Raw genomic sequence first — 265,948 nt, forward strand, 5'->3', positions numbered from 1 at the left:
AATAAATCATGGCATGATGACACTCGAGGCTGTGTCCTGAGTTAGCTTGCGTTCTGTGTTAACAGCTGGACTAACACAAAGTGCGGACACATGGGCAAACATATCAATTAAAAACAATCAATTAATGAAAAACGTAGGTCAGTCTGTAGAAAATGTAAACAGGTAAGGAGGAGAAGTGAAAGTGGGGTCAAAATTCTCAAATATCCCTGTCCTCCATCTGAAGCCTCTGTTGCTCAACGTCATCTTCTCCAGCTTTCTCTCCCTCCATCCTAAAGCGTGACTCAGTTCATCGGCAGCACCAAAGACCAGGATGTCCCAGAGGAATCATTCAGCAGGGCTGTCTGGAGGAGGATATCTGTGTTTGTGTGTTAAAGAGAGTGAAAGTGTGTGTGGTGTTGGTTGGAGGGGAGTATGGTGGTTTAAGCCAATCCATAGTGGGGTGGGATAAGTCCTCTGCCTCTGCCTGTGGCGGTTACACCATGTGTGCGGGAGAGGGGTTCAGTTGCAATAATCACACGACAATCGTGTTAAGAGGATCCTCAAGCCGCTGCACAGTCCTTAAGTCACACGCACAGAAGCACACACATACTCACCGATTGCCTGTCAGACTTTAATGCAACTACATTGCTTCTGGGAGAGAAACCAGAGAGCCGTTCTGTAGTTCCAAGCTCAGAGAAGCAAATATGTTTGATGATGCTGCGATGCAAGCAGACAACTCCATACAAGCAGATAAAGGCCCCAAGGGTTTATTGTAAAGCATGCTGGTGTAAGAAAGAACACTTGATTCTTTGGCCACACTACAATCTCCATTGTAAAGACTGAGTTGTAAAGACTTCACTTTTCACTGGAGTATTTATTTAATTGTTAGCACAGCAATGCAGTTGCTGCTCTCTTGGGCAGAACTTGTTTAAAAAGAAAGATCCTCTTCACGCTGTTAACGCGCAGCTGCAGCCTATTAAAAAGCACTGTGAAGCGAGATAGAGGGGTCAAGCCTGAAACATAATGCAGATCAGATTAGTATAGTGCAGGCATGGCTGGACAATTCTCTCAGCTATTTCTGCTGGAGATGATGTATGCTGCAGGATAATGCATCATGCACTCACCGATTGTAATCACTCAATCTCAGACCTTACGGAAACTATTTTGTCCTTTAATATGCTGATGAGCACCACAACCTATCGCACAGGCTGTGACTTCATTTGTCCCTACCCAATGTATTCAACTAACAGCCCCATGCTGTAGCTTTACAGATCCCCCACACCTTACGTCTAAGCGACTCCAGCCAGATCCGACCAAAATACCCCAATCCCATGGTCTGCAGGATCAGCTTTTCCTCTGTCATAGGGACAAATCACCCTATCCTTGATGGCAAGAGGCAATACCTTCTGTAGCCCACTTATCGGATCCCCACTGGGAGTGTGTGTGTATCAATGTGTGTTTTCAGTCACTTATCTGCATACACAGCCCCTGTTAAAAAAATATCCCATACAACCAATGAGGGATTGAGGGAAGGATGGAAGAGAGGACCGGTGAAGGACAGAGTGGAGGATAGACGAAGGTGAGGGTAAAATTCTTGAATTCTTCTGGAACTTCAAATAGCCAGGTCAACCACCTCTAACAAGCAAGGACACAGCAGATTCCCTCTGGCTTTAGAAAAATCGGTTTTACTGTGGAGAGTATTGACACTGTCATCCCTTCACGGCACCGCTTTCTTGTTCCTTTTGAAATTCGCCCAAGGGCGAAGCGACAAAGCAGTCGGCTGTAGCAAATCTCTCCAGCTGAAGAGAATGACAGAGACAGTGAGAGAGTCAATCCCACATGTCATACGGAGACACATCCCTTCCCCGCGACTCTGAGTCTGCATCATGTTACGGGATGTGCGAAGCCAGTGTCTTTCACGTCGACTGGAGCCTGACAACACAAAGCCACTTAGTGCTGCTCCCGAGGGGGGACACCGGGTGGCACATCTGAGACAAATTCACTGATGCACTCTGGGCTTTAAATTTAAAAAAGGTTTCATATAGCATGGCGGGGGTTCAACCTATAGCCAGAATAATTACTCCTCCCACAGTTTGTTCAAAGTACAATGTGTCAGTCCCAGGAAAACTGTCTAGTTTGTATGGGACAAACACTTTCAGTCTGAGCGATACCCACAGTGGCTGAATAAATCAAGAAGACATATTTACTGCCCTTTAATGGCAAAATACAGTAACTACACATTTAGGTCAAAATTGAGATAAGGCCCGAATCTGACTTTTTGACATCTGTCATAATATATAAAAATGATTATACCGTTTAAATGAATCATCTATAAAACAGGAATCTCTCTCTGTCTGTCTGTACGTATACGTCCTTCGCATATCTCGAGAACTATTCATCCGATCTACTTTATACTTGGCGGGTGTACTGCTGGGGAGCTAAGGACGTGCAGTGTTGAAGTTAGTGCAATGTGGACACGCCGTGACACGTTCAAAATTAATAAACTTTGAAAATACAAGCAAGCGTAATAACGCGGTATTCGACAACGCTACAAGCAGCAACAAGCAATCAGCCCGTCCAATGCTAGGTACTGTGTGAAGCTATAAGGTGAGATAGACAGGGCTAGCCTTAGCTAAAGCTAAAACCAAACTGACTTACACTGTTTATTTTCATCTGTAAAAAACTATAATTTCAATGACAATTCACATAACAGCTATAAGGCATTTATGTTGAAGAACAAAACCCCAGCTAAACTTCTCCTAACTGGCTTAGCAAAGAGTAAGCATGTATCTGCAATCAACTTTTGACTCTTGTGGAATTCGTACAATATAAAGCTATCTTTAAATTACACATTTAAGTGTGCTAGACTGTAAATTGATTTTATTTATTTATTTTGACACAAACATTTTAAGTTGAAGGACTGGCAGACATCTATTAAAACACAGATACGTTTAATTTGCTGTGGATCGTAAAAAATCCAATTGAGTTTATACTGAAAAAAACTATTTCAAAGGGTCAATGAAGTTGTATTTGTTAGTGAAAACTGTCCCCCCCCCCCCCCCCCCCCCCCCCTCCCCCTTTCATTCTGTGAGGATTAACCGAAGGCAGACCAAATAATCAGCCTAAATGCATGTCAACCTTTCTCTCTGTTTCACAATTTGTCAGGCAGACAGAAAATGTTTCTTTAGCGCTTGTGTAGTTACTGCTCTCTGTCTTTGTGGGGCAGGATCTAAACTCAAATTTCAGCAACAGAAATCCACAGCAAAAGACTGACTGACAGGTGTTAAGGCGCAAAAACAACAAAGATGCTGCCAAAGAATATATTGCTACTTGAAAGTGACTTATTTGATCCTTATTTTAGACCCATTATGCTCCCATTGGTAAAGACGCTCTCCCAAGAAACCTGCCTCTGTGTAGGCCTACTTTTCGTGGATGTGAATGAGATGAATTTCAGGATTAAAATAACAATTTAGTTACATGTGAATACAGCATTAAAGCATTTATCTATTCTTTGTTCTGCTGCGGGTCCCCTGAGAGCCACTCAAACACGACCTCAAAATCTGCTGTTTTAAAGCAGACAGGAGACTGACAGCCTGAACCAGAGATGGGAGAAGATATCAAATATGTGTGGAGGGAATTTTTGGAAAGAAGAGAAAAGAAAGAAATGGATCACACAGAGAGCAAAACAAATCACAGACGACCTGACTGAGCAATCCAGCCTGATTTAATGTCATAAAGTACAAACATTAAATCAAACCACAAGGGAAACGAGAGTCTTGCACTTCAACTCTTGCTACAGCATCAGGATCTATTGATGCTACTGTCCTTCAAATACCACTGAAAACACCCTAAATGCCCTTAGGCAAGAAACTGAACCCCTTCAGCTCCATGGCATGAATCCTACACCGAACCTTGACCTGTGACCTCTGTGGGTGGAAGGAGCCCACAGTCCTCCACATCTGGAGGATCTAGGCATGAAATCATCATTGACAGTCATTGAGCTGCTGCAGAAAGTATGTCATCCATGTGTTGGCTTGTTTTGTGCGTGGATGGCTGCTTCACAGTAGCTCCGGGGGGTGGGGGGGGGGGGGGTATCAGTTAAAATGAGACATGTCACGATCACAGATCATGATCTCCCACGGAAACTAAACCCTGACCCCCTCCCTGCAACATAACAGTGACTCTGCAAGTTTCTACAGAATATAGGAGATTATTATTCACAGGCACGTGCAGATTGTTCAGGTGAGCACAAATACTCACATTGATAAGGCCATGGTATCTCCCTCCTTCTATACGTTTTAGCTGGAGCAGCAAGCAGGATGCGCAAATTAAAATGGGAGGGGGACTCTAGATTTCTTGCGAGTTGTGCGCTCCTGAGCGTTCAAAGACTTAATGTTTGTATGTTAACTATTTTTGCAGAAATTGTCAGTTGCAGCAATAAAACGTGTTTGCATTTGACATCCCACTCAAGTTTCGTTTATACCCATGCTATCCGGCTTGGTTAAAAATGTTAGTCGCTTTGGCAAAAGCGGTATTGGTTTCCCCGGATCTTTACCCAGAAGCGCACAAAGGACGCTAACTCATGGTGGCGGGTGACTCAAGGTAACTTAAAAGTAATAGGCTATATCGAGTAAGGTAACCATTCACATGAGTCTAAAATAAGTTGATGGTGTTCGTAAAGTAACGAGTAAAATGCTACTTTTTTTGCCAGCATAGCGCCGACTCACGGCGCGCTGTGTCTTACCTTGCGCTGCGAGGAGCACCAGAAGGAGGACGTTTGTTAGTTTCCCGGAGAAATTCATCGAGACATCGGCGCTTGACGATGCTTTCTGTGGATAAAAAAAACGATGCTGATGACTGAAGTCTTGTCAGTAACCCACTACAGACGTCTGTGAAGCCTTACGATTCGAGCAACATTTCCCTTTGCGCTCTCGAGCGTGGAGAGGTTGGACTCGCGGTGCGCTCTCCCGATATGAACAACTTCTGAACGTCCCACCTTCCCCCCTCCCTCCGTCCCTGCGTACCCACCCACCCACTCACCCAAGGTCCAAACCCAGCAACCTGACTCACAGTGACTCACAGGTGATAAGTTTGGAATAATGAAATGGGTTTCATATATGGATCAAGGACCGCGAGGGGTCACATTGCAAAAAAAATGTCTACTTGAACATTTATTCTCATATTCGGTTTTGGACCCTAAATAAGCACACTGTTTTACTGTATTTTCACTTGATGAAAGTTTAAATATTCTTGAAATTAAACTATCTATCTATCTATCTATCTATCTGTCTATCTATCTATCTATCTATCTATCTATCTATCTATCTATCTATCTATCTATCTATCTGTCTATCTATCTATCTATCTATCTATCTATCTATCTATCTGTCTATCTATCTATCTATCTATCTATCTATCTATCTATCTATCTATCTATCTGTCTATCTATCTATCTATCTATCTATCTATCTATCTATCTGTCTATCAATCTGCTGTATTTGCTTATCCAAACACAGTTTGAATAACGTAGATTTGTGTAGATTTCTCTGAAAAAAAGTTAATAACTAAAAAATCTCAAACGAATTATCCTCACATCTGCTCAATACAGCTATAGAGAAAGATGCTGCACACACACAATAAGATCACATACTTTCACTGCTGAGCTGTAAATGACCTATTTAGTCACTTAATTGATTTTGTACGCATAACAATGCTCGGGCAGCTTAAAGCATTAGCTGCTCTATAATAGAGTCTTGAAGGATGCAGAGTCTGCCCAACAGTCTGCCTGTAAATGCTTAGCAGCACTACATAATTGCACTGTTGAGCATGCAAGTCTACACTGACTACTACAGTATATTATTTAAAAGAAAACAAGCAGTCATGGTGATTTTAAATATATGCTGAAGTCAGCACAAGAATGAATTTACTTTCACTGAAACATATTTAATCTGTATGTTCTGTCTGCGCTTTGCTTTGAGTTTGGGGATCAAAATATAATATAAAAAAACTTTAACTTTTAGGATCTTTTTAACCAATTAAAACAATATACATATATGCATCCCAAAGTATCTTGTTAGTCCAAATTCTTTAAATTCCTCTTTTGTAAAAATCAGTCAAACATGCATGGTAGTGATGTGCTATAAGGCAACGGGATGGACAGCTGGTTTGCCTCTTAATATTTCATGAAACTGTGTGTGCGTGTGCCTGCATGTATGGAACACATTCACCTGAACGAGTGTTTGCGTGTTTATCCATGTTTTAGTATTCAGTAGCATGAGATGTATTTGTATCTCCTTAACCCACTTACCTGGCACAAAAACTATATCTAACGTGGAGTTTATACATGACTCTCACACACACACACACACACACACACACACACACTTGAGGGACATGCATCAACATACTTGCACAGGAGAGAAAATAAAGATAAAATAGAAAGATTCAAAGATAGTTTTCTTTTTTCATGAGATTAGACATTTTTTAAATCATGTCCTACAATCTTATTTTGTGTTGTTCTGCTGCACACCCCATAAAACAGAATTCAGCTCTACAGTAGGTGTGATGTGGAGAATGGGACCTGGGTGCTGCACTGCCGCTGATCGTTCATGTACAAAGTGCCTCGCATGTTAGCAGCTGGCAGGTCAGGAGCCGAGAGGCTGAAGACGGGTGGAACTGCTCTGTCCTCGATTTTAAGCTCAATTAGTTTTGTCGTTGGCGAAGTAAAATCAGACGAGGTTGTTGTTGAGGATCGGAGGATGGAAACTGCGGTGATTAAATGTCTCTCATGGGTCATCAGCAACCACAAAAATAAACACAGAGAGAGAAAAGGAAGAGAAAATGAAGGTACAGAGTGTAAAGAGAGGCTTTATAGGAAGGAATGATGCAGAGAGGTTGTGATGGGTGAAACTAGAGGCATATGGACAGCTAATAGAGAGAGAGAGATGCACAGCTGAGCATGACATGTTAAAAAGCTCCTGAAATGACGTGATACGACGAGGAAGCGTCACCAGAAGAAGAAGGGAAGAAAACCAAGGATGCAATTTGGCTGCCTGATGTGCTTCGGGGTGACAGAGCCAGTGATTCTATTTGCAGATTTGTTTTTTCGCTGAGAAAAGCTGAGGAAGAGTCTCCACCCACCGGCACGGACTGAGGAGGGACAGGGAGATTTCTTTCTTTTTAACTGTTCCTTTCACACTGTGTTAATCTTTATTTTTTCTGACACAAATATTACATTTTTTCTTTCTTTTCTACCTTTTTTCCTGTTTCACCATCAACCTTAATAAGAGTGGATCCCTTCCCAATGGCACAGGAAGAGAAAAGCTTTATTTATATACATAATATTTGGGACTTCTTCCTCTCAGTCAGCTGCAGCCCATTTTTGCGAAACCCACATCTCAATTGTTTCAAAGCTTAAAGTCCTTCTGCTCAGCTCATTGGCTTCTTATCTGCAACTCTTTCTTTGTGATTAGTTTCCATTTAATTAGGGAGTTCAAACCCAATGATGGCTTCAGTTGCTTCACAAACCTCATCAAGGTAAAATCAAGGGTCTCAAATATGAATTGTAACAATTAAATTCAATACAAACACTAATCCTGGTCTCGTCATCCAGCAGCAGCTGAATGTATGTAATTCAAATCAGACCTGATATATAGAACAGCTTATACATACAATAAATATGTAAAAGTTTGAATAACCATATCAAAGGAGTCGTGAGATAATAAAACACTAATAAAAAACACGACACTATTGTAAGAATTAACACCATTACATTTGCATCAGGGGAAAGAGACAGAGCATCTGCAGCAATGCAGGAATTAGTCAGGTTCACAGGAGGAGACTATTGCCCTACAGTGTCAGTGTCGGCTGGTGACTTCGGGTGAGGTGACATCCCAGCACTGCTTACCCTCCAACACAGCAAGCGAACAGAGGAAAACACTCTCTTACCCTTCTTCCCCACACCACCCTCTTTTTTTACATCCCTCTTTTCTTTCATCGCTACTTTCCTCTCATTTTCTTGTCTTTGGTCCTTTCCCTCTCCCTTTGCGATCACGCAGCCTGACGCATTGTTAAATAACAGCAGGCATCTGGTGGGACAGCTCAGACAAAGCAGAAGGGCCTTGAGGGCCTGATGGAGACAGCAAAGGAAAAGGAAAAGGGCAAGTGTGGTTGCAACAGTGTTTGTCAGACAGGACTGTCCTGGCTCATCCACATCAACCAGCTGAATCTATTTGTGTATTATCTCTCCATTTCATCTCCTCCTCTATCACTTTATATGCCTGTCTCACTAAATCACTCATTTTCCTGACCTTACATTATATTTTGACGGCCATAAGAGAAGAAATATTTACTTTCAATCAAGTGCACTTTTAGTTGTTTTTTTCTTCCTCTCAACTGTCACAGTCTCACCTTGTTATGTGTCACTCATGCTGATGAGACGTCTGCCTTTAAACAACCTGCAGTCTAATGTTGCAGCAAGGCTTCTCAGTATCTGTATTATTAATCAGGTTGTCTGTGTTAAATTTTACATCAGCGTAACCTGTTGGTACTGTTTACCTCTTTTCTCCCATTAGTACATTTAAAGCTGCACCAATCAAAATGTAGTGCTGTTTAAAACCCAACTCTATGGTTCCCTTTATCTCTACTGATCTGTGAGCATCTCACAGCTCCTTGTGCTGTTCTGGTTCACTTTCACTTCTCTCCTTAGCATTGTATGAGCCACAGCTGTTTTCAGTGTAAGAGCTCTGGTAAAACAAACTGCACACTAAACGCCCATCACCAAACAGCAAACAGACGAAGTTGGCAACCAACTGGTGCAACACTGTTTCTTGGAAATGATATTTACATACAACTAATTTGCAACGGCAAACATGTTTTGAAGGAAGCTTAATACTGAGAGGATTATTTCTTCTTTTCACATTATGAGGAAATTAATGAGGTGTTAATTAACTTATATGGCAAGTTAATACGAAATGCTGATAAAAACATATCGAAAAAATGTTGAATGAGTTCATTTGGTTTCCACCAAAATATCCAATCTTGCAAAACAGCATCTGCTTGTAGGCACTAAACATTTTTAGATATGTTTTGGTTTAACACAGAAAAGGTCCACAGCGATTTGAGACACAATTTGTTTACTGACATTTAACTTGTGCCTTTTTCAGTTTCTATTGACACATTTATGTTCAGCGTTAAATAACAAAATCAATTTTTGATGATAGAGATATGACTAAAATGGAAGTTCCTAACTGAGGACTGACCTCACCGTATTTCTTTCCTTACCATTTAACCCCATCTGGGAGCTTTCCTCCCATGATCCTCTTGTCCCTTCTGCTCTGTCTAATCCCACCACTCCACTGTCACCCTCCAACAACCCCTTTTTAGAAGCTCTGAGCGTCCCCTTTCCTCCCACAGCTCGTCCTGTTCTGCCAGTCACGCTACACTTGGTGACCCCGCTCGACCCTCCGGCAGTAACCCAGCTTCCCTCCTCATCCCCTCCACCCTTCCTCTCGCTGCTCCCTCCTCCTCTCTCTCTCACTCCAGCAGACACATTAACACCACAGAGAGTTTACTTCCTATTTTCCATCCATAGTGTCCACTATATACAGTGTGTTTGGTCATGCTGTGGCCTGCTGCAGCCACAAGCATCTAATTAAAGTCCCTTCACTGCTCGAATCACAGTTATCTGATTAAAGCACCTTGCTGCTAATTAAACTGCCATTTCTCAGCGCCTTGTTTTTCCCACGAACCCTCCCGTTCTCTCACATAGCAACTTTACACATATACATGTATATTGCGTTTACAATCATGCCCACAACTCCAATCTGCATGTATTTACTCTCTCTGTCCGTCTTGTTCTCTGAAGAACCAGCAGGGTCATTTTCACCGCAGCCCGAGGGGTCAAACAGAGCCACGCAGAGCTTATTCATTATCTGGTCCACTCATGTTTGTCCGAAGAGGAAATATGAACGATTGTCTGAGCCTCTTTTTGCCATCACAAATGATCTGCCCCTCATTGCTTCAAGTTATTCTTAATCAGTTTAAAATGTGTTAGGAACATTTTGTTAATAGCGGTTGAAATCCTCATTGGTTGCCTTCGGGCAAATGTCCTCCTGGAATATTTCATCTTTTTCTAATTATGACGTTTTAATATATCTGGTGACATTTTTGTCACAAACTGTTATGCATTAGAAGCATGTTGAATTGTAATCATAACGGATAAGATGCAGATGTGTTTTGATGGCCTTCATATTCGACAAAGTTTTTCTCTGGCCTTGTGTCTGATTATCTTTAGAGATTTCAGCCTCAAAGAGGAGACGCTGATGCTGTGCATGTGGCCAAAACATCTGTATCTACAGTGACTCTATATATTGCACCACTTATAATTTCATAAAGGGGAATTCAAGCCACATCAATTCAAATTGATGGTTTCCAAAGTGCTATAAATTCAGTGTTATTTTAACTTCAACATCAAGTAATCAGTAGTGGTTAAAATAGGTTTTCCGTTGCTTATCGAAAAAAATCAAATAGTTATGTCTTTACTTTGCTTCCATACCATGAACATGTTCACTGAGCGACAAGAATTGATGCCACAGACAAGTTCAATTAAAATCCAGACTATAAAGACAACAACGTTACTTAAAACACCTTAACGTGCAGAAATCAAACTACCACTGTGAGAAAATTCTGCAGTGTCTCTTTTGACCACTAAAGAGCAGCAGCAGGCATCCTGATCTGTCAGCAGGTAGCAGGCTAGAGGACATATTTATTGCTCCTGCAGGGACTTTACAGAGCGACCCCTGGGCTCAGGTTAAAAGCATGTAAAGTGTTTGGAAAAACCTCTGCATTTGTCCCCTAAGCTCAGCGGCTCAGCGGCTCAGAGGGGAGGATCGATGGCATCCTGACTCAACTGCACGGCAGCTACACATTCTCTAATGCAGTAATGTAGTTCATAAATATTGACCAGAGAGCTGAAATGGCAGGTATAAATCCTAGAGGAATGTCCTGTGGAGAGTAATGGCTGAGATGGAGGGCAATGGCAGAATACAAGAAACTGATCAAACTGCTGACATTCACCATGCTGCATCCAAGGTTTAGATACTTTGCAGATAACAATTTGCCATGCCCTTCCTGTCCTGTCCATGTATCTCCACATTGGTGATATTGAATTTGATTTTCAGATGACCTGAAGGATGAAGCGTTTCTTTACAAGTTGAGACAAGTCTCTATACTTCTTAAATAAACGATTCAAAACCCTCTTTAATCAGCTGGAAAATGCATCGTCACAAAGCTGAAAACAGGGTTGTGTTTCTTTTTGGAGATATGTGGTTCTCACAGGACAACAACGCTATAATATGATGCATTGCTGTAGATTAAACTATCAAACAGTATATAAAGGAGTTAAAATGAGGAAAAACCTTAAACATCTATAGCAGTAAAAATGAATCATATTAATGCACCAGTGATATGAATCTATATATAATTAGATTTAATTGTCAGTTAAACACTGACACGGAGCAACTTTCTGCAAAACTTTTCTTTTGATACTTTCATTTTGCTGATTATACTTGCAAACTTTTACTCAAAGGACCTGTGTGTATGATAGTGGCATTTAGCATTGAGGCAAATATAAAATAATAATAACCAATAAATACAAGTTTGAATGCAAATGACTGCTTGTCTGCCTCTGAGTGCCTTTATGTGTGTTTGCATGTATGCACATGTCCGTATGCATGTGGGTTTGTCTTGTGGAGAAGACTAAATGCTTATTGATCTCTGACTGCAATGAAGCGGTCTTTAATGTCGGGTCCTCTGTCGACCAACCAGAATGCAGAGGTCTTGTGTCTCTTGTTTATGACCGACCTTTATCATCCGTGTCTCCCTTTATCATACCTGTCTCTCTTTTTCTCTCCCACCCTGCTTGTATCCCTCCTCCCTCGCCCGTCCAGTTTCGTCTCCTCTGTCACGCTTCATGATCAGACCTGGAGACCAAAACACCAACTCTCTCTCTTTCTGCCTTTTCTCTCTTTTTCCCGACATTTTTTACTCTTGAGAAATGGGCCTGGTGGTGCAGTTATCTTCAAGGAGGTGGTTCACTGCTAAATTGGTGAAAATATACACATACACATTCTAATTATATTTAAGAGTCGTGCGTGTTGGAAGCTCACTCTACAATGTAGAGTCTGCAGTGTGTGTTCAGACAGATATAAATTGGGTGCATGCTGCTTAAATCCAGGACTATTTTACCCCACAGTCAACAAACTTGATGCCAGAGTGAAGTATGTCACCTTTGAACAACAAATTAATTTTTTTTCCTGCCATTTAAATTATTTTCGGGACCAGATGAGAAGTTTACAGCTAAAGAATTCAAAGCCTCTTACTATTTGAAAATAGCTGCAGCCCTGGGTGGATTGATAGGCTTTTGAAGTAATTTAGCTTCATTTTGTTTTAGCTGTTTAACTGAACCTTTGGGTACCTTTGTCCTGCAGAGGGCAAATATGGATCATGTCTTTGTGCACCAGCATTACTTGGGAATCAAGATATTGGTTTCAGTTTGAGACACACCCATTGGCAAGCAATATGTGAAATGTTTATATTTAAAAACTATTTGGGGAAACTCTTTTTCAACTGGAAATTCAAAATTTGGTATACCAAAAAAAAAGATACCAGAACAAATACATAGAAAATGGTGGCAAATTAATACTCTCTAAGGCTGTAAATTACTTGATTAGCTAATAGATAATTCAGAAAAGCATTGTAAAACTCCAGAGAGCGTTCTCATAATTGACTTGTACTGTATTCACTTTATATGTTTATATGTTTTTATGTTGGACTGGAGAGAAACGTTTTTTCAACTCCTCGGTATGTTCGGTACATATTGTGGAACTGACAATAAAGCTAACTTTGAACTTTGAACTTTGAACTTGAAATAGAAAACAATGTCACAGAAAGTTATGGAAATTAAATTTGAATGATGTTTGGAAACCAGAAAAATGGGACACATAAACATCACATCAGCCCCTCTAACCCACCCCACCCTTGTGTGGCCGCTCTCTTAATGGAAATTGATGCAGATGTCAAGTACCTCATTTTTTTGTCATACGGGGGGGGGGTGGGGGTACAATTCTGAGCTATAATTGCTGAACCCAACTCCAATTCAATGGCTGTCACTTGTCTGTAGGATTATGTTGCTGTTTAACTCTGTGTGTGTGTGTGTGTGTGTGTGTGTGTGTGTGTGTGTGTGTGTGTGCGTGTGTGTGTGTGTGTGTGTGTGTGTGTGTGACTGATCTGATGCTGGCTGGAAAATGATGACGCAGTAGTTTCTTTGCTGAAAAGCATCTGATGTACACTTGTAAAACAGACCTTTAAAATATTCACATAATACAATTTTTACCTAATGCTGCCATTGTTGGAGTGGCATGTAACCAACAAGCTTCATCTGATGCTTCTTGCTCCTTGTTAGGTCTTCACAACATGAAAATGTGACAAATGTCAGTAAAGCAGCTACTATCTGATAAGGAGGGGAAAGCTTTATAACACATAAGACTTTACAGATTTGTGATTATGTACATGTGTGTATTCATTCACATGCAGTGTCCCATTAGCAGCTTAAGCTAACAGAAGGAGAAGTTGCAAACCCCAGGGATACAAGACTGTCTAATGAAGCCTTACTCCGCTGACTAACATTTAGCACTGGCCCCGGAGAGTTCACACACATACACAAAGAGCACATACTCTATAGAAACTTCTGTCCAAAATGCCAACTGCCTGGAAATTGTGCTTTGTTTTGAATAGTATCAGCATGGCGGAAAATGTGTGAGGTGGAAGAAAAGAGCATTTAGAAATTTTAGATTTCTCAGTCCTTAACAAGGTGGTACTCAGATACCCTGTTAAGAGAGGAAACGATGGAGGAGAGATAGTGAGTGATACCTCAAGAAGAGCTCAGACGAGACATGTTTATGATGTTGAATGAAATAAAATAACCATGTTCATGTGATTCACCAGGTCTGTTTTTTGCTTTCATTTCTCTTTATTGATCCAGTTATCAAGACATCAGCTCCCATCACAGTCCCTTCCTGTAGTTCTCAGCAATTATTGTCTAGACAGACACAACTCAACAACATGACTGGCCAGTGGGACGAAATAGGAAAAAAAAAGTATGTTTCATTCCATCCACTGAAAAAAAATCAAAGATGAAAGAAATCAATACAACTGGATTAGTAGGCCTACAGTACACCCGTTCCTTGGCTAGCGTTGGTAGCAGTGACGCACACGTGTGTTATGACGGTGACAACCTTTTGGAAATAATGTTTTGACACAAATTCAAGTAACGTCTCTGAGAGCAGACTGCGATAATCAAGCATACAATATGTTGGAAGATGAAGCAAGTGAAGAGCCGGGCTGTTTGGCTAAGTTTTGCCCAGGTCTGTGTGTATAAAATACTGTACAATATTATTGCTGCTGGTTTCCTTGGTGTTGGATGCTGACGAGCACTGCTTTGATGAGACAAGCGTTTTCCTTTTTTTTTTAGCTCTATATTGTAATGTCCGTCTTCATTTTAAACATGGCTGCTTTATTAGAACATCACAACCGCAGCTTGTCATACATTTGATCAGTATTATTATCAGTATTATCAGTTCACACAGGGAGGTGTGTTTGAGGATAAAAACAGGCTGGTCACCCCCGTACACACTCATCCATTATTATTTGAGCAGTCCAACAGTTTTCTGTGTCCCCACTCGCTCTCATTTTTAAGGCAAACATTAGAAATTTAAACAGTATGTGTGCTGTTGGCAAAAAGACACAGGGAGGTGATCCTCTTCCAAGTATGTACACAGAAGGGATTCATCTTCTCCTCTGCAGGGGATGCATTGGCGACGTGAGGCCGGTATCTCCAAAATGAGTCTTCTTGTGAGTTTCTGTGGCCTTGTTAATCTTTGGGCTCATGGTCTGTTTGAGTCAACAAAATGTCCCCAATAACGTCATGTTTGCGACATTAGAATTTGATTTAGACACAGAGAAATAAGAGCAAAACCAAGTCTGTTCAAAACAGAAAAAGTCCTGAGTTGCTGTTGGCAAGAAAAACCTTTGTGAACAGTAATAGGGGTCAACACGGTTTAAGGTAATGTTTTTCTTTTTAAAATACAGCTACATTTCAATAATTGGAGACTGTGGATTTATATTAATCTCAAAGAAAGAGCATCATGGCCGAATGGTGGTTTAACTTCATGTTTTGAATTAAAAGATAATTCTGGTTTATTATAAATTGGGTCTTGTTTTCATAGCTTTGGCTAAAGCTTCTTTTGATTATTATATTATTGAACACATCAAAAAGTGTTTGCAGTGTGCACGTACAACTGGGTAAGTTAGGTAAATGTTCAGCCGTAAAATCGATCTGTAAACTGTGATTTATGTTACAACAGACGTTTTAGGTTGTAAATGTACTGTTTGTCTTAGTTTTGTCATCCAAATTAGTTTGTCTATCCCGAGGTTTTAGGGGTGTGCTGGTAACCAAGTGATAACCGTGTAGCCTCAGTGTTCCCAGAGCTCCAGTAACAGTATGATCTCCACCATCACTGTCCACTGAATGATGGCCACACTGTGAAAATGTGACCCAAGTTTTTATAAACCAGAGTTATCCATTAATTAACTAAAATAATTAGATCCCAGTTGGTGACAAATGAGTGGAGCAGAGGATGGCAGGACACGTAGAGGAGGAAGGGGACAACAGGTTGAAGTAAGGAAGGGAGCAGGTGGAGGAAGAGGGCTGAAGTGCATCATTATAGATTTCCCAGTGATCGTGCGGTGCCAGGCGGACATGTGAGTACATATGTTAAAATCAGAGCTCTGTTCCTGGGGGGCAATCAAAGTTCATGATGACGTTTCAGCTTTTCTTTGCAGTCCATCTAATCAATAATGGGGGTGTTGTAACTCTGGAACAGAGGCTGCATGAAGAGGCCCAGCGTCCCGACGACACACACAAACACAAAGATCCACAGGAAGAGACGGTCGATCACCATGGCCACGTACTTCCAGTCTTCAATGATCTGTAGAAAAAGGTTAGATTTTACTGTTGTGTTGCTTGTCCTGAACTGAAGAGAACTGATTTGTTTGTTTGTTTTTTATTTTTGCCTATGAACTTTTGGACAATCATTTCCAAAACACATATGATGGAGATTACACAAGGTAATCCATCACATAGCATAGGTGGCACAGCCTAATCCATCCAAAGGTGTTGAGGCTTGTCATAAATATATGGGTATCACCAAGGTCTTTAGAAACGTCATATTGGAGACATGGATGCCTCAACCAAATTTGGAGCCAATCCATCATGTACATTTTGAGAAATTTCACTGCATTATTGAACATTTTGACCTGTAGGTCAGGGTATCACCAAAGTATTTAGGATTCTGGGGACCATGAATGTCTTTCCAAAATTCCTCGGCAATCCATATTCGCTGAGATATTTCAGTCAGGACCAAAGTGGTTGATGGCGACCAGCAGACATTGCTATTAATTCTGTATACAGGTAGCCATGCTGCTAGTGTAAGATGTCCTGTCTTTAAGTTTGTGGCTATACGGGCAACATCTATGAATAGTAAAAAGCAAACAAAAAAACAACAAGCAGTTTGCACATTTTTTGACTTTTGACACGTGCAGATACACCTACCCCTTCATCATTATCCTCGCTCTTCATCTTCTCAGCAATGTAGCGCACGCCATCCACCGCATCCTCTGTGTCAATGTTGCACTTGAGCGTCATCCTCTTCCTGAACTCTGTGTTCTCTGACAAGTCGCTGATCTTCCATCCGTAACGTTTCGCCGACTCCTCGTTCACAAAGAAAGATGAAGAGCAATCTGCCATTCCTGCAGGACTTCCTGTTCCTCCGTCCGCTCCACGCAGCCTTTGGTCAGAGTATGATCGCTGCTGGTGTTTTTTGCGGAACTTCTCGCGGATGTTTGAGCTACCGGGTCTCCGCATGAAGAGGTAAGAGGGGAGCCGGTACAGGAAGATGTGCTTGACCCAAGGAGGCATGGTGTGCGTACTGGGGGACCGATGGTGCACGTTGAGCACGCAAACGCTGGTGACGATGGAGAAGGTGACCAGCACCATTGAAAACATCAGGTACTTTCCTATTAGAGGCACTGCTAAAGAAGTGGGTGGCACAATCTTTGAGATAAGGAGTAAAAACACAGTCAGGGCCAAGAGGACAGAGATACAAAGAGTCATCTTCTCACCACAGTCTGATGGGAGGTAGAACACCAGAATAGCCAGCGACGTTATCAGGATGCAGGGAATGATCAGGTTGATGGTGTAGAAGAGAGGTTTTCTCTTGATAATAAAGTCATAGGTGATATCCAGGTACCTGATGTCATTAGGATCTTCGTTCTTGCGTCCAGGCAGTGAAACAATATCCCACTCACCGCTGGGTTTGAAGTCATCACGTGAGGCGAAATCACTGAGGAGGATGAGATCAATCTCAGTGTGGTCATAGGTCCAGGAGCGAAACTTGAGGGTACAGTTCTGCTGGTCAAAAGGGAAATCACGGACTTCGATTTTGCAGGCCGACTTGTAGATAGCCGGTGGGAGCCAGGCCACCTCGCCGTTGTTGGAGACCACGGCATTGGAGTAGAAGGAGACTTCATATGTCCCATCAGCACTGAGGAGGAAAAAGGTAGGAGGTAAGCAAAAAAAAAAGGAGAAAGGTAAATTCAAAGCACTCAAAGAGTGTGTTTGCAGAGGTGAGACGTGCAACAGTTATGTTAGTTACCAGCAGAGGTGAGACATGCAACAGATGAGATGAGTTAGATGAAAGGTAAAGGATGTGTGATTATCATCTCAAGGGAGGAGCTCAACCTGGGACACATCACAGCAACATATCAACAACTGCCCCCCCCCCCCCTCACCTCAAATCTGCTGAGACTGACTTTTTTTCTAAGGCTGAAGGTAATGCATTATAGAGGAGTGGCCTATCAATTATAAAGTAGGTCAGGAATCTAACCATCACACTCGGTCTCTAATGCTTTGGGCCCTGCTGTGAATATGCAGACTGATTAAAAATGCAGAGGCCCTACCTGCTTACTGCGACCTCTGGCCCCCTACTCTTGGCCAGAGACCTCAACCTGAAGTCAGAAAGCAGTGCTGATCCTCTATCGTTTTGCCTCTTAAGCCATTATGCTCTCATGTGGTCTTTAGCTGACCAGCAATCTGTGTTCATTACAGTGTAATGCCAACCACTCCTTTATAAACTGTGGGGCAACACTGCTGACCAAAACACAAAAGCTGCATGTTCACACAGCTGTGATCATGTCGCTTTCTTGACCTTGGATACAGAAGTTGAGAAAACAATCAAACCACCAGGTTCATTTAGTAAATGTTTTGTGATTTCTGTAGCAAGTTGAGATGGAGCTCATTCTAACTGGTATACTTTATGTACAGTTAGATAGTTTACTCCAGTGGTTCCTAACCAAGGGATCTGGGCCCTCAAAAAGGTCACAAGATAAATCTAAGGGGTCAAGGCTTAATTTGTGACAGTATAGTGATTTGAGACACAAAGCAGCACAAGGACTCTTTTATGAACTACATTTGCATAATAAAAGTTAACTGTTAATATCATACGTAAGTAATGTACAAGAAACTAGCAGATGGACTAGAAAGACCCAGGTGTTGGCCCAAAAGCCTTTGTGTTTGCCAGCTAACACGCCAGAGGATAAAGGCAGTGGGACTCATTTCTCCTTGAATTAACTCATTACAGCATTAACATTCTCGTGTATTGATTTTTCCCTTGCAGCTATTTCATACAGCAGCAAGATCATTTTTAGATGTGCAAACAAAGGGACAATGTTCTCACATCAATGCTTTGTGCATTCCTACTTAATGTGCAAAAACACAAAAGAATGTACGGGGATGTTGTCCCTTTTCCAGAGTAGTTTGAATGTATAGTAAGGGTGTTACGTTGATTTCTAATGACACGCTATGATTTGATTGCATTGATCCGGTGTACATATTATAATCCATATTATGAAATGCAGCGGAAACATTTGAAATTTGTCTTGTTGCTGCAGGCCAGTTGCTGTCAATAATACATGTTTTTAAGGTAAATGTGAGATGTGATCACTTGACATGGGCATCGGTTATCAAAGGTGTGTCTTAGCGGCAAATTTTATAACTTCAATATGTCCCTGTCTCGTTTTCTCCGTAAAACCTGTGATCTCTAATCCCTTAAAATATCACTCTTCATCATGAGACAGTCTAGACAGTGTCAACAAAACATTTTGGTGGCACTCATTACCCGAAAAGAGGTGGGATAATAAACAAGATATAAGAGGATAGAAGGAATAAGAGGATATGAGAAACATTTTAGGAAAATGGGGCTTTTGAATAAAGTTGCTCACTGTTTGTGTTTGTTCCTCTTTTAATCACTTAGTTTTACACAAAGGTACACACTCATTTTGTGTTTCACGAAGCCGACATACTTGTTGTAGAGGACGATGTCCGGCAGCCAGATGTGTTGTGACGGGAGACGGATTTTCTTGATTCCCTCGTACGCTTCAGGGTCCCACATTAATCTGTAGTCATGCCATACCTGATAAAGAAGTGCACACACATGCCCTTATAAGGAAATAGATTAATTCATCTCATTCATCTCTATAGCCACCAGTCCACACTCAATACTTGGTCCAAGCCAAGTCCTTACGGACTGAGCTACTGCGGCCCATAAACATACCAGTTGGGTTGGATATCAGTTCATACAGACACATTCACACACTGGTTCAGTTAGCCCCTATTTGGCAAGACAAAGCATTTTAATCAGATGGACACAAACACACAGAAAAGAAAACAAGAGTACGAGTGGGGACACAAACCTGACTGAGCCAGCAGTTGGTGGTCATGATCTGCTCCCTCTCATTCTGAAACACAGACAGGAAGAGGGAGCTCATCCAAATAGAACAGTCTCCACCATGTGTGTTCCTGAATTACCTAAAATGAGTGGGATAATAACAGCATAATGTGGATTTGGATAGAGTGTGTGTTTCCTCACCACGTTAATCAGCTGGGCCAGAGACACCTGGATGTAAATGGTGACCTGCTGGCTGTTGTTAACAGCTGGTCTGATCAGCTTGTTGTAGCGGTCTGGTGACAACAGGTGACCCACCAGTCGCTCCTCAACCTCCGCACACAAGGCAGCTGTACACACACAAAAAATTGAGTTGGAAAGCAATGACGTATAATGGATCAGGAAGTGTATTACATACTAGCCCATTGGTCCTACACAGAGGTGGCTAACCATGTACCATGGGAGTCAACAATCTGCAGGCTGGAATGAGAAACACGCAGACTACATGGTTCTACATTGTTTGGCCACCCCTTGTCCAACACTTTGTCCGATGACATATTTCCACATACATGTTGTATAGGCTAGTATCTGAAATCCACACCATTACAAACAGCTTAAAAACAGTCCAAGTCAACCTGCTGGAATTATGATTCAGAGGTATTGTGAATTTCTGACAGCTATGATCTCTGCATCTACAGCTGTATTTGACGTTAAACTCTGAAACTGAACATTTTATGCAGAGCAAAAGAATAATCATTTCGTCAGCATCAAAAAACTGAATACCCATATCTCTTTCGCAAAGCCTCATGGGAGCTATTCCAATGTATTCCAGTTTATCAAGCCACAACATTCTCTGGTTGTTATGTATTCTCATTCTGTCGGACACCTTGCCAAAAATGTCAAACTACAGCCCTGCACAACTACATTACACGACTTCCCTAATGTTATCATCTCAGTGGAGTGAGTATTGAGATGATGCACTCATATCAGGATGACATGATGTGTTGAGGGTGCCTCTCATTGAATAATGTGTGAGTGTCTTAAACAATCCGGTATGGTGACTAGACACGTGTAGAGGTTGATCTCAGTCCCTGACTCAGTTTTATCTTACACATGAGCGTAGGTAGTCAGAGTGTCTGTTTCTAAACCTTGAACTTGATGCAACCTTGAGTTCAACTTTCCATGCAGGGATGAATCATCTAAAAGAGATGTGACGTAGTTAGATTGAACAGTCCTGAAAGAGTGAACTTATGCTCTTATGTTAAAATAAACTGTGCAATTACATATTGGTTGCCATTTGTTGATCTTAACTATACTTCGACCTTGTTATGAGCATTAATAAAAATCCTTGAAGAGATTCCTTCAATAAATGACACAAGTTCCCTGATCACCGCTTTCTCTTGATTCATATTATTTATTTGAACGAGATTATAATGACAAAACCCACAATAACAGAAGCAAACACAAACATACACATATGCCCAGAGAAGTAGTTTGTGAAGCGATGTTTAAATCTCTTGCCGTGAGCGCTCACCAATTAGATTCTCAGATGTAATGAGTGTGTAATCGGAGTAATGTGAGTAATGAGTGTGCGTGTGTGCCTCTGACCTGTTTGAGATCACAGACATGACGTGATGGTGTATTTAGTGTCCCACGCATCAACACATAAACACACATACAAAAGTACCTACCGACTTTCTACCCAGGCTTTGCATATATTGCATATTGCATGTCAACAATGCATGCAATATGCAGTGACATGACAATAATGAGTCAATTTAAACAGACACACACACACACACACACACACAGCCACCGCAGGGCTGATTTCACCCATTTAAACATCAAAGAACAACGTCTGAATGGGTCACAGAGCTTCGGTGATGGTGGGTGGTTTGAAACATGGATGTTGCCAGACTTTCATACATTTTAAACTTGTGAAAAAAAATCCCTTGCGTTGAGTCCCTTGTTTTTGGCTTGCTTATTAAGAAAACATTGGATGTCTCCATATCTGCATAGCTGCTATCCCTCTATTGAAAATAGAAATATCAACCTGGTTTTCTCCCTTACAAGGCAAAAGGCACTCTCTGTCACAGCCGCTTGCATTTAAAAGCCTTTTCTCTTGTGTTTTGTCTTGTACCTGTTCTTTCCGGTTTTCTTTCATTTATTTTGTGGCCCTTGTTTTCTGGAATGATTTGGTGACCAACTTGTTTGTTCTCCATAAATAAACTTGACACGACGGTTGGCTATTGCTTTCCTGCTTCCTGGACAATATAAACCAGACGGTGACAAGATAGAAAACAGAGAGAGGTGGATTATATAGCAACTTAATTCTGTGTATATCACAGCCCAAAGAACCATAAAACTCCATCTTTAAAAAGTACTTAAAGTATGATACATGAGATTAATCCTAATCCTAGACTTGCTTTTATCTACAACTGGAAACAACCATTCAAGATGCAGATGACCGATGAGTCAGCAAGTGTCCAGTCAGTTGTAGGAAGAGTTTGTGTTGATGTTGGATAAGAACTGTGAGTTGTTTATTATGTAGCCTGACGTCTGTCCAGACAACAGCAAGCAGAGAGAAAATGGTGGTCTGCTATTGTCAGACAAAGGCAAATCTACCTTTAGTGATCCGATTCTGAAGACCTTTGCCATTGGGGGGGATGTTTAATTTTGGCAGTGGTTTCCATCACCTAACTGCCTTGAATGATCTCAGCTGCAGAGTTTGAAACTATCTTAGCCTACATGACATGTTATATGACAGCTGTATGTTTAACTTACGCTTAAGCACACGATTTTCAGTCGAATATTTTGTTGTTATAGGCAACATTCATATTGAAACAGCTGTGCAAACAATTCTGAAGCGACATCAGCAATATACTTGTGTCCAGGCATCTCAAAACTGTGCAGTTGGCAGCTTTTGACAACTGACTTTTGTATATTTTGGCACTTTACTTACACTGATTTTCAGCATTTCTGCCAGCTGTTATATATATATATATATATATATATATCTCCAAGATAAAAATGTTTTCTGAGACACAAATTAGAGGCACTGATCTTTAAAGGCAGGTGCAGAAAAGAGAGATGTATTCTACACTTGGTCAGTTCACATTAACCTCCAGCAGGCCTCTGTTTGAAGAGGAGACTGGAGAAGTGTCCGACATCTGAGCAACTCTGACATGACACTAAACCTCAAGGGTGAATGTCTTAGGAGAGCTCTGAAACCCAGAGCTGTGTCTGTCAGGATAAGACAAAGAGAAGTGATGGAGACACATGAGAGAAGAGAGGACAATAGACACACACACAATACACAAAAAACAACAGCAAGGAGCGTGGGACAAAACAATTCCCAGATTAGTATAATCATCTGATTAAATGAAATAGGATCATGCTGTGCTATGGTGATGACTCTGTGAAATCACAGTGATTCATAAATGTGTTGAATGGAATCAAAGCCAGTATCTGCAATAAGGGTGCAAACTGCTGCATAATGGCACGCAGGTTTCTTATATTAATTAAAATAAAATGCTGTGAGGTGCCTGGGAGTTGAGACCACACACTATAAATCCAGTTGGTCAGCTCATTGTTTCAGCTTTATTTGTGCTTTGGTTAATTAAATTAAAGCCTCAATATAAAGCTAGAGTAGCTAAACCACCAAGCAGTGACAAACAGTAGACAATTATCAGGAATCTGTTAAAAATGTTATTGAATCATTATCTGTGATGATCAAATGAAACAAAGTCAATTATGGAAAAGATACTTCTATGAAGCCTAAAGGGGCACTCTACTGATCGCACGCATTCATTTTACTTGAGGAGTACTACTCAGACTTATACATCATTTGTATTTTATCTCGCGCTGGTGACATTGATGTCTTGCAGAAAGCCTGCGTTAGCATTTGGCGGATCAAGTTGACAGACAAGGGCATTTACCAGGCAGAGAGCTCAAAAACTAAAATAATGATATTGGTTGCATCGTGCGAAAAGTAGGATTCTGTGTTTTTGACCCATATGCAATAAAATTCAGGATATCTTGGCCTCTGCTGCATCAATTTTGACAATTATTTTGTTGTCCCCTCACTTCATAAACGTGCAATATTAAATCATTGCCATGGAGGTATTTTTGTTTATAATCCAAATTTATCAAATCCTTAACCACACCACCATGGCCAGCAATGTGTTTTTTACTGTAGAGGCTTCGGCCTTTGCTTTTCTCTGGCTGCTCACTGATTTCTGCGAGAGAGAAGTAGGAGGCGTAGTTTTGTCTTATAAATTTAAGGAGGGTGGCATAAAGATAAAGCCAGCACACACTTAATGGGACTAGTGGAAAGGACTGAGGAAGAGATGCAGTATGGGCTGTGTAGAGTAATGTAAGGGTTTAACAGTAAATGCTAAAAGGCTAAAATGAGACGTGTATGTGGTCGATGTAGGTATACGGAGCATTAAGGAGTCTACCAGCAGGTCCCATCACACATGTATGCACACACACATATACACACACTCCTCTCCGCCTTGCTGCGCTCTCCACACCTTAATTATTCATCGCCGCTAAAATAAAAATGCCATCATCTCACAAGCAGATACTCAACCACAATCAAAGATGACTCTCCAAGTCCGTCTAAACCAGATCAAATCACCACATAGTCCCCATCACAACATATAGAATTTATAAATTGTGACAAAAAAACATTCGGACACACTGCTATATCGCTGCTGTGTTTAGGTGATGCTGATGGGTGGACAGGCCGTGTTATCGGTTCAGTGTACAGAGAGAAAAGCATCCAAATTGTGCATCCTGTAGGTTATTTTTTAGGGGTAGTGAATTATTCAATGCCTTGCCATCTGGGGTGGCCTTTCTGAGGCCAAAACAATTTAGGATTCAGCTGTCTTTGGCTTTGCTCAGTGCACTGCCTGTATCGGACATGTTATAAAAGACACCCACGTGCCTCTCATATGCATACACAGCCACATGGTCAAGTTCCAGTAGACGTTTAGCATTGCTCAGTGTATCTGCAAAGAGATGTTGTGTTTTTTAGTATCTCATGGGCCCTGGGATAGTCTAGTGACCTGTTCAGGGTGTACCCTGCCTTCGCCCAATGTCAGCTCCGGCCCCTCCATGACCCTGAACAGGATAAGCGGTTAAAAATGGATGGATGGATGGATCTCATTGGATTTATGTTTGTTGTTTGCCCTCAAACTTTTCATCATCACAGACAATTTGTCCTCAGTCTGTGAGGATAAAACCAACTGTTCTTTTACTACAGTCATTTTCTTTATTTGTCCTCTCCCTCGTGTCTTTCTGTACTGCTTTGCTCTTTTTCTCTCAGCAGTGACAGTAACAGAAGAGAGACAATGGCAGCAGGAAAAGTGGCTTTCTTCTGTCCTCAGCTCCCTCAGTGTCACTCTCACATGTAACCACTGCTTCAATGTCTTGTAAATTCATCAGATGCTCTCTCTGGCTTTAAATTACATATATCTCTATTAATCTGCCTCCTTTCTCTCATTCAAAGAGCAACATCCAAACAAGTGTGCCCCTGCAATGACTAATACTTTACTATGAAGTGTTGACTCACTGATGCCAAGCCCTCTTGACACATTACACATTTGCAGTTATGAGAAAGCAGTTATAAAGTCATGAGAAACAACAGCAGGACAAAACTTAGAGCTGCATATTCCTGCCCACCCACATGTAAAGCTTCACCCCGGGGCTACAGAGAAGCAGAGTCAGGGTCGTCACACACAGATAGCGTGTTTTTCCCCCTCTTGCGCTTCATGGGCATTTTGTAAGTTTTTACTGAGAAAAACATCTAATCAGGTGTAGCTCTAGCACACATTGGCACATTTACGACAGCTAGTTGATACTGAGAGAGACAGAGAGGACAGGAGACAGGGGGTGTGTCATGAGCAACTAAATATGTCAGATAAGTTACATAATAAGAGAAGGAGAGGAAAAATATAACAAATGTGCCATACAGGAAGTGACAGAGAGTGGCACAGAGAGTGACAGGAGACAGAACGAGACTGAAATATGTCCCAACAAAGTGGCTGCATGGATTTAGTCGTTTTACTGTAGCTGCAAGGGTGAAGTGACAGAGCCCCTGTCATCAATGTCTGTAGACAGAGCACAGGTGATAGTGAAAGAGTCATAGAAAAGAGACGACGTTGGATATGTTAGACAAAAAAGAGGAATAAAGAGGTCAAAGAAAGGGGAATGGGAGAGGGTTTGAACAATAAGGAGACTCACTAAACGTGAGAAATGCACAGAATTTGGAAGGCCTATACTTGATAACTTGATCTGAGAGCAAATGTGCTCGCTAAATTAATACTCTCTTCGAACAAGCTGAAGTTTTAGGGCATTTATAGCATCCAAAGTCGACACAATGGGTGCTGGGGTTTGCCCTGTTGCAGCAGATCATTCACTGACAGCTTGAGATCCCATTACAGCACCATGGACAGCTCCTCAGAAATTGCTTCAATTGATAGAATCAAAAGAGAAAATATTTCTACTGCACATAATCTGATAGAGGCGCACTAAATTCAAGTTAAGGTACGCTGTAAAGAGGGTCCATTTAGGTCCCTGTTACTGTAATCAGAGGACACTGACACACATTGCAGGCAGTGAGGGCCGCAGATTACCATTATGTGATATTATCAAGTATGTGTGTCCGCAATAAGAGCTACACCATCCAACAGGGAAAGGGAATGTGTGCGGCAATGCAGCCTTCTCCAGCATCACACCCATGCAAGTATAAAGCAATTTCACTCCAACTCTGAGTTTTTTTTTTGTAAAAGAGGAGTTAGTTAATTGAGGCGTGCTGTAAAATCACGTGTTAAATTGACTGGCGAACGGAAATGCCATTATTTTCCCCACTGGCCTGCTTTCCGGTCTCGCGTGTTGTTTGTAAGTTAAAATATGACTTTGACATTTGCCCAAAATACAAATAAAAACTCACAGAGAGCATTAGGCTATTTGTTTTAGCTAATAGGGTGGAGGTGTGATGTTTAGCTACAAAGCACACGTGGAATTAAATTAAACTCCTAACATTGCTAACACTTCCTAGACCTGTTATATATATATAGTAGGATAACTGCCATGCACAGAGCCCGGAGAGTGTGACACAGTGAGCCTCTTACGCAAAGTAGAAGCCCCCCTGTCCCGTCCCGTCCCGTTCCGGGAGGATTTGAAAGGATTACTCACTTGCCACGGTGAGAACCAGGAGAGCCAACGCTGCTTTCACCGGGGCTGCCATCGCTTCCTCCCCTCCAGTGCGACACACACACACACACACGAAAACGTACAGATGGAGAGCGTTTCTCGCGTGGGTTTTCTTCTTTTTCTACTCCCGATGTGAAATAAGTAAAGAGTGAAACTAAAAAGAAAAGGCAGGCTGGATTATAGCGGTTTCATTGCGAGGGATTTCGCTAATGACGGCCGATAGCTGATGCTTGGAGGCATTGAGAGCAGCACTGACTGCTGTCTGAGCCCACAGAGAGGGTGGCTGGATGCTTTCTGCCAGAGCGCATCGACTCCACCGCTGGTCCTGGAGCTGTGATTGCGCGCAGCGGAAACCGGCTGTAGAGAACAGAGCCCCCCTTAATTCTTCTTGAGCGATGCAAATAACGTTTTCTTCGGGAATATGGGCCAGGAGCTAGTGGGGATACGCCAATCCTGTTATCACCGAAGCGGCCATTCTTCAGATAAAAGATTTAAGCGCCCCGGTGCTCATATCGCCCATGCCCGCCCAGCGCACTCCCCGTCGGGCGTCAGTTTCACTCTCTGCCGTCTTGATCGACACAGTGTGACATGACAACAAACAGGAAGCGATAAGACTCAGAAATCCCCCTAGGGAGGGAAGATATTTAATACCCAACAGACATTCAAACCAACCTTATCTTCTCTAATCAAAGGAGAAATCCCCTCATTGAAAATGCACTTTAAGTTAGTTAAAACACTTTTAAGCTCAGCAGCTATGCGGGGGTTTTGTTGTTGAACTAGTGGCTTAAAGTACAAAAAGAAAACGATATCTCTTTAAATTCTGCACTCTGTTACCTAGTGATAAAATAAAATCATTAAAACCAGAGACTCAATTTGTGAAGAAGCAGGTCTTTGCAAGTCATTTATCCGCATTAAGCGCACTGTGGTTCAGTTGAAGGAAGCATGAACACGTTTAAGTGCTGGCATCCTGTCACTTGAAATAGAAACAATCCAGTGAATGTGATGTTTTATGGATCCCTATGGGGCAATTGTTCCCTGTGTTTCCCCACCATCATCAACACAGGGAGGTCAGGGTCAGCTAGAGGACACCAATAGAGTGCTGCAGGGATGATGTATTCTTAGGCCGACCCAGAAGTTAGCATCGAACTGGTTCCCTCACAAAAATCCAAAGGGATTTTTTCATTGGATTTTGTATGACTGCAGAAAATAAGCTTTGAGGCAAACAAACATTTATTATACTTTTACGTTTTGTTCAGCAAGATAATATTCACAAATGAACACCGTGATTTTTTTTATAAACAAACTACACCAGGGTCCCATAACTTCATGTCATGAACACAAAGCTAATGACAGACTAGTGTTTTGCATGATGGAGTTTAGTAGTCTCATTTACCCACTTTCAACTGCCTTTTTAAAACACATTAAAGCTTCTAAATTCACAAGTGGGTATTTACTGATGGATTTTATGTCATGGAACAAAAATTTAAATTTCTTAAGCTTGAGTTAACCACAGACCTTCTTTCAAGCATCTGACTTTGAGACGAGGGAACCGGAAGTGCAAAAATGCTACCTCCTTTCCTTCAGCGCTCTATAGAGCTGGGGAAATGGAGTGTCTTGCTCATGGACACTTCAGCAGCATAGATCCCTGTGCCCTGTGATCAAGAGGCTATAAAAGCAGATAGCCACAATCTCAGTTATTCATCAAATCATTGGGTTAAATTCATCAAAACATAAATATTATGGTAATAGCAATAATAAGAGCAAAACAATAACTGTTAATCCAATCTGCCTTTCTGCAGCAGGCCAATTACAGTTTTTTTATTACAGGAAAAGAGGGGTGTCTGTCTCTGTGTGTGTGTGTGTGTGTGTGTGTGTGTGTGTGTGTGTGTGTGTGTGTGTGTGTGTGAGTGGAAAGGCTGCAGGTTCCCTCAGTCTGCAAACGTCAATGATGTGATATAACTGCCCCAGAGGTCCCTCTGATGATGTGAGCAGGAGAGAGAGCAGTAGAAGGACATGGCCTTAAATGTGCTTCACAAAACAACTTTGGCTAATTATGTCACTGTGTGAACACAGAGGAGGAAGAGGAGGAGAGGAAGGAAAAGAGTAAAAGTACAAAGAGGAGTTTGTAAGTTGTAAGGACTGTGGTCATTTTTTGAAGAAGATTAAATATTCAATGTGGAGAAAAAGGTGAGGAGACTGTTAAGTAATAGTTTCACTGTGTTACCAAGAGTAAGATGAGAAGATTGAACCCCTTCTCTGAGAGAGGCATCAATATACTCATCAAACTCTCGGCAAATAAGTGCATTTCCCAAAATGTTAATCTATTCCTTTAAGCCTTACACAGACCGTGTTCCTGAGAGTTGGAAAAAGAAGCAAAGCAACCAACTTCCAAACCACTATTATGTGATTCCTCTAACATGTGCAGTCAAGAGAAGATGCAGGAACACAGAGTACTACTCTCACCTGAACTTTGGCCTTACTCCGTCCCCCACACAAGAGGCATTTTTACGGTTTATTCATTCATTCACACACACACACACACACACTCCATAAAATTAACCTCTAGTCACAGCTTCAAATGCAACCAAATTGTATTATCCCCCATCACTCCCCATTACAGCCCATTACAGCCACATGCGAGCATCCGCCTCCCAAAGTCCCCGCCCGTCTCTCCTAATGAGCATTATCTCTGCATCCTAAAAGCAATGGAGAGGAGCAGAGGGAGGCCAGATTTAATCAGGGCCACTTAGAGCTCGCTGTGGGGTCTGCTGGGGCTCAGAGCAGCCAGCAAGCATGTGCATGTGCACACACACACACACACACACACACACACACACACACACACACACACACACACACACACACACACACACACACACACACACACACACACACACACACACACACAGGATAAATTCTAAGAACACTACCTATATTTTGTAAATATTAACTGATAGCTGGAAGATTGGCAATACAAACATAGTAACAGACACAGACATAAACAGGCTTTTATTAAAGCACTTGTGAGGACTTTAAATTTCAGCTTTTACTAACGTAAACATTCATAGTTTATTTAGCCTTATTAGCATCAACTTACATTATGCTACTAGTTTAGCATTTACTTACCTAAAAGTACAACTTTATCATTCTAATTATGTCACATTCGTGTCATATGGAAGTTATTCTTATTGCCAGTTTAAAACTTTGTAAAACGCGTGAAGGCCTTTGAGTCAAGCTATTTATACAGCCCAACATCACAGATGTGCCTCAAGGGTAATTGTACAGCTTATGATCCCATCTATCATAGGCCCAAGTTTCAAGTCTCTACAAATAGATACTAGCCTCCTGAAGGGTAAAATATCCACATAAAAACATACAATGATTAAGAAAATGTAAAAATACTCTCATTTTGTAGATAGAAGACAATCATTTAACTGTTAAACCAAACTTTATAAAATGTGCAATAATAAAAAACCTGTTCATTTGGTCACATTCGTTCCTCAAAAGATAAAATGCTTACCTTCGGTTTAGTCTGGTAGTCAAAGTGCTGACGTGTTTCACATTTGCATAATGATTCATCAATTCATTTCCTGCAGCAATAATAATCTTACATCAACCAGAGCCAAAGCACTCCGTCAGCATAATAAACAAATTAACCACACATTGTACACAGCTCCATATGTTTGTGTAATGACACACAAACACACACTCTACATCGTGTTACTCCTCCTCCACAAAGCTCCTCCGGGTACAACTCACAAACACAGCAAACTCACAACATCTGCATCTATTTCCCAACAGATGCATCATCATATTGTATATCATTTCAGTGGATTAAGTTTGTTTAGTTTACTCCTCCCCAAAGCGCCTCCACACCAGCCTTTCATCAAACACTCTTGGGACATTGTGCCCTGGTGAAGTGGCCTATTCCCCGCTGCATTAATGTTATCATAAATATCACTAGGGGACGTTTGTGTCTTGGACTGACAGTATGAGATGGGTTTTTCTAAATCACAGCCTGTCACAGCTGGTCATTGTCCTGCTCCTTTGTGGCAGAATCAGTATGATGGGACCTCCAAGATGTGTAGTGATGAACACATCTCATCATCTATTTGTATGTCTTTCTAATCTTTTTGCTGCTTCATCATTGCTGGCCTTCTCCTTTATTTGCACTCTTGCTCCACTTTTGTTCCTTTGTTCCATTTATGTGCCTGCTCCCTTTTCCACCTTCTCTGATCTCCTCCCTGTGTTCCTCTCCCTACATTCGCTCTTTCTTCTTGAATCCTCTTCGTACCCTGTCACTCTCCTCTCGTCTCCTTTGAACCAAACAGGCATATATAAACCCCCTGCTGAGCTCCCAGTGGGTGGGGAAAAAAATGTTGGAAAAATGGCAGGACTCTTATCAAGGCTGAACTCAGTTAAATGTTCTGACGGGGCCCGCAGCCTCAGAGCATGTCTCCATGCTGCTTCTGAGTGTCCCTGCTGTTCTCATACATCATGGCTGATTCGGTTTACTGTAACAATGTAAAGGAAGGCGGGTTTCTGCGAGACCCCAAGGTTTGCACCAACAACTTTTAGATGTCTAGGAAGTGAGCAAATTCAACAAGTATGTTCTGATTTTCAGGATTCCACATACAGTATGCATGCTGTCGTCGTGGGTAGGTGTTCATATTAGAACTCATGCGACGTTGCACAGACAACGTTTAAAACAGTCTTTTAGGGTGTGCAGGGTGTACATGCATGGCAGTGCTGTTTCTTTGGCAGCCCTCCTCCACAGGAAGCCTCTCATGTCATCTTAACTGCGGGCCAAGAAGATTCAGCCACATAATCCTGAGGCAGCAGCAACCCGACAGACATGGACCCCACAGACATGTGCTGTTGAAGAAACATGACAGCGTTACACAATCCAGCATGTTCTCATGACACAGTCGAGGCTTCTTGTTCAGAGACGAGCGAGGAAGATGAGGGGGAGGAGACTTGAGGAGAAAGCAATTAGGGGTAACTGGATTTAATTTACAGACGCATAATTGCAATTATTTTACAATACAAGGCGGTGTTTTATAAATATATGCTTTGATAATAAAATGTCAAAGCAAACTTGATCCATTTCTTCCTTGATTTTAGGGGAAAAAATCCAAGACAGGCTGATAGTTAAGTGATTTACATTAAGATGACTGGATGTTTTGTTGAAAGTTCCCATCATGCATTACTGATTCGATTCACCTTTAATCTCCTCTACTCTGAAAATGTGTGCAAGGTAAACGGAGGTAGAATTTACACTGAACAGGCCGGTCTTACAGAAACAACTGTAATTGAGTTGGTTTCAAATTGAGTTTCCATGATTTTAATAGATCACTTTATTTGCAGGTCACTGCGACCAGTGGCCAGTGTTTAGTTATCACTCCTAAGATTATAACAGAAAATAATACACTGAGTGAGCCTCGCTGTATTTCATTTGACAAAAAAATGCATACATGATAGAGCAGCCAGACATTATTGGACGGGTCAGAAGTGTGTGTTTCATCAGAGGAATACACAAAAGTGGATGTTTGCATGCACACATTTATGACGTTATGTGTGTGCCTATGTGTGTATGTATGTGTGTGTGTGTGTGTGTGTGTGTGTGTGTGTGTGCGAGTGAGTGTGACTCAGAGGTTTGCACTCTGTAAAGTGTTATGTCACCATGACTCAGTCTGTGGCTGACCTCAGCACACCTGACACAGGCTGCTGCGTGGCTTGCGGCCAACAGCTTGTCCTGAAATTACATGTCCACAAGCACACGCTGACAAACAAGCAGACAAATGCAAAAACACAAACATCTGCACACACACACAGACACACACAACAGGTGAGGGTGGGCACATAAACAGACACACAAAAGGAGACAGAAAGCAGAAGTTCAGTTGGGCATGTATCTAATAACACTCCTTTTCTTGAGAGGAAAGCACAACCGTTTAATGAAAAAGAGATCTTAGTGAATTTTTTTTTTTTAAATAGATAAACTTGTTGAGATGAATTTGATGGTCACAAGAACATTTTTCTCTCCACACACACTGGAGAGTGTTCAACAACTCAGTTTAAGGGGAATGGACGTCAAACTTTGACAGTATTTGAAAGCAGTTTACTCAATTATTAAAGTCTCACAGGACCATTAGTGCCCCTGTAGCACACACTCTTTTCCTCTTCCAATAATTACTAGAATTGGGAATTAAGGAGTAGGTTGTGTCTCTTATGCTTATGCTGCTGAAGCCATGTGCACACTGAGTGATACAAAGGTAATTTGACATTATTAAGGCTCTTGTAGAGGCCATAGTGGTTGGAGTTTGCCTCAACCTTTTGTCAATTCTCACTTTTTGGCACTAAATGGTTTTCAAGTGGTAGCAGTCTGGGTTTCTTTAAGGATATTATAGAATTTGATGGTTGATTTCTGAATATTAATGAGAACAAGTGTGATTAATCACCTTATGGTTAGCTGGAAATAATGTGTGTACACTGGATGTTTGTCGCCGTTTAAAAAACAACTTTGTTTTAATTGCAATCCAAGTCGGTAGAAAACCCCAAAAAAAGGACTTCTTTCTTTGTGGTGTTTAGACCTTATGTTAGTTCCTTTTCATCAATGCATTTGTTCACACGGCTGTTGAATAAGTCGGGTCTATTGTTCCTTTTCCTGTTACTTGTCATGACCCGCATCTCACCCTGTGATTGTGGATGTGCAATATGTCCGTTTACTGCACCTTGTCTGGTGCAGTATAATTTAAAGAATATTTTGTTATATTATTATATTTAATATGTTCTGCTATGTATCTATCTATCCATCTAATATGAAGTAGAAATTGCACCAAAACAGTCGGGCTCTCGCAGATCTCTGTTGAGTTACGGCACATCACTGTCAGAAGGTGACTTATGTGACTCATATTGGTCCATTTGCTACTCTGACCTGTTGGCCAACCCTTCTTGGATACAAAAAACAATACATTTCCATTTTCATTGTTTTAAAATGTCACCTTGGAACAGGCACAAATAGAGCTATACATTTTATTTCTATGGTTTGACTGCCCTACTGGCATGGGCCGACATTAAACCCCCCCTCAGACAAATCATCAAGGCAGTTGGCGTCAGATGTGCTGTTTGGTGTCTTCAATAAAATCCCATCAATGGAGAAACCTGGTGTGACACCATAGCCATGGAGAAGGTATCAACAAGATAGAGACATGGCAAATATGGCCAATTGTCGAATCTATCAAAATATAATTCTACTATGTGAACATCAGTCACATTTGGTGCAGCATAGGCTTCATACATTTGCTCTTCCGTGTATCATTTATCAATCAAAATATCCATTTCTTTGAAAAATTACGCAAAATAACATTTTTCTAAAATAAGTGTTTGTAGTATTACCAGCTGGAGACCATTGAAGTGATTTCGATGACGTAACACTGCATACGCTTTCATAAGCCCTTTTCAGGAAAAAGATTGATCTCAAATTCCTGAACATAGTTTTAAGATAACCCACATTGTAATTGTTTAATACAGTGAGTGTCCCTTACTTAAATTACAAATTATTATTTATCATTTCATTTCTCTGCAATTACACGCAGATACACGCACACGCACACGCACACACACACACAGCCTCCGAGCTAGTCTGTCCTTACCGACTAAATGTGTCAAATAGAAAGCCTTCGTGCTGATGCTTCCAATGAGCCACCAGTATAGCACTATTTCCACTCAACCTAAACACACACTCCTCCCTGTCCTGTCTGACTCTCTTTCTGTCTCATTGACACATCCATGGTCTCGTCCCTTTACCTCTCTCTCTCTCTCTCTCTCTCTCTCGACAGTGATGGTGTCAGCTGACAGCTCAGAACATGACGACATGGCCAGATGCCATCCAGCATGCAGAAAGAGGGAAATCCCTATGAAATAAATATAAATATTACACACACACACACACACACACACACACACACACACACACTTCACTCAGTGAGAAGGCCAGGGAACAACCCGCCCTGCTGATACGACATTTAACCCTCATCGCTGCCGGGTCCTCTGTGGAGAGTGAAGGATACAGAGAAGGAAGAGAAGGAAGAGGCAAAATGAGAGAAAGAAAGACAAGTCCGTATGCATGCAAGTCTGTGTGTGTGTGTGTGTGTGTGTGTGTGTGTGTGTGTGTGTGTGTGTGAATATAAGTGAAGCAGGCAGAGCTTGGTGCCCTCGCTTTCTTTTTATAAACAAGCAGGATGGAGAATCCATGTACCCTGTCAGCTTGGGACAGTCTGCGCCACACACACACACACACACACACACACACACACACACACACACACACACACACACACACACACACACACACACACACACACACACACACACACACACACACACACACACACACACACACTTGCATTTGCACATTAGAAGTGTGGGATGCCTGGAGGAGAACGGTGGAGACAGCAGAGGTGTAAAAGCTTTTCTTCTCTTTGTTCAGGCATCAGAGGTAGGACAGAATGAAAATAAAGGAACATTAAAATTGATTTAGAATTAATAAGTCAGGGTTCATTATTTTGTAGAACAATTGTAAAAATGATTTCATGAAATCAGCTTTTCTTTGTCCCAAAAGAAGAAAACATTTCGGAGAGCAACGGATTAATTAAACATTGTACACGTTGATCCTGGAGCTGTTTGTTGCTGCTTCGATTTGCAACTGTACACACACACACACACACACATTGTTGCATTTGCGAGGACATTCTAATGACCTGTACGCTAACCACAACCTAATTCAATCTCATATCTTAACCAACAACTCAAACATCAGTGTAGTGTAGCTTCAGCTAGACGCCCTTTATACACGTTACATTTGTTGCATTCCTTCTCCCAATGTCACAACGTATATCTGCATTGTCGCTGGTAAATAATCAGCAAATAAATCAATAAAGGACTTTGTCCTTGCAAACATAAAGCAAAACAACAAATTAAAAAGTCAAAAACAAAGACCAACCTGATTACAAGTCATTGAACCTCGCTCTGAGGCCACAGGGGACGTCATGGCTCTGATTTCACACTGATCCTTACAGAGTCACGTCTCCTTCACTTCAAACTCTCCTGCTTGAAATATAATTGAGTCCTAAATGCAACCATGTATTGTAAACAGACATAATGGGCCAAAGCACAGCTACATATGGAGTAGACGGACCCTGAGGAAGTCGGAACTGAATACATTACGGAAAATGGAAAACATTTGGAATGTTTACATTTACAACTCTGGAATGTTTTTACCGATGATGCGGTTTGTGGCAATATCACTAAATGAACAGTGAGCTATTTATGTGGAAAGAGAAAATGATCCTCATCCACACTTTTTTACAACATGAAGAGGAGCTCATCTGACACAAAACAACCTGGGCAACTTGTGGCCCCGTACAGCCCTGGTTATGAAATTGAAGATGGGTGAGGGGGGAAAGAAAAAGCAAGACGAGACAAATACAACTTGTTCCAATTTGAGTAACTGTGCGGACCGTTTTAGGCAGACATTCCCCATCACTTCCACTTCACCATTCTGCAGCGGAAGCGCGTTAAAGGAGTGGGTGGTGATCACAGCGGAGAGGTCGAGGGCGGCTTAGAAGATGCATAAGTAAAAAAGACAGGAGGAGAGGAAGGACGGAGTGGTGAGGCAGAGGAGAAGAAACGGGACGGGAGGAGGGCAGGAGAGAGAAGGGGAGCAAAGACTGAAGGAACGGACAGAAGTCGTGGAAGAAAAAAAAAAAGGGAAAAGAGCAAAAGGGAGAGATGATGGAGTGGAAGACGGGGAACTGAAAAGAGAACGGAAGCAAACAGACGAGGACAGTGAGTCATCAGGCCTCAGCCAAGAGGTTTCTCCTTGAATTAAACATGAACTTAAAAATAAAGAAAGTCTGACTTTCTCTTTAGATAGATGTTGACGGCATGAACCTGCGTCACATGAGGTTTGACAACTGTTTTTTAGTTTACAACAACACTGTAACACAGATGCAGGTGATAAAAATAGCAGCAGAGACAGTGAATGTGGCCGACACTGGTACCGAGCATCTGGTCGGACATCTCTTGTACTGATGAATCGTCTCTTGTTGACGGTATTGGGACTGCTGATAATGTGCTCTTGTGTTTCGAGGTGGTTGGGAGTTTCCATTGGTGTTTTATTGCATCTGGTTTTTACAAAGTGTAAGGTTTTTGATCTTTTAACTCTGTAACCTGCGCAGCACTTGTGGCCTCTGCACAGGGACCACAGATTAAAATGAGCTTTTAGTCACATCTGGTACAAGATGTGTATTGTCCAGATCAAGTAAACAATAATAAAGTAAATAAGTGTCTACAAAACAAATGAAAGTAGTCAGACCTAGGATTTAAAGAACTCAAAGTGACACCTGCAAACCAGGATTAAAGAAGCTGTGATCACATTTGTGCACAGCCACAACTCTAGGTTCAGTATTTTAGAGCTTTTTTTCCATCATCTTGGTCCATTTTGTTCCGGTGGTCTTCCTCAATCACAGAGAGTGAACCAAGATTTGATACAAGCTCTTACTTAGAGAACCACAAAACATTCTTTGGACAGGTGTCTCCATAAATTCTTTCATAACAGAAGTCACTGCAGGTCAGTGGGACCGACTCAATGTACAGAAAATGAAAACCTTTCCAGGGTGCTTGTGCCCTCGCTCTCACATTGTTCCTTAACAAGCTGTGTAAATGCTCCTCAGTGAAGAACAATGACATTTGTGTTGTCTGCGCTTCAAGCAGCGCCACGCAAGTTGCTTGCAAAAAATGTGGCCATTTATCCGGCAAAGCCTTGAGTTGACGTCTGCCGTTTGGACTGTAGCTGCTGCATTAGTCTGTGCAGTAACAGAAGGCACACGACTACAGGTGCGTGCTGCTACAGCGACAGCTGTGTGCAGTCATGTAACACAGATGCACATCGACTATGGAGAGACAGATGAGTGCTGCGAGGGGAGGACCAACTGTATGAAGACATTCATTTAGATTGCATTGTAGGTTTAATGTTCACTGATAATACTTTAAGTTCAGAAGTTGTCCACTACGGTCTTTATTATAGTTCCACTACATTGTTTAGGAATGCTGCAGAGTAACTTACAGGACTATAACATATATATATATATATGTGGCAGTCGAGAGTATGATGAACCCAGAGAGGGGGGTGTTGGGTGTGTGTACTGTCTCGAATGTGCATGTTCTGTTTAACAAGCATAACAACCTGCAGTTAAATTGTGATAATGTGATATGCTGTCAACCTGCAAACCAAAGAGTGTGAATCAGGAGAACACATGGGCACAACCTGGGCAGATGTGGCGTGATGGCAGTCTAGAAGAACAGTAACGCCGCCTAGTGGCAGCTGGAAGTCACTGCACCTCCAGACCAAAATCTGAAAAGATGGAGTCACCCAAAGCAGCGATCTGCAGTCAGTGTCGTTTTTAATATTACCACCACTTCAACTCTAACACAGAGGAATGCAGCACAACCATAACCCAATGTATTTCTCTAGCTCCTAATATGCAGCTTTAAAAAAAAAAAAACACAAAAGAAAAAAAAAATTACAAAATGCTAAGTTTAAAAAGTTCATATCAAGCATTTTATTTGGTATACAGATATTCATAGATTTATACAGTATATATATATAGATATATGTATATATGCAACACATGTGCCACTGCAAATTCACAGACAAACTTATCTTTACTAAGAAAAGAAAAAGGAAAAGAAAAATATATAATGTGCTTAATTTCAACGTAGTGCCGTGAAGCGTTTGTAATGAAAGATGATCAAAACCGGAATGATGAGGTAACTGCCAGGCAGGAAAACAATCACTTATAATGGTTGAGTAATAATAATAACAATAATAATAATCATCTACTGAAACAAATGGATCAAATAGGCAACCGAGAAATATAGTGGCAGCATGGACCCTTAGTGTCAAACTAGAGAAAAGGATTTAAGTCTAGAACATACATACACACAGAGTATGCAGACAGACAGACAGTGCATAAACGTACAAACAGGAAGTAAAGTCAGTCACTCATGAGAGCAAAAGTGCTCCCATGTCGTTACCCTTGTCTGATACACAACAGAAACTCAGGCATGCTCCAGGACATCTAAAAATATCTCTCTCACACACAGTCATGTACCACAGCCCGGCATTACAGGGCTGACCAAACAACGCTTGCACAGTTGTTGACACACACACGCACGCACACGCACGCACACGCACACGCACGCCAGGCAGGGTGAGATTCACTAAAAAGATGTGAGCGCTTGCATTCATGTGAACAGAGAGTAAAATAACAGCTGAAGAGGGAATCTGATCAGAGCAAAAAGAAGAGAGATGTGATAAAGATTGAAAGGATAACAAACGAGCAGAAGGTGCTGCACAAAAACACAAGGAAGTGGTGTGTGTGTGTGTGTGTGTGTTTGTGTGTGTGTGTAAGCACGTACATGTGTGTCAATATATCAGGAGCAGGGAGTGCCGAGCGTGTTTGACAGACATTTAGGAGCATCTGGCTCCATCATGTGGTCACTCTGAGTCTCTCTGGACCTCGGAGGCATCGGCCCGACAAATGGGACACGTCCTGTTGGCCTGATGACGGAGAGAGGAAACAAAATGGATCCAGTTAGATTATAACTTCAGTCCTGTTGATCACACAACATGCCCATTCCTAAAACTGCACATTTGCACAGTAACTAAACTCACTACTACTATTACTCCACCATTTTCTTCATCTGTTTTGTATCGATTTGTAATCCAATTCACACCGAGGCTTTGGGCAAATGACATCATGCCTCTAAATCATAAGACTGCGTTATGATTCACACAAGAACTTAGTGTTCCAGAGCATTTCTTATGCGTTCAGCTTCTTCTTCAGATGTTCCTGTCCTGGGGTTTTAGTGTGGTTTAACTCTTCTGTGCTGAATGAACATGTAGACACAAGCCTGGTGTTTGTTTCCGTGATTCTCGCTCCCCTTCTGTAATTAAGAGGTGCCTGTGTCACATAACCAGTGTGTACTTGGACCGAGAGTGTGATTGTGTCTTTCAACAAAACACTTCTTTATGTCTTTTCTCTAAGTAAGTTACCGGCGAGCTATTAGGGGACACTGACGCACAGAGACTTGAATTCCTTTCTAATGTGAAACCGTGTGATTAGCCTGAGATGAGCTCAGATATTTATGCACGTATTACATGGACTCCACAAGGGGGGGGGGGGGGGTACTTACCCTTAGCCACTTGTCGACACACTTCCCGTGGAACTCGTGGCTGCAGGGCAGGACTCGCAGCAGTTGGCGGGATTCAAAATCACTCATACACACCACACACCTGCAACACAGCGGGTACGGGCATGTGAAGTACGGCAACACAAGAAACCTGTTCATCACACTTTGTACATGACACACTGGGCGTGAAGGCAGATTGGTTATCGAGTTAGACCACAAGACACTGTTGTTGTTTTTCTCACAGTGCCCAACCCAAACAGACAGAGATGACATTTAACTGTTTTCCAATAGGCTTTGAAGTCATTTTAAGCTTTCTGTAGCTTGCAAAAATCACATATATGCAATGTAGTCAATGTAAAACTTCATGAAAAATTCCCCCAATCAATAAGCGGTGACCTGGAGTAACAGGGCAGCACTCACAGTGTTTGTTCAGACTGATGGTTATTTGGATTGAACCGATAGGAAGGAAGCTGTTCAATGTCTCCCTTGGTCAGTCCTCGGAGTTTGGCCTCTCCCAGACGTTCAGCGAGGTTCAGGAGGGCCTGTGAGGGGGAAAAAACAAAACATCAGCAACAAGTGAAGAATAAGAGTCTGCATCCAGCAATCATACACACAAAAGAATTAAAAGAAGGCAGAGAAAGATGAACCTCATAATTTTCCACTTCTCCATCATCTACATCCAGCTCTAGACTGATCGCAGGTCCTGTGGGCTGGACTGGCAGCATTGAACTACAGGAGGAGGATGGAAGCTCAGTTCATCAAAGAAGCAAATTAAGCAACCCAATTAAATAGTTAATGGCCAAAAAGAATAAATCTATATTTGCCATTTCATTCAAAATATGGAAATCATACCTTATATTTTCTGTGTATTTAGTATTTCACCATTATTTTAGTGATTTCTATGTTTAAGACTCAAGACATGTTTCACCTTTATCTCACGATTTTGCCCTTTTGTAGACAAACAAATCCTCGTTGATCTTGGTTCTACAGATCTAACTAATGTGTAAATTACTAAAACGTCTCTAATCTCGGAGAAGACTTCAACTGTACTTGTTCATGAAAAAAAAAAAAAAAAATCATTATTGTAGTTTCAACAAAATAAAATGATGTGACCATACTTGGATTGTATTTGGGGGATTTCCTTTTCTGTCTGCTGTAATTTTAGCCACCTAACACAATAATCAACACCCTGCAATTGGTTGCATATTCCATAAAATAAATACGACTGTATATTTGGCCAATACAAATGAAAAATGTAACCATTCCTTTGCCCTTTTAACAGTCGCATCTTAAAATGAATGCATGTGTAAGGTGCAAGCGGCATGTCGGCACATATGTGCGTTTAATGTGGCTCTGTCCAGAAATTCATACATTTTGGGTTGAACGGTTCATACCAAGTTGTTCTGGTGAGCTTAATTCTCTACAGTGTAACTTCTGCTTCCATGCTGCCTCGCCTGAATTAGACAGCTATAAGGGAACCCTCAGTGTTCTTTGGTGCTGTGCACGGTTAACGATCTTACAGCCCTGGCTGGAGTCCAGACGATGTCAAACCATCCGTTTCAAGTTGGCTTTATAATTTAATTACATATAATATATTTACAACTTCTGCAAGGAGACACGAGTCTTTGGAGACCTGTTTTAGATTCTATTGGAGAGGACTGTGCTGAAATCATATTAAAAAAAAGGTTTTGCCGCTTTGGGATACAAGTGATCACTAAAGGGTTAAGTCCACCTGATGTACTGATCTACTTACAGGAAGTAAGGCAGGAGGCTGGGGTGGTAAGGCGAAGGTGGCAGTGGCTGCTGTGATCGGTACCGTCGCCCCGGCAGACGCCGAGGAATAAAGTTTGGATAGGACTAAAGGAGCAATGAGGACACGTGCATGAGAAATCATTCACATGGATTTTCTGCAAAAGGAAAACAAACGTCTTTGTATTATTCTTTTTGCTCACCACTCCGAAGAACTCCTGTGGCAGGGGGTCATGGGAGAGAAAGTGGAGCTGGGCGGAGTGTGGTGCGAGGGCCGGGTGGGCGGCAGGAGGATAGTGGAGCCCAGCACCCAGAGACAGGTGCTCTCCAAGAAGCTCCACGTCGTTCTCTATCCTCTGTAGCGGCTGGTAGTAGAAAACACACACCGTTACCCTCAGAGATCGTGTCACGTGATCACAGCAACAAAAACTATTTAAACATTAAATAACAGATGGTGAGGTGGAGGAGGCGTATCAACCCTTAACAAATCCTGTAAACGAGTAGGAGTTAGGACGTAATATCATACAAATATTCAACAGTCGTTCAACCTAACTTTTATACTGCTTTGTTTTTTCTACTAATGTAATTTAAAGATTTTCAGTGAGCATCCAGCTATTAAATAAGGATCTTCTTTAGCCTTTGTAACCTTTGACACACATTATTTGAACACTTTTTTTTATTGCCTATTTCAGTACCCGTCCTGATTTATTACTAACACTGCGCTATTTCCAGATGCTCGCAAACACTCAAGGAGAGCTGCACTAATTGCTTCAACTCAAATGTATAAAACATGTATCATCCATTTTGCTTTAATTATAAAACACCTTCGCAGCTTCATTTCTTTATACAGCACGCTAAATATTTAGAGCTTTGCTCAAAGACGCCAACAGTCACACTAGTTGCCATATTTTAAATGCCATATTTTATAATATTCACAAAAGCTGCCTCCGATACCAAATCAGGTTGAGCACAACGAAAGAGTTTCTACTCACCGATCGGGCCTGCTGCGTCGGATAGGGTCCAAACTGTCCGGGCTGTGGCAGGTGAGGTGGGTGGTGGGAAAGGTGTGCTGGGGGGTGGGAGAGGTGAGGAGGGGGGAGCAGGAAGGCGGGGTCACTGGACAGCAACGATGGGAACGGGTAGGGCATGGGTAAGTGCTGCACAGAACAAGTCTGCAGGACCTGGCAGAGAGAAAGGAAAATGGCAGCAATATTTATCAATATCAGAATCAGTAGCAGAAAATGTGCAACTGTCATGTAAACAAACCAACAGACTCACGGGAGGGACACTGCAGACGGGGTAGTGCTGTCCACTGAAGACTACCGAGCATGCTGGGATCTGCTGAGGAGTGGACCGAGGCGGCAGGCCTGGTGGCGCTCCCGGAGGAGACACGGGATACGATACAGGAGCCGAACCCTAAACATGGAGATCAAAAGGCAAAGGTCAGCGCTACGAACACAGACTGCGATTTAAAGCTGAGCAGCTGGAGTTCCAAGATGTAGTCCACATTAGTCAGGTAGCAAATAAAGCAAAACCTCATGAATCAGTGCCGACAACACACATTTATCTTTTGTGCCGAGCGGGGTTTCCCAAATACAGGCCTGTTCTGAGATGATGAGATTCATATTTCATGATTAACAGACCTATTTGGAAATATGACGGTATAATGATACCTTTGAGAGGAGGCCTTGCAGTTACAATAGCATTTTGACAAAAAGCCTTTCCATGTTGTTACTGGCTTTCATTATGATTTGAACTATTATGTGAACTTGAATTATTATTCAATCATCTCAACTCACTCTTTCACCTGCTAATAAATTACGTGAGCGACTTCACAGTTCATCTAGTAATGTAAACCGTTTACTAGTCGTGTGCTTCACTGTATTTCTAGAGACGGCTTAAAAGTACACACTGTTCATGACAATCACTAATTGATGGTGTAACAATTTGTTAAATATTGGATATGACATATTTAAGTAAATAATGCTGCTCATGTCACCTGCTCATGGAGGTCCAGCACCACGCTGCTCTGCTGGGACGGGTGGGGGTGTGGATGTGGGTGCTGTGGATGGGCCACAGGGTGCAGCAGCCTGGGAGACAGGTTGGGTGACTGGTGGAGGGGCCTCGGTGAGGGATTTGGGGGATGGTGACCTGGGCGCTCTTCAAGCCCGGGCCCCAGCCCTCGGGGAGGTTGCTGGCTGAAGGGTGAGTAGCCCTGAGGGGGAGCCGGGTGACGGTAGTTCTCGTCCTGGTGGCCTGGCGACGGGCCGTGGTGAGAGTGCAGGTGGTGCTGGTGGTGATGGTGGAGGTGGGCGTTGGGGTGGTGGTGGTGGTGGTGGTTGTTGTTGTTGCTGTTGTTGTAGTGGTGGTGGTTGTTGTGGGCATGGTGGTGGTGGTGGCGGATCAGACGGTCTCTCCGGCCACGCTGGCGTCTCATTGGAGGGCTGAGGTGAAGAAAAATAAATAAATAAAAAATAGAGGAAAACTTAACAGATACTCCACCAATTAAAAAGGTCATAAATATGATATTCAGAGCATTAATATAGCAGCAAACAACTCTTTGCTCTGTAAAGACATGGTGGTGTAATGGCTACCTCTTCTCTTGAGAATGAGACCTCTTGTCTCAATGAAACTACCTTTTATAAATGAAGGTTGAATAAAATGAAAAACCTGAGCAGAGGATTAAGTCACTCTCACTCCGTGTGTTATCTGAGCTTCTCCTTGCTGTATTTACATAGCCGTGCCGGCTGCTCATGCTTGTAGTGCATGTGAGCGTTACCCACAATGCAGCCTGACCACCAACGGTTCGGCTGGAGATTTGGAAGTGTTGTGAAAATGATGTTAAGTTCTTGTTTGTTATACAAATCTCTTTGTAAATTGTAATGACAATGATAGAAAACGAGAAATAACGCAGAGAAAAATGACTTAATGAAGTCATTATCAGAACAGTTGCAGGATAATTGTCTTATAATTTCAGCTCTATTTCAACTATTTCACCAGTGCATTACTGGCAGTAACGAAATAAAATCCTGACTGATCCGATTCATTCTTATGTTAATCTATGGCGTAGAAAGATTTAGAAAAGATTCAAAGACTATTTTGGGAGACCTTGTTTTGGTTTGTTTCATATAACTGATTGAACATTTTTTAATCTTTTGAATATTTGTAAGACCGAATAAGCACTTTCCACATATATATTTCGGGTCTTGTATTTGCGTCTCACATACACATACTTACCTGCGTCGGTTGCGAACAGGCGTGTGGCATCTCTCTGGCATGTAGTGGGGGTGTGGTCTGCGACTGGGAGGCAACTCCCAGGGGCGAATGGGAGAGGAAGGAGTGGAGGGAGGGGCGGAGTTTAGATCCAACATGGCCTGCTGGGAAAGACGCTGCCTTTTCGGGCTCGGGCTGTCTTCCATCTGCACACAGAGGTAAAGGGGGGGGGGGGGGGAAATGAATAAGAAACAAAAACAACAATGACATACAAATCCTATTCTAAGCAGAGGCAACAGGCACAGCTCATGTTTCATGCTTACCTTGTCCCGGTCGTCGCTGCAAACATTATCTGGATGAAAATGAAGCAGTCCTCCTGCAGAACACAGAGGAAGAGAAACAGAATCAGATAAGACGGGGCTGAGAGAAAAAAACATCAACATCACAAGACACATGGACATATGCTCGCTAAGCAGACGGAAGTACAACACACAGGCAGCTGGTTGCCTCTGGATGGTTCGCTTAAAACAGATCTACAGACTTTATACGACAGAATTCAGCAGTAATGACAACAAAAAAAAAAAAAAAGTGCATCCAACATCTTGCTTCACAAACAGAGTTACTGTCCTCTGTCCTCAGAACAGCCTTTTGAATTTCCTGCTTAAAGACAAGCAGACAAAAGAGGAAGAACGTCTCTGAGAGGGTGAGCGCAGTGTGACATCTTCCAGACAAATCTCTCCCTCTGATCGACCACGATAAGTCAAAGCAGACTCCCACAACACACCACAGTGCCCTGTTGCATTTGCTCACCTTCACCAAGTTACCATAGTGTACTACTCAAAGGTTAATTATATTTATAAAGCAAAAATACTCACCCATTACCTCGAGGTTTCAGATTTCTTATTGTGTTTTATGACTTTTTATTGATCAATTCATCAATCGATTATGAAAATAATGCAATAAACTGGAGCGACAATGTAGAGTAGTCCCTATGGATCACTTCACTGAACTACGGAAGCATAATGTTTTTTATGAATTAACAAATTTATCATCTCTGGAATTCTCAGAAACGTTTTCACGGAAAAAACAAGAAGCTCCGACCTGGAGGGAACCTGATTACTGCTGCTCATCAGCCTGAGGACTCAACAGTGCTGTATGATGAAGAATGGGGTCAATATATGTATCCAAGGTTTGATTTGAATGCATTTTGCTTCCATCCTGAATAAAGAGGTGATACCATTAACATAATCTCAGAAGAACAAAATGCCCTTCCAGCTGTTTATCCGACAGGCCACATGTGCAATCTGGATGCAGCATGTGTGCACAGTCGTTTCAGCAGCTTAAGAAGGATGTCCTTGAACTCAGCTGACAAGAGTTTCCTCTAAGCAGTCCCCCCAAAAACCTTTAATCACCACAAAGAGGTGGAAAACAACCCTCTCCTCCCCTCATCTCTTTCTTCCTCATACAAACAGCCCCGTCTGTCTCCCCCCCCAGAGACAACGGATCTGAGAGCGACCCCCCCACCCTCTTCTTGTCTTTGCGACGCCACTCCAGAGCCATGTGAAGGCTGCCGATAGTGACGGCTCAAAGACGTCCTGCTGGTGGCTGCGGAGAAGAGAGGGACAGTCAGCAGACGGACCAGCCCACAGCAGGGCCGACACGCTGGCTTACATCTTTATTTATCCACCATGCCTTCTTCTTCTTCAGACCTCACATGGTCCTGGGTACGGCTGGGTAGGGTTTGGAAGAAAGATCATGATACCAGTACCCTTAAAGTGACACTGATAGCAATAGAGTACTTCATTTGATACTTTTTTACTTTATTTGATACCCATCGCGTAAATGGAAGCATTCGGTTACGTAAAATGCCACCAGCGTATTTATTGTAATCAAATGGCACAGGCCTGTAGTACAGCAATACTTTGGCATCTCAGCACGATGAGGTGTAGCTGCTGCAGCAGTGAGCCAATCACACCTCGCAGTGAATTGAAGAGCGCTTGTGGTGATTGGCTGTGAGCAAAACCATATAAATAGTGAATGGTTTTCTAGATCTGGGTACAAAAGACCAAACGCTTGTATTGTTTGACTGGAGAAGTTTCGATACTACTTGGTACTGGTTTATTTCGGCCGATGCCTTAAAGACATCGAGTACCGACACCCAGCTCTACTCCTGGGCCTCAGCCACCCTGTGTTTTTAGGAGAACTAGGTCTGTTAATGCTGATTCACCCTGAAGGCCAGAGGAGGGCGAGCCAGAATAGACGGGCTCTGTTGGAGAGCGGACACGACCTTGTTTCCTCCGAGCACGGCTGCTGGGGAAGACTGACACCATTTATTTTACAGCAGACCATCAAGTCAGGCAGGCAAGATAGTGGACTTCAGAGCGTCAGCTGTCATCAAGTAGCAATTTGCTCCTGTTCTTTGACAAAGACTCCAACTATTTATTGAGAAGAGACATGCCAAAAATAGAGAAACCCACAAATTGTCAGAAATACCAAATGATAATAACAGCATTAATGAAGATGTTGCTATTAAGTTGTGATACTGGCAGGTTGTGGGATGCAACACTCGCTATTAAAGCTACACGGGGAGATAACATGCTCGCCACTGGGGGAGAGAAAGAGGAGAAGAAATACAGGTTGAAAAACAGAGGTAAGACAGAGGGACACATTTTTAACACCCCCAAATACAACCCTGACACATTCTTCATGAAGAGACGCCTCGAGGCGTATTACAGTGACATGAACAAAAACAAACAAACAGAAAATCTGTATTACACACACACACACACACACACACACACACACACACACACACACACACACACACACACACACACACACACACACACACACACACACACACACACACACACACACACACACACACACACACACACATTATGCCTTTGAGGGAATCCAATCTGGTATTACTGAAGGTTTCTCCAGCAGTGAGCAATGGGAACCTGCTGAACACTACACAGACTGGTTATCAATGTCGAGTACAATGAAAGGAGGCTGTGGTGCAGTCTCACTTAGAATCTCCTCTCTTTTCTCAAAGGTTTTAGGGAGTTTCTCTTTGTCTTCTAGTGAGTTTGAGTTGGATAAGGAGCCATTACTGTTGTGGGCATGAAAAGCCTATTGAATAACAGCGTGAGTGATACCGGGCAATGCCAATAAATTATACTTCACAAAGTGGCTAAACCAACAACAAGCCAACACAACTCCACTGTTTCTTTGTGTTTGGACAGTTCTTTGAAACTATAACACCTTATCAATCTTTACTCTACCCCGCACATTTAGATAAGAGATCTGTTTGACTATTTCAGGACAATATAGAGCTTTGCACAGGCTGGTAAGATGAATAGTATTAAGGCTTATGGATGAAAGGGATCGTTGAGGAATGGAAGGCTGCACTAAGCCAGCCTGCATCACAACAGTGAGCAATCTGAAACAAAAAGATAAAATCACGATCAAGAGGGAGATTTCTTTTCAAACTATTTCAAGGCTTGTTTCAAGGCTCCAAACTGCTAATTGGACTCCTCTCATACACACTGAAGGTCATGTGACGACTAAAGTAGAGTATGTAGGAAGTCTAAACCAAATGCATCGTCTCTGATCTGATCTGTGAAAACACACGGCTCACTAGCCATCAATACTGCACTTTGAATGCACAACATTTCCACTGACCAACCAGATTTGTTTTCTATATTTTTGATAGATTATATCACAACTGTAATTCTAGTAAAAGACTATGAATGCATTACTTAAATTATTACATGTAGTGTTTCTTTCCTCGTATCTTGACAACAGGGGTAACATTACATGACCCAGGCATGATTATGCCAGTGCTAAAATTCTGCAGTGTTACATGTCTACTGGAGGGCCAGTAAGTGTGTCACTGTGAGCCAGGCAATGACATCCACTACATTTATTTAGCCGACTGTTTCATCCAAAGCTACTCACAATAAGTGCATTCAACAATGTGAATACAACTCAAATATAATTAAGAACCTTGTGAGTACATCAACTTCATTAAATACGCTGAAATGACTCAAGTGCAACATGCAGGACAAACTTTACTCTATTCACCTGAGTAAATGCGATTCAAACGTCTTAAGCAGAAGCCTCCACTACAACCCCTGACATGACACACATATAGCTTTTCAAGCAACAGCTGGCAGTGAGAGCACCAAGCCTTTTAGTTAAATGTCTCAAAGCTTGTTAAGCTGCTAGTGGTCTGCCTGCATCCCCCGGTGTGTGTGTGTGTGTGTGTGTGTGTGTGTGTGTGTGTGTGTGTGTGTGTGTGTGTGTGTGTGTGCATCTAGCCGGGCTGCAGGCCCTGTTTACTGAAGCTTGCTTACCGGCCCCGGGGTGTCTGTGAGCTCCGTGCGAAGGGTGGCGCTGCACCCCCGCGGATAGGTAGCCCCCCTGGGCGTGCTGCTGCTGCTGCTGCTGCTGCTGCTGGCTCTCCGGGTAGCTCCGACCACCGTGGTGGTGGTGGTGGTGGTGCGGCGCCCAGCCGGGGTTGCTCTGCTGCGCGTAGCTCAGCCCTCCTCCTCCGCTGGCGGTCATCATGCTCCCGTTACCCAGCGCGTTGCCGCTGCTTCCAACGTTGCCGCTCATGCCGAAATGATAGAAGCCGGAGCGAGACCGCGACCGAGTCCTCGGGGGGTCCATGTCTGTGGAGGGCGGCGGTGGTGGATGGACGTGATGGAGGTAGGCTGGAGAGAGAAACGGGCAGGAGCCTCCCTATTCTACCGCTTCTACGCGTCTCTCTGTCCACCTAGTTACCTCTGATGAACACCGGCTACTGCGAGTGTTTTCTGAGGCATTTAAAGCAGTTTGTTTTTAATATAATGAGACGAGACACCTGAAAACAGCCCTCATATGTCGCACGAGCACCATCTGCACCGAATCCATTCACTGCCCTCCTTAACCGTTATTTTATTTCACCACTTACGAACGTACACAAGTATTTAAAAAATATATTGTACTAATATAACAAAACAATTATCAAAATACAATTTTCTGGAAGTTTTCGTCGTTCCCAGAACAACAGCTGAGCAAGTCTCGGGTTCTCTATTGTCTACTGTCAGGGTCTCCACAGTGAAATAAAGTATTTTTAAGTCCTATCGGAACGAGCCCGTTACCGAGGCATTTATTAACGAGCAACTAAAGTTAATATCGCTCGCTCTCTGCCACCAGAAGCTCGTTAAGTTAAATACTTAAACCCCTCAACACAAGATGGCTTGATGTCGTAGGTTAGCAAACCAGCAGCCCTGATAGCTGGCTGAGAAACAAAGTTATTAGCATATATTTGTGGATAAACTCCAACTAAATTACGACGGTTGGTATATGATATGTAGTAAAGTTACCCCCCTCTGCGTTGGTTAACTATACCTGCTCGTTCATTAGCATAATTTCGATTTTTCCAGCTAGCCCAGAGCTAACAGGAAGCGGGGTCTAGAGGGGAAAACAAGTCCAACAGTGCCGACATTACGAGCTAGCTAACGTCGCACTGTCTCGATGTTAGGCTAGTCTTTAGACAACGGTAGGAGCAGGTTACCTCGGACCGCACGAGAACACAGATAGCTACCTTTCCCGTCAAGGAACGAGGGCAATATTTGTCAAATTTAAACCCCCTCTCGCATTCGCTATCGAGTGTTTTCTCTGGTCAGCGGGGAGTGTGTGCAGATCAATCAATGGGAGTTTCACATCTCCGCCAAGTCACTCCTAATCAATCACAGAGCAACATGTAGCTCGTCACAAGCCTGACACGCGATGTGCTTGTTAGTAAATAGCACAAACCCACAAGAGAGGAAGCGTTAACATTCGCACACCTATCAAAGTGAGATGTATTTAATTACTAACGGTCAAAGTCGATTTTAGGTAGCTGCTCATTTATCAGAGTTGACTACTTTAGTCTGGCAATCCCCGGGCAGCTGCTCAGTTCATTAATAATTCAGCAGCTTCATACCAGAAATACTATAAGACATCGCTTTGAAAGCCGAAAGCCACTTGCGTTATAAGGCTTTTCATGTAGAAAAACTGTGGTTTGCTTTAAGCCTTCTCCGATATACTATATAAATCTAAACCCCCATGCTTGTATGTTTATACGTATCAGTCACACAATAATCCTATAAATTATACACGAGGTTATCCGGAATCCATGTTTATTGTCGTCTTTACAATATAAACATACAAACACTATTTGCTAATTATTTTAATGGTATAAACTGCCATTATTTGGGGAGGGGTGGGTAATAAACCACCCCTTCAACACTATACATGAGCCAAAAAAAAAAAGGCATCGTGTGTAAAAACATATTCCAAAATACTGTATGTTAAAAACTGTAATTGCATGAAACAAGCTTGCAGAACAAGGTTAAAAGTACAAAAACACATTTTTTTTTATTTGACAAAAAAATCAATTAAATCAATCACAAAAATACAAAATACTTAACTATCCAGTTATATTTGATCCTCCTTGAAAAAGGAAAAGAAATCAATTATCTTTGTCTGTGGCGTACTCTTTGTTTTGGGGAAAGAAGGCTTTTGCTACCGATGTCTACGTCACCATGAGGATATAAATCCCCACGTTTTATCCCTCCTCTCTTCTTCCACTTCTCAGCCTCTCTGCTCTTCCTGCTTCTGCCAGCGGCCTCATCCTTCCTCTTCCGTGGAGGGGGTGTGTACTGCTTGTGACCGCGGAGGTCTGCGGGGCAAACTTCATCGTCAAAGTACCTCCCGGATCCTTTCAGTAGTCCTCCTTCTCGTCTGGCTTGAGCGTCTCTCCTCAGCTTCTTCACCTCCCGTCTCTCTCTGCGCTTCTCTGGCCACTTCTTCCTCCTGCCAGCCGGGCCGCATGTCTCCTGCTTTGTCCTGCTCCTCCCCTGGACGGGCCGATTCTCCTCACCACTCTCGCCTGTTGCTTCAGACAAGTGCTGCTGGTCTGACGGAGGCAGGGATCCAGCACTCAAAAGCTCTGAATACACAGGATTGATGGAGAAAATGTCCTCAATAATTAGTGAGCGGTTAAAGGCGGTTGTTCTTTACAGCTGCACTAATTCATATTTTTATATAAACAAAAAGGTCAATATAAAGTGAAAGGGGCTGCTCAATGAGGCAAACCCAGAGCCAATTATCAACCAACTCCACAGTTCTCTGCAGCTCCACCGAGCACATTGTGTTGGTTTTAACGGCCCACAACTTTACCGTTTAGTTTCCCTCTCACTGCTCTCATTAAATCTGTTGTTAGCGGCAGCAGGCAGCTGTTTCCAGTGAATAAACTCTGATAAAACCAAACAGACTATATGCCGAGCACCAAACGGTGGAGAGCAAAAGTTAGAGACCAGTCGGTGAACATCATGGTAGCTAAACAGCCAGACGGTTACCAGTTTATTAGGTACCCCAAGCTAAAACTAGGGCAGTCCAATACAACAGTCCTGCAAACAAATTCCTACCTTCATTAAATTCATAATAAAAAAGTAAAAAATATTTTAGAGAGGTGTTGACTCAACTGTACAGTGATTTTGGGGGCTGAAATTTGTGTTGCTGTTATCTATTATTTTGTCCACATCATTTATATCAATGATAACCATTTACATAACGCACAATTATCATAAATAAAACACTATTTTAAGCAAATGTTTACATAATTGTATGTATAATAATACTGTATATACTAGAATATATGTTTTGTCACCTTTGGCTCTTTTCTGCTTCCTGGTGCGACATTGGAGGACATCGTCGATGGTGTCATAGTGGCAGACATACGGCAGTGAGGTAAAAGTCCCACTGATCATCCTCCTCTTAGTGCACTCCTAACACCGACACAGTAGATAACATTCAAAGTGAGTGAACTACAGTTAAGTCCAATCCAAAAGAAGATAGAGAAAAAGAGGGAGAATATGTTGTACGGAGGTATACCGACGGGAAAAGGAAGGCAGCGAGAGCCCTGAGACAGTGTAGACAGACAGAGAGATCAACTCAAGAAGGAAAGGAGACGTTAAAGGTAAAAGAAGGATTCCTTTCACTGGCCACTTACATAGCCATAGTGTCCCCTCTTAGAGCAGTTGTAACAATGAGCGGGGCATTTCTTCTTCCTTAGGATGTGGACTGTCCACGGCTTGACTGGAAGCTCTAACCATATCTGGAAAAAAGGTCAAACAAAGAACATCTATGCATCTATCTTAGTAAAGAAGGTGCGATAATAAAAGGGCAGTAAAGTCAAAACGCCAACTCACTGTCAAGTGGCATTGTCTCCACGTATCAGGGCAGGCCTGAGGGAAACCCAGAGAACAAAGGAGAAAATGACTTGAGCAGGAATACAGTAAAGAGCATTGTGCAGATTAGGAACTGTCAAGGTAGAGTAACACTTCATAAAATAGGCCCACACACGCCTGAGGATACACAATATGTCACCACACAACTGACAAATCCTTTCAAAGTTTCCATCCACACAGAAACCCAAACCCCCAACATAAACTCACATCAGAGAGGTGCCCTGACATCCCACAGCGCTGGCAGTGTTGGTTCCACACCCGGGGCCTTTCACAGGGCCCGGGCCCATGTGACGGCAGTCCACAGCTGAGGCAGGGGCGGCCCGGACAGTCTCTCTGGATGTGGCCCTGTGTCCCACAAAGAACACAGGTGGCACATTTCTGCTGACAGAGACACCAAAAATATGGCAACATTAATGTTAAAACATTAATGTTAATGTTGTCGTCTCTTTTTTTTTTAATTTGACAGCATAAACTTCACAACAACAATAAAGTTTAAACCTAGAATGTGTTACTCACATTCTAGGTTTAAACTTTATTAATTTATTATACTATATTGATCCCTTTAAGGGGGAAATTTGTCTCTGCATTTGACCCATCCCTGTATATAGGGAGCAGTGGGCTGCCAATGACAGGCACCCGGGGTTCAGTGTATTGCTCAGGGACACGTGACACGTCCCAGTCGAGGATCGAACCGTTGACCTTGCTGTTACCAGACAACCCTCTTAACCCAGTGAGCCACGGTCGCCCCAAACTAAACAGTTGCCATTAAACTCCCGCAGTGATTATTTCTTCTACAAGACCGTGATATCTGCTTTATACCTAATGACATTGTGAAAGTACTTTATGTGTGTGTGAAAGAAAAGGGGGAGCTGAGTGTGTTCCTTTACCTTATGGTTGTAGCAGCTTTTGGCAAGGTGTCCCGCCTTTTTGCAAATGTGACAGATCAGAGAACGACCAGTCATAAAATAGCGGCTGGGCAGAGAGCGATCAGCACCATGCTGGATAATGTGAGAGGACAAAGACGTGACAGATATTATTTAAAAGGCAGACTTGTAAGTTCATAATACTGTGTACGTGCTGCAAAACCAGATGACATAAAAATAGTAGATGCATTTCCTTGAATAAATTAGCTCACCTGTAGCATTTCTGAAAATTAATAGAAAGTGAATCACACGCTACCTTGTCTCTCTCTGACACAGCCCAGGTATCCTTCACTGACTTCACAGCCTGGTCTATGACGGAGAGAAGGACCAAAGAGAACAGCAGGTTTTGTAGAGGTGAATGTATTCCACAATTAAAGTTATATTCGTGTTGTTCTCAGGCACAATACCTCTTGACATGTAGAACACAATTCAAACAAAAGAAAAAGTGAAAATAATATGCGTTCATTGTTTTACTTCAGCAATAACTTTTCATTAAACTAAGGCACAATTTAAAGCTGCGTTCTCACCATTTCAACTAAAATCACAAATGAAATAGTAAAATCACAAGATTTTAACTGAAGAAAATATGAATCTTTAAACATTCCCATAATGTTGAATAAAACAAGTATGCCTTGAACTACTGGGCCCAGTTCTGAGGATTTGTATTGATTTTTCCCTGTATTGCACAATGCCACCGGCTATCAGCTGTCATCATAGTCATTCACTTACACTTATTAAAACAGGAGTGATATTATCATACAACACACATAGAGAGCGACTGTGGCTCTCCCGGCTCCACTAGTCCATGTCGATGTGTCCTTTGGCAAGACACTTAGCCCCAAATTGGTGTATGAATGGGTGTGGAGGTTAGTTAGTCCTGATGGGCTGGTGGCACCTTGCACGGAAGCCCCTGTCATCAGTGATGATGAATGATGACATGTAGCGTTAAAGCGCTTTGACTTCTATAAAACACTTTTGTCTTGCACTAGTAGTAAGGCTTTGAGACAGGGTACTAGATAGCAGCACGATGTTAACCCAGAGTGAGATCCAGTACGGTCTAACCTTCATCTCCAGAGTCATCCTCACAGCGGTCCCTGTAGCTCAGGTTGAGCTGGATGCTTGTGTCTCCCCCCTGCTCCTCTCCTCCAAGGAGCATCCACTCCTCGATGGGCCGGTCACTATCCTCCTCCTCCTGCTGCAAGTCTAAACTGGAAGTAGGACTCGTGCTGCTGAGCTGCAGCGCTCGTCCAGAGGTGATGTTGAACGCCAGGAGCGGAGGAGAGCTTTCCCTGCTGAGCCGTGCAGCCCGTTTACAGCTGCTGTGACGTTTCTGGTGACTGAACTTGATCTCTTCTTCTTCTTCTGAACTATTTAAGTCCTCAATAAAGAAAATGTCGTCTTTGCTACCTTGCTCACCATCATCATCTTCCATGGTATAATCCATAGTACAGCCTCAGAAACAGCAGCTGAACAGCACCACCTAGCGACGGCTCACTGCACTACTATCAAAACAGCGGTGGCTAACGGCTCATTCAAGTTACTACAACTTTTAAGTTGTTAGCAAAGGGCAATAAAATCGTTTGGTTGTGTTTGTTTTTCTTTGAACATGTAATTATGAGGTGTATATGTAGACAATCAAAATATACTGACACGTGGGTTAACATCAGGCCAACCGGCGGTGCTATGCTAACGCTAACTACTGTTAGCTCTGTTGTAGCCAAGGTAGCTAATATAGCTAAATAAGTAAACACAACCACGTCAAATGAAGTCTATACTGGCACTTTACGAGTGCTTACCGGTTTTTTGTTCATTATAAATTTGTTGCGACTGCACACAATACACAATACTAATATTTCCTCCATACAACCGAAAGAGCTGTTACTTCCACTCTTGTTTAACGTTAGCTAGCGTTATATGTTTGAAGCAGAGGTTTGAAGACCTTTTCCGGGAGTTAAAATGTTGGACAACCAAAACTGCACCCAGCGTTTAAAAACACGGAGTTAGACAACAAGTTCACTCCCGAAAACCCTGGAGTTGATTTTTGTAAAGAATTGTATTGATTTTGTCAACGTCTTGGCCTATCTGTCAGATACATTTATAGTTTGTATATATAAAGATATATACAGTATATGGATGAATGTAATTGAGTAAAAAGTACTCTACAGTATATAATTCTGAAATGTATCCTAGAGGAATAGAAATAAATGGTACTCAATTTAAAAGGTACCTCAAAAGATTGGCCCACTGCATGTTTTTGTTTGAAATAAGTTTAAATCACAAGTAGCTCTAGCATCTTAGGGATTTTTGGGGCTTTAACTTTGGTTATTGAACGATTACCTGAATGAAAAATCAAATTAGGCTATCATTGCTTAGACTCGTGGGGTGCGTATGACTTCTGTTTTTCTAAAAATCCTGGCTACAGCTCTGATCAGCGCCTTGACTGCAAAAAGATAATGGAGGCGTGCACCCGTGCATGTGCGCCCAATGAAAGGCTCGTGCAGCTGTCCACCGCTCAGGTGCTGAGGGCACACTGCTGTCACTCCGCACCACAACCAAAAATATAGGGACAAAAATCTGAACAGTGCTCTCTTAATTTTTTTCTGTTTGAATGAGTAAATGTTTCGTCCCTGAAACCAGTTAGGTTAAACTTCATACCAAACAACGAGAAGTTAAGTAGAATTAAGCTACAGACTTTTTTAGAGTCAGTCTGTGATGGACGCACGCTTTGGACAGGTGCCGCTCACCGTTACGCACAGTAAGTAACGCTGTTTAAATTAAAGTTATGAGGTGCCACCTCAGCCTATAGAGTAACCTAAGGTGTAGCCTACCCCATCACGGAATCATATTGATCCGCTCCGGTCCTCAGGGTACGGCGGGGTGAACCAGCTCGGCGGTGTCTTCATTAACGGGCGCCCGTTACCGCACGTGATGAGACAGCGCATCGTGGAGCTCGCGCAACGGGGCGTGCGTCCCTGTGAGATCTCCCGCCGCCTGCGCGTCAGTCACGGCTGTGTCAGCAAGCTACTGGCCAGGTAAAATGTCCTTTTTTAAAGCTTTTTTTAGCCTATTTATTGATATAAAGTGGTTCATATATTGATGAAGCAGATTTTGGGTGACTTGTATACATTTTAACAATATTATTGCCTATAAGAATTATAATAATAATATTTTAAACGTTTCAAGTCACAAGCGTTACACTGTGCACACCACATTTTAAAAAGTTAATAAGTAATTTGGAAATGTATCTAAAAACTGCACACTTTCATGTCTATGCATAATATTTGCAGTTTAATGTTGGACCATCCAAAATATGCTGTGTGTGGTCATGCATGAATGCATTACTCAGAAATTAATTATTTTTTGCTAGATATGAATCTCAAGACTATGTGGTTTTCCTGTTCTTTAAATCTACTCTGTGCTGTTTCTCACTTTATTTCATATTATATATTTAGATACATGAATCACATCATCATCTTCTATTATTAAACTTTCTCCTCAGGTAATATGTTAACCCTGCTGACATCAATATTGTAAAATTCAGGTACAATGACACAGGAAGCATCAGACCGGGCGTGATTGGAGGCTCTAAACCCAAAGTGGCCACTCCCAGAGTTGTACAGATGATCCTACACCTGAAACACACTAACCCCACCATGTTCGCCTGGGAGATCCGAGACAGGCTGCTGCTGGAGCGAGTGTGCAACCATGACGGCGTGCCCAGCATCAGCTCCATCAACAGGTACAGACGAGCAAGCGCATGTGTGTGTTTGTGTGCTTGACAACAGAGATCATTAAAATGAGTTGAGATCCCTCTGTCTTTACAGGATCATCAGAAACAAAGTACAGTCCGAGTCTTGTGAAGTTGGTACGTTTTTCTGTCCCTTCTACCCTCTCTTGACCTATCTGTGTGTTTCTAATGTTTCCTAACACTGACCTCTGACTCTGCAGTATCATCGGCATCATCTGTTGCAATGGGAACAGCCTATTCCTCTGAGTCCACCTATTCCATCAGTGGAATTCTGGGAATAAGGAAATGCAGCAAACATGCAGAAGGTAAAATAGTCTGTGAATGGGATCAATGTATTTGTGTGTGTTTTGAAAATGAATATATATGTGATTATTTGTTTCTCTTGTTTTGGTAGTTTGGAATGCTATAAGATGGATAATGGACGACAGTCTAACTGAGGCTTCACCACTACTACTTGTTTCAAAATTGGAAACCTGACAAATAAACATCTAAATATTTTTGTTTTGTTTGTTTGTTTTTCCAGAGATTTAAAACTTTGTTTTAATCTGCTTTCCAAGCTCTATTTCCCATTGTTTTCCTGCTGTCAGCAGCTCCTCCATTTTTGTCATCAAGTGTTCTTCAACACTGAAATAAATCAGACCATCTCTAAAACAAGTTGGTTCTAATTTCAAATAAAGAAATGACCATTCTCCCCTGCGACTTATATTCCTGTGTTTAAAAAACCCAAAATGTTAGTCTCCACATAGATTAAACATGTTGAGTAGATGGATGTATTTGCAGAGCAGACACAGAGATTACAGTGGTTACAGACCACACAGCAGACCGATGAGTAAAGCCGGTGGTCCTGTGTTAACATTACTCTGGCTGAAACAACCTCCGCAGCAGGAGCTCCACCTCATGGCCCCAGGCTTCTGTCCTCTCAGCCAGCAGGCTCTCTGCTTCTCCCTTCCTCCGCCTCACCCCAGCCTCTCATTACAGGCCAGCTTACACCTCCACTCCTCCATCACTGCAGCCATTAGAATAGGGGATTGCGTGAATTAATATGCATCCTTACAGCTAGGAACACACACGTGCATGTATTTTGTCATTCTACTAATTAGATCAAGGCACGATTGCGGTAGAGGGATGGAGGTAGGGAGAGAAATAAAAGTGATCCTGTTTTGTTTTCCAGGAGGGGACGTCTCCTGCTGCGTCTACCACCACCAGCCATGTTCCTGTAATGAAGCCTGGGGATGGTCCCACCCCACCCTGACCTTTTACCCTGGTCTGCCAGCTAATCATAATCCAGACCTCTTAGGTCAGTCTGCATCAAAGCGTGATCACTTATGTCTGATTTGAGTTGAGCCTTATTGTGTTTCTCTCATCTGTCCTCTTGTTTAGGGCGTCCGTGTCATTACGGCTGAACGGGGCCGCAAAAGACCTCCTGATTATTAAAACATGGCTGACATCGATTTAGAAACACAAATCACAATTACAAACATGTTGAAATAAAACTGAAATGATATACTTCAGCTGTCGTGTTTTATTTACATAATTTGGAGTCAACGAATATATACGCATGCTGTTGTTTCAGACTTAACAGAGCTTCATCATTCCAACATATTATCCCCCATCCCTGCCACCCATGTGGCCATTTTCTCCTCAGCCAGTGGTTGAGGGGGAGCATCATTAGGGGCCCCGTGATGGAGAACAATGCCTGTTTTCTCTCCTTAGTGTGCGTCTCCCTGGCCTCCCCTCCAGCAAGAGGGATTAAAGGAGGAGATGGGAGATGCCAGAGGGACCCGAGGGGTCAAAGAACACCGCTGAGAAAGAAATCTGTGGCCAGCGATGGGCATCAGTCTGTAGGAGACATGTAGAAAGCAGACATACAGTGCCAAATGTTTTACTGTACATCTACATAGTTGTATAGGAATGTTTTGTTATAGATGTTCAAACTTCTGCAGTTTGCCAAAATACGTGTGCATAGGTTTGCAACTTAAAGGTGCAAAGCGGGATTCCACGAGTTACTTGACATCACACACAATCAGTTTTACCTCTGAGGCCCAAAATCACATTTCTTTCTCAGGGGGCTTCACAGTCTGTGTACAACATTCAACATCCTAAATTGAACTGAGTCGTCATTACAGCAACATATCTAGTAGAAGCCTTTATCAGCAGGGGGCAGTAGTTGACAGTGATTTGCTTGGTTATAAGCAACAATATCAGCAAGTTTGCACAGAGCTGACACCTTTAAGCTGCAGCTTGTTAAGACGAGATAAGAAACTGATTTTTACAAACAACAAACTGACTGCTCACCCTCCAGCAGTCTCCGAGTAATGAGCTGTTTTTAGGCATTAGTTTTGCAGCCAATTCTCCAGCAAGCATTATGAGGCAAGCCACAGTTGCTAGGAGAACAGTGGCACAAGTGCACAAGGCAACCCAGAGGGGGTTATTTTTGGTCTAGACAACAAAACCAAGAGGTACCCGATCAAAGACCTCAGGCTGTGATATAACATGAGCCAGGCCTGTCGATGCCCTAAATTACACTGTGTATATGCATAGACAGTCAAAAGCAGTTTTTGAATTAACTAGTGTATATTTTTTACCTGGTGTCGTGGAAATTACCCGAAATGCACACAAACAGTTAAAATGATGCACAAAACACTGATGGGTTTAAAGTAAAACAATCACATTGTGATAGAGGAGACAAACCACGTTAAGGAGTGTCTCAACATCAAGTTGTGTACAATAAATCGCGATAGCACTCCGAGGACAAAGAAATCACATGACTAACTTCAGTGCCACTTATATACAAGAAGAGTGGCCAACAGGTCATCACTAGGGTTGGGTACCGAAAACCGGTGCCGGTATGGTACCGGTTCCTATACGACCGGTATCTACCGGACCGAAATGCAACGCAGATTTCGGTGCTTCCTTTCGGTGCCTGAGCCGATTGAAATACTTTTTTGACACTACTCTGATGACTCCGTCCTAGGTTAGCTAACGATGCTAACGATAGCATCGGTCCTCCGCTCCTCACTCATAGTATTATTACAACCGGACGAGCCGTGCGCGCTTAGAAACAAACCCTTCCATCATTCTGGCGAAGCTTCGGCCATGATTTATTAAAAAAAACAAAGAACAAGATCTGTCATACGGCTGGCAGGCTACTGACTTCCTCTACCGACATCCGGGTACTTAGCGCTAACATGCACAGGCACGCGAAAGCTTCTTCTTCTTCTTTGAGGTGTAGTGGCGGTTGGCAAACGACGAATTGGCGCATTAGCGCCACCAACTGGTTAAATAAAATAAAATAAGTCAGGAGAGGTCGTATTTTGCAAGAGAAGGCAAATATGCTCATATTTCTGCAAAATAATTGCTGAAGTTTGAAGCTGTAGTGTGTGTGTACAGAGTGTGTGTGTGTGTGTTTATTTATATTTATTTAAGTATACTGTAAACTGTTAACAGTTAATATATTGTTCATAGTTTGAAGTTAAAAAGTTTGAAGCTGTAGTTTGAAGCCAAGTGTTTTGTATTTATTTATATTTACAGTATACTTTAACAGTTAATATATTGTTCAATTTGAAGAAAAAAGTATCGGTTCAGGCACCGGTATCGTTTTAAAAGTATCGTTTTAGCACCGGTATCGGAAAAAACCCAAACGATACCCAACCCTAGTCATCGCTGCCCTTCTCCTCTATATCTGTAACCATGTAGAATGTGCAACAAGCTTGACTGTGAACCAAAATAATTTTTCCTTTCAGGCCGACGATGTGGACATCAAAGGCAACAATACAAAGGGGGAGGAATGCAGACGGACAGGCTTACAGCACCATTTTAAATGTAGGTTTCACTGACACACCCTGTTGGCTCACACACTCACACTCACACACACACACACACACACACACACACACGCACACACACACGCACACACACACACACACACACTCACACACTCACACGCACACACACACACACGGGATAACTTGCTCAGTCGCTACTGGATGGTCCACAGCAGGAGCAATGTGCAGCCGCTGTCTCAGCGACCTAAGGAGCTCCAATGGTGGTGATGATGACGATAATTGTTCACAGTGTCCATCACTCAGCAGCTGTGGTGAGTTCAAAGACCACCGCTGTCTGGCTCATATCATGAGCATCTGCAGGACGTATGATCAGGCAGCAGTCGGCGGTTTATTCTCACAGGTAAAATTACGTTAAACAGTGATTCTCAACTGGTGGGTCGCGGACCCGTTTTCAGTGGGTCGCGGGCCTTTACCTGATAAACCAAAAAAAAGTTGTGATTTCATTCTGAAGGGCATTTTTTATGCAGCGCAATTATTCCAGCATTTACGGAACTTGTTCAGCGGTGCAGGAAAAACACCGACCAATGCGTTGTGAATCACATCACGTGATAAAGCTCAGCCAATCAAATATGGGCATTCTGACAAGTTTCCTGACTTGAGTGAGAAGTACACACACCGTGACACACGGGGGAGAGACGAGGATATACAGAGCAGAGCAGGACCACTGAGGTGTGAGTTGTGAAAGTCAAATCACAGGATAATCTCCAAAAGAGAAAATTGGCCAGAGAGACCAGTCATTAGACTCTGACTGGACAGACTCACATAGGTGAATTCTTCCTACACTAAATTCTCTTTTTAGAAGATGAGGAAGATGAAGAAAATATAATATTGTGTCCTTTTCAATTTACCCTGAATTGAATTTAAAGCTGCAGGGCAATTCAGTGAAAATAACTTTTCTAAAATGAATTATGTTACGTAACTTATTTTAGACTTCTTGAAGTATATATATATATATATATATATATAATTTGGGTCGCGGCTTGTCATTAAGGGGTGATGGTGGGTCCCGCAGCCAGAGCAGTTGAGAACCACTGACATAAAAGGCCTTCTACTGCTGCTGCTATTATATCTATTTATCCAGCTATGCTGGCGATGTTGCAAATAGACTATACAGCCGCACTGAGGGAACAGGCCTTTTCCTGACCATTTATGATGATAATATAATGAGTAAGTAGTAGTAAGTAAACAGTAAGTAAAAATAAAAAATAAAATATCTCTGAAAGTCTAATTTATAATGTTTTTGTTGGTTTTAAAAGTTATATTGGGTTGTAAAATCAGTCGTTTTGTATCAATAGCAGTACATGTGCACAAAGGTTATTCAAAATGTAGAATAATAATATTTTATTCATATTATTTTTTGGGGGTCATAATTAAGATGACATACACACTGTTTTACAACATGAAATATGTTGCTATTTCTTTTATTACACTTGGTTGTTGTTAATTTGTATTACATTTTTTACTGTAAACTAAACTTCTCTTTTGGTACAAACACACTATAGGTTGAAGCACAGAGAAGGAACAGGCGTAGAGAGAAATGGCTGTGGATGACCTGTGTGCTATCTTTTCTCCTGGCATTCACTTTCCTCAGTAAGTGATTAAATGTTTATCATGAATGTACTGAATGAAAGAAGTTCACAGAGGATTTTCGATACACCTTACATCAGAGTGGCCTTTTATCAGATTTAGGAATGAATAGTTACAGTATATGCCTCTGTGACATCAGTGTTTTCTCTCGATCCCAGTGATACACAATGTTTTTGTCTCTTTCTAAAGTGGGAACAGTTGGCAAAGAAGACAATGATGCACAAGACTATGTAAGCCAAAATTAACTCAAACACTCATTCACAACTTCCTTAGACAAGACAAAAAGAGTCTCTCTTTCTCTTTCTTTTAGGATGCTGATGTCTTTCTTCCGTCCAAAGCTCTGTGGTTGATGGGATGTCTGCTGTTCTGGACTGTTTGGTTGCTCCTGCGTCTCCTCCAGATGTTCCTCTCGTTGATCAAACTCTTGCTGTGGTTCATCTCTATTTCTGCATCCCCTCTGTGTTGCTGCACGTCGTTTCTCCTGACCTGCGTTATACTGCTGCTACATTATACATGTAATGCTGTGTTTTTCGCAACCACCAGTCCTGTGTACGTTTATGGCATGTTTCTCTGTGTTTGCATTTCACTGTTCATTTTCACCAGGTGGAAGTCAAAGATGCAATGATTTCAATGGATCACGTATACCTCTCGGATATCAAAACGTTTTGAAGGAAGAAGAAACACATTATTTCTCTTAGAAATTAATGTTGTGTTAAATTTAAAAGCAACAAAACACACAGCCTTACTTGGTCCGGTATGACCGGTAGCTCACGGTGGCTAATGTTAGCAAACATTGGATAGATTTAGTTGAATAAGAGACATTTTCTCTATTTGTGCTGTTAAGTTCAATCATTTAACATAATGGTCACTTGTGTCCACAGAGGTCTCTATTTGGCATCGTAAGATGGAGAAATATGAACTTGTGAACTAATTAGCTGTTTAAAATAAAGCATCTTTTTCATAATGACAAACATACTGTATCTATCTACTGTTTTATAGACGTGTTTTTGTTGATGCACGTCAATTTAATGTCGTTTTTTAGGTGCAATGCAGCAAGCCAGAAGTTTAGAATTAGAAAAGGTATCAACATGCCTGCCTCTTTTTCTGTCCTCTTGCAATATATTGACACTCCTCTAAAAGTAAAACTACATTTTACGAACATTTCTTTGATATTATAATGAATTTCATCTACATTTATCCAGCAACTAAAGCCTAACCCCTAGCTGGTCCAGTGTGGGTTGAGGCTGTGTGTGTGTGTGTGTGTGTGTGTGTACTGGCTGTGTATATTTCTTTTAATTTAATGATATAAACTCAAGCCAATAAAAAGTCTAAACTGTGACTGAATATTAACAAATTCTCACGCAAGAAATCTCCCTGAATGCATTGACACCACGCTGATATTGAGCTTCCTCCCAGCATGTGTTAAATGGAAATAATTAATCCGGCTTGCAAATTAAGACTGACTTTATAACTCGTAATCTGTGTGTGTGTGTGCAGACATGCTTGCATGCTTCATTGCCGTGTTTCTTAGCAACGCCTAGGTTCAAAGTCCACAAGTGGATTATATTTGGGGATTCTTACAAACTACTTCCTTCTTCATAAATCACTGCAGCGTTTCCTCATTCTCAGAGTCCAAACAGCACTAAGACTGAGGGCAAAGGGCTAGAGGAGCTTATCAGTGCAGGTTTATGGACTAATAATCATTACAGATATAAGACTCATTGTGAATCCATCACTGCTTTGAGAGCTTCACGAGGAATCAACAAGGAACAAAGCTCTCTCAGGACCCAACTACAGTGTTTGGTCAACGCTAATGAAAACAGAAGATAAGTGAGCCAAAGCTTAAACAAACCAAGCCAGTCGAAGCTGATTGATTTTGCAGGACGATGTCTTTGCCAGCGAGAATTGTTTACAAGAGGAGGGCCACTATCACAGATCTGCCTCTTTACTACTCCGGACAGCTGCTGAAGAAACTCACCAAAGAGAAGGTGAGGATGAAGACGGAAAAAATGTGTTATTACTACATGGGTAATAAATGGTGTTTGCAATTTCAATTTGTTTTATGACTGCCTTAAATTCTGTTTAATTTGGGAATGTTATGTCAAGAACAGACATCCATAATGACAATTTTTGATTTTCAGGATTTCAAGAAGTACTACGGAGAGCTCCGAGGAGCCACACTCTTTCTGTACAAAGATGACACACAAGACACGGTAAGCAAACGGTTAACTTTGCTCTTCTATCTTCAGCTTTATGAGTAACAATACAGACACGTAACATATTCTTCTATATTTGTTTTTCATATTCTATAATAATTATTCTTATTCTCATTTTTAATTTCGTCTTTTATTTCATTGTGTTTATTGTTGCACCAATCACCGAGTCAAAGTCCTTGTATATGCAAATATACTTGGCAATTCACCACTTCTGATTCTGATTCAGCAGCATTAGGATATACAAAATAACAAATAAATAAATCATATTTAATTAAACGGTGAATTTAACATTTGTTTCCCCGATAATAGACGTACAGTTATAAACAACACTGTTGAAGGGATATCAGAAAGTATAACCATATCCTTAGTCACTCCTCACTTTTATTGATCAAGCACGTGTCTGATAAGTGATAATTCTTGTTTGTTACCTTTGACAGTACACAGAGACGCTGGACCTGGAGCGGCTAAAGTCCATGGAGTTAAATTCTCCTTATCAGAGGAAGGAACCCACCATCTTCACCCTCACCCTGCACACAGAGGAGGTGCAGCTAAAGGTGGGGTTTTTCTCTCTTCTCCGAGATGGAGTCAGTCTAAGGTCCATGTAACTCAAAGAAAACTGACTGGAATTTACAAAAACTTTTAATTTACAAATAAATATTATATGGAATGTGGCACACAACCAAAATGTCCGCCGTTTGTGTGACTGTACAGATGGAGAACGCTGACACAGGAGAAGAGTGGAGGGGTTACATCCTGACTGTGGTCAAAGTAAGCAAACACAGACAGACAGAGAGACAGTTTCTGTTGATGGTACCGAATAAATATTGAGTTCTCGTAAAAAAAATAAAAGAAGAAGCAAAAACAAACCCTTAATGTCCAAGTTTGAATGTCCAAGTATTTAACTACAGACAACAGCACAACTTCTATAATTGTATTTTTTTGCACTCTTTTGACAATAATTATTTTCTGTGTGTAATACTGTACCTATTTCATACACAAAGCCAAGCTCAACAAACCACAGAAATCAGGTATTTCCTGGTTAATGGTTAATATGGCTCAGGATGCTTCTAGGGACAAACTCCAAAGAAGAAAACACAGGTCGATTGGGTAAACACAGGTCACAGATTTCCTGAGAAAGTTGATTTATTTGATTTCTCAGAGGAAGTCAAGAATTTACAACCACACACCGGGATGTGTTCTCTAACTTGTTACAAATCTAAAATTGACGATTAGTAGATTAGATTAGTAATGACAATGAGTAAAACAGTGTTGACGAGCTCCGTTTCCCCGCAGAAACAGATTCCCAGTAAGATGCAGCTGCTGCCTGGCCAGATGTTGCTGCTGCAGGATGCTCTGGATCAGGAGAGGAGAAGAACCAGGGCGTGTCCAGCCCTCCCACCCCGACCGCACTTCCTCCTCTCAGCCGCCTCCTCCCCTACAACGCCCAAAGACGAGCTTGACCACTGCGCCTCTGAGCTTCCTGCGTAAGTTAAGAGAGTCTGTCTCCAGAAACAAATACAGGACCAGTCTATAGATGTTCAACGCTACAGGAAAGACAAAACTAAAAGGTGGACGGGGATTTTCCTGAGAACTTTTGACGTCACTGTCCGTTTATCTGTTCCTGTGATCATAAACGTTCTCGTCCCTTGCCCTGTGACACAACACACCCTCATCTTTATTACCTGCACTGGCAATGAGGAAGTGCTTCGTGTTTTTCTTCGATGCCTGCAGGTGTTTCCTCAGTGTGACTCGGCAGGAGGCTGAGCAAATGTTGGAGGAAAACCCAGAGTGCGGAAGCATCATCCTGCGCCCTTCCACCGTCGCCAACAACTACGCACTAACCCTCAGACAACTGACGCACAGGTCTGTCTGAAATGTACCAAATTATATTTAGGTTACACTTCTCAATTCTCACAAAGTCGGAGTTAAATATCAGGTTTTCTTTCCTCTGACAAATGAACAGGAAGAGCAGCGCTATTATTTAAAATTTACAAAAAAAGTATTTTTCTACATCCAAATATAAGAAGTGTTACTGAAGTCCCTCACTAACATATGGATCATTGTTGTGCCCGTGTAATGTAATTAATGAGATGCTACACATCTGGATGAACACATGTAGAGGTGGTTGCTGTTTTTTGCTCATTCCAATTTGTTTACATTTCATATAATAATATATCAATGCGTGATCAGCAGTAAGCAAATAATCCTCGTTTGTGTTTCAGTGGGCCAGTCATAAAGAACTTCAGAGTGACCGCCACAAACTCTGGGTTTGTCATCGAACTGGACACGGCAGTAAGTCCCACAGCTCTATAAAGCTATATTCATCTTCTTTCTCTTTGCTTGTCTTCATGTGTCCTCCTCTCTGCAGGTGAAGGTCTCCTCCTTGGACGACGTACTTCAATACTTCCTTGAAAAGACGGAGTACCGTCTTCATCCCTACATGGAATTTCGGCCCTACGACACTCGCATCGGTGAGAAGAACGCTGCTGTTACAGTCTCAGTGGCATGTGCACAACTCCTAACAATGTTTGTTTGTGTGTGTGTTCAACAGATGTGTCACCTGCTCCAAAGTGTATCAGCATCGCCTCAACTACACCTAAAATAGTACCCAAGGCACAAGTGGCCCCTATGCTGCATTCACAGACCAAAGCCGAGCTTCTGCCGCCTCCAACCAAACAACAGGAGGATGAATATTTGGTTCCTGAGGATCAGTGTCCTGATGTTCACAACCTAAAGCTAGGTGAGAGTGAATGTTAACTTTAACATTAGCACTATAACAGCTTGTGGTGGCTGGGCGTGGTTGGGCAGAACTGCAGACGGGACAGAGTGGGGGGGAGTGGTTCAGGGAACGGTGCTGTGAAGAGGTTTGATTAGCCACAGCTGAAACGGGTCCTTGATTGTCTGTCTCCGTATATAAGCAGTAGTAGTGACGGAGGCGCGACAGAGGAATAAGCAGGAGACAGGAGCTGACAAGGCGACGGGCAGGACGAGAGACGCTCCTGACAGACGCATATACAGCGGTTCGCTCGGGGGCACGGCCGGAGAGCACGCGGCCGAGAGCATCCTGAACTGCATAAGTAAATAAAGAACATTACGAAAATGCTATTTGAGTGTGTGCTGACGTCTTTGTGCTGACAGGATCCACGGCGGTAACAATAACCTGTTACACAGCTATAAAAGTGTGCATGTGAGCGAGTAAAGTCAGTCTAAATGAGTACATTTATATGTTTTTCTCTTAACTAGTTCAGATGGATGGAGAGCTTCGGGAAGTTTTAAAGTTACGGAGGGAAAACTTGTACACAGAAACGGACATGATGGAAGCCACCACAAAGAGGAATGAAACCACTGTAAAATCCCACTCCGGCACAGCACAGTGGACCACAGAGAGTGCTGCAGAGTGAGGCATGTACTGTTGTTGCTCGGTGAGGACCTCACTAGTCTTCTCATTTAATAACTAACTTTTAACATCAGCTGTGAAATTACATGCTCCACCAAAAATGCACTGGACAAAGTTTGTGGCAGTTAAATTAAAATGAAAAAAAGTTCTCAATCTCTAAAGGTAAGGGTCTCAAATTTAAACTAGGAAGGGGCAATCGGTAGAGTGCAGATCAGCTGGGTCTGCAACGACCACTGCTGTACTGTGTGATTGAATGAATACAACCCACACTGGACACTGGTCTGGACACCAATGAGCTGTAACACGCCATAAAACACACATCATTCAAAACTAAAAAAAAAAAAGCAGCGATGTATGCAGACAACCGGGTCAAAGCCGTCGAATAAGACACTTCATACAATCTTTCCTAAAACTAAACTAAACCCACCAAGCCGTCTGTCTAGCTGTTAGCGGTTAGCCAAACACACCGTTCAAAGCAAAAAGATGGGGGTCGGAGCTGCACTCAGCTGTGTCATCACTAACGTCCCCTACCGGCCAGAAGTCGGTTAAGAGTGGTGAGTGAGGAGCCAGCAGGCAGTATAAAACAGGCAATAAAAGGTGTTTAGAGAACGTGTGTGAGTGACCGCAACCACGAGAGGTCCTTGAGCATGCAGCTATAACTGGGCACCCAAAATATTATGCAGTTTGCTTCTGCAGAATGCAAGATTAACCGTGGACATCCCTCCTGGCAGAGATAATAACAATAATCTGGATTGTTCCGTCTTCTGTTCATCTTGGTCTAGCATGTTAGCATGCTAACATGAGCTAATTAGCCCAAAGCACAGCTGAGGATGATAGGAATGTCAATAGCTTTGCTTATATTTAGTAAATAAATAATATAATAAATAATTAATGTATTTGGTGGCCAAATTTACAAATAAGACTAAAACATATGGGTGACCTTCTGAATCTGGACCCTGAGCTGTTAGTTTAAAACCTCTTCAATTTAAATACACAATTTTTACATCGCGACAGTAGCCTATAACTTAAACACTGAATATTAAGATATATTAGTATTTTCTTGATGAAAGATTTACAAAATCACTGTGACCGTTAAATGATGTAATAAAGTATCTTTTGAGTATAAATGACGAGAGATTACAGTTTAATACAGACAACTTTATGACCCAGATTTGAATAGATTAGAATATGATTTAACGTTTATTTTCATATTCACTATTAATGACACAAACAAGATGTATCAATGAGATATGGATGTTTTCTGTTTGGAAGGTTATCATGTTTCATGTTTTTGAAAAAAGAATGATCGAACTGTGAAATTCAAAACGTAATCTTATGTTTGCTTCTTTCTTCAAAAGCACTGGATGAAAAAAGTGTGATCCAGGATGATCATTATTCTTTATTTTTCACACACAGTAGTAACCCAGCACAAATGTTATCATCATATATTTTTATAAGTTATTCCATTAAGATTGTATTTTCTTATTTTTCATAATTATCGTGGAACACGTTATAGGATTTAAGTTTAAGGATCATTCGTCACTCAATCAAGACAGCAAGACCGTGAAAAAGATTCAATAAAAAAAGAAAAACAAAGATTGCCTCTCTTTTGTCTCCTCCTTTCACTGTAGCGTGTTTCAGAGCACCTCCTCTTATTCATCCCTCCCACCTCTTATATTCTGGGCCTTCACAATCTGTTGAAGCAGCCTTCGTGTGAGAAAGACAAATAAAATATCTGTAATAACTTAACATCTCAGGATTTAAAAAACTAAAAACAGAATAAATTAAGAAGATTGTTCCCCAATGAAGACACACCTCCATTGTTGTTGTTGTTGTGACATTACTTCTCGGTGAGTGACAGCTGCAGGATCCTCTCCAGCTCGTCCTCTTCCTCCTTCTGCCTCCTGCGACAAAAATAGGAAATAAAGCAGTCAGAACAATGACAGCCCTATAACTTTATAATCATTACTTTATCTTTACCCGGAAAAAAACAATTCTGATAAATTTTCTGATCTTATTCTTTAATATTTTTTAGTTCACGTGATTTTTTTTGTAAAACATTTGAAGGAGTTTGTTCAAAACTACATCATTTTCACGGTCTTGCTGTCTTGATTGAGTGACGAATGATCCTTAAACTTAAATCCTATAACATTTGAAGGAGTTTGTTTGCAGGCTCATTCATGCCTATTCTAAAAATAAAAACACTGCAACTAACAGGTGATGGGTTATTATACTGACTTAGTATTTAGCTCCTCTGTAATTCATTTGGAGAAGCAAAAGCCTTTGTTTCAGAGCATCACAAAGGCTTCACTAAACAGACACACAAGAACAGACGTGCTAAATATCCTGGATTACAGCAGGTACATAAATAGTATATCTGGGGGAGAGTTCCCTGTAAATACCGTAATCTCAATATTCCTGAATTCAACCCAGGTCACAGATTACAGCAGGGAAGGAAACACTATCCTTGAAAGTCGAGGTGAAGTAGTCAGATTATTTCGTCAAGCAGCCAAGGCATCAAACGTCACTAATCCAGGGACTACTCCCACAACCTCGTCTGAACCATGTATTTATTGTACCATCTTGGTATGAAAAGGTGCACAACTAGTGAAAATATTCTCACACCCACTGTGCCAACAACAGTTTGAGATGGAAGAGGAGACGAACTCTCTGTTGAAATTGGAGGGAGACAAAAAAAGAATGTCTTTATTCTAATTTTCCATTTCTAAAGCCAGGCAGCAGGTGGTGCAGGTGTGTGGGTGTCCTTCCTCCGGGTGCGCTGGCTTCCTCCCACAGTCCAAAGACATGCAGGTCAGTTTGTGAACGACCGTCTGTCAGCATACGCATTAGCCCCGGGATAGACTGGCGAGCTGTCCAGGGTTTACTTTGTCTCGGGTAAGCTAATGCGGGCCAGATTGTTCCCAACCGCCTCACCTGTCAATCTCGTCCTGCTCCCGGCACGACATCTCCATTGCGATACGCAGCTGCTCGTCGAAGCTCGATGTCACACCGAAGTGTCCCGACAGCCGCGGATCGGTCACTGCGCTGTAGGAGAGCGGGGAGTTGGCGATGGGGGTGGGGTCAGACACGGGGGAGACAGCAGCAAGCTGGCCGGGGTCGGCCGTGTCTTCGTCCTCTCTGCTGCCCAGTGAGATGGTCAGAGACTCCTGGATCGCCCTGAGACAAGAAAGAGATTAAGATAAAGACCGAAGTGCTATTAAACAAAGAGAGATATCTTAACAGGGAAGCTAAGCTGCTGGGCTTCATTACAGGACGTCTGGGAGTCGCTGCTCCCGAGAGAAGGTGGAAAGAAAAAGCTAATCACCGAACTCTATTTAGAGACGTTTAATTAAATTACTTCAGAAGCCAGAGGTTTCCCTCATTCAGAAGGAATTATGAATAGACACAAGTTAAATCTCATGATGGTTCTACAGTAGCAATTTTTTATTTATTTTTAATTGTCTGGGGTGAACTGAATTGAGTTGATAGAATAAGCTGCCTGGATGACAGCCTCCAGCTCTTATTTTTGATAATCTTTGTTCATAAAGTACAAAATCTAGGGGGAAAGAAATCTAAGAAAAGGCGTATCAATATATACGTGCATCTCTGTTTGTGCGCTTGACATTGAATTACAAAATTCATGGATGCTATATTGCTAAATGCTTGATAAATAAGTGATACACAGTGTTCACCAGTTTGAACAGCGTGAACCTGCCTGTAAAGGAAACGAGAGTCTGAAGCTCAGCTCACCTCTCCAGCTGAGTGTCTTCCTCGAACAGCGGAGACTGGGGCACCGGGCGGCTGTTGGTCAGGGCCTCCCATATGGTCACCTAAAAACCCCACATTAAGGTGTTAAACAACTGGCTTTAGATGTAAAAAGTAAATAATCAATTCCCACATAGGACGCATAGCTCTAAAACTATACATCTTTGACTCTGACCTGGTCACTCTCTGTGCCGGCGTCCAGCAGGCTCTGCTGGATGGCGAACTGCAGTAGGTTGTCATCCTCGTCCCTCATTGGCTCGCTGCGGCCTGGACCGAGGGTGGTGTAGTCTGCGGGGGGCTCAAACACCGAGGGGTCCACCTCACACTGGAAGGGAGGTGAAGCTTGACCTGGGTGAAGTAGAGTTACAACATTACTGTACGTGCAAGTAAAAAGTTTGTCATTCCAAAAAAATGACTCTCAAGCCTGTGCTCCGTGCTGGAAACAACACCACAGCGCCTTACATTTTGAAAAAGGTGCAATGTCCTCATAACTAGCTTATATTTACCAGCTTCTTCGGAGCCCTCTGGTGTGTGAACCGTCACAGAGCTGACCGGCTCGTCGCAGCCACACAGGTTACTGAAAGTCACTCTGGCATTCAACACGTGAAACAGGGGAATCTCTGGGGGAGTGAGAGTTTGAGAGATTTAAATGGCTGATTATTCCAGGAACACCAGTGGGAATGAAAACACACAGTAAGAATCATGGACGTCGAGGTGGGTGATGGCAAACAGAAAAAGCCTGAACCACGCATAGAAGCGACGCCAGAATAAAGCTTATATTGAGCGACAGCTGAAGTACAGAACTACAGTAGTAGAGAATCGAATAAACTCAAGACATCCATCTAGCTCCACAAAAGGAATTGACCCTCACAGTGTGACCTCACATACCCACCTATCTTGACAGGGAAGCCTGGCGGCAGGCGCAGGGTGATGAAGTCACGCAGCTTGGCAAAGTGGGCGTTGGAGATGGCCATGAGGTCGATGATGGGCGTCACCTGCTCGGCCAGGGAGAGGGGGTGACTCTCACTCAACCACAGTGTCGCCTTAAACCTGGAGAGGACACCGAGACAGAGAAGAGAGTTTTGAGTGAACTGGTCCACAATGAAAGCTTCAAGTGCTGCTGAACTTCAGCGCTTCCACGGCTGCATCGTACCTCTGGACTTTGCTGGTAAGCTCGACGGGACGTCCGATGTCCCGGCCGTTCAGGTTGAACTCCGGGTTGAAGTACTCCTCAGCTGTGATGGCTGTGGGGTTGTGAGGACTGGCACACTGGGACACATTACTCTGACAGAAACCCAGAGAGAGTTATAAGTGACGGTGTTCATCAAAGAAAGCTGTGGGTGGCGTGCATGTGGATGTGATGCAAAAGGTAATGTGGAGACTCTTACCCCATTGTGGGCTGTATGTTGTTCAGCAATCCCCAGGAAGGACTGCAGAGGAGTCTTTGAGCCTGAGTGGGAATAATGTAGGGAGATCATCATCAATCTGCTCTGTTGTTTGCTCCACAAAGAAGGCAAGGGACACACCTGGAGCCAAAGGAGCACTGTCATACACGGACGAGAACAGAACTTTGTGCTACCTCGTCACCTATTGATAGTTTATATCTCAGTTTTCACAACTTAATCTTTTAAATTTAGGCTCAGATTTATCTGCGGTTGTTCTCTGGCCCAATAACAATAATTTTAACACGATGTTCCTTCTCCATTTCTACACTTCTAAGAGCACAACAAGGACTTAGTGTGTGTGTAATTTGTGAATGTGTGTGTGTGTAATCACCTTTGCTCCTGGACTTATCCTGGTCTGACAGATGCTCTGTCCTTGACCGAGTCACCAGCTCCACATTGGTGGCACTGTAAACCTGGACACACAAAAAGACAAAATACTCTTCAACAAACTTTTTTTTTTTTTTTTTTAACACTTTGTTAATTTCTGGTCCCAAAACTGTACTAAACTCACTTCCAAATGGCCTAAACTATGTGTTTCAGTCATAGTACACTCGGTTGGCTCAGCGATCACTTACCTTCGCTTCGTACCCGCTGACCGCCTCACTCTTCTCAGAACGCCAACCCCAGATTCCCGACTTGTTCCTAAACAAGGAAAGAGATATAGTTAGGGCTCACGGCACAGAGGTTATCAGTATTTGTTGATTGTTAATCGTTAAGACGAAATGCATGCATGTGTGCACATAACAAATCAAGCGGGATCTCGATGAAATGCTTCTAGCTTGTAGATCTGTACGCAGCATGCGCTGATTACCGTTCGAAGGCAATGTTTCGTGTGTTGAGGTGCGTGGAGACGATGGGCGATGTGATTCTCTGGGCTGTGTTCTCCTGCGATGGCTGCATGGCTGCCAGGAGGGAGGGCGCATCACGGGGAGACAACACCAGTGGCTCTGTGTACACCACCTGCTTCTCATGGTCCACCTCCATCACCACGGCACCTTCATCTGAGAGGAGCACACAAAAGTCAAGTTTTCATGACAAAATCCTCCATCAACCTCAGCTGTTAAAGGGAGCACACACACCTCCGCCCTTGAAGATATAGCTGCGTCGTCCTTTCAGCCAGGTCATGTGTTCGAAGCCCAGGAGGGTGGTGTCCACACGGAGGCACGAGCCACTCTTCCACACTCTGTAGACGTCACTGGGACACACCTTCGACACCAAGGGCACTGAGACGAGGACCGAGGAAGAGGAGGAGCAGTTTAGAAACAAGAGGCAAAAAGAAAAGGGGAAACCAAACGGGGAACGGGAGACGTAGAGTGAAGAAAAAGCAGATTTACATAGTGGGTTGCAATGTTGTCTGGAAATCTACAAAAGTGCTCTTGAGTCTGGTCTCGAGACCAATCTCGATCTCAAAGTACGACACCAAAGGAGAATGACACTAAAGTTTTCAGGTGCAAAAAAATATAATTAACTGTTTATTTGATAATCTTCTGCAGATTAGAGAAGGCAAAGTAATCCAAACACAAGAGACCACATTACATTATTGAGCAGTCCTGTTGAATACATTACAGATAACACTGTAGGAAGGGGATCAGTCACTTGTAGTGGGTTCCAGTTTGAAATTAACCTGCCCCGTCTTGAGTGATGTTTCAAACTGACTGACACTGCTGCTGGGGGAGCTGTCCGTCTACTGTGGTGCTGAAACTGACCTCTGTGAAAACACATTAAAGAAACACGCTCACCCCAGCTGGTGAACTCCCACTTCATCTCCACATAGAAGTCCTGCGCCTGGAAGAGACCAAGAAAATGTTTTTTTGTGTACACCATCTTATATTTGTTTCACCTGGGTTCAGTCAAGCTTGAGACTTGTGGACATGTTGGGAACATACGGGGACCATAATAAATTTAAAAAAAAGATGCACTTTGTACAAATATTTAACAAAGCTTTAAGGTGTGGTTGATGTTTCGCCCCGTGCAACAGGTTGAGGCCACTGTGCAGCAAACGTACCTGTCTTAGTTTGCTGAGCAGCTCTGGGATGCCCGCCAATCTCTCAGTGGCACGTTTGTAGTCTCTGTACTGAAGCACCAGCTGAACCAGCTCAGGGTCCCCGGTGCTCACCGCCTCCTGCAAGACTGAAACATACATCCACATGAAATGCCACTAAGTGTTTCTTATTCCCTCTGCAGCCACAGCAAGAAGCACTTACTGGTCCAGCCCTGTGCGTTATTGTATGTCGTGTCCGCAGAGTGCCTGAGCAGCACCCGGGCTGCCTCCAGGTGGCCCAGACACACGGCCAGCTCCAGCGGGGTGCGCCCTCTCGGATCTAGGCGCTCCACATCCTGCTGCAGAAAGCAAACACAGGAGCAAGCATGAGCGCAATGCAGTGCGACCTGCCAAATGCATCTGTACAACACATCAACCGCCCAGTTGTACAAATATAAAGCCTCCTTGCTTACCTCTTTCCTCTGCAGCTCTCGATCGAGCTCCAGGTACTGATTGTTCCACACCAGGAGATGCAGAGAAAACGCTTCTTCGGCCATGGTTGTCGTCCGCTTGACAGTTTTAACAGGAGTAAAGCTATGTTTGCAATATGACTTCTGCAGCGACACCACAGCAGACTGTAGCAGCGAGTTCAGCGCTGCTCGGCACACCTGGTTAGCTAGCTAGCTAGCTAGCTACGTAAACTGCAGAAAATGGGTAAACGTTGAATGTGTTTCACTGGGAAACCCTGTCGCTGAGCAAATATATCCAATAAGCTAACGTTGGACAGCAAACAAAGTAGAATACTGTCTGTTCCTGTTTAAATTAGTGGGCTGAGTTAGCTCGGCTAACTCAGCCCACTAATTTGATGTAGTTAACTAACAGCTAGCTGAGCTAACGTTAGCTAACTGGCTAATAACATTGTTTTCTGCTCCTCTTGGCTCCTGCTTTCCATTATTCACGAAGTCAAACAACTATGTCAGCCGGACAAGAGAGCACCTCTAAAGTCCGTTCATTTTCCAACACGATGGATTATGTTCTTAAATTAAAATATATATTTATATATGGGTGAAATCGCCGGCTGATAAAGTTAGCTAGCTATCCCGCTGTTCCAGCAGCCACCCCCGGTTACTCGCAGGGTTGTTGCGGGTGTGTCAAAAATGAACAGAGATCGGCCTTTATTCCAGTTCCACATCCAGGTCACTCGAGCATCCGATGTGTTGGAGGAGACAGCTGCTGCCGATCACACTCAGCCCGGCTAACGATCACCAAACCAGACCACATCTGTCAAAGTCCGCCCGTGCTCCTGCGCGATGAGTGTTTACAGCTGCTGCTGCGTTATTTATTCATTTATTCCATCGCTTTATTTTTATGGAGAGAGAAGCTGGGTGGAGCCGATATTTGCTCGGATCCTACAGTGCAAATAGTGTTATTACTGTATGCATCTCGCCCACGTTCAGTGACAATACGACAGTTAACCGTTGTTTATCTTTTTTTTTTATTTTTCTTGAAAAATAACACAAATAACATAAAGTGAAAAATGCTTTTGAAAATAATTACAATGCTACAGGACTCCCGTTTTGATAATCGAAAAGAGGAAAACACATTTACACAAAAGTATATATTTATATACATTTTAAGGTATATGTCCAGGAGGGCGGTCAGGAAGGAGACCGTTGATACAGAACTACTACACTTTAACGGAACAAAGAAATGAGCAACCCCAACCAAAAAAAAATTAAAAAAAAATGGTACATCTCTATATTGAATTGGACAGTCATGGAATTCAGTGAAAATTAGATCCTCACATGTTTCATCCATGAAAATAATAAAGTGTATCAAATAGGAGTGGGGAGCAATTTCATCTAGAATATTAACATTTTGGCTCTAAATGTTGTCTCTGTACAAAAACAAAGCAATAAAAGTTTGGAAATAATAGCACCTGAAGTCTAACGGTTGTTTGAAAATGCACCATTTATCCGACACCTGAACCGTGGCTTACCCCGAACACTCCATGCAACCTGCCCTTTGTTGGGGTGAGGTGTTGCTGCTTTGTCGATTGCCTTCTCACACTGTCTTTTAACCCTTTTATACAACCACATCTACTCGATGTCCATGTACACTTATCAGGTATACCACTAGACTACTGTTGCATCCAAATGCCTTATGCCTTAGCTGAACATACAACTGGTAAACACAGGCCATTCCACTCCCCCACTTTATAAGTCATGTCAAAGATCTGTCACCTTTAGTTGTCTTCAAAAAAATAAATCTCAGCGCATAGTTGTGCATAAAGCAGACGTCAAACTTCTAGACGTGTGCTCTCTTGAATCTGACAAAAAAATAACAATCTATTTAGAGCACCCAAAAGTAGCGGATATTAAATGAGTTGAAATGATAAATCACAAGATAAATACGACTTTATGGGAATCAGCCAAACATAACAATGCAGTTACGCCCCAAAGATGAAACTCAAAAGTCGAACTCAAGGCAGGAGTTTGTGATGAGAGTCAAGATTGGCCGGTACAGAGAATTGATTGCCCATGTTCTCCAACTCCTGGCAAAAAAAAAAAAAAAAAAACGACATTTTGATTTTCCCCACATAAATCCCCAAAAGAACTGAAAAAAATGAGTTATTTTACGGTACCCGGAAAAATGTACCTAATGTTAAAAAAGAAATATTGTTTCAGCTATGACGACCCCTTTCACCAACACCAGTTAAGTGATTAAGCACTCCCAGTTTAGACCCCCCCCCTCCTTTAACGTGATACGGGTGCATGTGAACTTCCCTTCCCGTCTGTGTCCTTTGTGTTACAGAGATTCACTGTTGCCTTTGCACCTCTGCAGTCAGAGGAGGCGGATGCTTAGGAAATCCTCTGGATCAGTTTTTCATCCGACAGGCAGTAGAGTGTGTTGACCGACAGCTCGGAGATGAAGGCCTCACAGGCCTTGCGGGAGACACCTTTACAGCCTCGCAGGTCCAGCAGTGAGATGCAAGAGAGGCGGCGGAGATACTTCAGACTAGTGTCAGTCAGTTTACTGCAACCTAGGGAAGAGAAACACACAGACACATCAATACGAGTGAAATAAAAGTCATGCAAAGTGTGCGCATGTTCTTTCTAAAGAATTAGCGATCCCCATCAAACTCTCACCTCCCAGGTTGAGTTCTGTGAGCGTGTTTCGTGTGGACGAGCCCACTGCGGTCAGCAGGTTGATGGAGTTGTCGGTGAGGCTGTTGCAGTGGGAGAGGTCCAGTTTTGTTAAATGGGGCATGTGGCGGATCACCAGGCGGAGAGTGGAGTCGCTGATGTCCAGGCCTGCTAGTCGCAAACACTGCATGGTCCGAAAATGACTGCGATTGTCACAACCTGGAACCGAGGGGAGGAAGAGAAGGAAAAATAAGCAGAGTTTTTGTGAGAGTTTGATGAGGAAAAGGGCAAAAAAGGGAGTATAATGACAAGAAAGGCAAGGGGTATAAAGTAGGGAAACGTAAGGCTCCTCTTTCCTCACCTGGAGGGGTGACTAGATCCCTGATCTGAGAGTCTTTGACGCCGTCTGCATACCGCAGGTCCAGAGAACGGAGGAGAGGGCAACCAGAGGAGCAGAGAGCTGAAATAGTTAACCAGGAACAACCTGCCACCATCAGATCCTTCAGCCCTGCAACATCAAAAGAGAGATTCAAATTGAGTGTTTAATGTATTTAGGTGTATTTAGGTACATGACTAATTCAGAATTTATCTAAAACTTTCAATACAAAATGCAATACAAATTGTGTGAAGGAGAGAGTGTGTGTGTGTGTGTGTGTGTGTGTGTGCGCGTGTGTGTTTGAGTACCAGGCAGCCGGCCAACAAGCCAGTTGAGCTGTTTTTTAGAGATGTTGGTCCAGGACAGATCCAGCGTGACCGGCTGTCTCTTGATGATGCCGGTGAGGGCCTGAGGGGTAACGGTGCGTTTGATGCTCAGGTCAATCCGTGCCCAAAGCCGCTTGTCTAAACACCTACGAACAAGCACACGCTGATGAAGAACACATCCATTCATAGTTATCCCTTTGCAGAGCGATATGACCTACTGACCCTACACACTCATTTAGATGCAGAAACACGATGTCACTACTGAGTTTAAAATAGAAAAGATATAAAAATAAAGGATGGGGTTTGATCGCATTTTATAAAATTGAAATCCACGTTTCAACATCTGTAAGAATCCAAAGGCAAAAGTAACTAATTCTTGACGGTGATGGCAGAAACACAGGTTCCAAACCTGAACCCACAACCTGAGATGAGATGAGGATGACAAGCCTGCAACCTATACTGTACGTCTTTATTGTTCTTTGCTCATAAAAAAGCGTGAGATAACAGGTTTGATGAAACATTTGTTAGCATCAGAGCTTAACGAACATGGGTATTTTGCGGAGCAGGAACCAGATGCAAAATGGAACCGGCTATTAAAACCCATCCCTAATAAAAACATATCCTCAAAGAGATCTTACCATTTGTACCAGTTTTTGCAGACAGCCATGCAGACGCAGAGATCTGCTCGACTTAAGTAACGGAAGACGGATACCCACACCTCCCTCTCGCAGCCTGGTCCGCTGCCACTGTTCTCCCGGTCGGCCTCGCTCCCTCCTTCCTGCAGGGCGGACAGAGGGATGCGGAGATGGGGAAGCTCAGAGGTCGAAGAAGAGGAGGCGCCATTGCTCAATTTTGCAGGTCTGCTCGGCCTCGTTTTTTTAGAGTCCTCCAGCCTCTCGGGGTGGGACGAGCGAGTGTCCGTGAGTCTACTACGAGTGTGAGGAGGTGTGTGCCTACTGGGGAGTTGATCGGGACAGGGGACACGGCTTCTAATGGGGGGTCTGACGAGGAGTCTGGTCTGGCTGTGTATAGTGGAAGTGGCAGTTTGAGTGGCGATAGCTTCTAATTTGGGGACAATGGCTGACGGGTCGTGTTTGGCTCTGGTTGGCCTTTGGAGTGTCACTTTAAGAAATGAGCCATCTTTGCCCCTTGTTTCACTGTCCTGCTCTGTCTCCTCCTCGTCATCCTCCTCTGCACCGCTTTGGTTGGCCACCTCGCTCGCTTCCTCTTCCCTCTCTTTGGCTGCCCGTCCTCCTCGCCTCGACTGTGGCTGGTTCTCTTTATCCAATCCCCTCCCAATGTTCTGCCCTTTCTCTTCTTCCTCGTCAGCGTCGCTGCTGCTACTGCTGCTGCTGCTGCTGTTGGTGCTGCTGCTGCTGCTGCTGCTGCTGTCCTCGCTCTCCTCCTCCAACTCTTCATGGCTTCTACCACCTCGGATTCCTCTTCCTGCTCCTCCTCCCCGCAGCCTCACCCCTCTCCCCCTCCCTCTGTGGGACTCTCCCTTGGGCTCAAGTGCCAGGCCGAGGGAAGACTGCTGCTGGAAGGAACCAGTCCCTCCTGGAGAGCTGTGGTAGGAGGAGCCACTGGTCCAGGAGGAGCCCCGGCCTCGGCCCTGAGATAGTCTGCTGGTTGGAGAGCGTAGCCGGGACAGCACCCTGGAGCGCAGCAGCCTGGGAGAGCGCTCCAGAGACGACTGCTTCTGTTGGGGGGGGGAACAAAAAGGATGGCTTGTGGTTGAAATGTATCTTTGATAAACAAAATAGTTTATAGCATTATAGTATATAAAATGCAATACGGAACATTACAGAAATAAGTGCTTACCGTTAGGATTTTGCTGCGCTCTAGTTTTATCTGAAGTAAACAGAAAAGGGGCGAGGGGATGAGATAATGTAAAATATAGAGGAACACACAAAGCCAGTTTCAGGGTGACTGCAAGTTTCATCATGGAAACACTATCTTACATTCTTCTTCAGTGACAAAATCAGAAGAAGAAATTAGGGCTCTCTGTGTATTTCCTAATCTTGGGCCAGCTGAATTTTAAAGGCATCAAACTCTTTGAGGCTTCTAAAACTGAAAGGAAACCTTAAGAACTAGAGTACCGCTATTCAAAGAAGAATTTGGAAATGCAGACGTGCTGAATTATCCATATGCTTTACACCAACTTATTTACCCCATGAAGCAGAAAAAATGTCACTACTTGCTTTTGATCATTAAAATTGGAAAATTCAACAAAGTCATCCAAGTCCACCTTACCCTCTTCTTAAGTCTGAGCTCCAGTGCATTTGCTCTTTTGCGGTTCTGTTGATGCTGCAGTAGAAGTTTCTGAGAAGGTGGTGGAGCTGTGGATCGGGATGAGGATCTGCTCAGTCTCCCTCGTCTCACCCCTTCACCTACACCGATGCCTTCCCGGTAGGCCAGCTTGGACGGTGGCAAGGAGGTGGAGCCCTCCGACTCTCCGCTTTCCTCATCGCTGGAAGACTGGTGTGGGACGGTCGGGAGGAGAGGGTTGGTGGAGTTAAAGAAGAGAGGGTGTCGTGTTAATTTGAGTATAGACATCAACCATATGGCGTTTTAGAGATTGAATGAATTGAGAAGGAAGAGAGAGACAGAGGGAGAGCGATAGGATACGTACCTCCAAGTCTTTGCCTTGGTAACATTTGGGACATTCCCAGCAGCTGGGCAAATCTTTATTGATCTTCCCTTCACCGGGTTCCTGAAACAGCAATTCAACATCTACATATGCAGTTTCGTAGGCAGCAAAACAAACCATGCAATAATTAGGTAATGTATTCAGTTTATAGCTTTCACTAGGTCTGAAGTTGATTACCTTAATGCATTGATGATGGACAATCTGCGAGCAGACGGAGCACTCCATGAGTGAGTAAGTGCTCGGATTTGATTCGTCCAACTCTCCTTCTCCACATATGGCACAGCGCGCTGTGTTCGGTAAGGCAGGCTGGCGGAAGGAACAAACGGTATTTACACCAGAGGTACAATAATACGGACAGATGGGCAGCATTATTTGGTTCTACACATACAAAGCCAATGATGGGTACGAGACTCACCATCAGACACCGTCTCATGATGCAGCCCTTCTTCATGCGTCCAGGGCCACCGAACTTCCTCATGTCGTGGCAGAACTGGCAGGTGCCGCACTCCTTCCTGCAGCAGGCGCCGCAGCGCTTACACCTCACCCGTCGGCGCCTCAGGGCCGAGATGGAGGAGCGCTTGGTGGGCCTCTGACCCAGAGGCTTGTGGATGGTGGGGCCCAAGCGAGGACGGTAAATGACAGGGGGAGGGGGAGTGGGGGGCTGGTACCATGACGGCTGTATAAGGGACATCAGCAGGAAAGGCGAAGGAAAGTCCGGTTAGAGTCGTGTACAGTACGAGGACTTGTTTGATGTTGGTGACGAGTTTGCATGCCTGGTTATGGACGTTAAGTATATATCCAAGCTTGCTGGACGTGTGTAGAAATGTGCTCTCTACTCACCCTTTCGGGCCACTTGACAATGGGCTCTCCAGTGTAGGACAACTTGGGGTTATCATTGGAATGCTCTTTCAGAAGAGTCTAGACAAGTAGACAAGAGAAAAGAAGTAGGAAGACAAAAAAAAAAACCATCATGTATATCTGGACTTCTACCCTGGCACAGAACCCTAAAAGCAGTAGCAGCCAGTGTGAGCTCATTGTGAGATGCACAAGGAACTTAGGCCCACCCTCATGTCTTGGATCAGGGCTGCAGCATCCATGATGCCTGCAGGAACACACTTCTTCTGGTCCGGCAGCTCCTCCAGCTTCCCTAAGAGGTTCCACAGTCCCTCAAGCTCAAAGGGAGTCAGCATGTGCTGAGGTGTGGCAACTTCAGCCGTCTCCTCTTTTTCCACATCTTCTTCCTTGATTATGACCTCCTTGATTTCAGTGTCACTGTCAACTCCATTAGAGGTGCCATTCTTGGGTTGATCATTGGTTTCAAGGTCAGCTTGTGTAAGTCCTGAAAAGATGACGGATTAATTTATACGTCTGTGTAAAGAATAGACAAATACAAGTGAGGACGGCCATGTTTTCTTGCATCCATTCGTCCTCACCTATGCCTAGGGAGTATTTCTGGAACTCGGGAGTGAGGTGGGAGACGTTGGTCTGACAGTAGAGGTATCTCTCCAGGACGTACCAGCACATCTCAAAGTAGAACGGGTAGCGGAACTTTGCTGGCACCTAGAGGACGAGGACAGAAATTAGAAAAACTTGGGTTAATATTTTTTGCATCTTCCAAGTTTCGTCAAATACCACAGAGAGAAAATGAAATGTATACTATGTTGCTTGAAGTGAATTACTTTATACACAAACGCATACATTCTGCTTCTTCAAACTGCTCTTAAGCAGCTGAAGCATTTGCCAAAACTTTGTTGTGGTTTGCACTTCTGCTTTAGGAGAAGTGAGATAGGATGTAGCTGCAGTGGCTAGAGTCCGGATACACCTGCTGGATTATTTTAGCCCAGCCGGCTGTCTGAGCAACGACAGCGTTTGACAACACAAACAACTTGTGTTTTAGTTAAATTCAGAAGAAATCTTCGCGTCGTGATATTTGCTGGAGAGTCTGATTTTGTGTTATTGCATAAGTCTAACTGTCCGGTCCTTGCACCAAAGAAGTGGGAGACATGCATGGTATTAGGATACCGCAAACCTCATTATGCGACTACTCAGTAGCAACAAACATACAGACCTTATTTGGTGGATTGGGTATAAACCACGACATGATCAAACAACAGTAAAAACTGTTTCCATGCGAGTGTCATTCTAAAATTCAGTGTTTTCACTATCACTTAAATTAATTCCACTTAATTACTTTACAACCGCAGTAAGAGGTACTTACTCACGTACTAATGAGTTCTACTCAGTGAGATATACAGATATGGTCTTGGTATCGGATTGTTACTCTATCGGCAGATACTCCGAGTTTCCAAATTGGTATATTAGAGAAATAAAAAAAAAAATATCGGTGCATCGCTAGCTTTATGGCTGTGAACAATTGTTAACATTAAAGCCACTGTTTACTACTTATTTATAATACTTGCTGCTCTTTTCTTTTTTACCATGAACCTTGTTTGCACTGTCCACTTTGCTGCTGTTATCCTGTAAATTTCCCCACTGTGGGACGAATAAAAGGATTATCTTATCTTATGTTGCTGAGAAATGATTCTGTGCTTTTCTGTTATGAGTTTCTCCACAGAATGAGACTCGGCATAATCACAAAATCTGAAGCAATCATCAATGTGTGTCAGGAGGACGGTGAAATATCAACATGCTCACCCGTGTGCGATCCTCAATGCTGTAGATGTTGAGCTGCATGGGGATGTTAAAGCTGTGGAGGAAATTTCCCCCAAACACCAGCGTGTCCTCCGGTGTGTACACGGCATGGATCCACCCTACAACACACAGGACGCAGGAAGCTCAAGATATGTAGTGGTCAAGTGTGGCTTTTATATGTATGGTGTCACTGCCTTTATTACAGGAACATACCTGATGGGATTATGAAGGTGTTGCCTTGCTTGAGCTCGATCCTCTGACAGTCGTAACACTTGTCCCCCAAGAAGATGTCCCCTTGCTTTCCTGATAAAACCCAGTTCTCGTACATCTCCAGGTTCGGTGGTGTGGGTGGAATCAGCCAGAACACCTGCAGGGATCCCGTGTGAAAGTCACGTTGATGGTCTGAGGTCAACAAATACTTAAAGATGCATCCATGGCACTAATGTTTATATGCAGGACGTTAAGAGAAAGTTAAAAGGCAAGATGGAGTGTTAGTCCACATTGACATTTAGTTGTATTCTAATAGCATGAGTGAAAACTACAGCTGTCCCTCCTTCCAACTAAAACTTTCCACTGGGTCACTACAGGCAGCCAAAAACTTCAAAAAGAAGGGTTCTCGTGTGGCGTGACACGCAGACCGACCTTTCCTCCTCGCAGGATGTGGTACCACACTGAAGTGCCTCCAAAGTCAATGTGGAAATCTGTGAAGCAGCCCTGCACACTCATGAGACAGTACCTACGAGGAGTGAGGGAAGGACAGAAAACACAACGCAGATTTAAGATTATAGAAAAGGATAAAGGCATTAAGAGACTTTGAATTGGATTATATCACTGTTGGAGATGTGATCGGTATTGTATCTTATCTATACGATAGCAAATGTTACACGTTTGTGAGAGCTCTGGTTTACTCACTTCTGTACTTTGGGATAATGCATGTCTATGATGGCATTAGTGGAGTCTCTCTGTCTCTCCTTGAGATGGCGGGGCCACATGTTGTCCACCCAGTCAATCAGGTCCACCTGAAGAAAATACATACATTCAAAATGTCTGCACCAAACTCCAGTTTCTGATGACAGACACCACTTTCTGTATGTAGACAAATAGTTACTTCCCTGGAACCTAGACAGAGATTAATAGCCATCAAAGTAGCAAACAAATTATGATGATAACTATCCCGTCTTCCTTATCTGCCTAAAGTGTGATTTTCTGAGTGTTCAAAATGTTTGTGACTTACCGATAGGCGTAAATAAGAGTTATAAAATAACATTATCAATGTGCATATCTGCATTCTCACCGACGCCGGACGTTTGACCAGATTCTCCAGCCTGGTGTGGCTGAACTCCAGACTGATGACGTTGTAAAGTTTCTCTCTTTCAGACGGGGGCGTTTCGTAGTAGCGTCGCCACTGAGCCATCGACATCTCGATTCCCTTCTGGGTGTTCACGTCCATCACGTCCACAATGCGTCGACTACCTGTAAGAGGATTGAAAGTGGTTCAACTACTGTGACCACTGTCCTAAAATATACTCGACACTCATTGGCATTGTGTGTAATACACGTTATTTGTAATAGAAATGCCAAGCAACTATAGCCCGACCGATACTGGTATTTGGAGGCCGATATTGATATATTTATAAAGAAAATCATGTTTTTACATGAACAAACAATCAACTTTGGTACAGATCCTTTTTTGTTAATAAATAAATACTGAGATACAGACTGAGCAAGACAATTTACAGTTGAAAGCAGTTCCCTCAAGTTATTTGGAGTACGGTAATATCGTTCTATAAGACTCGCATTTTGTGTAAGTAAAAGTAAGCAAAAGTAAAGCCATTTACACAGAAAGGTCATAAAACAGGAACTTACCAACAAACAACTTGACATCACTCACACTGAAATCAGGGTCTGGCATTCTGCAAGAGAGAGGCAAGTCCATGTAAATGTTTAAATTTATTTTGAATCTCCAGAAAAAAAACCCAGGTTTATTGGCATTTGATTTGAAATGATTTGAAACTAAGCTCCATATATCTCCATATGAGAATCAAAAAAAGAGTAAAAGAATGTGACTGACTGTATGCCAAGGCCATCAGCTCTGTCAAAGATAATGGGGTCCCTGAGCCCCTCCCTCTGGATGTACTCAAATGTGAAATCTAGAAAGGAGACGCACACAGTGACAGTCAGTTATCAAAAAACACATACTTGCATTGGGTAGATAACCAGAGTGATAACAGTAATACTTAAATTAGACAATATGAACTTGCAGAGACACTTGTATCCAATCAACACGGTCTTAAAAATGTGCAGTATCAAGCAATACAGCGTTTAGAACAGTTAGCCGTAGTTGCCTTTACACGGCATCAGATATGTTGAAACCTCTCACCTTTACCCTCCATGTGTTTGACCAAGTCAGACTTAAACCGGACACACTGCAACTTCTCGTCCAGGTCGAACATCCGTTTGCCTTCAATTTCATCATCTGAGATTCCATCGTCCTGGTAGCGCCGCCGCGTCCCTGTACGCTGAGGACAGAAGACCATTTCTGTTAACCTCTACATGAAGCATGAACAATACGTTTTGTGATGAGCAACAGAAAGAGGACAGGACGAGAGGGTTAGAACACACTGGCAGTGAGAATTATGGGATGTCTTATGGTACAAACGATATTTTAGTGCCATGACAAAGCTATCAGACAGCAATGCTGATGTCAAGATCAAACTAAACCATGAAAACAGAACTAGCATCACATCAATGTTTTTTTTACCAAACTACCTTTGGTATGAAAAACTACACGACAAAATGCAAGCACAATCAAAAGTAACAGAGATTCAAATTACCAGGAAACCGTTGCAACATTGCTTAATATATTTTTTTAAACGTTCTTACTGGAATCTAATTGCTAAGATATGAGGTGACACCCACGGGAGCTGTCCCTAATATCTCCGTGCCAAAAAGGGACTAAAATTAGTGCTAAAAGTCATGCTTTCACCTATCACAGTAAATCAATCCCAGCAGATCAGTCAGCCAGATAGTTCACGTGAGAACCAAGCAACACAGCATGACAATAGCAGGGGTTAATCTGCCCCCCCCCCCCCCCCTTTCCCCCCGTCCTGCCATTCACCCTGTGCAGCACTGCTTGGCTAGACAGATGGATAAAGCACAACACCCCCACGCTGACATCTCCCCACCCTCCAAACAATAAATGTGGCATCATCTAAACTCTGATACTCCTCCTTTCATAACTGAGCACTGCACAGTAACTATTACTCTGCAACTGAAAACAACTTAATACTATGAAAGCAATCCATACAGTTGTTTTCAAAAACAGCAATACAAATGACAAAGGGAATAAATTAATTACAATTAAGCAACTATTTATTGGGTGCTTTTATTAAGCTTTTGCTTTCACAAATAGACCTAGACATGTTTGAAATCAACAATGGCCTCATTACATACATATTTATCTTTTACTAGTATTAATAAAATACATCTCAGTAGACACAAATAACTTAACAACCAGGAGGTAAAATGGTTAGGAGGTGAAGCAAGGTCACATCAGATTAGACAGTGAACCTGACCTTCTCTTGAACCCCTTATAGACAGCTTCATTACCTTTATTTGGGGGGCATGCTAAACAGAAACGACCACTGCCATGACATAATGTGCCAAAAAGAAAGTGGGCCATTCCAACCAACTATACTAGTTATACTATGATTTACTGGACTGCTTCGTGTATTTAAAAAGGGCCAACATCACACAATGATGAACTACAGCAAATCCATCACAACACATTGTAACGGTTAGACACAAAACAACTGAAGCAGTTGGTTTCAGTTGACGTTACTCACCAGCCGTTTGCTGTACCGTGTATGAGGGTCCTCCATAATCTCTAGAAGACAAAGTATCGGCAGCAACGTTAAATTACACCAAATAAACAGTCAACCGGTGTTAAAATGTTTCAGTGTGTCAGAAACACACACCTCTCTCTCGGAGTAGAGCCTGACGTTAGCTAGGTAGCCGTGCTAACGTTAGCAAACATTGTTGCCTGAGGTTAGCAACATAACACAAACACATTTACGTTGGACTTGCGTCGCTGTATTAAGACAGACAAGTACCGATAGGAGCTACTACCTTTCAAAATGAATTCCCTGTGACCAGTGAGTCCATTTATGGCCGTTATTTAGCTAGCTGGAGTTGTCGGCTAACGTGAACTAGCTCCGATGGCATCCCTTTCTTAAGTCGTCGGCTAACGCTAGCTAGCTAGCTGACATTAGCCTCGGTACAGTTGTACGCTTCTTTATCGTTACCTCTGCGTATTAACTCCTTTAGCCGTAGTGGTGAAAGTAGTATGTCCCAGCTAGAGCGTCTGCGGTCTCTCAGTAAAGTTTCCCTCCATGTTATGTGATAACAGATGTGTTATATTGTTGTGTTTATTATTGTCCGATAAAGTTAGAACGATTCGACGCTCCGAGCCGCCATTTTCAGCTGGTGAGAAAACACACACACACACACACGAAGGGAAAAAAAAGACGCTCGTGACCCACCCCCTATTTACCTCAACGCTACTAAAGATTAGCATAGGAACACTCCCATTGGACACAACGTGTGCCTTTTAAACAAGATAAGAATATGTTAATATACAAGAGTGCTTGGTTTGTCTTCCCGGTTTGACAGTTATGTAAGAAGCATTTCCTGTGTATTATTCACTATAAACACACGTCACTGCAAGGTATTTGCAAAAAAATACTTGAAGTATTAAAACTACTCATTATGCAAAACTGCCTGTGTTTATTAAATCTTTGCACTGTTTAGTTAGTTGATTTAAACTTTGCACTACTGTTTAGTTCGTTGATTTAATATTATTCTATTTATTTGTATATATTGTGCATTTTTTACATTTACTATTTTTTTACTCTGTTATTTTGATTGCTTACCTGTATCATAATGCTGCTGTAGCGAACAAATCCCCCCTTGTGGGATTAATAAAGTATCTATCTATCTATCGTCATTTAGCATGTAAGCAGCATTTAATGTTGAAATAATGGAGGGAAAAAAGTAAATGACTACCTTAAAAATGTATTTATGTAGAGTAAGTTACTTTAGTTACTGCATTTTCATAAACATTTATAAATATGTTATATACTACAGTTCTGCTCAATTTGTAAATTAATATATCACATTGTACGTGTTTGCCTGGTGTACCCTTCCCTTTGGTTTGTAAAAATGCACCTGTGGTTTTGCACTTTTGCATGTGTATTATATTTATGCAGACTGATCTAAGTTGATGTTCTGTACTAGTCTACAGCTTTTCTGACTTGATTGGTTTACTTTAATTTTACTTTTTATTTAATCTCACTTGTATGTGCTGCTCGAATGCTACATTTCTCTCCTGGGGATCAATATAGTAGTTTAATCTCATTTTATCCCAGTAGTGGTTATCCTGCAAACACGAAGGCGGAAAACGAGTGCACCCTTTGTATAGACCCCGCCCCCGCGGGGGTGTCAATGGGCCGGGCCTGCCTCCGGTTGGGAAGAAGAGCGAGATGGGGGCTGAAATGAGGTCAGGGAGGCCGTTCATACACAGATGTTACTCCGTGCATCGCCATACATTTCCTGCAGCTTAACAATGTAAAAACATTGAAGATTTAAATGTTAAAAGATGTGTAGGAAGCCAGCCTCCATGCAATACAGGCTGAGCCATCCATGTACACACCTTCAACACAAGAAGCGAAGCACACACCAACACTTACAATAACGCACAGAAATCATTTATTACATAACGGGCTTTACAGGGTTGACACGCAGCCAGTGAGCGAGTGGCAGCCGCTGTTACAGAAAGACCATCAGTGCAAAGCGTTTCAGCAGCACAGACGCATACAGACAGATCACACACAACAACTGCACACATAATTTATTCAAATTATAACAACACAATACGCCAGAAAATACTACTTAATTGGATATTTTTGACCAGAGCATAATTGTGTGTGTGAGCATGCTAGACTTTTGGAGCAAACGACCGATTAAAAAAAAAAATCATCTTCATGCATTTCTTTTTTAAATGAATCCTTATAAATAATTTCCTGACAGTAAAGAAATATGATTATCCTCTCTAAGCACCACCAGGAGGCGGTAGACTACAGCCGACCAGAATGGTCCACAAATGATTTTAAGTGTCATGTTGAGCCATCTGGTGATGAACAGGCAGACTGAGAAAAACCTACACATTTATAACACGCTTTCAAACACTTCATACAGCAAGAAAATAATTCAAATGATTAACTAAAGGGTAAGTGCACAGGGCTGGTATAGTTCCTTTTTTTCCATACTTTTATTAGATTTTAAAATAGATTCAGGGTAAACATAGGGAAGCGCCTCAGGACATTTTATTTTTCTTGACTCACTCTTCCATGGAAACACTACACAAAGACAAAACAAAAGACCTTGTTTAACATTCAGTGTGAAAGAAGTGAATTCATAGTGTTAAAGGCTGATGCAGGTGTTTTACCTGTGTAAAACCTTCTATGAGAAGAAGCTGTAGAGATAGGAGAATACAACGATTCCAATGATGGCACAGCACAATGTAATCATCATCTTTTTCTGTTGATTTAATGAAAAATAAAAAAACAGTCAGACAGCATCTAACACAATACAATTATTCACATGAATGGAGACACACTGATTTCAGGAAGTGATTGATCAAAAGGAGAATAAAGGGTCACAGAGATCAGTGTGTGTGTGTGTGTGTGTGTAAAGAGAGATAGGAAAGGTGAAAAACTTACCTCCTCTTTGAAACTTGTGCACCAGGCTTTAAAAAAATGTACTTTGCAACACATTGGTTAACATGCTGTGTCAACAATCTGCTGACAACAGCTACAACCATCCCATAAAAACACACACACACACACACTGCTCTTCCATAACATGCAGTCATCAGAAATTGTAACAATTCAGTTACTCTTTTACCTTCGGCACGAGGTCGCAAGTAAACACTCTAGTCAACCAAGTCATTAAAAAACATAAAATCTTTAATTTTCAATAAAATCTGTGGAACCTTCATTTTATACAGTGTACAACTGCTTCAGTTTCTCCTCCGTCCCTTGGTGGTGTGTGAAGAAAAAAGGCTTGAATAGAAGCATTAGGATTGAACAGTTGATGGATGAAGAACAGTGTGCGGTCAAAGGACCAAGCTGAGAAGGGCTCTCACTTTCAAGAGCTCCCTGCTCAACCAGAAATAAAAGGAACCATTCATGCTCTGGTCTAACAGAAACAAAGACTTCCCTCAGTGAGGGCAGCCCTCACAACGCACTGGACGTTTTAAAGACACTACAAAACTCCTACATGCGGTGAATACCCGTCTCTAAATGATGGGAAGCAATGTCTCTGATAGTCTCTGTATGCACAGCTGGCGTCACCTTTAACTGCCAAATTAAAGCCTCGAGGTGACAACATGTGCACTGTGGTTCAATAACCTCTCAGTTTGACACAATTAAAAAAAAAAGACCTGCTGAAATAATGGTGACCAAACAGAATTGAAGCCAATTTATTAGGCACACCAAAACTAATTCAGCCCAATAGAACACCCCTGCAATAAATCCTTTTTGTATTTGGTTTGGTGTATCACACAACATATCAGACTTTGTTAAGGATAGATAAAATCAATAAAGTGATGTACTTTAAACATTGCCTTAAGTGCAGTTCTTGTTGACACTGTTTTAGATAGGTGTTGATTCATCTCAATTGCCTTTTTGGAGGCTGTACTTGGCGGTGCTGTTGAATTGTGATCTCTTACACTGAGAAATTTTCAGGCATAAGGTCCATAACGTTTAACCAACAGACCTCTACAGCTCTTTAAACAAAAACTGAACATTATAACCTTCACGACAACAGGATTTATTGCAGGGCTTCTGTATTAGTGCATCGGTTTCAGATAGTTGTACCCAATACACTGGCAACTGAGGTATACATGTACAGCAGGAATATAATGAGATCTAAAATATGCCAGGAAATGCATATGGCACTAGTAAAGACCCACCAGTCAGGGAGATCTTACTGTAGGTTAGTTAAAATGTCCTTTCACACTTCATCCTGTATGTGTGACTTACTTATATATATATATATATATATATATATATCATAAATATATTACTATTACTTACTTATTGGACTATTCTGGCACTGAGATTGAAATAGCTAGTGTTACTACAGTCTCTCTTTTAGCATTAAGACATTATGTTTTTACAGCGTTTTAACAATGGAGTCAATCATGTCTTTAAGTGTAGAAGTTCAAGATTTGTCACAAGTTAGCAAAGATACAAAACAAATATTCAGACATTTCTCCAAGTTGTTGCAGTATTTAAACAAGCCCTAATGCAATGGATGCATGTTAATAGCTTGTTTGCTTCTTTCTTTGCTCATCTAAGCTCCACCTGTGTTTGAAACGTGTTTCCACGAGGACCTCCTTCATATTTAAAATCAGAACCACTGGGCTCTACAAACTGAAGAATCATAAGTGACCACACCGATCCTCTTCAAGTTAAAAGAACTGAGACCTATTCAGGGCTGGATACCAACGACACACAAAATAATAATAATTCATTAAGATCATCAGAGCTCAATCTCAGAAATAAAGACCTATTTTGAAATGTCAAAGTGCTAAAACTTCCCGAAACCAACACAATCCAAATACAGTGATTATACAGTAGCTAGCTTTTCAATCACAGAATGTGTCAAGGCTCATAAAAAGGCAAGAATTATGATGAGGGAGGTGACGTGCTTCTACAAGGCTTCACAAGGGTCCCACTTACTGGACATTAAAATCTATTTCACTCAACACTTCCAGGCTGATTCTTTGGCATCGAATGTTACACAATGAAATGGTAAGTGACACTGGAGTGACGTTATGATCAGTTATTTCTCAATTCTCTCTTCCCCTCCGCGCATTGTTAGCTTCAGTCTTATTTCCTCATTTGCAGCAGAGCATCCTCAAACTGTCCAAGCCTCCTGAGGGACTCAAACAAACCCTAACAGACCAGGAAGGACGGTTCTGATTGGATAACAAGTTTTTATAATATCCCAAGTCTCAAAGGTCTTCTTTTTGATCCAGAGATAAAATGTAACACTTGTTCTTCAAGGTTTTTTTTGTTGTGCAAGTGGAGCCATCAGTATCAGTTTTTTTCTTTGGCGGGCCAGCTGACGGAGGATGGACGGGATGATTAATAACTGATGATAAAAACAGCAGTCCTGTGATCGTGTCTGGGGGAGGATGACGATGAAAAAGATGAGAACATCCACAGCACAGACTACCACAAGTATGATGATCTTCTACAGAGAGGGAGATAGAGAGAGAGAGACAAAGGGAGATTCATGACGTGGAACATTGGGACATTTAAGAGAAAAACACAGCTGAAATTATAACTCACTTCTAGCACTGCTTTGTTTGTTCAGCAGTAACTAGAGGCAAGTGCTGCAGAATAGGAGGAAAACACACACACCCAAGAACTTCAAATACAAACAAACACACCTCAAGTTAGCCCTGTGGATAGAAAGAAAACAAACACACACACACAGAGAGAGAGAGAGAGAGAGAGAGAGGAAAAGAGTGTGCAAACCCTTTTTTCAAAGCATGTTTCATACCCACACCCATTGTAACACTACAGAGCTTGTTTGCTCCAGAGTTACTCACCCTCAGCGCTCCTCTTATTCAAATAGCTCATCAGCTTTACTTCAATCCAACAGACAACCCGATTATGAGAGCTAGTAAGCCCAGCAAGACCACCACAACCACCACTATTATCACCATTTTCTGTTGGGAACAACCAAGTACATACAGTACCATCAGGACAATTCTCAGTGGGAAACAACAATACGTACATTATTCATTTGTGCAACAATTATAAAACTACTACTGTACGTTATATAGTGTTTGTGCAACTTTTGTATGAGGGAATATGTACAATATATGGCAACAATGGCTGAATAAAATATAATGAAATCTCCTTGTGGCTTGGTGACCACACAAACCCAGTGCATCAATCTTACTAAAGTCTGATAAACCAGTTTAGTCTTGGTGCAGCAGTGTTGACTTTATGTTTACTCGTCTGGATAAAAGTCATTTTCACAGACATGCTTTAACAGCCTGAAGCTAACGAGCAATATCCTCAAACACAGAATAATGTCGCCGCCATGAGCCAACTGTAAAGAAAGACAAAGTTACGGTTAAAGCTGAAGAGAAAGAACGGAAAGAGAGAGAGAAGAGTGTAGAAGCTGTCGGTGTGTCGGTGTGTGTGTGTGTGTGTAAGCAGGTGGGAGGGGGTGGTCTTGGTTCTGGTTTTTGATGCTGGGCAGGTGTTGGAGGCTCATGAACAGAGCAGGGAGGAGGGTTATGGGTCATCACAGGTAAGGATCAAGGTAAAGATCAGGGTCTTGATGGTGGGGATGGTCTTCATTCTGGCAGGTTTCCCAAAAGCATCTTTGTGGTAGAAGATAAATTCTTTAGGCTTTTTAGATCGAAAACAGCTCTTCTTTTGAAGGGGCTGCATTGGTGGATGGGTGTTTTTTGGTATCGGTAACACTATACAATGTGACAGCCTGGACGGCCAGTTTGAGTAATGAGTTGCAAGGCATTACAGATGCTACAAAACTACACACCAGAACAGAGTTTTACAACTCTTTAACACAATTTATCATAGCAATAATCCTTTTGTCTTTCAATGCCATGATCACCAAGAACATGCGTTTTGCATGTATTTGATTGGCCGACATTGCGTCTTAAAACAAATTACGTCACATTGCGTAACGGTAAAATGTCAGTCAGGTTGCAAAAATCATTGAGGGGGCTGTTATTTTTATGCCACTTGGGATAGTGCAGTCTAAGCAATAAACGTTAACTACTGCTCTGTAGGTAAGCAGGGTTCACATTGGCTCAAGCTCAACAGAATAACATGGATTAAATTACTTAATCATATTCGAACACAAGGTCAGGGTTGCAACTCAAATCTGACTCTATAATTGTCCTGTGTTAGTAAATCTAGTCCATTTCATTTTTCCTATCTCTCTCTCCTCTTTGTGCTGCTTTGAATTTGAATTGCACCGATCTCATGATAATTGCTGTTCTCTTGTAAACGATAAAATCAAACTATTTTTGTTGCTTTTGGGAAACCCGACCACTCCTCCCGACTGTGGTCACTCACACGGCGAGCCTCTTGCTGAAACTTTGCAGCTTTCTTAGTGTCTGCTACGGCCCGCTCCACAAAGCCCACTGACTGGTCCATGTTGCTCTCAATCCTCTCAATCATTCCACCCTAACATGGGGCACGGCGTCAGAGGCGACGAAAAGCAACGGAAAAAGATAAATAAAACAACGAGAGAGAGAGAGAGAGAGGGGCACAGAGAGAGAACGAGAGAACAAAAAGCAAAGCACATATAATGCAACAGTTGTGTGTGTGATTGGCGATGTGTCTGCAGGGCGAGAGAGTGTGATCTGTATGCACACTGTGTGGTGTAAATGTGTCAAACTGTGTCGAGATAGTAGTCAGAGAAACAACAGGAAGAGGTCACCGGCAGACTGGAGCAGCCGTTTGCTGCATTACATTACCTTGCGTGCTTTGGTCTGATGCCTTATAGCTTTTTTGGTCTGTTCCTTAGCCACTGTTATATGGTCCTCTGACTTGGATACATTCTGCTCTATGTTGTCAACTATGTCACCCTGAAAAACACAGGACAACCAGTAAGATACAGAGCAACACGCCACAAGCACAACAACAGTTCAGAACATTGGTTTGAATGCACAAAGTAATACATCTGGTTTCAGGGAACAAACTGACCAATATTTAGAAATGTATCGTCAAAACCTCTACTGTTAAAAAAGGGACATCTTCAATAATGACTCCATGAGGAGCTGTGTTTTGACTGTCAGGAAGAAGCATTCATATTTATGTTAATGCTGACATTTACCTCTTCAAACTAAAAGCTGGAAATAAATGTGGTTAACAAAACAAAGAGTATCGTTGGGAAATCACACAGCACAGACAGCAGGAGTGTGGGCCTTACCTCAAACAAGCCTTTCCCTCAGAAAGCATGGTTCAAGCAGTAAGAGATACGTGGTTAGACTTATGTACGCATAAACAGTGACTGACTGATCAACAACATGCGTTTGTATTAATTCTAGTGTGACGTCTGCGATGATGTTTTACTCGTACATCTTACTAAATGCATTTGGTTCCATCAATGTTGGGGGATGAGATGGTGGTGGCAGTGAGAATGAAACGGTGTAAAAGAGGTGTAACAAAGGCATGGAGCTGGAAAAGAGGAAACGGATGCAGATTGAAAGTCAGACCCCAGCGGAGACAGGAAGAGAGATAAACAGGAGAAAAGGAGCTGAATACAGTCAGGAGCAAACACAAAGCCACGGGGGGAAAGTAAAGAATGAATGAATATGTGAATGAATGATAAAAATGAGAAGTTCCTGAAGTAATTGGCTGGGTGGACAAAATGATGGGCAGACGGAGGTGGAGGAGCGTACCTGGCTCTCCACCAGCATGGCGATGTCTACAAACATATCGTGCAGCTCCTTGATGCTACTTTCCAGACGGACAATGTCTTTGTGTCTGGCTTCAATCTCACTCAGAGCTTGTTTAGAGACCCCAGCGTCCACAATCTATGGAGAGGAGAGGTTTATTGCCACCACTCAGGCCCAGTTCAGACACACATGCACAACACAGAGAAAGGTCTAAATGACAGTTGGTCTGCGAGTCACATTTAAAAGGGACAGTGTGAAGGAGTATGGTGGCATCCAGCAGTGTGGTTGCGATCCCTCCTCCCTTTCCAAGACTCCGGTAACGTGAACTGACACGCTGTGTCTTTAGCATTTCATCTTTATTTCTTCTGATCATTGGTTTAGTTGGGTGAAAAGGCAGTTAGCTCAAACAGGAGGACCTGAAAACGAGTGGGAAATGCTCCCACAGAAAAGTGTCACTGCTGCTTTAAAAGATAGTTCATTTATAAAAACCGGAAACCAGTGTTAGTTAAAAAAGAATATTAGACATAAGAGGGCGGCTGTGGCTCAGTCGGTAGAATCCAATGACTGCAGCGGTTGGCTCTTTGATTCTCGGCTCCTCTTGTCCACATGGCAAAGTGTCCTTGAGCAAGACACTGATCTCCATGCTCAGATTCGTGTGCAAGCAATCCCGACTCAGACTCTCTGCACTGCTCTGAATGTCGTATTTAAACACATGCGAGACATCAAGTTATCAAATCTGTGAAGTTAAGTTATGTAGGCTTGTGCCAGACAGTCTTCCCACGCAGTCTACCCGGATACAACCATTCTATGAGCAAAGTATGTATACTTCATGTGGCTTGTTGTGGTAGTCTGATGAGTAGAGACACACTGGTGCTCAGTTTCTCAGCTGTTTCAAGCTGACTTTGAGTCAAATCACAAGCCCAGCTAATCTTTAACCAGATGATACGAGGCACTTTGAGTTTTACTGAGCTGTTTCTCAGCTCAACCACATTATGATCACTGTCGAGGCTGATGAATGCACACACACACACACACACTTACCCCTGCAGTAAACACAGCAGCATTGCCACTCTCCAACATCTCTTCCAGTTCATCATCTGTTGTTGCTTTTCCAGCTGAAGAGGAAAAGGGGAAAACAGGTTTACGACAAAGAAGACGGTGAGACCATCACATGATGTTATGGCCGTCACTCACTGATCTCTAGTTGTCTCTGAATACGTCCTTTACTCCTCTCCCTGAAGTCCACCTGAGCTTCATTATACTTTGTCATTACCTCCACAAACTTCCTGGACAGGACTGCATGCTGGGAGACAACAGGGAACAAATGAATTAGTCATCTTGATGGAGGTACTGTGACAATTTGTGTCAAATCATCAACGTCAGAGCCGACACAAATGTAGAAAATACTGTATTAAAAAAAATATATTAGTAACAAAAATAATAATACTTAATAAGACTAATAATAATAATAACAACATACAAATACTACTAATACAACTAATAATAATAAATACAATGTTTAGAATTTGCTGTTGTAGTTTTAAAAGCTCTGTTTTCAGATTTTGTAAATATTAAATACATGTAGGCCAATTGCTTTTTCTTTCATGCTCATAAGCCTGTCAAGTTTCAATTTGAGAAGAAATAGAGGGAACTTCATTTGGACATCATTTACCTGTGATTTACGTATCCGTATGTCAGCCGACACCCTCTCCTGCTCCTCTGACTCCAGATTCCTCTCGATGGCTGGGGAGCAATCCAAACTACTGATTTATGATTCAGCTTTAAACATCTACTTCACACCGCCTCATTGTTTAGTTCCTCCGCAACATTTCACATTAAAGCAATTAAACACTCCCTTTGTTGTATAGACTGACAAGCTGTGTGTGTGTGTGTGTGTGTGTGTGTGTGTGTGTGTGAGAGAGAGAGAGGCAGACTCACTCTTGAGTTTGTTTCTTGCATTGTTAGCCATCTTCTTTATGTCATTGGTGATTGCCTCCAAGTCATCCTGTGTTTCTAGAAAGAAAGAAAGAGACATGCGTCAATAAAGAGCTTGAAACACACTTATTACAAATAAGAAAGAAACGCTAGTATCTTACTCTGATCTGATGTGGGCGCAGACAGGATGACGGAGAAAAGCTTTTTGACTTCAGCCACATTCTCGTCAATTTTATCAATACTGCTCCTGATGTCCTCAATCTGAAACAAACACGCAGACAAACAACATCAATCAGAAACGCATGCAAATGACAAAAGTTGAGACATTAACCCATGCGCGCCCTCATGAATACAAGTGAATCAGTGAAAACACACTGACCTGACAGAAGAATTCGTCCATGAAGGCTGCGTTGTCCACAGCAATCTCCACCTCGTCATCATCTTGATCACACGTCTGACAGAATGAAAGAACAGTAGAGTCTGTTTAAATCTTATTAAAACATACTTGCTTGATACTGGTGCCAACACGTTAGTTTGAGGCACATAAACATGCTTTCAACTTAAACTTTTAAATGTATTTCACAAAAATAATCCCAAATTCTCAGAATTATCAGGACTATTTTTTGGAGTCGTGTCATGTAAGTTCATTTTCCAGGCACAGCAGAGACTCCAGTGATGAAGGAGTCCGGAACATCACTACTTGTAAAACCAGAGCCCGCCTTTTCTCATGGGCACAAAAAGTCATATGAGGCCGATGGTAACCCTTTCTGCCATTATCTTCACAGTTAAAATGTTTTTAAATTTGACATACAAGGTGTGTTCTGCAACACATTTCATGTCTGCTAAATGCAAACTTAAGACAATAGTTCAACATGTCGGGTTGGGGAGTTGCGCTCTTTTGCTTTATTGTCAAAAGTTAGATGAGAAGATCGACGCCACTCTCATGTCTGTCGGGTAAATATGCTATACAGCCAGCAGCCGGTTAGCTTAGCTTAGCACAAAGACTGGAAGCAGGGGGAAACAGCTAGCCCAGTTCTTTTCTAAATCTGCCTGCCATCACCTCAGGAAGTCAATGCGGCCAAGAAATAGTCCGGCGTCATAACTCCGTATGAAACCAAAACTTTTTGTTAAAAAGAAGTAAAATAGCAAGTAAATAAAACTAATAATCTGACCAAGCATTCAATGCCAACTCCTGATAGTTCTGAGATTTGATACCCAGCCCCAAGTCTCACATGATCACAATTAATTGAAGTTATTATAGACCAATACTCATAGACTGACTGAAGCAGGATATGTTGTGAAAATACTGCCAATTCTTTTTGACTATTTTCATGTCCAATAATACAGAGCGATTGTCCAGAAATGTATTTCTTTCTCAGGGTAGAAAGTCCCTGAACGGCATTTGGACCGAGAACAAACTCTCACTAATGAAACTAACTTCCTGGTTAGCAGCTCAGCGTGACACACTCAGAAATATTAGTCTGATCCTAATCAGCCTAAAACCAATAACTTCTATAAGAAAGTTTCCCTCTACTGCAGTCATAAACAGTCAGTAAGCACAGGGCAGTGGCTGCTGGTGAATATTTACACGGTGAAGGATTAGGGCCGGGCTCCAGGAACCGACTATAAGAAACCAAAGCAAAGGCTCTGTGTAAACAGACATCATAGGGCCAGGCTGTGACGGAGGTAGAAGACTGAAACAATGACCGTAAACTCGCTTTGTTCCCTCTCTTTTAATTACTTCTGCATTTGACAAACAAATGTGTTTCCTCTGAACAACTACAGAGAGTCTACACAGATATTCTGTTTTGTAATGAGTGACAGGGAGTCTCTGGACACTTGACTTTCCTGGAGAAAGTCAGACTCAAGACTCAAAGTCAAGGCACGGAAAAAGCCTGTCGCCTTCCCCAGCTCTCTCATATCAGCTGCCTCGATCTGTAAACAAGCAATCTGAATAGATATTACTTCATTTACTCTGCCCTGGAATACAACTTTAATCATTCTTTAACTTCCAAAAGAACAGTTCCTGGGCTTTCCTTATTGGGTTGGTCAAATAAGTGCTTTTATCACATCACTTACGGCCGTAGAACTCGTACATAATGGGCGCCAAGAAAATAATATAGCAGATTATTGAATGATGAAAATAAGTTGCAGCCCTCCTGGGAACTTTCATTTAATGCAACAGCACGTCGTTCTGTCCGTCTTTAACCTTCTACCCCTCGTCTACAATTTGAATTGCAAATGCAGCTATTTGGTTTAGGCTGCTGTAACTAACAACAGTTGTGAAGTAACATAGAGTTCCCTGGACACACACACACCCTGCTTGTTTTTATAACTCTCTGTGAGTTATTCAGTGAACATACGGCTGCATCCCTCTGGCCTCTACATTACGCTCCCTCACACAGCATTTCTGCAACAGAGAGATAAGAACAAGCACGACTTCCTTCCAGTCTCTTATTCAGCAGAAATAAGGTCAAAGGGGCCGCGTGCATCAAACGCTTTAACAAGCCCCCACACACACACACACACACACACACACACACACACACACACACACACACACACACACACACACACACACACACACACACACTTTTGAAAAAGCAGTGTGAGATTATCTAATGTTTAAAAGACGTGTGAATTGTGGAAATACATTCACACTACCCAGTAATTTACAGTGTTTTCTGCAATATTGTCGAATGCTAATGGGAAATAGCACACATCCTTTCATCATTTATTTAAATAAATAAATAAATATATTGTTAACAAACTAGATTTAAGGCCACGTCTGTGCTACGGGGCTAAACTGTTGCCTGACAGAGTGAACCAAGAAGCAACAACTTAGATTTTCTCTCTTTTTCCCCCCCAAAAATGCTATAATCTCATGGCTCACGCTGTTACATGAGGATTGTGTAATCATCAAAAAACAAATAAGAAAAACAGAGCACACGCTGAGCTTGGGTGCATGACTGATTGATACGTTAGCTCGGATACTGGCTCGTTTCCTTTTATTGAAATCACTTAATTACGCTTGTTCTGCATACAAAGCTCCATACGTCATGTTGCGTAACGCACGACTTGACACGGTGATCCTCTGCCGCTGAAACACAACAAACTGACTGGCCCTCTGAGCACACGGTTTCATTGGAGCCAACATTGTAAGACTGTGTTGTACTATTCGATGTGCAACAGTGTAACGAGTGATCAAACCCATGGACACACACGACTACGGCACAGCTACAGGTTGAGCATATACATATTCATACAAGCATTGTAGCTACATTTTAAAAAGCCTGAAGTGACCTGATGAATTATTAGCATTCACAAAACTACAAGCACACTATCCAGCAAGTCGGACTCCAATCATCGACATGTTGAATGCCCAGCCCCCCGCCCTCCCTATCTGTCCTGTGACTCCGTCATCTCACAGAAACTGGGAGGCGATTTAGGGTCAGACTTTGTCTCCGAGGATCATAAATGACGGTTAAGAACGATGAGAGAGTACAAAGGCTCAACTGAGCGGAAAAGGCGGTCATATGAAATAACAATAATGTGAACACTTGTAGAGCTGCGCTAATTAGTGAATTAATCAATTAGTCCATCAATAGAGGAATAATCGGCAGCTATCTTGATAGGTGATCAATCATTTCAGTCATTTTTTCAAACAAAAAAGGCCAAATTTCCAAGACTTTGAGTCATTTGTGAGGATTTGCTTCGTTGTAATAATTTAAGATAACTCAGGATTTTTGGGGAGTTGGTCAGAACAAACAAGCAAGGCTGGTTGTCATCTCCACCAGGAGAATCATGTGATCGCCTGCAAGTGTGTGTGTGTGTGTGTGTGTGTAAGGGAGTGAGTGTGCACCTGTGTCTGTCCACGGTTAATCTCATTCTGCTGCAGCACACTGCATAATATTTTGGGCGGCCAGTTATGGCTGCATGCTCAAAGTCCTCTTATGGTTGCATTAATTCACTTAATTCTGAGTACATCGCCGCCACTCAGCTGCGATTGTATGACACGTCTTGGCGGCTTTGAGCCGTTTGGCTGCATACATTATGTTTTTGAGTGAAGTGTGTTTCACGCCGCCTTACAGGACATTACTGTCTTGATGAGGGGTTAGCCAATCGTGGGTTGTACTGATTCAATAACACAATAGAGCATTGGAGGTTCCAGACACACCTGGCGGGGATCTGCACTCTGCTGAGTGCACCTTTTAGTTTTTCATTGTTTTGGGGACATTTTATAGACCAACCTATAAATTGAGTTGAATTTTAGTTTAGTTGTGAATTTAGTTGAAGCCCTATTCACTAAATTTTCCCACGGGATGATTTAGAAAATGAGCCACTGACCAAAAACGGCAGCAGGACAGGGACCTGGGGTCAGATTTACAGCAGCACGGTGCCAGAAGGCAAAATACTCCATCAGGACTTGTGTTAATGCAGCGCTAAAATCTGACAAGGGATTTAAAACCTACATGTGCCACAGAAGAAGCCATGTTAGCTTTGCCAATTCATTGTGCTGTCAAAGTCATTCACAGAAGTGAGGATAAGGCTTTTACTGAAAAATACATTTGAATATACCATGACGGGAAAGGAACAGAGAGCCTGAAACACAGAACACGGCTATCAAGTTAATGTCAGCTTACAATGAAACTACATGGCTAAACATGGCTCCTTCATCAACTTATGTTAGTGGTATTTTTTTTAAATGCAAGAAACTGTATTCAAAGCTTTCTAACAGCATACAATACGAGCAATCACATGTGACCATATCCCCAGCTGAACCCACAACTCAGCAGTTCTTGTTGCTCCTCTTTACCACATCTATCAGGTGACACACACACACACACACACACACACACACACACACACACACACACACACACACAAGATTACTCAAGGAGGGTAATAAAGGCGGTGGGCGATGAATTTGGGGGGGGGGGGGGGGGGGCAAATACTGCAAATATTTGGCCAGCAGTGTCAGGTAGCTATGGCAGCATATCCTGACTTGGGCTACAATTGGATCAAGTAAAATGATATCTGCTGATAGAGTTCAACTAATAGCCTTCTAATTACACTATTAATTATACTACATAACAACACATCTCTGACACATATTGTCACATCGCAAAACATGGCTGCTGCATGTCAAGGAACGTAAATGTCTTTATGAATGAATCACTTTCACCCATCATCCCCATTTCAAATCATTCTCCAACCTGCAGTGCAACTATATCCATCAGTTATGTCATCACGCGGTACACTACTACTTTAAATGATGAGTATGTTATGTGTCGGCTATTTAAGTTCAATTCAGAATAGTAACAAAGAAAATGTTTTAACTAATCTTCACCTGTCATTTCTTCCTATAAGTAACGTTTTGCAGATGGCTATTCAAGTGTACAGAGAAAATACTGGAGGAAATAAAAAAAGACTGTAAAATGTACATTTCCTGGACATCACTTACCGCTTTAAGTTGCTCCAATCGGTCCTTCATGGTTCACACGGTTACTTTAACACCTTTAAACCAAAGAGATGACCACACTATTGTGTAAAATGGCTCAAAAACTGGTCCCGATCTCAGGATTCCTCAACCAGCTGGCCAACTAGTTGTCCGACAGAAGCCCACCGCGCCAGTAAGCAAAACAATTAAAAACTCCCTACAAGTCTTTGGCAGAGGTGTGTGAACAAACGATTTTTTTTCAGAAAAGCAGAGTCTTTCCGCCGTTTTTCCATACAATATGGCTGCTGGGTTTAAAACCAGTGTTTTTTTTCTTAAATCTCCTCGCCCAGGGGATTAAAACAACAGTTGTGTAGAGCCGTATAATCTGTCTCTCCGCTGGCCAGCAGTAATCATTCTAAAACGCACTTTTCTGGCTCACGCATGCGCAGACAGATCCATATCCTCCGACATGAAGCCACGCCCGGAGCCACCTGCACAAGCGATGCATTCAGGTGTTGTAGGAACGATAAACTCTTTAACTTCTTCACTGCTCAAAATCAAGTTGAATATTGACTCGCCCAGTAAAAACAGATGCAAACAAAGCCATTTAATCCGTATGTTGACATGCTGTCTATTAATCCACTGGCCCTGATATGAAAATTGCATCTTCACAAATGATTTTTGGGTGCACATTAATGCAGTATCTTCTCTTTGTTACTTTACAAAAACTGTTTTCATTTACAGAAGACAATAACAGTCAAACAAAAACAGTAGAAACGTTGTCCAAGCCACGTATGTTAAATTAAAGTTCAAATTAAACCATATTGATGTCAAATATTGAAAGTATTCTTAGTTTTAAGGTGCTACACTGTTGAACAACAAAATTATGAAAGCAGGTTTTATAATGTAACCTGATGCAGAGCCCAAGGTTATCATACCAGCATTTATTTTCATGTCAATAGTTGAGTTTGTAACAGTGTTGTCAAAGCATCAGCAAACTCATATTTCATCTGTAATATAAACAACTACACCGCTTTAAATTCAGATAGAGGAGAACAACCTGTCTTCATAACGTTGAGCAAACTCATGATGCGAACAGCTCAGACTAGAGAGAAATTTGATCTATTAAATACGTAAATGCATGTTAATAGAAAACCCCAAAATAACGTTTCATCTGGGCCTGAATGTGAAGGCCCCTGGGTACCCCTTAACATATTAAAACTAGTGGCTGAGTGGAAACAATGGATGTGAGAAAGTGGCCGTTTCTTCCAGTAAACACAAGTAATGGGTTAAAAAGGTTAAACATTTGAGGAATAATTCCTGCAGGATGTAAGAAGCAGCATTGGAACCCTGATCCGTGTAATAACAGCCGGGTGGAGGGCACACGTCACGATGAACGTGCAGATTAAATCTATTACGCAATCCTGTTGTTTGTCCACTGTGCTCTGAATGAAAGAACATGCATGACACCTGGTGGCCATCAGTGTGATAAGCAGCTTACTGAAACATCTCTTAATGTCTCTTATATGATTGGAAAGACCTTTGTTAATCTCTTCCTATGTTGATATATTAAAGCTCCTTCATTGTGCCCCATCAGAACACCCCCACCCTTCGTCAATCTCCATCGACGTACAGCAACACAGATTACAAATGGCAGTTTAGTTTCATTGTATTATCCCATCCAGTACTTTCAAAGCTGGAAAACTACTACCTACCTCCAGAGTTTGTCAGTTGCTTTGTTATGGCGGGCCGATTAATGGATGTCAAAGACTACTGTATGGCAATAGGCCATTTTCATAAGTCATCATTATCTTTATTAAAAATACTTTTGCTTTTCCTATGATGTCAAAAGTCTTGCCTGAAAAACACCTCTTGGCCACTTTCAACATAAAGTGGCGTTGTGACCGTGGAGACACTGTTTAGGGAAATAAAAATCAACAGACATGTTATATTGAGAATGTTTTTATTCAAAGTTTACTCCCCTTAGTGCTTCCAATACACCATACAACAGCATAATGTGAGCTGGGTGAGTGCAGTGGAAGGGTGCTCGATGATGAAGAGTAGCATGTTGCCATGCCTACAACAACACTAGGGTGGGTGTGTCTTATACAGTGAAATTAGAACTACAACTTTTCCACCAGATCTTTTTTCTTAGTTTTAAAACAAACAAAAAAAATTCAAAAATAAAAAATCTGAAAAGGGATTTTACAGTCAGGGGCAAAACTCCAACAACGTTCTGTCTACATTTGGGGTGAGAGAGGGAACATTCAGGTAACAGGTTAGAGGTCATCTTCTTCGTCTGGGAGAGCCGTTTGTGATGCAACCTGGACAGTAGGAGACAAGAGAAATTCTTAAATTAACAATGTCAATTGTTGCCCTGCCGAGTTTAACCTTGCTCGATTAAAATATACTACAGAGCCACTTAAACAGACATTGCACCCGTGTGGTCATACTCACTACAAGTTCTTGCTCGTACTGTGCTGCAAGGGTCGGGTCCATTTGGACTTCTGGGGGAGCGAGGGCCGGCATGGCCACAAACTCCAGGTTGGGGTCTCCGATTAACTTCCTTGCTAGCCACAGGAAGGGCTTCTCAAAGTTGTAGTTACTCTTGGCAGAAATGTCGTAGTACTGGGGGACAGAGAAGTTCATGACAGTTAGAAATGAAAGACTCAAACCAATGCTTTCTATCATTCACACATGAGAAATGTACACATGTTTTATCATTTTGTGAGCACTGTAGTTACCTGCAGGTTCTTCTTACGATGAAACACAATGGCCTTGGCTTTGACTTTCCGGTCTTTGATGTCCACTTTGTTGCCGCAAAGGACGATGGGAATGTTCTCACAGACACGGACCAGGTCACGATGCCAGTTGGGCACATTCTTATAGGTAACTCGAGAGGTAACGTCGAACATGATGATAGCACACTGAGCTGTGAAGGTAGCAGAGAAGTTTTTACACACTATTCAATGACGCGGTTTTCAATTTAAATCAATAGTGATCGGGCAAATTGTTCAAGGTTTAATAACCAGAACAGCATGTTAAGGATTGTGACGAGCACCTTGAATGTAGTATCCATCTCTCAGGCCTCCAAACTTCTCCTGACCAGCTGTGTCCCACACATTGTACTTGATGGCTCCTCTGTTCGTGTGGAACATCAGCGGGTGCACCTCTACTCCCAGAGTAGCTGGAATGACAAGCAAAAACGAGATGTATGAGGGCAAGAAAGGTGAAAATTAGTGGGATTAACTGAACGTTTAATCGATTAATTAGCACCATTACAATTTAAATAATCTAAAGAAATTACACTAGATTGCTTTTTTGGATTAGAAATAGCCATAACAACTTTGTAAACAAATAGCGTGCGGGTCTCTTAGACTTGCATTTTCCTCGTCATTGTGACAAACTATATTCTAAATGACTTCAAACCTAATTTGGTATTTATGTAATGCCATTTATTGTTACTTACAGGACATAGCAATGCGATTTCAAGTTAGTTGAACATTTACATCATTTGTAATATACTGAGGGACTCACCAACATATTTCTTCTCAAACTCTCCTGTGATGTGCCTCTTCACAAAGGTGGTTTTCCCGGTGCCTCCATCTCCTACCAAGACGAGCTGTCGAAGAAGAGAGCGGTTAGATCAGACTGGTTGATACTGGTTCGATACGCTGACCGTTAGCTCAGCTAGCCTAAAAACCACCACATGTCTATTCAACCGTATATACACGTACAAGACAAATAAATAACACATGGGTTATGTTATACAGAAAACTCTTACCTTGAACACCGCCACCGGGTTACACTGTGCCATTGAGTCCGCCGTGATTGCGATTTACCTAAACAACAAAACAAGGCGGGATGGTTAGCACGTTCTCCGTCATCATCCTGTGGGTACAACTGGGTATAACTGTCGTTTAACCGTAAGTAAGGTTGAGCAAGCGGTGCTAAACAACAAAGGGACTGAAGTCATGGTTTGATACAATTGGTCACTTTGACTCGATTTACCAACAGCTACCGTTAAACTCCACCGCTGGTTAACTTAATGATACCCAATTTTAGCATGTTCTATCCAAGCTAACATGCAACGATAGCGTTTATGTTAACGTCTCAATATGTTCAAATTGAACTCCGTGTTAAATAAATACACGTAACAAAGCCTATTGTATTTGAATGAAGAAACGATAATCTCACTTTGGACCCGTGTTACAACGCAGGCCAGTTTGCTAACAAGCTAACGTTCCGTAGCCGTTTAGACAGAGTGCGCCATCCAACGCGCGACCGCACTTTTTCTTGTTCGACTGGAACAATCGAACTGGAAGATCAGCTAATGTGTTCCGTGTTGCAGTTGATGGACAACAAAAACATACCGAGTCAAACTGACTTTACGCATTCAAAATGTATTTAAGTCAACGGTAGTAAATACACGTAATTAAGAGAAATATAAACGGGTCTCAAGAACAAAGCAGTGGAATGACGGAGAGCTGTGCTTGCTAACCTGTTAGCTAGCAACGCATGGAAGCCATTCTTTTCACAGAGCTAACGGCTAACGTTAGCACAAGAAAACCAACGGCCTAACATAACTGCGGAAGCCTCGCAGGGCTAAACGGCACATAAACCCAAATAATACCTTAAAGTTCCCCGTTGTTTTAACTGACTTTCCCGAAAAATATTAACTTAAGAATAAGGATGGCCTGTTGAGAGAGAAAAATGTAGAGACTCACCTACCGGTGCCACTACCAAGAGAGAAAAGAGATAAATGGCTGCGTTCGCGGGAGATTCAGCGTGGACTATGAGTCAGTTTCCGCCCATATCATGTGATCAACGCAGCGGTAAAAACCTATGGGAAAAACGCATTTCACAGACCATGATTCAGCATGTCAGCTCAAGACACTTATATCTAAGAAATTAAGTGGTACTAGTCCCTGTACATCCTGCAAACAGTAAATAGACTATTTAATATGCATAACAGTAAATAGACTGTATATTGAATGCATATATCGCACACTTAATATTTCTTACCATATTGACTTGGTTTAAAAAAAAAGGCATTATAAGGGCTGCAACTATATTGATTATTATCGTTATTCTCCAGATAAATTAATTATTAGTTGTGTCTAGATATCAGAAAAGTGACAAATGCTTATCACAACTTCCCAGAGTTCAATTTTCCAAAACTTAGTTTTGTCATATAAGCAGTAACATTGATTCAACTACTTGTTTTGTTCACCAGTCAACCTGAAGATATACATTGTGATATAAAACAGAGAAGCAGCAAATCTCCACATTTCTACAGATAGATCCAGTGATTGTTTGAATTGAATAATCAGGTAATCAACTAATTAATGCAACAAGCGAATGAGTTTTAAAACAGGATTTATTTCAGTATCATATATTACACTACATAAATATACTCTTTCAGAAAGGTCTTAGCTATCACATCAGATTAAAAAAACAACAACATGCTTTTAAAGTGCAGCAGAAAATAGTACATCATAGACTGAGGCTGCATGGGTTACAGACTGTAATCAACAACATAAAGTGCAATATCATCCATCACAATAAATATGATGATTTGTGCGTTTTTATATTTTTCCTCACTTTTGAAAACAGAATCTGAGGCTGCAAGGCTTCACTGCTCATTTGTAACTCACTAGAATATCTTTAAAGCTACAAATAATCTCTTGAATGTATAAGAGGACGAGAAGATATATCGTTTTCACGTATATGAAACATTTTTGCAGACAGTGTACATATCTATCTGTACAGGTAGTCTGCCTGTATGTTGGCTGCTATCTCAGCCTCCCATTGGTCTCCATTGTTGAGCAGCTTCTCTTTGTTGTACAGCAGCTCCTCATGGGTCTCTGTGGAGAACTCAAAGTTTGGACCCTGAGGGAGGGATTGAGGAAAAAATACACAATAAACATCAGTAGGTCTGAAGCCACACAGAGGATTGAAGTTGCATGTTCTACATTTAGGTTTTGGTGGTGGGTTGAGTGCTAAATGCCCCATTTGACAAAGTAAAATAAATAGTTTTCCCCTTCGTAGAAGGTAGGAATTGACTTCAGGTTAGCAATCTGCATGATAACCCTATGTAACACTTTGTTTGAAGCACAGAGTATTGTATACTTACTGTTAGTGTTGTCATGCAGAATAAATAAATAATAACAATAAATGTGAAGCTGATACTAATCTTATTTGCCAAAAAGATCCACTGGCACAAAACTTAAATTAATCGTTTTTTATGAAATATATATTTCAAGTAGCAGAAATCCAGTTTCAAACAGCCAACAGCCACTGTGGTTCAGCTCCATAGAATCCCCTTTTCAGTATACAGGGTAAGCTTTCTCTTACCTCAACAATGGCATCAACAGGACAGGCTTCCTGGCAGAAGCCACAGTAGATACATTTGGTCATATCGATGTCATAGCGTGTAGTTCTCCTGCTGCCATCAGCTCGAGTCTCAGCTTCAATGGTGATGGCCTGACTTCCGCAAAGGGACGAGACGAAAACCAACGTCAGACTCCCGACAGACATATTTCGGCATTGACTTTCTCACAGCCTAAGCAGCCGGTATTGTGAGATTGATTGAGTACAGACGGTGGTGATAAACTTACTGGTCGGTAGAAATCACATCATAGCATTAACAGAAAAGAGGATGTTCGACAGGTATGTAGGTGAATAGTGTGTAGCATTCAAGTATTAGCAGCAATATTAGATAAGCCACACACACTGTTTTTAGTGTGTTTGTGTGAGAGAGAGAGAAACGTTGCTGCATGGGCCACCACATATAACAAAGTTGTTATGAATCTGTGACTATATTGCTCAATATAAAATCCATGTTTACATTAGAAAAAGTGCAAAGACACTTGAATGCAGAATAAACAGAATGCAAATATACATACGTAAGGCTCTGGGTTATTTATTTATTTTACAGATTTTTACTCAAAAATTACCCAGATGTTTTAGGAGGTGCAGATTTGTTAAACTTTTTTTTAATCTAAGCATCCCACATTTGTAGAGTTTGCTGCCGCCTGAGGACACTGCTCAGGACACTTTATAGTAAACTTTATAGACGTCCTACAGTGAGTAAAGACAAAAATGAAGAAAAAAAACCCCCCACCAAACAGCTGCTGATAATGAATGATGGCCCCTAAAAATTCACGACAGTAATACTGCTAATATCTTTATAGCTGGAACTGGGTGTATGTTTGTGTTCACCTGAGCAGGGCAGACGGCCTCACACAGCTTACAGGCAATGCAGCGCTCCTCTCCACTGGGGTAGCGGCGGAGGGCGTGCTCTCCTCTGAAGCGGGGTGACAGAGGGCCCTTCTCAAACGGGTAGTTGATGGTGGCGGGTTCACGGAAAAGGTAACTCATAGTCATCGCCAGACCTGCAGGTAGGCGTTCAAAGAGTTGTGACCCACGTTGTTATTGTCCTTATTATCAAGAAATTCCATAAAAGGACCAAAACCAACAAAGCATTAGTTTGTCTCTTGATACGTTGTAATGGAGCAACATTTCACCTAATGCTTTGATTCCTTTATGTACTTTGAATCGTTTTGGAGATCTACGAGCTTTGACTACACAGACAATACTTCTTAGTAGGATAAATCAAGTGTTGGCTCACAATAACAGTAATATAGAATAACACTAGGCCTTCGACCCTATGCACAGTATGGGCTTTCTGCATAACAATCACAGTATATGTGACCTCTAAAGAGTTCGGTCCACAGGAGGGTTGTGGCAGCCCGGTCAGTGATGGACCTCAGGTCTGTCGGCAGCTCCTGAGCATTTACATACTCTACAGGGAGAACAGAGGGAGAGGGGAGTGCATGGTTAGATCATTTCAAACAACAGTCACATGTGGTCACTCCACTGAGAACGCCGTACATGAACAGCTCATGGTTTGTAGCAGTACTTACTGTAGCCATCTCGCTGCACGCTGAGACTGAATGGGCGACAAAGACCGTATCCTAATGTGCCTGGAGACACAAATGAGATGGGATGATGCCTCATTTTGTGCATATAGTTATTATTGTTTTAATGACACCTCCTGCAGTAGTAGCCTACCTGGCTTTGAATAGCAGTGGAGAAGACGCAGACTCAGTGTAGTAGACATCTGAGCAGAGAAGACAGTGTAAAGTACACTGAAATAGTTTAAACTAATAGGAGGAACTAAAACATGCACAAAGTAGAATACAGGAGGGAGGCTGCCAGTTAACTGCGCACATGCATCCCATGCATCCTCTAATCTTGCACCCCAAATCCCTACTTTACGTCAGCGGTTTGCTACATTCATGGCACGCCGGAAGAATGGGAAGAACGGGGACACAACCAGTTTATACGGTTTGGGAGCGCTCAAGGGATTATTCTAAGAGTGTTACACCTGTTGTTAGACAGCAGCCACTCCATATAAACGGAAAATTACATAAGATAGACCCGTTTTACTGTGTCGAATATAGGTAGACGTTTGAGGAAGAGAAGTGAAATCAAATATAAACAAACTGCAGCATTTATAGCCTATTCAATTAGCTGAATATGTTTTTGTATAACATGACATTTTGCAGTCGGTTTGTAAGCACGTGTGCAATCCTTTCCGCTAAAATGTCAATCTAGCAAATCGCGTAAATGGTGTAATATGACATTAACGTCTCATTACAAATAAAATAGCAACATTTGGCCTAGTTAGCGTACGTTACACGACGACAGAGTTTCCTTAAACACGTTTGTTTGGTTATTTAATTTAATTTGTTCAGTTATGTTCTTAATACTAACGTGAGACCCCTGATTTGATAAAATACTGTAACCGCGTCGCTCTCCACTCTCATAATAACATTAAATATTAACATGATACATTTAGCGGAATACGACTAGCTCAATGGATTTATCATGGTTTCTAAAGCCAAAGCCTAAAATAATCGTATTTATGACCTCTTACTCGACTTACCTCTGTCACAAGTTTTAATAATCAGCTGCAGACAGACAGCAGTCACTGGATTGCGCAATTGTGTTTATGTTGCATTCAGGTGCTCCTCGTTTATTTTTGATTCTCGGTTCGGAAATTTGCAATATATGATATTTTCCACATTATCTACATTTCCTTCAAACACGTATAATTGCAATATTTCCTACAGCAAGCAAACGCAGCATACATTTTGTTCGAACAAGAGGAAGCGCTTTAAAAATAACGTAATCATCGGAGAATTTTACACATTCATCACTCCCTCTGATGTCATGTTTGATTAATCATATTTATGCAACTATGTATCACTTCCATGTCAGTTAAAATAACACTATATTCCATAAATAGTCCATTTTACTGCTGTAAAAACAAAAGGGAAGTTGGTTTCAGGGACATCACGCAATAGTCGTCAGAGAGAGAGAGAGAGAGAGAGAGAGAGAGAGAGAGAGAGAGAGCGAGAGAGAGAGAGAGAGAGAGAAAGTTTGTCTTCCTCATCACTGGAGAATCTCACACTTTAGCTCTTCAACAACCGAGTGATCAATCATGACGGAAATGTAAAAGGTAATTTTGTTTAAATAGATATTTAAGATATTTATCTATCCTCTTGTTGTTTATGTTTATGGATGGAGGGAAGAAATATGACTTTTACACTAATGCTAAAAAAAAGCGAGCCAGATTATATAAGCGTGGCTTGTATTGAAGAGCGGTAGAAAAGCATGTACTTTTGAGATGTTATAAAACGTAGCACAACATTTTTATTCAGAAATGTTTTATTTTTTACAATCACTAACAATAACATACTCCAGTCAGAGAAGTGTTTTTGGATGGGGTTAAAGGTATTCTTTGATATCTACATTGTAAAGTCGCATCAGCGTCACATAACCATGATGATAGAGTGCAGTCACATGCTGAATAATGAGAGCCTCCTCTCCTCTGTCAGTAAGATGTTAAGTCCAACGAGTCCAGCCCAGAAGAACCTCAGTGAAGAGGACAGCTCTGGATCTGATGCAGGGTCAGAGGTCGGTCAGGAACCTGAGACAGACCGCTTCGGCTTCATTCTGAAAAATGGATCCACCGCTGGGTGAGCAGTTACACATTTGTGCTTGTGTATCTGTTACTATACTGTTATTGGGCTTGGCACTGTTATCAAAAGCAGGTTTAATAATAATAATACATTTTATTTGTATAGCACTTTAAAATAGACTCAAAGGCACTTTACATGGTACAGAAACAATAAGAGCAATGACAATATAAACAAAAGAGACGACCTAATAGTATAGCAAAACAAAAACGTACAATAGCCAGCATCACAGGTTAAAAGCAGATTTAAATACATGAGTTTACAGGCTCTCTGTTTTAATTATCTTTAAACACTTTAAGCTTCAAAACAAATTGTTCCCCTGAATGCTGAAAAATGATCCCATTAGTACATTGCAGGTTAAGTGAGTTCTAAGAGGCTGTGTGATGTACCCTGAAGAGATTTTCACAAACCAAAATCACGTATTTCTAAAGAGACCATTTATCTGAAGATCCAATGCTCTTATGAGACAGAACAGGATCTGCATCCAGGACACAGAGCCAAGTGGGCAAATAACACACTGCTCCGATTAATAAAATGTAGTCAAAAGACAGTAAACAGGTCGTATTAAGAAAGCTGCAGCTTCCAAAACATCTATTTGAGAATAAATGCAACAAGAGCAAAAATGTTTCTGCTAAAGAGTGAAAGAAGCCTGAAAGTAAAGTTTGAACTTCACAGTGAGCCTAAATGAGGAGACAGCCACAGGAAATGTCATTAAACAAGTGCATAAAACCAGTTAAAGGGACAGTTCAGTTTCATGTAGGAACTGAGGTTAAAAGGAAATAGTTCCTACATGAAACTGCTCACAAGGTCTGTGGATTATCTTGACATTGCTGTTGAGTTTTTCAAATGTATTGTTTGGCGCTTTGAGCCCCACAAGGCGAGTGAAATGTAGTCCCATTATATTGGAGAAAAGTCAGACATCTCTACAGCAGACATCTCCAAAACTAGGCAACTCAAACCAAAACAATCTACATTCATAAATAACACTACAAGAAAGAGGGAACATGTGAATTTTTAATTTTGGGGTGAACTTTCCCTTTAATTATTTTTAATCTTCATCGGGTCATCTAATAAACCACTACTCTGTTCTTTAGAGGAATACCATCCGGGATGGTATTAAGTTGTGTTGGTATTAACCAATCCTTGTGGCCTATGCAAGGATTCATTTTGAAGCCAGACAGAGACCCGCTTGAAGTGCAAGGAGTCCTAAACTGCAGTCGTTAGACCTCAACCTTAGTGAACGTTTTGGGAAACCCTTCATAAGGACATGGAGGAGCTGCCTGGATTTTAAAATTCTGTAGAAAGGTGTAAAATCCATGCCAGATAGAGTGCACACTAGATTTACATGAAAAATACTGAGCATGTTCACTTTCAAATACCAGCGAACTCTTCCAGAATCAACTGACTTAACATTTACATAACATTTAATCAACGGTGAAACAAAGAGTTTGGCGACGGACCAGATGAAGCAGTGTAAATTAAAGGATAAGACCATTTGAACCAACTGCTACCTGCCGTCAGTACAGTTTCCCCATTGATAACATCCTGAGCTGTTGCCATGGAGACATCACACCGCTACCGTGTGGTTTTCCTGTTTCCTGTCTTGTTTTTCGGAGCGCTGTCTTTCTGTAATGACAACACACAAGAGTGCACGCAGCAACTCTGCTCACGGACTTAGAGGTCTCCAGCTCAATGAGCCTTAATGCTGTGCAGTCAATGGATGTGACAAGCCTCTCATTCTTGTATTGAATATTTAATGTTTGAAATACTTAACCTGTGTGCTGTTTTGTGTCAGGAGTGCGGGCCCAGCGCCTGAGTTGGTCAGGCAGAGGGAGACCAAGTGGATAAATATCATTAGCCAATGGGATCGCATCTTGTTGAAGAAGACCAGTAAGGTGTGTCCCGTCTTAAGACACCTAAAGTCATTAAATGTAGTGACAATGAACTCCTGAAAAATGACAGGCCTTTTCAATGAAAGACGTTTTGTCACTGCAGGAAACAAAAGACAACAACAATTTAATTCAGGGTCCTGTTATTGTTCATGCGGTCACACTGTCACACTGTCACGTCTCACTGGGACACTTATAGAATAGACCAGAGACATCTTTAATGATATAACACACCTGATCTTTTCCTGTTATGAGTCAAAATGTCTGCGTTGAAAAAGGCCTGTCTGCATTCACACAAACAACAATGAAATGTAGTCATCGGTTTCTCACTGCGCTGAGCTGATCCTGTGTCTGTTACCGACGTCCCTTCAGGTGAAAGTGCAGTGTCAGAAAGGCATCCCAGCCTCACTCAGAGCTAAGTGCTGGCCTCTGCTGTGTGGAGGTACTGACAAGATGAAACTAAAGGAAAACCTCTACCAGGCAAGAAAACTAAACACGCTCACTGTTGTAAATGCTTTCAAATCCGCAGTAACTATGTATGGTAGGATTCAACAATATATCGTTTTTGGCATCTGAAATGTATAAGATAGTTGTTGGCTGCACCACTAAGTGTAAATCAGGCTCATCATCGTGCAATATATGTATTCATACAGTAGATAATGGAAATCCATTTCCTTGTAACTTATCTTAAAAACAAATGGTCGAGTGTAAATGGTTGACTTAAACTATCTTTCATCACCGCGTTAGTCTCTGGACTCGCAGCCCGCTCTGCAGAGCTGGGTGGACGTGATCGAGAGAGACCTGGACCGACAGTTCCCTTTCCATGAAATGTTCCTTTCCAAGGACGGACACGGGTAGGAAACATTTCTACCTCTATTTGTTTCTGTTGACAAGCTGATAGCTGCAGTCTGACAGTTTCCTTAGTCTGTAATGTGCCTCGGCTGGTATCACTCCATCTTTATAGTCCTGCCAACTTTGTGTCTTTCTGTTGCAAAATAAAAGTTATTACGACTTGCCTACATTATCCCTTTGTAGATTTCACTGCTCTATTCAAAGATGATTCGTATCAGAATTATGTGCTTGTGGTCTGTGTGACTGAATACTGCGGTGTGTTTGTGTGTAGACAGCGTGGTTTGTTCCGGGTATTGAAAGCCTTCACTCAGTACCAGCCGGAGGAGGGTTACTGCCAGGCACAGGGGCCTGTGGCTGCAGTGCTGCTGATGAACATGCCTGCTGAGGTAGCAATCAATAACACCGTTAACCTTTCTGTCCAATAAACAAGCTGCAGACGCATCTCAAAAACATTCCATTAGCCTCGATTTCAGTGGAGAACAAAAGCCAGTTTCAGACATTGAATCAGTACCAATTGTTGTTTCATCTATCTGTTAAAATATTGGCATTCTGTCCCACAAAATACTGTGTATTTATAATTGTCCAAAACATGAAGGGGCATCTGATTTGCCATCATGTAACCTTGGCAGGAGGCCTTCTGGTGTCTGGTGCAGATTAGTGAGCAGTTCCTGCCTGGATACTACAGCCCTCTGCTGGTGAGGACCTACACACATGTACACATGCATATATAATGTACCCGACACTGCACTTATTCATATTATAGACAGAGAATGTACCTGTACTCCAGTAAATTGAATTTGAAAGCTGATTTTTGTTCATTTAGTTCATTCATTATCGGGGAAATCCTATTCTGTACCCGATTACTGTACTTAATTTGAAAAGAAACCTGAAAATGATCTTCTGAACTGTCTGAGCATGTGTACATCTGTAGGAGGGAGTCCTTTTTGACGCGGCCATGCTGAACTGGGTCTTGAAAAGGACGTGTCCAGCTGCACACAAACACCTGCAGCACCACGGAGTGGAGCCCCTCATGTTCGCCACTGACTGGCTGATGTGTCTCTTCACACGTCACCTGCCCTTCAACACACTGCTCCGGGTCTGGGACCTCTTTTTCTGCTACGGTACGTCCTCCATATAGGCTGCTGTGGGTCATCAAAACCAAATCATGTTGTGAAAGTAAATGTAATTTCTTAGATACAATAATCTGTATCTCATATTATGTTGTGTATGGAACATTTCACCTGATTAGAATGACATACGTATGTTTATGTATTTTCAGTCTCTATGGACTCCATGACTCTATGTTGCCCCCCCCCCCCCCCCCCTCCCCCCATCTCCTCCTGTTGTTGTATCAGAGCATTATGCAGCCCATTCTACTGGACTGCTCCACATGCTTCTTTAACTCGCACATATAACAAACACAGCTGCCAGAATAGTTGGTCTCCTCGCACCCAACCTCGCAGAGCTAAACAATAAGGCCATCGCACGCATTGTACCCTCATTACAACAGGACATCCCACGCCCACTCAATCTCCACCTCATCCTTCTGCGCTACGGGTGCAGGTACAGAGCACCGAGTTGCAGAAATGTCCCCTGGGGGACAATAAAGTCTAGTTATGTTGCCTGTGGTTAAAAATACTGTAGTACTTCTATATAGCCGTAGTAATTTATGTCTAAAAATACACAAGCTTGCAAAACATGAGGAACTTAACTTTTGTATACAGAGTGATTTGTAGAAAAAGGATTTCCTCAGAAACCATTTACAGCATATGATGTCATTAATGTGGCACGGTCCTATTTCTGTCTCCCTGCCCACTCCTACCTCCCCTCTCCTCTTCTCAGGGGTGCGGGTGCTGCTCCAGGTGGCCGCGGTGCTGGTGCGTCGGGTGCTGGGCCGGGCCGAGCAGAGGAAACAGTGTCAGGGCCAGATGGAGACTCTGGAGAGGCTGAGGGGCGTCAGGGAGGAGGTCCAAGAGGAAGAAGACACTTTCATAGCAGAGGTTAGAATCAAACACAAGGGTGGTGTTGAGGAGAGTCAGTTACAGTTAATAATAATAATTATATATTTTATTTATATAGCACTTTAAAAGGCACTCAAAGACACTTTACATGTGTCTTTGAGTTAAACTAAGAGCTCTAAGAGGCATTTTCCTGGCATCTTTTGGGTCACCTTTGATGGAAGCATCACCGCTAATCAATACGAAGTTATTGTCTGTCACCTTTATCCTATAATGAAACATTTGTATCCTCTTCCGGGATGACTGTGCACAAGATGTCACTGAGTAGTTTAATGAGGATTAAAATGGTGTGAATCACATGTTATGGCCTTTGCAGTAACCTGATTTCAACCAAACTGAACACAAATGGAGAATTTGGCTCCGATGTGTTAGATAGCTCTCTCTCTCTCACCGCTATGCTCAAATCACAAAATTACTTAAAATTCTGAAAATTACAGTGAAACAAAAGTGAGACTTTCTTCCTTTCTCAGGTGTGCTCGGTGCAGCTGTCAGCCAGAGATCTGGAGAAGCAGACGGAGAAGGAGTTAGAAAAGTGGAGGAAAGACAGACCATCATCAGCCTTTGACCCCAGAGGTCGCTGCCATGGATATCGGATGGCGTGGACGAGGGCACGGCAGAACGAGGAAGAGCGGGACAGGAAGGAGAGAGAGAAAGGAAACCTGTCCGTCCCTCTTGCTCGCTCGGCGTCCACTCTCTCGCTGTCTCCATCCCTCCTTCACAAGAGGTGGAGGAAAGGGGGAAAGGCGAATGCACGCGAATGGGAGGGCGGAGGCGGCAGAGTTGTGAGGCAGCTCTCAATGGGAGCAAAGGAGGACTGGAGGAGCTGGACTGAGTCCAATTTTAAGAAGGTGCAGCGCGTTCAGGAAGAGGAGGACGTAGTTTTAGAGGACCATAAAAAACAGAGTGAGCTGAAACTGGCAGAAGGAAGTGAACAGAAAGAACTTTTAGAAGAACCTAAAACGATGGAAATCCAAAACATGCCAACAGAGCGCGTAGAAGAAACGGTCATTGTAGAAAAACAGATTGAACAAGTGGAAACACGAATCACTGAAAAGGAGGAAAGCCAACTCATCAAGACAGAGGAGAGCAAAGTGCTTTCAGAACAAAAGGAAGAAACACATGTGGAGACACATCAAACAGAAGGTCCAACCAAAGATCAGAGTGTTGAACACAAACAGGGAGACGAGCCGGACTCCAACAGACAGACACACGTCCTGGAACAGCAGAGTCACAAAATCCAGCACCTAGAAATTCAAGGGAAAGACTCAAATAAAGAGACAGAAAACCAAGTGTCAGAAAGCGAACATACAGAGGCTGTGGGGGAAAATCAGACTGAGATAAAGGAAGATGCTGATGCAGATAAAAACACAGAGGTGGAGACGCAGGAAAGTGTATACCCGAGTGAGGAACAGATGATTCAGGCCGACATGAAACCAGAGGAGAGCACAGAAACTGAAAATGTGCAACAGTTGGACACAGTCACAACTGGGACAAGCCCAGGCTCAGAGACAGACAGTAAAGTCAAAGCTCAAACTATCAAAGATCCTGCAATAGAGACAGAGACGCAACAGCAACAGCAAGAAGTGATCACAGAGACAGACAGAAGCTCACGGGGAGATGCATTGGAAGGAAAATACCACAGCAGTGAGTCATTAGCAGAGTCCCACACCCAAACACATACAGAAACTAACGAACTGGCACAGACTCAAGAAAAGCTAGAGGAAAATGCCGCCACGCAGGAATCAGAGACTGAAATAGTACAAATGGATTCAGAACAACACACAGACTCAAAGGCAGAAGCAGAAACATTAATACTGTGTTCACCTCAATGCGTTCAACCAGAGGAAGGCACTGACTTATTGGCTGATACAGAGACTGAAGCAGAAATACCAGCTGCACACGACATAGTGACGGAGTCAAGTGCAGCTTTTGACAAAGAGTGCGATGCGGCAGCATCTGAACCTACACAGGAGGAAGAAGAAAGAAGTTTGGATGAACACTCAGAGACACAGGATGATCAGACACAAGCAGAGGAAACACCAACAGAAACTACTAACTCGATAGCACCTCCACACGAGGAGGAGACAGACGTAACAGAGGCAGGAGCAAGTACTCTCACAGCCGCCGGGCCTGATGGGAAGACTAGTTCAGTAGAGACCAGCACCGCTGAGGAACCTGCACCTGAACAACCATCCAGCCAGGTCACCGTCGGTGCCGTGGAGGAGGAAGAAAGCGCCGAAACTGTTCAAGAAAACACGGTAGGAGAGGACGACGTCTTCATTTCTACTGAACCAACAGACTCTCCAAATACTGACAGAAACCCAGAAGCCCAAGACAAAGACTCTCACCTTGTGAGGGACCAGGCTGAGCCGGTTAACAGCGGCCTGACACAAGCCCCCGGGCATCGCAGCAGCAGGTCCTCTGGGGATTTCTGCGTCAGCAAGTCATCCAACTCCCGTGGGTCCAGGTTGGCACGTCGGCTCTCTGAAGATCTCTTCATCATGTCAGAGAAAACTAACCAATCACAATCTACTCCTACGCACCCAGATGTTAAACCCAGTCAATTACGGTCCAATCCTGGAGCAGTAAAGCCAACCCACACTCCTTCTGACGGGACTTCAGAAGTCTCCTCGTCTCCGTCTGCAGAAGTGACTCCAGCGGTTCAGCCGGAGCAGCCGCCGCCCGACCCCCCTAAACGCTTTGGTCTCTTCCGCAGACTGAGAGGAGAGCAGACCAAAAAAGCACCCAAAATGCAAATCCCCAAAATCTTGATTCAGGACTTCAGTGATGGAACAGGGACGGGGAAACCGGTTGAGGAAGAGGGGGAAGAGCAACTGAGCTCCAGGGAAAGGAGGAGGAGGCGGAGGGACCGAGAGAGGAGGGAGAAAGAGGAGGAGAGGTTGAAAAAGAAGAGAGAGAAGGAGCTGGGGAAGGAGAAAGAACGAGAGAGGAGGAAACCACAGACGAGGGGGAAGAGTTTCCAGGTGCAAAGAGAGGAAGGGAGCGGTGATGTGACTCAACCTGCAAAGACTGGATCACAGACGCTAAGATATTCTTCATCTTCTTATGCTCAATCTTACTTTTGACAAAAAAAAAAAAAATCTGTGTTTTACTGAGTGCTTCAATCTCATTGATCTTTCTGTCGTGCGGAGGTCCCTCATCATAAATCTTCGTCATACTTGAACCTTTTGACATGTAAATAAATCATAAATAATGTTTACATAATTTGAAAAACATGTTTCTTTTATTTAGAGGAGCTTTTTTTTGTTGCACCTCGATCACAAACAGACTTTGAACAAAAATAAACAGGAAGTGCTTCATGTCCAGTTTCACATAATCCCATATTTTCAAGTCCACCATTAACATTATAGTCGGATAAAACATTGCAATATCCTTTTCTGTACTGTCTTTGCATATCTGCGCCCATGTAAAAAGAAAAACAATCCCCGTACAGCAGCTGCACAGGCTGGTAAAGATGGGACATGAGGGTTCAAAGTGTCTGCAGGCGGCATGTGTGTAAATGAAAAGGTTCATCTGATGGAACAGTCCAGTGTCGCTCTGCTTCACTGTACGTCCTCCTCACTGTCACTGGCCAACACTTCCTGACTCGTCACCAGTTCAGTGGTCATCTGAGAGGACGGGGGAAGCACCGATCCAAAGAATAAGGAACAGAACTGTGAGAGGAAAAGTAGAGAAGATAAGATGAAGTCATTTCTGCAAGTTATATCCAGCCAACTGTTACCTAAAGCCTAGTCCTGACGCAGATTTTCCAAGTCGGCAGTATTTTGTCTCAGCTCCATCTGTTCTATATTTATCTTGCAGCTTTTTCCATTTTGACCTTTTTAATTAGTTAATTCATGAATGTGAACACTACACCATACCTTCTTATTAGGTGGTCTGCCTGAATCGGCTGTTTCATCCTCCTCCTCCTCCTCCTCACTGTGTAGCCTTGTCCTGTGGTTGGCTGCAGCACTCTGTTTCGAACATGTAGAATCAGCTGACGGGGGTGTGGGCGGACCTGTGGCAGAGGGACCTGGTGCAACACTGGTATCCATTGCGATGAGGTAGCAGTCCATGTCGTCATTCATGAAGTCATCAGGAGGGGGGGGCGGCGGCGGCGTGCATGCTCTGAGGAGACGAGACAGGAAGTGATATATGGCCGTCACTGAGAACAGAGTTCATCCACTAATCTTCTTCCTGTTTCATGAAGATGAAGGTTTCGCTGCTCATCCAAACGGCTTCTTCAGTCCAAATATCTGACAAGTGAAGACTGCGAAGAATTCCCTCACTCGAGTCCAATGTAACACGCGCGCATTTCATTCATGACATCTGTACATTGTCCGATTTCATCACTTTTTATACATTTTCAACTGGACTAAATTGGTGTTTGTGTCGAATCAATGAGACGTAACAATCAAACTTTAATTAGACTGTGCCACAGACTAAATGTTCTACAGCTGGACTGATGTGTTGGCAAGAACATCTGTATCTTGTAGTCAGCTATTCCACTCAGAGGATGCCAAAAGCAAGGCGACTTCCAAGATTGTCGAATTTCCTGCCCCTCATTAGAGCTGAAGAAACCATTTGTATTAATGGTAAGCGGTGTTATTTTTACTTTGCATAACAATGCCCCCCCCCCCCCCCCCCCCACACATAATTTTATGCATTCAGTTTTTCTTTGAGCTTTACCGTCTAGTGTTGCTTTTACGGTGGTTGGGGTCATCAGAAAGCGTGGCCAGCACAAAGTTCCCCTCCAGCACACTGTCCGTTACTGAAAGCACGACAGGGCTGACACACACACCAAACACACACACCAAACACACACACACACACACACACACACACACACACACACACAGTTAACGTCAGTACATCAAAGTTACACAATTAACTAGCTTAGTGATTAACTAGCATGTGTCTGTGAGAGCATGTTTACCTGCCCGGTTCATCAAAGTACATAGAAATAGGGAGACCAGTAGACTCTGCAAACACTAACAAACCCTGGAGGAGAGACGACAAAAACGTTCATCAATTCAACATACTTTCTTTTTTGTTTTTAAATGATCAACCACAGTATATTTTTAACTGACTGCCCTCAGTGTCATTTCCCTCACTGGACTTCTCTCCTTCTAGTAAATTTTCGCCTTCCAGACTAATCCTTCTCTTCTGTTGCTCCATCGCCCCTCCCTTTGTCTCACCCGTAACTCCTTCAGACAAAATGTGACGCTGTTGTGAGCTTGGACAGCAAAATGGTCAAACTCGTCTGAAGCCAGACACAGCTCTGTCAGCATGGCCTTAGCCCGGTCTGAGAGGGAGACAGGGGAGCGAGAGAAGCAGAAAGAAGCGTCAGAGGGAATGGAGGACGAAAGCAGAAACACATTGTTAATAAACTAATAAATATTCTTATATTATTTTATATTAAATTGCTGTTAACAAGCAGACTAGAGAAGACTACACAGTGCAATTCTGCTGTTCTATCTTTCTACCACACAAGGGCACCACTGGCTTCAAATACATCCTTTTCCCTCTTTTTGCATTATTTCTCCATCTCATTAACATAATAATTTATATCATTTAGTATATTTTTTTGTAATACAAAGCTCTGTTAAAAATAAAACAACTCTTTGGAGCTGTGGGATTAGTAATTAATTAGTAAAGTCACCTCCTTCTTCCTCCACGTGGTTCCTGACCCACATCCGGTCACCGCTCACTGACACCGTCACTTCTTCCAGAGACGGAGGGAAGTGAACGACTGTGTCCACCAGCAGCCTGAGATCAAGGGAACACAAGAAGTGAGATGCGAGTGACTAACGGCATTTCCAATATTTGGAAATAATATTTATTAACTTAACCAACCAACTGTAGTCTAAGAGTGTCTGTATCAGCTTCCAAATCCCACAGTTCTCAAACATCAACAAAACAATCGGCAAACAACAAAGAGTTCAAGTCAGCAAGAGAAGGAAAGATCAGATCTCTATTATCTTTGTAAGAAAAATGTAGAAAGGTTTCACACACCTGGGATGTGATCTGAATACATTGGCATAGCTGTCTTTATCGAACACGGCCTGTAAGCTTTCACTGTCCTGGAAAGACAGGTTATGTGTCTTCATGAGGCCTGCAGAGAGAATACCAACACGAACGCTTTGAGTACACAAGCACGTAGAACACAATGCACGGCGTGAATGACGTGCTTAAATGACTCAAATATGCGTCGGTATAAATGAGGTGTAATCCTTTTTGAAATCATCCACGTTAAGCACCGTGAATCGTCTGAGCAGGAAGTGAAGCACACGTACCGTGTTTGCAGTGCAGGGTGAAGGTGAGGCGGTTTTTCTGCTCGTCCAGCTCGATGTGACACTTTTCCACCGTCTTCTCCAGAGTCGCTACAGATCTGAATACGGCCTGCACACTCTGACTCACACATAGAGGAACATACGAAGGGGGAGAAATCAATATAAAAGACCAGGACTTTGTGAATGTGCACTGAATTATTCTGGTAATAACACAATAACACTGAAGCTGACATGACGGCCACATTTAAGGATATTTTGGACATGTATGCACCTTTTTTACACTTGCACAGCATTCTTTACGTGTGACAATACAACTGCTTGGTGACACATGCCATGTACAACTGTTACAAAAGGAAGCACCGCAGTCACGCAAAATTTTGCAGAAAGTTAACAAGGTTGTACCACAGTAGCGACACGTCAGGAAAGAGCCATTTAAATTGAGTACAGATAAGATTGATGATTACAGTCCATGTCAATGTATTGTATGCGACACATAAACTGTATAAATAACTTTATTAAAGATCCATAGCTCATCTCTTTCTCTCACCACACCTTTATTGCAATCTTGCAGCGGAAGGTGTGCCCACTGGGGAGGGTGTACCTGCACAAAAAATGGTAGGGGAAGTTGGAGTAAAGCTACTATTATAAATGACACACACAAATGTGATGTTCAGTGACTCACTCTCTCTCTGACACACACATCACATCACAGTGCCATTTATACACAGGCACACAGTCTGCACCTGCTGAAGAACAGTGGCGCGAACAGGAAACAAGCATATGCCGACCGAGATGAGTTCACAGACCGCAGGGCCAGCTACAAGACAGAGAGAGAGAGAAAAAAACGCTAATCAGCACCATTCATTGACGCAATGTTTGCACCAACAGGAAGCAACAAGACTATATGCATGGCAGGAGGAAGTGTCGGTGTACATGACAGTATCAGAGCAGCTCACCCCATCTTCCTGAGGCTCCACATAGAGCTCATCACCGATCCTGGAGAGAGAATGGATGGCTTTGGCCAGCACTGGACGGTACATACACACACACATGTACAACATCATTAATAGCTCACTGTTGTTGTGTAGTTATTGTGTAGTTAAAGACAGGTTTGAAAAGGCAGGAAATGTTTCTACCTTTCACGTTTCCTCCCGTCACGACGCAGTCCATCTCAGTAAACTAACGTTAGATAACGTAACAGTTACTACTTTTCTTTTAAGTTAGCTAAAGGTTAGTCGGAACTAGCGGTTAAACACCTCCAATAACTGAATCAGTGGGGTTTTAATAGTTTGCACACCGAGCAAGAATCCTCCTGGTACCGAAAACATATTCCGTTTAGTTATAGCTCAACTCTTTTTATTTTCAACAGCGGTTCGACTAAGCAGCATTTTGCACCGATCTTTGCGTTGTTTACGCCGCCATTACCCGCTTCCTCACTGATGACCAATCAGAGAGGCTGAAAGTCAAAGAGGCGTGGTTTGGACAAGCGCATGCGCAGTGTGTTTCTAAATTGACATTTTTAAAGCTGCATGTTTTTCGGTTATATGTGGGTTGATATTTACAATCCGCTTCGTTCTAAATACATGACTGTGTATGAAAGCATTTGATATGGGATTATTGTCAAAATGATGCAATAGTCACACCTATTATGCAATTGGGATTATGCAATCACTGGGAATAATTTGATGAAATTTTGCTATTAAAGTACTTTATGTGCTGGAAAGTAGGCTATCTAATTGTAAGTGTATCCTTGACTTGTGTGTGTACAGTATTTTTTCTTATGCCACTTCATACTTGTACTCCTCTGTCTTTCAGATGCAGATACTGTAAGCTACTTTCTCCTCCATTTCATTTATCTGACAGCCGTACAAGTTACTGTGCATATTTTAAATACTAAACATATGATCATTAAAAAAATATACGATGAATTTTTATACTTTAAATTGGCAACACCTCCATCAGGAACATTAAAATACTGCTTCCACATGAATTAAACAGTATTGATAATCCAGTAATATAATATTAATATACAATAATATAACAATCTGATAGAGGACATTATGCATGAGTGCTTTTACTTTTTTTAACTTACTAGTTCATGGGACATCTTACTGATTGAATCACGCTTTAAATTTTTTTTTCAACTCTCCAGTCTCCTGTAGTGTCATATAGGATTCTACTAGAGTCATATTCTATTCTTAAATAACAGTAAAGACCTGTTTGTCATTTTTTTTAGAGTTTGCAAGGTTTGTGTAAAAAGGGTTATTGAAAAGGTCATGGGGGCATTTTCTTATTTTTTTTATTCTAAAGACACAAATAACAGCTCCTCACTAAAAATGCCCTGTAATTACAACTCAAGGGTCATGGTAGGAAGAAAGAGGGTGTGTGCACATGTTTGAGGGAGCCAGGGAGAGAAATGGGAAGGAAGGAAGGGCAAATAGAGAGAGAGAGAGAGAGAGAGAGAGAGAGAGTGTCACTGTCAGTGCAAAATTATCTCACCTCACTGGTCTTTCTCGCTGGCCTGCTTTAGAGTCTGAGGAACGCTGCCACGCACCGTCTCTCCTCCCATCACCATTGATATAAATGGCTGTTGCTGAAGAGGTGTGACTAAAACAACATTTGCGTCCTGAAACTACGGACGTTTGGTGAAAGAGAAATTACACGAGAGGACTAAAGTCGGGGACAGTTTTGTGTTTGGTTAAGCTTTGCGCCAAAACAACACAAAAAGAGACAGACTGCTGCTGAACGCTTTGTGGATTATGGAGGATTGGAGCCAGTATGAAAGCGAAACATCCATGAGAAGAATTACTATTCTTGCTGAGGAATTTAAACCGTAGGAGATGGACCTGGACATGTTATATTTACGTTGAGAAACTCTCAAGACGATAATGGAAAAAGATTGGAATATGAAAACAGAGGGAAACCACCATCACAGGAGTGTTAAGGGCTGACATGAATCCATGAGAAGAATTACTATATTGACTATATTGTTGTGTTGACACTCATTGTTGACTTGATACACGGCAGTTCTGTTCCTAGATGTCTCAGTCACATGATCCAAAAGACAATCAGGCGACGCTGCAGTCCATGCTGCAGAGACTGAAGCTCCAGCCGGGAAAAGAGGCCCAGGCATACCTGCACACACCTGTACCCACCACAGCTGCTTGGGGGCAAGGTGGAGAAAGAGGAGCCTCCAACCTCCAGAAAGTAAACAGCAGTCCTGTAAATGGCTTTGAGCTCGGTAAAAATGGTAACCCATCAAAACTGTTTGGGATCTCTGCTGCGAAAAGTAACTTTGGCCTCAGACGTGGGGAAATACAACCACCAGGCCATAGCTGTGAAGTGGACAGGGGTCTTATTTCCTCCCCCTCCCAGAAAGACAACATTGATGCTGACACGGGTGAGGAAAGGGTGTTGGGACAGGCGACTCAGCCTGGTATCACCCCAACAGGAACAGGGCAGCTGTTTCCTGCTGAATCACTTAAGGATGCTGATATCACTTCCTTTGAGAGGACTGATGGGGCGAGGGGGAGTTCTGGCGGTTCTGCAATGCCAAGGCACATCCCGAGCAATAATGATGGTGTCACAAGCACGGGACAGAATCAGGACCAGGACCAGAGTTTTACACCCAAAGTCTACATGTGGGCCTTAAAGCCTAACGATGCAAATATTGCCACACAAAGTCAAGAGAATGAAGCATTGTATATGGGAAACGGAGGATTTGGAGCTTTGGCCAAAAATAAGGACATGCAGATTGTTGCGACGGAGAGCGGCTCAAGAAGAAAACAGCTATCGTCTGAGAATAAAACGAGGAGATGGACTCAGAAGATCAAGGAGAGATGGAGGGACAGGTCGGGGAGTTTTGGCAATAAAGGAAAAAAAGGAGGAACAGCAGACCAGAAGAGCGATCAAAGACCTGAAGTGAGTAGATTTTAGTTTCTTAGTCAAAATATAATAAATATGAACTGAAGAGTAAAACTGCAACGTTTTTATTTCATAGATTTCACATCAACACCAGCTGTTGACAGTGGAAAATGTCATCAACACATCGAATAAGGTGGAAGAAGGGACCCTTCCTTCACTCGACAGCAGTGATCCCAGTAACGCTCCTCCTACACACACAGAAGACGGCACCAATGAAGTATTTTTGAGGTAATCTACCAACAAATTGTCCTTGAAAATGTAAAAGAAGACACTCAAACCAGTCCTGAAGTCAGCAGACACAGGCTAAAAGTTCTCACTGTCAGGCCTTGTTGATTTGTCTCTCAGCCTTAGCGACATCAGTAAGATATGTTAGGGATTTTCAAGACGTTTCCAAGCACAGCTGTAATATTAGTTTGGGCTGATTCTTGTGATGTGAGGTGTCAAACACGCCCCTGTCCCTGACAGGGTCTGTCATCAGCCATCTTTAGTCACACTTTCATGGTGCAATAAGTCTCATGGGATTTTCACAACTGCACATCATACCATAAAGGGAAACAGCATGAAACAGATACATGCTTACATACACACAGAGATCCTCCATCGCCCTTAAAGATGATTCTTGATGATGAAGGTAGTCAAAGAATCCCATTAAAAGATAAAATAACAATAATGGAGCTCTATGGCACAGAGGAATAAACTAGCTAGCTCAGGCTTTGGCTGCAAAGATTACACTTTTAAAATGGCTCAGTAATTTCCTAAAACAGCTGGGCACTGTAGTTTATAGCAAAGGTTAATCAAACATGAGATACATGATGTGGCGTTTGTGGAATTGATTCAAATTGATAAAGATTGACTTGAATGTTATTCCTGATTTTGAGGCAGAGGTCATTTAATGTGCTGCACTGACTTTACAAAATCTCTTCTCTAGTTCCAGATCAACCAGCGACTTTGAGTTTGGCCTGGGCTCCTTCAGCTTGCTGGAGGAGATCGTCACGGGTCAAGAGTGGGCCAGGTTCCTAAACCCCAACCAATCAGCCGCCTCGGCCAATCAGAGACCGTCAGAACTCAAATTCCCACCAAATCCTCATGATAGTGGTCAATCATCTCTGATTTTGAACCAACAAGGAGGTGTGAAGAACCAGTGGGGCTTCAAGGGAACTGAGGCATCCCCAGATTTAGATTTCAGCAGGGCACAAATATCGCCTGATGCTTTCCAACCTGTCAGCATGGACGTTTCAGAAGGAAAACAAGCTGCAGTACGCGACGTTCACAGTAGGGCCCATCCATCAGAACCAATGGAGCATGGACACACCCGTAGACCTCCTTCGTTTGTAGAGGTTAGATCTAAATTGTAATACATAATATACTATTTCAACAGATATCATTATGATTTCACATTGAAGACACCCATAAGCACATTTCCTAAATTCTAATGAATTGTCTTTTCACTCATGAGTTGGTCACCATGTTATTTTTTTATTTTTTTTGCAGCCTAAATTTATTCTGGAAAACTCAGCGCTGAGGAGCAGAATCTCCCTCAACAGGAAGAGACAGCATCATAGAGACGAGACGCTTCACATGGAGAGAATAAGTGATGGAGAAGAGGCAGACAGAGGTCAGAACTTAATACTCTGCCTAATCACATGTTTCAGGCAAGAGAGTTTACAAAGGTTATGTCACAGTTGTAGCTGAAAACTCATTTCTCTTGTCTCTCGTCTCACAGAGGGGTTCATGTCTTCAATGAGCCTAACGAGCAACCACGTGATGGAGGAGACAGGAGAGTCACAGCGTAGTAACCTCATGCCTTTATACATCCTAAACTCTCCTCCTCCATCTCTCTCTCGTTTCACCCCTTTTGCTCCTGCACCCCGGGGTGTCCTCAAACACTCCATATCCCAGGATTCACAGTCCTCAATGGAAACTGTGACGAAAAGGGTAAGTTGACAAAAAGTGAATTTTTTTTCACACTGCTTCCTGGTGGTATAAAATGTAAAGATACATTTGATATGCTAATTCTAAGCAGGTTTGGGTGTGCAGTGTGTGTATACAAGTAAAGCATGTTGTTTTCTTGTATTCTAACTACAAAAACACAGTATACTACAGATTAGTATACTAGTACTGTACTGTAGTATACATATGTATAGTATAAAAAACTATTTAATAGTACAGAGTGAGTCCTATAATACTGTCCCCACTAAAACATCTGCTTCTAACCTAAACATGCAACTAAACAGTTGCTGCACTAAACATTTTACGACTGATCCTAATGGTTTACTACCTCTATGTTCTGCACTCGCATTCGGTTTGAAGGAAGCTATAGCAGACATCCCATATTGTCTTGTCAAACATTGAATAAAGCACTTAAGAGAAGTCACAGTCGAAAAGTACTCAGCACAATGGAATTTTCGATTACATGTTGCAGCTAGATGAAGTTGAGGAACTGTAGATCTCAAAGGTTTTGTCTGAAAATTAAGATTATTTTAAAAGTAGCTTTTTTTTTTACACACAATGGAAAAGGGAAACTCATGGAAAAACAGATGAGGTTATAGACATGTTGATAGTTTTGTCTGCACAATATCATGTATTCTCAGATTAAAATGTCTATTTTGTAATTATTTGCAAAACTTTAATTTTCATCTCAGTATAGTTTCTGAATCATTTTGTAATCATTTCTATGTAATTTGATACTAACTATAAGGAAAAATATGAATGTCACTGATAGAAATGCTTAATTTAATCCCATGTTAGTACTAATTAATTATTCTTTTTCTAAATTAGAAACTTCACACATGTGGAATTTACATTTTGGCAGTTTATGCTCAGCTGAATAAAATTAAAAATACTTTTTAGGTTCTGAAATATAATGTGATCAATATTACATAGACCAAATACAGTATATGACTTTAGAATGATAAAAGTAAACATGACATTTTATCAACTACTTTGCCACGCTCTGTTCATCTTTCCCTTTCTCTCATTCCTTTCATCCTACTCTGGATCAGAGGCGAGTTGAGGAGAACCGGCGGGTTCGTTTTTCAGAGGAGGTGGTTGCAATAGCGCCCCCAGAGCTAGAGTCGTATGCTACAGACTCGCAGGAGGATTCGGAAGAAGAGGAGGACTCTGTGGCAGAGCAGTGTGAGGAGGAGCAGGCAGCGATAGAGGAGGTGGCAGCAGCAGCAGCAGCAGCACGCCGCTCTGCTCTCCCTGCCTGGATACGGGCTCTGAAGAGGAGGAACACAAGGAGGAAGCACCGATAGAGACTGCAAGACTGCAACTTCTTTTGGTTTTTTCTGGACACTTAACGTTTCGTAATGCTCCTCATCCGTCTGCAGATCACCACCGCTCAAAATGATAATTGATCAAGTGTTGAGAGTATTTCAAACCTTTGCAATAGAGCCAGAATTGTTTCCCCTAAGCTGTTTTTTATCCATGCTCTTCTTTCTGTCTGTCTATCTAAACTGGATTATGTATTACATAATCTCAATATGGATAATATAAGCATAATAAATGTTGAGTCGATTTGGTTACTGGAGTAAAGCTTTTATCAGAAATGCTGTGCTCCTCCTCCCCCTCCTTCAATGTCACACTGGCCAGCAGCAGACTGTCTCTCGGTAATGGCTCCCTGTCCGGCCATCCTGGGAAATTAATCCCAGAGGAGGAAAACTAATTTGAGCTGAAGCAGTGGCTGCAGACAATTGGTGGTTTCTGGTCGTCTGCTGCTCTCTGCTCAGCTCTTGGAAGTGCTGAAACCTTATTTTGAAGCCATTTGCTGGCAGTCATCACTTATAGGATAGTACACCCTGACAATATTATCAGCCTCTGTTTACGTTTTTACACTGTAGCTACAGTGATGCTTCCATTTGAGTGTTGCAACATGGGAGACAGAGAAGCTATAAGACAAATATTGAAGAAATAGTTTGATATTTGGGAGATGTTTGTTTGCTTTCTTTGTGGGAGCCAGATGAGAAGATTGATACCACTCTCATGTTTGCATGAGATTGTATGTTTAACCCAGATCCCTGCTGGCTGCTAGTCTGGTACATAAACCCTGTAAAACCTCACCCTCAGTCTTTGTGCTAAGCTGTAGCTCATATTTACTGTACGGATTGTTATCCTGGAAATGGGTGCTGGGAACTGTGTGTGTTTGTCTACATTGTCCCCTCAACATGAAAAACTAGAGAACATATTCAAAAAGAAAACATCCTCCAGCCACATTTATCTATTCTTCTTCTTCGTATCTCCTCTTGCTGTTATAATAGTCTGAAGACAATTTGTTCAGTCTGAGCACAGACGAGCTGCAGCTTTGCTTGAAAGATTGACCAGAGGAAACATTCATAGAGTACTTTATAGTGATGTGTATCATATTCTATCATTTCCATTATATTGATTTGTGTGATTAAATTAGTACATTAAACTTTGTGGCTAACTGCTATCCATTCCTCTGCGGCCTCCCCTCACAGCTATCTTCTCCCGTAAATCACTGTCAGAGCCATTAAGAGGCTCTTTAGCTGATCTATTAGTGCCCTGGTCACCGTTTATAGTGGAGCAATGGGCGGGTGGGGGGGGGGGGTTACTAAAAAGTACAGTATGTGACGCAAAGAGCAAGAAATACTGACAATCACCTAAACCAGAGAAATAAATAGAGGAACAAATAATCAAAATGCCATTTTGGATTGAAAGAAAGGAGAAAGATTTGTCCATTAGTCAGTACAGTAACATCTACTGCGTGTCATCGCCAAGAAGTGGACTAATAATGGACCATTTGTAAACCTCAAACCACACACACATTTATCCCTCTGCAGACCCTCTCATAACACACACACACACACACACACCATTATTTACCATGTCTTTACACCATTTGGAGACTCTTCAGTGCTTTTATTTGTGCAGGACAGAAAAGAAGGGTGGTGAGGGTGTGAACATGACATAAAAGAGAAATTCTCCAAAATGTTACGCAAATAATTTATTCTCAGCACTGTTGTTTTTTTTATATTGAACATGTTTTTTTTAATTCTGGCTCGTTCGAGCAAAGCTAACAGGAAACGAGAAGGGGATTTGTTCAGCTCTAATATGTTTGGCTGACAAACATGAGGTTGCAGTTCATTGTAGCTGTAAAATGAAACTGCTGACAATAAAATAACATGTTTAACTACTGTATGTTGCCCTCCAAGTTTAATTGCTGTACTTTTAACTAAGCTTTATCTGAATGGTGAAGAGTAGGCCATTCTTTGAGTTCCATCTTAAATCTTCTCAGGGGAATTTTGCTTGCGTGTTGCTAACCAGGAGGTTCCAGTTATTGTTATCAGCTAAAGGCCATTATTCTTTTCTTCTGACTTCCACTTCTTGTTGCGAAACTGAAAAGATCGCAGGAACGTTTTTACCCAATTCCACAAGCTTGCCAAACTAAAACTGACTGCAAGATCCCGACAACCAGAAAAGGCAAAACAAATCTCAAATCTCGTTCAGGCAGAAAGGGAAAGAGAAAGAGAGAGGAAAGTCCATTTCTTCAGATTGTTGTTGCCAGTCAGATAGGTTGCTCAGAGGTATCGAGGGAAATGGCTCCAGAGTCATAGGAGCTTTTGATACCTGGTTTGAGTGACAGCTGGCTGCCTGGGCTCTGACTAAGGGACTCTTCTATCTGAGCCTCCGACACCTGGATGAAAAAAAAAAAGGTCTGTGATGAAGCTCCTACAGGAAGCTCACATGGACTCAATGCTTTGGTGAAGCTCACTCTGCAGTTAGTGTCTATACATATTGATAGTCAAAAAACATGCAAATGTATAAATATAAAAACATTAATTACCTCTTCAAACTTCTTGGCTTTGTACTGGGCTGCCCCTTTCAAGAAGTTTAGTAGGATAATGTCACAGAGAACCGTACCCTGCCGACACAGATAAAAAAAAGTGTTATCAAAGCTTACAGCAACAAAATAAACACAGTCCTAAGCCTGGTCAGATCTTCCTACCAGTCCAACAGAGGTGAAGGCAGCTACCAAGTTGATCAGTGTTGGGACTGTGTCAAACTTTCCTGCCTGGAAGAGATGGAGTCAGTTTAGGTGACGTAATGTACAAACAGCCCCCAACAGATGTGCTCTCTCCAGAATATATAACACTCTATAATATTTAATACATTTGAATTAAATGATACCTGTATTTCACTTTTTAAAACAGTGTTCCGCACAACTTGCTCGTTGAAAAATGATAGGTTCTTAAAGATGATGTTTTTGGTGTACTTTACAGTCATGAATGGAGATGTTAAAGGAATAGTTTGACAATTTGAGAAATATTATACTTTTTTGCTGTCCTGTTGAGAGTTAGATGAGAAGATCAAGAACACTCTCACATTTATAGGATGAAGATTAAGCTACCGCCAGCAACCGCTTAGTTTAGCTCAGCCTGACTGGAAACGGGGGGGGGGGGGGGGGGGGGGGGGCAGTTAGCCTCTAAAGCTCACTAATAGCATGTTACATTTAGATTTATTCCTAACAAAATTCTAAAAATACAGCGCTATTATGAATCCTACTGCAGAGACGATTGGTTAAGGTTAGGCATTAACCATTGGTCAGGGCATAGGACCTGAACAATCCGGTTACTAGTACCTCTGCAACCCCGGACGCATGACATTGCAACACAACTCACATTGCCAGTGACCATAACATCAAAGCGGATGGCATATGCTTTGTGAAGTGTCCGAAATTCTGTCCCATTCTCTGTCTTGTAATATTTGGCAAATCTGTATTCAAAGAGAAGGAAAAAAAAAAAAGTGACCAAAGGAATGAAAAGGAATAAAGAGATGAAGAGGAAAAATCAGCCTCACTACCTGAAGTTGTAGCCACTGGAGATGTCAGTCTTGGCAAACGGCGCGTCCAGTCGCGTGAATGAGTACTTGGGTAGACAATTCTCAATGTTCAGGTCCAAGTTACATTTCCACTCAATATTTATTCCTATTTCTCCACCCTGAAAGAGAAGGATGAGGCAAAGACAGACGCACATTGAGGCTCCAAGTAATAGAGTAACCTAATGTTCAGAATTTAGCCTGTTTTTTATTTGCTCAACCGCTGGTTCGTAATAATTAGGGTTACGTCACACCAGAAAGAAGCATAGTGAAAACAATTAGTGCGTCTTTGCAAACTATTTCTTTCTAGAAGCTCTGTGACGTAGTGAATAATCGCATGGCTACTTCGTAAACTGTTAATCCGTCAGCCGCCGGGCGGAGCACCGGTTACTACTCAGTCACAAAACCTCAGAGATTCTCTAAATTTTCTCACTGCTGTTCTGTGTACTCCTTGTAATTTTGTGCACCATTGTAGCTACATCATTTTGTTCATTAATTAAAAAGATACTGAAGAGGGAAAATAAAGCTCTCTAAGCTAACAAACTAACAGACTGTTAGCAAACACATTAGCTTGTTAGCTTAGCTCCGTCGCCAAAGGGACAAGATGCATTTGTACAATTGAATACTGTCTCATAACTGACAGCTCTTTTGTAGAGCATTGTATACTCCAACAAAAGGAGCTTTAACAAAAGTAAATGTTGCAACACAGCTAATAAGCTATTCTCTGTCCCTTCAAAGGTCAACACTGTCAAGACGACTTGCACGGCACAAATTTGCAACGACTACTTGCAGTGATTCCATCGGAATTAGTTGAATTTGCCGACATTTTTTGCCATTTTAAACACTGGTATTGCCAGCCCATGAGGTCAGGTGATGGTGAGGGAGGGCTCTTTGTTTATGTTCTCATGTGTATGATGAAATGAAACTCTTGTGACAATTTAATAAAATTTAGTTTTTCCTTTATGACCACTGGGTAGCCCAGCAAGCGGTCGCAGTAAACATGTGGTTTACACTATGAATTCAAACAAAAACACTTGTTTAGGTTTAAAACAATTGACTTTGGTCTACTTAGGTTTAAGAAAAGCGTCCTTCACACTCCCGGAGCATTTTCTCTGAGCGTCTAATAATGAAGCTCATAGGTTTACATTGTAGTTACTTAAAAGCCCGGTTCATCTCATATAGATGCTAAAAGGTGCCCTGTGCGTTGGTATCAGACGCTGAGGGACGTGACAAAGCATCGGTATTTGTTGCCCTGGGACTGAAACAAAACTGTGTCTCTGTGTGTAGTTTCTAGCACAGTTGCAACATTTTAGCCTTGAGGATGAAATGTTATAGAAATATTGAGAAAAAAATAAGAAGGAAGGAGGAGATAGAGGACGGATAAGACCTTGTTCGTCAGGTTAAAAAGATCCTGCTTAGTGTAGCTCAGCACGTCGCTCACACGAAAGATGGGGCAGTAGGGGTTCATCTCCGGATGGTAATGACATGACCTCATTTTTTTTTTCGTCATTGAGGAGCGAATGTTCCCTCTGAGAGAAAAAGATTTCATGTTTATGATAAGAAATGATCTTAAAGGAGCATGTACCAGGTTATGTGTGATTATTACATATTTTCTACACAGTTGTTTCAGTTGCTTAAATTTGAGAATGTGTGTGTCTGAGTGTGACCGACCTGGTGACATTGAACAGTGGAAAGCGAACACTGTTTTTGATGAAGATGGTGAAGTTGTTCACATCCAACATCGGATCGCTGGCAGGATGTTGACAGAGAAGGACGTGTGAGGATGACAACCAAGTCTTTCAATGAGGACGTGTTGTCTTGTGCACAAACATATCTGTGTGTGTGTGTGTGTGTGTGTGTATGTGTGTGTGTGTGTGTGTGTGTGTGTGTGTGTGTGTGTGTGTGTGTGTTTATATATCTTACATCTGAACTTTGTCATTCTCGGCTGGACACCATCCTTCAATCTGGCAATGACCCGTAGTGGCATTGGAGGAGGTAACGTTAAGGCAAACACCTGTTATCTTCCCTGGTAGGTGAGACAGAAAGAGCAGGAATGTCAGTTAAAGAGAGACGATCTGGTTTATTGGTTAATACAGAGGCAGCCATAAGAGTTATGAGTCTTTTGCGAATCCCTTGCAGAGTGTGCTTACTTCCTTTGTTCCCTGCTTTTACGTCACTTTTTTACCTGACTGACACCCAACCTTCACCATCACAGTTTGGCCAAACTAACTTGTGTTGGTCATCAGAATTAACAATAATCCATAAGATTTAGCAGACAATCTAACAACATTAAACTGAACAAAACCAAAAGGCCATGTAAACACCTGGCCTTATATTTAATGTATAGGATTTTAAAATTACCAAAAAATTCTCTGGGATTGTCTCATTATTTTATAAACAAAATCCCACATCAGCAGAATAATTTCAAACATGCTATTATACTATGACAATCTCTACACATATAAACTTTAAAGGAGGTCTGTCAGCCAGATCAAAATCTTGAGAAATTCTAAGGGTATTCTGGGATTTATTGCATGTTTAACTGATTGAGCCTCTGCATTGTTTTTGTGTTTGGAAGAGCAGGATATTGAGTGTACTTGAAAATAGTTTGCCTCTCTGGTTAGCGGCTGCCGGCTGCAGCGTTCTCGCTCAATACTGGACCAACTACAAAAATGATTGTCCTCATTATTCACTTAGACACAAAAACATGGGGAAATAGGTTTAAAAAATAGCTAAGGTACCCTTTAAAATCCTTGATAATGACATGAAAGTTTAGACTCACCGTTGGAAAGGATGCTGTCTTTATGCTCCTCACAGTCGTCATCTGTGATACAATTAAACCTCTCTTCCACCTGAAACACACACACAATAGAAACTTAAAGCGTGATATCATACATACACTCAATCCTTATTTAGATTCCCCCCTTTCACAAAATGATTGTTAAACATTATAATAGAACAAATGTAACAATGATGAAGTAAGCAAGTACGCTAGAACATATGTGACCATGTTTTTGTTGCACTGCGTTCCTTGAATTGGCCTTTCTAAGAACCCACTCTAAAATAATTGCTCTGATTTGAAACACCTGTCCTGTCAGTCAGGTGACTGTCAAGGTTTCAGTTTGACGTAATGTCAATCTTAAATTGAAATAAATGGTTGAATTTGAGTTATGACTGAAGTCAAAACAATAAATACAGAGGAATAATATAAACAAGCATAACGGTTAAAACATGAACTGGACAAATTAAAAATGAGGGTAAACACTTGTAAAGGACTTTGAAGAAAAGGTTTTAAGAAGTGATTTAAAAGATGTTTCCGAGTCTGCAAGCCATTCATTATCATGCAGGGCTCTGACTGCACGAGCGCTTTACAATGCAGTGAAACTGAATGATTTAAATGTGTCCTCACCTCTGGACAAGTGCTTTGAAACTGATTTTCTGTGATGATGACTTTGGTCATGATGCAGAAGATACCTGCGCCCTGAAACACAGCAGAACACGAATATATTCAGTATTTCTATGAAATACGATGGTCAAAATGTGCCACATATGGAAAGATTCATCAATCCGTACACTCACAGACAGACAGTTCATCATAAAACAGATATCAAAAAATGACATTATCAACTCTGATTCTTCACATGCACCTCAAACCACCACCAAACCTTTCAGTCCAGTGTGGGCGTCACACACCTGTTGGGGGAAGACGTAGTCGGCCACATCCATCACTTGGTTGCTGTGGATTCCGAAGCCTTTTACTTTGGTCATCACAGAGGACTCGATGCCGGTGTCTTTCGACTGATAAGATTTCTCATGGATGAAGACCCAGCTGCAGGAGAAAAAAGATTAACAGCAGGTCAAGAGTTCAGTTAGAAGAAGTAGAGAACATGAAGTCTCGTTTCTGGACACAATTAACAGTCTTCCATATCAAAAAATTAGTTTTAGTAAAAAAGTAGTTTTCATTTACTAAAAATGTATTTAATTTTGTTATGCTTAATGACCATTTGGTCATTTTCCGGCGGAAGTAAGTGTCGTTTAACAACCCTACAGATCACAATTTTTATTTATCTTTTTTTAAATTGCTTAACTCTCGAATGTAGTGAGAATACATGAGAGGCACCAACTGGGGCTAAAAGTAAATCCGATCACCCCAGTACTACACAGTTAAAGATAGAAAACTATCAATTAATTTAAAAAAATTGGCAGTTTTTATCACAGATTTTGTAGCACTTAAGTAACTTAGTACATTTACTCAGGTTCTGTACTTTTCTACACAATTTTGGGGTATTTATTATTTACTTTTATGATACTTCTACACTTCTACATTTTATAAGGCAATATACTTTTTACTAGACTACAATTACTAGTTACTAATTACTAAACTATTGAGAGGAAACTATCCAAATGTATATAAATGAGTTAAAGTGTTCTCCCTCTCGACCAGATGCAACTATCAAAAGCTGCCTTCTTGTTCATGCATGTTCATGCATCAGCAATAATCCTCAAATAATTTACTTTTTACTTTTTATACTTCAATTGCATTTAGCTGACAACACTTTCACTTGTAATGGATTATTACAAGTTTATATTGTGGTATTGCTACTCTTACCAAAGTAAAAGATTGAATTGCTTCTTTCACCGCTGTTCTGCTGTTTGACACTTTCCTAGAGGGGATGTTTGAGTGTAAAATGAAAGGGAAATATTTACATATTTTAACACTAGCTAGTGGTGTCTAGCCATTTGGAAACTGTAAACATTTTCACAGGAATTATTTCTTCTGAAAGTAGTCGCAAGGAAAACTGTTTAAAGGAGGAAATCTCAAAAATGTGGCCACAAAAAAAACAAAACAAACATCTGCATGGCTAGATTAAAAAAAGGACAGATAATACAAAACCACAATTAATTACTACGCATGCAAAAAAACAACAACACATCACTGACCCGACAAAATATGAAATGATGAGCAGCTGTACAATCCGGTTGATGATGCCCACAGTCCAGCTCTTGACCACCACAGACTTGGTGGTCTCATAGGTGAAGAAGCCAGTGACGAAGCCCCACACCATGGAGCCCATGGCTGCTTGTCAGTGCAAGTCAGAGAGCGACAGACGAGAGGATGGGTCCTCCTGAGTCTGACTTTAACACCTGTCCAGCCTCAACAGGTGGCCTTCAGAGAAGTGAGGTGGTAAAACTGTAGCTCACTCCTGATTCTACTGAGAGAAACAATCTCTGGTCCTGTCTTTCACTCACTTGGTGCGGCCTGTGTTCATCTGCTTCATTGCATATTTGATGGTTGGACCTCACTGTCTCTCTCTTTGTTTCACTGCTTTATAACTCAAACTGGACCTCCCCTTCCTTTACTCAAATGAGCGAGAGGAAAATGTGAAAGTGTTCTACTGTCCCTCCCTCTTTCTTTCTTCACCACAAATCCCCATCTCCCACGCCTCTCTTTCTCTCACAATAAGCCAGAGATGCAAGCGCACGCACACAATTATTCAGGGACACTAATCAATATCCTATAAATCCACTTTGATTTGCTCCAGACACATTTCTGTCATCGGTTCAGTGGGTTTTTCATGTTTCTTGGATGCTTTTATCTGAAGTACACTACTGTCACTTAATTCATGTTTCAGTGTTAGTGAGTGACTCAGAGGGAATCTAACCCCCAAATCATGGACACTTCACTCACAGCACCATAAAGTACACAACATCTAATGCTGTCTAATAGCAGAAAGCTGTAAAAGGAAAATAAGGGCTATGGCTTCTGCAATGCATTGCCTGTTTATTTGGTTGGTTTATTTAACAGCGAAGCTTTTAAAGGCATTACTATAAAAATTATAAATATTTGTGAAAAAGTTATTTTTCATCTGTTCCCTCTGGTCAGATGTTATTCAGCCTCCTAAAGATTGTTACTGACACAAGATACAAGTATAGTAGTTTGACTCCGAGAGGTTTTCCATCTGAGATCAAACTGTTGTTTTTCAGTCATTTAAAACAATTTGCCTTAGCTTTCAACGTTTTTCTTCACAAAGTGAAATGGTATTTTTCATTGTACAGTTTGGGCTTAATGGCCAAATATCTTAAAGCAAGATCCCCCTTCCTTGGGTTTTAGAATATCCTGTTATTTTAGTCAGCTCTACCGTCAGGTAGATCAGTTCTACAGTTAACCTTTTGAAATACCAGAAGTTCGGATTATAGCTCGACAGATAAATCAGCTGAGCCTATTCACTGTATATTGGCCGATCTTGGCTTATTGGAAATATATTGGTAGCTCTGTATATGTCAATTAATACGATTAAATAACATTAAAAACAATTCAAAATGTTAAATATTACTGAAATATGTGTCACAACCATTTCGTCTTATCTTCAACACACAATTCAAGGGATCTTTATCAAGAACGTTTGTCCATTTATGTAAACACAAAGAAAGTACATCAACATGTCCACATTTTTAATTGGTAACGGCCAACAAGATTCTGCATCATCCAGAATGAGAAAATGTATCTTCATATTTATTCTGGCTCATGAAAAAAGTACCGTGTTTTACAAATACATGACGATAAATGTGTTTCTACTTTTACCTCTGGACAGGTTTCATCAGTTCATCTGAGATGAATTCTTGAAAGTAGCTGTGACAACTTGTGATAATGTCATAACTTTAAATGTAACCACTCAGACAAATACAAATGTTCAACATCTCTCCATCAAACATCCCTTTTTTTCATTCATGTACATCACAAATAAATCCTATTCTATACTTACAGGTTCCTATAGGAGGCTTGATGCACGGTAATAAGTTATAAACTGAGTTATTGACAACTGTGCAATTAATGCGACATATGATACGACCACTTCTCAATACACTCACAAGCACCAACAGCATTATTGGCTCTTACATCAGGGAGATAATGTAATGATGCAATGACAGTGTGTGTGTGTGTGTGTGTGTGTGTGTGTGTGTAAATGCATGCGCCTGAAGACTTTGTCATTTCTTAAGTGGGTCCATTATGTTTGTGGTCAATTACTGGTAACATAATCGAAGACAGGATAAACACACATGCGCAAGCTTTCAGGCTGCATGCGACTGCAACACCGTTCGCAAAGATTAGAGTCTTTGCATTCCTGTAATGGCTAATGATACTGTGAAACACGGCCATCTACAAATATGAGACGCCATTTGTCAGATTGTAAATGTGGACACACATGAGTGTAGGATTGTCGGATGGACTTTTTTCGTGAAAGGGGACACCGTCGTGAAAGTGATCGTCATTCAACAGGAAGGGATCTATATTAACACATTCACACTCGATCTGCCTTTGACCGCTACAATTAGGACATGCCAGTACACAAACACCCCAAGATCACGTGAACACAACCTCACACATAAACTGTTACTTGACTTATATGTGGCTCTCGGTATGGCAATGACAGTCAGTGCACCACTTTGGTCCAAACTGATAATATCTCAATAACTACATTTGATGCATTGCCATGAAACTTTGCACAGACAATCATGTTCCCCAGTGGATGAATCTTACAGATTTTGGTGACCCTCTGGCTTTTCCTGTAGCGCCACCATCAGGCCAAAGCTTCCCTATGAAATGTCTCAACATTTTGTATATTCATGGTTCCCAGAAGATGAACCCTAATAACTTTGATCACCTGAGTCTTCTTTTAGCGCCACCTTGAGGTTAACATTTGTCATGTTGAGTGAAATGTTATGTTACTATTGGATGGATCGTCATGTAATTTAGTTTATATATTCATGTCCGCCACAGGGATCAATTTACTGATCCCGACTATTCATTGAGCACTGTAATCAGGTCAACATTAAAAAAAATGTTTTTACCAAATTTACGCGAAACTAACGACATCAACCTCATCTGTACTTTAAGTTCACTGCAGTTTAGCAAATGTTAACATGCCAACACAGTACACTATAGATGGTGAACAGGGCAAACATCAGCATGTCAGCTTTGTCATTGTGAGCATGTTAGCATGCTGGCATTAGCATTTAGCTCAAAGCACAGCTGTTCCCACCCTCACAGAGCCACTAGCATGGCTTTAGACTCTCGTTTTCCTTGAATGCTTCAAAATAAGACTTAGAAAAGAAGGTGCAGCCGGAATTAGGGATATTGTGATTTGATGTGGCCCACATTGGGAACACGGACATTTTTGAGCAAAAATCTACTCAAATGACTGTGGAAAAGGACTTGCCAAAAAATGTCTGACAATAAACACGAGTGGACATTCGGGGGTCATTCTAAGTACATCCAGCCGGTGTTACTGCAGCAGGAAGAGGATCTTATCAAAACCAACACTGATCACTTGGAAGTAAACCACACACTGGGAGTGTTTGGCTCTTAAAAACCACCATGTTCGACCCTAATATAGCAGCCCTTTTACAAACCGCTGTGTACTTAGGCCTTGGCCTCCCGTTTGAAATGTCTCTCCAACGTTCACCCGCTTCGCCATCTAACTTCCTGTGATAACACACTCCCAAACCACCCTGCCTGGTTAAATGGGCCTGATGTACACCACAACAGTGGATAGGAATCCTCCGGGAATGTCCAGAGAAGACTACAGGAAGAGCTATCTCCGCTGGATAGGTTTCATGTGGTGATAAATGTTTAAATGAGTCCTTCCGCAGTGAGTTTGGAAGAACATGAAGATTTTAATCCTGCTTGTACTCACGAGAAGTGTTTTTACATGGTATAAGAAAAACGAGGCTCAAAGTTGGTTCTTGTCCTTTACATTAACGAATAACAAAACAATCACCAAAAGGTACTTTAATAACTGCTCTGGAGCTTTTGATCATATCACATAAACATCCTCAGCAGGTGGAGTTTGGCAGTCGTCATGGAATTCGAAAGTCCAAAACTTCTTATCCATGTTGGCTAAAATGATCAGTGTCAAAGTCCATTCTTTGGCTCTTATTTCTTAATGTAAATATATCCATAACACGCATGCATTGAAGTGATAAAAGCCGGCAGGACAACTTCAGAACTAAAAAAGAAAAAGCATTTCTTAACATTTATTTTATTTTGGGCAAACGTATTCTGCATCTAGAGTAAAGATAACTGAGTCATGTTGGTGAACTCAGGGCTTGCGGGGCCCTACAGTGAAACTAAAAGCTGGTTTCTATTATCACCCGGCAGCATGATACTAACAGCTGTGTCCAACAAAAAACAGAAAAGTGCGGCTTTATTAAAAATGAATCATTTATTTCTTCAAGCCTGAAAAGATAACATGATAAACACAAACAAACACTTAACTGTGGTTTTAAATGCTCTACACAGGAAGAACAAAACAGCTTCACATCTGCTCCTCTCTGTTATCGACATTGAATCAACTAATAACTCTTACACTCCCTCAGTGCTATCAAACTACAGCCATCCCTGTGGGTGAGGTGGAAAAAAAAAAACAACCCTTCAAGAATTCTGGGAAAAGTGGTGCACCAGTATACCATCATTTCACAAAGCTGTCAGGAGGAAAACAAGTTAGAATATCAAATATTACACGAGCTTTCAGAGTCACACGGTGTGTTCGTACTCTTAAAGACAAACTTGTAGTAGAAAAAGAAAAGAAAATACAACTCAAGTCTGTTGATTTGTCTGTCAGTCCATTTGTGTGAGATCAACATGGAGCGTATAAATGTTTGGTCCTTGGTTTGTGTGTTGGATGGGTAAATGTTGTGTGTTTAGTCAGACTCTTCCTCTGAGCTGGCAGGCGTGGGCACAGCCTCTTCCTCCTCTTCATCCGATTCCTGGTTGACAATAAAAGAAAGAACAGCGGTTAAGTATGCATGTGTAATGAGTAATAAAGACACAATGCTTTTATTCCCTCTGTAATCTGACACTAACAAAAAGCCAAAACAAAAACGCATTTGAAAATAAAATTGCCTGGTTCTCCCTGAGAAGCTATTAATCTATGTTTTTATCTACAAAAAGCTCCAGTATGTCTTACTGGTGCTCTCCCCAACTAGAGCTCAGTACCGCCTTATCTATTTAAAACCTGCGTCATAATACTGGAAGCGTGTGGATTTACTGTCCAGTAACAGAAACCTGCTTGTCAATCAGGACCAAGAACTTTTAAGTGGCAATAGTATAACAGCAAATAAAAAAACAAACACTTTATGTCCCCTCCGTCACTCAAAACAATATCTGCATTGATCTGCATTGCAAACTAACAAGTGTTGGAAAACAATGTTGCACCCCAGAGTATCTATCGTTAACAAAATGTATGACATAACCAGAGACCGTCTGAATGTTGTGGTGAATGGAGAGAAACACACGGGATGAATGTGATAATGGATCCTACTGTCTGATCATTGTCTTCATCATTACTGGTTTTACCTTCTTCTTCTTGGTCTTGGACTTGGTCTTGGACTTGCTCTTGCTCTTGCGGTCAGTGTCTGATGAACTGTCCTCGCTGGTCTCGATGAACTCTCGACTCTTAAAGCTGTCGTTGCCTCCTCCCCGCTCCTTTTCCTTGTCCCCCCCCCCAGCAGACTTCCTCTTCTTCTCCTCCTTCTTGCCTCCAGATTTTTTACTCTCCCTGACGGGTGAAGGTGTGGTGAGAAAAGAGTTACATATATTTTAGACTGGTTGTATCAAAGAAAGAACAAACAAACATGAGTTTCTGTGTTGTAAGCGTTACTTCTTGGAACTGGATGTTGCTGCTGCTGTTGCTGCTGCTGCTGTTGCTGCTGCTGCTGCTCCGCCGCTCTCTTTGTACTCCTTCTTTGCTTTGTCATACTGCTTCTTCGCCTCTCCCGCCTTTATGTCCCACTCCTGAAGGAAACGGAGAAGTGGGAAAGTGAAGACAGGATTGAACAAAACCCCACGGGACAAAATAAGACCGGGTTTGTTGAGTTCTATGTGGCACAGATGTAAAGAAACCATCAAATCTGGCTGTACTTCTTTGAGATATTGCACTTCAAAGCAGAGCATTTTCATTTTTAAATAATATTAAACAATGTCTGATCTTGATGACACACCGAGGAACATTGATTGCGTGGAAAAAAAATCAATTCCTAATGCAAATCATCTCTCGTCCTCGTCCTCCTGCCTCACCTCCTTGTCGTCTTTGCCCAGTTGTCTCCACATTTCTCCGGCCTTCTTGGAAATCTCTGTGATGGAGATGCCGGGGTTCTCAGACTTGATGCGCTCGCGGCCGGCGTTCAGCCACAGCATGTAGGCGCTCATCGGCCTCTTGGGGGCGCCGGCATCCCTCTGCTTCTTCTACTCAGAATGAAGAAAGGAAGGGATCGAGTGAAAAGGGGAATGAGTGCAATTACACAGGTTCCACCAGGTGCATCAGTTTCCAATTCACGCGCTGCTTGAATCTATTTTTCAATTTTTTAACCCAAACAACCAAATATTTCTCACATTTCCTCTCTGTCCGCACGGCTCTCTCACCTCTTTGCGTGGTTTCCTTTCCTTTTTCTCCGTCACCACTTTGGCTTTCTTGGCCTTCTTCTTCTTTGAGTTCTCGCCGTCGCTGTCGTCCCCGTCTTCGCTGCTGTCGCTCGCCGACGCGTTGCTGTCGTACCTGACGTAGGGGAAGAAACGGAAACAGGAAGGTCAGCTGGGTGGAAGAAGCCAGGGTGAACAGACACCAAAACAAAAACAAAAAGTCACTTACTCTTCCGCAATGTCATCATCCTCTTCTCCGGGGTTAAACGACTCATCTGAAGAGTGAAACAAGACCGAAGTTCAAACCTACTCCTGAACACAACACATGTCGCTTACTTCCGTCGTTACCGAACTGTTGCTCACCGCTTTCGCCGTCCGATTCCTCGCTGTCGTTGCCCTCCTCTCTGATCTTGCCCTCAGCCTTCATCCTCTCCAGGTAGGCGTCGTGCTGGTCCTCGTCCGAGTCACTGTACTCGTCGATCTTACCCTTCATGCCCTGAAAGTAAACCGCATCGTCAGAAACGACACGCAAACCCAACAGGAACCACAACACAGCACTGCCATTGGAGAGTTTCAGGGCTGCAATTAATTATTAGTTTCATAATTGATTAATCATTTAGTCAATGAAATGTTAAGAAGATACCAAAAGATTCGGACAAGGTACATTTTCTAATTGTTTTGTCCAATTAACGGAACAAAACCAATAAATATTCAATTTACAGAAATGAGCAAACACACTTGAAAAGTGGCAATTTGGGATTTATATTTAATATAGCACTTAAACCATGATTAATTATCAATATTGTAGTCTATTTTACTTTTGATTGACTAAATGATTAATTGACAAATCAATAATGTAAAACGCACAATGTTTCATGAATTTCAAAAACGTTCTTATATTCTTAACCTACAGTACTTCTCTTACTGGTTTCCGTGATGCTCGCTCATGAGATTGTTCCAAGTCAGACTCAGTAGACGCTCTGAGCTGCACAACCGTGTAGTAAATTACAAAAAGCTACCTGATGAATGACATCTGATGTTAATGAGCAGGTGGGATGTGTTCATTAGAAACTCATTTCTATACAAGGGTACCTGTTGCTCTGTAACAAAAGACGTCACTCGAGAGTAAAAAGACTTGTGTTGTGTTGTAATGTTATCTTTGACCAAACACTCAATGGTCTTTCCCATCTCCAGGAATCAAGAAGCCTTTAATTAAACCACCAGCAGGACATGGAGAGCAGGTCCATTCATTTTCATTGACCCTCTCTACTGACCCCGTCACCATGGCAGTTGTCGGACGGACCGGGGACTTGTATTTGTCACCAGACAGCATTAATGCAATCAGCGCTGCCTACGTTAAGCAGCGGTCCTGCCGACAGCTGTGTCGAGTGTTAAAGCACACCAACCCCCCCTCCCCCACACATTAGTCAGCACGATGCAAACACCTGCACACACACTTAGTTATCAGAGTCCCACACTCCTTCACCCCCATGTCCCATGATTAGTCAGAAATCACTCAGCAATCGTATCGGTAATCTCCAACCAAAAGCAAGATTTTAAGGAAACAACCCTCGGTAACATACACACACGCCATGCAAGCAGAAATCACACCGATACAAAGTGTATAGTTCACACATGACGCCCGTGACCATACCCACCTTCTTCTACAGGGGTACAAGGACAGACACACAGGAGAAGGGCAACAAGCATCAATATCCGGGATGAAGTCTTGACAAAAAAAAAGTCATGGAATGTCTTTAAATCACAAACTGGGAGATGTTGAAATGACCAATGAGTTACCTCTTTGAACCCTCGGTTCTTGATGTTGAGCTTCTTGGTGTTAACGAAGTCAAACAGTTTGCCGTACTCTTCTCTGAGGGAAGAGAGAAAGACACGAGGTTGTCCTGGCTGACATGTCAAAATCTGTATCGCAATACGTTGTCACACTTATCTCGATGGATGCAACTTTAAAGTCAAGTTCTCCTTTAGAGGAAACACTGGAGAGATTCAGCCATACATGCGTGTCTCAGATGAGGAGACTGTATCCTGTGGGTCATCTTTTATGCATTGATGAGGTTTGTTAGCTTATAGCTGGCGGTGGCAGCTTTCTCTGCTGGCATCAGCGATTGACTTAGAACTTCATGAGGTACGTTTGAATCTCGTTCTCACCTCTCAATGCTGCTGAAGGTGTACTGATTTCCCTGCTTGGTCTCGATCTCAAAGTCAAAGGATCGCGTCGTGGTGGTGCCTCGGGCGAAGTTGACGGAGGAGATCTCCTCGAAGCGCAGGTGCACGGGGGGCTTGTGGACATAGATGAAGCCCCTCTCCAGAGGGTAGAGGAGGCCCGAGGACGCCTTGTAGGAGCAGGTAATGCACTGGGCCCCAGAGTGCCTGTGGAAGAACGAGGCAAGTTTAACTGGATTTACTTCAGCATATGAGGAAAATGTGTTCTGAATGCATCTATCACTCACCCCTGGAAGTTTCCGGGCACAGTGATCTTGCGGTTGACCAGGGACTTCATCACCCTGCTGACCATCTCATACAGAGACCCCGACATGTTTTTACTGAGCTTGCCCTCGAAACGGCGCTCCACGTCCTCCCTGTTAGACACACAGAGGAAAGGACAGGTTTACGAAAACACTTGTAAGCAACAATCAAAGAACATTTAAGGAGCTGGTGCTACTGTGAATTCATGTACACGGCTCCTACAGACCTTTGCTTCCCTCTAGTGGATACATCAAGAAAGGAGCTTGTCTTATCATTGAGCTGTGTTGCTTTATTAAGAGAGGTCTGAACAGGCCTTTTATACAAACTTCCCAACACATCTCTGGCTCATATTGCACATGGCGACATCATGGTGTCCTTTACTGTCACATACTCACTCGCTCATGTTGAGGGAGAGGCTGAGTTCCTCTTCCTTGGAGAAGAGCAGGATGAGAAAGTGATAACGCGTCTGACCCTGCTTGATGGGAGGATCCAGACTGATCTAACAAAACAATGACAGACAAGGAGAAAGAGTTTGAGAAGGACCGAGAGCACCAGCAACAGAAAAATGCTCGTTTGGGGTGCGAAACAAAACAAAAGGTCTGAGAGAAAAGTCCACTTACCACAAAGAACATCTGCCTCTGATCCTTGTGTGGCAGCAGGAATAGACGGAGGACGGTGGTGTAGGGGATCTTGTAGTCAAAGGTCTTACCGTGGAGGTGAAGGAAAGTCGGGTAGATACGGATGTCGTATCTGAGTGTGAAAAAAAAAAAAAGAGAAATGAGATAGCAGTCTAGCTAAAGTCCTCACAAAGGTGAATGGTGTGAAGAACAGCGCTGCAGTGAATGTCTAACCCCTGTTTTTAAGATTGTTTTTCAACTGATGGGATAACATAAATGTGAGTGACTGTGAGCGTTGTGTGTCAGTGTTGATCTTCTTACCTTCCTCTGGGTGTGAGACACTGCAGCTCTTTGAAGATGCACACGGCGTCTCCTGTGGCCTGGATCACATCAGCCTTAGACAACACATTCTCTGCAAACGCCTGCAGGAACACACACACACACACACACACACACACACACACACACACACACACACACACACACACACACACACACACACACACACACACACACACACTTTAAGTTCTATTATCAAAGCAGATTTACATTATTTATTTAAAGCACTTTATGGAGAGAGAACTAGTAGAATAACAGGAAGAAGCCCGTCCTTCCTCACCTCCACAGGGTCTTGTCGTTCGTCAGCCTGCGCGGGCGGGACGTAGAATCGGACCTCCATGAGGGAGACATCGGTGTCGTCGTTCTGGTGAAACTCCAGAGTGACTTCGTTCTTCCCCGTAGCGCATTGGGACACGTTGGACAGTGGGACCTCGAAAGCTGTACTTTCATTTACTTCAAATGATAACAGTGGACCTGCGGTGGTGGTGGTGGTTGGGGGGGGCCAAATGTCAGTGGCAGCTTATTTTTCAAATCTTAAAACAAAAAAAATTAATTATAGAGCCTTTTAGTGGAAAAACTATCCTCAGGGTCCCCAGCACATGAGAAAAGGTTTTAGTATGTTCTTTACAGATCAATAGGTTGATAAAAATAAATAATTTAGAATAAGATGAACTTGACACCGTAGCTGCCTCTTTGAATCCTGCTCTTCACAGTCGGAACATAGTATCTATTAGAGCTGAAACAAGCAGTTAATTAACCAGTACGATGTTTTGACAGATAATTAATTGGCAACTATTCTGATAAGTTATGAATTATCAAATTTCAGCAAAAATGCAAAAACATTAGCTGGTTCTCAAATGTGAAGAAATCCTTCAGTAGCCAACTGGTGAGGACATTTTGGTTGTTGAGAGTTTCTTTTTTTTTACCCGAGAACTTGGCTGTTCCCCAGTTCCATCCCTTCACACACATGTCCTTCTCCGTCAGCTCCACCTTGTAGTTAGCCTTGAAAAAGTCAGAGATCTTCTCCATGTCCTGATGGACAAACGGTAAGAGGGGGGGGGGGGGGGGGGACAGAAGAAGCTTCATGTTAGCAAGGCAGTAACGCACTGTGAAAAAGGGTGAGGGGACGGAGGGTTGATTAATCACGAAGCAATTATAACCACGCCCGCCGCCGAGGCCTCTTGGGAACACTGGAGGTGAATGTAATCCATCTGCCCTCCGTGTCCTCCTCCCCTCCACACCGCCGCTGACAATCAGCCTGTTTATTTATCCTGCAGGCCCGCTTACAACTGGAAAGGACACACACACAGTGACAAACACATGCTCAATCACACACACACACACACAGTGACAAACACATGCTCAATCACACACACACACACACACACACACACACACACACACACACACACACACACACATGTGGAAGTGATTGTGGTGTGCGAGTGAGCGGGCCAGGGTAGAGACTCTGTGGGAAACAGAGTTTACGCACCTGGATATCTGCCTGTCCATAAGGTTATTACAGCCAATTAGAGCCCAGAGAGTCAGTGTGTGTGTGTGTGCACTCATCGGCATGTTTGTTAGCCTGGATTAAGGCATCGTTTAGATACGAGAGCATGTGTGAGCAGATGTGTAAACGCATACAAAAAAAGGAAAAAGAAAATCAAGAGTTTGTGCAGAGGTGGCCTGTTTTTGTCGATGTGTGTGTTCATTCCCAGTGTCCTCATCGGGCCTGCTGTTGAGTGTTTCTCGACTCCTCATTACAGTTTTGGCAGATTTGTTGTTGCTCAGCTCATTTAATCATAATAAACACAGACCCCCCACTACACACACACACACACACACACACACACACACACACACACACACACACACACACACACACACACACACACACACGTCTGTCTTTTATTACAACATTTTTCAACCATGCTCTCCCAACCTTCAACCGATCATGAATTAAACTTCCACATTTTCAGAATAAAAGTGATTAGCTTTCATTTATTAGCCTATTCTTATTAGCAAACTCCGCATTGGCATCGCTAACGTTGCCTGCAGTGAACGAGGACGGAAACCGTGCATTTCTGCACATTTATGTTCCGCTCGTTCGTCAAATGTTTTGATAAATTGCTGGTATTACCCGTCTTACTTGTGAGGGTTTATTACATTTGTGACAACGAGAGTTTATCGAGTAAAATGCATTAAAATGCATTAAAATGCATTAAATCAATGCCTTATCAAACACTCCGGGTTTTTACTCATTTAGAACCGGTTCCCGTTTAGAACTTGGTTTCGGGGGCATCCTTACACGTCAGTGTGTTTGTGACACAGAATATATTCAGTGTTTTACAGCTATTCCTTTTCTAATGATTGTTGTAAAGGTATTTTTTAGCTGGTGAGCGTCATGTGATTTTTCTTGGCCACTGCAGCAAAACTGTTCTTGTACCAACAGTTTCGGTTGGTAAAAAAAAAAATGTACCCAGATGCAACCACAACATGCAGATGCGGACATTCAAAGCCACACTCTTAATGTAAACAACGATGTCTTGGGCCAATAAACGTTTAAGCGAAACGAACAGAGGACATGGACAGAAGAAGAGACGCCTCTACAGCCCCTGGCCCTCAAACAGACAATTACAGGTCAGCCTCACAACAGCCTCTCTGGCAGAGATTCGTCGTCTTGCTCACGGACACTTTAGAAGGACCGATGAATCAAAGCTCCCGTACGGCTCGCCAGCGGCTAAACCTCCCGCCAACTGCCGATTAACTGACACTGGCTGTGGGATAATAAACAATGACATCATGCCATGTGCTTCGGGACGAGAGGATCCATCTACAAAAACTACGCTGATTAACCCCAGGAGACGCCAGCGCTCGCAGCCACAGACTCCAGGTTATACCCATTCCTCCGTCCCAATTTTATACTTGCGTGCTGACATTCCCCATACACAGAGCAGCGGGGGGGAGAAAAACTAGGGTGATAAAAAACAAATACGACCACAAATTTTCTTTTTTTCCTTGTCTGTCTTCTGAGCCAAATTGTTTCAGTGGATTGATATAAACACTGACTCACATGAGCCGATGATTACACTGTTTATAGAACACACATGCTAGCGCTGGTTTCCCTCATTAATCCCATTAGGAGCTTTGGAGAGAAGAGTCAACTTGTTCACATACTTTACAACAACCCACACTCCCGAGCGGTGGCTGCTTTTTTTTGCAAGATGGTGGCGTTTGGGGCAACGTCAGACGCGGGGTGGAAGTTGTTTATCGGCGGTCAACTTGCTCGTGTTACATCCCTCGTCATAAACACAGCGATGAACAAACCAGCAGTGTGTGTGTGTGTGTGTTTGTGTGTGTCAGTCTGTAATATTCCACTGTTGCCTTGTTCCCCTCTGAGTAAGGTAACAATTACTTCCCAGAAACAGAAGAATACAACCAGGAAAAAGAGATTTAGAGTCTGTTTAAGGATCCCAACAGGAAACATGATGACAGGAGCTTTGAGAGTCTGATCTGCCTTTATGGACCTCAAAGACAGTAAAACCAGCGCTTTATTAAAAACACACTCACCGTGTCCCTGAAGCCGTCGTATTTGTAGACGTGCCCCGAGTTGGTGCCCAGCTTGATGCCGTGACCTAAACACACTCGCCTCCACTGGGCCAGGTTGAGCTCACCAGCTGGGATGCTGTCCACCTTCCCCGTCTTGCTGCTCTTATAAACCACAGTTTGTTTGCCGAAACGCAGCCGCCCATCATTCTGCAGCGACAAAAGGGAAGAGACACAAACAGACATAGGACGTGTGATAAACTGCTTGGTATTAAAGCACCAAGAAAGAGTTTGTTCATCGTAAAACTGAAAAGAGATTGATTAGTCAACTGACAAAAATTTAATCGGCCCATATTGACGATAGATTCACGGTTTAAGTTGTTTTTTTCAAAGCAAAAAATGTCAAAAATGTACTGGTTCCTATTGTTTCAAATGTGAACATGTTCTTCCTTTTAAGTCGTCTAGATTAAGAATATGGATTTGTGGGTTTGGGGCTGTTGGTCAGACAAAACAAGCAGTCTGAAGTCAGCAACTTAGGCTCTGGAAAAATGTGATATGTCATTTTCCCCCTTTTTCTGATATTTAATAGACTACTTAAGAAAATAATATGCAGATGAATTATAACTAAAAATAGCTGTTAGTCGCTGTCCTAGTTCTTAAAGATAGCTTCTTAACAATAATGATTTTGCAAGGAAATAATGATCTTTTTGGTCATACAAAATCAAATGTTACCCGTAATCTGATAAACCTTGAAATTCAGTAATGAGCTAAAGAACCACAACTTAAACCGGGACTGCACCCATATGTTTTTACCTGTATCAATCATAATGTACGAGTTACAGTACACACAAAGCAGGTTACTCCTTTCAGACTCATGCCTTTATACAGATGTTACATGCTCATTCAATTGATGACATGGCGTTTTATTTTTCACAGCTATATTCAAAAACACAACCTTTAAATCTATAAACAGACACATATTTGGAGACAAATACTGCTGAGCTGTCAAGGTGTATATCATTCTGTGTATTAGTAATATTCTGAACTGCAGTCCAGCATCACACACACACACACACACACACACACACATTGTGAGAGCAGAGCTGGTTGGTACTGACCCACGAGCCTTTGAACTCCTGGTAGATGTCGCTGAACTCCAGTGTGTCTCCCATCTCCGCTACAGGACGACTGATCCTCTACAGACACAAGACAACGAGTTAATAAATACATAGAAGCAAACACCCACAGGGCTCACATCAAGCACTGTACTCTGTTAGGTTATGAGCATTACATCCCCATGTATCCCTAAAACGGTCATTTGTAATTGCTTAAATTTGTGTTTCTTAATTGGTGAAACGATCATGGTCACACTGAAGAGATACAGATGTGATGGTGTCAATACTACACACAGCATCATCTTAATTTTGTTAACTTTTGGTGTTCTTTGACAGGCGATGCTAGCTACCGTTACTGTGCTCTCAATTTAAAGCAGTTGACGCTGGGTGGCTATCGATTACTAACCGTTAGGTTCAACTATCCGGTGCAACGTTTTTTTTGCATAAAAACGACAACTAAACGTCCATGCGACGCCACTAACAATAGCTAGGCTAACTTGAACTGCACACGGTGCGCTCCCTTTCTAGTACGTTGCTGCACGGAGTTCGACCGACTCCTCAGAGCAGAGTAACAGGCGACACCGGCTACAAGCACCGCCCCAATAGAGACACCGCGTACCTCAAATCGAGCGCTCGAGCTAGGCCGGTGAAAAAGAAATCTACTGATATTCAGAGTTCATTTTGTAAACAAAACGAACAAAATAGCATGTAAAGCACGAAGGCAAAATATAGTCCCTTGTTACATACAATATATTAAAACGAGTTCCTAAACAAGCCATAAAATACAATTTTAAACTTCACGTCTTACTGTCAATGTGATGAGCAGCTTCGCCTGTTTCCCGCGTGTAGCATCGGGAGCTAGCGCTACGTCACCGGAAGGAGTTATGGGCTGTTTGTATTTACTTCCGGTTTGGTGAAAAAATGATCTTTTCGTCATTAAAACCTTACATTTGATAACATCCACACTGCGAAGTGTTTTTCAATGCAGCTGCTTTTCTTGTAATTTAACTGTTGAGTTTACTCCTGGCAACTCCTGTTTGAAGACATAAAGCAAACTGCAGTGACCACTCATCACCATTGGGTGGCACACAACACATAATGAAGTAGTAGTATTGTAGTGTATATACATTTATATTATATTTTATGTTAATGTAATCATTGTAACATAAAACAGTACAGAACACAGAGTACAACAGTGCAGGGGTCACCTATCTCTAATTGTGTATTAATAATAGTGAAAAGTGGATATAACATAATTTACTAAGTCACAGTCTAAATAGTTATTTTGATTTTATAACCGCATGATATAGAGCAAACTTAATGTGACTGTGGAAGGCCCTGGATCAAATACAGCTGACAACATGACAGGAGCTTTTGAACAGGTTGGCCCATAACCACTCTGTGCAGTCTATACAGTTTATAGGTCCTACATAGATATTACATTTAATTAAACTAATTAATTTAAGAAAATGTGACATACAGTAAAATCACAAAACTGAAATAAATAAATGGACCCTCTTTAGAACAGGGCCTCAATATATTAAATCAGGATATATTGTACTGTAAAATTAAATTGTGTAGCCCGAACAACATTTTTAATTAAATCAAACCAAACCAGCTTACAGAAAGAAAAACAAACATTTAATAAATTGGACACAGGACAACTTGTCATCAGTTAGACTTCTACCTGAATGTCCCACCTCGTGCACGCACACAATCATGCGCGCGCCACGGTGTGAGTGCTGTTGGTATGCTGAGTGACATCTGGAGGCGAGAGAAGAAGATCACCATAATCCTCGTGTCAATATAAAACTAAAAGCCGAGGAATGAAGGGAGAAGAAAGAAATGCCGTGGAGCAGGCAAACACTTGTCTTCATCCTCCCCCCTTTCTAAGAAACAGACAGAAAAACAGACGGAATATTTCCTAATGGGGACTAAGTGTATTCGCTCCATTGATAACTTGTGTCGTAACAAAGTTTATGGGAGGCCCCTAAATTTATAGGCCCTTGCGTCCTTATAATATTCCTGCCGACAACTTTTCACGTTATAGGCTGCTCAATGAAATCGTACACCGATTGTTTAACCGTAAAGTTTTTTTTCTCGTATTCCATGATATTTGAAAGTTTTTATTCATATATGGCTATACATTATTTTAAGATTTTGGGCCTTCTTTTGCGTAAAGACTAGGACAAACAAAATGCTCTTAATTGTTGTTGTTAAATGTATTTAGAGAAAGACTCATGAATACCCGAACAAATATAGGCTACTGATGAAAAAATTAAAAACAATTAGGCGAATATAAAAACGGCCAGATAAATAAAAGAGATAAGCTAAAAAGAATGTAATTCCTGATTTTCAGGATGATTTGAGAGTCAAAGGGTCGCCGGGTCCTCCCGGCCTGCAGTGATCTGATCCAGCGAGACTCGCACCTTATTAAAGGGAAGCGGATTACAGATCAAACGGCCGCCGTCAGATCGCGTTCAGGAGGATGACGAGCGGAGAGAGACAGATATGAGTTGTGACAAGTCCCGTGGTGCAGCGGCTCTGTCAAGTTGAGCTGTGATGCGTCAAACCGGTGAATCACCAACACCGAGGAGGAGGACAACGAAACAAGGAGAGACGGGGATGGGGAGGAAGGGGAGGAAAAGGAGAAAGGGGGAGAAAAAGAGGAGGTAGGCGGAGGTACATAAAGGCTCCACCGTCATTCAGTCAGTCACACAGACCACACACAGCAAGTCAGCGGAGCATCAGCGTTTAAACCTCCTCCTCTAATCGATACGATTTTACCGACATCACCTGCATTTTTCACTCCAGTTCTGAGTTGTGTGAGGAAGGAGAACAGATCTGATTGATGAAAAGTTTCTGGACAGCGAACTAATCTACAAAAGGAAAGGAGACATTATTATCGGTTTATTTCAGCTCTTAAAAAATTCACCAGTGGATGAACTTGTGAGAGCGAACTGAATGGAATAAAAGGATTGGGATAAATGAAAATGCTTTGCGGAGGTAAGTAATCCAAATACTTTTTTTATGGGAGTTATGCTTTCATCATCATCTGTCCTGCTCTAATCATTACGATATTATTATTATTTTGCAATTTTCCTGTCGTTCTTCGATATTGAGATTTATTTTTTCGCAAATCCATTTAATTTAGTAAATTGTGAAGAAATCTGTATTCAGACAATTAAGCCATTGCTGTTTTTGCACACTTAAACGCTATCCTATCTTGTGGTTTATTTGCGCATTGTGCAGCTAAAATTCAAACATGTAATTACAAGCTCTTGTATTCCACAATATTGTTTTTGTTATCCAGGAAAAAAGAAATTCAAAAGTCTTAAAAATTGTTTTATTTATTTAAGTTTTTAGCAGCCCAACTTAGTTTGAATATGGATGTAAATCATTTCTTTGCATTAGAAGATTTAAGATGAAGAAGCAGATGGGTTTGGGGGCTCATCAGTAAATCTCAAAGGTTACCAAAGAAATAATATACAAAAAAACTAATTGCATATCGAACAGACTTGTTCAACACAGAAGCAAACTTTTGTTAGTTTTAGAGATTTTGTTTTATTTATATTCTCAAAAAAATTCTAAAGGGAAGAAAGTGAGATTAACAGACAACAAAGAGATAGCGAGAGAGAGAGAGTAAAAGGACTGAAAGAAAGTGTGTATGTGTTAAAGAGAGAGAGAGAGAGGGGGGGGGGCTGCCTCTCATTCACAGTAAAAAATGACAGGGGTTGAGGAGGTCAGAGGCAGCTAAAGCCCCTGTCTATTTAGCTGTCAGTGATATGAGAAAGTACATGATTCACGTTAGTCAGGGTGTGAGCACGTGCACACACACACACACACACACACACACATATACAAACACACCTACACACACATATATACACAATTTTTCCCCCTGGGACTGGTGTGGCTGCTGCGGCTGCTGCTCCATGTCTATGAAAGGAAGGAAAAGGAGGTGAAAGAAAGACAGGACAGAAGGATGGCTGCGTGATGAAATGATGCGCTGAACTGAAGATCACCAAGTTCATCTTTGCCTCTGCCTCTCTCCCCCCTCCCTCCCTCTCCTCTAGGTGGTCACACCATGAGGCCAAATTTGCTGATGGCCGGCCGGTTCACATGACGTGACCACCTACAGACGGGAAGAGCGCAGAACAAACTGCTGCTCCCTCTGATACTCAGAGCAAATAAATACACAGAGAGCTCAGCTGTTGAAGAACATGCCGCCTTGCACACATACACACACACACACACACACACACACACACACACACACACACACACACACACACACACACACACCTCACCAGGTATAAACATAACACATTTCCACACACAGATACACATGTTTTTTCCCTTTTAAATACACATAACCTTTTCTGTCTTTCTCTCTCTAACACGCACACACACACACACACACACACACACACACACACACACACACACACACACACACACACACACACACACACAGATGCAGACACACAGATGCAGACACACACATACAGATGCAGACACACACAGACAAGGCCTCTTATTGCTGGGAGGGTTGAATTAGTGTCGGTGTGTTTCAGATAAAAGCGTGAGTGTGTGTTGGACCAGTGAGCTAAAACACACCCGCCAAAAGGAGGAAACAAAGGAAGAGTGAAAGGAGAGAGAGAGAGAGAGAGAGAGAGAGAGAGAGAGAGAGAGAGCAGGGGATGTGGAAAAGAGAAGAAAAAGTGAACCTTTCACATCTTTTGATTCGCTCAGCATCATCCTCAATTCTTCACGGTATATATATGGATGTCAGGAGGATTTGTGGAGGTGGGGGGGGGGGATGCTGTGTGTGTGTGTGTTGGGGTGAGAGAGCGTAAAGAGAGGTAGAGACAGATAAAAGTAAATAGAGGGAGAGAGAAGGGGAGAGAGAAGGGGAGAGAGAAGGGGAGAGGAACTGGCGGTAGAGGGGTTAATGCAGTGCAGATTCCCGATTGACAGAAGTTAGCAGCACCCAAAGGGAAAGAGAGAGGAGAGAGTAGGGGGAATGATATAAAATGAGTCGGTCACGCTTTGAACAGTTACACATGCTGTTTACATTTTTCCCAAATTAACATGGCCCCTCGCTTCAGAAAACTCTCCCTCTCTCTCTCCCCTCCACCAACTCCTTTTTCTCTCCCTCCTTCCTTTCAAATCCTCTCTTCCTCCTCCTTCTCTCCTCTGTCTATATCCTTCAAGATCCCAAAATATCTCTCCTAACTCTCCTGATTCAGATCCTTAATACCACAATGTAAAATACTCTCAAGTCCCTCATTTATTCATGTTGTATCATCAGCTAAATACCCTAAAAGCATTGAAAGTACTCATTATGCGGGAAGAATGGGCAGCAGGATGGAGCTAAATTTAAGTTTTACTCCTGGGAAGTTTAAATGGTTTTATAACAATGCATCATTTTAAATGCTCATTTTAATCTGCAAAGTAACTCACTGCAGTTCTCAAATAGTAAAAAGTACATTATTTTCCTCGGAAATTTAGTTGAAGTACAAAGCAAATACTCAAAAAATACATTGATGATGAGCAGATAACATTATTAGTAATCTCCAGAAGGGAAATTAGTTTGGTCGCTCCCACACAGCACCCGATAACAAAAGATACTCAAGTAAACAGCTCAGCAGACAACATATAAAAAGACATACTGCCACAACAATAGTAAACCAAGACACAAGTGTAGCTCAGGAGCCTATGCCACATATAAAAAAAAAAACAGGACATTTAACAAATATTTTTAATAACAATTACTCTGCCGATGGCTTTGTCACTTGACCAATCAGTTCTTTGGTCTCTAGAATGTCAGAAAATAGTGACACAATTTCCTAAATGTGACATCTTCAAATCCCCTGTTTTGTCCACCAACATTTCAAAACTCAAATATATTCATATATATTCAAATATCAAATAAGACAAAGAGGCGAATGCTCTTACTTGACAAGATGTAACTTGATAAATAGTCTTAAACGATGAATCCATTATCAGAAAATAAGTTATTTAATTTTCTGTCGACTGACAATTATTTGACTATTTTTTTCATCTCTATACCCCCTCAAAGCTGTAAGTATTACGTTGTTTGTTTTCTACTTTGTGCTAAACGTAGTGACAGAGCAGAGACTTTGAAATTATTTAGGAAAAAACCATGAGGGGGAGATAGGGAGTAGCTGGGGACAAGGGGGGTTTTAAGTGGTAAATTAAAAACCGAAGGTCTGAAAAAGGGGAAGGAGGGAGTGAAAGATGTAGATGGAGGGAACGAGTGGAGCCAATTAGTGAAAGGAAGAGAGGGGAACGGTAATTAGGGAGAAAAAGGAAGGAGACTTTAAAAAGGAGGTTTGATGTTTCAGGAAGATTTAGGGGGAGAGGGGGACCGATGAAGGGACAACGAAATTGAAACCAAACATAGCGATAAAGCTTGAAACGATTGGATCCACGGATTAAAAAAGAATGCATGGATGGATTGGTTTATAAGGTGAAGAGGGAGAAAGACATCGGAACTAAGAAGGGGAAGTAAATAGAGGACATTGAGTTTACGACCAGTGAGACATAGTTTCACAGAGAGTTTCTGGGCATAAACAACTATTTTATTGGATTTTTTAATTGTTTTCTTTCGTCTTTGTTTTTTTGGATCATTGATGTTGTTTGGCTACCCCAGTGTCTGTCCGGTGCCAAGAGGATCAATTTTAAATTCTGTATGAACAAACTCCAGAGGAAGGAATTTCATGGGACAAGAGATGGGAAAATGTTTTTGTTTATACACATTTATTCAGGATAAGGTTGTGCATACATGGATCGCCAGTGCACAATCTGGATGCATCTGTGTGTGTGTGCACGTCTGTGTGTGTGTTGAGTTAGTAAAGGAATGCACATTTGATTGAGTACAGACTGCGCATAAATCTGGCCTTAACTGTACACACACAAAACACCGACCCTGACCCCAGACTGTCAAACCCACCGCCCTTAAACCCCCCCCCCCCCCCCCCTCCAACGCGTGTCTATATCCAGATCCACTGTGGCTCCATCCCTCGCACCGATGCGTGCATGTTTTTTTTGCCCCTGGTGTCCGGCACAGGTGTGTTTATGTTTACGGTAAGCATTATGACAGAAGGCAGAATTGCCACTAGGTAAAGTACCACAGAATAATTAAATAACTATGCGAGAGACAAACAGGTCCTCTGAGTTTGGCTCCGATGAGTCTTTTCTGTCAACAAAGCCACAACGAGCCTCAATCCGGCTCCATCGCTGACAAGATAGCTACATGACAACAAATATGCAAAACAAGACAGCGGACGATGAACATTCTCAGAAAGACACTTAAATTAAACACAAATGGAAACAGATAACAAAAAGTAACATTCTTGATCTTGGGAAAGCAAATCTGGGACAAACTACGCTGAATATCAGGTTTACTTGCTAGCTTTTTCTGGAGCGTGCATGTAGCATGAAACATGGCTGGAAACATCAGTTCTCTGTCTAATGACGTCTAAAAATGTCCTCTGTCGTAGAAGAGGAGTCCTGAACAGTGACTAGACAACACTAAAGAGTGAGGAGTGAGAGGAAGTAGCCTGCAACATGTTGTTTTGGTTCTGGAAAACACACTGTGGTTCCAACATTTTGTTCCAGAATCGGGCTGCATTGCTTGATGAATGTTAGACCATGTCATAGTCTTACAATGTAGGCTCACCAAAAGTAGGGCATGACAATTAACTGTAGTCATCCTAAGCACTGTTGCACTGGAAAACGTAACAATTAAACATCTAATTTGGACCGGATTCTAACATCTTCTGCATGATACTGATGTTTTCTTTCTGTTTAAGACTTCTTTCAAGTGGTTAGAGCAATTAAGGGCAACCTCTTTTGGCTCTGGAGACAGTTTTTCCTGGACCAGACTGGAGAGATTAACTTGCACATGGTTTTCCCACAATAACCAAATTCTGTTTAAGCGCTTGTTTAAAAACTCAAGTGGTGGTGCATGTTGGAAAAGATGAAATACTAGTCCTCTTGGATGGAGGCAGAACAACGCCCACAGACACTGGGTCACTGGTTTACCAAAACACCGTCTGGAGTGTAAATGCCAAGTGTGTTACACGGCTCTTTTTGCCCCTGAATGCAACCTTGCACCCTATAATTCAACTCTGAACCCTGACCCGGCGCTGATGTTTAGTTTTGACCTATTAGGAGCTTAGAAGCTCCGGCGCCCGAACCTCATGTTGAGCTCTGCAATGCAGATGGCAGCCAGACTCCAGAGTGCCAGATCTGACTTTAAAACCAGCGAATAAACCGTAGTTAAAAATATGATCTGTTGTGAATAATGGAGCTTCCCCGTGTGTGCATAATATGTCAAACCCCTAATGGGAACGTGTGCCAAAATATGTTTCACACACACATAAGTGCACAGAGGCGGGTCATGGTCGGCCGTTGTAGGGAACCCCTGTGTTGCTGTAATGCAATCCTCCCACGGAGAATGTTCTGGTTTCAACCCTGCCCTGCGGAGTGTGCTTCCACTGCCAGGTACACAGCCCTATACGCCTGCAGGGCTCTCCTTGAAGTCGGGCTATATGCCGACTACAATGCATATTGCTCAATGTAATGTTATATAACAACAACTTGGCCCTGGGTTTGAGTTACCTCACGTTACTGGTACAAAAGAGCGGTTGTTTTAAGCCCCAGTGGAGGATGCTTTTAGACATGTCAGCGCTCAATCACAACAACAAGAGGCTTTCACGTCTGGCAATCATCTCCGAACATGTGGCTGCACACGAAATGAATGTTTGGAACAGTTTAGGTTGATTTTTGCCAAGGAGAATTTTCTGTCTGCGTCCCAGGCTCCTTTTTTTTTTTTTGGTAAACCTGTTTATTCCGTCTGAATGCGACTCTTGTTGCTTGTGTGTGTCCTTCTCCTTCAGGGCTGTTTACTCAGAGATGTCGTGTTGATTTCGGGGTGTTTTGATGCTAACGGTGGAGGGGCCAGATGAGCTCCAAATGTTCAGGCGTCGCTGAAAGATGCTTATTGCTTCTGACAGGTGATGAGGATTTTGAGGGCGAGGAGATCGGAGAGGGCTTGGCTGACGGGGATTGTCCCAGTTGACTGGTTTCAAGGTGTGTGTGGGAGCATGTGGGAGTGGTCCAACCAGTGTTTTAGAGAATATTCTGGGGAAAAGCTTTGATACAGCCGACAACTCAGGGTCAACAGTGGAAGAGCCACCAGCCATTGACGAGGCAGTTCTTTTGCCTTTTAAATCAATCAGTTGTTTGTTCAGGTTTTGTCCGTGTCACTCCGATGACAAGCATTTCTATTCCTGTTTTAATTTCAAACTGCCGGTTTCCCAATCTGTCATTCAATCCGTCAAGTCAATTTATGAGTACAACTTCAGCGAGCTTGAGCTTGTTTGGATAAAAATGTCATGACAGTTACTTGTTGTTACCATGTCATCATTGCAATTTGTAACATAATCAAAGGAGTCAATGTATTCTGATGATTTGCTTTCTTTCTGCTCATTCTACATGTTTGGATAAAGGCACAGAAGACAAAAACCTAAATATTAAATAAATAGATTTAATACATTTTCTTCAGTGCCACATTTTGTAATGCTCACTGCAATTATAACAGATTTTAAGGAGCAGATTGGGTTTCTGCCCAACCCGTGCACACTGATGCGTCAAATGTCAGCAGTTGAGTCAGAAGAAAAAGGTGTCGACTGTTTTAGGCCAGAATTTGTTTTCCTAGAACCGCTGAAAACGTGTCGAATGTTTAAACCATTTAATTGTCATCCTGTGGGGCCCGTTGTGATGGATAGATGAAAGAAAAAGAAAAAAGGAGCAATACAGGGAGAGAAGGAGAGCTAATCGGGGTAAATTGGTTGCTGTTATATCCCCCCGAGGCAGAAAATAGATAAAAGCGTTGGGAGGAGAGATTTGGGAAGGAGAAAGGTATGATGACAAAGAAAGGAAAGAGCGCAGTGACTAGTTTGAGAGGCGGGAGGGATTAAATTGATGAAGCAACGAGAGGCCCGAGGTGAGTAAGAGAGAAAGTTGACACACATTGTGCAAAACATATTTCACACCTGTTGAACAGCAGCATGATTTGCCCATAATTACAAGCATGAATCACTGCCTACCGTCTGGGTGTCAAAAGGATGAGAGAGTGCAGAGAGGATGGAAAAGGATGACGGAGAACAGAGACGAACGAAAGAAATGTGTGTGGCGCTCGAGCGAAGGGCTAAAGACGTGTCGAGAGAGAGAGAGAGAGAGAGTTAGAAAGTTAAGGAGGGGGTGTGAAAGTGAAGGTGTGCAGAGACAGCAAGCAGGGGACGAAGAGAAGTGGACGTACACGAGGTCCCTTAATGTTGAAAACCACCTTTCAGCTCCAATTTTCTCTGTTTGAAATCAGAGACAAGGGGACTAAAAGGTTTCCAGTCGTACAACCTCCCTATACCCCCCCCCCCCCCCCCCCTCTCTCTCACACATATACACACACACACACACACACACACACACTCACACGCTCACACACACACACTCACACACACACACACTCACAATCATTGTATACACTTACAGCGATGTGATTTTCATCCACATATAAAATTACGGCCACAAACATTCTCACAAACACTCACACAGTAACATAAAGCACCTACACAAACACTGTGAAACCTAAACAAGAGGTCCACAGCAAACATACAACTGATACAAACACATTAATGTTTGTGATTGTAAAGAAAGCCACATGTGTTGTTGTGATATCAGTCAGGAATGAACATGTGTGTGTGAGTGTGTGTGTGTGTGTGTTAAAGTGGCTGTTTGCCTGACAGGCTGGTGCATTGAACTTAGGAGCCAGTTGTCTGACTCTCTGAAGCTATTAAGTGAGGTTTTATTTGAAGCCTGAGTAAACCTCCGACAGCCAGAAACCTCTAAAATTAGATTGGAAACGGAAAAAGCTTTATTGGCAGTGTCAGATGACTCTAACCTGGCAGTATGTAAACAGACGAGGCCATCGCCAGAGAGACAAAGAAATAAACCAGAATATTGTAAAAAATAAATAAATCCCATAAACAGTGTGACGGTGCGACGACCGGAGCGACATTTGGAAACTGTAGCTGGAGGTGATTTTTGTCTGTTGAGCTCTCAAATCATCATATTAATTAAAAACCAAACATTCAAGTTACATAATCACCAAATGTCTGAGAAAATAATGGCTGAGATATATTTCACCTCCTTGTTATGATTACAAATACCTCTGCAGTGTGTGTTAATTATCACTTGGACACCCATGACGCCAGTGTCCTTAAAGAAACATCTCATGCTGTCCGTCTGAGTTTTAATCATTTTTAATTTCTCCACAGTGCATCAACACCAGCTCATCTTGCTATTGGCTGCCGCCATGGCGTTGGCCCTGGATTCTTCACACAACCTGGCCAGTGAGAGGAGCTCGATCGAAAGCACGTACGAGCTGACCAAATACCTGGAGTATCAGCTCAAGGAAATCAAAGACATATACGTGAGTCGTGTTTTGTGATACCATTCTGTTTCAGAGTTCCCATTAAAGTTTTTAAAATAACAATGTGTCGTTGGTAACATGAAAACAATGTGACAACTTCAAAGCTCACTCACGGTCAACCTACAGAGAATTATCACCTGAATCCGCAGCTCCTCTCTGCTGTATAGCGGGGTTCAGCTCTCATCGTGTCGTTTTCGGCCCCCGGCAGGCAGCTGTTTTCAGTGAGAAAGCTCTCAAAACCCAGAGTACCCTACCTGCTCAGCACCAAACAGACAGACGGATACAGTCAGCGACTAGCTGGTGAAAATAGTGGATAATTAGGCAGCTAAAGAGGCAGATATGTCCCTCAGGAGTTGGTAGAGATCAAAAACAGAGCTGAAAGACGGTTGATGTTGGAGTTAGCCAAACTAATTCGGAGGAGAACATGAAGCCAAATTGCCGAGTGATTGTTGTAAAAATCCATCACAGTTTAGAAGTTGACTTCCTGGTTCAACTTTGATCAACTGTACTTGACCTACCACAGTTTTACTATATACTGATGTATTATTACAGTCATGACGGGATCACTCACTTTCAGTTTAAACTCCAAATGAAGTTGTTTAGATAATCTAGCTAAACTGCCAGCTCATTGACAACCTGTCTGATCTTATGTTTCTGGACTTGGTCAACTTCACAGTCGCAAGGAAGCTGTAGAAAGTGTTATGATGAACGCCCAAACTAAATATAAGTAGAAAGTGTTATCCATTACATCTTCTCATCCTTTCGTCTGATTTGTGTATATCTCCTGCAGCTGACCTACCTAGGCCCTCCATTCAACGAGAAAGACTTCTCCCCTCCTCGACCCAACAGTACCGCTCTGTCCCTGCCCAGCGCCGCCACCCGCCTGGAGCTGTGGCACGGCCTGGAGAACCAAGCTCGGCTCGCCCAGAACCAGAAGGCCTACTCTGTCCTGCTGTCAGCGGTCAGGGAGTTGGCCCGCTCCACCCTCTGCCCCTCCCTCAAGACCTCCCTGCTGCACTTTTGCACAGGCCTTGACGGGCTGCTGGGCTCTATATCTGCACTGATGACCACCCTCGGTTACGCACTTCCTCTTCCATCTGCTAACATGGGGAGTAACGCTGGAGAGCTGCAGTACCCTCTGAGGGGGGCAGGGGGCGAGCGACCTGCTCCGCTGATGAGCCAGAGCCTTTACAGGTCCAGAGCCGGGACAAGGACAGAGTCCGGTCAGCGTAACAACCAAAAACGGAGCGGGAAGACGGTGGTCAGAGGAGAGAGGGAGGACGGCGCCGCCGTAGACCTGGTGGACAAAAGGAGAGGGAGAGAGGGGAGGAGAGCGGTCGCGACGGCAGCTGGAGGAGCGACTGGCGGATCGAGGGAGAAGGGAAGAGGAGAAAGAGGGAGGAGAGTGAGGAGGGAAGAGCCGCAGAGCGGGAAATGGTCTGCCAGCGAAGAAGAGAGAGTAGGTGAGGAAGAAGATGAGGAGCTGGAGCGAGAGGTAGGTGAGGACGGATGGAGGAGGAGGAGATTGTTGAGTATCAACGAGGATGGAGAGGAGAAGGAGAGCCAGCCTGAACCCAGGGTAGAAGTGTCGTATCCGGGCACAGACGGCTCCGGCTCCCTTGGACCACCAATCATCCAAACCCACAACAATCAATACAGCTACAACCTGAACTCACGTCACACAGACACACTAAGAGAAGAAGATGGATTTATTGTGGAGGGCCGCAGAGGGTTAAGGGTGGAGGAGGAGAAGCAAACAGACATGGAGGTCCCTTACTCCACTTTCCATCATCAGCGTCGGCCTCCTCGCTCCCTCCTCACTCCCACCCTCCCACCTCCTCTGTCCACCCTCTCCTTACTCTACCAGTTTGGAGCAGGTGAGGAGCACACCCTCCTCTCCCAGCCGGTTCCTCTGTCTTTACAAAGGGGCACTTCCATCCTTTCGCCTCCTCTGACTCCGCTCCTTTCCTCTGCCTCCTCTGCCTCCTCCTCGCTGTTGTCGGTCAGGCCGACAATGAACGACTTTGCCCGGAAGGTCGAGGGGTTTTGGATATTGAGGGAGCTGCAGAGTTGGCTGTGGCGGTCGGCGAAGGACTTTAACCGCCTCAAGAAGAGACTCAGAGGCTGAGACATTGAGACACACAAGTGCAGTATATCGGAAAATCTATTGTTTGCACAAAATCTGAGTGGGAACAAATTGAGAGCTTAAACAGACAAAAGCACATTAACACATTCATGCTTAACTCATTCATTCATACCGTACTGGAATAAGTGAATGAAGGACGATTTGGAAGGTCATCAGACGCACTAATGGAATATAAAGCCAACACATTACCAGCACTGTCACCCGCCTGATGCACATAGCAGCTCATTGAGCAAGAAACACTGAGACTGGGCTGAGTTACCGGACTTCACGGCTCATAGATCAACAGAAATACCACTGTAGGTGGTTAGACACACACACACACACACACACACACACACACACACACACACACACACACACACACACACACAGCACACAGGGGGTCGGCCGAGTGACAGGCAGAGAGACAAACAGTGCAGCCATTGAGTGAAAACTGATTCAGTGACCTCCAGATGTGTGAATCAGCAAACTTTCTCTAAAGGAAGAACACTTCTGAATGGGTGAAAGACAAAGGGAGAGGAGGAAATGACCAGAGGGATGAAGAGGAGGAGAGGAAGAGGCAAGGAGAGGAGAGGAAGACGGGAGGAGGCGTGAGTCAGGGGATGAGCACTGGAAATAACGGGCAGAGGGGTGTTGCTGAGTAATCAGAAGTCGGCTGGTCAGTTACAGTAACTCTACAACAGCGCTACACATACTGTCCAGACAGAGAGGTGGTCAAACACACACACACACACACACACACACACACACACACACGAACACACACACACACTCATTTGTGCCACTTTTGAATGATTTCACTCCGTAGCAACAAAAATATTTAACTTAAAATGTTTTAGAATAGAATAATTTTCCCTAAAAATACCACAGTTTTGTGTTTTCTGTAGAAGTAGTTCAACATTTTGGGAAATACACATATATGCTTTCTCGCTGAGAGTAAAATGAGAAAATCAGCACCACTTTCATGTTTGTCCACTAAAATATGAAGATGGGAAATGTAGCTTAGCATAAAGACTGGAAACAGCTGGTCTGACAAAACCCACCTCCAGCACCTCTAAACTAATCAACATGTAAGATCTTACATAGATACTGTTTTAGCTAAGAAACAATCTGGCCCATAAAACTACTAATGTGTGCTCATTTTACACTCGTACTGGACAGATGGTTGCTGCACGTAACTCCCTCTGTCACGTCATGTTGTGTCGGGGTATGTGTACTTAACATTCAACATTCATATCCAACAGACAGATATGAGAGTGGAAATAAATCTTCTCCTCTAACTCTCAGAAAGAACGTAAAAAAGTCAAACTATTGTTTTAGGTAACTTTACACTCACACACAACACATTACACACATTGATGTGAATCTTTTGTGCCTTTTAAAACATGAAATCAGACACTTTTTCCTTTGGCAATTTACAGATGACATAATTTCTTTTCCAGAATAAATCAATTGTTATCTATCTACAATGTGGCTTGGATGATGTGGCTAAAGGTTATGGATCATATCTCTATAATATTTATTGAACAAGATGTTTATTTATTTTTCTCCGCGGTGTGAATATACTGTATTGTAACTCAAGAGAGAATAAATACTAGCTTTTGTACAGAGCGTGGTGTTATTGGTCTTTTGGGAGCCCATTGGGAGGGGAGACAAAAAAAAAAAAAAAAAATGCTTCTGGGATTTTTGTTTGCAATGGTTTTAGTTTTATAGGGATGGTTTCGGGTGATTGGCACAAGGGGAGAGGAGTTTGGGGTCGGGGAAACAAAGGCTGGCTCACATTCATGACAAAAAGTAGAGCACGAGAGGCGGGGTATGAGAGAGTTTTTATTTGTCTGTCCTGGTGAAAATTTACGATCTCTCATTTTTCCTTTCATCTCTCTCTTCCCTCCTCCCACTTTGCTTTCTATTCTCATCACACTATCTCACGAAGCTCCTCTTGCCCCCATAAACATCTCTCTGACTTGTGACAGTGAGGGATTTACATGAAACAGGCACAGGTACAAACACCCCCCCCCCCCCCCCATAATCCCACCAACCGCCCAGCTCTCTTGTTGTGTTTGTGTTTCAATGCCGCCGCGCTCCCAGTCTCTGTCACTGCCTCTGCCTCTTATCGTCTTTGCTCTTGTCTACTCTTATATCGCTTCCTCGCCTGTTATCTTTTTTTTTCCCCCACCTGCTCTGCAGCTCACTGGCTCCCTCTCCTCGCCCGAGGCCAGATATTAAAGGATCAATGAGAATCTCTCTTCTATCACCTTCGAGGTACACACCTGCCCACAACAGCACACGCCCTCCCTGACACACACACACACACAAATGTGGAACCATGTTCTGACAAACAATGGCCCACATGAACCTTGAAAAGCAGCATTAGCTGAGCAGGAAGTGACTTCTATGGGAGGTTGTCTGTGTCAACGCTGACACATCATCACACACACACTCTCACTAAGTGGGGGAAAGGGTTAACGCTGACAGAGACGTGACTTAACACAAATACACACACACACACACACAAGACGCTGTATGTTTTCTACATTCAGTAAGCAAAGACTGAGGGGCCGCCAGTAGTCAACAAAGGCAGCTTTGTATAGTCTGTGTGTGTGGGTTTGTTCTGTGTGCGTGTATTGTTGTGTGGGCTTGCAAGCGCAGCACGTGTGTGAATCATTATCTCAATGTGTCAGAACTTCGTTGGAATGAGGCTTGTCATGCGTAGCTATCTAACAGCCATCACTCAGCATTCTCTCTCTCTCTCTCTCTCTCTGTCTGTCTCCCTCTGTCAGCTAAGCAGAGACGAATTGCTGTAACTAATACGTAACAGGATTGCCAAGCCCCGCTTGTATGACTCAGCTGGCGAGTCCTGCGATCATAACGGATACTGTCAGTGACAGGCATCGACATTATTGGCTTGTTCGGTCTATCGGGCAGCTGCTGACAGAGATAGCCTCTGCTGCTCAGAAAGGCCCGTCTGATGACCTGTAGAGGAGTCGATGTGCTCGCCATCTTTGATTTGCTCTTGGAGCGCACCTCTTCTGCTCTTTTTTTCCTGCTCAATCGCCCCATACTTCACCTCTTTATAGTGTCCAAGAAAAACACAAAGATTTCATGAAATTCTTCCATGTCCCCAGTCCAGTTTTTTTATTTATTATTCCACGCATTTGTCTTCCCAGTCAAAATCTGGCACCTACAGTTTATTACCCACAATGCAACTCAACTGCCAATACCTCAGTCTGAGATTTCAGGACATCACTTTGTGCAATTTTTGAGACTTATACATTATTAGATATGTCTAACTAAATGTCATAAATACAAATGAATTCCAAGCATTGCGGTGAGAACATCTAATCGCAAGTAAAACAGCAACAATAATCTGAAGCTGAAGATTATGCTTTGTAGACAATCGAAAAATATTCAGCAGTCCACTGAGTCAATTTTGAAGGAGCTTGGCGACTGTGGTGTCGTGTTATTTTCCTAGTTTCAATGATGAGGCAGTAATTTGTTACAGCTCTGATTCATGCTGCTGAAAGTCTTCTTCTCCACGGTGGTGTTAAAAGGAGGGTATATAAGAGTGATGGCCACAATCTAAACCTATACTACCATTTATCTATATGGAAGACTGGCTGGTTTTTATGTTGAGAAACATTGAAGATATCATGAAACAAAAACCTAAAATAAGTTGTTAAAAGCGGTTTTGCTTGTACATTCTGAGTGCTTGGATGCAGAGGTAAAACACCTGTTAACACTTAAGAAGTGGCTCAGTGCTCATGTTGGGAATCACAGAACAAATGTTGTATTATAGAAAGTAACAAAAGTAGCCTGGTATAAATGCGGTGAAATGTACCGGAGTACACTTTCTCCTTCAAAGCACCTGAAAATATAAATTAACAACTAAAGTAATGATAAATCTGTCAATTGGCCAAACAAATGAAGAATCTATTGCCTATCAAAGGTAATCTTCCTTATACCCTGTGCGATCTCATCATTGAAGCTGACCAATCTCCCAAAAAGCCGTGTGTGCCTTTAAGATTCCCAGATACGCTCGTTTTCGGACCTCCTCTTCCTCCCTGTCTGTCTGGCTGTCTCTCTCCTACTTATCCTTTTTTTTTTTTTTTGGTCTCCCAATCTTTTCTCCATATGTCTTTCTGCCTTTTTTCACCGTGTCCACATGCCATCCTCTCTCTAACTGCACGGGCAGCCATTTTGTGTCATTTCTTGTCACTTTTGCTTCATTTTCACCCCATGTGTCCCTTTTTGTCTGCTATAATCAAACCCTTTCAAGCTTTCCTCAAATTCCCTCGGCCACCCCCGCGTCCTCTCCCTCTTTTTCCATCTGTCTATCTCCTCGTCTCCTCTTCCCTCTCTGTTCTGCTCACCTGCAGCACATAAAAATTCCTCTTTTCTTTCTCCAGAGGATTGTTCAGTCGCTTTGGGATTTACGGCATTCCTCAATGCTTTCTCTCCCTCTTTCTCTCCATATCTGTCTCCCCCCGTTTCTCTCTGTTTTGGCAGCACTACACAGCGTTTCATTCAGATCTTTTCCTTTGTCTTTTTAACACATTTGTATCCCTCTTTAAGCCCCTCTGTGTTTTCTTTCTACATCCTTCCCTGTCCGTATAATAACACATACTAATCCTATACCTGTCGTTTCCATGACCCCACCTTAATTTTTTTTTTTACTCAGTAGCACCGGCTGTACCTGCCCCACCTGGCCTCTCCCTCCTGCTGGGCTTCTGCCATGAGCTGAAACATCCCGCCTCCACTTACTTAGCTGGAGGGTGCAGGGTTGGGCTGCAGCTTCTCATCGCCGTTTTTCTTTTTTTGGGTGGAGGGGGGGGGGAAGCGTTGGTGGAGGTGGAGGAGGTGAAGGGGCGCTCCAGGGCCCGGGGCCTGAATGAGGATGATTTATGAGTTAATCAATTGGTCGTCCGTGTGAGTGAGCAAAACCGCAGAGGTGTGTGAGCTCTTTCATGTCACTGTCTGTGCTTGTTGACTTTGTCCCTTAGGAAAACACCGGGAGCTGTCATTGCCCATGTTGCTCAGCTCTCCGACATGTTTTCAAAAGCAATTAGGGAGAAATGGGGCTTGGTGTTCATTCATCTGATGGTTGAATGGCTTGTATGGGTGGATGTTTGTGCACGGTTGTGTGGGCGTCTCACAGAAGACTTACCTGACCATGAAAAGTAGTGACATGACACATGAGCATAAGGCACATTTTGGCCTCAGAAACAAATGCAAGCTTTGATTTAGGATGTCAACTTATCAACGTCCTACGGGTAATGTGACAGCAAACAACTTTCCAACATGACTTACACATCCAGCAGACTCAGAGCAACATCCCACTGGAATGATCTTCCTCACCACTGGTTGAAACTTATAATATCCACAGAAAAAAACGTATCTTTGGCTCATTCACTTGATAGATGATGTAAAAGACATTTTCAGATTACTGTCAGGGACAATTACACTGAGTGCAGATTTACATTTTTAATCACCATGTTCAGATTTGTTTTCCGCTTCAAGTCCAATAAAAACATTTGATGAAATTGTTGCTCAGTTTGTTCTGAAGCTTGGTCAGCAAATCTAAAAATGCACCTATGACAAGACAAACTGTGTTGACTCTTCATGTTGTTTGTAAAACAGTTCAGACTCGGTGTAATCTTGAAAATCAGGCGTTTCAGCTTCAGAGAAGCAATGTGTGTTTTTCATGCAGTTTTGTGTATCTGCTGTGCCTGTGCTTGTGCTTTCTCTTTCTTCTTGCTTGTCTGCCAACGTTTGCATTTAACTTATGATTGTATGTGTATGTGGGGAAAGTGATGAAGAGAGAAAACAGCTACTTTAAAGGAGAGCGGAAGACTGCGAGAAAGCAGAGCCAGATGACAGACAGATGATAGAGCAGACGTTTGACGGCATCTAATAAGTCTGATAACTGACATGCATCCTGGCAAAAGCACAGTCGCACAAATTCAAAACAGAGCGGGGAAGCGAAACAGAGCGAGGTAAACACACTCATCCAAAACACGGTATATCTCAGCAGCTTTGTTCCCCGAGCCAAGCTATCCTGAGGTGATTCCAGCAGTTGTATCCTGGAACTTCCCTCCGCGCATTTGTTTTGCTCAATTTATGACAATCATATTCTCTCCCATCCCTCGTAAAAATTTCATTTATGATTAATGGCTGCAGTTGTGTGTGAGCAAAAATATTTTTTTTCCTTTTTCTTTTCCCCGAGGCTTTGGGTGGGAGTCAATGAGCCGTTTTACATGTTGCTGTGTTGCGGTCTACGTTACATCTTTGACGTGTCAAAGTTTGTTAGAGACTAAAACGCCTGTTTTGGACAGCTGTCGACCCACACCAGGAGGACTTTACAGTGCTTTGTGTCTCTCTCTCTCTCTCTCTCTCTCTCTCTCACACACACACACACACACACGCATACACACACACACACACACACACCTCTATCGGCGACCTGAAAATGGGAGAATGGTGCGAAATCTAAATAGAAAGCTTTTAAACTGTCTGCGGGTCGCACAAAGACAGGATTATGGAAGAACTACAGACTCCCTCAGACATACACACTCAGTCGCACACTTGTTTTTGTCACTTAGGAAGAGACGTTGACTTACATTCATTCCCTGGAGAACTGCCTTACAATCTCAACTCTACATGCCACAACCCACCTTAACCCCAAAAAATAACTCTATATTTTTGTTATTGTCAACAAATCTAAAAAAAAAAAACAATATTGAATTTAACCTTCTAATAACCATTGTCTGTGGAGCAAAATCCAGATATCTTATTCCTCTGTTTCGTACACCTCTATTGTCTTAAAAACACAATGAGGCACACTGTTGCACTGGACTCATACGTGTGATATCTTACAAGAAGTTATTTTGCGTTTTTTACGAGTTCTCCTGAGATTGTCCAGCAACACGAGCGATCGGTGCGCCTGCCCCTGCAATGCAAAACCTGTTAGAGCACCAATGTGTATAAGTGTCCGCAAAATACTCCCCAACAAATCCACTATTTTCTCCTGTTAGACTAAAATTTGCTAAAAGTGGTCAAATAAATTCAAGCCTTTTAAAAGAATCAAAGAATACTTTTGTGACCTGTTTTTAAAAAGATTTGCATCTTCAGGAACAATCATCAGGGTCGGGGCTGGGGGAGTTAATCATTTCAATTCATTGTTGGCTTTTGGTCTTTTCATGGGATTTGTAGACAAAAACAGAAAACCAGAATACTGCAAGAATTAACCTAACTTTAACCAAAAACCTGAACTTTAAAATGTAATGGTTTGATTTTTTTCTAAATATGATTGTCCACAACAGTATTTTGTTCTCACAACATGAGTTATTACAGTAAAGAATACAAACACAAAGACATTAATTGGTAGAATAATATAATCATTCTCACACCTCTACAATGCCTTATACACACCTGCACAGACACAACACACATTTGCTCAGACTCGTATACTCGTTCACAGCTTCCTCTTTTCTTCCTCCTAAAATTCTCACAAACACTAAACCATTTTCTTTTCCCTCTCCCACAGTGCACCATTTCAAAAGCGTAGGAAAAGGCAGAACCAAATATGTTCCCGTTCAAGGCCTGGAAAGTTCACAGTGCATATCTTTTTACGGTCCTCTCAAGAACCCCACGGTAATATAATACTATTTCTTCATTCTGTCACGCTGTCTGAGTTTTCATATTCCTTTTTGGTCTTTCACCATTTGAGCACATTAAGACAAGACTGGACCAAAACAAACAAGACATGCTTGTGTCTGCCTGGCAGGAGGGACAAGGATGAGCAAGAAAGAAACGTTTAGAAAAAGAGAGCTAGGATTCAGCTTTTTTTCTCTCTCTTTCTGACCAGACGGATGAATGAGTCTGAACATTTTTGAATCACATCCTATTTGTGACACCAGTTTGATGTTTGACAGAGATCTGAACTCTCAAACCTGCAAAACCACCACACCACATTTCCAGAGGAGAGATTCCCACAGTTCTAAGTCTGTTTCTCTCGGTGCTGGCAGTTTGAATGCAGAAAGCTTTTACATCTTGAATATAAAAGCGAATAATCTCAGAGCTGCCGTGCAAGTATTTACTGCTAGGAGCAAGAATATTCAAAGGGATCCAGAACAAGTTGTTTTGAATAAGTTTGTGCTTTCATGTTCGGTTTGCTTGGTGGATGGAACAAAGATCAGATGCGCTGGTCAGTTCCGCCCTGGGCTCCTCGGCTCTGTGTGACAGTCAAAGTTAATCCCTCGCCAAAGACCTCGGTGGGAGCCCAAATAACGAGCGACTAGAATGGGATTTTGTGCAACGTGCCCCGGCTTGATTGACACATTGCACAATCAAATCAAAGTGCTGACAGCTGGGACTTATTTCCCACAACTGTTGTGGTTTAGGGACAGAGAACCGAACCAATGGGAAAGCTAAATACAGAGAAACACAGTAAAACAGAGACAGAGCTTGAAATACGGGTAAAGCAACGGGACTTCTTTTTTCCCAGACGTCACATGAGAGTGTTATTTGGAGCTTGGGCGCTATTTGTTTTCTATTAGACTGACAGTTATTTTTGACAGGGAGGGTGACTGAGTAGTAGGTAATTGATATTTACCACAGAGATGCACAGTTGTTTCAAAGTCTACAGCAGCTACAGTTACCAGAGCCACCAAGAAAGGCATTTTATTACAGCGCCTACTTTCAGTTTAACATGAAGTTGTGTTAACAGTTTCAGATCTCATAAGCAGAAGCTTAGGTGAGCAGCTTTAAACAGGCATTGATTGATTTTTTTTGTTTTTGATTTTTTTCAAAACAGTAAAGTTATGGGCCACAAAAATTAGAGTAATGAGCTGAAAGACACTAAAACGCTCCGCAAAGCTGAGGGGAATACACACATAGTTATCAGATCCATTGTTGACGTGAACATATTGATTAGAGCAGCTTTAAGGGTCCAGCTGGTTAAAATAAACTAGGTTGTAAATGTACATTAATAAATCGTACAAATGGGGATAAAAGCACACAATTTCAAACAGTCTCTTCTCAAAAGGCCTTCCTTGTGTTGCACACGAAAATGAACGGTTGTATACAACATTTGGTTGTTACTGGAAGAGGGATTCCACCTCTGTTGTTTTTCCTGAGGTTTCTCCCTTTTGCCCCGTTAAAGGAGATTTATTTGGGGAGTCTTGTGCTGTTATTATAAAGCCCGTTGAGGTATATTTGTATGTTAGGCCATATAAAACTGACTTTACTTGACTAGTGAAGTAGTTGTATGAAGACTGAAACAGACAGCCTGACAAGCACTTTGTTTGAAGCATACTGAGACCTTTACTCTGACACATATGATTCCAATAAGGGTCAAAGTTTAAAGTTGACTCAATTACTGTTGGTTTGAACCCAGCGATGAGGTCGCAGCTTCCTTGAATCCTGAATTTAGCTGTGCCCTCTCAAGGCTCCTTCAAAGTCACAACATATCTACAAAGAATTATAGATTTTTTTTCTTACAAATTTGGAAAAGAAAAGCAAAGAAAGATGGGAATCCAACTGTGGTTGTTCAGACTGTGAGTAGAGAAACGTGATGAGTCTAAAGAATGTGGAGAGGAAGATTCGGGGTTAAACTCAAAAATCAAGAACTGAAAAACATCAACCACGAACATGTATTTTCTTAACCTTCGTGGCTTCTCCCTCTCTAAAGCTCTCGCTGGAGTTTCATTAAAGTATGCTTTTAAGTTAATGTAAGATCTTATCACGCATCTCCACTCAGCTCAGCTCCTCTCTCTGCCTCTCTCGCTTCATTTGTTATCACTTCTAATCTTCTCCTTCCTTCCACTGTTTCCCACTGCCTCGCTCAATCCACCCTCACCCCCTCCCTTACACACCTTTTCCCTCCCTCCGTTGTTCTCTGCCTGATTTACTCAGCCTGCTTCAAGGCACTCATTATCTACTTGAAGTTATGGAGTTCCTTAAAAGGCAGAAATAGAAGAGGGGTAATACTTGAGGCCTGAGACACTAAGACCTCCACCATTCTCTCCTCCTCCTTCAATCCATCTTTTGTTTCGCCTTTCACTCCCATCCCTCCGACCACAGTTTGTGTTACACTAGTAGCTCTGTCTCTTTCTCTGCTCGCCTTGTACATGTTTTCTTTCCCTGGCTCATCCATCATTTGCTGTCGCCGGCGGTTGTGACGCTGTCGTGTAATTATCTCATATTTATGCGAATATGCTTGTCCTGTACTAGCGCTGCATTGGTTTTATGCACACTCAGGGTTCCTGTGACTCCATGCTCCTGGCTTCATGTCATAATTCAAGCCAGAAGGAGACCTTTGAACGGCACAGCGGGATCTCTTTGATTTCTCACCGCTCTCAGTGGAGGCCGAAGTTTTCAGACAAACAATGAATGTGCTAATTACCTTAAGGCATCGCCTCACAGGGTACAAATGCACCATAAGCAATTTGCAGGATACAATTTATGATTGGTCTTTCAGTACTGTGCAAACATACAGTTTCAATTTGAGGAGTCACAGTGGGAGTCTAACCCCTAACCACAGCACCGCTGGTGCCATGCTCTGCCCATTGAGCTTCAGAGCAGGAGCGTGCACAGAACCAGCAGGGAGGGTAATCACGGCCTATACACCGAATGCCTGAGGGTCCAAATGCCTCTCGAAAGCAAAGCCCGGTCCACGTTCAACCTGGACTCGATTTTCACATCTTCTTTCAATTCTGACCGAAGTCGTATTTGCTTATAATAAATCTCTGTACATCTTTCTTCCCAGCATGCCTGGCTATTCGCTCCAAAAAAACAACCTCAAAAGCTTCCAGGACCTGCTTGATCTCTAATAATGGATAATAAAAAAGTTTTTAAGTCAAACGATTTCTATTCTCTTCACTATTTGTAGATGTAAATATAATGCAGCTAGTGTGGACATTTTATTCAAAAGAGAATAAACCCGTTTTTGGAGATGTCTGTGGAAACTACAACTAAAGCTTCAAGCCTTCGTTCCTCTTTGCAGCTGACTGACAGCTTATGAACAACATTGCCCTGAGACACACGGTCAACTTCAGCGGTGCTCTGCTGATTGCATCATGTCATTAGCTGTGTATATGTAGCTTCATAGTTAGCCTGATTCCCATTACTTTTTGTTATTCAAACACCTGTTTAGTGCCATTGTAAAGTGTTGTGTTTGTCCCATATAAAGCATGGGAGGAGTCTTAGCTGTCTCTCTTTCATGTGGTGATTGAAAAATGTACAGCACCAGATTGCCCTGTAACCTCCGCACTCACATATGATAAGCTGTGATTTGTATCACAACCCTGAGGTTACATTTGATCACATCAAATAAATAGCTTAAATTACCTCCGTATCCTTTGTTGTATTTAGTTTGTTAGCAGGTGAAACAAGATATAAACCAGATATATATAGCTCCTTTCAAATTTACTGAATTGACTGTAATGGCGCTAAGATTGTATTTTATTTAGGTGTAGCTGCCAGTGATGGACGCTTTGCAGCCATGTTGACAGCTGCTTGTTGACACTTGTAGTCATTTTTTACCAAGATCGAGATTCACATTTTCACAGTCACTTATGGTCTTTACATGACATGAACGTCGGCCACGCCAGCCGGTTAGCTGCCTGTGAGGTTGTCGGAGTCGAAGAGATGCTGAACTATAGTGCACCTACACAGAGACTGCACTGATCATATTACCAGTACCGACATTGCTAAAGATTCAGCCCCAATGAAGAACAACAATGTAGAAGGCTCAATCACACCACAATATAAATACAACTTAAATTTCTTCTTTGTGATAATTACAATTTTGAGTCAAAACATGGATGACTAATTTCATTGAGAGAGAGAAGAAATTTTAAATGAATGGAATCTAAATTAATTAAAATGAACTTAAATTTCAGTTTAACTTCAAAAACCTGTTTAAAGTTATCTGTTCTTCGTGCAGTTTTGATGTGACCTTCCCCGTTATTGTCTAAATAAATAAATGTCAGGTGTGCATTAGCGTGTTGAAAACACATACTCTTAGGACTGCTTTTTGGTAAATCCCTTAATCTTACAGGAGTGATGGGCTGCACCCACTTATGGAAGATGTATGCAGCTCTGCAGTAAAGCAACCGATGAGAATCAGTGCAGTGAAGAATGATGGGAAAATGTGTTCCAAGTTGGATATGGCAAGAGTTATATGGCTTTAGGACTGAGAAGAAGTAGAAAAGCCTCCAAGTTACTTGGGGGAATAAAAGCTGGAACCAAGGCAATGTGTCAATAAGATGTATTCATGCTTTGTTTTGTTTTTTTGTTTGAGGAGAGCACTGGATTGCATTAAGGAGAAAGCTCCTGCTCCAAATCTCACCAGAGGGTAAATAACCTCACTGGAAACTGTTTTGTTTCAGCCCACAGAACAGTTTCCTAAATGATTGGCCAGTAGTTAAGGAGGTTAAATAGACCTTTCTTGTACAAAGTAGCCCCATGCTGTTTTTATAGGCCTCTGTTGCCCTCCTGTGGCGAGCAGTGAGCGTTACTATAGCGGTCGATGACTCTCCAGGAGTGTTTGACCACCTGCGTGTAGTTTTAAGTTGAGAAAAATGATGTGTTATGGTCTTCAGCTGATGGAATCACAGGATTAGATGTGTTTTATGTTGCAGGTACCGTGAGACTCCTTGCCAACCCACCAACCGTCTTCACATTCATGAAAATTAAGACCACATTGAGTTTAAGAGTGCGTGTGTGTGCTTTCACTGATTGCTGTCTGGACCTTATTTAAGTAGAAGCAGATTGAAGAATGATAATTAGGTCTAATAAGATGGAATTTCCATATGTCAAACAGCAGCCGCATCATAGGGCTGCTTTTAAAGGGGCTTCAGGTCAATTGGAACCACACACACTCATACCCACATGCACACATGGGCACAAAAAGTCGTGTGAGACCTATGATAATTCTAGTTCGAAATATAGTACGACGTTTCGGGGAAATATGCTCATTTGCTTTATTGTCAAAAGTTAGATGAGAAGATTGACACCACTCTCATGTCTTTTGGGTAAATGTGCCACAGCCAGTAGCCGGTTAGCTTAGCCTAGCGCAAAAACTGGAAGCAAGGGGAAACAGCTAGCCTAGCTCTAATCTGCCTACCATCACATCAGGAGGTCACTGCACCTGGCCAAGAAATAGTCCGACACATAACTCTCCCTGAAGCCCAAACCTATCGTTTTAACTCCTTGGTTTCTGTACAGATTTAACAACAATGTATTAATTAATGAGCTTTAGAGGTGGGGGATTTTGTGACCTTCAGATGGAGCCAGGCTAGCTGTTTTCCCCAGTCGTTATGCTAAGCTAATCTAACAGACTGTGGCCTCGTACTTACTACTCGTACTTACTTTGTATGGCAACCAGCATATACAGCAGTTCAGGAAATTGTAATTTTCAATCTTTGGTTTTGGTACAGATTAAACAAACAAGACATAACATGTTCATTAGAGAGCTTTAGAGATGTTCAGATAATCCCAGGCTAAAAATATCCACTTGCTGCCAGAAAGTATGCTAAGCTAAGCTACCTGTCCGCTTCATATATCTTTACATTTTACATACCGGTATAAAAGTGGTACCAATCTTGTCTTATACTCAGCATGAAAGGAATTAAGCGTGTTTCCAAAAATGTTGACTATAATAAATTCCATTGGTTACCCCATTTTCTCACATTGAGATTGGTTAGATACATGGGAGTCAGAGAAAGTATAGTAATATGCCTCTTTTTAAAAATGTTATTGCCAAGTCTTGGTCAACTCTTTCACAAAAGTGGCAGCTGTGCTGTCTGATTTGGAGCAGACCTGACACATCTGAGAAACATTGGCCTTGGGACCATTGACCAGAGAAAAGCACACTGGTTTGAGAACCATTCCACATCAAGATCAAACACAATCCCTCCACGTATCCAGACGCCTGTCAGTCGGAAAATTCTTCCAAAGTTATTCGAAAAGCTCCAGGGTTCCGCTGAATCCCAGCCAGCTACATGCCGTACAAGTGGAGAAACTGCGGAACAGTATAGTTAATCTTCCAAGAAGAGACCGTCCTGTCAAAATCTCTCTAAGAGCAATGTGTAGAAATAATACAAGAATTCAAAAACAACATACATCATACAGGGAACTGCAGGATCCTTTTTGTTCTTGGATTTGGTCAGCGTTCATGAGCCCACCATCAAAAAGAAGCCGAGGAAAAAGAGATTCATGGCAGGGTACCAAGACAGAAAACCACTGCTCACTGGGAAGAAAAATGAATGCGTGTCTGAAGTTTGCCAAAAACCACCTTGGTGATCCTTAAGAGTGAAAATCTTTGGCAAACACACATAAAGCAGGCTTCATAACACAATCCCTGCGGTTTATGGAAGAAACACAATCCATCCATCCCCCCCCCCTCTCTCTGTGTGTATATATATATATATATATATATATATATATATATATATTACTCAAGTAAAGTAAAATGGTGTAAAAATACAAAACAGATTGCAATAAATGTTAACTACACAGAAGTGGAACAACATCGGCAACAAGACCCCCTCTGTTGAAACCAACCCTCTGCAGTCAAACGAGTGATTATCATTTAGAAATACAGTCAACTATGCCTTCATCACTGTAGCCTCGCACGTATTAACCAGAAAACAGACAAAACTCAGAAAATTAAACTGAAATGAACAAGAGCAGAAGACTAGAAGAGCCAAGAAGACTACATCACAAAATCATAATACAACCAGTCGAATGAGGCTCTACCGTCACATCAGGGATTAACAGTGTCAAACAACACAAAGTCCTCACACATCTCACTGAAGTTCATCAGTGAATTGAAGAAACACCAGCATGCTAACATTTAGCATGTTAGCCTGACAGACTGTACAGCTCACAGGAACACCATGGGTGTGTCACTCGGTGTGCTCGTTGGGGGTTGCATTAGATCATTAATTAAGATAGATGCAATGTTTGTTTGTTTTTCTGACTACGCTGAGGTGCAAGGCCTAAAGCTAATTGTGACCACACCCTATATTTTTGTGAACTCAACAAGAGCACAATCATTTATGAGGTATGATTTCCAGAGAACATGGATACCTCCGGAGCTCCGCCCTCCTGCAGCCGCAGACACACCTGCAGCTTCTTCTCTGCTGCAGCTGCTCATTTATCTCCTGTCGTCTGTTCCATCCTCACAGTTTATTTGGACCTTTTCAAAATATGGATGCGACTTGAAACGTAGCGAGGTATACTTGTGATGAATAGTAGTCTACATAAGTAAAAGTAAAATTACCATTTAAAAAGACAAAACAAGAAAAAGCTTAAAAATTGCCTACAAGTACACAAAAACGTTGTTGTTTACAGTAAGAACAGTCAATTAAATTTTTCGGCACATCTGGTGCTGATAATGCTTCTCTTTCGCTCTTCAATTGAAGTAAAACATTGAATGCAGGACTTACCGTGCAGCATTTAAAGATTTACTAATAAGAGTTAATAGTTATACTTTAGAGAAAAGTGACACTTGATGTAGTCATTGTTTACAACGTTTCACCTGTGCTTTTCCTGCTGCAAGTCGAAAATGTCTGCTGTGAAAATGGCCTGTTGTACTCACTGAAACGTTGGAAACTAAAACAACTCTTCATGCTCTCAAACCAGAAACGTCTCTTGGGTTGAATCAGTTCTGACTTTAAGAGTGAGAGGAATGCTCACTGTGAGACGGAGAAAGTATTTGGCTCCAAGGCTTATTTCTAAATGTGATAAATATTTTTGGAGTTTAAAGGCTCTTTTAGTTCCCATATTGTAGCGGCCCATCAGAAAGATTTGACACACAAGAGAAAAAAAGGCATTTATGTGACAGAGGAACATAACAGGCTCTAGTTTGAAGGAATTAGATGTTTATTATATTTCCTTCAGTGTTCCTTCAGAAGATGAAAGAGATTGCCGCAGTGACACATTTTGTCATATTTCATGGGACACAGGTTTTTCTTGCATGTAAAGAGATTCTGGTCACACAATAAGAATGACACTTGCAGTGATGTGAGGAAGTGATTATGTTTTGGCATATAAGTAACTTTCTTCACAGCAATTTCATCGTCTGTTTGGGTTTCAGATGCACATTTTTCTGCACTCTATCAATACTAACATCTTCTTGCACACATGTGATTTATCCCCCTTCTGTAGCTCTTCTTTTTTTTTTTAACCATAAATTACTGTTATGCAAAGCAGATTATTTTCTCAGATGGGTTTATTTATTTGTACGTATTTGAGTAATCATTTGCAATACTTGGCCATCTAAATGTCAGTTACTTAACTTAGAAGGGCTCCCTACAGAGGAGCAGTCACGCAATGTAAGTTCACCTATGAATCAGTCCAAACACGCTCTCTGTGCAGTCCATCTCACTCTATTCAGAGTCATTCATGGGCGTCACATGTGCTCATCATCAGACTCTACTGTTTGTCCAAAGTTTGTCAGTCGCTCATGGTGATAAAACAATTTATTCAATCTTTCGCACTGAGATCATTTTTGGAGACGAATCAAAGAGTTTCCATGTCTGTGCATGCAGACGACCAGTTTGTGGCGGTAAATTAGTGGCTTTGATGCCACTAATTTACCGCCACATTATGCTGCAAGTGTTCATCCTAACTATTGGAGAGGAAAATCAACTAAGTTAATGCTACATGGACGTATAGAGATGATTCATTTTTGCAACCGACTGATTTCCTTGTGTTTTATCCAAATATGTCTGTTAACTAAATAATTACACACACCACCACACAGGTGCTGTGTTAAAGCTGACCTGGCCTTTTACCTCCATGAGATGCAGGCGATAAAGAAAACAACATCACGACCACTAAAACTTCACTATATTTTCACGAGAGCTTCCATAAATATTACTAAAACAATGTCAATAAAACCAAAACTTTTAAAATGGTACATTAACTTTTATATTTAACCGCTGCAAGGTGAAAATAGAAGGTGTTTGGATCAATCTTTAGGCTCCTCCATGAGGACCTGCATGAAACATAATTTGTGTGCATGGTTAACACACTATCATCCTTCTCTGTGGTTGCTGCCTGAATCCCTCGCCAGCACTGCAGCCTGTCCAGCAGGTGGAGCCCTCTATCAGGAGTCCAACATTTGGATTCTTTGTCAATTTTCTTCTGCGTGATGAAAACCAAAGTGATTTCGAAAAACAAGTTTATAATGAAAACTGCGCACTTACGTCTATAAGCTTTAACCTTCAAATCCAACTTGAAGAACGAATACATTTACCCGTCTTATTAGATGGATTCAAGTGTAGTAAGCTCTTAGATACACTATCAAACTTACACGTAATTATAAAGGTATTATGTGTTCAATGATCATGTTGTAATATACACAAATTATACAAACAAAAGAATGGCAAATCAGGCAAATGACAGTGTGCAGAAATCAGTTTTGGCATTTACAACCAGAGGGGGAAATATACAACAACCTCCATACCTGCACAATATGTGACATTGCAGTAAAGCATCGAAAATGACTGTACTACTTGAATCAACAATCTCTCTGACCACAGACTGTCGGAAAACATGGCCTGCCGTGATGTTTTGAAACCTGGATTTTGGGTTTGCCGCCATGTTTGTAGTTAGTGGAGGCTGACAAGCCACATTTGGGTAAAAGCTGAGAACCCTGCATAAAGAAAAGTTCCATCGCTGTTGAGTGTGTCAGGCTGAGAGCCCTATCAGATGAGCACACTGCTTCTCTACACTGATGAAAAAATATCAAACTTGATCTACTTTTTAAATAAATGAAGGCAACATTATGCAAATTATTATTATGTAGATCAAGCAAGACTAGTCTTTTGTATAAACTACCTAATTTTTTGTACGTACAAACAAATTGCAAGTTAGGTCAACTTAATTTGAATATATAGATCAAACAAAACTATCATTTCACAATGACTTTAAGTCATATTTCTCAAAGCGTTGCTCAAGAAGAAAATGATTTCAAACCACGCAACCAGTTTCAACAGAGATATTTCTAACAATGAGATAATTAGTACTATGTATAGGCCTGAGGACAGGGTGTGATTCACCATCATGAACTTGCTCAAAGGTTTACCAAATCCTAAAAGAGCCATGGCTGATGTGGTTCAACGTGACCCACAACACTCATGGTGTCCCCCAATTATATTTGAAAAAGAGTAGATGTAACACGATCAATGTTTGTTGTGTGCGTTTGGCTGGGATTGTGTAAAAAAACATATTTCAAAACTACAAAAAATATATTGAGAAATCTCCATATTGTCGTCACTGACTTCTCAACTTTCACTAGTTAATGCACTCATAATAACCCCGAGCAATTCGTATGTCTTCTATTGTCTTAAGCTTTCAGACATAATGACATGACATACTGTGGAGCTGTTCCTGCATCGTACACACTCATCACTCAGCTACATATTTCTATCAGGCTTCCCCACTGTGAGGTGAGTGCAGTGTGACATAGTCAACCTGAGTATAAATTGACCTGACTTTTACTTGCTCACATGAACATTGCAGTTTGGAGGTGGGGTTAAAGGTGACATTTACAGGTGTCCGCAGCTGGAGAGAGCTCACACAAATTCCAACGGGATTATTTTATTGAGAAATTGGGGCCCAGAGTCCGATTTCTCCCTGCAGCTGTAACCAATGTTTCATGACCAACTGTAGAGCTATGACTGTCAGGAATCGCACATTTCTGTATGTTTGAAATGGAAAATTGGCCACTTCCCTGTAGAGCCCAGCAAGGTGCCGATTTTCCTTTGTGACGGGAGCACCGTTGGAGTGAACGAATAAGCAGGACTAATGCTTTGTATGGAAACCAGAATTACTAGAGAATTATTAGAGCTCAGTTGCCGGTCCGAGAAATTAAAGATGGAAGCTGAGCGTTTTGTTCTTACAGGAAAGTTAAGCGGAAGACCCTCTTTTTCCATTTTCAGATATTTTGTGATTTGTTACCAAAGGCCTCAATCATTTGTGTCTCTAACGAGTGTTTGAAATGGTAGTCGGGTATCTTGGAGGCCAGAGACCCATGCAGTAATGCTCTCATCAATCTGAGGGTCTCCATGCAATACACTTCGGCTTCTCCATTTAAACTAAAGGCTTCTGACATGTGACAAAGCTCTATTGTATATTTAAACGTCTTGCCACTGTCTCTGTATGCAATCCTTCCTCCTCTGAGTCATCTCTATTAAAATCTCAAGTGTACAGGTATAGCCTGTTTAGTTTTTGACCAATAGTAGCAGAATGGAGATACAAAAGAGATTTTTTTTTTTTTAAATGGATGGGTGAGGTGAAAGAGCAACTTATGATACGAAATGACAACATAAAAGAGCATAGCATCGCCAGTTAAAATATGATAAGTAAAGCTGGTAAAAAGATCAAACCGATTGAGCGAAAGGCCCACTGTGCCTGCTGCAAACTTCCTCTGATCAACAGATATCATGATGAACCAAGAAATGCAGCAATGCTCCAACAAACAGTGAAGAAGAAGACTGCTGGCAAGAAAACATCGACGTAAACAATGGTGATAGATGTTAACCAAAACATATCTAATATACAAACATTTGTTGAGGGAAGGAAATGTGTTTTTCACACCTCAAGGACACAAACAATAAGCTTTGGTGTTTAACAGTGAATGAAATGATAAAACTCCAAGTTTCTGCTTTGCATTTTAAGTTTTTGGTCGAGTATTTTTTGCTGAAAACTGCCTGCTGAAGGCCACAATAACATAGAGGCAAACAATAAATAAATACATTTACAGTAAAGAGTTTGGGCAAAAACGAATCATTGTTGCCATGTCAGGTCTTTGTTTTGTGTTCGTATTGACGCCTGATGGTTTCAAATGTCATTGATGTAGAAACACTAAATGTTGAATAACAGATGTAGGATCTGTAAGCAGGCTACTTCTTGTGATAGGGTTCCGTAAAATGTGTGTAATAAAATGTTTATTGTTCTTTGTGAACGGAGCACAGCGTGTTGATTACTTTTAATAAGATTAAATTGGCTTCTGGATGTGTAATCAAATTTGAATTAACATCCACAAGACATTAACTGTCAGGGAAACAATAAGTACAAGTTGTTGTAGATGAAGCTTGTGTTTGCTGTAATGACAGCTTGTTTTTGCAGTGGTGGAAAGTAACTAAGTACTGCACTTAAGAACAGTTTTGAAGTACTTGCACTTTACTTGAGTATTTCTATTTTATGCTCCTCTATACTTCCACTCCACTGCAATTCAGAAGCAAATATTGTGTTTTTTACTCAACCACATGTATTGGACAACTTCAGAACAATCAGTTAATCCAAAATATAATTACCAAAGAAATTATGAAATATTATTATGGATAAAGTCTTCATTGATCTGCGGGGCAAATTCTCAACATCAGATATTTACCAGCTGCAACCTTAAAATAATGCATTACAAATTATAATGCAATGATATTACATTACTCTGAAATGGGCCATTCTGCAGGAGAAGTACTTTTACTTTTGATGATCCTGATGCAAATATGTACTTACATAAGAGTATGAATGCAGGACTTTTACTTGTCACTGAGCATTTCTACAGTATACATACAGTACAAATAAAAGATCTGAGAATTCTTCCACCACGGAAACATTGCAGCAAAATAGTTATTTTGACGTCATCATCAAGCATTTTAGGCTCCATGAAGGAACTTTGCACAGTTGAGTGATGTAAATGTCTCTCTCCACCCATTGAAAGAGGGAGCGAATTAGAAGTCAAATTGGAAAAAAGAGGGGGAGTCTGTAATGAAACCAGAGAAAGCATAGAAGCGTGGACACTCCCGAGGACCAGCAGGAAACCTACACGAGAAAGAAAGGAAGCAGAGAGAGAGGGGGATCGGTTTCATTCAAGGGTTTGTGCCTAACAAGAACAACCATTTTTAAATCCTTAACTTTTTTTCACTCAGTGAGCAACAAAAACATTTCAAGCATTTTTGTTTCCTCTCTGAAAAGACGCACAACTGAAGTAAGTAAATGGGTTTTCCTTGAGATGTTCACTAAGCTGCTACTGTTAGTCCGTATCGTAAGCCTCAGCATGACGTGTGTAAACTGGCGGCATGAAGCGGCAGCAGGACGAACGGGCGGCACATCCTCACACGTGGCATGAAACTGAAACTTTTACGTTACATACAATAGTCTACACTGTCTGTATTAAGGCGGCGAATATGCGTCGTGGGGGGAAACGTTTGACGTTTTGGGCGTTCACACAGAGAGCGAGAACGTGTCAGTGGAAACAGTAATATACTGAAGGGCTGTGTCGGAAGTGACTATTCAAGTGACTGCTCATGCTGTTGCTTCTTTGAGTGGTGTCTCCCAAATTCTGTCACAGAGCTCATTTGTAAGCATATAATAAGCACATAGCTACAAACTAGACACATGTTTTATTACATTCTAATTTAATTATTATTAACATATGCAGTGGTTGCAGGCGTGTTTTAATTATAGCCTCTAACTTACAGTCAGATTTTATTTTAAAAAAAGTTCAGTAACCAAATGTTCTTCTACATTTTGGCTGTAAATTAATTTCTTAAGAAAATAATGAAAAATATGTCCCATCACATTTTCTCAGAACCCAAGGTGACAGCTTTTTTTGGCATATTTTGTCCAAAACCCAAATATGTTAAATTGACAGTGATCTAAACTATGAAAAGCAACAACTCCGCACATTAGAGAAAGCTTGAACTTGCAAATATTTGTTTAGTGGCCTTTTTATTTGCTTCTCACATTACTTCATTAATCAATTATTAGAATCATTGGTAGTTCATTTTCTGTTGATCATTGAATCATTCCAGCACTATAAATCACTTTTGCCACATGTTCGTGACGATGATTTCACGCCTCGTTCTGCCTCCTTCACTGTCACCTGTAGGCAGGTGTGGTAGGCTATATAGGAACCAGGGGGTATCCATCACTTTTGGGGTTCTTTCTTGTGCCCCGCGGTTCCGGTAACCGGACCCCGCGCTGAGGTCATGCCCGCGGAGAGACAGCTGCTCGCCGGCTGGGCAGCAGTTTCTTGGACTCCTCGGGGAACAGAGGCTCCTAGAGTGCGTGGTTTATTTTCTTGGAAACTTGTGAGGATAAAGAGTTTGCCCTGCGGCCCTTTATGTCCGGCAGAGGTTGATAAACACGGCTGGTCAAGGTCAGAAACATCCCCGCGGGGAAAAAAGAGCAGGGCTGGATGGGAGCATCAACAGACAGACTTGAAAGGAAGCAGGACATGTGATGATTGAAATATGTCATGGCCAACTCCCATTATAATACAGAAGCTTCAGTATTGTTTTGTTATATAATCCAAGATATGATATAATAGCCGCCACGATAAATACCAAAACTCTACATGGCCATAACAGTGGAGTTAGTCATGGCAACATTGCATCAGCTGCTGGTGCGCAGGTATTTCAGGAAGTTCAGCTCAGATCAGACTTCACCTGCCACACACGCACACACCCACTTCGCAGTGTCATGAGAAGTGCTCACAACTGCCTGCCAGGACTAGAGAGTCTTTGCCTTTTTGTGTTTCGGCTTGTCTGCCTGTCTTTGGTTGTGTGTGTTAACGTTCCCGGCTCACAACACCACACCAACACCAACACCAGGGCACTCCAAAGAGGCGGGAAACAGAGAGAAAGAATGCGTGGTAACCAGAGGTGGAGGCAGCAGATCAAATGGTTGAGCTGGCAATACCTTTGTGTCTTGCATCAGTCCACGTGGTTTTATAACCTGACACCAAACACACACTCAGGAGCAACTGACACCTTTTTTGTTACAGACCTTTCTTCTACACCATTTGACTCTGTGTTGCATTTACAACATTGTCTCCCGAGCAATGAGTGTGTATTCATTGTGTGGAGCAGTCACAGCGCTGCAAATCCAATCCATGTGACAGCCGCCTCTATACTTAAACCTTCAATAGACTGTGTATGTTCACGTTTGAAAGACTCGTCTGTCTGTCAGTTCTGCTGGATTAACACATAAACAAATAATTAGGGAAACAAGAGACTGCATTCGTGTGTTTGTCAGACTGAGGGGACATGGAGAGGATTAATGCTGCCCAAAGTGACACAAAACTGGCACTACACTGCCTTAGAAGTGTAATGTTGTGTTTCTTTTGGGCCCACTCTGCTATTCTGACCCCCTGCCTTTAAAGTCATGGTGTTACAAGAAACAGTTAGTGAATGATAAGTTAAAGTGAATTACTGGTGTTGACAGGACTGCACACACATTTAAGATTAAAGATATTCAATCAGGGTTTCAGGATCACTTTTTGCATCTTATTGCATCATCTTTGCTATTTGCATTTCTATGCTATCATTAGCAGCAGTTGCTTGCTGAGTAATAAAACACGAACAGACAAATGCTCCGACAGAGAAATAGGTTGACATTTTAATTTGTGTCACTCGACGGTAGGAGTTAGTGGAAAATGTCCCTAATACATCCTCCCCAAACTCAAAAGGTCATGTTTTAACGTCAACAATTCTGTGGCTCATTATGAAGACTCAGATCTTGATATAAGTTTATGGATGTGAGAGGGGTAATGATGGTGTCATAGATTATCAAGTGTCTCTACATATGATGCAATACAGTATCTGAGGAGGAAAATGTACCACTGTCATTCACATGTCAGGAAGACTCACAATCATATCCATCTTATCGATAATGAGATTGATTTCCAATAGAGCTGCAATGATTAGTCAATGAAACGATGGGTTGATCAACAGAAAATTATTAAGCAACTATTTCAATAATCAAATCTTTGTTTAAGTAATTTTTTCAGCAAATATGTCGACAGGTGGACAGTGCCAGCTTCTCTAATGTGAGAATTAGCTGCTTTTCTTGGTGTTACGTTGCAGTAAATTGAAAATTGGTCGGACAAAACAAGACATTTGATGAAGTCACATTGGGCTAGGATGTTGTGATCGCCATTTTCACGTTTTCTTTAATGTTTTACAGGCTAAAAAATTGAAGGAGAAGATTAAACAACTACAGAAACAATCCCTACTTGTCCTTATCCGTTAGTCTCCCCCCTGATTGAGACCGTAGGCAACAAGTTGGTGGTTTATTTAACAGGTTTATTTGTGGATTATACATTTACATGACTTGAGTGAATGAGTGCCGTCTCACTCTGTCACCTCATTGTTGGGAGTTGGGGAGTTGAGCGTGTGTTTGTGCTGAAGGGGTTTTCAGCATGGGGTGTCAATTACACAGAAATCCCCCTTTTTAAACTCTCCTTCCAGCACAAAGGCAGTTCAGTGAACGATGGATAATCGCATTACATGAACGCCTCACCAGCACATACGCAGACTCATGGACACACGCAGAGACAAATCTGTCCCGTTAGATCCTCTCGTCTTCTCCCATACAAACACACGCTCACATGCTGAAGACGTGCCCTCATTAGGAGCTGCTGAAAGGGTTTTCTGTTTGAGGCCTTGACTTGCAGCCCCCCCCGCCACCCACCCGCATCTCTTCAAATCAAGTGGCTGAGACTGTTTCTTCTCTCTGTTCTTTTCCACTTCTTCTCTGGCTCTCCGCCAAATTGAATAGCTGGTTATATTTGGCTCTTTATGTCTGGCTTAGATGTGAATGTGTGTGCCATCCTGTCAGGGCGGTCATGACTGATTCTGTTGGTCACTAAAGTCCCAGGTTGCATCGACCAATGACCTGTCCTGTGTGTGTGTGTGTGTGTGTGTGAGTGTGTGTACTTTCCAGGCGGTCATGACTAACCCGACTTTATTTAGTCAGTCACGTCATGAGTTTGAGTATTCTATTAGCCTGCGTGTTGTTTGTTTACATGAAAGCTGCATCACCACCCACCTTTAACACATTAATTCCAGTTAGATAAACCCCCAAACTAAACTGTGGTTACATGCTGTGGAGAGACTCCTTCACTCTGACTTTCAGACGGAAATGTCGCCCCTTTTAAGATGCTATCTCTATTTCCAGGACAAACGCAGTAACATCGAGCGCTCAGCATTGTTTCCGCCGGTCAAAATCAAGGGTTAAATAGTGGCTCTGTAGACAGCACAGTGGGAGGATATCTGAGGACAATGTGTCAGGTACCCAACTGGGATTTACAAAACAATGACTGGTCACAAGGGTTCATTAGGCAAAAATGTCCTGTCTCGAAGGGGCTCCATCAGGTCTCCCCAGTGAAGTAAACCTAATGAAACATCACAGATTGTCTATTTTGTGGAAGTCAATAAAGAGAAAGAAAATGCCCTTTTGTAAATATTTGCTCTATTCTGGTGATCAGTAAAGACTTCTGGCCCACACAACTCCTTTCAGCTTTTAAAGGGATCGGTAGTCATGAATGATCTCATGCTTGTTATTTAGTTTTATGCTTATTTTATTGCATCATTGGATGTGTTTTGTGCCATTTGTATTGGAGCTGCAACAATTGGTCAATCGACAAAAAACATGATAATTGAATAATAGTTCAAGCATGTACGTATAAGCAAAATTAGAGATTTTAATTCAGCTTCTAAAAATTGAAAATTTGCTTGTTTTCTTACTCTTCTATGATCGTAAAATAAATGTATTTGTGTTTTTGACTGATGATTCAACAAAACAAGACATTTTGAAGACGTCATCTTGAGCTCTGGGAAGTTGTGATGAACATTTTACACAATTAACAAACACTAATTGATTTATCAAGAAAATGAGTGGAAAATGTATCAATAAGGAAAGTAACCCGTAGCTTCAGTCCTAGTTAGCATATATTCTTATGTTGAGTTTTGTGCTGTTTTAATATTTCTTCTTCTTGCGTTTTGTCCATTTGTATAAATGCTGATCTAGGGACAGGCATTGCATTGAAGTTTAGGCTATTAGACATGCTGCTGTATGTGGCAGTTACCCACTAACATGGCCTTACATCTCAAAATACATCTCAAATGTTAGAAAATAAATTAAATTTCTCCTCCACCCCAGAGCAGCAGCGATGGCGCCCTCTCTCCTCCAGGCCTACAGGAGGCGCTGGTGGATGGCCGTGACGGCGGTGATTGAAAATCTGCTGTGCTCGGCGGTGCTGCTGGGCTGGGGCTCCCTGCTCATCATGCTGAAAAGGGAAGGCTTCTACTCCCACCTGTGCTCGGGTAAAATCAGAACCTTTTCCATCACACGACCCTAATATTTGTTGGTTTGTTTCCCTATAACAGCTCCAAACTTAACGTTGTATTATCACCTTGATACTTCATGATTTCTCGTAATTCTATGAGAATTGTCTGGCATGAAAGAGACATTTAAGAGAAAATTTGGAAAAAGAAGAAGGAGAATCTGGTCCCTGGTCGCTTTCCTCTTAAACATCTCTTGACCCAAGACTCCAAATGTTTTGACTGTCACTCACCTCTCTTCTCTCTCCACACACAGGGAATGAGTCTGTGATCGTGCCTTTGCCCAACTCCTCCAGCGTTGAGTCGGAGTGGATCAGCTGCGTGGATCAGGAAGAGATGCTGAATCTGGGCTTTACCATCGGATCCTTCTTGCTCAGCGCCACCACCCTGCCGCTCGGTATCCTGATGGACAAGTTTGGGCCTCGCCCAATTCGCCTGATGGGCAGGTAATGGTTTTACAATAGACACCGGCCTGCGACGTTTGTAAGGGAATGTGCACGTCTGCTGGGTGTTTAAGTGACCTTTTATGTTCAGTATAATTCACAAAAACCTACATCTCTTAAGATTCAAATTTGCTTTTTGAAAACTTGTTGGCTTTGTCATTTGGAGGTTTGAATTCTTCACATTGTCTTTATACATGTCATGATGGTGAGGATTTGCAGGGAAAGTAAGTTCCTTAAGTAATACTAAGGTAACTAAGGTTATAGTGAAAGAAAAAATGCAGACAGATAACATTCCCCACGGTCTATTTCAAAGGCTGTGAATAATACATGTAGGTGGGGCAGTAGAGTGCGTGTGCACATACCATAGTAAACTAAGTCTTTCAGTTTGGGTGTGGAAACATGGGAACACAACTGCACTGTCAGAATGGAGCAGGACTGCGAGTAGTATCTTCACAGACATGCACCCACACAGAAAAATGTAAAAAACCTGCAAAACACACACACACACACACACACACACACTTTTTCTCGTTCTCATTCACAGTTTCAGCAGCTATGACATTGAGTAGCCCGACACTTTGAAAATACGATGAAAGTTGATAATATCTGCAGCTGAAGGCTGTTAAACCACAGAGAGTTTCAGTCTTGGGCAGATAACCAACGGCTTAACTGTTGTTTTGTGAGACATACTTTTAATGTTAGTAGTTGTCCTGTGGCATTTCTATCATGTCCTTCTGGGAGTTTCTATATGTGTTACATATAAATGTGACTGTCAGTCTGCTAAGAAAATATACAGAATGCAAACATTTGAAATGCCCTTGTTCTTCTGTTACAGTTCGTGTTTCGGTCTCTCCTGTGTTATTATGGCCCTGTCTGCCTACGACCCTCATAGTGAGTACAAACACGAACACTAAAACATGTGCCGGATGTCAGTGAATCAACTGCAAACTGTGAGATAAGAGATCTGTACATGCGTTCCAGTTATCTTGAGGCACAGCAGCTGAGATCGTGATGTAATTAAAGACAAACAGGTCTTCGTCTGGGAGAGCAACATTCTCAGTGTTCACATACTTTACAGAGGCATTTGTTCATTTATCCATATTATATAACATACTCACAGCTAAGACAAGAATGACCAAGTTTAGAATACTTAAATATACAAATATACAAGTTTTCTCAGTTATAATATACAAAATATACAAGTGTGTGTGTATATATACACACATTTTTCAGGGGTTGCGCAATAAATGGCAACATACAAATAATAAATATAAATATATTGCCATGTATTGTGCAACCACTTAAAAACTGTCCAGTGTCAGTAGGATATGACTTTGAGACCGTCTTGTACAAGACTTGCCTCTTGTGTTAGATGGAGGTGTGTTGCTCCACTTTCTCCGCTCCGGTCCCTGAGTTTCGGTTGATAACAGCTCCGGAGAGAGCTTTCATACTCGTGGCCGGTTACGACCATAATCTCTGAGATGGAATATGATGGGCACTGCAAGTTAACCTTGATGTTTCCATTTGTTGCGGGTTTTAACTCGCTAACTTTGTTACTTAATATCAGAAACCTGTTCCGTGTTGGCCGAAGTGCCATCACAACAAGTTGTCGAACTTTCTTTTCTCGGACGTGGATTGATATTGAAAGTGCTAATTAATGAGGTCATATATATCTCCGACAGGCCGCCTCATTCTACACAACACACATTGTTAAAACACAGTGGCTCAGCTGGTAATAAATACACACCAGGAAATGCCTGTGTGCTACCAAAAAATGCAATATTTTATTTCCTGTCGCCTGTTTATTGAGCGCTTGTACCAAGTGCTAATTCCACTTTATAAGGGCCATAATATCCTCTAAACAAACAGCATCTAGCAGCATCGGACACCCCCCATCCCCACACATCTTTTTTTCAAGTTATTATTAATTTTGTTTTAATTGCTCATTGCAGTCTGCACAAATAAACTCACAAATGTAGGTGTACAAACATCACAGAAACAAACAAAAGCACAATAAAAGAAGATTTAAAAAAAGAATAAATTCATAAGTACACCTCTCAGCTGTCAGCAGTGGGGTAACTGAACCAACATGTTTGGTCTTACCCTGTTCATGACATTCAGCCTCTCGCCTCATCTTCTAGTGAAATCGCTAAAAATAGTCAAAACTTTTGGTGGACGAGGTGGAAGACATGTCCTCCAGTCTTATTCTGAGAGAGTTGATTTCGGCTCTAACTCTTCTGTGTTTATGTTTTTCTCTGCAGATCTGTCAGCACTTATTTTCTTGGCTCTCTCCCTGAATGGCTTTGGAGGCATCTGCCTGACCTTCACCTCGCTCACGGTGAGACACACAAACTTCAGGAAGCAGAGAAATACAGATTATCACTTTCCAATGGAGGAGAATATACATGAATATAATACTGATATCTACACATCATGTCTCCTGGTTCACTTAGACATCTGGGGTCAAACAGTTGATCCTCTTCGATTATTACGATGGTTGGTTGTTGCTCAAAAACAGATACAGTGTTCAGGAAAAGCTACAGCTTTTGATTTATAACAAGTGGTGTCGTTGTTTTTTTCCCTCTCTGTGCCAGTTCTCATTGCTTTGGTGGATGAGGTCCTCTCCACCTGCATGTTGTTATTAACATCTTTACATAAGACCTGTTCTGACTTGGTAGAGAACGAAAGAAATGACAATGTTTTGCGAGCTTTGTTTGTTTTTATGAAAACCACAACTTGGATTACACAGTCATGTAATGCTTCCGAGGCTGTCTTTGCTTTCACACTATGTACTGTGTGTTTGTCCCTAACCGCCTCCAAAATGTTGTCAGTGGGACTATTTATAGTGTGTTTAAAGTTGTCAAAAGAAAGCCATGACAGAACAACAGGGCCAGTTGTTTAAGCTACAACTGGCTCCAAAGTAAAGACAATATAACACACAAAGAGCATAAAGTTATTTAAATAATCATGTCAGATTCTGAGCCAAAGGGAAACACATCCTGTTCAGTCTGGTCAGTATACATGTTGGCGTCAAGGGGACGAGAATACATTTTCAGGGTTTTAGTCACAAAATTAGCCTTTTTTTCTCCCAGCTCTGAAAGACTCTACTGTGGTTACGTAACTCATATTCTGAGAAAGTACATATGTAGGGTTTGTGTTCCTGGAACAAATGAGCAGAACCCTTTTGGTAGCCGAGAGGCTCCGCGTGGCCGGGGCCTCTATTTGTGTCAGCTGAGGAAACAGAGTGTGCTGTGACTGGGAGCTGTGTTTGTTTACACTCACGTCAGGCATGTGTGTCGGCTTGTGATGTGTCAGCTGGCACCAACGTTATGTAGCTTGTTTTATTGTTGCTGCTGCCTCCTGTGTCATGGCAAGTATTTCAGGTTTGTGTGCGTGCGTGAAAGTTAACAGTGTTTCCGTCAGAGCTGCACGTGGTTTATCCCAGATGGAAAGTCTCCCGTTTGTGTTTCCACCAATAACGAACAGCAGTTGACCACACACCCTCTCCCCAAGGCCCGGCCCACTCACCTCTATTCGAAACACTCAAGGCCGCTCGTCCTCGTGTCTCTGCTGTTTCCTCTCACTTCCCTTTTTCCCTTTTTTCTCGTCCTCCCATCTTCCCGCTCTCTCCTGTTTCTCTGTTCTGCCCAGCGGTCAGCAGAAAATCAATGCAGAACCTTTTCAACTCTGCATGACTGTGCACACATGTGGATGTACACATGTGTCCATGGTTATGTACACACAGGGAGACGAAGATGAAACAAATGTTTGGATAATAAAGCTGAGTGTACAGATGACCCTCTCTTATGATCTTGGCCCTGTATAGCGACTGCAGCCCGACTCTGTAGAAAAGAAAAGCTGAGACACCTGTCTCAAATTAAATAGATATTCTGCACTTTCACAGCCAACTGTGCCTGTATATGTCCCACTGAAAACTGCTGACAATGTGTATAAACAGCAGACGTCACTGTTTCGGAGGAAACGATAAAATAACCTTTTTCATCCATCCATATCATCCATGTCCATTTGTTTAAGGTGTTTTTTTAGCACAGTCACGCAAATTATCTTCATTTTCAATGGACAGATGGTGATTTAAAACCCTTTAAAGGAGCTCTATATGAAATTCGGAGCATATCTATCAGTTAGGGATTGACTCCACACAGCTCTCAGCATGGCAATGGCTGAGCTGGCAACTAACAGTGAAAAGTGCAAACAATGGCAACAGAGCTGAAAGAGCTAAAAGTGGTAAATTAGGGGGGAACCGGAGGAGGGTCGGTACGATTTCATGACAACCGACTGCCGACGTAATCAGCGGCAATCGCCGTGTGAATGCAGCGCAAATGTCAACGGTATTCCCAAATTTACCAAACATACCAAATATGTCTGGCTGAATTTCGGGGGAAACGTGTATAAGACATCTCAAAGAGCCGCAAGAATTAGTTGATTAATCAATTAGTCGATCGAGAAAAGATTATTGCCAAGTGGTTCTCAAAATCCTCCAAAGGTTTGATTGCTACCAGTACTTTTCTTTAGCAAGCATGCAGGACACACCCAATGTGGTAATGTAAAGACACATCTATTATTTTTGTTATCGATCATAATGATTATCAGCAATGCACGGTTGAGTCATGGTAGCAGCAACATGGAAACTGTTTGGCCAATAACACACACTCACATAGCTCTCACACAGGAAGGCACTGTACTCTTTCCACTCAATTAATCACACACAAACACAAGGTTATTATTACACACACACTTACACTTGAGTAATGTTCCAGTCCCTCCCTCCTCCTCTCTGTCCCCGTCTGACCTTTATGTGTCTCTCCTTCTATGGCTAACTGGGTTTTGTGTTCCAGCATTGACTGACCTCCACATTGTTGTTGTAAAAAGCACAAGGACTTCCATCCTGATGTAAATCATGTGCTTGAGAGCAATAACTCTGTTGTTGTTGAAGGAAGGAACACTTGTCCTTCTGTAGTCAGTTTCACATAACCCCCCCTGACAGCCCCTGAGTGTCTCTCACATGATTTGATACGATCACATTTGGCAGTTCATGATATACAGGAACAAAATATAAGTTCACATTATCTGGTGGGGTGGAAATCATAATATAAAACCTTTAAACTTAGATTTTGCTAATGAAGAGATCTACCTGTTTTAACAAAGTAGGTAAATCCCCCTTGCCCTGAAGACACTATTAGCACCCGTGTTGTGTGCACATTAACTATGTGTATAGTAATAATACGTCAAGTCATGTCGCAAACAAGAGCATAAAATTGGCAGATAAATGTAAATTCCGCAGAAGGAGCCAATAATTTACAGCAAAGACAAGAGGCCAAAGGATTGTGGGTTTTATTTCAAGGAGTCATTCAGCACCAGTTCAGCTGAACTATTTATTTTGTGGACAAAATAACATTTTGAAGATTAAAAACCTGTAAACGTGTAATTTGTGACGGTTTCACTGCAGGGGTTCAAATAATGATTGTTATAATTAACTCTGTCATAGCTCCATGCCGCTGCATCTTCTTTCTTCACTTACAATATCAAAAACTCATTTGCAAGAAAAACCTTTGACTTTATTCTTATTTTACTCATTAACCTGTGCCAACAGACCCTTGTGGTTTACCAGAAGCACACAACCTTCAGGGCGTCCTGTTTCCCGTCATTCTTAACCACCGGTAATGGTGCACATTACCTATGTACGGGATGACTTTAGGCTTGTGAGTCACACAATGAAGGAATGAGGACTTGGTGTAACAGATCCTGCATGAGAATACCAGTGCTCATTGATAGCGCTGTGGCATGTCTCCCATGTTGTTACTCGCTGCGTTAATATGAGAGCTGTCAGTCTTCCACGTCTTAACCTTGGTCTCAGCACACAGAGAGTGGCTCAGCTTCATTTAAAGTTGCCCAACAAATAGAGGCCACCACGGGGAATTGGGGATGACTCTTTGAAACACGAAGAAACCTCCAAAAGCAAAAGCTCCACGACTTGGCTTGAGGCTTCCATAGAGGGCGGTTGAACCACCGCCTTTACATTAGACTACTTTTTTTAGTGTTACATAAGTGTAGTGCAGCTGGACATGAGCACTGTGCCAACGCTGTGAGGAATAAAGGTTTGACAAATCTATGAAGAGCGAGAAAGGGCGGCAGAGACTTAACATGGAGAGAAGAAGCCGGTGCTAATCAGCTGTGGTTTAGTGTTTCCTGCCGGGATCTCCACAGAGAGACGGGCTGCAGCTGTGGCTTGGGGAGATCAGTCAAACTCAAAACATTGTTCCTCTCTCTACCTCTCTCTTTCCTCATTTCTATCCTTGCTTATTTTTATTCACCGTCATCCTTCTTTCTCCCTCCTACGTTCCCATTTGTTCCATTTTTCTTGATTCTGCCTCTCTTTCGCGTGTTCAGAGCTGCATCAGAATATCAGCGCTCATTAAGCTACTATTTGGCCCGTTCTCTTCGTGATTAAGCTCTTAATTAAACTCAGTCCCAAAGTCACACAACACCCAAGTGAGTGAGCACAGCACGAGTAGAGCCTGAACTGATTAGTCGTGACAAGCGAACGGCCAAAGCTCCATTTCTGACACCAGTTGACCCTCGTGTTGCCTCCATAAAGTCACGTGTTTCCGTCGTTCGCGTTGGCACGCAGGACATGTGCTGCAAGGCCCCGTTTGAAACATGTACAGTATTTTATGAGAACTGCCAGAACACGAGTGGTGGGAGTCACGCCTGCTGCTGGCACATGCACATACACATATTTCACGCTTATTTTCTGCTTTCTGCCTCACACACAAATCAACCAGACACACTCCTACACTTGTGAAAGCAAACATCGGTTAGCTGACATCTCGCATGGCTGGCATATCTTTAAACATTACTTAGCGATGCAAACTTCCCTGTGTCCGCAGCCGGAGAGTCCGGCGCTGTGTATCTCATGGTCACAGTCGGGCCGTGAAGTATTCCGATTCTCAGAATCGCTGAATGAGGACGGGTGTTCTCCTGGGTGCTTTTTCTCATCTCCCTCTGACTTCCTGTTTACCTGCTACCCTTGTTGTGTCAGCCCTGAGTGACCTCATGCTCTCCACTGCAACACACACACACACACGCACACGCACATATTAGTCTGCCAGCCACAAACTGTCACCACAGGCTATCAGCAGCCAATCCTTCCCACAAAAAATATATATATATTCAAAGAAAAGCCCAGATTAATTCTCCCCTACGTCTTCGACCTTTAGGTCTTGCTGGCCTCATGACTTAGCTCTAGGAATGTCCATATAGGGTGATGAATTTCCTAGAAAGCCTTTCGTGGAAGTTATCTCATAGTTTCTGGTCCACCAGGGAGTCCTCTGCAAATGGGACAAATCTGCATTGTTTTAAACCACACTCGTATCATATTTTAAGAAGCTGTAAACAACAAACATTCATGATAAAAACACATAATGACACATCAGTTTGGCCTCTGATTAAAAAGCTTCTATATTCAATATTCTTATATTAATTAAAAGGGGTCGTTCTTAGCGACAAACCCACAGATAATTATTTGTTGACTCTCCCCCTCAGCTCAACAAGCCTTTATTGCCTCTTTAAGTTAGCAGCTAACTGGTAATCATTTAGCAGCTAAGGAGCCAGAAATGTCCCTCAGTAGTAGGTAGGACCAAAAGGAGATTAAGCAATGGGCTTATGTTAATCAGGTGGCCCCAAACACGACTCTAATCAAATGCTGAGGTCCATATCTGCTGAATTTGTAAATTCAAGTGGTCTGAAATCAGTTCATGCAGGTTGAAGGACCTTTAATGGACACTGTTATAGAATCAACACCTTTTACAATCCCTTTTTCATTTTAGCAAGGTTTGTAGGTTTGTCATCGTAATTGTCACCAGCCCACATGCTTTCACCTCTACAAATCCATCAACACACCCATCTACACACCCACCTACACACGCATCTACACACGCATCTACACACCCATCTACACACCCACCTACACACGCATCTACACACGCATCTACACACCCATCTACACACCCACCTACACACGCATCTACACACGCATCTACACACCCATCTACACACCCACCTACACACGCACCTACACACCCATCTACACACCCATCTACACACCCACCTACACACGCATCTACACACCCATCTACACACCCATCTACACACCCATCTACACACCCACCTACACACGCATCTACACACCCATCTACACACCCACCTACACACGCATCTACACACCCATCTACACACCCATCTACACACGCATCTACACACCCATCTACACACCCATCTACACACCCACCTACACACGCATCTACACACCCATCTACACACCCATCTACACACCCATCTACACACCCACCTACACACGCATCTACACACCCATCTACACACCCATCTACACACGCATCTACACACCCATCTACACACCCACCTACACACGCATCTACACACCCATCTACACACCCATCTACACACCCATCTACACACCCACCTACACACGCATCTACACACCCATCTACACACCCATCTACACACCCACCTACACACGCATCTACACACCCATCTACACACCCATCTACACACGCATCTACACACCCATCTACACACCCACCTACACACCCACCTACACACCCATCTACACACCCATCTACACACCCATCTACACACCCATCTACACACCCATCTACACACCCATCTACACACCCATCTACACACCCACCTACACACCCATCTACACACCCACCTACACACGCATCTACACACCCATCTACACACCCACCTACACACGCATCTACACACCCATCTACACACCCATCTACACACCCATCTACACACCCACCTACACACGCATCTACACACCCATCTACACACCCATCTACACACGCATCTACACACCCATCTACACACCCATCTACACACCCACCTACACACGCATCTACACACCCATCTACACACCCATCTACACACCCACCTACACACGCATCTACACACCCATCTACACACCCACCTACACACGCATCTACACACCCATCTACACACCCATCTACACACGCATCTACACACCCATCTACACACCCATCTACACACCCATCTACACACCCATCTACACACCCACCTACACACCCATCTACACACCCATCTACACACCCATCTACACACCCATCTACACACCCACCTACACACGCATCTACACACCCATCTACACACCCATCTACACACCCACCTACACACCCATCTACACACCCATCTACACACCCATCTACACACGCATCTACACACCCATCTACACACGCATCTACACACCCATCTACACACCATCTACACACCCATCTACACACCCATCTACACACCCACCTACACACCCATCTACACACCCATCTACACACCCATCTACACACGCATCTACACACCCATCTACACACCCATCTACACACCCATCTACACACCCACCTACACACCCACCTACACACCCACCTACACACGCATCTACACACCCATCTACACACCCATCTACACACCCATCTACACACCCATCTACACACCCACCTACACACGCATCTACACACCCATCTACACACCCATCTACACACCCATCTACACACCCACCTACACACCCACCTACACACCCATCGACACACCCATCTACACACGCATCTACACACCCACCTACACACCCACCTACACACCCATCTACACACCCACCTACACACCCATCTACACACCCATCTACACACCCATCTACACACGCATCTACACACCCATCTACACACCCACCTACACACGCATCTACACACCCATCTACACACCCATCTACACACCCATCTACACACCCACCTACACACCCATCTACACACCCATCTACACACCCATCCTTCTTCCTGGTAACCTAATGGTCAAAATGCATAATCATATACCTGCTATACGCCTCTGTCCAAGAAAGTCAAACATCATCTTAAAATAATAAATAAATGTCTGAATTGGTGGGTTTCATTGTTTTCAACAATTGCTTAAAGTGCGTCATTGTCACCTTGAGTTGACATCATTCGGTCCAGCCTCAGTGAGGAAACGTTGGGTGGAAAAAGAAACTCTGACCCCACACGGTGAACTCTAACCCAGCAGGGAGATTAGGTGATGCCAGCAGAAGTTTGGAAAACCGTGGTCAGCGTTGAGAGAGAATACTGAGCTTGTCATGCAGCACACCTAAAATCCCACCCATGTGATTTTATAATCGTGATTGACCCATTTAATACTCTAATCAAAGGACACTGCGTGTGCTGGCTGCACAATAGGTCATTGTTATGTTCGCTAAGCTTCTTAAATAGGTCGACCTAATATATGATGTGTTAGTGCCTGGTGCCCACCACCTTGTTCCCTTTGCCGTGTGTCATGCGTGCCCCCACGCCAGGTCCATTGAGCCCTCTGAAGTTAATCGAGCGCTGGCTATAGATTGGCTTGCACATTTCTAATCCTAACTCAAAAGAATGTGTTGAAAAAGCCAGAATAAAGACGGTGGACGTTTGTCAAAGTGTAGCTTAGTCTGCGTTTGAATTATGGGGTCAGGACGCAAACTGGGTCATGACTTTGTTTCTTGTTTCCTCATGACATGGAGACTAATATTTTTTTAATGAGTCTGAGCTCTGTGGGGAGAGAGGAGTGTGACTGGGTGCAAACTACAGAGGAAGGAAGTTCACGGTGTCATTACAGAGGAACTCGAGTTCATCATGCTCACACAAAGCAGCTGTCTGCCATCTGCTGGTCACAATAACAGTCTGCATCTAGATTAAAAACACGACATATGGGCATAATGTACATCACATGGCTGAGGTCAGGGTGAACATGTTTGATTAGTGTAAGGACTGACGTATATTGTATCTTCTCCTCCGACCCTGCAGCTCCCCAACATGTTTGGTGCTCTGAGCTCCACCATCATGTCTCTGATGATTGGCTCCTACGCCTCCTCTGCTGTCACCTTCCCTGGGGTCAAGGTAAATGAAAAAGGTTAAGTTGACAGAAATGGACACGGTTTTCTCAAATAAAGCTTATGATTATATATCCTTTGTACAATCACATTATGGAGCTTTCGGAATACAAACAATGTTATGGGTAAAATCAGACAGCATTATTGGATCATTTTAGACAAAAATAACATCATTGTGCCAATGAGGTTTTAACATCCGAAGTGGCAGGATCAAGTGATGGATGATTTTCAGTGTAGCCACAGGGTGAGAGCTAAAACAAGTATGTTTCAAAACCCTTTGCATTTAAACTTTACAGCTGCTCAAATGAATATTTTTGTATTAACAATAAACCAAATAATCATGTCAAAGTGGTCTCTTGTAGTGATGAACCCACAAAGAATCATCCCCTGACTGACGTTCCTCCTTTTGATTGTTTTAGTGTCTTCCAGCTAATTAAGCATGTGTGCTACATTCACACATTCGCGATAACTTAACGAGGTGGTAGTATGCCGGTGTTGTGTTAACAACTTCTTCTGTTGCCCCCCAGTGGCCAAAAACATCGCTGGCTACCATTTTAAAAGGACGAGTTGCTTCAAAAGTAAAACAAGCCTCTTGCTCCCCCTCTCCCTTCTCCCCAGCTGATCTACGATGCAGGTGTGTCCTTCCAAGTGATCATGTGGATGTGGGCAGGTCTCGCTGGGTTTGTCTGTCTCAACTGCTTCCTCAACTGGCCCACTGAAGGTTTCCCAACGCCTGACGAGGTAGACTACAGGTCAGTGTGTCCGCCGGTCTGTTGCCCCATCTCTTTCCCAGAGACGCCAAACTCATACCATCGTTCCTCCACTCCATCCTCAACGTGTGTGTTTATCCATAACAGTAAGATCATCACACTGCCAGAGCTGCCTTCATCTGACGAGAAGACTGATGGAGAGCCACTGAGCCAGAAAAATGGAGACATCCGACGCTCCACAGAGAAGCTTCCTAATGGATCCGACTCTGCGCCCAGTAAGTCAACAAACACTCTCGCATCCGTTATGCTCCCAGCCATTTACTTTATACCACCGCCTCACGCTGCATTCGGCTTGTGTGCGCAAAACTATTCTGAATTCTTCCATACGCCAACAGGGTGGGACCAATTCAACCAAAATATTGTTGTTTTAAATATATTTCTTTAAAGGGCTTGAAGAAATAAAATGAAGAATTTACAAGAAAGTAATAAAAACATTTAGTTTTACAGATGTTCTTCCTATCTATCCTGTGAATCATCTCGTGACCGCTCAGAGATATCTTTTTGCTTCTGAAGATACATCTGAGTGGTCACAATAAGGAAAGGGGTTCTCCCTCGTGGGATTTATACTGTACGACACAACAGTAAGAAATCACCTTTCGTAAGCTCCTCTCCTATGTATGTAAAAATAAATAAATGCACTTGCGTTGAACAAACCGTCTCCTCTTCTCTCAGATGCTATTCCCTTCAGACGGTCCGTATTCTCTCCCATCTTCCTGTGGAGTCTGGTCACGATGGGGATGTCCCAGTTGAGGATCATCTTCTTCATGGGGGCGATGAACAAGATGCTGGAGTTTATGGTCACCGGCGGTGTTGAGCATCGTGAGTGTCAAAGCATAGTGTCGTTTTTTTTCGTTATTAAGAGCATTTAAAAGTTACTGACAGAGATGGTCTTTGATTTTATATTTCAGCATCCGAGCAACTGGTGCTTGAGGCAGAAAAGAAAGGTGAGTAATGCTTCAGCTCTAAATGTATATACTTTATGTAACTTTTCTGGTATGTCTTTTCATTTTCTTTCAACTTTATTTGATTTAATGGGTTCTCCTTCAGTGAGTTTCTACTCGTCCATCTTCGGCACGCTGCAGCTGCTGTGCCTGGCCACGTGTCCTCTGATTGGATACATCATGGACTGGAAGATGAAGGAGTGTGAAGAGGAGAAGGCCGTCGGCACAGAGCAGAGGTACATACGGTGTGTCATAGCTGATTAAAAAGCAGTAGAATCAACAATAATGATAAAATTGTGGTGGTAAGAAAAGAGTATTCTAAATACAGACATACACATGAATGTTGGACGGTGTCGTTATAATGGGAGGGGCCCAGTATACTACTAATACTAAAACCCCTCTGCGTCTGTGTCCCAGCAAGCAGACCACTGTACCCAAAAGAGACCGTAAGATCCAGAAAGTGACCAACGCCATGAGGGCCTTCATTCTCACCAACGTGCTGCTGCTCGCTTTCGGATGCTGCTGCCTCATAGACTGCCTGCCTCTACAGGTAGTGCGCACACACAAACACACAAACACATGTTAGGACAGCGAGAGAACAAGGAAACAAGTAAAGAATAAGGTCCATTGATTGTGTTCCTTTCCTCTCCCCTCAGATCTTGACCTTCATCCTCCACACTATGGTCCGAGGCTTCATCCACTCCTGCTGCGGAGGCCTTTATGCTGCTGTGTGAGTGCTGCACTGCTAATTCATCCCCTGCATCATCTGACGCTCTGTTTAACAAACTCACATCTTAGAGGAAATATGGAAAACATAACCGTAGGGATCTAACTTTTTAAGTTTCCCACTTAAATTACAAAGCAATCGTTGAAGTGGCGTCATGATTGGATATATTTTGAACAAAGTAGAAATACATTGTTTTGTTACATTTCCCCCTCTAATCTGGGGCTCTGTCAGTAACCACCTGTATCTCTCTGACAGCTACCCGTCCAACCACTTTGGCACTCTGACGGGCCTCCAGTCCATGATCAGCGCTGTGATCGCTCTGCTGCAGCAGCCGCTCTTCATCGCCATGGTGGGAAGGCTGAAGGGAGACCCCTACTGGGTGAGGACGCACACCCTTTTTTTCTAACTCCATACGCCTGCAGAGAGTGACAAAATAAACTCTGGCACCCACCAAGAGCTACATGACTAAAAACTTTCCATCTCTGTCATCCAACTATCCTTCAGATCAACCTCGGCCTCATCATCTTCTCATTGGCTGGTTTCCTGTTACCGGGTTACCTGTACTACCACCGCAGTCAGCTGCTGAGGGAAAAGGAGGCCAGAGACAAGCGGGCGGGCGAACAGGAGATGCAGGCTCTCAACGACGAGGCCAACGGCTACAAACCTCACAGCAACGGCCTCGCTGCTGTGGAGGCGTAGAGCGACACCGAGCGGAGGGTCGGGGGAATCGTAGTATTTGTACTCGTCTTCAAAATGAGCACCAGCAATCTACGCATCCATATGTATATTTTTGTTTAGATATTTCCAGTTGGATTTTGGTCATTGCTGGTGCACATTTTGTTCGCCACAATCCATACCCTCGAGCAAATAGGATTCCTCACGCTTTTTTACGACTCAGAGTTGGACTTTAAGTTCTTTGATTTCGGGAGAAGATGTGTCATCATTTGTTTATTTATTTTGGTTTATTGGCCAAATTAGTGTGATTTGAAGCCATGGATTTCACTCACAAGCACACACATGGTACTGCCTGTGTGTCAGACTGCGGATATCACAGTACTTGAAATACTGTTGTATAGTTTTCAAAGATTTCTTGAACAATCATCACAATCTTTGCTAAGACCAAAGAACAGAGATAGAAAAGTTTCCGTTTTTCCCTCCATATTGTTTCAGAAATATGATAAATGAAGCAAACTTGTGGTAGGCTATACTTTGCTGTTTCTACTTTAATTCCTCTGGCAAAAACAAAAAAATATATAAAACAAAGCATCCAACAGAATACCAGACTTCTGGCACGTAGAAAGAAGCGGTTTGGGTATTTTCAGAGTCCAGTTTTTCACACAGATCACGCACAGATAGGCTGGTTGTAGAGACACCATATCTACCTCCTGTTTCCTGTTTTTTATACCGTCTCTGCAGCCGACTCGTATGTCTGTCCATCGAAGTTATTTTTTCCGCTATTAATCCTTTAATTGTCAAATACCCAAAATGTCAAATTGAATCCCTACAGAATTTCTCCTTGTGCAGTAATGCTCTTTGGAGGTATTGCTGAGTCAGCCCTTGCATTTCTGGATTTTTTTATGTGTAGGAAAAACATGTTTTTATGGAAAATTCACAAGGAAAAATAAGACGCAGTGTGTGTCAATGTTATGAATCACTTTGTACTGCTTTATGCACAGCAATGAACTAGTGTGTGTGTGTAAAATGTGTATTTAAGTGTATTTTTATACTCTCGCTGCAGTAGCATTAAGAAGGGAAGCGTTTGTTACAGTATCCTTTATTGTGTAGTGTGCTAATTATAAATGAAGCTCAGCCTTTTTTGTCACGTATTGATTGTGAAGCAAACACATCTCCATCAAAATTGTTTTTTTTGTAAATAGAACTGAGGAGTGTCTTTATTTTATGACATTCTGCTTGCTTTACTATATACATATATATATATATATATGTATATATATGTATACGTATATATATATATATATATATACGGTTATAGATACGGTTGCTCACAGCAACAGTATCTTGTAGATTTATTAATTCCTTTTATCCATTTCAGTGACAAGATAGCTTCAGTAGATTTTTTTCCTGCTTTATATCCTTCGTCCTTTAAATGTGTTCAGCTTCATGAATCTTTGCTTTCTCGCCATTAGAGATTCTGTGTTTTGTTTCAACTCCGTGCCTTTCCTTCCATCTTGGTTTTATTGGAATATAAATATGAATGTAAGATTAATGCCTCTACCAATCATCTTTCACTGTAAATCAAAGCCATGTGAAGGAACTGTAAACTAGTTGATAGTACAGCACTTTCCTGCAGGACCGTACAACAAAATGCATTAGTCCTGCAGTAAAGGACAGTTTGGTTTTTCTTGATTGTGATTTCTGAGTCTGTCGGTTCCAATAAATACTGTGAGTGGAGAACAATCGGTGTTGCCGATGTTTCCCAGTTTGGCATTTGTCATTACTTTCCTCTTTTACAGTAGTTTGTAATGTCTGAAAACAAATAAGTCCTAAAACTGACATCTTTGTATCTCTGCAAGTTGCCTTAAAAGTTCCTTGTTGTCAGACCTTTTTTTTTGCCTTTGCATTTGGGATTCAAAGTTGCTGCCTGAATTATTGGTGTGAAGATTAATCGACAGCTCTGACAGACTCGACATCAAAAATAAACATTTTCTTGTCTGTATTGTAAGACCATCCTCTACAGCGGCTTGTCTAATCTTCTCTCTTTACCCTTGGGGTTGAAGTGTTGGTATGAGTTGCTAAATGTATGCCTTATTTTCCTGCCTTTAATCAGTATATGCAGCTTGTGCATTTGTTAAATAAATGAATGGCTGTAAACACATTGTACTTAACTTGTGTTTTTTTTTTGCCAACCATGCAAACTATTTTCTCAGAGAAACAACATACCTCAGCATCAGCCATGTTGGTCATTGTTACACTGCTGCATTTTAAACCATGCAACTCTGTTTCTGATCATGTGACCTACGTGCCCACAAGGACTTATAAAGGAGACGCATGCAAAGATAATAACCAAAAGTTTATTTGATTTTGGCAATATGGTCAAAAGATATCACAACAAAATCAAAGAGGGACATACATACAGTGCCTGCTCAGTCATCCATAACACCACTCAGCTCGTCTCTGCCTTGTACACTGCTCTGTAACATGTCTTTACATCACACATCCACTGTGTCGCTGCTCCTTTCACTCTCACACGCATCATACAACCATTGATTCATCATTAAAACATACTCCCAATAATACAATTATCTGTAAAACACACACACGCATCCTCTTACAAAATGCACAGTCACACACACGCTCAAACGCCGGCATGCACACAGTGGGCTCCTGTCTATCTGAGGCTGTTGCTGTTGGGTTGTGATCCAGCGAGGCCGGGGTGGTCGGGACTGTGGCGGTTCTGGAAGGGGACAGAGATGTAAACAGACCGTTTTTATGATATGACATGCCTTATCAAAAACGCTACAATTACAGATCTTTTGCTCAAAAGCCACACATGTTCTCAGAAAAGACAAAAATGTGCAAATGTAAGGGTCCCAGAGTACAGAAGTCTGGCAAAACAAACATAATGGGATGATGTAACACATCTGATAGAAGCCACTGGGTGGGTTAGAAACTGTTTGCAAATAGATAGAAGTCATAGCTTTAAAAAAGCAATAACAAGTCAGAGCTGTTTTGAAGCTCTTTCACACTCTAGTGTTGGAAAAAAGTTCCTACATGAAACTGCTCACGACAAGGTCTGTGGATTATCTTCAGTAAGCGGGTCATGCCTTCTAGAAAGAGTCATTGCTTTTGAGTTTTTAAAATGAATCTTTTTGAGCCGAGTGCATTCTAGTCCCTTTATATTCGGGAGAAGCAGACATCTGTACGGCTGATATCTCCAACTCACAGCAAAACAATCTAGATCTGGATTGATAAATAACACAACAAGTAAGAGGAAAAATACGTATTTTTGGGTGACCTGTTCCTTTATTGCAGCTTTAAGTTTAATTATTACCTTTATTTATATTATGTATTTTGTGAAACACTTACAGTCTCTAACCATAACCACGCCTAATTGGCAACTTTCTGAATTATTGGTAGCTTGACAAATTTTCTTACCTTCTTCTTTTTCTTGTCTTTCTTCTTTTTCTTGCGGTCAGGATCGTCGTCCCTTTTCTTCTTCTTCTTCTTGGGATCAGTGTCTGATGGAGTTTCTGTGCCGTCAAAAAGAAGCAGCTCAGTTGCCTGAAAACACGCTGCGTTATTTTGCGCTAGTGCATACGTAGAGTTTGTCAGACCTTGTGGTAACGGGTCCTGTAGTCGGTGGTGTTTGTGCTTGTGTTTGCTCTTCTTCTTTGGAGGCTGTATGTGCATCAGTCTGTACTGTTCTGGTAGCTGGGAAAAACAAACACAAAAACATGCCTTCATATAAATATTGAACACAAGAGCACCTGTAGGCTAGAATATGCTAACTAATACAACTTTGCCATACTGTATATATACTGTTAATATATCGATATATTGAGTACGTACTGGTCCTGTGTGTAGTCTGAAGCCTGTGAGCAGAGCGCCTGTCAACGGGCTGAAGGAGTTCCCACACACTGGAGGCTTATCGATCAGAGAGCGCAACGAGCTGCCGTCCTGAGTGCCCGGACAGTCGATCATACCTGCAGCACAGAAGAGGAAGGACGACATGGAGTGGAAGTTCAGACATCGAAATACAAAAAAATGAAAGGACAAGGTCATGAACACACAGAGCACACAGCCATAAAAGATGTAAAGGTGGTCAGCTGTGATCAACAATAAAAACAAACAAAAGTATTGTCATTTTAGGGGAAATTAGTAAAATTGGAATAGAAAGAACAATTATCAGGAATAAAGTAGCTTGGGGAAACTTCCGTCCTGTACTTCACATGAATCATTATCTTCACTACATTTATTTGTTTGTAATATAATGTGTGCAGTCTCCAATATTAACATCACGTTTAATTCCGACACATAAAACCCACCTGGTAACTCTGGCAGGAAGTTGCTGAGCTTCTCCTTCACCTTTTTCCCACAGAATTTGTTGTAGGCGTGCTCCAGGTTGTAGTGAGTGATGAGGTTGGTGTTGCCCGTTAACTCGTTTCCCACTAAACACACCAAGAGCAGAGTTAAAACGTAGTAAACATAGTGGATGTTTTTGTGTCACACAACCGAGATAAAGAAAAATAACCTCTGAAAAAACAGGTGGGCTAGAACCGGTAACGGTAATTAGCTTAATCGATATTTTTGGTAACACTTACCTTGCTAGCTAACCGTAGCTAGCATTGTTTACAAACTGCTTAGCAACCTTTTATATCAGCTCTACTCTGTTTTTAAATTAACAGACAAATAACACACAAAGCATTCAACAGTTAACAATAATAGCCAGACAGTACCAGGAAGCTCTCGCAGTAAGTAGAACGGTTCATTCATGGCTCCGGGCTTCCGCAGGGCAGGCCCTTCATCCCCGAGCTGCGGTGGCATCTGCCCCGCCATAGAGGCTTGATTTTGCAGCACAGGCGGCGGAGGCTTCCCTGGTCCGAAACCCAGAGACGACGAGCCGGGAGGTCCCTGAGCTTCGTTTTGCCCGAACAGAGTTGAAAACATTTCCGTCATATCTATCACAAGTAATACATTTATATTGAAAGAAAAAGTTAAGTTTCGTCAAGCGCGTGGCCTGTTTTTTGACAGGGTGTTCACCCTGAATCCATCCGTGTGTTAACAACCCGACTCCTCACTTCTTTGTGGCATTATTTTCATGGCCCATGTACCGTAATACCAGGCGTAAACACGCATATTACCATAATGATTGGTATATGTACGCCCACACGGATACAATCACCCAGATCACAATTTATTTTTTAGATTTCAAGTTTATTTTCAGACAAACAGGCATGGTGAACAATTCCAAAATGTACAGTTAAGTTATTTGATATATCTGCAGGACAAATTATTTGAAGATCACACATCAAAGACATCGGTAGGGTAAAGAGAAGACGCCAGCCTTTCAAACTCTGTGACTGATGCCTAAAGGTGAAAAAACAAAACATACAAAGAAAACGATTCAAAGTCAAGACAAACTTCTATTTTATATATTCTTGTCATGGTGCACGACTATAATTTGTCCGCCATCATAAGTTGTCAGACAGCGGCCTCCTGCACACTATACCAATGAAAAAACAGTTTTTTCTCCTTCATTCTTTTAATTAAAAAAGCATCACTCCCATTTAAAATATATTCATGTTACTAAAACTTACCTGAGAAGTAAAATGCAGATTTTGATAAATACTGTTCAATCATGCAGTCGTCTCACTATTGTCACAAATACATTCTAGAGTAAAGAATCAAGCATTACTTACACATGCAAACCCTTAGTGAGTGTAAAAATAAACATGTTTAATGTGATTTTTAATAAATGATATCCTGTATAGCTCTAATATTTCGTTTGACAATAGTTTCTCTCTCACCTTCCACTCATCAACAGTGGTAGAAATACGAAATTCAGTCTGAGCAAGACTCTCTCTACCAGCCTGGGCCTTCTGTGATAGGGCAGCATTCTCTGCTTGAATCTTTTTCAGCTCCTGTCGCATGTAGTTCTCCTGCTTTTGATAGTATGGCATCAAAAAGCTGCAAAAGTCCTGCTCAGGAACTCCACTCGGCCGCCTATCAAAACGAGGATGAAGATGTTTTGTATTTTAATCATGCTGCTAAATGGAAACATTACAGTGGTGATAATGAAGAAAGGCAATGCACCTATATTACAGGGCTGTTAGTGAGATTTGCTATATTTATGGCAAGTAAATCAACCATCTACTTGTTATTAAGTATTTGAATGAGTGGTGGTAATAGGAGCTGATGGATATCAGTCTTAAGATGTTGTCAAAGAGGGTACAAGTGTTTTACAGGGAATCAAAAGCATGACATGTAACCAGTTGATCATTTAATTGCAAAGAAAGCAGAAGGTGGTGGAAGGTGAAATGGTTGTGGTGGTGTTTACGGACCATGCAGGGTCTGCCTTCTTCTTGGCAGCACTCTCCAGCTGGTCCAGCTCATTCAGTTTGATCTCTAACCGACCTTCTTCAATCAATCTGCTGATGTCCTCCTTCAAATACACAAACACAGGCAACGACAGTAAGCAAATAAAAAGCAAAGGCAGGTAGAAAAGTACATATACAAACATAACAAGGCAGAAGAGCCTCCATTTGTTTTTAAATGTTTCATACATGGTACTAATGTGTGGTGTGCTGCGTACCTGTATGGTCCTCTGCAGCTCCTCAATGAACTGCTTGTGAATGCTCTCCATCCTCTGTGGGTTCTTTTTGTACAGCGGCCGAAACGTGCTGGCAAATCTGTTAAAACTGTGAGCGAAAGCAGTGTCAACCAAAAGCGAAGCACATTGTGTCTTTTCCCAAAACACCAGACCGTTTTCCCTGCTTAACCAATCTATTACTGAAACGATTATTTGATTAATCTATAAATTCATCCATAGAAAAATAACTGACGTGCTAAGTCATTTATCAAGAGAAAATTACATTTGATTCACTGTTTGGACAAAAAAAGCAACTTGAAGGTATCACCTCGGACTCCAGGAACCTTTTCACTACTGTCTGACACCTACCAATCCCTAAATTTAACAATAATAGAGATAATGGGGGAAAAAAAATAATCTGCTGCTGCCCAGAGAGATACATTGTGTTATTTTACGAAATGTGTAGAAAACTAGAAAAAAATATGGGAGTAATTATTATTTCCCAAAAGCATTATAATCCTACATCTTTTAACTTAATTACAATAGGCAGTTATTTTCAATAAGGTCTGACTTCCTGTGACAGCTGTGACAGTGAATACTGTCGTTTCGGGACTGATTTCCACCATAAACACACGTTACCTGGCATGGTCGATGAACTTCTCCAGGCTCTTCTGCATCACTTTGTCGAACAACTTCAGTCTCTTGTACCGAGCTGCTGTGTCCTCGGGAGGCTTACCAACTGGTCCAGGGATTGACACCTGTGAGGAAACTTCTCCTGTGGCTTCATTAGTTCGGTTTACAACTGAGTTTGTACCACAAACGGGATCTACAGTCTCCTTTTGTGTTGCGGCTTCGCTTTCCTCCATTTTTCCTCCTCTTGTTTACGTTTTTTCAATACCCGCCAATTCTACGGCGAGTCGCTGCTCCCATAAACTACGAAATCGGTTTTTCTTAGCACATGCGCAGTTCGAGCTGGTCGCCAGGTCCGTCAGTCAGTTCCTTCCAGCTGTCATTCCTCCTCAAACCCCTTGAGGTTGACTGTCGTCTTTACCAGCATGGGTCTAATCACAGGACTCTGTACTTTTTTGTACCACTTACCTCAGATTTACAAATGGCTTCTGAAACCGTATTATATCTCCTCGGTTTTCATGACCGTCGCCTTCCTGCTGGTCCGAAAGGCTCCCGGTCTGTGCGAGTACCTGGCGACCCAGCGAGAGGACGGCAACTCCTGCGACTTCGACTGGGTGAGCGTGCATGGTGGGGATAGTGTGGCGCTGCAGCGCTGCCGCTATATATAGAGTTAACTTCATTTACTCACTTATCACACAAGTTGTTTCATGTTTTCTCTTTTTGTTTTATAGAGAGAGCTGGAGATTCTCATGTTTCTTGGTGCAATAGTTATGATGAAGAACAGGAGAGCAAGTAAGTACCCCCCCCCCCCCATTCACACATACTCACGTTTGTGTGTGTGTAAACCAACATGGCAAGTGTTTGTTTACACTATAAACAGTCAACATCAATTATGTTAAATGTGGGAGCAGGGAACCACCAGGATAAACTGGCAGAAAGCCCCTTTTTTTGTGCCACAAATCTCTTTCAGTCCAGGCAACAAAACTACTTCGTTAGATTTGGGGAAAAATAATGTTTTGGCAGAAATCCCTCAAGGCAAAATTCTCCTGTCTAAGATATGTGGACTCATATGAGAAGTGTATCTCCTGATTAAACCTCACCTTTAACCTGAAGTGTCGACAGACACTGTGTCCTATAACGTGTATGTAGTGTTAAACTTCAACCAAAGAGGTATTTGTGACTTAATGTGTAACCGTTTCAAGCCTCTGCAGCCAGCCAAATCCAGGAAGTGCTTTGCTCCAAAACGTTGCTTTGTTGTGTAAACATTTCAATTGCAGTGTAACCCTGCCTCCTTGTGACCTTGTACCAACAGCGTGAAGGTTTCTCGCCCGCTGCATTCAATGTTTGTCCTCTTTTCTTCTTCTCTCTTTCTCAGTCACAATGGAGCAGCACATAGGCAACGTGTTCCTGTTCAGTAAAGTGGCCAACGTCATCCTCTTCTTCAGGCTGGACATCCGGCTCGGCATCCTTTACCTCGCATTGTGTGTCGGTCAGTGGTCTTATAACCCCTTTATACAGATACCGCCGCACTCTCAATATCTATGTTAGACTGTCCTCCATCAGGAAGGACACATTTCAGTAGTGTGTAAATGAAGTAGTCTTTCGTTCACATTAAAACACTGCACGGAAACCCTCCAAATCTGAGACAAATATCGACTTGGATCTATATATTCCCCCACAGTTTCTATGGAATTATTGGTAAATATTCATAAAATAAGACATTGGGAAATTGATTAACATGAATACTAAAGAAAGGTACCTTCAAACTGCACTTTTATTACAGATGTTTTGACCTAACACTGGTCTCCTTCAGCACATCACTACTAAAGAGTCCTTTATTTTTAACCTAATTTGAGACTTTCACAGCTTCAGCAAATGTAAAACTTGCATTTAGACGTTGATTTCATCCACTGGGAGCCGCTGTTACGTCGACGTATTAGTCTGTTTATCCGTGCCTTGTCTCCAGCATTCGTCATGACCTGTAAGCCGCCTCTCTACATGGGCCCCGAATACATCAAGTACTTCAGTGACAAGACCATAGATGTGAGTGTTGCACCACAGACTGCGACAACACAACTAGGAATGATAATGGAGTAATCAAGTGTTCATATGTAATGTAATAACATAAAGATCTGAGCTTCTTATTTGCACAAAGCAATAAGAATGTTTGCATTTTGTACGACCGAGATCTACCCGTGTGTAATCTGTTCTCATGTAATTGATTGAGTCATTAGGAGGAGCTGCAGAGAGACAGTCGAGTAACCTGGATTGTTGAATTCTACGCCAACTGGTCCTCTGACTGCCAGTCTTTCGCCCCCGTCTTTGCCGACCTTTCACTCAAGTAAGAGATAACTAAATACGCTTTTTGTGATTAAGATACTGAGGGCTGAACTGTTTGAGTCAGACCCTCCTTCAGGTTGATTAGTCACCGATGGTAAAACGTAAATAGTTGTGATTGGCCGAGCTGTGTTCAAGACACACTTTGGACTATAAACCTTCCAATCACTTGACATACCTTAAATAAGCAACCATGAAATCTATTTATAAGTAGGAAGTTTATTGCTTAAAGAAGATAAACCTTATGACTCATAAACATTCTTGAATCTATTATATATAGGCTACAATATTATTTTATTAGTTCCTATATGTTCTGTATTCACTGTAAAGTTATAGTCTTTGATATGAATCATAAAGATAATTGTATTAACAGAAAAGAGCCTTCTGCTACGTGATTTATTCAATGGAAGATTGGCTTAATACAAACAAATCTAGATAAGCTATAAATTCATTTTCACACAATCACGGTACTAAATTAAACTGTTTACATTTTTCATAATAATCTGCTATCTAAGTCCATCGCTCTCCAAAAACAGACTTGAGTTTTGCCTTAAGTCCTACATGTCTGGTCCTCTGTGTACTGTAGGTACAACTGTGCTGGACTCAGGTTTGGGAAAGTGGACATCGGACGCTATGGAGAGGTTTCAGAGAGGTCGGACATTTCTTCCACTTTGCCCCTCTGCTTTAATGCAACAATATTGTTTTGTTTATGCTTTCCACACATTTGTCAGATTCGCTGAGCACAGTAAATTGACTGGCCTATGAATTACGTCTGAACAGCTACAGGGTGAGTACCTCTCCTCTGGCCAAGCAGCTGCCCTCTCTGGTGCTGTTCCAAGAAGGGCGGGAACTCATGAGACGTCCGATGGTGGACATTAAAGCGAGAGCTGTGTCTTGGACCTTCAGTGAGGCAAGTCTTGTATGCAACTAACTCGTGGAGTAGGAACGGTCACGTCCACAAAGCTATATCCTCACATGACGTTCATTTCATTCCTAGGAGAACATTATCCGAGAGTTTAATCTCAACGAACTCTTCCAAAAATCCAAGAAGCTGAACAAAAGTCGTGGTTTGAAAGAAGAGGAGGAGAAGAGCAGCGTTCAGCCAGAGGAGGTCAGCGACGAGCTCCACCCTGAAACCAACAACCTGGAGCCGCCCACAGAGAGCAAGAAAGACCAGTGAGAGGATTCAGAGACGGGCTGCATGCCACACGAGGAGGCCAAAGTCCAGAATATGGCGGGACGGAGAGAGGGGAAATGGTTTCAACCACTACTAGACGTCAAGTCTTCACTGTGGCAAATAAATACCCAAAAAGCTGGACCACGTTTCCCTGGTCTGACTGGGTATGATGCAGTGTGGTTTGAATGCAGCTAAGCAAAAGACGAGTAATGATTTTAGTACATTTTATTAAGTTATTTGAGAACAAATGCCTTTTTTATAATGCATGGTTTTTTTGGCTACTTTTCGCAACTGCTCATCACCATGTGTAAACCTTCGCTGCCTGTATTTTGCAACCAGTGTGTTTACTGGTGCCTCATGTTTCTAAACCAAAGCCAAAATAAAACTGTGTGCAGTTAAGATTCACGACTCAGTCAGTTAATCAGTTTGACCTTTTTATTCTGAGAAGACATCTTTTTAAAAATTCTTTATAAGGCCATTTTGGAAATGTCTTTTATGTACTCGTTACAGATATTTGTGAAACTCATTCCATTCATCACGGCCCACAATAGCAATATTTTATCTCACATAGGTTCAAATTGTTCAGTGGTCACAATTGTTGGCCAGCGCAGGAAGAAAAGTATCTCACGTTCTCTTTATCGATGGCTGCCTGTGCCACTAATGATGCTTCTTTTTCTTGTAACCACCCACACATTTACCCAGGTGGGCTTTTTGACAATAGTCTCAAGTTCGCACGCCAGTGAAGCATTCAGCACGACCAACAAAAACCACATGCACACCGACGACGTCGCCGCCTGGGAGGGTTGAAAACTAGTAACACGGTCGTTTGGGTTGAGCGATGACACTTGTGTGCTTCAAGCGAGTACTTTCCCCCCAAAGACGTGCTACATTCAGACAGCTTTGACATTCTACTGCTAACACTGCTGGAGGCCTTAATAGAAACAATAGAATAAATAAAATCTTAACCGTAACGCCCAATCCTGAAACTATTCCTTTCTTAACATGGCGGTGGGTTAAAGGGTTAAAAAAAAAAAACTGTACCTTTACAGAAGTTTTAAAAGCCAATCAAAAAATCGAATCTGCCGTCTTTTTTTTCTCTCAGAAAAGTGTAACAAAAATACAAATAAAATGTGCATGCTTCACTACGAATGGTCTCAAGGCAGAAAAAACAAAAAAAAGTCTAAATACAACCCAGCCCCTCCTTGAAATTCTATTCAGTGGCATAGCGCATTTACAATTTCATTTATAAAGTCTTTGTCATAAAAAATATTCATACTTACTCTTCTTTTCTCAAAAAACAGAAAAGGACAAACTGGCAGAGACTGGTTTGAAACTGTGCCCAAAACTACAAGGTTGTCTTGTGTGGTAAAATAAATAAGCCCTTCCCTCGCTGCCCTATTTGGCTGGCCACCCGTTAAAGGTTTCAGGTTCTACTAGCATCTCGATGGACAAAATATTACAGAAAAGACAAAAAAAAAGGGACATACAATGATCTTAAAGCTACTAACAGATTTTGCATAATGTCTCTAGCATAAAGATTACAAGCGTACATTCCACAAAGATACTTGTCCTGCAATCGTGATTCTGAATTTCTTTGTGGCTTTCAGACAAATCAAACTCAATTATTTGCCACTTCGGGCTGTTCACCAAAATGATCATCATTCTCTTTGGACGATGAAAGATTCCAGCAAGAGCTCATGAGTGGGCTGATGCAGCCATTAAAATAAAAACAGGCAACTGATCCGAGATCGCTTTCATGAATAATTACACGCAGTACTGTCTGTCACCCTTATCCATAGTCCATGCCTGACAAGTTGACCCAATAATAATCTGTAAGATTTTATACATTTATATAAAACAATATTTTTAAAAAAAGATTTAGAAAACTAAAATGATACTGTGTTTATAGGTTGGACTCTTGTCGATAAATGGGTTGTGTGGTCCATTCGCCGGATAAAGGCCATCCTTTCCTCAAGTGTCGGACACGGCGGGCAATACTCTGTGTGCTAACGGACCAAATGAAACAGCCAATCATTGAATCGCTCTGGGTGTTCTGTAGACATATCTGTACCCAGCCATGATGATACAGTCACGTCCGTCTGTGGCTCACAAAGTGGCTAAAGGGAGACGACTTGATCCGCCGAAAAATGAAGTGTCCCCCTTTTACTCTTTGTTCAAATCTGCCAGTGGCGTTACAAATATAACAAAGTGAGTACCAGACAGGCTCCTTTAGTCCTTTGCAGCAGAAAAACAGTCATTTCTCAGGAGCCTACAGTGAATAACGTCCAGCTCAGGTGAGAGACAAGTGGAAGTAGTCCTATGACCCCCCCCCTCCTCTTTGTGATGGACCATGACGGTCACTCAAACCGATATCTCGTAAGTGGTCCCTCCAACGCCTGTCACCTTCTTCACTCCGCCCCCTGGTTTGGATGGTGTGTGATTGGCCAAGACCGGACGAGAGGTGGATCTGATTGGACAGCCATCAGGAAGGGGAGGGAAGGGAAGGGGAGGCAGATTAGGAGTGAGGACAGAGGATACATGGATGTGGAGGTGAGTGGTTCTCCTTCAAAAATAACAGCAAACATGCACAAATGTTTCTCTACCATGGAACTTGTAAGGCATTTGGTAACTATACTTATTGAGTAAGAAAAGGCCAGAGGTCAGGAGTAAACAGCACCGTGGTGAGGCATGCTTTCACAGAGCTAAACACATACTGACATGCTGTTAGCACTTCAGTCACACAGTCCACCAACTCACCCAACAACACTTTCATACACAACAACTGTTAAACGCTAAACAAGCAAAGACTGACTGTAAACCTTGGAGGAGGAAAAGGAAGACTCACACAGATCAGGGAGGAAGAGGAGGGCTGACACAAACCAGGGAGGAAGAAGAAGAGAATTAGGAGGAAAAGGAAGAGAAGCAGGCTGGCGGATCTGGCGACGGATCACTACTCACTGTGGAGCCTGTTGCCCTCCTCCGGCTCCTCCCCCTCCCAGCACAATGCCTCCTCCTGAAGCCCGAGGCTTGTGCTGAGGCCCTGCCTCCCCAACATAAGCCTGGGACTTGCCGAGGGAGAGGCCGCGAGGTGGCGGGGAGACGGGGTGCTCTAGTGAGCGAGCCCGGGGGGAAGAGGATGCGGAGGAAAGGTTACGAGGGGCTCGGGAGGAGGAGTAGTCCTGGTTATGCTGGAGCAGGTGCTGGATCTCGGGAGGCCCAGAGGAGGGAGGGGGCGGACTGACGGCACGCAGGTAGGCCCTGTGGGGGGAGGAGAAAGTGGCAGAGCCCTGGAGCAGCTGCCCCTCCCTCTGCTGGGCGATCTGAGCCGAGAGGAAGGGCGACGTGTAGCCCTGCAGCGGGCTGCTGGGTGACACCACCTCCCGCTGGCCTGTTGCAGTCGCTGAGGGAAACGGAGCGCGAGGCTTCTGCGGCGACAGCTCGTGAGCGGCCGACTCGAACTCCGGGCTCTCGGATGGTGTCAGAAGGCTGTCGTAGGACAGGCTGCCGTTCCGAGGCGTTTGATTGGCCAAGCTTTTGTAGCTGGTGTCTGTGGTGCCCTCTGATTGGAGCGTGGCCAGCGGGTTATGGGCCACCTGCGCTGAGCGCAAGCTGGAGGAGTGAGAGCCGCCAGTGGACAGAACCAGAGAGGATGGGTAGGAGGTGTAGGAGCGCCCAGTCAGGGAGTAACCTGACATGCCCCCTGGCATCACTCCAGCAGTCCCGCCGGGGCCTCCGGGGCCCTCGCCCCTCTCCCCTCCCCCTCTGCGCGCCCCTACACCTCCCCCCACCACCGCTCTCCCGTCCAGGCTGCTCGGCTCCGAACGGTAGCTAAGCTGACGGCTGGACTGGAGGATGGAGGGAGATGGAGAGTCGAGGCTCTCCCCACGGATCATCTGAGGAAGAGGAGAAACAGACAAAAGAGAGAGAGAGAGAGGGAGCGTGATGAAGATGATGGCAGGAGTAAAGAGGGGGGGGGGGGGGGTCGGGAGAAAGATGAAAATCACCATGTTAGTTGAAGAATAGATAACATAACACCAAAAATAACCGTTTTACTACAAAAATATAACAGAAAAAAAAAAAAAAAAAAAAGAGTGGTGGGGAGAAATTGGATGCTTGACCAGTGCTCTACTCCATCATCACACTACTGGATTGGAAACATTGACTGGCTTGAACAAGCACTGACACTGCATGTCAAAGACTGTGTGTATCAACACATGGATGGAAATATACAAATACCTACAGTACATGAACTACACATTCCAGTCAATGCAGTCCGAGGGGAAAGGATAGATCCACTCAAACACAAAGGGATACACACAGATGACACCAGCTGAGACTTACTGATCGACCGATGGCCACTGAATGATCAATTCAAAGTAAAAAACAAAAAAAAGAGGGGCATGGTATTAACCACAAAAGAAATTAGCCACCAGATCATCTGTTACAGTAATCGGATATTGTTTGTTCTGAGTATTCTAATAAGATTAACCACATCCTATATCCCATATCTTTTACAGATGCTAAAACAAGGTCGCTATGTAAAACCAACACGGTTGTGTCTAAGCTGATCCTGTGTTCCTTTAATACACAGTACTGAATAACTTTAGGTGAATAGATTATACCCAATACATGGAGGTCTGTGCAAGTGTGTATCGACATGTACCTTGTTGGGGTGTGTGAGGGCCGTGTGGTTCCTTCCTGGGCTGTTGTAAGGTGGTCGGTACTTATACATCGACGGCGTAGGTGGAGTTTCAGTCAACAGGCTGCTCTCTGAGTGGCGAGAAACCAAAAAGGGACATTTGAAAGAGGCGTGTTTGCGATTACAAAACAAACATTCAACTGTTCAGGTAAAGCACTTGAAGTACCTGTGCTGCACTCGATAGTCATCACTCAAGATGTTGACACGTCAGGTGATATACCCGTTACTACAGAGGTTCAACGTATGTGTTGTGTAAGAGTGCGTTTGTCTCACCCTCCGTGTCAGCACGGGGCAGGCCAGGGTACCGAAGCTCTGGCTTTGGAGGAGGTGGAGGCTCTGCATCAGCTGACTGGCTCTCCATCTGGTCTAGACTACTCTTGGACTGGAGCGGACACACAGAGACGCACAGTATCAGGCCGTGTCCAGTAAAGAAGTTTAACTCAGTGTTTGCTGCAACACCGACTGGCATTGCACGCACATCGCATGCATATTACTTTGTAACTCGAGTGTTGTACTTCTTGTTAACCTTGAGATTGTTGCTACAGAGGGTGTAATTGTTGATGCCATAACAACTTCTTGGAGGCATGATGTCCTGTTTCATGAACCGTTGTTCAACGTTTTGGCATCTGATAAAAGTTCAAACTCACTGAACTATTTTTAGTCTGAACACCCTCCAACACATGTGCTTCGTTATCCAGATGAGGTAGGGTTTACTCGTTTCTGTGTTGCTCCTCGACTTTCAGTATTTAAACCAAAGAATCCCGCACACTGGCCATCAATTGAACTCGTTTTTGGGGGTTTTGTCTGCTTAAATTTTGCGGACCAAAACGTGTCAATGAAGTGAGCTCGTGTGTGTTTGTGGGATTCTTTGGTTTTCTGTAAGTTTATAGCTTTTGATCCTCCGCATCTGTCACTAAGACTTCATGGTGTGCAACACCTTTTGTGAAATTACAACCTGGTAATAAAACATCAAAAAATAATTTTAGAATATAAAAAAAAATCACAATTAATCCCGCAAAATGTGATTGACATCTTTGGATCTTTGGGGGGGGGGGGGGGGGGGGGGGGTCCAATATGTTAAATTCATTGATTGCTTTGTATCCCTCACCCTGGTGCTGTGTCGGTCATTCTGGATGCCGTTGTCCAGGACCTTGGCTTCTAGCTGGGCCTCAGTGAGAGGCGGTCGAAGAAATGGTGGCTGTACATCCATTGCCTGAGGGCTTCGCCGCCGGCCCATGTATCTGTGAGGGGGACATACGCACACATTAAAATGACAAGCATTAAACAGGCTTGGCAGTATGTTGCTCTCTTGACAAGCATGATCTAACACAAGAAACCACTCACACTGAAGGCTTGCGCTCATATATTCCATCACTAAACAGACAAGTGAGAACAATAAAAGAGGACGCTGGAAAAGTGGAAAGAGAGAGAGCGAGAGAGAGAGAGAGCAATGGAAAGAAAGGGCAGTGGAAAAAGAACAATTGTGGAGCTGAGTGTTAAAGGAGAGATGAGTGCAGAGGAGAGAGGAAGGCTGACCTGGGGGCCTGGGAGCTGCAGAGCACATGAGAAATATTCCTCGTGCAGCCGTTGGTGAAAGGGTTAACGCCTCCCCGAAACTTCCCTGTGACCTACAATGAGAGGAAAATGTTCCAGCTCACACCATTAATGCTAAAAACACAATCTGAAGTGTCTGGATTATTCAGTGACGCACACAACCAGCTCTTGTTTGTACCTGTTCGTTTGTGGTCCTACCGCGGGCCACCAACACCATGTGGAACCCAGTCAGGCCAGCGACCGGGACAAAAAACAGGCCGGACACACACATTACAGCCATACTGGGAGGGGAGCGTCAAGGAGGTTACAACAAACCCAGCAAAGGAAAAACAACACAAATACCAGGCTAAAATCACTGCGCCAACAAAATGCGTGCCAAGTAAAGGATACGTAACCGCAGCATGTGGCGTGTCCAGCTGCTGGCGGTGGTGCAGCACGTAAACCAAGCCAAAGCCAAATACGTTCATGATGTGGGTGGTAAGTGAAAGCAAGAAGAGGAAGAAATGGCGATAATTCCTCCGACCAATGCAGTTGTTCACCCACGGACAGTGGTGGTCGAAATCCTGACAGAGCACAAAGGACAAGAATGTGCAAACACCAGTAAAGATATGAGAGAGAGGAGAATAACTGTGACAAGGAACAGCTACAACACATCAAAATCAAACAAGTTCTACCTCTCACGGAATATATCAATTTCTAATTAGGCCTCACAATACCAGCCCGTAACACAGAGTGTTCGCGTGTACCTCCACACAGTTGTCGCAGACTGAGCAGTGCGAGCAGCGCGGCGGACGGTAGAAGCGGCAGGTCGAGCACCACTTCATGCGCACCTGGATCCCTTTGATCTCCACCGTCTTGTAGAGCGGGGCACGGAAATCATCTTCTTTGTCCTCATCCTCCTCCGCTAAACACGACAGACACACACACTGAGACTGTACCAACATCATTGTACCGGATCCTACGGCCTCCCTGCATTCTGTTTTAACATTTCAGTCAATTTCTAACGGATCATGGCATTATTGGTGATTCTTTTCATTCGTAGCTTATCTGTCATGCACTCAATTGCATATGTTAGTATGTGATAATCAACTTTCTCTGGCAAAAACACTGAGTTTACCTCTGGGGAAGACTCCAGGGTCCATGAAAGTGGCCATACAGAAGTTGGCGAGGGTGAAGAGGAAGATCACGGCAATGTAGACGGGAATGACAAAGGAGAAATACTCTGACAACCATGGACACCTGGAGAGCATGAACAAGGATGGAATAAAATGACAGTTTGACATGTTATGGTCATAACTACTAGTCTACTACACATGTTCAAGAGCAGGCTCCAATCCCTGCACTTGCTGCAATACACAGATGGGAAAAATGAGCAAGAAACACTCCTCAGCTCACAGGTATGATTGTGAGGAACTGTGTGAGTACTTGCTGATAAGAGGACAGGTTTGCACAGTAAACTCTCTCTGTATAAAGGTTAAACAAACAACAAAAACAATGGGACGTCTTCATATAAAACATAACGTATAGGGATATTTAAACATGCCTTTAGCATACACAAATACGTGCAAACTTGATTAGTTAGGCAGCGACACAACTGTGTGTACATTTGGCCCTGTTTGCATTATGTGAGAGTTTAAATATGAGTGAGATACTTACGTGAAGCAGAAGAAGAGGGTGGTGGATCCGACAAGGAAAGTGGTGGCTGCAGACACCGGGACATATCGGCTGGGGCGAAATGGACGGGGAGGAGCAGAAGCAGGGACACCTACTCCTCCCCCAACCCCCCCACCACTGAAGCCCGGCATCAGAGACAGAGAGAGAGGGGAGGAAGACAGAGAGAGAGGGAGGGAGGTATCTATCTACGGTCTACCTACTGTAAACGGCGCTTTACAGGTCAAAATGGCGAATGTGGGGTTTGTTCGGGAGGAGGGACCATGACTACAGACTAGAAAAAAGAAAACACTATGCAAAGCAGCAGCTGAATGGAAACATGAGGGTTTCTCTGTGTCCCGTCACACTAAAGGTCTCCTGGCACTAAGATAATCAGTACTTTCATACAGCAGTAAACAGCTTTACTTTAGCATTGCATGTGTACAGCTTGTTGTAATGTTATTTAAGTTGTGTGCATAATCTTAATAGAGGTTTATAAAAGCAAGACTTTACAAGAGCAAGGTGATACAAAAATATGTGTGTCGGTAATTCATAAATATTTTTGTATGGCTTTAATCTAACTGTATTTGGTGCAACAATATAAATAAATCTAATTGTAACTGCTCCCTGGCACCAGTGCAACCGTAACACTTGTGCTCCAACGCTAAAGCACAGAGACTCGCACACGACTAAAGTGGGAGGAATCTGGGTTTCTCTCCGCTCCTTAAAACTCAGTGTTTTGCATTAATGCTTGCCACTGTGCTCGAGTTCTGATTATGCCTATCAGAGGAAATGAATATAAAAACAAAAAGAGCAGAAAATGAAAGAGGTAGTGGGTGGATGGCCAGCAGGCCGAGAGCAGAAGCACATAGAGGAGAAGAGGCAGAGGATTCAGCGCAGCAGCTGCTGATGACTTCTGTGATTGTCCCGAGAGGGCGTATTTAGGCACTGGGTGGGTGGAAGAAACGGAGGATGGCGGCAGAAGAAGGGACACTTCCAGCGTTTCAAACTATGTCAGCAGGGGGAAACCAACTAAAACTAATTTGAACTAGTTGCTGGAAGCTGCATCAAACAAAAGTCCAGCTGGAATTAATTTTCAGAAAGCCGATGAAGAGAGAGAAAAAAAAAAACACGGTTTACAAAATGATGTCCAGCCTCAAACAGCCAATCAGAGTCCTCTGGTTCTTGTGAGACCCCCCGCTTTCAGTCTTTGCTTCAATATGGGGACAAAATCAACTCAATCCAAAAAGAAGCCTTGTGTACGTCATCGAGCTGTCGCCACACTTGGCCGGGTCTGGGTGTAGAGGCCTCTCCCACCTCAAAACTCTCTGCAGATAGACCTCCTTTCCCATGTTGCATCTCCTAAACAAAGCCATGTGCAGCAGTGATGTTATGTAGTCTGATGCATTTTACTTATTTGTCTTCTTTTACCCACTGGCTCTGTGGGTCAGCTGTCGGATGCCCCTGTAAAGAAATTGACACGTTTAAGCTTGACTGTCAACGGTAAAGTTCCTTGTTGGACAGAGGTATCGAAGAGAAGCAGAGGTTTCACTCTGATTTCACAACATAGGTCGGCAAATAAATTCTTTACTGTCCTAAAAAGCTTGCGTTACACTGTGAACCTGTTCATTTCTCACCGTTAACGCTGCTCATAAACAAAGTTGCTCAACAGTGTGCTGTTGTTAAATCACACAACTGTCACACCAATGCCCTCAGGATTTCAAATGAAACACCTCCCACTTCTGGAAAGTCAAAACACCACACACACCCCTACACACACCCACACACACACCTCATCTCCAAATGAAAAAGTAGTGCGTGCGGTGAGAACACACTGAAAACGGATCCGGAGTAACCCGATAGTTTAGACACACCCCTCTTTTCGCACCAGAGCCGTGGTGGTGGTGCAGTTAATCATCTCACCTGCAAAACAACCCCCTCTCGACAATAACGGATGATAATCCTAAAATCTCCTGTGTCGAGCCTGTCATGTCACCACAACCTTCTGCAGATCCGAGCAACATCGTTGAATGACCGGTCTAGCAATGAATTTGATCTATTTCCCCAGCAGCAGTTACACACTATTAGTTTCTAGCTAATGTCTTGTTTGATTGTATATAATTTAATTGAGTATCACTTCATCTTTGGATCATAAATTGAAGGAGACCAAGCGTGAAACAACAGGCCAGGGCAGTGCTAGTATCAGCCAAGACAACCAACAATGAACCTCATTAAAATAACGTTACACCTCACTTTCTTCAACTAAGTTAAGTAATAGACGATGCGGTGTTTTGGCTCGTTGTGTTAAACGTTCATTGAGATTATGACAGATTTAAACGCGACCTATACTTAGTGATCAGTTAGCTCTTACCTAGCCTCGAAAGTTTTTTGCGACACTGCTCAGTCCTTTACCACAGCGAAGAGTTAGCTAACGTTACCTGGCTGGCTAGTATGGGGAGCTTTGCACTCGCGGAGTAGCTTTCCTTGACGGCTGGCCGGATACATGAACGTAAGTTCGGCTAAATAGTCACCACAAAGAGCGGGTAAAACAAGCAGGACATACCTAACACAGAACATGCGAGCTGTCTTGCCTGTAGGGTGTGGGTCGTTACGGTCCTCCTTGAGTTAGCCGCTAGCAAACTAGTTAGCTCGCTGCTAGGCCGACATCGGAATCCCGGAAGTCGCCCGTCGTCCCTCAGGTGGGATGAACAGCCAATCAGAGGCCGAGCAGGTGTGGTCTGGAGAAACAGTTGAACCAACCATGACTGACAGGATTGGTTCGCTGTCGGATTGTTTTGACCGCCCACACAGCTTTATTACCACATAATGAAACGGCTTCCTCTGAAATGACTGGCAAACATCTTAATGTTACACACAAATAGTATCCTTGCAATGCATTTAAATGTAATATTTCCTCAAGTTGCTCATTATGCAACAACGAAGAAGAGCACTTCATTAACGTCCCCACTCTGCCGACTTATGAAGAGACATCTCTAACGTTTTACTTCAGAAACTCAAAGAGTCGGATGTCTTTGTTGTGGGTTGTAATACTGGAAACGTTACAGCCAGATGATTCCATCAAACTTCCGTGCCCAAGTCAAGAATATTTAGTCTGTAGTCTTTTCTTTTGTCTTTTGAAATACCGGATCATTTTACATTTATTCAGCTTTAGTCCAAGCCACATGCACATGTTACAATCCATACGTCAAGAAGAAGCCACCTAACAAAAGCATCTGGGGACAACAGATGGTCGACTCAAATCCTCCATAACAGGCCCACCTACAACAAAGCCACAATCCGGCATATTAACGCCAATGTTCAGAACAATAGCACAGACACTAAATGGTTAAGAACATGCTAAATATGAAAATCAGGACATAAAGTAATTAAGCATCTGTCTGGGCATCACAAAGTCTGTTCTTTCAATTTGAGATATTGTTACTGTCTGTTAAGAAATAAGTGTCCAACTTAAATACTACAGCATGTAGGCCTGTGGAATATTTGATGGGCTCGAGTGAGCTGGCAGGTGTGGACAGTATAAACAACAAATCATAGTGGTCCTTCATGTTTACTGCCTTACTGGTACTATATATCAGTTCCACTTATGTCCAAATAGACATGGACACCACAGGATGTATATAACAGAGAAGACAGGACGCGTCTCCCACTTCACGGACACATTCATAATGCGTTTGCTTTGTTCGATGAGGCTTTGTAGAAATATGTAGTAGAACCTACTGTGAAGCCATGGAATTAAAAGACTTTTCCCAGACTTGATTAAGTTGTAATTAAGTAAAAACACACAAATGTTTTCATAACTACTCCATTAAATACCGGACATATAAAAATTAAAATAAATGTGAACTGATATACGTATATTGTGCATATGTAGGACAGGACAATGTGCGACCATTAAACTTAGTATATCTGACACCAAATGTTTTACATTTCCAAAATTTATTACACAAGAGAAGAAAAACAATGTTCATAAAACATATTATCAAGAAAACAATTCTTGCACTGATAAAAAAACATCCCTGGCCACAAATTGGCCAAACAGTGTGGTCTATAAAATGGTGTTTAATTTACAGCAACTGTACTGAAACTTTTTCTCTTTTGCCCTCTTTAGCCCCTACAAAGAGACACAACTAGGAAACAAAACGTCTTCTTTACAGAACTCCTCCCCACTTCTTTTACAACAAAGTTCTCTTTCCTTAAGTGTAACACTTCATTTCATGTCCATAAAGCGGATGTCCATGATAAGTAGAGTGTGTCTGGGCAGTGGTCTGGGCGCTGGGGACAGCACTTTCATCACCTGTGTTTGCGTGTCCACATTAGTCACCACTATGAAGCCACACACAGGGCTCTCTACGATACCCTTTCTGGCACCTTCATCTCCGTCCTCTGCACTGCTCACGCTCAGCACATGATACGTGAGGTCTCTCCCTGGTGTAACAGGCACGAGCTTTAGCTGCGTGTCATCCTGAGACATTCCCAGCGGCAAGCAGGAGTCCGGGATGGACGGTGCTCCGATCTTGTAGATCCGGACGTCTGAGAAACGCACTTCGTAGGAGAAGGGGTAGAAGGTCACTCCACGGAAGCCGTAGAAATACTCGCGGATCTTCTCATCGCGAGTATCCCGCCTGCACTCCTTGGAGCGCTCCACCACCCCTCCGGACTTGGGTAGGAGAACAACCCGTACAAAGTGAGGGAGGTCTCGTTTTAGTTCATTGTAGAGCCTCTCGTGGTCCAGCACTAGCACCACATCCACCTCGAAGGCAGAGGCACAGTGGACTAGAGCCTGGTATCCTGAGCCCTTCACCCAGCCGCAGGTGTTGATGATACAGCCTCCCACGCTAGCCTTCCTGTTCACCTCACAGCGCCGGGAAAACACGTCGGCTAAGCATGACGTCAGCTACAAGTTGTGAGAAAAGAACCGATTAAACTGGGCAGAGAACATTTTTAAAACTGATGATAAGGCAGATTAAATCTGCAGGCTGGCAGTGGGCGTTTGGCTTCATACTGTCATGTTAAGCGTTGCCAGAATCTTTTTTTCCTCACCTTATTGTAAAGTTTGATATTAGTCCCAGGGGTAGTAGAGCCAAAGTGGTAGACCAACGGAGCCTGGACTGAGAAACCCTCCTCCACGTCCGCTGGGCGCTCAATGCATAGTGCCGACACTGTACCAGGTACAGACACCTGAGGAGCAGAATTAAAATGACAGGATAAGATTTGAGTCGGCTCTGGCACATTAACAAAACAAATTTGAGATCGCTGGGTGATCCTGATTTTATGGATGCATAAAGTAAATGTCAACCCTTGATGGTATATGACAAACTGTGGTATGAATAACTACTCTGAATGCCATTAATTTGATGGACAGATGGCACTCAAGCTGACATATTTCAACACTTCCAGATGGAGTAAATGATTATAAACATCCCAAGCAGTACGTCACTCTAGTCCATCTTGTGCTAGAAATACAACACTTCTCCTCGTCTTTACTGTCATAGAAACAGAGTACACTTGGAAACTCAAAATATTAGTTTTCCAGAACTTATTGTGCATGTGATTGACAGAACCAGCCATAGGGGCATGCTGTGCTCCTACACATGTGCATCTTATCTATCCTACACAGATGCTGTAGTTACACTTTGCATTCAAGATGATAAGTCTGTGTGACATGAAGCGAAATAATTAAAATGGTAGCCGGTGTTATTCCTTTAATATAGGTAGTCTGTGCCGATGTTTATTATGATAACTCCAATTAATCTCACCCCACTCTGTCCAACATCCAGTTCCACCAATGTTGGCCTCCGGCCCACCCTTACAGCATAGCTTAACAGCAGGCGGCACACTGTTGACTTTCCCACATCTGTAGGTCCCACCACCATCACCTGCGGGATAATTCATTATACACCGGTCAATTGAAATGCATTTACTGAGATCTGGCAACCTTGCATATAAAGACCTCTGAAAACAGTAGTGTTTTATTCAAACCTACCCTCGGCCCCCTCTCGTTGTCCCGCTCCGCTTGTTTCCTCATCTGTTCCAGGGCAGCGTGTGTGTTCAGGTAGAGCAGCATAGGAGTGTCCTTGGACACATAAGCCACCTGTGGTGATGAGGGGTAGACGCTGGTTATTTGATCAGCTCATAGAACCCACATTAGAAACTCTCACACATTTGCATGGACACGCCTCCAGGTACTCGCCTCTGGCTTCCCATAAAGATTCACACTGCAGCCTTGCCAGGTGAAAACGGCGATCTTGGAGCCCGGTCCAAATGTGTACTTCTTGTTGCGGTTCAGCTCGGAGCCGAACACCTCAGCCATTCCTGTAAGGAGCTCCAGGTCAACCTGCTCTGCGGTGTCCCCTGCCTCTACCTCAAACCTAAGTTCAGTCTCCTTCTCCAGGTCAAACCTGGTGCTGACCTTCCCAGGTACTGCAACATCTTCACTAGTGGTCTCCACACCCTCTGTTGCCATGACTGACAAGAGAGAGTCCATGTTACAAACACATGGAAATAACGTCTAGTTGAAAAGAAAAGGACAATGATGTAAAAGGACAATTTATCACAATGTCTCCAACACTGCCATACTTTTAAAGACCATTTTCATTTTGTATCAATACATTTATACTTCATATATTCATTGACGCTATAAGATGTTAACAATATTGACAAACTTTTGTGAAATGCTGAGATAAAAAGTTGATTTAACCAGGAAGTCTTTCGACACACCAGCTCCGTTAACGTTACATAAGAGACCAAGCCAAAATGCCAGCATGGTGTAGTTAAGCGTCACATAAACAGTTTATTAACTATATCCACATACAGAAAGATAAAACACTACCTGAGAGGTATGAAAGGGAGTAACGTTAGACCCAGTTTGTGGCTATCGCTAATAATGTTATGTATGCAGGACAAACTGGAGCTATAAACAGACGTGCTAGCATTTAGTTATTGAAAAAAGGGGGATTATGTAATATGTCATTTGCAATGTAATTTTTTACTTAATCAGACCGACAGTCAAAGTGTGAGCACTGAGAGAAAGCAGTTTAGCTCGTGGGTCACTTGCAGGCAAAAAACAGCTAGCTAGCAGTTAGCACGCCATAGCCGTAACATCGCCATATTTTAGCAGTAAATAGCCTATAAGCGCCTGGAATGCCATTAACCTACTCCCACATTGCCAGGTGCATGTCTACTGGTTAGTTATTTTAGTCTGTAGTACTTACGGACTAAATTCAAGCTTATTGTAGTTTGAAAAATAGGTTCCCAACTCTTGAGGAACCAACACTGTGGTTGGGCGCGTGATGATGACGTCACGTCCCTCTCAACCAATAATGTTCAACGTCCTGGTGGCTCGCGCAACACGTTGGAAATAAATCTTACATGAAGATTGTTTCTTTTGTCGTTCGATGTAGATTTAAAACCTAAAACTTTTTTTTTTTAAAAGAGACACTTAAATTTGTTATGTTATCTTGATGCTTCTCAAAAAAGTGAATTTCAACAGAGAAATTCACTTTTAAGAAATACATTTGAAGGATTATCTTCACATTTGAGAAGTTGTAACCTTTTTTTTAAGTTTTATGGTCAAACTCTTCATAAACATGCTGTCCAAACTGTTCGCTCCATTTGTAAAGTAACTACAGCGGATAAATACATTTAGTGGAGTAAAAAGTACATTTTCCTGTGAAATGTAGTCAATCAGAAAAGGAATTACTCAATTACCAATACCATAATATTGTACTTAAGCACAGTACTTGAGTAAATATACTTGTGTTACTTCCCACCTCTGACCTGTCTAGAAACAACATTTCGTTGGGATGTTTTTGTGAGATAAAAACCTTCCCAGATAAAAATAACTGCTTGACTAGAGTGAAAAAAGAGAAAAGAAACATACCTACACTTACACAATAATTGAGAAACAAGACTTTATTTACTAAAAGCAAGCTTTAAAAGCACAATAAACTATAAATGAGGTTGTTTTTTTGTTCTGTTGTCTTAAACAGCAGCACTGTGCATCTGATAAATGTAGTGGTTCAGAGACGCTCCACTAGGTGTCACCATGCGTCCGGGAGACGTGAGCTGTTGGAGCTCACATCATCAGAGGAGAGACGGGGACATCCCATTGGTCACTCCTCATCATTCTGCTTCCATGGACCACATCTCCTGAACTCTTGGCTGCATGCAAGACAAATCATTTCTTTAGTTTAACTCTGAAATATAAACATTCTTAACACACCACTGTTGTGTACTACAGCCTACGCTCAACCAGCAGCAGTATAGACACTTGTATAGAACACAGGAATAAGATTGTATAAAGCAGTACATTTAATAAAATTAATTAGGTTATTAAAACATTAATCCACATGTGAAGAAATGAGTCCACACAAAGGAACAAAAACAATAATACATCACACACAGCACACTGCTGTGCAAAAGCAAACATGGAGGACACTGAAGTCGATGTTTACGGATTAGCGATAATGACTGAAGGTTATGTCATGAGCTCGACTAACAAGCAGTTACTTTGCTCTCGGCTGGTGACTCATAAAATGTGAAGACACGAAAGGCAATCCAAGTTCAGGCTGTGACACATGGCTCTGGGGAAATTTACATAAGGGAACATTGCATCCCAAAAAATATTCAACAGCATTAAAGGCTTAAAAAGTATCTTCAGAGATGCTGGTAAAAATAAGTAAATGTCTTTTGAGCCAAACTAATCTAACGGTAGAAGGTTAAACATTGAATAAACACATTTGTATACAGTTTGGTTAATGCACGTTCTATGAATTAGTGGAGACAATTTCAAAGGGAAGAGAAATTGCAACGGTTTCAAAAAAACATTTAAAAGGTTAATTCTTGTCCACAAGCTAGGCTGTCAAGAATACGGTGACAACTAAAAAGCAACTAAATAACTTTGTGGACTGTAACATTTCAAACACGTGTTTTTCACAGATAATACACGTGTATGTATACGTGCATGTTAAACCCATGTTTGGTTCCCTCATGTGTTTTTACATCTAACCCCATTTACCTTACAGTTCACAGCTATCATTTGACTTTGCTTCTCTATGTATTACAGCAGAACAAGAAGAACTATTTAGTGTGACAGTGCACTCCTTCATTAATAAAGTTTTCTGCTTTGTATTATTCTGTCTGTTTGCTTTGAAAGGACAAACCTTCACATGGGCGTCTACTCAGCCTTCAGAGCCTCCTGCAGAGCAGCAACTACGACATCAGGTTGAGGAAACTTGAGCCTAGCAGGCGGACCCTTCTTTATTCCAGTCCACAGAGATGTTTCTATAGGAACATAAGGACACTGTCATTTGTAGGAACAATTTAGAAGATAAGCAATACTTTTAATGTATAACAGCGGCCTCTAGAAGACTTTAAGATGTGTTGACTCTGATACTCAAAACCAAACAGTGAATAATCCATCAATTTGGAGAAAAAACATTTTACATATTAACACAAACATAACACGTGCCCCACACATGCACATACGTATGCATTTTTAGATAACTGGTTATTGCGTGTTAGCATGCGTCACATTCTTAATGCAAATTTTATCCTCTGGTGGCTTTTCTGCACGCCTGTTGAACACAGCCTCCTGCTGACTGTGTGAACGGGCTTTAATGAGGCAGAAGAGACATTCACTCCGAGGGAAAGATTGGGTAAGATTATACTTTCTTCACATCCTTAGTTGACACCTTAGATTTACAACTAATACGAAATCTATTATATTGATGAAAGGAAATTTTGTGGAATGGCTTTAATGAACGGTTGGAGCAAATGTGTTTGATTTAAATCTGGTTATTTCTGGTTTGTAATTTTGGTGAACTAAACCTTTAACAAACCACTACAAATGAGTAAATCCCAAAACTGAGGTAATGACACTTGCTCATCCATTGGGGAGTCAAAAATGGCAGTTATTCTTGGATTTTCCCTTTTCATCCTCCTCACCTTTGCCTCCATCCAGCAGAGTGATCTCAAAGCTCTTCCTGCGCGGTCTCTCAGGGTTGAAGACCACAGTCAGGTCAGGACGGGCAGCCAGGAGGGCAGCTTTCACCTCCTCAGCATGACGGCCGTACACTCGTCAGCTCTTACTGCCAGAAATAACAGATCAACCATCAGGTGGAAGTTAGCAATGTGGAGCGTGTCTGCATATGACAAAACAACTATGTACATTTACTTAAGTACTGTCCTTTAGTGCTGTCATTTTTTATCTTATATTCAACTACATTTTAGAGGGAAATAAAAAAAAATACAATAACTTTAAGAAGCACTTGCAGTGTGGACTGTATTGCATTAAATTAAGTCTATAATGCATGTCCATCAGAGCTGCTTCTTCTTTTATGAAATTATGGTTGTCTATGTCTGCATATGTGAATCCAGAAAAGCCTAGCTGATCTTGGAACTGCAGGTTTTCAGTAGTAACTCTCTTTCAACCATATATCCATTCCTTTTAGCTCTTCAGACACTCATGCATTACTTATATTGAAAATATATACATTAGGTCTAATGGAAAGCTCTGCTACTCATTTATGTTTAAGGATTATGCTGGGTGTGAGCCCTTGAGATTTAGATGGCACAGGCACTTCTGTGCTGGTGACGTTAGTCTTTCCTTTCGTGCCGACCAACAAATGCCTTTAAGTATTTCAGTGTTTCGCACCAGTGTTCAATGACCACCCTTTGGCCTTCCTGGCCTCTCTCCTCCTCTCGTCTGTCCTTCTTCTCCCCCACATATGGTTTCTCCTCTTCTGCCTCAACCTCCGCTTTGCGTTTCGTCCCACGTCGACCTGAAACACACGTGATGTTACGTTTATTTTCATACCGCGTGCCGTGCAACCTCTAACCCGTTAATCAACTAAAAGCAATACACACCACATGTCTATCATGTTGCTAAATGTCGGAGTTACATTTGTTCACAGTTCACATTTGTTCTAACGTTACACACCGACCTGCTTTGGACGCCATTGCAGTTGTCAAATTTTTGCGCGCACGTGGACTGTACCAAAGTATTTGTCTGACAGGGTTTTCAGTGTGACGGACGAAACCATTACCAGGAAGGTTTAGGTTTTCCATATTGAAACATATACACACATACATACAGTTTACTGTGTTTTTGTCTTTAACATTAAGCTAATTCATCAATCGTATACAAACAAAGCATCAGTTGTTCAGGAATTTGCCACAGCTCCTTTCTACCGATCCAGGACAGATGATGATGATGAATGATGTGATAGCTTGACATAAAGGCCATCAGTGCAGTTGTTTCTGGCTTTTATTTTGTTTACAGCAATTGTATCACAATTGATTTGACAATGACATAAAATGCTACAATGTAACACATTTTAAACAAGTTTACATTTGAAATTAAACTCTTTTGATACACAGATGGTGTGTTTGGATCTCTGACTTTTTGGCCCTCATATTTGCGTCATCCCATTCAGCTAAAAGCTAGATACACTTTGAGATGAAGTTCCCCTTCTGGCTATTCCAACAGAAGATCTGTGTAATGTCCTCTTCAAACAGTGGGACAGATGATTGCAGGCCCCAAGGGTTGTGCTCCCATGTCCTTTAATCGTTTGCAAGATTCCCAATTGTTGACTTGTGAGAGACAGCAGAGAGACAGCAAAGAAACAAGTGAGAGAAAACCCTGCAGAGCAACAGACGGATGTGTTTGTATAGTCCAAAGTCAACAGCAAATATGGTGTTACCGGAATAGCAATACCGAATACACGCGTCTTCAGTAGAGGATGTGGCAGTCACATTTTTGGGCATTCAAAACAAAATTGTCTGAAAGGACGTCACAAGCTACGTCCGTGCCATCAAACATGGGCTATACAACCTCCCAGAGTGTGACTGACTCACAAGCGCTCAAAGAATAACTGTTCTTTTGTTCACAACCAACTGAAGAACCACACTTCATCTTGGCCGTGCTGTCACTTTCATTCTTGCCGTCCTTACCATATGATTAAATCTATCACTCAGTGTTTCACTCTCTCGAAAACACACCAGACACAATGACGCATAAAATCTCTGATGTCTTTGGATCCCAATCTGTCTTTGCAGTCTGTTGCAGTGTATTTTAGCCGTGTGCGTAAAGCTTCAAGAGCGAACAGACCGTCGGACAGATGTGCCCTGTCTTCACCCCGCTCTCCTCTTTTTCTTCCAAATGACTCAAGACCGGATGCACAGAGCTCCTGGTTGCGTCCACGCTGCACAAATGTGCACACACTCACAAACACTCGCATATTACTGTGGGTGTAGGTACACAACGGAAAGCACATATTTCATTCAGAAATCAATTTTTTTCATGTGTTTGCTCCTCTCAGCTACAGCATCGTATTTTCTGAATCTTTAGGACTCAGTTGGTAAAGATATATATATTCTGATGTTTAATTGTTGAATTGTGAATCTCCCTCCTGCAATGGTTCTTGGAAATCTGTTACGCATTTTGTAACTTCATAGTGTGAAACATTGCTAATTGGTTAATTAAAAACTTGAGCTCAACCGCTGCCAAAAGAATGTGAGTTAATTAAACCAAACGTGAATAATTCTGAATTATTGTAATGTAAAAACAATTTAGTTGAGTTCGCCGATCGAACAAGTTCAATAAACGGAATATTTTAAGTTCAATCAGCAACTGTTTAGTCACACTGACACACGTTACAGTTAAATTGGCTCTGCAGTTACATTTCCTCAGTTTGAAGAGTCAGTTCACACAGGTCTTTGCTTACAGTATGCTGGCCCTGCTCCTTTGTACAAGGATGATACGTGATGCTGCTTACATCTTGTTAAAAGAAACAGCAAGTATCCATCGTGTCTGTCTTTTTCAAACAAGATAGTCTGGAGAGTTTTAAAACTCAAACCATAAATGCTGGAAAGTCTTATTTTAAGGGTTCTAAAACTAGTTTTAGTTAATTAATAAACTATTGAATTTACATTAGATTGATGATAAAATATGTTGAAAATATACTTTTTACTGCACTACATATATCTGACAGTTGGACGTACTAGTTAAGTTTTCGATTTACCTTTGAAATAAAAAAGCATGTAAAGCTTTGAAAATACAATGCATTGATATCCAAAGAGATATTTCCCCCCTAAAATACATACATGAAAACCATTTCAAAACCAGTTGCATGAAATAAAACAGTACAAGTTAAAAGCAACCTCATTTTATTCTTCAAAAGTCTCCTTTTTGGCTTTTTGTAAATATTGTTTTGGTAAATATTGCTTCACACTGATGATTTGGTGGCATTTTATCCAGTGACACACACACACACACACAAGCAATGGGCATATTATTTTTTCAGTCGGTGAACTCATGGCAAAGTCGCCCTTTGGAGTGAGGATAGTCAGTGTTTCGATGATTTATCCAGATAGTCAGAGGATCTCCTCATCTCTCTGTTTTCACTCGTTTCCTTGCTCTTCCGTTTGGTGAGTTATCCGGAGCAGAGGCTCGCTGCTCCGGAGGCTCATGTTTCCTCGCGCTGGACAAGAGAGCTGGTGAGTGCAACGGTGCTGCAAATGATTTTCATCAATTATGGATGTCACGTTGAATGCAGCACTGCATTGTCACATGGTAATTTAAACCTATTGTCTTCTTTAATGTCAAGAAGAGACGACCTTTGTATTGTGTTCTATTGTTTCAGGGTAAAACCCGGGTGAATAATCCATGTCATCCTCCAGAATGTTCCTCTCAGCCTCTTTGTTTCTCTTCCATGGCCCTCTGACGTCAGGGTGTGAGTCTCGGTTCTTCCTATGCAAATAAGAACATGTGTGAGGGTGAACGTCAGCGAACACGCCAATGACACGCAAACAATCACGCCAACTCACACGAGCCAACACACAGGCTTGGCCAAGACAAGCATAACCATGTGGGGGAGGCAGAGAGAGAAAGAAAGACAGAGATGGATATAAGTGTTGGAGTGATCGGGCTTCAGACAAAGACTGAGTGACAGCATATTAAGCAGGCAAACACACAAAAGAGAGGAAGAAAGGCAGAGGCAAGAAAAATGGAATAGAGAGTTGGGGGAGAATGAGTGGGCACAGTGTATGATAAGCGCTCATCATCAAAGTCTGATGACTTCAGAGGAATTCTCTCCGCTAATGGTCTGGTTGTGTTCCTGCACCGGAAAAACTGCAAATATGTCCCGTGGCCACCCAGGCAGCTGCTTACAGGCCTAGAGAGCAAACGCCTACACTTCTGCCATGAAATAGCAACTTGGAAATACAGGAAGTGAAAGCACGTTGGTCACGATTCAAGTTTTTGATGTGCATTTCTCGAGGTGGTTAACCCTGGCAGGATAAGATATCAGTCGTCCATTACTGCCTTCTGCACATTTCTGTGAAATTATGATCCATAGTCCTTTTACTTAACTTCAAAGCTGCCTCCAAAGCTGTTTTACGGTTGATTTTTGTTCAATATTTATGATTCTTAGAGTTGAGCTTAGTGACAATCTGCATGTAACTGTTCATCAAAAGCTTGAATCGACCAGAGTCCTTTGACAATTCTGGACAACAGTAAAGATATTTATTTTGTTTCCTATTTCACAAATAATGTCCATGAAAAGTCTAAACCCACATGCTGTTTGAAGCCTTGACTGCCAGAAATCATGCTCTTGTTTTAATGAATCCTTAAAGCAAAAGTTAGACATTTTAGGAAATATACTTATTCACTTTACGGTGGTATCAATCGTCTCATCTCACTCTATGCCACAAGCGGATTTCGCAAAACTAATCCTTCAAACCGCTAACATCCTTACGTCAAAGAAAAACTCAACCCCATGGATTGTTTGACATTGTAATACTGGCTGGCAAGCACCTGAGTGTAAACTTGTTACAGTCTTTGGAATGAAAAGAGAGATAACTGTGTATAGTTGCATGTTGGGGACAGAGATGGTTTCATCGAAACACAGCACGGTTTGCTATACTGTTACAATTTTGTATCTTGATGGGAATTTGGTATCTTTTGCCACTGGAGATGTTTCTGCAACTTTTTTTGTGGTTACAAGATCCACTACTGTACTGACAGAATATTGAATTTACTGCATGATACCTTGCTTGTATCTCCACAGGAACACAGAGAGCATGCTGACAATGAACCTTACAAAACACTACTCTTCCTGAGTGCAGCCTAACAGAGCAGCTAGCATGTCGACTATATTAGTTACATCAACAAATTGCAACTTTTACTGCTAGATTGCTAAATGCTGTTGCTTTTGCAGCAAATCACAGGACAATAAACCAATCAAACCTCTATGACACTGGTTCATACATTAATTGGTTATTTAACAACCTCAGATTTAAATTGACCTTCTTCGTGGTCAAACTGTGCATGTTAAATTTGAGTAAATGAAAAGTTCAGAAAGAAAGATGCTGTTAAGGACAATAATGTATGTGGGTTTGAGGATTTATCTGCTGTGACCAATGACTGGGAGGAGCGAGGAAGCTTTCGTCACAGAGAGGAGAAAAATAAAGGAGAGAAAAGAAGAAGAAAAGAGAGGTGTGAAAGTGATGAATGATTTGTGAGCTTGAAGATGAAAAAGATTAGAGGGCCGCTCAGCGAAACTTCTCTGAACTTTATAACTTGTGTAAGTGTGTTTTTGCACGTATAAGTTCATGCAACACATGAGTGTATGCATCATTATCACGGCGTGAGTTAATCTGTTGAGGGGGTGTGCTGGGACACATCGTCACATTGTCATCCTGGCGTGTTCCCCATTCAGCCCCTTCCCTGAATCATACCCGCACACACACACACACACACACACACACACACTTTGACAGCTCATCATAATATGGCCCAATATAGCTGCCTTCTGCACATGGTGAGAAAAGTGACTGGGGCAAGGAGTGAACACAGTTGAGACCGGTGACCTTCACCAAACACACCCACATTTTCACATTGGATTTCTTACACATTCCCATACTTGTGCGCACACACACACACACACACACACACACACACACGCTACAAATATCACCTCCCTTTTCTAAAAGGTTTGACAGGAGCACCGTGACGTGACTCTCTGAAAGAAATAGTCCAGACGGTTGACTTAATTGAAGAATGACGTCAAAGCTATCACATGTCAAAATGAAAGACTGCTCTACAGACCATATTCATGTTCATGCTTCTCTCATTTTACTGTGCTTTTATTGTGAAAGTGTAAAATATTGCCTGTCTCAAATTCTCTTCAGGAGGCTACTGATTCAACAAAATGTTGTGATGCTAGGCTATCATCACTTCAGGTTTCTACTATCTATTGTTATCTGTATACATTGTGTTTGTGCTGATGTGCCAGCTCACTAACTTTTGCACATTCTTTCTATTCCTTTGTGACATCCTTAGCGAACAAAGACAGTAAAAAACAACAACAGTGCAACACCCCACATACTTCTGTTTGATTGTTTATTTATTTTCGTAAAGCAAAACACTTTCCCAACAAGTTTAAAAAAAATACAGACTCTATCAGTGTCACAATATCCTTCAAGTCAGAAAGGTTATCTTATAAAATACAGGTTTAATATGAAAGAGATGATTTGATGTATGACAGCTTGATTGTCCTCGTGGTCTGTTTATGGTCTCTCGTACCATACAATACAAAAATCAGATGAAATCCTTCGATTTACCAAATGTGTTCAGATAAAGCAGACACATTCCCATGCATTTCTGAAACGAAACAGTTTTCAAACCCTGGGTCCTAGTAGTTTATCTGTGGGATTTTTTCAACTTTCAATCCGAGCTGAGAGGAAATACATGCAACCTTTTACATACGCACACTGACAGACAAATTACAGGTCAGTGTGTAATGTAACAGGAGCTAGCAGGAACAGATACCCGAGGCATCAAACAACACAAAGGACTGTAAATGAGTCAGCCTTGATGTTGTTTTTGCCTTGTTCTGTGTCAGTTTGGACAAACAGACAAACAAGAGCCATATTTCTAAAGGAAAAACAGGCACATACTCACAGGCATTTTAAGAGAAGACCTGATCAAACTGGTCTTCTCAGGACTTTGGTTATTGGTCAACAAAAACTGAATCCCACACACAGACAAACTCAGAACCAGGAGCACAACATTTGTCGGTTGCTTGAGAGAAGAAGACGAGACAAAAAAAAGCGAGGGGCAAAAAGAGGAGTTTCCACTTTTCATTGGTTTGCCTTCCATTTACAATCTAAGTATCTCTTCTATCATCACAAGCTGTCGTTAACTGAATGGTATTAATATGAAAAGTAAAAATCCAGCTAGTCTAAAGTACAGAGCAGATTAGGATGATTGTATCATGCGTGGTATTGTACAAGTGTGGGTGGTGGTGGTGGTGGTTTGCTGGCATCTCTGGGATCCCACAAGCTTTTGAATCTGAAGGAGAGAGGAGAGCCGCTCTTGGCTGCAGTTGTAATGATCCTCTCATCCTTCTCCGCCTTTAGATGCATATCTTAAGCTCATTCTGGTATCATTAACCATCCCTTTTATTCACGGCGAAAGACAGAAATTAGTGAGGGACAACGTAAGCGGTGAGTGGATGTTGTGCACTTGATATAGAAAATGGCTGTCGATGATCCACAACGCCGGCGTTGTTTACAGCTGATATTAAAAAACTTCTGGAGACATCACCAACTGTCTCTGTGTGTGTTGTGTCTCTGTCATTTCCTCATGTTGTTGTAGGTTTCTGCCTTAGTACCGTCACTATCAGAGTCAGTTTCCATGATCTGAGCCCTGCTTTTTGAAGCCTGTACTAATCAGCAGCAGCTACTTCAACATTGAAATCCTGCCCTGCTCTACATCAGCTCAACGGATCCCTGCTCTTTACAACAGCTCCCTGCTGCCTCGCCTGCCTGTCTCCTGCATCAGTGTAGTACCTCCTGCAAGTCGAGGAGGTAACTGAAAGGAATCACGATCCAGGTTTTTGTTAGAGTTGGAAAGAGAAATCAGAGGGGAAAAAAGGGAAAGGAGGAGAGAAGAGTTCAGCCAAAAAGGAAATGGATGGAAAATGTGACTACGGAGAGGGAGAGGAGGCGGAGGAGGGATGGGGTGCTGGGTAAGGAGGAGGACGAGGGGAAGGCTGGGTTGTTGTAGCCTGGGGGGCACTCCAGGTCGAAGCAGGGAATGGAGGCGTCTTCGTTTCCGTAGTTGGCCCAGTATTCTTCTTGGTCCAGCTTGGGGAGCGCCACCTCATCCTCCGACAGTTCATACTTGGAGGAGAAGGTTTCAGAGGGGGTTTTGGGGAGGTACTGAGGTTTTCCCTCAATGCTCTTCTTGTATGAGGCCTTGGATGAAGATGCGGGCTTGTGCTTGGAGAACCACCAGCGGGTCTTGGTGCTGAAGGTGGTCGTGGTGGTTCCTGCCAGAGAGCCGGGGTCAGGCAGAGGGCAGAGGGCGAAGTCCATCTCCCGGAGGAATCTGAGGTCCTGGCCGCGACGTTGGGATGGTGAGGTGCACATGAGCTCAGAGGAGGAGATGCGGGCCTTGCGGAACCACTCCCAAAGGGGAAGGGCCTCACATCCGCAGGACCAGGGGTTATCATTGAGGCGGAGGAACTGGATGCCTTGGGTGTCTGTCATGGCCTGGCCTGGCAGCTCGGCCAGGGAGTTGTTGAACAGGTAAAGGATGGTCAGGCGGCCCAGGTCACGGAAAGCCCGACGGTTGACCTGCCTGACACGGTTGTCATGGAGAAGGAGACGGTCCAGGTTGACCAGGCCTCTGAACACATTCTCAGAGAGGGCACGGATGCGGTTTCCATGCAGGAAGAGGTGGTTGAGGTTGACCAGATCTGAGAACAGGTCATCCTGCAGAAAGTGGAGCTGATTCTCCTGGAACAAAGTCAAAATACAAGAAGATTTAGTGCTGTGGAAAAGTTCAGGAAAAGTAAGTCTGTTGTGTGATTCTAGTTAGAAAAAAAAAATCAGTGTTAACTATCAACTTTGATAGGAGGGAATTAATCCCTATCATAACATATATGTACACTTGAGGTTGTGCTTGGTTAATCATATGATGAATAGTGCTATTGAACCTAAGATGTGCTGCACTGGTTCTAGATCTTATGAGTGTTTAAATTTTTATGTATAAAATAAATATAGTCTCAGTTTATGTGCTGTGTGCAAATCACTGAACCTACTTAAAACAATTATTCAACATGTACTGGTTAAAAGTGTGTCTCTTTGTGTGTGGGTGTTCAGCCTGCATGTTGGCAACTGATGTGTCCATCAGGTAATTCTGCAACACAAGTGTGTATTCCTGAAAGCATCATATCTACACACTCATGCATGACTATCAAATATGTATTTTTGCATGAGTGTGTTTAGTGTGTGTGCTGGTTTTACCTGCAGGTAGAGGAATTGCAGGCTGTACAGTTTGTGGAAGAGGTCATGGGGGAGAGTGGCCAGCTTGCAGCGATGCATGTGCAGGCTCTGCAGCTTCTCCAAGCCCCTGAAGGCTCCACCTTCCAGGCGCTGTAGCGGGTTATCGCCCATATCCAGCTCCTCCAGCACCCTGAGGTTACTGAAGGCCCCGGCCTCGATCCATGTGATGTTGTTGCCATATAGCCAAAGCACCTGCACAGAATGAAGAACAAATGATGGGATTAGAGAGGAGAAAAAAAGACAAATAAGAATGTCTGCAAATATTGCTGGGAAATTCAACAGATGTATACACACTGAGACATTTTTACCTGTGTCTCGAAGCCAAAAGAGTCCGCACGCAGTTCTGTGATGCGGTTGTTCTGCAGGAAAACACGCTGTGAGTCATATGGCACACCGGACGGCACTATGGTGATGTTCTGGGACTGGCAGCTGACCGTCATGGGCGTGGGGTAACACACACACAGCCTGGGACATGCAGATACCCCGCCCGGCTTCACCACCACCAGCCACAGAATCAGCCACAGACATAGTCCACCTGCAGAGAGAGAGAGAGAGAGAGAGAGAGAGAGAGAGAGAGAGAGAGGAGGTTAATTCTCCTGAGAAGAAATGGAACACAATTGGAGGTCCGGTTAGCAGCAAATGACCATTGTTGCAGCAGTTAGTCTGAGAGACAGACAGAGAAAGAAAGAGAGGTTGATTTCAGCTTTTGGCACCAGTCTTTCTTCACTGTCTGTCTGTCAAACCTGTTGCTGTCGATAGTGATTCTTTTTAGCACTGCTGTGCTGTCGCCCGTGACTTGTTGATGGCTCCCAGTAATTTGGGGTTCATGTATAATGTAACCAGGTTACATTACAGAAATCATTCACCCATTCCTATCCACCTTGGAGACCACTTTACAAAGGTCTCCATGGCTGTTGTGACACTGTTACATAACAAGCTTTTTAGAACACGAAATCTCCACAAATCTATTGAAACGGACAAGAAACTTGAATCACACAGTGCCTCAATGCGTTAAATTATCCTGGTTTCCTAGTTCTCAGGTTATCAGAAGGACGTTTCCGTTGAGAGGTTTACCACGCAGAGGGCACGCGTAAAACCGGCAACCAGACCCGGATCAGTTTCAGTTCTTATCAATATTGCAACAGCTTCTTGGCACAGCTCGGATAACGGCGTACAAAGGTGGCCACCGGGGGAAAAGCACATACATGTAATAATGATGAGGTTCCCATTCAGCTGTTGTGCGCAAGATTTTCCAGTGGCTCACCTCTTGACCTTTAACATGTCGGACTAGCTCTGGAGGCTGAGGGAGAACTAGAGACTGGGCTGTTAAGTGGAACGAGACACCTTTCTCGAGTTTTTGCACGTCTTATTTACTCCACAGTCGACACGAGATTAGGAAACATTTGGAATCGTGTGCGCATGAATCATATCTTCATGCATAAAAGAGATATGGAGAGATTGAACGAGGTTTTGGTAAACTTTATAGGTGAGCCAAAACAGATAAACTAACTTGATCACGTGCAGTAAATTACGTTTTTCTTCGATATCACATCAATTCATGCATAAATTAGATTTTGTTCTTGCTTTTACTGTCACATGTTTGCGCTAAAATGCTCCAAATGTGCGCAGTCTGTCTCCCTCTACATTGCTCTAAATTTGTAAGATCCACAATTGACAAACATGATTTTAATTTAAATGGGTGCAGCTTGGTTAACCATTCAAATTAGGCCTATATGCAAAATGACTGCGCGTAAAAGCATCATGAAGTCTATAAATGCAGTTGTTTTCATGCAAGCATTAATGTGATTTTCAAGTTTAAAATATGAACGTTCCGTAAACTTGCTACTTGTTAAAAAAGACGACGGCAATAAACGTACTAAATCACAACACTGCATTGCATTCAAACTGCAGGTGCATCAAATGGAGCAACTCACCTTTAAAGTTGCGTGCGCTGGAGCGCCTCACGGTGCAACGAGTCCCCATCTCGAACCAAAGCCGAAAGCGAGTTAGCCTGCGCGGCGTGTAAGTGCCTGCTTGCTGCTATCTCTGCTGAGGTTCAGCTCTGGTGAACGAGTTGCTGCGGCTTCAAGCAGTGACGTCCTGGAGTCCCGGGAAGCTGTTTATACCCGCGGCAGGGTCTTCGCCCACAGTGTAGGCAGCGGAGGTTTCTCTCTACGTCAGCCCGGGAGGAGGGGTGAGAGTCACCGGAGGAAGCGACAAGAAAGGCAATGATGGGGCGGGTTTTGTCACTGTCTTCACTGTGGCGTTACCTAAGAAAGTAACGCATCACTGTCTGTCAAAAGTAAGATTGTTACTAGATTATTCATAATGATGAGGCACTTAAATGGCACCACACAACACATTCTATTAGCCTACATACGAAATGTTAGAACGCGAACAAAGTATTCTACCTTTTGCCATTGTTTTTAGGAATATATCCTGAATTTACTTTTAGTGGTTTGGTGAAATTCCGTGTGTGGGAGAAAGCCAGCTGAGGAGTGGAATGGATGGAGGTTTGTGGTGACCACAAACTAAGAATTTCTGGGTTAAAGTTTCAATTTATTGCGTGACTTCTAGTTCATTAGAGTGTTGGAAGAGAAGGCGGGGAAACTCATTTGGCATTAAAGCCCAAAAATCATCTGTCTCATAGTGTAGGCCAGTTTTGGAAAGAAGCCGAGAGCCGCCTACAATTCAGAACAACAGATGAACATGATGGGGAAACCCAGCAGTGGAGCTAAACGATCCAACACAACATGTGGACTTAATGTGAGGAGGAGAGGTGACATACAATGACAAATATCCGTGGGACTACACTGTACATCCAGGAACGTGTGTCACCAACAAATACGATTTTGCGTTTATGAAAGATTATTTAAGTCTTGCTGTAAATGCTGTAATGGGTAAGACGGACAAAGGATGTGCTTGAGGACACTGTTACCTTGGTTTGCTGGGGAAGATGCGGTGCAGCATGTGGGTGGGACACGGAGGTCTTCTGCATGTGGAACAAACTGTCAGTGCGAGGTGGGCCAGGTTTACTCACAGCTGATTCCTCCCTTCATAACATGGGTCAAAGCCCGGTCCACCATGATGCACATCGTCTGTTCCAAAGTGAACAAACACTCACCAAAACCTGCTCCATGGAAGGTCATCTGCAAAGCCAAGCTGTGAGCAGCGCAGGGCATAAATTGTGCGTCTGGAGTCGCACTGTTTCTTGGCTGTGGTGTAGTGATTAGTAGAGGCAGACAGCTCACCAGTCAGGCATCAGTCTCCATGGGGGTCTTTGGGACACAGAAGGTCACATGTGTGAGTGTGTGGGGGTGCATGATATGTATTCACACTGTTCTTGGCCCCAGGGCAACTGGGGGAGGCAGCCAGCTCACCAACCAGACTACATCTTCAGGGAGGCTGTGGGAGTGTGTGTGTGGGAAGTTCTTAGTGCCCCTTCCACAATATTGATCAAGTATCCAGGCTGACGTGTGCGTACCTGTGTGTGTTTGCATTGTTTCTGATTTGAGACTTGTACACACCTGTTATTTAAACGTTGTACTCTGTGTGTGTGTGTGTGTGTGTGTGTGTGTGTGATGCTAAGATCATGACCCACCCAAATGCATATGCATAGGCAAGATGTGCACACACACACACACACACACACACACACACACACACACACACACACACACACACACACACACTCCCAGATCCCCTCTCTTATCTTCTCACTAGCCTGCTGTGTCAAAGTGAATCACGGGCACACTGGCATTTACTCTGGTGTAAACACAGCATGTTCAAGGATTCTGTCCTGATCCTAAAAACAAATGTGTTGCTGACTCCGTCTATAACCCCCACAAACTCACACACACACACACACACGCACACACACTCTCTCGCAACCTTGTGTGTGGACAGAGTGTGTGCGTCTGTCCACTGGGTAAATCATGGCCTACAGGTGAGAAAACCCAGAAGCTGGAGCTTTTGGGTTTTATTTTCTTGCCTCCTCATAGAACTTGGGCCGGATCACGAATCCAACAATTAAGATATGTTCATGCGATACAGAACATGAAATGTGACTGCATGGCAAAACAGCCAAGTGTTCTCAATAATCTCAACAATAGCTGGTAGTTAAATACCAAAGTTTTCCACATTCTTCAAATCCAAGTTATTAAATGCAGCGTGAGGCTGATGATGTGTAGAAGTGTATGAGTCAAAATATGGATGTCATTTGGGACAGCAAAGGTCTGACAAGACTTTGTTAACAAAATAATGAATCATTTGATATTTAGTCACGGCAGAAGAGAAGCTTCTGATCTGCAACACCATTTAAATAAACGCCTTCTGAGGTTCTTTAAGGCCTCGAAATTGTTAAATGTGAGCGTTTCAAAATTTTCCTTGTATGTGACAAATTTATTCAGTTATTTTTTTCAGTAAATGAGAGCCATGTTGCTATTCATTTTTCACTTTATGTCACGGGAGTTCACGGTTAGGACCCAATAGCAAGACCACAGGAGACAGAAGTTGGTATAAACAGGTTTTATTTAGCCTGAATAAAGAGGACAGGAAGGTGTGGAGCCCGTGGTCCGACACCAGAGAGTAGGCAGATCGACGGTGTGAGTCCCGTGGCTCGACACCGGAGGGCTGGCAGCTTGACGGCGTGTGTAGTCCGTTAACACAACGGAGGGCAGAGCGGCGGTGAGTAGTCCGTAAACACAAAGGAGGGCACGGGGGATTCCCGGACCGACGGACACCGGAGGCAGGCGCTCGAGGCAGAAGATGCAACGGGGTTGAAGCGGGTGAAAGACGGTATGACCTGACAACCCCAGACTGCAGGACCAGAGTTTATATAGTGCCAGGGGAAGCGTTAGTGGGACCTGAGACGTGTGATGAGTCTGTGAGACCTGAGTCTGGTGTGTCAGCTTGCAGGAGGTAATCGGCTGGAGTGTCCTCAGCTGTGCACAATCAAGGGTGTGGCCATGGGAGGTGTCTGGAGGCAGAGGACAAACACAGAGCACATGGCACACAATAACAAACAGGGGAATGACAGGACACATGAGGAGAGGAGACCAGGTGAAACAGAGGAAACACAACGGGTCAGACAGGGATCCTGGATCCTGACACTTTAAATCTTAAATCACATACCGTAAATCCTATTCAACTTGTGTTTTATAAACAGGTCGGATGCCTTAAAGCCTCAAATCCTCTTTCCACAGACCTTTGATCTAAATATCTGATACTGTTACTATACTAATATTAATTATGGCTCTGTGCTTTGTGCTCCAGTGTGACAGAGCCAGCGTGAACAATACCAGGACCCTGAAACTGAAGTGACTAAATGGAACTCAGACATCATTATTTTTTGTTATTATTTACACACACAGTCTCCCTATTGATACATGTCAAAATGTCTTTGGTTAAAAAGGCCTGTTGTTTACATTATATGCGGTAGCATTAGGATTTCCCAAAAGCAGAGGGCGATAAAAAATACTTTACTAAAGAAAAACCCACGTTGTAAAAATACTCCATTACACGTAAGTCCTGCATAATAATTTATTTCAAGGAAAAGTTATTAAGTATTAGTTTAAAAATATGTTATGAAACACGAAGAAAAGTGCCCCATGTGAGGCATTATTGTAGTTTTCATGTGTAAATAGCATTTACAGTTGTTCCAGGTGATGCTACTGTTCAGTAGTTTATAATGAATATTTCACAAGATCTAGTGCTTTGTCTATAAAATCGTGATCTGAAAAGTAAGGAACTTTCTGGCAAATAAATGGAAAAGAACAGGATGATTCCTTGTGAAATGTATTGAAGTAAAAGTATCATAAAACTAGAACACAAAAACAATATTTTAAAACTGTACATAACAAAGTGCAGCTCTTGAGTAAATGAATAAGGTTAATTTACATCCACTGAAACAAACCATAGAAACAACCCCAGACCAAGAACGAGCATGGGTGTCCACATCATTTTGTCCATATAGTTTTCACCGCATTCTTTTCCTTATTATTAAGAGAAACCTAAACGTCACCGTGTTTACTAGTCTTGAGCAGTTATGTGCTTTGTTTTGAGTTACAACCCAAAACTCAGATCATCAATAAGCTCACTGTACACATTGTAGCCTGTTCAGTCATTCAGTGTCAGAGATAATTTGTTTTCCCACCGGCTCCCCGCAGCAGATGGAAAGCAACACGTTAAAGCTGATAACATGTTTTTCTGTTGCTCCAATCAACGAGAGCAGACATGAGTTAGTAAGGCTGTCAAATCTATGGGTGATAAAGACATCTTAAGACCCTGCGACAGATTCAGTCCGTTTAAAAAAAAAGCAAAACAACACGTAACAAGTCACCTCATTAACATACTGGCGTGTCTGTATCCTCCACTCCTCCCGCCTTCGCTCCTATTTCTGTCACACATTTGTTTATGCAAGTCTGTATTTTGAAATTGCCCAGATACTGAGATTTTAAACATGGATGACGCAGATGAAAGGACGGAACACAGACGACAGACTTACAGGTTTTCTGGGCTCACTGCGTTGTCACACAGCAGGCCTACAGAGAACTAGAGAGATGCTGTTGTGGGGGTTGTTGTGTCCCTGTTATTTTAGGTTATTCTAGAGAGACGATTGTGCCCCGTGTGAAACCTCTCCACTAATAGAAACAACATGGCAACTCCTCCCCAGACTGCCAAGAGTCTGATGACTGGAGATGGCAGACTGGCCTATGAGGCTGCTGTGAATCCTGCAGGTTTGGAAGGCAGTCATAAAATCAAATCGTTTTAAAAGAGTTCTCCAACAATCCAACATTGCAGTCATGAAACATTTTTGAACTCATGATGGACAAAATCCATGCAGCAGCAGAACCAGAGACATCATGCATTGTTTTTATTTGTCAAAAAATGCAAAATACACTCTGACAGTAAATGTTGCATTTTGACAACAAGACCTTGTGCAGCTGTCACATGAAACACACCAGTCAATCAAAAATCCACTGAAAACATGGACGCAGTTAACTGACCATTGGAAAAACAAGTGGGGAAATTCAGGGTTCGGTCTTTAAATGTCACTTTAATGCTTTTTTTTTTGCCATGGTTTTCAACATACCGTTCCATTTATTTCTACTCCATAGTCATTTTTAAGATATTATGTTACTAGATTACAATTGCATTTTCTACACCATCTGTAATAGCTGTTGCCTGCCAGGGCATACAAATTAATTATTCCATTTACCATACAACTTAAGTTCATATAAACAGGCACAGTTAATTTGGGTCAAACAAGCAGAAGAGTTATAGAAGATATATTAAGAGAGATATTAAAGACATTTTAAGTGCAAGTCCCATTTGACAGACTTTAAGAGGAGGCACTGATGGCTCGCTGGGAGGCGAGACTTCGACAGTGCAGGAAAACAGAGAGGGGATGGATGAAGGCGACCAGGCTGAGCAGCGTCAGACCAATGTTCACCTGCAGACACATGAAGGGAGAGAAAAGAGGACGCAGTGAGAGGAGAGTTCATAAAGATGGTGATAAAGGGAGGAGAAGGACCAGAGTAAGATTTATAGTTTCAACAGTTACATGTTGTGTACTCACATATAAAGGGTTTCCATCCAGAGGTCCATTCACCAGGGCCAAGCAGGCATACTGCAGCAGAGAAAACACTGCAGCCAGAGCAGTGACCAGACCATACAGCTTCCCAAAGTGGCATAATGGGAAACTACACACACACACACACACACACACACACACACACACACACACACACACACACACACACACACACACACACACACACACACAGAGTGACGACACAGCAAAGACAAGGAAGAGGTAAAAAAATAATAAGGAAGGGAGTAAAAAAGAAAAATCCTAGAATTTTTAAGCATTAGAATATTCCTTAAAGATAAAAGGTATAATTATTTAAAAGCCATCTCTGTTTAGAGTTAGAATTACGCGCAAGGTCTCTTGTAGGTTTTATCTCGTGGTTTAGGCAAATACTCACGCTACACTGACGAAAGCTGCTTGGCCACCGTAGAGGAAGGCGCGATTGAAAACCTGCACAACAAAGGTGAAATACTGAAGCGGCAGGTACGGGATGGAGGCACAAATTGAGAACAGCAGACACTGCAGCACCGTCAGGAAGAGAGAAAGCACCGAGGCCTGCAGCTCTGCTTCCTGTTCACTCTCGCCTACAAACAGACACACACACACAAACACACACACACACACACACACACACACAAATGAAGAGACATCTGTTCCTCCAAAGAGAAAGAAATCATGACATGTCCATACAGACAGAACAGAGTACTCAACATCATCTACTTACTGCATTGGTTGTAGGCTTTTATTCCAACTAAACGCTAATGAATGCACATTTGCTATCATTTATCATCCCATTTAACACACATTTTGTTTTTTCTTATGCAAAGTATAAAATCTCTTTAGTCAGCATGCATAACACTAATTTAGAAAACTGAATACAGACTTAGATAGACAAAGATTTGTGTAAATTAATATCTTTTGTGATAGTAGGTCTGCCATGGCTGTGTCCTGTTGGATTCATTACTAGTCCTTTTTAATATGTTACCTGCAGCACGAGGTTTGCCCTTGTGTCTGTCCATGATGAGGCCGTTCCAGGGAGCACACAGCACACCACACAGCTGCATTATAGCAAAGGCATTGATGTACTGGTTCACTGCAGGGACACACAAGCAAGGACAAGATGCTTAGAGACAAAGGTCTACCAGAATATGGCTACTTTCAGACTACAACCAAACATGATTTGTTTCTCAAATCAAAACTTTAAGACAGACTGTTAAGGACGCATGAACTACGCATGAAGCACTTTTTCCAATGCAGAAACATGAACCTTTCAAACAATTGCGTTGTCAAGTTGCGGTGCAGAACTTTTCTGTCATACCAGACAACCTGAGCAACAGAGGAGGCTGGTATACGTTGTGATGTTTGAGCGAAGGAGCAGAAAGTGAAAGCAGAGTGAAAGTACCAGCAGACAATCTATTTCGGCGTCTGTCCACAGCCTTGACAACGCAATTGTTTGAAAGGTTCATGTTTCTGCGTTGGAAAAAAGGCTTCACCATGTTCACCTGCATGTTGACCTCTATAGCGCTCTGCTAGTAGCTCTTTCTATCTTCTAAAGCAGCTTCTTGCTTTTACAATATTACTTCAGTCCCGTCCTCTTAGTTGAAGCACAGGGTAACTGGTCAGTATCCATGCAACTTCATGGAGCTGATAAGAAACGTCCATCTTTGCTGAGACAGGCAGACATGATGTAGTGTGTTTACCCAGTGAAGGCTCCCCCGCCGTCAGCCGCTGCAGCATGGGGTAGAGGGTGCCGATGAAGAAGAAATGTCTGAGCTGTATCACTGACGACCAAAGAACGTGCAACACAAAGAACCTGGACATCAAACACTCACGGAAACTCTTCTCTGAGTGAGACGAGGGGAGAACACGGAGATGGATGAAGAAAAGGAAAGAACAAAGATGAAGAGAAATAGATTGTATGATTATTTTATTCTGTTGGATCTTATCAATCCATGCCACAGTAAAGTGAACAAACCTTGTTTCACAGCGATGTCCTCGACTTCCTCTGTCGTCATCTGTGCATTTCCAGTTAACTGCTCTAGGCTCAGAGTCTTTGATTTACCACAGGTTATCCTGACAAAGCTCAAAAGTCACAGTGGGGCAGCCACAGACTGAGGGCACTGGGGGAGTTCTTTGATATGATTTACATTACAAATTCATTTTTCAGGTCATAACCCGCTACAACTTCACTTGAGCGTTCGGAAGACTAAAAAGGTACTTTATAAATGTAAATCCTTTCATCATTTACCAAGTAAGCCAAGTCTGTAGTTGCAATAAAATGTCATATGTAAAACCTAATATTTTTGCATTGTTGTATATTATATATTTTGTTGTATTGTTTCAATTCAATGTTTAATACATTTTTTTTTCAATATTTGAAACAAACAGATAAATTCATGTTTTTTTTTTTTTTTTTTTTAACAAGAGAAAATAACAAGCCCCATTTACACTTGCTGTATCCCTGTGTGAGGTGTTGATGTGTGTGTGGTTTGTTGGTGATTTGTACCCGTATGTGTAGTCATCAGGCATTGGGTAGGGAATGCGATCTCTGGGCAGCAGGAGGAAAGTCCTGAGGAGGTGAATGATGCTGCAGGCGGACAGGAAGAGGAAAGAGGAAAGGAGAGAGATGCCAGCCTCGAATAACAACTGCAGGAGAAGACATCATGGGACACAATAGTATTAATACATTTCATATATAAGAGCAGTGTGTGAATGTTTCTCACCTTGATGACAAATAAGATTGCCGATGAAGAGCCAACAGCCCCATTGTAGAGAGTGATGACGGTGGAGCGACGTGAGCCAAACATATTTCCAACCTTTGAGAGAGAAATTTTAAATGGTTTAAACAGATGAAACAGATGAACACCATCTAAAGTCATTAAATATCACAGTTTAGGGTTTTGTGATTTTTTTTCACCACAATTTAAACAAAAGTGAGTCATGGGCAAACCCTCTGTCGCTTTCGAAAAAAGCTTTTGCAACTGTGTTTCTCAGTGTCAGCTTTCCTCAAAAATATGTCATAGTATGTTTTAAAGTTAGTGGTCCTTCATGTGTCTTTTCTTCTCTTCGTTTAGGTGAAACTTGACTGACAGAACATGCAGGCATCCAGAAATAGTAAAAAAAACAAAAAATGTGTCACAAAACTTGAAATTACAATTAAGAGCAAATATCAACACTGATTCTGAAACATTCTAATAAATCCAAAAACAAAAAAAACATTTTCGTTCAATTCAATTAATCAGTTAGATAAAGTTTTTATTGGCAAAAATGCAACATTTTTTTGGGATGCAGCTTCTCCAGGATTTGTTGCTGTTAATTGTTTTATATCATGAGAAATTGAATTTCTTTGGAGTTTCAAACAAAAAAAGCAATTTGAATATGTCAACTTTTACAAAATAATAATCACAAAAATAGTTGAGAGATTAATCAAAACTGACAATAATCATATTAATCTGCTACAGTACCTGCATGTTGGTCAACAGAAATAAGTTGCCCCCCGCTGCCATGAGGGAGAGACCTGGGAACAACAGGCTGGACAAAGCTGATAGGAGAAGAAAACACATGCATTGACAGTTGTTACAGTCCCTGTTACTTCTTGTCAGTGTTTCTTTAGACAATGAGGTTCACGAGAGAGCACAACTCAAAGAGATGGAGAAATGTTTTTCACCTTCAGTCGAGAAGGCCACCATCAAGTTCCCCGTGGTGTAAATAAATCTGGTGGGAAAAAGAAATCCCAATGATAACATGTCATTTCGTTGATATGAGAGTGAAGTGATGTTTTCAAGGTTTTACAAAAAAATTATTTCAGACGGAAAAATTGGTCTTAAAATGAATACAAATCAATCCACTCTCAGCAATCAAGAAAAGTGACATTTGATACAATAATATCCCAATAAACACACTTCTAAACTAAACTACACTAGATCTATCCTCATCTCCACTCTGTGCACTTGGCATCATATTTATTTTACCTCCACCCTTGTTCAGTGGAAACATAGGCTTTGTCCTTAGTACTGCTTTTGTTGATGTATCTGGATCAACCAATGAGAATGTGTATTGTCATATGACATGATAGATATTGCCTCTTTGCACTGTAGCATTAAATTATCAACGATGGCCAGAGAGAGTCTTTATCGTCACGCAGGAAGATAAAGAGGACAGAAACCCATCTGTGATGACTATGTGATTGGCTTATTAAAAATAGCCGGGTTTTTTTTAGCTTTAAAAATGTAAATTTTCAGAGAGCAACCCATTTACAACACAAACAGGTTTCTGTACTTTTTTGTTTCTTGGTGTTAAAAATCTAGTTAACAAGCTTTCTTGATTTTAACGATTATTTATGTTTTTATTATATTGGTTATGTTGTGCGTCACTGTTTCGTAACCTTATAAAATTAGTGTCATATCATAACACCACCATCACTTCCAGGTTGACAGTAAACTGCATCAATTGAAAAAACCCTACGTGATTATCTCATCACCCTGCTCTCCTTGTGTATTTCATCTGCATGCTCTCCCTTCTTCAGTCGTCAGGTTGTCTGCGTTTGTTGCTTGTATTCCCTGTAAGTTTGGTTTTTGGAACCAGCTTTTGCCTGGTGTTAAGCATTGGGGTCCTCTATAAACTCCGAAGCCCTGACAAATCACACTATTCAACAACCTCCCCTTGATGTTCTTTACTACTCTACTATATGTCATTTAATTACTCTGAACTACCCGACTGGTAGGCTTTTAGTTCTCTACTGAGACATTGTTTTGATGAGAAATTACATGGAAAACATTTGAAAAAGGGATGCATCGATACCGTACTAAAGCACTCTTACTCATAAAACGACTCCAATACAACCACACCCAATTACACTACGCAGTACGGCAACATGACGTTAACCTCTCATCAGATGAGCCTAAGAAGCCGCCCAGCTGCAACGATAACTCGATGCACAAACAGGTTGAATCCATCGTTCATCACCAGCTGCAGTGTATGCACAAGACACAAAGTCCCCAGTTCAGCCCTCCGGGAGAGTTACTAGCATCAGCACCCTCTTTAGTCTCCACCACATCAGTTAGTTTAGCTGTGAGGTTCCGCCAGCTGTTGCAAGCCCAGCGGTGAGTAAATGCTGCAATTCTTTGGGAAACCCAAGCTAAGTTCTTGTCTTTTGCTTGGTTTGCCCTGAAATAAGCAACAACTGAGGCTCACTTAAGGTGGACCAGCTATCCTCCTGAGTTTTGCTCAGCTTTTATTTTATTTTCTATTTATTTTAACTGTTTAAACGATAGCACAATACATCTTTAACTACTACTACTACTACTACTGCAAACTATGGTCTGTTTCTCTCAGGAAAACAGAAAGTTGAATGTTAAAATATCAGCAACAGCATAATGTTATGTATTTAATTTGTTGAAGTGAGGAACATCTCATGAAACTAAACTCATATAGTACTCATATAGCTACTCGTATTGGCAAGTACTCAAATGCAACCAAATGTACTTGCTCTAATATAAAGTGGTATCGATACATCCATAGTTTTAAATCCATTGACCATTGACTCTTAATTAAAGTATTTTTGGACTCACATTCCAAAGAGTCGTGCCACTGTAGTACCAAACTGGTCAAAGAGGAAACCATTTGGCAGAATCAGGAAATTGAATAGAAAGGCAGCGATGGTGAAAACAAGAGAGAACTGTTCGTCCTGTCCACTGCAATCTGTAGACACATAAAACATAGAGGACGAGAGAGCCAAGATGGTGAAATATATACATGAACATGTGACGTGAGGCCTGCATTAAGAGTTGTTGTGACATACAACTCTTGATATGGGCGTTCATTGACATCTTTTAGATCAAAGGTGACAATGAAGTTCAGAGAGCCCTGCATAGAAGTTTTGATTATGTGAGTTTTAATCAATTTCAACTCTTTATGCAGCCCCTTCAGCCCCCTTGTTGTATTTGAAACTGACCTAAGACCTGTGTTGAATTGACTCCTGTGGTGTTGGTGCAGTGAGAGCTGAAGTAGTCCTTCGTCTTCAGGACAAAAACAAGGGAAGGCCATCCGAATATGGTTCCGGCAAAACACAGACACTCCGCCAGACCCGTAAATAAGGTGAGGTAGCGACGCACTGTCAAGCTGCTCACAAGACACGGCATGGTTCCTCACACAACTCCACGAGCCAAACAAAGAAAATAAATGATATTATGCACCTTTTTAAAGCAATGTAATTTTCATATATATATCTGCATGACACATTGAAATCACTTAAATATAAATTCTTAACAAGCAAGACAAACATCTGGCCATTAAATGTGCTGCTTGAGTTCAGGCAGTTAGGTCGTCTTTTCCAAAGAAATATGGAGTTCTGCATAAATTCAGATGATTTTCAGATTAGAAAAAAGGTTAACTTCATCAAGGTCTGGTAGATCATAAAAATTAAATTTTAACAACAATAGGAATAAATTAAAATGACATGCAAACATGGCTTTTTAACAAAGTAACCTCCTGTGAAGCCACCAAAAAATGCACACTTGTTAAATTGTATTATTCTCCAGCCTACTACTCTCTAGTACTCACAGTTCAGCCTCTGTGGGTCTCCCCAAATGTTCTCACAAACCACACCTCTGTGCTCTTGCTCCACTCTCTTTCTTTACATAAGCCAACTCTTCCTCCCTCTGCCTCACCAGTTCCCTCCCTCTCCTCCTGCCCCAATGCTTTTCTCTTTCTCAATTAATCAAAGATAAGAAGTCAGCTCACCTCAGTAAGGCCACTATTCGACATGTTAAAATTCCTTTGTGTAGAGTTTTCGTTTGCTTATAGTATTGTTTTCATTAATCCAATGTCACAAGTGAAAATCAGTCCAATTCTAGCAGTGTGTGTAGTGGTGGTATATTGTACAGGACACTGTACATCTCAGTTAAATCCCATGTGGATTGAGTGTAGACTTATTCTGGAGAGTACGTTGGTATTTCCAATGTTATAATTCCTATTTTCCTATGTTCCTAAGAATGTTGTTCATGTGTTATGACTATAGTGACAGGGCATGGGCACACAAGACTCTGGGGATTTCTCAATACAAACAAAGCCACTCCTCCATTTGGAATAACCCTCTCATCTGTTTAGGGAAACAAGTATTTCTATGGGATACATGGCTGGAAAAAAGGAATACATGTTGTCAAAGATCTCTACAGAGATGGCTCATTTAGATCATTTGAGGGCCTTAAAGAGCAATTTAATTTAAATGAGAAGGGCTTCCCGTACCTTAAACTCTGTATCAATATTTTATAGAAAAATGTCAAATATTCAAACAAGAATGTTATGAATTTTATTTTGTATTGCTATCTGTGGAACCTAATTTTGGTATCTAGTATAATGTCAATATGTTAATATGTTTAAAAAAATAATAATATATTTAAAAGAGGAAAGGCAGTTTCACATGAACATTGGTCACTGTCATACCAACCAGAGATGGTCTGGGTAATAACGAGAAGTATCAAACTAGTTTTATTTTGCAAAACTCTTTCTCCCATCTTTCAGGAATAAAGCCTCAATTGCATCTGTTTGCTACTGACCTGTAAGTAAGAGATGGCCTTTTTTTCAGTTTACCTTTGATTATGGTGGAGAATGGCCATTTGGGGGTTCATTGTTTTCTAAAAATATAGAAGTGATTACTTAAGCAATGGGATCAGGAAAAATACATTTTAACTGTGATCAACATATCAACATATCAATATATGCGCTACAAAATGGGAAGCCAAGGAATAATTTGTCCTTCCTCTCACTGTGCAGTTAAATGTCTACAACCACTGTGCTGCATGTAGTGTTGTGTGTGTGCACTTTTAGGTGTTTGCTTTCATATGTTTGTTGGGTGTATCTCCTTTGGAGTTTATATTATTTATACATCCCTGTGTTGTTGCCTAAGTGATGTTTCATTCTGCTGTTAAAGTGGCAGGTTGTTTAATTTGTGAACCCTATAATGGTTGACCCACAAAGGTGTTCATAGCTTTTTAATTTATTGTTGGTCATTTTTGTGTATTTTATTTATCCTTTCTGGTTAATTGTTGTAATGTATTACTGATTCAGGCTTTGTATTGGTTAGGGGACAATCACTTGCATGCACAGGCTGTAAATATTTGTCGATAGACAATAAATTCATTGTTGTTGGTTTGGACATCATGGCTCTGACGTGTGATGCTGTTTCACCAGTGTAAACATTGATATGTTTATGGATTTTATTCTCTAGCCTGCATGTGTTCTTTAATAGTGTCATCATGACATTATCTTCATTAATCGGCACTGCCCTTTTAAATTAGAGTGACTGCCTCGTAGTTGTATGCCTCTGCACCAATCAAGTTGCAGGTTACATACAAATCTGTCCAAAAGGTCATCCCTTCATCATTTGATCCTATTAGACATCAGTGTGAAATTGTCATAATTAGCATATCACTTTTTGAGTCATGGCCAAAACTAGGTTTTGTGAGGGTACAGTGACAATCAAAAATCTAATCAAATCATCTTTGAGTCCAGGTGGACATTTATGCTAAATATAAAGAAATTCCATTTCTGAGATATTGCATTCACAAAAATCAACGGACAGACAACCTGAAAAACATAATGCCGGTGTGAAAAAATAAACCTTTTAATGTGCTTTCAGAATGCGTGATAATCAATTATCGTTTCTTCATCCACTAGTAGTATAAATATAGCTGCCCCAAGGGCTTATCAATAATACATCCATTGCCTGTGTAGGTTTTCATAGTTTGTTTACTGGATTAAATCCAAAGTGGCAGAAATGAGCTTCTTCCTTCCCGCTGGCAGGAGATTGCTTCACTGCGAGCAGTGTGCATGGCAGCACCAGCAGACCTAAACAATTCACAATCATTATTATTATTATTGTTATTATCTCTTCAGAAGTTGGACAATTTAAGTGAAATAATCCAAAAATAGTATTACAGCAGCTAATGCCAGAGCCTTGATTTATTGGCAAGTTAAGTTCCCTCATACAAGTGAGCTCTCTGATACACCCAAGTGGCTGCAATAGTCTCCAGCAGTGTGAAACAGATTCTATTTCAGCTCTTCTGTTTTCTACAAAGGATTATCCATTGCATCTGGTGGAAAATTGTT

At 42.3% G+C, this 265,948-nt stretch overlaps 24 protein-coding genes and 1 long non-coding RNA gene across 41 annotated transcripts; 7 read left to right on the forward strand and 18 right to left on the reverse strand.

The window, feature by feature from the left end:
- Positions 1 to 15,653: 15,653 nt before the first annotated feature.
- On the reverse strand, positions 15,654 to 27,072 carry chrnb5b (cholinergic receptor, nicotinic, beta 5b). The gene is made up of 6 exons (XM_076103193.1): positions 27,021 to 27,072; positions 20,022 to 20,167; positions 19,846 to 19,890; positions 19,456 to 19,565; positions 16,649 to 17,639; positions 15,654 to 16,025 (listed from the first exon to the last, which is right to left on the reverse strand). The coding sequence occupies exons 1-6, from the start codon at positions 27,070 to 27,072 to the stop codon at positions 15,885 to 15,887; spliced, it is 1,485 nt and encodes a 494-aa protein (XP_075959308.1). The 3' UTR covers positions 15,654 to 15,884.
- A 2,954-nt stretch (positions 27,073 to 30,026) lies between these two features.
- LOC142962539 (E3 ubiquitin-protein ligase RNF38-like) lies at positions 30,027 to 50,941 on the reverse strand. 2 transcript variants are annotated; one of them, XR_012957328.1, is made up of 13 exons: positions 49,619 to 50,941; positions 45,581 to 45,633; positions 45,282 to 45,463; positions 44,044 to 44,488; positions 43,323 to 43,460; positions 43,037 to 43,225; positions 42,248 to 42,409; positions 42,049 to 42,152; positions 40,943 to 41,024; positions 40,716 to 40,837; positions 40,299 to 40,398; positions 39,522 to 39,663; positions 30,027 to 31,913 (listed from the first exon to the last, which is right to left on the reverse strand). XR_012957328.1 is itself a non-coding variant. In XM_076103079.1 (12 exons), the coding sequence occupies exons 1-12, from the start codon at positions 49,932 to 49,934 to the stop codon at positions 39,601 to 39,603; spliced, it is 1,956 nt and encodes a 651-aa protein (XP_075959194.1). In that variant the 5' UTR covers positions 49,935 to 50,941; the 3' UTR covers positions 38,639 to 39,600. The 2 variants fall into 2 exon arrangements, 1 of the variants encoding a protein (XP_075959194.1); XM_076103079.1 differs by lacking the exon at positions 30,027 to 31,913 and having other exon boundaries at positions 38,639 to 39,663.
- Positions 50,942 to 51,642: 701 nt separating this feature from the next.
- On the reverse strand, positions 51,643 to 56,414 carry LOC142963149 (uncharacterized). Of its 2 annotated transcripts, none has more exons than XM_076103859.1 (8): positions 55,528 to 56,414; positions 54,722 to 54,774; positions 54,430 to 54,540; positions 53,750 to 53,923; positions 53,504 to 53,539; positions 53,305 to 53,409; positions 52,963 to 53,080; positions 51,643 to 52,242 (listed from the first exon to the last, which is right to left on the reverse strand). In XM_076103859.1, the coding sequence occupies exons 1-8, from the start codon at positions 55,907 to 55,909 to the stop codon at positions 51,767 to 51,769; spliced, it is 1,455 nt and encodes a 484-aa protein (XP_075959974.1). In that variant the 5' UTR covers positions 55,910 to 56,414; the 3' UTR covers positions 51,643 to 51,766. The 2 variants fall into 2 exon arrangements, with proteins under 2 accessions (XP_075959974.1, XP_075959975.1); XM_076103860.1 differs by having other exon boundaries at positions 53,750 to 53,920; positions 55,528 to 56,411.
- Positions 56,415 to 57,177: 763 nt separating this feature from the next.
- On the forward strand, positions 57,178 to 60,069 carry LOC142962947 (paired box protein Pax-5-like). The gene is made up of 7 exons (XM_076103636.1): positions 57,178 to 57,220; positions 57,332 to 57,497; positions 58,007 to 58,204; positions 58,290 to 58,321; positions 58,414 to 58,518; positions 59,385 to 59,510; positions 59,927 to 60,069. Exons 1-7 carry the CDS (start codon positions 57,178 to 57,180, stop codon positions 60,067 to 60,069), a joined length of 813 nt encoding a protein of 270 aa, XP_075959751.1.
- Positions 60,070 to 63,580: 3,511 nt separating this feature from the next.
- On the forward strand, positions 63,581 to 64,570 carry LOC142962475 (uncharacterized). The gene is made up of 3 exons (XR_012957322.1): positions 63,581 to 63,648; positions 63,835 to 63,875; positions 63,956 to 64,570. It is a non-coding gene; the product is annotated as an uncharacterized LOC142962475 (long non-coding RNA).
- A 954-nt stretch (positions 64,571 to 65,524) lies between these two features.
- LOC142962761 (signal-transducing adaptor protein 1-like) lies at positions 65,525 to 70,408 on the forward strand. Its single transcript, XM_076103393.1, has 10 exons — positions 65,525 to 65,633; positions 65,787 to 65,858; positions 66,299 to 66,415; positions 66,573 to 66,629; positions 67,155 to 67,345; positions 67,593 to 67,724; positions 68,084 to 68,153; positions 68,230 to 68,332; positions 68,413 to 68,601; positions 69,105 to 70,408. Exons 1-10 carry the CDS (start codon positions 65,532 to 65,534, stop codon positions 69,260 to 69,262), a joined length of 1,191 nt encoding a protein of 396 aa, XP_075959508.1. The 5' UTR covers positions 65,525 to 65,531; the 3' UTR covers positions 69,263 to 70,408.
- A 229-nt stretch (positions 70,409 to 70,637) lies between these two features.
- ankrd13d (ankyrin repeat domain 13 family, member D) lies at positions 70,638 to 77,787 on the reverse strand. Of its 2 annotated transcripts, XM_076103392.1 has the most exons (17): positions 76,923 to 77,787; positions 76,673 to 76,808; positions 76,474 to 76,598; positions 76,208 to 76,253; positions 75,548 to 75,691; positions 75,280 to 75,469; positions 75,044 to 75,110; positions 74,800 to 74,881; positions 74,412 to 74,473; positions 74,177 to 74,307; positions 73,916 to 74,073; positions 73,530 to 73,643; positions 73,199 to 73,371; positions 73,009 to 73,088; positions 72,193 to 72,435; positions 71,074 to 71,162; positions 70,638 to 70,965 (listed from the first exon to the last, which is right to left on the reverse strand). In XM_076103392.1, exons 1-16 carry the CDS (start codon positions 77,004 to 77,006, stop codon positions 71,099 to 71,101), a joined length of 1,899 nt encoding a protein of 632 aa, XP_075959507.1. In that variant the 5' UTR covers positions 77,007 to 77,787; the 3' UTR covers positions 70,638 to 70,965; positions 71,074 to 71,098. The 2 variants fall into 2 exon arrangements, with proteins under 2 accessions (XP_075959507.1, XP_075959505.1); XM_076103390.1 differs by having other exon boundaries at positions 70,638 to 71,162.
- Positions 77,788 to 78,848: 1,061 nt separating this feature from the next.
- On the reverse strand, positions 78,849 to 90,103 carry kdm2ab (lysine (K)-specific demethylase 2Ab). 3 transcript variants are annotated; one of them, XM_076103389.1, is made up of 24 exons: positions 89,904 to 90,103; positions 89,445 to 89,485; positions 87,980 to 88,118; positions 87,671 to 87,749; positions 87,466 to 87,512; positions 86,894 to 87,072; positions 86,512 to 86,618; positions 86,242 to 86,335; positions 85,813 to 85,966; positions 85,603 to 85,718; positions 84,381 to 84,507; positions 84,012 to 84,286; positions 83,788 to 83,865; positions 83,363 to 83,623; positions 83,125 to 83,253; positions 82,930 to 83,010; positions 82,551 to 82,775; positions 82,119 to 82,148; positions 80,936 to 81,996; positions 80,280 to 80,443; positions 79,957 to 80,103; positions 79,599 to 79,814; positions 79,286 to 79,492; positions 78,849 to 79,003 (listed from the first exon to the last, which is right to left on the reverse strand). In XM_076103389.1, the coding sequence occupies exons 2-23, from the start codon at positions 89,478 to 89,480 to the stop codon at positions 79,311 to 79,313; spliced, it is 3,927 nt and encodes a 1,308-aa protein (XP_075959504.1). In that variant the 5' UTR covers positions 89,481 to 89,485; positions 89,904 to 90,103; the 3' UTR covers positions 78,849 to 79,003; positions 79,286 to 79,310. The 3 variants fall into 3 exon arrangements, with proteins under 3 accessions (XP_075959504.1, XP_075959502.1, XP_075959503.1); XM_076103387.1 differs by having other exon boundaries at positions 78,849 to 79,492; XM_076103388.1 differs by lacking the exon at positions 89,904 to 90,103 and adding an exon at positions 89,577 to 89,865 and having other exon boundaries at positions 78,849 to 79,492.
- A 1,239-nt stretch (positions 90,104 to 91,342) lies between these two features.
- Positions 91,343 to 105,915, reverse strand: stx3b (syntaxin 3b). Of its 5 annotated transcripts, XM_076103395.1 has the most exons (11): positions 105,516 to 105,912; positions 100,431 to 100,505; positions 100,213 to 100,312; positions 100,055 to 100,129; positions 99,789 to 99,859; positions 99,311 to 99,419; positions 99,158 to 99,231; positions 98,120 to 98,254; positions 97,193 to 97,303; positions 95,282 to 95,401; positions 94,780 to 94,920 (listed from the first exon to the last, which is right to left on the reverse strand). In XM_076103395.1, exons 1-10 carry the CDS (start codon positions 105,543 to 105,545, stop codon positions 95,318 to 95,320), a joined length of 864 nt encoding a protein of 287 aa, XP_075959510.1. In that variant the 5' UTR covers positions 105,546 to 105,912; the 3' UTR covers positions 94,780 to 94,920; positions 95,282 to 95,317. The 5 variants fall into 5 exon arrangements, 4 of the variants coding, with proteins under 4 accessions (XP_075959512.1, XP_075959509.1, XP_075959510.1 ...); XM_076103397.1 differs by lacking the exons at positions 94,780 to 94,920; positions 95,282 to 95,401; positions 97,193 to 97,303 and adding exons at positions 91,343 to 92,196; positions 96,789 to 96,899 and having other exon boundaries at positions 105,516 to 105,915; XM_076103394.1 differs by lacking the exon at positions 95,282 to 95,401 and having other exon boundaries at positions 92,604 to 94,920; positions 105,516 to 105,913.
- Positions 105,916 to 107,437: 1,522 nt separating this feature from the next.
- On the reverse strand, positions 107,438 to 110,311 carry ran (RAN, member RAS oncogene family). 2 transcript variants are annotated; one of them, XM_076103533.1, is made up of 7 exons: positions 110,219 to 110,311; positions 109,276 to 109,333; positions 109,029 to 109,113; positions 108,553 to 108,678; positions 108,236 to 108,423; positions 107,949 to 108,119; positions 107,438 to 107,815 (listed from the first exon to the last, which is right to left on the reverse strand). In XM_076103533.1, exons 2-7 carry the CDS (start codon positions 109,306 to 109,308, stop codon positions 107,771 to 107,773), a joined length of 648 nt encoding a protein of 215 aa, XP_075959648.1. In that variant the 5' UTR covers positions 109,309 to 109,333; positions 110,219 to 110,311; the 3' UTR covers positions 107,438 to 107,770. The 2 variants fall into 2 exon arrangements, with proteins under 2 accessions (XP_075959648.1, XP_075959649.1); XM_076103534.1 differs by having other exon boundaries at positions 110,223 to 110,245.
- A 542-nt stretch (positions 110,312 to 110,853) lies between these two features.
- Positions 110,854 to 114,535, reverse strand: ndufs8b (NADH:ubiquinone oxidoreductase core subunit S8b). Of its 2 annotated transcripts, none has more exons than XM_076102928.1 (7): positions 114,445 to 114,535; positions 113,568 to 113,616; positions 113,420 to 113,479; positions 113,209 to 113,298; positions 112,716 to 112,888; positions 111,849 to 111,977; positions 110,854 to 111,383 (listed from the first exon to the last, which is right to left on the reverse strand). In XM_076102928.1, exons 2-7 carry the CDS (start codon positions 113,614 to 113,616, stop codon positions 111,252 to 111,254), a joined length of 633 nt encoding a protein of 210 aa, XP_075959043.1. In that variant the 5' UTR covers positions 114,445 to 114,535; the 3' UTR covers positions 110,854 to 111,251. The 2 variants fall into 2 exon arrangements, with proteins under 2 accessions (XP_075959043.1, XP_075959044.1); XM_076102929.1 differs by lacking the exon at positions 114,445 to 114,535 and adding an exon at positions 114,269 to 114,438.
- A 131-nt stretch (positions 114,536 to 114,666) lies between these two features.
- On the forward strand, positions 114,667 to 123,742 carry tbc1d10c (TBC1 domain family, member 10C). 2 transcript variants are annotated; one of them, XM_076102923.1, is made up of 10 exons: positions 114,667 to 115,020; positions 115,400 to 115,540; positions 117,336 to 117,435; positions 117,802 to 117,909; positions 118,177 to 118,283; positions 118,553 to 118,667; positions 118,911 to 118,976; positions 119,213 to 119,402; positions 120,124 to 120,281; positions 120,770 to 123,742. In XM_076102923.1, exons 2-10 carry the CDS (start codon positions 115,404 to 115,406, stop codon positions 123,383 to 123,385), a joined length of 3,597 nt encoding a protein of 1,198 aa, XP_075959038.1. In that variant the 5' UTR covers positions 114,667 to 115,020; positions 115,400 to 115,403; the 3' UTR covers positions 123,386 to 123,742. The 2 variants fall into 2 exon arrangements, with proteins under 2 accessions (XP_075959038.1, XP_075959039.1); XM_076102924.1 differs by having other exon boundaries at positions 115,404 to 115,540.
- rad9a (RAD9 checkpoint clamp component A) lies at positions 123,522 to 128,035 on the reverse strand. Its single transcript, XM_076102927.1, has 12 exons — positions 127,729 to 128,035; positions 127,549 to 127,619; positions 127,336 to 127,409; positions 127,145 to 127,193; positions 126,596 to 126,710; positions 126,315 to 126,414; positions 125,962 to 126,068; positions 125,498 to 125,604; positions 125,236 to 125,300; positions 124,989 to 125,087; positions 124,181 to 124,427; positions 123,522 to 123,973 (listed from the first exon to the last, which is right to left on the reverse strand). The coding sequence occupies exons 1-12, from the start codon at positions 127,760 to 127,762 to the stop codon at positions 123,863 to 123,865; spliced, it is 1,179 nt and encodes a 392-aa protein (XP_075959042.1). The 5' UTR covers positions 127,763 to 128,035; the 3' UTR covers positions 123,522 to 123,862.
- Positions 128,036 to 128,963: 928 nt separating this feature from the next.
- On the forward strand, positions 128,964 to 135,672 carry LOC142962438 (uncharacterized). The gene is made up of 6 exons (XM_076102925.1): positions 128,964 to 130,513; positions 130,593 to 130,744; positions 131,445 to 131,853; positions 132,008 to 132,131; positions 132,240 to 132,451; positions 133,519 to 135,672. Exons 1-6 carry the CDS (start codon positions 129,632 to 129,634, stop codon positions 133,771 to 133,773), a joined length of 2,034 nt encoding a protein of 677 aa, XP_075959040.1. The 5' UTR covers positions 128,964 to 129,631; the 3' UTR covers positions 133,774 to 135,672.
- A 302-nt stretch (positions 135,673 to 135,974) lies between these two features.
- p2rx3a (purinergic receptor P2X, ligand-gated ion channel, 3a) lies at positions 135,975 to 142,656 on the reverse strand. Its single transcript, XM_076103515.1, has 12 exons — positions 142,295 to 142,656; positions 141,047 to 141,182; positions 140,763 to 140,834; positions 140,136 to 140,205; positions 139,277 to 139,379; positions 139,025 to 139,102; positions 138,741 to 138,882; positions 137,339 to 137,475; positions 137,158 to 137,251; positions 136,485 to 136,550; positions 136,323 to 136,400; positions 135,975 to 136,172 (listed from the first exon to the last, which is right to left on the reverse strand). Exons 1-12 carry the CDS (start codon positions 142,426 to 142,428, stop codon positions 136,044 to 136,046), a joined length of 1,239 nt encoding a protein of 412 aa, XP_075959630.1. The 5' UTR covers positions 142,429 to 142,656; the 3' UTR covers positions 135,975 to 136,043.
- Positions 142,657 to 146,558: 3,902 nt separating this feature from the next.
- ssrp1a (structure specific recognition protein 1a) lies at positions 146,559 to 157,763 on the reverse strand. 2 transcript variants are annotated; one of them, XM_076103150.1, is made up of 18 exons: positions 157,685 to 157,763; positions 156,880 to 156,957; positions 155,786 to 155,971; positions 153,142 to 153,247; positions 152,496 to 152,689; positions 152,198 to 152,298; positions 151,880 to 152,009; positions 151,655 to 151,758; positions 151,244 to 151,372; positions 150,942 to 151,163; positions 150,573 to 150,645; positions 149,136 to 149,268; positions 149,002 to 149,047; positions 148,776 to 148,908; positions 148,431 to 148,598; positions 148,015 to 148,148; positions 147,711 to 147,912; positions 146,559 to 147,121 (listed from the first exon to the last, which is right to left on the reverse strand). In XM_076103150.1, the coding sequence occupies exons 2-18, from the start codon at positions 156,931 to 156,933 to the stop codon at positions 147,056 to 147,058; spliced, it is 2,181 nt and encodes a 726-aa protein (XP_075959265.1). In that variant the 5' UTR covers positions 156,934 to 156,957; positions 157,685 to 157,763; the 3' UTR covers positions 146,559 to 147,055. The 2 variants fall into 2 exon arrangements, with proteins under 2 accessions (XP_075959265.1, XP_075959266.1); XM_076103151.1 differs by lacking the exon at positions 157,685 to 157,763 and adding an exon at positions 157,283 to 157,359.
- Positions 157,764 to 191,342: 33,579 nt separating this feature from the next.
- slc43a1a (solute carrier family 43 member 1a) lies at positions 191,343 to 213,394 on the forward strand. Of its 2 annotated transcripts, none has more exons than XM_076103944.1 (15): positions 191,343 to 191,550; positions 196,509 to 196,672; positions 196,947 to 197,136; positions 197,969 to 198,024; positions 199,395 to 199,471; positions 208,035 to 208,127; positions 208,739 to 208,872; positions 208,978 to 209,105; positions 209,563 to 209,709; positions 209,799 to 209,834; positions 209,938 to 210,067; positions 210,249 to 210,381; positions 210,488 to 210,561; positions 210,814 to 210,937; positions 211,063 to 213,394. In XM_076103944.1, the coding sequence occupies exons 2-15, from the start codon at positions 196,519 to 196,521 to the stop codon at positions 211,255 to 211,257; spliced, it is 1,671 nt and encodes a 556-aa protein (XP_075960059.1). In that variant the 5' UTR covers positions 191,343 to 191,550; positions 196,509 to 196,518; the 3' UTR covers positions 211,258 to 213,394. The 2 variants fall into 2 exon arrangements, with proteins under 2 accessions (XP_075960059.1, XP_075960060.1); XM_076103945.1 differs by having other exon boundaries at positions 196,514 to 196,672.
- A 176-nt stretch (positions 213,395 to 213,570) lies between these two features.
- Positions 213,571 to 216,336, reverse strand: med19a (mediator complex subunit 19a). The gene is made up of 6 exons (XM_076103947.1): positions 215,976 to 216,336; positions 215,565 to 215,687; positions 215,089 to 215,222; positions 214,854 to 214,950; positions 214,675 to 214,769; positions 213,571 to 213,973 (listed from the first exon to the last, which is right to left on the reverse strand). Exons 1-6 carry the CDS (start codon positions 216,193 to 216,195, stop codon positions 213,908 to 213,910), a joined length of 735 nt encoding a protein of 244 aa, XP_075960062.1. The 5' UTR covers positions 216,196 to 216,336; the 3' UTR covers positions 213,571 to 213,907.
- A 96-nt stretch (positions 216,337 to 216,432) lies between these two features.
- pmf1 (polyamine modulated factor 1) lies at positions 216,433 to 218,749 on the reverse strand. Of its 2 annotated transcripts, XM_076103949.1 has the most exons (6): positions 218,468 to 218,749; positions 217,832 to 217,937; positions 217,581 to 217,681; positions 217,047 to 217,242; positions 216,837 to 216,910; positions 216,433 to 216,606 (listed from the first exon to the last, which is right to left on the reverse strand). In XM_076103949.1, exons 1-5 carry the CDS (start codon positions 218,692 to 218,694, stop codon positions 216,872 to 216,874), a joined length of 669 nt encoding a protein of 222 aa, XP_075960064.1. In that variant the 5' UTR covers positions 218,695 to 218,749; the 3' UTR covers positions 216,433 to 216,606; positions 216,837 to 216,871. The 2 variants fall into 2 exon arrangements, with proteins under 2 accessions (XP_075960064.1, XP_075960063.1); XM_076103948.1 differs by lacking the exon at positions 216,837 to 216,910.
- Positions 218,750 to 218,833: 84 nt separating this feature from the next.
- Positions 218,834 to 222,960, forward strand: tmx2a (thioredoxin-related transmembrane protein 2a). Its single transcript, XM_076103946.1, has 8 exons — positions 218,834 to 219,072; positions 219,190 to 219,250; positions 219,834 to 219,947; positions 220,425 to 220,501; positions 220,693 to 220,799; positions 221,382 to 221,447; positions 221,576 to 221,705; positions 221,793 to 222,960. The coding sequence occupies exons 1-8, from the start codon at positions 218,884 to 218,886 to the stop codon at positions 221,973 to 221,975; spliced, it is 927 nt and encodes a 308-aa protein (XP_075960061.1). The 5' UTR covers positions 218,834 to 218,883; the 3' UTR covers positions 221,976 to 222,960.
- zdhhc5b (zDHHC palmitoyltransferase 5b) lies at positions 222,394 to 232,566 on the reverse strand. 2 transcript variants are annotated; one of them, XM_076103943.1, is made up of 12 exons: positions 232,467 to 232,566; positions 229,882 to 231,339; positions 229,343 to 229,464; positions 228,972 to 229,129; positions 228,616 to 228,788; positions 228,404 to 228,506; positions 228,208 to 228,299; positions 227,780 to 227,912; positions 226,945 to 227,053; positions 226,636 to 226,742; positions 224,931 to 225,865; positions 222,394 to 224,439 (listed from the first exon to the last, which is right to left on the reverse strand). In XM_076103943.1, exons 2-12 carry the CDS (start codon positions 230,028 to 230,030, stop codon positions 224,334 to 224,336), a joined length of 2,187 nt encoding a protein of 728 aa, XP_075960058.1. In that variant the 5' UTR covers positions 230,031 to 231,339; positions 232,467 to 232,566; the 3' UTR covers positions 222,394 to 224,333. The 2 variants fall into 2 exon arrangements, with proteins under 2 accessions (XP_075960058.1, XP_075960056.1); XM_076103941.1 differs by having other exon boundaries at positions 232,439 to 232,555.
- A 1,247-nt stretch (positions 232,567 to 233,813) lies between these two features.
- Positions 233,814 to 237,198, reverse strand: clp1 (cleavage factor polyribonucleotide kinase subunit 1). Its single transcript, XM_076103718.1, has 6 exons — positions 237,108 to 237,198; positions 236,087 to 236,404; positions 235,880 to 235,987; positions 235,653 to 235,772; positions 234,937 to 235,074; positions 233,814 to 234,790 (listed from the first exon to the last, which is right to left on the reverse strand). The coding sequence occupies exons 2-6, from the start codon at positions 236,378 to 236,380 to the stop codon at positions 234,104 to 234,106; spliced, it is 1,347 nt and encodes a 448-aa protein (XP_075959833.1). The 5' UTR covers positions 236,381 to 236,404; positions 237,108 to 237,198; the 3' UTR covers positions 233,814 to 234,103.
- Positions 237,199 to 237,809: 611 nt separating this feature from the next.
- On the reverse strand, positions 237,810 to 240,855 carry selenoh (selenoprotein H). Its single transcript, XM_076103637.1, has 5 exons — positions 240,840 to 240,855; positions 240,551 to 240,677; positions 239,842 to 239,984; positions 239,058 to 239,178; positions 237,810 to 238,056 (listed from the first exon to the last, which is right to left on the reverse strand). The coding sequence occupies exons 1-4, from the start codon at positions 240,853 to 240,855 to the stop codon at positions 239,072 to 239,074; spliced, it is 393 nt and encodes a 130-aa protein (XP_075959752.1). The 3' UTR covers positions 237,810 to 238,056; positions 239,058 to 239,071.
- Positions 240,856 to 247,854: 6,999 nt separating this feature from the next.
- rtn4rl2b (reticulon 4 receptor-like 2b) lies at positions 247,855 to 251,232 on the reverse strand. The gene is made up of 4 exons (XM_076103824.1): positions 251,184 to 251,232; positions 249,558 to 249,784; positions 249,211 to 249,441; positions 247,855 to 248,700 (listed from the first exon to the last, which is right to left on the reverse strand). Exons 1-4 carry the CDS (start codon positions 251,230 to 251,232, stop codon positions 247,855 to 247,857), a joined length of 1,353 nt encoding a protein of 450 aa, XP_075959939.1.
- A 4,870-nt stretch (positions 251,233 to 256,102) lies between these two features.
- On the reverse strand, positions 256,103 to 262,980 carry LOC142962740 (equilibrative nucleobase transporter 1-like). The gene is made up of 12 exons (XM_076103366.1): positions 262,794 to 262,980; positions 262,411 to 262,540; positions 260,508 to 260,554; positions 260,305 to 260,381; positions 259,564 to 259,656; positions 259,347 to 259,486; positions 258,816 to 258,913; positions 258,541 to 258,684; positions 257,826 to 257,933; positions 257,238 to 257,424; positions 256,829 to 256,952; positions 256,103 to 256,702 (listed from the first exon to the last, which is right to left on the reverse strand). Exons 1-12 carry the CDS (start codon positions 262,978 to 262,980, stop codon positions 256,592 to 256,594), a joined length of 1,446 nt encoding a protein of 481 aa, XP_075959481.1. The 3' UTR covers positions 256,103 to 256,591.
- Between the last annotated feature and the right edge of the window lie 2,968 nt (positions 262,981 to 265,948).

The sequence above is a fragment of the Anarhichas minor genome, unplaced genomic scaffold, assembly GCF_050575085.1.
Source record: "Anarhichas minor isolate MPS153535 unplaced genomic scaffold, ASM5057508v1 ptg000028l, whole genome shotgun sequence".
NCBI lineage: Eukaryota > Metazoa > Chordata > Actinopteri > Perciformes > Anarhichadidae > Anarhichas > Anarhichas minor.

Coding starts and splice junctions, on each gene's coding strand:
- chrnb5b (XM_076103193.1), bottom strand. CDS start 27,072: ATGGCAGCCCCGGTGAAAGCAGCGTTGGCTCTCCTGGTTCTCACCGTG. Junction 19,891..20,021: donor TGGCCCAGCTGATTAACGTG/GTGAGGAAACAC, acceptor TCTGTGTTTCAG/AATGAGAGGGAGCAGATCAT. Junction 16,026..16,648: donor GCGAGGATAATGATGAAGGG/GTAGGTGTATCT, acceptor CTTTTTCTACAG/ATCATTGAAGACTGGAAGTA.
- LOC142962539 (XM_076103079.1), bottom strand. CDS start 49,934: ATGGACCCCCCGAGGACTCGGTCGCGGTCTCGCTCCGGCTTCTATCAT. Junction 43,461..44,043: donor TGCTGGACCTCCATGAGCAG/GTGACATGAGCA, acceptor CTCCATGTTTAG/GGTTCGGCTCCTGTATCGTA. Junction 42,153..42,247: donor CACAGGAGTTCTTCGGAGTG/GTGAGCAAAAAG, acceptor TTGCTCCTTTAG/TCCTATCCAAACTTTATTCC.
- LOC142963149 (XM_076103859.1), bottom strand. CDS start 55,909: ATGGATTATACCATGGAAGATGATGATGGTGAGCAAGGTAGCAAAGAC. Junction 53,540..53,749: donor TGTCAGGGCACCTCTCTGAT/GTGAGTTTATGT, acceptor GGTTTCCCTCAG/GCCTGCCCTGATACGTGGAG. Junction 53,410..53,503: donor GGAGACAATGCCACTTGACA/GTGAGTTGGCGT, acceptor CCTTTTTTCCAG/ATATGGTTAGAGCTTCCAGT.
- LOC142962947 (XM_076103636.1), top strand. CDS start 57,178: ATGGACGCACGCTTTGGACAGGTGCCGCTCACCGTTACGCACA. Junction 57,498..58,006: donor GTCAGCAAGCTACTGGCCAG/GTAAAATGTCCT, acceptor TGTAAAATTCAG/GTACAATGACACAGGAAGCA. Junction 58,322..58,413: donor CAAAGTACAGTCCGAGTCTT/GTGAAGTTGGTA, acceptor CTGACTCTGCAG/TATCATCGGCATCATCTGTT.
- LOC142962761 (XM_076103393.1), top strand. CDS start 65,532: ATGTCTTTGCCAGCGAGAATTGTTTACAAGAGGAGGGCCACTATCACA. Junction 65,859..66,298: donor AAGATGACACACAAGACACG/GTAAGCAAACGG, acceptor TACCTTTGACAG/TACACAGAGACGCTGGACCT. Junction 68,154..68,229: donor TCATCGAACTGGACACGGCA/GTAAGTCCCACA, acceptor TCCTCTCTGCAG/GTGAAGGTCTCCTCCTTGGA.
- ankrd13d (XM_076103392.1), bottom strand. CDS start 77,006: ATGGCCGAAGAAGCGTTTTCTCTGCATCTCCTGGTGTGGAACAATCAG. Junction 75,470..75,547: donor CTATATCTTCAAGGGCGGAG/GTGTGTGTGCTC, acceptor TGCTCCTCTCAG/ATGAAGGTGCCGTGGTGATG. Junction 74,074..74,176: donor CTTACCAGCAAAGTCCAGAG/GTACGATGCAGC, acceptor TGTCCTCTCCAG/GTTTAAGGCGACACTGTGGT.
- kdm2ab (XM_076103389.1), bottom strand. CDS start 89,480: ATGGAGGACCCTCATACACGGTACAGCAAACGGCTG. Junction 83,866..84,011: donor CCCTGATCCAAGACATGAGG/GTGGGCCTAAGT, acceptor CTACTTGTCTAG/ACTCTTCTGAAAGAGCATTC. Junction 79,493..79,598: donor CACAGAACTCAACCTGGGAG/GTGAGAGTTTGA, acceptor TCTCTTCCCTAG/GTTGCAGTAAACTGACTGAC.
- stx3b (XM_076103394.1), bottom strand. CDS start 105,545: ATGAAGGACCGATTGGAGCAACTTAAAGCG. Junction 100,130..100,212: donor TGCGCCCACATCAGATCAGA/GTAAGATACTAG, acceptor CTTTCTTTCTAG/AAACACAGGATGACTTGGAG. Junction 94,921..97,192: donor ATCAGACCAAAGCACGCAAG/GTAATGTAATGC, acceptor CCCTCTCTGTAG/AAGATCATCATACTTGTGGT.
- ran (XM_076103533.1), bottom strand. CDS start 109,308: ATGGCACAGTGTAACCCGGTGGCGGTGTTCAAG. Junction 108,424..108,552: donor AGATGGATACTACATTCAAG/GTGCTCGTCACA, acceptor CTACCTTCACAG/CTCAGTGTGCTATCATCATG. Junction 107,816..107,948: donor AGTACGAGCAAGAACTTGTA/GTGAGTATGACC, acceptor CCTACTGTCCAG/GTTGCATCACAAACGGCTCT.
- ndufs8b (XM_076102929.1), bottom strand. CDS start 114,346: ATGTTAATATTTAATGTTATTATGAGAGTGGAGAGCGACGCGGTTACA. Junction 113,480..113,567: donor CCACTGCTATTCAAAGCCAG/GTAGGCTACTAC, acceptor TTGTGTCTCCAG/GCACATTAGGATACGGTCTT. Junction 111,384..111,848: donor CTGTTGATGCCATTGTTGAG/GTAAGAGAAAGC, acceptor TCCCTCCCTCAG/GGTCCAAACTTTGAGTTCTC.
- tbc1d10c (XM_076102923.1), top strand. CDS start 115,404: ATGTTAAGTCCAACGAGTCCAGCCCAGAAGAACCTCAGTGAAGAGGAC. Junction 117,436..117,801: donor TGTTGAAGAAGACCAGTAAG/GTGTGTCCCGTC, acceptor ACGTCCCTTCAG/GTGAAAGTGCAGTGTCAGAA. Junction 119,403..120,123: donor GGACCTCTTTTTCTGCTACG/GTACGTCCTCCA, acceptor TCCTCTTCTCAG/GGGTGCGGGTGCTGCTCCAG.
- rad9a (XM_076102927.1), bottom strand. CDS start 127,762: ATGGACTGCGTCGTGACGGGAGGAAACGTGAAAG. Junction 127,194..127,335: donor GCGCCACTGTTCTTCAGCAG/GTGCAGACTGTG, acceptor TTTTTTGTGCAG/GTACACCCTCCCCAGTGGGC. Junction 126,711..127,144: donor GCTGCAAGATTGCAATAAAG/GTGTGGTGAGAG, acceptor TGTGTGAGTCAG/AGTGTGCAGGCCGTATTCAG.
- LOC142962438 (XM_076102925.1), top strand. CDS start 129,632: ATGTCTCAGTCACATGATCCAAAAGACAATCAGGCGACGCTGCAGTCC. Junction 130,514..130,592: donor AGAGCGATCAAAGACCTGAA/GTGAGTAGATTT, acceptor TTTATTTCATAG/ATTTCACATCAACACCAGCT. Junction 131,854..132,007: donor GACCTCCTTCGTTTGTAGAG/GTTAGATCTAAA, acceptor TTTTTTTTGCAG/CCTAAATTTATTCTGGAAAA.
- p2rx3a (XM_076103515.1), bottom strand. CDS start 142,428: ATGGGCTCCATGGTGTGGGGCTTCGTCACTGGCTTCTTCACCTATGAG. Junction 140,835..141,046: donor ACTACGTCTTCCCCCAACAG/GTGTGTGACGCC, acceptor GCTGTGTTTCAG/GGCGCAGGTATCTTCTGCAT. Junction 136,401..136,484: donor CCTTCACCTCTGTTGGACTG/GTAGGAAGATCT, acceptor CTGTGTCGGCAG/GGTACGGTTCTCTGTGACAT.
- ssrp1a (XM_076103150.1), bottom strand. CDS start 156,933: ATGGGAGACACACTGGAGTTCAGCGACATCTACCAGGAGTTCAAAGGC. Junction 152,690..153,141: donor GGGAACAGCCAAGTTCTCGG/GTAAAAAAAAAG, acceptor CCACCACCGCAG/GTCCACTGTTATCATTTGAA. Junction 152,010..152,197: donor TGTCTCACACCCAGAGGAAG/GTAAGAAGATCA, acceptor TTTCACACTCAG/ATACGACATCCGTATCTACC.
- slc43a1a (XM_076103944.1), top strand. CDS start 196,519: ATGGCGCCCTCTCTCCTCCAGGCCTACAGGAGGCGCTGGTGGATGGCC. Junction 199,472..208,034: donor TGACCTTCACCTCGCTCACG/GTGAGACACACA, acceptor CCGACCCTGCAG/CTCCCCAACATGTTTGGTGC. Junction 209,106..209,562: donor TGGATCCGACTCTGCGCCCA/GTAAGTCAACAA, acceptor CTCTTCTCTCAG/ATGCTATTCCCTTCAGACGG.
- med19a (XM_076103947.1), bottom strand. CDS start 216,195: ATGACGGAAATGTTTTCAACTCTGTTCGGGCAAAACGAAGCTCAGGGA. Junction 215,688..215,975: donor CTTACTGCGAGAGCTTCCTG/GTACTGTCTGGC, acceptor TGGTGTGTTTAG/TGGGAAACGAGTTAACGGGC. Junction 214,770..214,853: donor ACAGGACCCGTTACCACAAG/GTCTGACAAACT, acceptor TTGACGGCACAG/AAACTCCATCAGACACTGAT.
- pmf1 (XM_076103948.1), bottom strand. CDS start 218,694: ATGGAGGAAAGCGAAGCCGCAACACAAAAGGAGACTGTAGATCCCGTT. Junction 217,682..217,831: donor AGCTGCAGAGGACCATACAG/GTACGCAGCACA, acceptor GTGTATTTGAAG/GAGGACATCAGCAGATTGAT. Junction 217,243..217,580: donor AAGAAGGCAGACCCTGCATG/GTCCGTAAACAC, acceptor TCGTTTTGATAG/GCGGCCGAGTGGAGTTCCTG.
- tmx2a (XM_076103946.1), top strand. CDS start 218,884: ATGGGTCTAATCACAGGACTCTGTACTTTTTTGTACCACTTACCTCAG. Junction 219,251..219,833: donor GATGAAGAACAGGAGAGCAA/GTAAGTACCCCC, acceptor TCTCTTTCTCAG/TCACAATGGAGCAGCACATA. Junction 220,800..221,381: donor TTTGCCGACCTTTCACTCAA/GTAAGAGATAAC, acceptor TGTGTACTGTAG/GTACAACTGTGCTGGACTCA.
- zdhhc5b (XM_076103943.1), bottom strand. CDS start 230,030: ATGCCGGGCTTCAGTGGTGGGGGGGTTGGGGGAGGAGTAGGTGTCCCT. Junction 228,789..228,971: donor TCTGCGACAACTGTGTGGAG/GTACACGCGAAC, acceptor GTGCTCTGTCAG/GATTTCGACCACCACTGTCC. Junction 226,743..226,944: donor GCCCCGTGCTGACACGGAGG/GTGAGACAAACG, acceptor CTCGCCACTCAG/AGAGCAGCCTGTTGACTGAA.
- clp1 (XM_076103718.1), bottom strand. CDS start 236,380: ATGGACTCTCTCTTGTCAGTCATGGCAACAGAGGGTGTGGAGACCACT. Junction 235,773..235,879: donor ACAACGAGAGGGGGCCGAGG/GTAGGTTTGAAT, acceptor ATTATCCCGCAG/GTGATGGTGGTGGGACCTAC. Junction 235,075..235,652: donor TGGATGTTGGACAGAGTGGG/GTGAGATTAATT, acceptor TCTGCTCCTCAG/GTGTCTGTACCTGGTACAGT.
- rtn4rl2b (XM_076103824.1), bottom strand. CDS start 251,232: ATGGGGACTCGTTGCACCGTGAGGCGCTCCAGCGCACGCAACTTTAAA. Junction 249,442..249,557: donor CTTTTGGCTTCGAGACACAG/GTAAAAATGTCT, acceptor CATTCTGTGCAG/GTGCTTTGGCTATATGGCAA. Junction 248,701..249,210: donor TGCAATTCCTCTACCTGCAG/GTAAAACCAGCA, acceptor ACTTTGTTCCAG/GAGAATCAGCTCCACTTTCT.
- LOC142962740 (XM_076103366.1), bottom strand. CDS start 262,980: ATGCCGTGTCTTGTGAGCAGCTTGACAGTGCGTCGCTACCTCACCTTA. Junction 258,914..259,346: donor CCTGATGACTACACATACGG/GTACAAATCACC, acceptor GAGCTTTGTCAG/GATAACCTGTGGTAAATCAA. Junction 256,953..257,237: donor GCAGCTTTCGTCAGTGTAGC/GTGAGTATTTGC, acceptor GTGTGTGTGTAG/TTTCCCATTATGCCACTTTG.